We start from the raw sequence: 217652 nt of genomic DNA, 5'->3' as shown, positions 1-217652 counted from the left end.
ATTTTAAATATCATTAGCGGGCCCGGGACTGGAGCCTCCAGGCCCACTAGCATCTCCACCCCCACCAGGAGTGTTTTACTCCAGCGGGGATTACAGTAGCTCCCCACCTGCAGGGAGCTGGTGGCCCAGCCCCGCTGGAATGAAGTGGGGGGGCAATCAAGGCCCCCCAGAGGGCTGAGTGCTGAGTGGTGCCCCCTGCCTGGGCATTGCCACCTTGTCAAAGAACAACAAAGAACAAAGAACAATACAGCACAGGAACAGGCCCTTCGGCCCTCCAAGCCCGCGCCGCTCCCCGGTCCAGGATTGAATCCTGAATCCAGGATCCCCGCCCAATTTTCCAGCCTATCTACATACCAATATCCTATCCACCGAGCTGTCCCTCACAGCTACGATGCTTTGTTCATTACAACCTATTAACTCACCCCCACCCCCCCATTCCAGACCATGTGATCTCCAGGGAGAGGCGAAAACCCAGAGTGAAAACCCCAGGGCCAATATGGGGAAAAGAAAAACTGGGAAATTCCTCTCCGACCCCCTGAGGTGATCGAAACGAGTCCAGGAGATCACAATGGCCCTGATCGGAAAATGCTTCCCAACCCTAGTCATTTCCACTTCCACGAACACCATATGAATTCCCTGCCCCCGAGACAGGTTCCCAACTATCCGCAGTCTCGCTCTGTACTGGCACCAGCAAGATGATCATAGAATGAAGCCTTGAAACGAGAAACCAGGAACAATTAGCCCGCGCCGCTCCCTGGTCCAAACTAGACCACTCTTTTGTATCCCTCCATTCCCACTCCGTTCATATAGCTGTCTAGATAAGTCTTAAACGTTCCCAGTGTGTCCGCCTCCACCACCTTGCCCGGCAACACATTCCAGGCCCCCACGACCCTCTGTGTGAAATATGTCCTTCTGATATCTGTGTTAAACCTCCCCCCCTTCACCTTGAACCTATGACCCCTCGTGAACGTCACCACCGACCCGGGGAAAAGCTTCCCACCGTTCACCCTATCTATGCCTTTCATAATTTTATACACCTCTATTAAGTCTCCCCTCATCCTCCGTCTTTCCAAGGAGAACAACCCCAGTTTCCCCAATCTCTCCTCATAACCAAGCCCCTCCATACCAGGCAACATCCTGGTAAACCTCCTCTGTACTCTCTCCAAAGCCTCCACGTCCTTTTGGTAGTGTGGCGACCAGAACTGGACGCAGTATTCCAAATGCGGCCGAACCAACGTTCTATACATCTGCAACATCAGACCCCAACAGTGCCAGCCTGTGCCCCCTGGGACTGCCCAAGGGGCAAAATGCCAATGTGCATGGGGCACCTTGGCACTGCCCACCGGGCTGTGCTAAGGGGGCAGGGCCTAATGGGGGGCTTAATGGGGCAGGGCCTCTGGGGACGATCGGTGGGGGTGCGGGGTCCCCCTGCCACTCTGCACTCAGGCTGAGTGATAGTGGGAAGGAGGCCAGCGATTAGGGCTCGACATCGGGGTTGGGGGGGGGGGGTTCAGCCAGCTGGAGGAGTCGGAGTTGTGGGGGGGGGGGGTCGGGACTGCGTTGGGGGGGGGGGTAGATCGAGGCAGACCAGAGTCGGGGTGGGGAGGGGGCACGAGGCTGGCTCAGACACATCTTGGGTCAGCGATTGAGCTGGCCAGAGATCTGGAGGCTGGCAGTGTGGGGCTACTGCGCATGTGCCGATCTTGGTGCTGACAGATCCGCGCATGCCAGTGGTACGCTCAGCCGCTCCAGCAGGAATAGGCCCCACCCACTGATTTTCAACGGGATTCACGCTAGAACGTTCTGCAATACACAGAGTGTGGGAGATTGGGAGATTCATTTTGAAACTCCCGCTGATAAAAACCGGGGGATTTACTCTAGTTTACGTGAATTTGACACGTAGAATTTTTTGGGAGAATCAACAACCCCCCCCCACCGCTCCCCCCCACCGCCCATCTTTCAGTAGACTTGCCAACTGTCCTGCACATCTAACTTTATACAGATCATCTTTTAGCTGTCCAAATTCACATGATTCTGCAAGTTGCGTTACTGCTATCATAGGCTGCTCAATGGTTTCTTGTGCACGTTGTGTTCTAATGTTGAAGACATAGCATTCATATGTAGCATTCACTTCAGGTTCAAAGCATTTGTTCAAGGCTTTTAAAATCTCTGTTGTCTCTTTTCTTTATCAGTTAGATTTAGGGTGGTATCTACTTTGTAGCAGTCCTTCCCAGCAGTGTTAGAAGTGTGGTTATTCTTATTGGTTCAGACTTGTCAATCAAGTCCAAAAGAGAAAATGCTGGAAAATCTCAGCAGGTCTGGCAGCATCTGTAAGGAGAGAAAAGAGCTGACGTTTCGAGCCCAGGTGACCCTTTGTCAAAGCTAAAAGGCACAGAAAGTGGGAGATATTTATACTGCAGGGGGAGGGAATGAAAGATGAGTCATAGCTACAGAAACCAGGGGGAAAGGCTGCTAATGGCAGTCCATAGAGAGAATAAAGTGTGTGAATGGCCAAACAGCAGAGAAGCTGAAAGCAAAGGGTAAACTGTGACACATGAAGATGTGGGGGGAGGGGGGGTATGGGTGGGAGAGAGATAAAATTGAGAAAAAGGGGGAAGAGGAAGCAAAGGGGGAAAAAAGGTAAGGAAAGGGAGGATAAAATAGGGAGAAAGAATGGGGGGGGGGGGAAGAAAAATACAGAAAGACAATAAAGAAATAAAAGGTAGAGAACAGTTAAAAATGAAATGAAATGAAAACAAAGGTTTGGAGGTGGGGTAGAGCTGATCACCTGAAGCTGTTGAATTCGATGTTGAGACCGGAAGGCTGTAAAGTGCCTCACCGGAAGATGAGATGCTGTTCCTTCAGTTTGCATTGAGCTTACCCCACTGTCAACATCCTTGACCAGAAACTCAACTGGACTCACCACATAAACACAGTGGCTACAAGAGAAGGTCAGAGACTAGGAATACTCGGCGAGTAACTCACCTCCTGACTCTCCAGAGCCTATCCACCATCTACAAGACACAAGTCAGGAGTGTGATGGAATACACCCCACTTGCCTGGATGGGTGCAGCTCCAGCAACACTCAAGAAGCTCGACACCATCCAGGACACAGCAGCCCATTGGCAGCAATGTACAAGATGCACTGAAGGAACTCACAACCACTCTTTAGACTTCACCTTGGACAGCACTTTCCAAATTCATGACCGCTACTATCCTGAAGGACAAGGGCAGTGGACACATGGGAACTCCACTATCACTAATGGGCAGCACAGTGGCACAGTGGTTAGCACTGCTGCCTCATAGCACCAGGGACCCAGGTTCAATTCCCGGCTTGGGTCACTGTGTGGAGTTTGCATGTTCTCCCCATGTCTGCGTGGGTTTCCTCCGGGTGCTCCAGTTTCCTCCCACAGTCAGAAAGACGTGCTGATTAGGTGCATTGACCCGAACAGGTGCCAGAGTGTGGCGACTAGGGGAATTTCACAGTAACTTCATTGCAGTGTAAATGTAGGCCTTACTTGTGACTAATAAATAAACTTTAACTTTAACGAACTGGAGGAACCCCTTCAATCCTCACACTATCCTGACTTGAAAATGTATCACTGTTCCTTCACTATCACTGGGCCAAAATCCTGGAACTCCCTCCCTAACAGCTCTGTGGGTGTACCTACACTACATCGGCCTTCAGACTATACTGTCACTTTACTATTGTTCTATGGAAACAGACGATAAATCTTTCTGCTGAATTTGAAAGCTTGCTGCGATGACACCAAGACTTCAAAGGTTCAAATTAAGATTGATGAGTCTTGATACGCCTATGGTAGATGTAGAAGGGAAGGAACAGAGCACCGCACATGCATCATCTCGCATTGAAACAGAGAATCCTGAAATGTGTGAAATGGAATTTGTGGAAGAGATCAAGGAGTTTGCTGTAGGTTCAAAAATCAGACAAGGAATGAAAGATTGGAGAATTTTGCATTGGAGGATGAATGTGGCCAACCTATAGACCACACTGTCCTATCTCGAGACAATATATCGAGCAGAGGAAGATCTGACAGTGAGGAAGGATTTACTGGTATTCGTTGATAGAATAGTAATCCCAAGAGCACTGAGACTTACAACACCTACGTTAAGGTAACTGAGCTATCACCAGGTTCAGAACCAGAGCACTGTATTCAGTTTCATGTCTCAGTCTCTCAAAGTCAATGGAAGAATCCTTTTTTGCTATTCAGTCAAGGAATGTAGATTTCACTGCCTAGACTGGTATTTATTACCCATCCCTAATTGGCCTTGAGAAAGTGGTGATGAGCTGCATTCTTTTACGGCTGCAGTTCATGCAGTGTTAGGGAGCGAGAATTTTGACCCAGTGATGGTGAAGGAACAGCAATATATTTCCAAGTCGGGATGATGAGTTATTCGGAGGGGACCCTCCAGGTGGTGGTGTTCCCGCTTCATAGAATCAACAGTTCCCTTTTCATAGAATCAATAGTGCAGAAGGAGGCCATTTGGCCCATCGAGCCTGCACCAACAACAATCCCACCCAGGTCCTATCCGCGTAATCCCACATATTTACCCTCCTAATCACCCTGACACTAAGGGACAATTTAGCATGGCCAATCCTCCTAACCCGCACATCTTTGGACTGTGGGAGGAAACCCATGCAGACACGGGGAGAATGTGCAGACTCCGCATGGACAGTGACCCGAGGCTGGAATTGAACCTGGGTCCCTTCTGCTGTGAGGCAGCAGGCTGTCTGCTGTCCTTGTCCTTCTAGATGGTAGTGGTCACGGGTTTGGAGGGTCCTGTCTAAGAGGCCTTGGTGAGTTCCTGAAGTGCATCTTATAGCTGGTAAACACGGCTGCTACTGAGCGTCGATGATGGAGAGAGTGAATGTTGGTGGATGGGATGCTAGATGTATCACATATTCAATTCACAGACAGGAAACGAAAGAACCACTAATGTCATCTTTTTCTACAAGGCAATGGGAATGCTTAAGCATGGATTTATTTGAGGATAAAGGGAGAATATCCATTACAGTGACAGATTGAAGCAGCTACATGGTCACACACCAGAGGCATTGCTATCATCACGGAATTAATTTTTTTGTGCAGTCCACAGGATTCCTGATATTGTGATATCTGAGAATCATAGAATCCCTACAGAAGGAGACCATTCGACCCATTGAATCTGCACCGTCCACAATGCCTATTCCTATAATCCCACATATTTACCCTGCTAAACCCCTGACACTAAGGGGCAATTTAGCTCGGTCAATAACCTAACCCGCACGTCTTTGGTGTGTGGGAGGAAACCGGAGCACCCGGAGGAAACCCACACAGACACGTGGAGAATGTGTAAACTCCACACAGACAGTGACCCGAGGCCAGAATTGAACCCGGGTCCCTGGCACTGTGAGGCAGCAGTGCTAACCACTGTGCCACCTTGAAACAATTCCCAGACATAGGGTGGGATTTTCCAGCCCTTCCTGTTGGTGGGATCTTCCGGTCCGGCCAGTAGCGACATTCTGGGTTCCCCAGCAGCAGAGTGTGCGAACAACAGGAAACCCCTTTGATAGCGGTGGGACTGGAAGATTCTGCAGCCAGCCAATGACAAGGCAACTCTGCCGCTGCAAAAAACATCGTGCGGGGGTGGGGGGTGGTTGGGGGTGGGGGGTGGTTGGGGGTGGGGGGTGGTTGGGGGTTGAGGGTGGGGGGTGGTTGGGGGTGGGGGGTGGTTGGGGGTGGGGGGTGGTTGGGGGTGGGGGTTGGTTGGGGGTGGGGGGTGGTTGGGGGTGGGGGGTGGTTGGGGGTGGGGGGTGGTTGGGGGTGGGGGGTGGTAGGGGGTTGGGGGTGGGGGTTGGTTGGGGGTGGGGGTGGTTGGGGGTGGGGGGTGGTTGGGGGTTGAGGGTGGGGGGTGGTTGGGGGTGGGGGGTGGTTGGGGGTGGGGGGTGGTTGGGGGTGGGGGTTGGTTGGGGGTGGGGGGTGGTTGGGGGTGGGGGGTGGTTGGGGGTGGGGAGTGGTAGGGGGTTGGGGGTGGGGGTTGGTTGGGGGTGGGGGTGGTTGGGGGTGGGGGGTGGTTGGGGGTGGGGGGTGGTTGGGGGTGGGGAGTGTGGAATGAGGATTTTCATCTACACCCCTGAGTTAGTGATCCTAACCCTCGCAGGATGCATTGGCTCCATGAGAATTTCTTATGGGAAAAAGTTTGCAGACTCAGATTCCTAACCTCCCAGACACACTGATAAGACAGGGCAAAGGTACAAACTTAGAGAAAGTACGAGAGAGGAAACTTACTAAAATAAACAGATGAAACACTAGGGCAGCACGGTGGCACAGTGGTTAGCACTGCTGCCTCACACTGCTGCCTCACAGTGCCAGGGACCTGGGTTCGATTCCCGGCTTGGGTCACTGTCTGTGTGGAGTCTGCACATTCTCCCTGTGTCTGCATAGGTTTCCTCCGGGTGCTCCGATTTCCTCCCACAGTCCGAAAGATGTGCAGGTTAGGTGGATTGGAAATGCTAAATTTCCTCTCAGTGTCATGGGGACTAGCTAGGGTAAATTGTTACGGGGATAGGGCCTGAGTGGGATTGCGGTCGGTGCAGACTCGATGGGCCAAATGGCCTTCTTCTGCACTGTAGGGATTCTATGATTTTATGAATAATAGGATAGTCACAGAGCAAGAACACTATCGGATCTTCAATAGGGAGAACAGGGTTGGATCAGAAATCAATCAACATTTGGAGACACAGTGGAGAACTCATCAGACTGGAAATCTTACATCATCCAGACACAACAGGGCACAGCAAGAAGTAACAGAAAAGCTTTGATTGCAATTGAACAACAGAGTAACAACCAGATCAGAGCGGCGGCAATCGTCAGGAATGAAAGACACTGAAGCAGCTGATCTGAACCATCTACCATTTAAAATTCGGTTCCAGAGACCAAGAGCAGGATATGAGGCTATTCCTGCAAATCAGAGGAGAACAGCACCACAGTGCTGCTCAGTGTAAGGATAGTAAGAAGTCTCACAACACCAGATTAAAGTCCAACAGGTTTATTTGGTAGAAAAGCCACTAGCTTTCGGAGCGCTGCTCCTTCGTCAGGTGAGTGGGAGTTCTGTTCACAAACAGGGCATATAAAGACACAAACTCAATTTACAAAATAATGGTTGGAATGCGGGTCTTTACAGGTAAACAGGTAATTATGTGCCCTGTTTGTGAACTGAAATCCCACCCACCTGACGAAGGAGCAGTGCTCCAAAAGCTAGTGGCTTTTGCTCCCAAATAAACCTGTTGGACTTTAACCTAGTGTTGTGAGACTTCTTACTGTGTTTACCCCAGTCCAACGCCGGCACCTCCACATCAGTGTAAGGATGACAGCATTGTTACAGGAGAGGAGGTGCATCATATCTGCACTGGCTCTCCGAATGAACAATTCACTCAGTGCCATTCTCCCCCTGCCTTCTCCCCGTAACCCTGCACATTCTTCCTTTGCAAATAATTCCCTCTCGATTGGACCTGCCTCCACCACACTCTCAGGCAGAGCATTCCAGACCCTAACCACTCCAGATCCTTCCTGTCTCCATAGAAAACAATCCTAACTTCTCCAATCTATCTTCATAACCCAACTTCCCCATCCCCGGAATCATTCTCGTGAATCCTTTCTGCACCTTCTCTCTAATGCCTTCACACCCTTTCTAAAGTGTGGCACCAGAACTGTACACGACACTCCAGATGAGGGCAAACCAGTACCGTATACCATTCAACACAACCTCCTTGCCCTTGTACTCTATGCTCCTATTAATAAAGGCCAGGATTCTGTATTCCTTATTAACTGCTCCAGAACCAGAGGGCACAATCTCAGACTAAAGGGACGATCCTTTAAAACAGAGATAAGGAGGAATTTCTTCAGCCAGAGAATGGTGAATCTGTGGAACTCTTTGCCGCAGAGGGCTGTGGAGGCCAGGTCATTGAGTGTCTTTAAGTCAGAGATAGATCGGTTCTTGATTAATAAGGGGATCAGGGGTTATGGGGAAAAGGCAGGAGAATGGGGATGAGAAAAAAATCAGCCATGATTGAATGGTGGAGCAGACTCGATGGGCCGAATGGCCTAATTCTACTCCTATGTCTTATGCTCTCTCAACCTATCCTGCCAAGTCCCTTTGCTCCTGAATCCCTTTTCGAATTATATCCTTTATTTTATATTTTCTTCCTACCAAAATGAATCACTTCATATTTCTCTGCAATGAACTTCATCAGCTACCTGTCCACCCATTCCACTAACTTGTCTATGGTCTTTTTAAAGTTCTACACTATCATAGAAACCCTACAGTACAGAAAGAGGCCATTCGGCCCATTGAGTCTGCACCGACCACAATCCCACCCAGACCCTACCCCAATATCCCTACATATTTTACCCGCTAATCCCTCTAACCTACACATCCCAGGACACTAAGGGGCAATTTTAGCATGGCCAATCAACCTAACCCGCACATCTTTGGACTATGGGAGGAAACCGGAGCACCCGGAGGAAACCCACGCAGACACGAGGAGAATGTGCAAACTCCACACAGACAGTGACCCAAGCCGGGAATCGAACCCAGGTCCCTGGAGCTGTGAAGCAGCAGTGCTAACCACTGTGCTACCTTCTCGCAATTTACAATGTTTCCAAGTTTTGTATCATCTGCAAATTTTGAAATTGTCCCCTGCACACCAAGGCTTAGGTCATTAATATATAGCGGGAAAAGCAAGGGTCCCAACACCGACCCCTGGGAAACCCCACTACAAATATCCCTCCAGCCCAAAAAACATCCATTAACCACTACCCCGTTTCCTGTGGCTCAGCCAATTCCGTATCCTTGTTGCTGCTGCCCTTTCTATTCCATGAGTTAAAACTTTTCTCACAAGTCTGTTGTGTGGCACTGAATCAAATGTCTTTTGGAAGCCCATGTTCCTCACATCAACCCTCTCCGTTTCCTCATCAACAAACTCCAGCAAGAAGTGAGAATCTTAAAAAAAGAGGGAGGAAAGAAAATCAACATTTATTTAAGAGACCCAAATGTTTCAAATAACTAGATTGAAGCATTGGGTTTCCAGGAATGTCAGAGAACACTGAAGCTGGAACAAAGACTGGGGGGTGGAAGTGGGGAGGGGGGGTGGGGGGGAGCTGGAGTATAATGGAACACGTTAGACTCATATAGGATTAACTGTTAATAACTTGTGATGTTTCCAGTTTGGATAACCCTTGGTCAGAGCTGTTTCCTAAGTCCTATTTTCTTTGTCTTCAGCTCTGTCCAAGGGTCATCGAGACTTGAAACGTTGGCTCTTTTCTCTCCCCACAGATGCCGCTGGGATTTTCCAGCACTTTCTGATTTTGTTTCAGATTCCAGCATCCGGAGTAATCGACTCAAATGCATTCTGCAAGTTCATATAAGTAACACACACAGATATTCCTCTGTCCACTACTTCAGTCATCTCTTCAAATTCAATTTGATTCATCAGACATAACCTTTTACCACAGCAGCTGGTAGAATTTAAATTCTTTAAAAAAAACCTGGAAAATGGCAAGGTCAGTCTCAAAAATCCCGTTTGGTTCACTAACGCCCTGTAGGGAAGGAAGCCTTTCATCCTTATCTGGCCTGCAAGTGACTCTGGACCCACAATGTGACTCTTAACTCTGAAATGGCCTAGCAAGCCTACTCAACAGGCAATTAGGGTTTCTGAAGAAGAATTACATTGGACTCAAAACTTTAACTCTGTTTCTCTCTCTTACAGGTGCTGCCTGATTCGATCAGTCGAGTTTTTCCAGCAATTTCTGTTTTTATTTAAAGGCAATTAGAGTTGGGCAGCAAATGCTGTCAGCAGCTCCCAGTGAGATAAAACACCCAAGTAATGTGTTGGCTGTGGGTTAGCAGTGCTGCCTCACAGCGCCAGGGACCTGGGCTCAATTCTAGCCTCGGGTGACTGTGTGGAGTTTGCACATTCTCCCCCTGTCTGCATGGATTTCCTCCCACAGTCCAAAGATGCGTGGGTTAGGTGGATTGGCTATGCTAAATACTGCGCCCAGTTCTGGTCGCCACACTACCGGGAGGACGTGGAGGCTTTAGAGAGAGTACAGAGGAGGTTTACCAGGATGTTGCCTGGTATGGAAGGGCTTAGTTATGAGGAGGGATTGGGTAAACTGGGATTGTTCTCACTGGAAAGACGGAGGATGAGGGGTGACCTAATAGAGGTGTATAAAATTATGAAAGGCATAGATAGGGTGAACGCTGGGAAGCTTTTTCCCAGGTCGGTGGTGACGTTCATGAGGGGTCATAGGTTCAAGGTGACGGGGGGGGGAAGGTTTAACACGGATATCAGAAGGACATATTTTACACAGAGGGTGGTGGGGGCCTGGAATGCGCTGCCGGGCAAGGTGGTGGAGGCGGACACACTGGGAACGTTTAAGACTTATCTAGATAGCCACATGAACGGAGTGGGAATGGAGGGATACAAAAGAATGGTCTAGTTTGGAGCAGGGAGCGGCACGGGCTTGGAGGGCCGAAGGGCCTGTTCCTGTGCTGTATAGTTCTTTGTTCTAAATTGCCCTTTGGTGTCCCAAGATGTGTAGGTTAGGGGGATTAGCGGGGTAAATACTTGGGGTTACAGGGAACATTGCCCCTTAGTGTCAGGGGGATTATGTGGGGTTACAAGGATAGGGCCTGGGTGGGATTGTTGTCAATGCAGACTCGACGGTGCGAATGGCCTCCTGCACTGTAGGGATTCTATGATTGTCCAAAGCACCAAGGCAAAACTACTCTGCTCTTCTTCGAAATAATATCAGGGGAACTTAAAAATCCTCCCAAAGGGACCGAGGCTTAACATCTCGCCTGAAATACTCCCTGCCTGACAGCACTGTGGGTGAACCTACAGAACATGGATTGCAGTAATTGAAGGCGGCAGCTCACCACCACCTTGCCACGGAGAATTAGGGATGAGAGTAAATGCGGGCGAGAATTCATTGTTTTGTTAGTCTGAAACATTTTATCAGATAGACATACATAACTCCTGCTTGGCTATTCATCTAAGAACTGAATCAGGAAGTAAACTGGTGAACGACACTGTTCAGGATGGTTTGAATGTTTAATTCAGCTTTTTAAGACCACAATACTAAAGGTTTCCTGAAATAAACCCTAACAAAAGCTATTTTGAAGCCTGACAGCGTAAAAAATGATTAAGCTCAAGGATAACTTAAAGGAAGATAGTGTTGTCATCTTGTTCTTTGGTTTGTCATTTTCTTGACAATTTTTTTGCTGTATTTTTCACAATAACATGATCCAACTTGGAGAAGGTTGGAGCTGCAAATGGGACATTAACGAGTTGCATACGGTCTGGGGTTGCGGGTCGGGGGCTGTGGGTCATGAGCTGTGGGTTGCGGGTCTGGGGTTGCGGGTCGGGGGCTGTGGGTTGCGGGTCTGGGGTTGCGGGTCGGGGGCTGTGGGTTGCGGGTCTGGGGTTGCGGGTCGGGGGCTGTGGGTTGCGGGTCTGGGGTTGCGGGTCGGGGGCTGTGGGTTGCGGGTCTGGGGTTGCGGGTCGGGGGCTGTGGGTTGCGGGTCTGGGGTTGCGGGTCGGGGGCTGTGGGTTGGGGGCTGTGGGTTGCGGGTCTGGGGTTGCGGGTCTGGGGTTGCGGGTCTGGGGCTGCGGGTCGTGAGCTGCGGGTTGCGCATCTGGGGTTGTGGTTCTGGAGCTGCGGGTCGGGGGCTGTGGGTTGCGGGTCTGGGGTTGCGGGTCTGGGGTTGCGGGTCGGGGGCTGTGGGTTGTGGGTCTGGGGTTGCGGGTCTGGGGCTGCGGGTCGTGAGCTGCGGGTCGTGAGCTGCGGGTTGCGCATCTGGGGTTGTGGTTCTGGAGCTGCGGGTCTGGGGTTGCGGTTCTGGAGCTGCGGGTCGGGGGCTGCGGGTCTGGGGTTGCGGTTCTGGAGCTGCGGGTCGGGGGCTGCGGGTCGCTGATTGGGAGTAACACTGCAACCTCGCAGAGGGAGCTGCGATTGTGCTGGAGGTTCTGTCTTTTGGGAGAGCTGTTAATGGATGGGCGGGTGGTGAGTCTGTCCAGATGGACATTTAAGGCATTATTCAAAGAGGGACAGTGGACACTCAGTGTGTTGGACTATATCCTTTGCAGTTAAGGGGAGCAGCTGTTCCCCTTAGCTGAAGGGTCAGTTACGAGGGGACATAGGTTCAAGGTGAGGGGCAGGAGGATGTGAGGAAAAGCTTCTTTACCCAGAGGGTGGTGACGGTCTGGAATGCGCTGCCTGGGAGGGTGGTGGAGCCGGGTTGCCTCACATCCTTTAAAAAATACCTGGATGAGCACTTGGCACATCAGATGGACTTCAACCCGGATAAGTGTGTGGTGATCCATTTTGGCAGATCCAATGGGATGGAGCAGCAGTATAAAATGAAGGGTACCATTCTTAGCAGTGTAGAGGATCAGAGGGACCTTGGGGTCCGGGTCCATAGGACTCTTAAATCGGCCTCGCAGGTGGAGGATGCGGTCAAGAAGGCGTATGGCGTACTAGCCTTCATTAATCGAGGGATTGAGTTTAGGAGTCGGGAGATAATGCTGCAGCTTTATAGGACCCTGGTTAGACCCCACTTGGAGTACTGCGCGCAGTTCTGGTCACCTCATTACAGGAAAGATGTTGAAGCCATTGAAAGGGTGCAGAGGAGATTTACAAGGATGTTGCCTGGATTGGGGGGCATGCCTTATGAGGATAGGTTGAGGGAGCTTGGTCTCTTCTCCCTGGAGAGACGAAGGATGAGAGGTGACCTGATAGAGGTTTACAAGATGTTGAGGGGTCTGGATAGGGTGGACTCTCAGAGGCTATTTCCAAGGGCTGAAATGGTTGCTACGAGAGGACACAGGTTTAAGGTGCTGGGGGGTAGGTACAGGGGGGATGTCAGGGGTAAGTTTTTCACTCAGAGGGTGGTGGGTGAGTGGAATCGGCTGACGTCGGTGGTGGTGGAGGCAAACTCGTTGGGGTCTTTTAAGAGACTTCTGGATGAGTACATGGGATTTAATGGGATTGAGGGCTATAGATAGGCCTAGAGGTGGGGATGTGATCGGCGCAACTTGTGGGCCGAAGGGCCTGTTTGTGCTGTGGCTTTCTATGTTCTATAACATTCAGGGCTATGGGCCAAGTGCTGGTAAATGGGATTAGGTGGCAGGTCAGGTGTTTCTAATGTATCAGTGTGGACTTGATGGGCTGAAGGGCCTCTTCTGCAGTGTGATTCTATGATTCACTTAGAGAAAAACAAAACTATTAGATCAAATGCATCTCATTGCGGGATCTCACTCTGCACAAAATAGGGTATGTGTTTCCCTCTCATAGAATCATAAAATCCTTACAGTGCAGAAGGAGGCCATTTGCCCCATTGAGTCTGCACCAACTGTCCAACAGAGCATCTTACTCACGATCACCCCCCACAAATTTACCCCGATAATCCCCCTAACCTACACATCTTTGGACACAGCATGGCCGATCCACCTAACCCGCACATCTTGGGACTGTGGGAGGAAACCGGAGCACCCGGAGGAAACCCACGCAGACACGGGGAGAACATACAGACTCCACACAGACAGTGACCCAAGCCAGGAATCAAACCCAGGTCCCTGGCACTATGAGGCAGCAGTGCTAACCACTGTACCGCCCATTATTACTCATTTATTACCCATCCTTAATGTTCTTGTGTTCTCTCTCTGTCTCTCTCCTGTGCATTCTATCTTTTCTCTCATTTCTCTTGTGCCTGCGTAACTGACAGGGAGCAAATACTAAGCTGCTAGTCCATTTTATGCTGAAGAAGTGACCCAGTGTTCTTCAGAGTCACTTCGTAAAAGACCTACAGAAGCATCTTGTAAGTGAATTACTGTTTGCCCTGCAGTCACTGGCCACGCTCCCTCTAAGCTGCTTGGTGCTGCAGCAGTTCGGAACTCGCACAACTCGGGACAAATAAGTGTTCCCTTTAAAATGTGCAGCAATCTCAAAGGGACCAACTGGGCAGTGCAACAGAGTGCGCACAGCCAAAGGAATTTGGATAGAGCACCGTTACATAGTGGGGTGGCATGGTGGCACAATGGTTAGCATTGCTGCCTCACTGCGCCAAGAACCCAGGTTTGATTCTAGCCTCGGGTGACTGTGAAGTTGGCATGTTCTCCCTGTGTCTGCGTGGGGTTCCTCGGGGTGCTCCGGTTTCCTCCCACAGTCCGAAAGACGTGCTGGTTAGGAGCATTGGTTAGGTGCATTCATGTATCTGGATAGATACATGAATAGGCAGGTAATAGAGGGATATGGACCATGTAGAAGCAAGGAAGTATTAGATTAGAGGGCCATCTGTGTCAGCACAGACTTGGTGGGCCGAAGGGCCTGTTTCTGTGCTGTTCTGTTCTTTGTTCATTGGCCGTGCTAAATTCTCCCTCAGTGTAGCCGAACAGGCGCCAGAAAGTGGCAACTAGGGGATTTTCACAGTAACTTCACTGCAGTGTTAATGTAAGCCTACTTGTGACACATAAAATGCAGGCCTGGCCAACAACGCAGCAATAACAGAGAAAGAGGTAGTGAGCATGAGAAAGCAGCAAGTGAGATTTATAAGTGTAAATGATGGGTGTGAGAAAGACCATTAGAGGAAAGAAGATTAAAAAGGCGAGAGACATTGGTGCAAGAAGAAGCTAATGAGAAAAAGAGGCCATTTTAATTATATATTATCTTTATTTATAAATATTTAAAGCTGCTTTCAATTTTATACACCATACAAAAGGTAACATATCTGAAAAGGCAGTACTACATACACTAATCCTGATTTAATTACAACAGTATATCGAAGTATCTGCTTGAAATTCCGAGAAATTCTGAAAGAGTGCAAGGGAAGAAGATTCTATTTACACTGAGAACTAGCAAGGGGGAAAAAAAAGAGGCACTAATACTAACAAAAAATACACTTAAAAAAAAACATTTCAACTATAACCAAGTACAAAACCTGTTAAAGTTTGAAAATTATAGTTCTGTGAACATTTTTTTGCTTTTTTCTAAAACATTTAAAAAGTCACCTCAGTTTCTCCATCCCCGACTTTGCTTAATGATCAAAAATGATTCTTTGTAATGGTCTCCCCAAAAGTTACTCTTCAAATTGGAAATTTATTAAAGATTCAAAACTTTACAATAATCTACATTAAACTGGAAACATTTATTTACCCACTCATTACAATATAAACATTTAAACACACTTCAAAAAAAAAAACGACCAACTTTCACATGACAGACTTTCGCCCCTACATCACCTGCACTGACAGTCCTGTGATCCTGGGAGAGAGGAAAGGGGGTGGGGAGGGGGTCAGAGTGGAAGGCAGTGGAGGATAAGACATCTTCAAGTTATTTTCAGGAAGACAGTCCCAACTATCAGAATAATGACCTATTTACATGGTGGGGGAAGAGAGGGTTTCTCAGACGGAGGAAGTCCAACATTTTTCAACACCACCTGACAATGGCAACTCCTCCTCCCTCAAAAGACATTAACTCCTCACTATGGTTCCACAGACTGTACTCATTACTTCCCGAATACGGCTGTCACTGTTAGAAGTGACAGTGCACAGAGAATTGGACTCAGCTAAGCACAACACCTCACCTCACGCACGCACAAACAGTGCCTCACTGCTGGCTAGTGGAGCAGAGTCCCAGCCATTCTTACACACGTGCTTACACAGTGCTTTGTGCGACAGCGGGGAGACAAGAATGCCAGCCAATTCTCTCTCACGTGCACACGTGAGAGGCTTGAGAGAGTCTGAGCCAATTCTCACACACATGCACACAAAACTGTGCTTTACGCGACGGTGGGGAGACAGAGTCCCAGTCCATTCGCACGCCCTCCCTCAGCTGTACCACCAGTATAGACCAGAGAATCGAGTTCAAGATGCTTCTGGTCCATTGTGAGCAGATGAGCACCGAGAGAAGGCCGAAGGGGGAACCAAGGCATCTTATTGCACCCTCTCTTTGCCCTCTGTTCAGCAATCGCCTCTGAGTGGCACTTCACTTGAAAAGTTGCTGCATCCTTTCGTCAAGAGTGGTGGACATCTCCTTATACAACACAAAACCATGGGTAGAATGTAACCTGGGATAGTGTTACAATGACTAAACCTATTGACTGGAGGTGTGGACCATTGAGTCACTCCTGCCTGTTCTAAAGGTGGGTTGGGGGGGGGGGGAGTGGGTGGAGGGCGGGAGGAGTGGGGGAGAGCAGGAAAAATCATTACGGAAAGAGTCAGAAGAGAAATATTCAAGCACCGTGGAACTCCAGGACTGGAAGGTGCAACCAGTGCGCCGGGAGATTGCTGTCACGACATACCTTTTTTTTGTGTTTTTAAAAATAACTATTTACATTTTTACATAATTCAGCGTGACATTCCCCAGGTGAGTCGATATCTACCTCAGTTTACAATTAATATTTACAGTTAGAGAAAGCATGAGTAATAAACCTTTAAATGACAAAACATACAAAAATAAATCAGATTCCTGAAAAGCTCAGGGTGCTGCGCTACATATTTAATGAAAATAGTACAGAGGAAGAGCACAGAAATTGCCCTCCCTCTCGTCTGTATGTGTTTTAATTACTTTAAAAAAAAGACCCTCCTCTTTCCTTCTGCTGTTCATGGGGCAAGCTGACCATTGGCCCATGTGGCTGCCCGGAGAGGGATTCACAAGTTTCCTTCAATCCCGGTTTGTGTTGTTGGCAGTGAAGGCGTGGAGGTTTCCCATCTGGCTCAGGCCACTCTGGATGTGGGCCACGTGGATTTCTACATTGTTTTGGAAGCAGCTGGAGAAACAATAATTCAGAGTTAGATCGCCCCTTTATCAGAGTAAAAACATCTCGAGGCACGTTAGACCAGAAGTTTAAGGAGAGTTTTAAAGGCACAGAAAGGTGAAGGGGCAAAGAGGTTTCGGGGGTGGCGGGGGGTAGTCCAGAGAGCTGAAGGCATGGCTGCTAACTGTCGAGCGATTGAAATCGGGATGAGGAGGTGATGTCGGGGACCAGAATAGGCTAATAAAACACAGGTTTAGGAACACTAACACAATACTGACTTAAGCGCAAAGATCTTGGCCTGCTATAGAAGACAGTTCTATATGATTAATAAGTACTTTTCACTTAAAAATTTGAATTTATGAAATTAATGAAGTTTGATTTAGGATTTTGTGAAACTTCAGTCAATGATAAAACACAACAGGGCTTTGGTGGGAGAGGTATTCAAGAAACAGTGGTTTCACTGAAAGCAGTTATCAGCAGTGGTCGGGAACAAGATGGCTACCAATGCCAATTTGATGAATAGAGCTGTACAGCTTCGAGCTGATAACACAGGCGGTAGGCAGAAATAAGGGATTTCTCAGGGTTGGACAAGAGTGACGTAGGTTCAATTCAGTGGGAATCATCCTCCCTTTTCTCTGTCCAGCGTCTCATGTTACGAGGCAACAGGAGGGAGGTAACATCTGTAATTAATAACAAATGAAATCCCATTAGGTCCAGATGTGTATTGATATTGGCTGGAGTTAATGACAGGGTGATTATTGACTGATTTGTATTAATGTTTATTGGATTATGTCTACCGGGAAGGTGGAGAAATGATTTTGTAACTGTTTAAATGTCCTTGCGAGGACTTTGCAGAGCAGAGTGATATTGGGTGGCCCGCATCCCCGATCTGGAGTGCTGGGCTTCTTTATATCATTCTCCCGTTTGACTGTTTGGTTAAATAAAGTCACGTCTTAAAATCAGTACACTGTGTTTCACCAGCCTTTGTATAGCTTAAGTTTGAGCAATACATAGCCTCGAGAGAAAGACCTCTGGCACCTGCTGTGATGAAAGGTCATCAATCGGAAGCATTAACTCTGTTTCCCCCTCCACAGAATTGGGGGAGTGCTGAGGTCTCGGATACATGTAGGACTGGATGAGATTACAGAAGTAAAGAGGGGCAAGGAGAATGGAAGAGTTTGAAAACTAGGGTGAGGATTTTTATGAATTGTGCTGTCAGTTGGCCAGGAGGTGATGTAGGTCAGTGAGCACAGGGACAGAGGATGGAGAGGACCTGGTGTGATATGGCCAACAGCGATTTGGATGAGCTCAAATTGATGGAAGGTAAAAGATTTGGGGGGAAGGGGGGGAGCAGCTAGGACAGCACCGGAAAAGATCCTTTTGCGGAAGCATCATTTAGATCCCAAACATTAACTCGGTTTCTCTCTACAGATGCTGCCAGACCAGCTGAGGTTTTCCAGCATTTTCTGCCTTTATTTCAGATTTCCAGCATAGAATCATAGAAACACTACAGTGCAGGAGGCCATTCGGCCCATTGAGTTCACACTGACAACAATCCCACCTAGGCCTTATCCCCGTAACCCCACATATTTACCCCGCCAATCTCTCTAACCTACACATCCCGGGACACTAAGGAGCAATTTAGCATGGCCAATGTACCGAACCCTTTGGAGTGTGGGAGGAAACCGGGGCACCCGGAGGAAACCCACGCAGACACGGGGAGAACGGGGAGTGAGTGGCACAGTGACACAGTGACTAGCACTGCTGCCTCACAGTGCCGGGGACCCGGGTTCAATTCCCAGCTTGGGACACTGTCTGTGCGGAGTCTGCACATTCTCCCCATGTCTGCGTGAGTTTCCTCCGGGTGCTCCGCTTTCCACCCACAGTCTGAAAGACGTGCTGGTTAGGTGCATTGGCCATGCCAAATTCTCCCTCAGTGTACCCGAACAGGCGCCGGAGTGTGGCGACTCAGGGATTTTCACAGTAACTTCATTGCAGTGTTAATGTAAGCCTACTTGTGACTAATAAATAAACTTTAACAAGTAAACTCCACACAGACAGTGACCCAAGCCGAGAATCAAACCCAGGTCCCTGGAACTGTGAGGCAGCAGTGCTAACCACTGTGCTGCCCTGCAGTATTTTGTTTTTGTTAGAATAGTCAAGGATGAAAGTTTCTGCTGAGGGAGCGGCGAGAGGCAATGACAGAGACAGAGTAGACATTGCTCATTAACAGGATGTGTAGTCAGAAGCTCAGCTTCAGATTAAATAGGATGCCAAGGTCGCAAATGGTCTCCTTCAGCCTCAAACAGTGAGGAGCCGGGGCGAGGGACGGGGCCAATTGCAAGGGAAAGGCGTTTTTGGTGAGAGACAGAGACAGTGGCTTTGGTCTTCTCACTCAGTGGGGGATATTACAGCGAAGGTGCAATGTCGGGTAAGTACATGATAACAGAGCGGCAATGGAGGGGTCGAGGCAGCAGAATGTTGTATGGACACAGGGAGAAACCGAAGCTGGGGGTTTTGGATGTTGCCGAGGGGTAGCATGTGGATGAGAAATCAGAGGGCGAGGACAGAAAGTCTGCCTTTGGCATTTGCAACGTTGAGAATATGGATTAGTTTTGTGACAGGAACCTGATTGGGGGAGGGATTCAAACACTGAGTTCCAGGAAAGGTCGGCATGGATTCGGGAGGGACAAAACATTCAAAGTCTGGAATGGGAAAGGGAAGTTGAAGACAGGGTGATAGTTTTCAAGGACAGAGGAGGGGGAAACCATTACCAGTTAACAGCCAACATGGAGACAAGGAAAGGAGTTGGGTGGCCAGTGGTTTAGTGGGAATTGGATCAACAGGAGGGAAGGCCTATGGACAGGGAAGGGCATGAGAGGAGATGGGCTGGAAACTGGAGAAAGCGGGAGTACAGGGCTCGGGCAGTGGGAGCTTTAGAGGAAGTTTGGTCCAGGAGAAGGCAGGGAATTAGCCCAGACAGCTGAACAGAGTCTCGATAATTTAAAAGCACGATAACTCATTCAAGCGGAATTTTCCCATCCCGCCCGTCATGGGAATCTCGCAGACGGGAGACGGAACATGCAAAGGTCCGTTGAGCTTGGGTGGGATTTTCCGGTCCCACCTATTGTACTTGTTGGAGGTGAGTTGTGATGGCGAAGAGGTTTAAGGAGATGGTTGGGAGTGGAGAGGAGACTTGGGGAGGTGGCGGGGAGGAGAGATCATCATTGCGTCCCAGGATAGGCCCACGTTAATTAAGGGTGAAAATATAATTTATTAAAAGCAACTTGCTAACTCACGTACATGCAAATGGCCTTTTCCTTACTCAGAGAATGAGGCATTCAGATCGTCCACAAATCAGGAATACCAACTACACTGACGCTTCTCCTAAGACCACTCCAAACTGCACTCTATCCAAATGCAATCCTTGTGGGTTAGATAATGTGTTCTACACCCATTCCAGCCCATTTCTATACTGCTGAGTAGGTTGGGACTCATACACTTGTGCCTAGCTCTCTCTCTCTTTGAGTCCTTGTTAAATGATTGCCCCATGTTCTGCTACAGTTTAAGAATGAGGATTTCCTTGCAATATCTTAGCTTTGCTTCCACATCAGTCCAGACACTGCATGCCTGTAGGCTGATGAACGGTAAGCAGCGTGACCTGGAAATCCTTGCCTAACACCCGCGCTTTCCAACCAGTTTATTTAATAGGCACAGGATGTGGGAAATGTGGTCCACTTTCCCAATGCTAATCCAGGGGTATGGAGATCCTCCAGCAGCTAACTCAGCGCAGTCCAGGATCCTCCAGCAACTAACTCAGCGCAGTCCAGGATCCTCCAGCAGCTAACTCAGCGCAGTCCAGGATCCTCCAGCAACTAACTCAGCGCAGTCCAGGATCCTCCAGCAGCTAACTCAGCGCAGTCCAGGATCCTCCAGCAACTAACTCAGCGCAGTCCAGGATCCTCCAGCAGCTAACTCAGCGCAGTCCAGGATCCTCCAGCAACTAACTCAGCGCAGTCCAGGATCCTCCAGCAACTAACTCAGCGCAGTCCAGGATCCTCCAGCAGCTAACTCAGCGCAGTCCAGGATCCTCCGGCAGCTAACTCAACGCAGTCCAGGATCCTCCGGCAGCTAACTCAACGCAGTCCAGGATCCTCCAGCAACTAACTCAGCGCAGTCCAGGATCCTCCAGCAGCTAACTCAGCGCAGTCCAGGATCCTCCAGCAGCTAACTCAGCGCAATCCAGGATCCTCCAGCAACTAACTCAGCGCAGCCCAGGATCCTCCGGCAGCTAACTCAGCGCAGTCCAGGATCCTCCAGCAGCTAACTCAGCGCAATCCAGGATCCTCCAGCAGCTAACTCAGCGCAGTCCAGGATCCCCCAGCAACTAACTCAGCGCAGTCCAGGATCCTCCAGCAGCTAACTCAGCGCAGTCCAGGATCCTCCAGCAGCTAACTCAGCGCAGTCCAGGATCCTCCAGCAGCTAACTCAGCGCAGTCCAGGATCCTCCAGCAGCTAACTCAGCGCAGTCCAGGATCCTCCAGCAGCTAACTCAGCGCAGTCCAGGATCCTCCAGCAACTAACTCAGCGCAGTCCAGGATCCTCCAGCAACTAACTCAGCGCAGCCCAGGATCCTCCGGCAGCTAACTCAGCGCAGTCCAGGATCCTCCAGCAGCTAACTCAGCACAATCCAGGATCCTCCAGCAACTAACTCAGCGCAGTCCAGGATCCTCCAGCAGCTAACTCAGCGCAGTCCAGGATCCTCCGGCAACTAACTCAGCGCAATCCAGGATCCTCCAGCAGCTAACTCAGCACAATCCAGGATCCTCCAGCAACTAACTCAGCGCAGCCCAGGATCCTCCGGCAGCTAACTCAGCGCAGTCCAGGATCCTCCAGCAACTAACTCAGCGCAGCCCAGGATCCTCCGGCAGCTAACTCAGCGCAGTCCAGGATCCTCCAGCAGCTAACTCAGCACAATCCAGGATCCTCCAGCAGCTAACTCAGCACAATCCAGGATCCTCCAGCAGCTAACTCAGCACAATCCAGGATCCTCCAGCAGCTAACTCAGCGCAGCCCAGGATCCTCCGGCAACTAACTCAGCGCAGTCCAGGATCCTCCAGCAGCTAACTCAGCGCAGTCCAGGATCCTCCAGCAGCTAACTCAGCGCAGTCCAGGATCCTCCAGCAGCTAACTCAGCACAATCCAGGATCCTCCAGCAACTAACTCAGCGCAGTCCAGGATCCTCCAGCAACTAACTCAGCGCAGTCCAGGATCCTCCAGCAGCTAACTCAGCACAATCCAGGATCCTCCAGCAACTAACTCAGCGCAATCCAGGATCCTCCGGCAACTAACTCAGCGCAGTCCAGGATCCTCCAGCAGCTAACTCAGCGCAGTCCAGGATCCTCCAGCAGCTAACTCAGCCCAGTCCAGGATCCTCCAGCAACTAACTCAGTGCAATCCAGGATCCTCCAGCAGCTAACTCAGCGCAGTCCAGGATCCTCCAGCAGCTAACTCAGCACAATCCAGGATCCTCCAGCAGCTAACTCAGCACAATCCAGGATCCTCCAGCAGCTAACTCAGCACAATCCAGGATCCTCCAGCAGCTAACTCAGCGCAGCCCAGGATCCTCCGGCAACTAACTCAGCGCAGTCCAGGATCCTCCAGCAGCTAACTCAGCACAATCCAGGATCCTCCGGCAACTAACTCAGTGCAATCCAGGATCCTCCAGCAGCTAACTCAGCACAATCCAGGATCCTCCAGCAGCTAACTCAGCGCAATCCAGGATCCTCCAGCAGCTAACTCAGTGCAATCCAGGATCCTCCAGCAACTAACTCAGTGCAATCCAGGATCCTCCAGCAGCTAACTCAGTGCAATCCAGGATCCTCCAGCAGCTAACTCAGCGCAATCCAGGATCCTCCAGCAGCTAACTCAGCGCAATCCAGGATCCTCCAGCAGCTAACTCAGCGCAGTCCAGGATCCTCCAGCAACTAACTCAGTGCAATCCAGAATCCTCCAGCAGCTAACTCAGCGCAGCCCAGGGATGGAACTCAGAAATGCTGCTGGCCTGTAGCTCTCAGCAACCTACTAGCTGAAAGAGTTTGGGAGCAAAGCACATTGCACCTACCTTATATTAGAAGCATCTATAGAACTCTTGATGTCATTCAAAGAGTCCGTCAATGACTTGAATTCAAAAGAGTTTAAGTCCCCTCCTTCTGCCAGACACTGAGGGAGAAAAGATCGACAAGCTTAGTTTATTTAAAACAAAACTGTCACAACTTGAGATCTAAAATTAAAAGTGCACGTGATTTTTAAAATTGAGAACATAAGTCAAGAACTAAGAGAAGACTGGGTGGCCAGCCCACTGAAACTCAACCCTTTAGTTCAGCTGCTTCACATCTTTCTCCTTCTAAATGTTATCATCAGAGGAAGTGGGGTGGGGAGGTGGGGCTGGGGAGTGAGTCCCTCTCTTCCAAACAGTTTCCCCGATTCTTAGACATGATTAATTGTACTTTATTGAGTCTCTCTCGACTGTACACCATCAGATCACAGTGATATATTAGACCTCATGTCCAAGATACAGCACCCAGGCAGCCTGTATCTGTGTTATAGTAGTAGGTCTGGGTGGAATTACATCAGACACCTGGTGCCCTGGTTACAACAAACAGTTCATTTAAGTTTTGTCTGTGAGAAAAGCGGCAGGAAGTTGACCAATGACATTTACAACTGAGATATTTGCAATATGTCATCTCTGGGTCTGCTGCTGCCTGGTATAAGAATTGGGGACATTCATGCCTTACCTTCTCTCAAAGCCAATATTAAAGCCCAAACTATTTTTTCAGTTTGATGTATTTTAGAGCAGTGTGTATTTATATAATACACACACTAACAGGCTGTGTGTGGCATTGTTTATAGGGAGTTGGAAGGTGCACTGATGTGTTAGCTGGCAGAGTGGAGCAGAATCGCTGGCACATACTCGTTGGGCCAAATGGCCCGTTTCTGTGGGGTAAATTCCATTAAAAACAAAGAACCGGTTCATAATGATATAGCTACAACCCTATTCCTTCACTTCCTCTTCCTTAAGGAACGCTGTATTCAATTTTTCTATGCAAAATCCACATTCTAATCGTTGCTGTTTAAAAATTTATTTGGCCAATAGTAAACTCTTTAACTGCCATGCTCACATCAGTTTCTAGCTATTAGGCTGTTGGCAACCATGGTAACGGACTCATTTCTTTCAAACGGCTCTGAACCGATGCTGGTAAAGGTGGAGGAACAGACCTGTTCACCATCGTGTATCAACACGAGTCGGCTCCTGGCTACGCTGCGTGTTTACTGTCGACACCAGTTCAGTTCCAACCGCCTCCTTCTGTACTCTACGGATTCTATGAATTCACCAGTAGACAGAGGCTGGACTGCGCCACTCTGCCGCCGGGGCTGGACTGCGCCACTCTGCCGCCGGGGCTGGACTGCGCCACTCTGCCACCGGGGCTGGGCTGCGCCACTCTGCCACCGGGGCTGGACTGCGCCACTCTGCCACCGGGGCTGGACTGCGCCACTCTGCCACCGGGGCTGGACTGCGCCACTCTGCCACCGGGGCTGGACTGCGCCACTCTGCCACCGGGGCAGGACTGCGCCACTCTGCCGCCGGGGCAGGACTGCGCCACTCTGCCGCCGGGGCAGGACTGCGCCACTCTGCCGCCGGGGCAGGACTGCGCCACTCTGCCGCCGGGGCAGGACTGCGCCACTCTGCCGCCGGGGCAGGACTGCGCCACTCTGCCACCTGGGCTGGACTGCGCCACTCTGCCGCCTGGGCTGGACTGCGCCACTCTGCCGCCTGGGCTGGACTGCGCCACTCTGCCGCCTGGGCTGGACTGCGCCACTCTGCCGCCTGGGCTGGACTGCGCCACCCTGCCGCCTGGGCTGGACTGCGCCACTCTGCCACCTGGGCTGGACTGCGCCACTCTGCCGCCTGGGCTGGACTGCGCCACTCTGCCGCCTGGGCTGGACTGCGCCACTCTGCCGCCTGGGCTGGACTGCGCCACCCTGCCGCCTGGGCTGGACTGCGCCACTCTGCCGCCTGGGCTGGACTGCGCCACTCTGCCACCTGGGCTGGACTGCGCCACTCTGCCACCTGGGCCTAGGCCACAATGAAGGGGTGTCACAGGATGCTTCAATAGGTTTTCAGCGCTGTGGTTACAGATCCACTTCCCTTTTGGAAGTTGCTGAATGCTGAAAGGAGATACTTTGCAGGATTACAGGCAAAGAGCAGGGAGAGTGGGACTATTGGGATTGCTCTTTCAAAGAGGCAACACACACAATGGGCCGAATGGCCTCCTGTGTTATAGCTTTCCGTGAGTGTTAAAAGTGCACGCTAATAATATTCATACTAAGCTACTGAGCAGGATTCTACCTCCCTCCCTCTAACATGAAGCAACATTAGAATGGAACATTAGACCAGATCTGTTGCTTTTAGGATTCTCAGGATGTGAGTTACTCTGGAATGGCCCATTTCCAGTTACACTGATAGCACAACTAGATAACTTGCTGGGCTACAGAGGGCATTATAGTGTCTGAGAGAGACTGGAGTCACCTCCAGGCCACACCGGGTTCTTTACTGAGCCAGTTGTGATTTTCTTTTTTGACTATCTGAAAGTTTGCAATGTAATTTCTAAACTAACGATGAAACACAAATGACAAGATTATTAAATTGATCTTTGCTGGAAGGGTTGTGAGATCACGACCTTTGGGTTGCTAAGCCCAGTCCGTATCACTGCAGCCTGGAATTGAAGTCTGCACTTACCTTTATCTGTAGAAGCACTGCCGTCAGCCTGGCTATTAGATCAGTCAGTTTTTCGTTCCTAACACTAGGCTGTCCGCTTTGTGAGGTGTTTGCCTGCCTTACTAACTGGTGAGCCTCCTCCTCACACCTCCTGCGCATGTCTGTGGGCTGGTCCATGGGCTGCAAGCCCTGCTCAGGAGCAAGCTGTCAGTTTCAAGATAATATAAAAGGCAAAAGTTAACAACTAAAATCTCAGCCCGTGCACAACGTCACCTGAATTCAGATAGCTGCCAGAGACGCAACACAAAGACGGAGACAACCCAGTCAACAACTTGCATTGATGTAGCGCCTTCGATGTAGCAAAACATACCAAGACTTTTCACAGAGTCGAATCAAATATAATCTGACACCGAGCTACAAGGAGAGATATTGGGCCGTAACTTCTGACAACAAAGAACAAAGAACAATACAGCACAGGAACAGGCCCTTCGGCCCTCCAAGCCCGCGCCGCTCCCCGGTCCAGGATTGAATCCTAAATCCAGGATCCCCGCCCAATTTTCCAGCCTATCTACATCCTAATATCCTATCCACCGAGCTGTCCCTCACAGCTACGATGCTTTGTTCATCACAACCTATTTACTCACCCCCACCCCCCCATTCCAGACCATGTGATCTCCAGGGAGAGGCGAAAACCCAGAGTGAAAACCCCAGGGCCAATATGGGGAAAACAAATCTGGGAAATTCCTCTCCGACCCCCTGAGGCGATCGAAACGAGTCCAGGAGATCACAATGGCCCTGATCGGAAAATGCTTCCCAAAAGTGATAATTGAGTCAGATTGAGGCTTTGTGGGGTAGAAGGGATGTCCTGTGGTGGGGGCGGGGGTTATCGGTGTGGATCTGTACAATAGTTACCCAGAATCTAGACGTGCTTTTAATTCTTCTGTTTCTGGGCAACTATTTATGGAACACAGTCAGAAGCAGCCAAAGTTTATGATTTAAATCACTGTTTTGGATGGTCCCTCGTGCAGGGCAATTGTCCATGGGAAGGTCCCCTGGCAACTGCTGTACAACTTTTACCCAACGCCGGCATCTCCACATCATAACTGCTGTACAAACCTTACTTAGGAGGTTCTGGGGCAGATAGGGTTCCCCAGTGCAACTCCCCCCACCATCTCTGATGCAACACCCTGGAGCTCAGAACTTACAGCCCATGAGGACAGGGGGTGGGAGGTTTTAAAGAGCAACTGAAAGGAGGAGAAAGGGAAAGAACTTGGGAGCCTTCGGAGGGTATTCTAGAGATTAGCCACCTAGGCAGCTGAAGAAATGGCCGCTTTAAAATTGGGAATGCTGAGAAGGAATGCAGAGATAGAAACATAGAAAACTACAGCACAAAACAGGCCCTACGGCTCCACAAGTTGTGCCGAACATGTCCCTACCTTTTAGGCCTACCTATAACCCTCCATCCTATTAAACCCCATGTACTCATCCAGGAGTCTCTTAAAAGACCCTATTGAGTTTGCCTCCACCACCACTGACGGCAGCCGATTCCACTCGCCCACCACCCTGTGTGTGAAAAACTTACCCCTGACATCTCCTCTGTACCTACCGCCCAGCACCTTAAACCTGTGTCCTCTCGTAGCAGCCATTTCCACCCTGGGAAAAAGCCTCTGAGAGTCCACCCGATCTATGCCTCTCAACATCTTATATACCTCTATTAGGTCTCCTCTCATCCTACGTCTCTCCAAGGAGAAAAGACCGAGCTCCCTCAGCCTATTCTCATAAGGCATGCCACTCAATCCAGGCAACATCCTTGTAAATCTCCTCTGCACCCTTTCAATCTTTTCCACATCCTTCCTGTAATGAGGCGACCAGAACTGAGCACAGTACTCCAAGTGGGGTCTGACAAGGGTCTTACATAGCTGCATCATTATCCCCGGACTCCTAAACTCAATCCCTCGATTCATAAAGGCCAGCACACCATACGCCTTCTTAACCACCTCCTCCACCTGCTGGGCTGATTTTAGAGTCCTATGGACCCGGACCCCAAGGTCCTTCTGATCCTCTGCAGTACTAAGAGTCTTTCCCTTTATATTGTACTCCTTCATCCCATTTGACCTGCCAAAATGGACCACTACGCATTTATCTGGGTTGAAGTCCATCTGCCACTTGTCCGTCCAGTCTTGCATCCTATCTATGTCCCTCTGTAACTTCTGACATCCCTCCAGACTATCCACAACCCCACCAACCTTCGTGTCGTCGGCAAACTTACCAACCCATCCCTCCACTTCCTCATCCAGGTCATTTATGAAAATGACAAACAGCAAGGGTCCCAGAACAGATCCCTGGGACACACCACTGGTGACCGACCTCCATTTAGAAAAAGACCCATCTATACCCACTCTCTGCCTCCTTTGGGCAAGCCAGTTCTGGATCCACAGGGCAGCAGCCCCTTGGATCCCATGCCCTCTCACTTTTTCTAGAAGCCTTGCATGGGGGACCTTATCGAACGCCTTGTTAAAATCCATATAAACCACATCTACCGCTTTCCCTTCGTCAATGTGTTTAGTCACATTTTCGAAGAACTCCACCAGGCTCGTAAGGCACGATCTGCCTTTGACAAAGCCATGCTGAGTATTCTTGAGCATACTAAACCTCTCTAAATCCTGTCCCTCAGGATCTTCTCCATCAGCTTACCAACCACTGAGGTTAGACTCACCGGTCGGTAATTTCCTGGGCTATCCCTATTCCCCTTCTTGAAAATAGGAACCACATCCGCAATCCTCCAATCCTCCGGCACCTCTCCCGTCTCCATCGTCGACGCAAAGATCATCGCCAGAGGCTCTGCAATCTCTTCCCTCGTCTCCCACAGTAACCTGGGGTACATCCCATCCGGTCCCGGCGACTTAAGACCACAGAGAGTTTTAGGACTGGGATAGGGAAAGGCTTTTAACACAAGAACAAGGATTTTAAAATTGGGGTGATGCCAGACCGGAAGCCAATGTAGTCAAGCAGGCACAGGGGTGTGGAGTGAGAAGGACTTGGTGCAAAATTTTAACATAGATACAGCAAGTGAGACCAATACAGAGCGAGTGAGTCTCACTGTGTAACAGGATGAATGGAAGGAGGGGAGAACTCAAAACCTGAAATAGAAGTGGAAACATTCTTCAGGTTCAATGCTGCCAGATGTCAGTGTCTGTCTAAATCCAGGTTTGGGGAAAGAGAAGGAACCCAGGGTTAAATTAACCCTAGTGTCAGGGGGATTAGCAGGTTAAATATGAGGGGTTATGGGGATAGGGCCTAGGGCCTGGCTGGGGTTGTGGTCGCTGCAGACTCGATGGGCCGAATGGCCTCTCCTGCACAGTAGGGATTCGATGATTCAGATTATTAAATGAGAGTCAGGCAAACAAAGTGAAGAACACTCACCTCATAACAATACTGTTGGACTTTATTCAGAACCTTGTTCAGATCTTTGTTCAGCTGCTCCAATTCTAAAACTATTGTCGCATACCGCTTTTGAAAGTCAATGCCAATGGGAGCGGAGTATGATTTCTGAGGGAGTGAAAAAGGAACCAGTCATTTCCTACCTTAACAGGTCCAAAACTGCCCTCAAAGTCAACTCCTGAAGGGTGGGTCTGGGTGGGTGAGCGAGGGAACGGGTGGGTCTGGGTGGGTGAGTGAGGGAACAGGTGGGTGAGTGAGGGAACGGGTGGGTCTGGGTGGGTGAGCGAGGGAACGGGTGGGCCTGGGTGGGTGAGCGAGGGAACGGGTGGGTCTGGGTGGGTGAGCGAGGGAACGGGTGGGTCTGGGTGGGTGAGCGAGGGAACGGGTGGGTCTGGGTGGGTGAGCGAGGGAACGGGTGGGTCTGGGTGGGTGAGTGAGGGAACGGGTGGGTCTGGGTGGGTGAGTGAGGGAACGGGTGGGCCTGGGTGGGTGAGTGAGGGAACGGGTGGGTCTGGGTGGGTGAGTGAGGGAACGGGTGGGTGAGTGAGGGAACGGGTGGGTGAGTGAGGGAATGGGTGGGTCTGGGTGGGTGAGCGAGGGAACGGGTGGGTGAGTGAGGGAACGGGTGGGTGAGTGAGGGAATGGGTGGGTCTGGGTGGGTGAGCGAGGGAACGGGTGGGTGAGTGAGGGAACGGGTGGGTCTGGGTGGGTGAGTGAGGGAACGGGTGGGTGAGTGAGGGAACGGGTGGGTGAGTGAGGGAACGGGTGGGCCTGGGTGGGTGAGTGAGGGAATGGGTGGGTCTGGGTGGGTGAGTGAGGGAACGGGTGGGTCTGGGTGGGTGAGTGAAGGAACGGGTGGGTCTGGGTGGGCGAGCGAGGGAACGGGTGGGTCAGTGAGGGAATGGGTGGGTCTGGGTGGGTGAGTGAGGGAACGGGTGGGTGAGTGAGGGAACGGGTGGGTCTGGGTGGGTGAGCGAGGGAACGGGAGGGAAAAGAATAACCCACATTTGCAGGAATAATTACTAAACATTCCTCCCTCAAGTACTACTACCACACAGTAATAGGTTAACTGGTTAACCGCCCATTTATTGGTTCTTATTGAAGAATACCACCATGTTTGTCTATGTGCACTTTGAAAGGTTAATTCATTCTGTAAAAAGGAAGTATTACATTTAAAAGAATCTTACAGGACACAATGAGGCCATTTGGCCCCAGCATTCCTCTGCTGGCTCTGTGAAAGACTGGTCTAATTAATCCCATTCCTGTCCCAGCTCAGAAAACCTTTATAAAACCAAGTATTTATCCAATACCCTTTGAAGAGGGTATTGAAGCTGCTTTCACTGCCTTCTCAGGGCTGTGCATTCCAGCTCTCACTGCATTAAAAAATCTCCTTCTCCCTCCCGTTCTTTTGCCAATTATCGCAAATCTGGTTCCTGATGCTCGTCAGTGGAAACAATTTCTCCCCATCTACTCTAAAACTTTCATCATTTTAAACACCTCAACATTTATATTGTGCCTCATTAGGTCACACATGTAACAAAATGCTTCACAAGGGGGAGGTGGTGACATCGTGCTAATGTTGCTGGATTAGCAATCCAGAGGCCCAGGCCAATGACCTGGTCACACGGGATCAAATCCCAACGAGGCAGGAATTTGAATTCAGTTAATAAAGTCTGGAATATAAAGCTAGACTCAGTAATGGTGAACAAGAAACTAACAACTGTTGTAAAGACCCATCCAGTTCACTAATGTCCTTAGGGAAGGAAATCTGCCATCCTTACCTGATCTGGTCTACATGTGACTCCAAAGCCACAGCAATGTGGTTGACTTTTAACCACTCTGGGCAAGGGCAACAAATGCTGGCATGGCCTGCGATGCCCACATCCCATGAAAGAATAAAGAAAAAGAATTCAACAAGTCCAGTGACGTCAGTAACCAAATAAAGCATTTTCTTAAATCACTTGCTAGTCGATTGTTTCTTTTGGAAAGAATGTTATTTTGGAGAATGGTAGATCCTGCTGGTTAAAGGGTGCTGGGGAACATGGCGGTACCTGTAAACCAGTAGAACAGGCAGAGAGGACCTCAGATTACTGTTCACATCAGAAACAAACATCTCTGATGCGGAACCCCCCCCAGTTCCCTCCCCGGCCGCCCAGCCCCGGTTCCCTCCCCAGCCACCCACCCCCAGTTCCCTTTCCGGCCGCCCACCCCGGGTTCCCTCCCCGGGCCGCCCACCCCCGGTTCCCTCCCCAGCTGCCCACCCCGGACCGCCCACTCCCAGTTCATTCCCCGGCTGTCCACTCCCAGTTCCCTCCCCGGGCACCATCTCACGATGAACAGGGTGATACTCAACTGTGCCATTCTGTCCAGCCTTGAGGTTACGTTTCAGGCATTGGTCCTTCCCTTATGAAGATTTCCAACTCCTCAACCATTACTCCTTTCAGCCTCTTCACCAACTCACATTGATACCTCCAGACCTGACCATTCAAATCAGCTGCAGAGAGCCACTCCAAATTCCCTTCCTGCCCCAGATCAATCACCAGCCCTGCCCTCTCTGAGCTTCATCAGTTTACACCTCAGAAGGTCTCAGATGTAAAAGCCATGACCTTGCTCTCGGGTTGTCTCCGCACACCCGGGGTGCCTAAGATTAGGTTCTAGTAACCTAAGCTCTCTGGGTGTCAGTGAGTGGGACAGGTTCCTATGGGAGAGAAAGAACCTACACTGTACTTTAGGCAGACGGGACTCTGCAGCTCCATGGAAATTACTTTGGTGATGGGTTTCTGTGCGTGTCAAACACCCAGCTGAGCTGAAGAGCGGGCAGTTCTGGTGCCCTGACTACCAAAACCAATGTAACGCCTGGATGGACAATCGTTAGAAAAAACAACCTTTAATCAAGTGTTTTACTGAGAACCAGAGTAAAATAACGAAGATCTTTTACCAATTTCTCTGCTTCCGTGTTCATTTCTTTTAACTGCTTGATGTGTTCTTTCTTGATCATAAGAATTTTTGATAATCTTGTCTAAAAAATAAGACAACAATAACAGCAATCAGACAACGGCAACAGAGGGTTGTTTTTCAAACTGGAGGCCTGTGACCAGCGGGGTGCCTCAGGGATCAGTGTTGGGTCCACTGTTATTTGTCATTTATATTAATGATTTGGATGAGAATATAGGAGGCATGGTTAGTAAGTTTGCAGATGACACCAAGATTGGTGGCATAGTGGACAGTGAAGAAAGTTATCTCTGATTGTAACGGGATCTTGATCAATTGGGCCAGTGACGAATGGCAGATGGAGTTTAATTTAGGCAAATGCGAGGTGATGCATTTTGGTAGATTGAACAAGGGCAGGACTTACTCAGTTAATGGTAGGGCGTTGGGGAGAGTTACAGAACAAAGAGATCTAGGGGTACATGTTCATAGCTCCTTGAAAGTGGAGTCACGGGTGGACAGAATGATGAAGAAGGCATTCATCATGCTTGGTTTCATCGGTCAGAACATTGAATACAGGAATTGGGACGCCTTGTTGAAGTTGTACAAGACATTGGTAAGGCCACACCTGGAATACTGTGTGCAATTCTGGTCACCCTATTATAGAAAGGATATTATTAAACTAGAAAGAGTGCAGAAAAGATTTACTAGGATGCTACTGGGACTTGATGGTTTGAGTTATAAGGAGAGGCTGGATAGACGGGGACTTTTTTCTCTGGAGCATAGAAGGCTGAGGGGTGATCTTATAGAGGTCTATGAAATAATGAGGGGCACAGATCAGCTAGATAGTCAATATCTTTTCCCAAAGGTAGGGGAGTCTAAAACTAGAGGGCATAGGTTTACGGTGAGAGGAGAGAGATACAAAAGGGTCCAGAGGGGCAATTTTTTCACACAGAGGGTGGCGAGTGTCTGGAACAAGCTGCCAGAGGTAGTAGTAGAGGCGGGTACAATTTTGTCTTTTAAAAAGCATTTAGATAGTTACATGGGTAAGATGGGTATAGAGGGATATGGGCCAAATGCAGGCAATTGGGGTTATCTTAGGGGTTTAAATAAAAAGGGCTGCATGGACAAGTTGGGCCGAAGGGCCTGTTTCCATGCTGTAAACCTCTATGACTCTAACAGCAATCAGACAGCGAAGAAGAAACTTGCTGGCTCCACATGGCATGGAAATAGTTTTCCTCACTGCACGATGAGGGGGAGTAGCCTGACATGAGGGATGGTTGTTCAGTACTGACAGCAAACTGCAATGTATGGCAAATGTAGAAATTCATAGGATGTTGCAGTGTTGTAAAACTCACTCGCACTGCACAGGTGCTGTAGCCAGGAGCTCTGCTCCTGCGCTGCTTAGTGTGGCCTTTCCCTATGCTGAAGTAATCTCATGCCAGGGCACTTGGCACCCAGCCTGAGTGTTACACGTGACAGGGAAGATCAGCAAGTGACTATCAAGCTCAGTCCTGTCTCATGAAGTAGCAGCATTTCACTTACATCTCCATCAATCTGGTCTACTGTATTTGCTGCTCCCAACGCGGTCTCCTCTACATTTGGGATACTAAATGCAGACTAGGTGGCCGCTTTGTAAACACTTCTGCTCAGGCCGCAAGCATGATCCCAACCTCCTGTTGCTTCCATTTCAACTCGGCATCTTGTTCTCAGACCCACACATCCGCCCTGTGCCTGCTGCAATGTTCCAGTGAAGCCCGGTGCAAATTGCAGGAGAGAACCTCATTTTCCAATTAGACACATTACAGCCCTCGGGACTCAACACTGAGTTCAACAACTTCAGAAGGTGGCCTTTCTCCTCCATCTTGGCGCCTTTTTTTCCGTCCAAAATGTTTTTGTATTAAATCAACCACCCACTGGGCCATCTGTCACTTGTTCTTTAGTTTTGCTTTCATTGAGCACGGACCTTTATTCTATTAACACAGGCGGCACGGTAGCACAGTGGTTAGCACTGTTGCCTCACAGCGCCAGGGACCCGGGTTCAATTCCCGGCTTGGGTCACTGTGTGGAGTTTGCACATTCTCCCCATGTCTGTGTGGGTTTCCTCCGGGTGCTCTGGCTTCCTCCCACAGATGGAGCGGGTTAGGTGGTTTGGCCATGCTAAATGTGTCAGGGGGATGAGCAGGGTAAATGCACGGGGTTACGGGAATAGGGCCTGGGTGGGATTGTGGCCGGTGCAGACTCAATGGGCCGAATGGCCTCTTCTGCACTGTAGGATTCTATGATTCTATAACACATTCTGCTATCTTACCTTTATGTCACTATCAGCACCTTGTGTAGCCCTTCACACAGCCATTTGCACTGTCTTGTGCTCTACACATCTTTGTTGCAATCTCTCCTAGTTCTCACCTATCACTGACCCACTCTACTCCACCCCGTCTTACACAGTATATAATCCATCAAACTTTCCCCTCTCTAACTCTGATGAAGAGTCATAGGGACTGTTTCTCTCCACAGCTGCCACCAGACCCGCAGAGTTTATCCAGCATTTTGTGTTTTTATTTAATCAAACACCCACATGCACATATTTACTTACTGACCAGGCACCAATCTCCATTAGAGGCCATTCTTCTCAGTCCTAGTAAATTTTTAACCTCTCAACAGCTATCAATTCCGCCAGTTTTGGTGGAACCTTTACATAAGGAAGAATCTACTTCCCTCAGAGGCAGTGCAGCAAAGGTTTAATAAACTGATTGATGTGAGCGATTGTGTGAAATGGGCCTCTACTCTCTGGAGTGGAGAAGAATCCAAGGTGATATATACAATAGTAAGGCTGCTCGATGGGGGATAGTATAGAGGGGGTAGATGCTGAGGGGCAGGGTCCCCTGGCAGCAGAGTTTAGAACTCGGAGACAGTGCGTTACGATAAAGGATCGATCATTTAATTCTGAGATGAGGAGCAATTTCCTCACTCAATGGATTGTGAATCTTTGGAACTCTCTTGCACAGATGGTCCCAACTTTTACAGATGCACCATAGAAAGCATTCTTTCTGGTTGTATCACAGCTTGGTATGGCTCCTGCACTGCCCAAGACTGCAAGGAACTACAAAAGGTCATGAATGTAGCCCAATCCATCTCGCAAACCAGCCTCCCATCCATTGACTCTGTCTACACTTCCCGCTGCCTCGGCAAAGCAGCCAGCATAATTAAGGACCCCACGCACTCCAGACATTCTCTCTTCCACCTTCTTCCATCAAGAAAAACATACAAAAGTCTGAGGTCACGCACCAACCGACTCAAGAACAGCTTCTTCCCTGCTGCTGTCAGACTTTTGAATGGACCTATCTTGTATTAAGTTGATCTTTCTCTACACCCTAGCTATGACTGTAACACTACATTCTGCACTCTCTCCTTTCCTTCTCTATGAACGGTATGCTTTGTCTGTATAGCGCGCAAGAAACAATACTTTTCACTGTATACTAATACATGTGACAATAATAAATCAAATCAGTGCTCAGCTTGTTGAGTTTATTCAAGGCTAAGATTGGCAAAAGAATCAAAGAACTGTGAGGACCAGGAGGGAAAGTGCAATTTAGGCCCAAGCTTAGCCAGGATCAAATTGAATGGTGGGGCAGGCATAAAGGCCGTACGGTCCATTCCTCTTATTTCTTGCGTGATGCATCCTTTCTTTACCCTTGCCATAGTTTTAATATCCCTCCTACAACTGAGCGTCAGAGCTCAACCCAATACTCCAATTACAGCCTAACCACAAACCTGCAGATCTGTAAAATTTAATTACATAAAAATCTGAAGACTAGATTAGGCTGCAGTTGACGTACAGGGAAACCCTGTTGTAGAAACAATATGAAAGGAGGAAAAACAGAGAGATCACCCATGCAGGATATGACAGGCAACCTCACGCTTCCTGTAAAGTGGGCAGCTGATCTCTATTTGCAGAGAATTCCACAACACTGAAAGCTGTGAAAGAAGCTGCATTGTACAGATTGAGAGTCAGATATGAAACCACAAGTTGTGCATGCACCTTGTGTCACATTGCCCAGGGCAGAGTGACATGCACAATATCATACATCACACTGAGACTCTGCAATGAGTCACTTAATAGGGGACTGAGTCAAAACTTTGAGTGGAAGCCTGTTTCTCACTAGACTGGTTACTGCCTGTTTCTCAGTCCCATACCTCTTGCATGAATTTCCTCCATTCAGTCAATATAATTTATGAATGTATTTGAACTGTTAACACTTATAGGAAAATGTGACATTTAGACACACATACTTACCACCTGGATGAGGAATTCAATGGGAAATCCCCCAAGCGTGTCTCCGTCAGTGCCTGGCAGTTTGCTTTTCCAAGGTGACTGACCCAAAAGTGGATCGTTATCCTGTCAAGTGCAAAAAGGGGAAATAAAGCAGGGCACCGTTAATGCAGAGTGCCAGTGCATTGGGAGACCTTCCCGGTATCTCTTCATGCCAAAGAGTGACGTTTAAAGTTAGCTTTAGCTCAATGCTAGCACTCTCCCTTCTAAATTATTCCAGGGCATATATAATGTAATGATATTTCAACTGGGGGCCAGTTAGGAAAGTCCAGGAGTGTCCCAGGAACTTTGCTTCCTGGGACAAATGGTGCTCTCGCTGCAGCAACACAACACTCCTCTGCAGCCCCTTGTGTCATCACCGGCCATGTAGATGCTTCGAGATTCGTCACATCTCTGAAGATAAGAAATAGGAGTAGGCCTTTTGGCTCATTGAGTCTGCTGTGCCATTCAATAAAACCACGGCTGATCTGATTGTGGCCTTAGCTTCACTTTCCTGCCTGTCTCCCACAACCCTGGACTCCTTTGTCGGAGTATGTTCCTATATACTCAATGACCCAGCTCCCTGCGGAGAGCATTCCAGAGACTAACGACCCTCTGAGAAGAAATTCCTCCTCATCTCCATCTGAAACGGGAGACCTCTTACTCAGAAACTGCACTCACTAGATCTAAATTCCCTCACAAGGGGAGACATCCAGTTAGCATCCATCCTGTCAAACCTGCAGAATCTGATATCTTTCAATAAGACCACCTCCCATCCTCCTAATCTCGAGTCTAGGCCCAACCTGCTCAACTTTTCCTCACAGGACAATGCCTTCATCCCAGGAACCAGCTGGGTGGATTTTCTCTGAACTGCTTCCAATGTCGATATATCCCTCCATTGCTCCGTTAAGGAGTGACCAGAAATGGGACAGACTGGTGGAGACACACTTTGGAGTCCATCTTGGAGGAGGAGTGGGAGGTAGGGAGACACAATGGAGAGCTGGAATGGATTGGAAAATGGGGAGCAGGGGATGAGGAGAGATTTCTTTTTAAATACTAAAGGCAGTTGTTGTGATCTGGAACGCAATGCCCAAAAGGAAGTCAATTCAGTAATAACTTTCAAAGGGAATTAGGTACTTAATGGAGAAATAACTTCTGGGTTAAAGGGAACACAGGACATGGGCAGAGTCGGCCATTCGGCCCTTTGAACCTGCTCTGCCATTCAAATAGATCATAGCGAATCTGATTTGGCCTCAGTTCCATGTTTCTATCTTCCCTCCGCAACTACTGACTGTCTTGTCCACCAAAACCCAGCACAATGGCACAGTGTTTAGCACTGCCACTTCACAGCACCAGGGACCCGGATTCAATTCTGGCCTTGGGTCACTGTCTGTGTGGAGTTTGCACATTCTCCCCGTATCTGCGTGGGTTTCCTCTGGATGTTCTGGTTTCCTCCCACAGTCCAAAGATGTGCGGGTTAGGTTGATTGGCCATGCGAAATTGCCCCTTAGAGTCGGGGGGACTAGTAGAGTAAATATGAGGGGTTATGGGTATAGCGCCTGGGTGGGATTGTTGTCGGTGCAGGCTTGATGGGCTGAATGGCCTCCTTCTGCACTGTAGGGATTCTTCGATTCTATGAAAAATTCAGTTTTAGAATCATAGAATTCTACTGTGCAGAAGGAGGCCATTCGGCCAATCGAGACTGCACCCACCACAATCCCACCCATAACCCCATGTATTTACCCTGCTAGTACCCTTGATACTAAGGGACGATTTAGCACGGCCAATCCACCTAACCCGCACATCTTTGGAGTGTGGGAGGAAACCGGAGCTCCCGGAGGAAACCCACACAGACACGGGGAGAACATGCAAACTCCACACAGACAGTGACCCAAACCGTGAATCGAACCCGGGTCCCTGGCGCTGTGAGGCAGCAGTGCTAACCACTGTGCTGCCCACTTTTGAGTAAGTTTAATGACCTGGCCTCCACTATTTTCTGGGGTGAAGAATTTCACAGACTAATGAACCTCAGAGAGAGATTTTCTCCTCATCTCCACCTTAAAAGAGAGGCTTCTTATTTTTAAACTGTGCCTTCTTGTTCTAGTCTCTCCTACAAGGGGAAATATCCTTCTGGTATCCACCCTATTGAATCTCCTTAGGGTCTTAGATATTTCAATAAGATCACGTCTCATTCCTCTAAACACCAATGGGTACAGGCTCCAACCTGTTCTACCTTTCCTCATAAGATAAGCCCTTCATCCCAGGAATGAGATGAGCGAAACTATATTGGAGTGGACTAATCAGATAGCTCTTTCAAAGAGCTAGCACAGACATGATGGGCAGAGAGGTCTCTTCCTATGCTGTCAGGTTCTTACCATTCTCGTGTGTAAATAGCTTCCTCCTAAATTCTTTATTTGATTTGTGCAGTGCTGAGGGTGTACCGCACTGTCAGAAGTACTTTCTTTCAGGGGAGATAATAAAGAGACCTGTTTCCTCTCTCAGATGGGTTTGGTTTCTAGGATCATGTTGTGTTTAGACCGGCGTTTGTCCACATTGGTAATGTAACTATACCTGTGGCTGTGACTCAGTTCTTGAGCTAGGTGTTGTGCTGCTGCAGTCCTGGTTCATTTCCACTAAGGGGAGATCTAACATAACTGTATATTAACATAGTGCTTCCCCCTAGTGTCAGCTCTTGGTACTGTATGGTACTGCATTGTTAAATCGCACATATCCAGTGTATTGTCCAATAAGTTAGAAAACTGGTCCAGCCTAGCCTATTTCAAAGAGAATTAAAAGGAACCTAGGAGCAGGTGTAGGCCATTCAGCCTCTTCAAACTTCTCCACTGTTCAGTTAACTCAGGGCTAACCTGTACTTGCTTCTGTGACCCTCAGCACCCTTGCCAAACAGAAAATCTCAGTTTTGAATTTTTTAACGGATCCTCAGCCTGTGGGAGAGTTCTCGACTTCCATTACCCTTTGGATGAAGTAGTGCTTCCTGACACCACCCCGAATGGTCTTAACACCCCTCATTCTGAGCTCCCACACCAGAGAAAGTAGCTTCTATCAATTGTCATATACAAGTTTATTTATTAGTGTCACAAGTAGGCTTACATTAACACTGCAATGAAGTTACTGTGAAAATCCCCTAGTCACCACACTCCGGCGCCTGTTCAGGTTACACTGAGGGAGAATTTAGCACGGTTAATGCACCGAACCAGCACGTCTTTCAGACTGTGGGAGGAAACCCATGCAGACACGGGGAGAACGTGCAGACTCCGCACAGACAGTGACCCAAAGTTGGAATTGAACCCGGGCCCCTGGCGGTGAGGCAGCAGTGCTAACCACAGTGCCACCATGCCGCTATTTTTTGGCCTGGGTCAGCCTCCCTCCTCCACCTCCCCAACCCCAGAAACACACTTTCTCTTATTTAGGAAATCACCAATGACAATACGTGCTGCGTTTCTGAAGAGTCTTAAAATTGGACATTTGCTCAATTTCAATGGAAGCTGATTTCTATTCACTAGCTGGGAATGATTTTTTCCTTTAAATCTTGATTCGCTCAGCTGGTTACTGGGAGGAAAAATGCATGAATCATTCTTTGATTTCTCAGAATTGGGAGAATTGAGCTCAATGACCATCAGATCACTTCAGTCAGAGCTGTGGTCGAGGGCAACCTTCCTTCCAAACTGCTGGCCTATTGTTAGGCAGTTCAAGGAATGGGCAACCTTTGAAAATTCTGAACGATCAAAGAATCAAAGTGAATTTTCACCATTCTTACTGTTTATAATTCCTTTAATTCAAAGAAAATCGATGATGTTTGTGGGTTCAGAGCAGAGCAATTAGATTCAGTTTCTGCAAAAGGGCTTTGATAGAGAAAGTGAGGGTGAAGTCTTACAATAGCAGAGGGTCAGTAACTCGGGGAAAAAAATTGAGGCTAATTAGCAAAAGAGCCAGGGGCAAGATGAGGAATTATTTTTGCATAGTGACTTATGAGGGTGGCATGGTGGCACAGCGGTTAGCACTGCTGCCGCACAGCGGTTAGCACTGCTGCCGCACAGCGCCAGGAACCCAGGTTTGATTCCTGGGTAGGGTCCCTATCTGTGTGGCGTCTGCACGTTCTCCCCGCGTCTGCGTGGGTTTCCTTCGGGTGCTCCGGTTTCCTTCGGGTGCTCCGGTTTCCTCTCACAGTCTAACTGGGGTGATCAGTAAGTTTGCGGACAACACAAAACTGGCAGGACTTGCAGATAGTGAGGAGCATTGTCAGAAGCTACAGAAGGATATAGATAGGCTGGAAATTTGGGCAAAGAAATGGCAGATGGAGTTCAATCCTGATAAATGCGAAGTGATGCATTTTGGTAGAAATAATGTAGGGAGGAGCTATACGATAAATGGCAGAACCATAAAGGGTGTAGATACGCAGAGGGACCTGGGTGTGCAAGTCCACAGATCCTTGAAGGTGACGTCACAGGTGGAGAAGGTGGTGAAGAAGGCATATGGCATGCTTGCCTTTATAGGACGGGGCATAGAGTATAAAAGTTGGGGTCTGATGTTGCAGATGTATAGAACGTTGGTTCGGCCGCATTTGGAATACTGCGTCCAGTTCTGGTCGCCACACTACCAGAAGGACGTGGAGGCTTTGGAGAGAGTACAGAGGAGGTTTACCAGGATGTTGCCTGGTATGGAGGGGCTTGGTTATGAGGAGAGATTGGGTAAACTGGGGTTGTTCTCCCTGGAAAGACGGAGAATGAGGGGAGACTTAATAGAGGTGTATAAAATTATGAAAGGCATAGATAGGGTGAACGGTGGGAAGCTTTTCCCCAGGTCGGTGGTGACGTTCACGAGGGGTCATAGGTTCAAGGTGAAGGGGGGGAAGGTTTAACACGGATATCAGAAGGACATATTTTACACAGAGGGTGGTGGGGGCCTGGAATGCGCTGCCAGGCAAGGTGGTGGAGGCGGACACACTGGGAACGTTTAAGACTTATCTAGATAGCCACATGAACGGAGTGGGAATGGAGGGATACAAAAGAATGGTCTAGTTTGGACCAGGGAGCGGCACGGGCTTGGAGGGCCGAAGGGCCTGTTCCTGTGCTGTATTGTTCTTTGTTCTTGTTCCGAAAAACGTGCTGGTTAGGTGCATTGGCCATGCTAAATTTTCCCTCAGGTGTACCCGATCAGGCGCTCGAGTGTTGGCGACTAGGGGATTTTTACAGTAACTTAATTGCAGTGTTAATGTAAGCCTACTTGTGACACTAAATAAATGTTAACTTTAAATGACATTTTGGAATGCGTTGTCTGAAAGGGTAGAGGAAGCAGATTCCACAGTAACTTTCATACATACTTGGAATCATAGAAATCATAGAAACCCTACAGCACAGAAAGAGGCCATTCGGCCCATCGAGTCTGCACCGACCACAATCCCACCCAGGCCCTACCCCCATATCCCTACATATTTACCCACTAATCCCTCTAACCTACGCACCCCAGGACACTAAGGGGCAATTTTAGCATGGCCAATCAACCTAACCTGCACATCTTTGGACTGTGGGAGGAAACCGGAGCACCCGGAGGAAACCCACGCATACGCGAGGAGAATGTGCAAACTCCACACAGACAGTGACCCAAGCCGGGAATCGAACCCAGGTCCCTGGAGCTGTGAAGCAGCAGGTGCTAACCACTGTGCTACCGTGCCGCCCTGTAAAAGTTTACAGGGTTTTGGGGGCATATCGGCAATTAGGACTAAGTGGATTGCTCTTTCAAAGAGTTAGCATAGGCTCGATGGGGCGAACGGCCTCCTACTTCCCATGGGAGTGAGGGAACGGAAGGCGAGAGAAAAATAAAATCAGAGATTGCATATCGCCCTCCCCCCAGATTCAATTCAGAACATTTCCTTTTGTTTATTGTCAGTAATAGGACAAAGTGAAAGAAGTAACTTACTGTGATGGGAGACTGGGCGCTGGTCGTGTAAGGCAGCCGCGGTGGTGTTAAATAATACCTGGAGGGTCGCTGCTTCTGGGCAAAGGCGGTGATGGGCATGGTTTCATGAGGCTCGTTACTCTGAGGGCGGCAGAAGCAGTACATTCAAATCCTAAACTCAAATACACATCTTTTTGAAGAATGCAATCATAGAACAACAAAACATAACGGTGTAGCAGTGTGGTGGCTATGGCACTGCAATAAAAAGTTGCGAGTTCAAATGCCCAATGTCATTAAATACAGTAAATCTGATGTTTTGTGGGCTGGCATTAGAAAAAGCAGAAAGACCACGAAAAGCTACTGAATTGTAGTTAAAAACTCAACCAATTCATTAATGTCTCTTAAAGATAGAACCAGCCACCTCTCTCTGGTCAGGGCCTACACGTGACTCCAGTCCCACACTGTGCAGCTGGCTCTTAAAGTTAACCCTCCCAGCCATGCAGACGCAGAAATAATTGTTGAACACCTAGCACCATCTTTACAGCATCTGATAGCAACAGGCAGAGCCAAGAGTAAGAGTCTTTGGAGTGGGACTAATTGGACAGTTCTGTACAAGAGCCAGCACAGGTATGTAAGCCGAATGGCCTCCTGCTGTGCTTTAAGCAGTCGAGGTTATTAGTAGCAGCAAGGTTTACTATTTAATAGATAGAGGAATGGTAGGGCAGCTCACACCTTGAGTGAACATCTTGTACGTTGTGGGAACTGGGTGACACACACTGTGCTGGATAACCAGATGTGCAGGAGGTGCCATCAGCTCCCGCTCTGGGTTTTGGAGCTTGAGCAGCAACTGGCATCACTGAGGTGCAACAGTGAGGTTGAGAGTTATGTGGTTAGCACCGTTATATATGTGGTCACCCCGCAGCTCAGGAGTATGCAGGAGCGGAGGGAATGGGTGACTGCCAGACACAGTCAAGCAGAGGCAGGCAGGGAGTGCAGAAGACCCTGAGTACTTTGCACTCTCCAACCAACATTCAGTTCTCAATACTGATTCAAGTGATGAGTGCAGGCGGAGTGAAGCCCATGGTTGTGAAGAAGGGAAAGGGTTAATGTTTTTTGTACTCAATGTATTTTGTACCTAAAGAGTTAATGGATTTTGTACCTCGAATGTATCACAAACATAACCCTTCATTGTGGCTAATCTCCCCAGGTTTTATACTGCTCCTGGTATCAATATATAAGATATTTATTCATGGTTTCATTCTTTAACTTTTATGCTTATAAAGACAGACAATTAAATGTAAATGTTGTTTGTAGAGTCTTGCCTTTTCTGCAGGCTTGTGTGTGATTTAGACAAAGAAAGCAGCTACAGATGTGGAATGCGATACCGGCCGTCTGACAAGAGGACTCCCCGCTGGGACCGCCGCGGGCCACACAGTCACTTCAAAGGAAAGGCCGCGGGGAGAGCAGGCAACCTAAGACTGCATCGTGGCTACAGCTGGCAGAGGACTGGCAAACCTGAGAATGCCAGATACACTCTGGTTTATGGTCAGAGGCTGCCAGATGCATCGTGCTTCGTGATCAAGGACTGTTATATGGACTTTAATTCATGACCAGACCAGTGTTTGCGTCGTGACTGGTGCTGGGAGCCATAATGTATAAATGTCCACTCTACTTGTGTTCAGTGAGAAGTCTGGTGAATCGCTGTTAAGGTTGCCAGATCTCTCCCAAAAGCTTTTGGGAATAAAGCTCACTGTACTTTGACTTACTAACTATCTCAGAGGTATTATTTACCCACAACAGTTGTAAGGTGCGGAGGGAGGGGGGGGGGGGCATCATGAAAAAGACTGGAAGAGCAGTAGTGAGAGAGGCTGGAATTGCGGATAGCGAAGAGCATTGTCGGGCAATACAGCTGGATATAGATAGGCTGGAAAATTGGGCGGAGAGGTGGCAGATGGAATTTAATCCGGATAAATGCGAAGTGATGCATTTTGGAAGAAATAATGTAGGGAGGAGTTATACAATAAATGGCAGAGTCATCAGGAGTATAGAAACACAGAGGGACCTAGGTGTGCAAGTCCACAAATCCTTGAAGGTGGCAACACAGGTGGAGAAGGTGGTGAAGAAGGCATATGGTATGCTTGCCTTTATAGGACGGGGTATAGAGTATAAAAGCTGGAGTCTGTTGATGCAGCTGTATAGAACGCTGGTTAGGCCACATTTGGAGTACTGTGTCCAGTTCTGGTCGCCGCACTACCAGAAGGACGTGGAGGCATTGGAGAGAGTGCAGAGAAGGTTTACCAGGATGTTGCCTGGTATGGAGGGTCTTAGCTATGAGGAGAGATTGGGTAGACTGGGGTTGTTCTCCTTGGAAAGACGGAGAATGAGGGGAGATCTAATAGAGGTATACAAGATTATGAAGCGTATAGATAGGGTGAACAGTGGGAAGCTTTTTCCCAGGTCGGAGGTGACGATCACGAGGGGTCACGGGCTCAAGCTGAGAGGGGCGAAGTATAACTCAGACATCAGAGGGACGTTTTTTACACAGAGGGTGGTGGGGGCCTGGAATGCGCTGCCAAGTAGGGTGGTGGAGGCAGGCACGCTGACATCGTTTAAGACTTACCTGGATAGTCACATGAGCAGCCTGGGAATGGAGGGATACAAACGATTGGTCTAGTTGGACCAAGGAGCGGCACAGGCTTGGAGGGCCGAAGGGCCTGTTTCCTGTGCTGTACTGTTCTTTGTTCTTTGTTCGACAGTTAGGGGAACAGACAAGCGTTTCTGCAGCTGCAGTTGTGAATCCAGGAAGATACATTGCCTCCCTGGTGCCATAGCCAAGGGAATCACTGAACAGCTGCAGAGTACACTGAGGGGGAGGGTGAACAGCCAGCAGTTGTGATCCACATTGGTACCAATGACATAGGTGGAAATGGAGGGGTGTGTGTGTATTCCTACAGCCAGGATTTAGGGAGCCAAGTATGCACCTGTACAGGGCATTGGTGAGGCCGCAGCTGGAATACTGTGTGCAGTATTGGTCCCCTTATATGAGGAAGGATATATTGGCATTGGAGGGAGTGCAGAGAAGGTTCACCAGGTTGATACCGGAGATGAGGGGTTTGGATTATGAGGAGAGGCTGAGGAGATTGGGTTTGTACTCGTTAGAGTTTAGAAGGATGAGGGGGGATCTTATGGAGACTTATAAGATAATGCGGGGGCTGGATAGGGTGGAGGCGGAGAGATTCTTTCCACTTAGTAAGGAAGTTAAAACTAGAGGACACAGCCTCAAAATAAAGGGGGGTCGGTTTAAGACAGAGTTGAGGAGGAACTTCTTCTCCCAGAGGGTGGTGAATCTCTGGAATTCTCTGCCCACTGAGGTGGTGGAGGCTACCTCGCTGAATATGTTTAAAGCGCGGATGGATGGATTCCTGATCGGTAAGGGAATTAAGGGTTATGGGGATCAGGCGGGTAAGTGGTACTGATCCACGTCAGATCAGCCATGATCTTATTGAATGGCGGGGCAGGCTCGAGGGGCTAGATGGCCTACTCCTGCTCCTATTTCTTATGTTCTTAAGTAGAAAACTAACAAGCAGGAGCTCTGAAGTAGTAATCTCCAGATTATTCCCACTGCCACACGTGACCGAGTATAGAATTAGGAGGATCGAGCCGATGAATATGTGGCTGGGAAGATGGTGCAGGAGGAGAGGGCTTTAGATTCCTGGGATATTGGGATCGGTTCTGCACGGGATAGACAGGTTGCACCTAAACAAACCTGGGAGAAATTTCCTGGCAGGGCCAGTTGCTAGTGCTATTGGGGAAGATTTAAATTAAAATGACAGGGGTGTGGGACCCAGAACAACAGGTAATATCACAAAGGAATACCAAGGTGCACAGACTACTGGGAGAGATGGTAGCACTAGGGTAGTAAACAGCGAGTTATTAGGTGGACTCAGAGTCTGGAGAAAAGTAATAAAGTCTAAAATAAGACTACTGTGCCTATATGGGAATGTCCGGAATGTGGGAAATAGATTGGTACAGGTTGCCATCTGGAAATGTGATGTTGTGCCAATTGGCTTAAAGAAGAGCAGAGCAGGGAATTAAATACTCCTGATGCAAGGTGTTCAGGAAAGATAGGAAAGGAAGGAGAGGGGGAAGAGTGGAGGTATCGATTAAGGAGAACATTGTAGTGCTGGAGAGAGAGGATGCCCCAGAGGGATCAAGACAGAATCTATTTGGTTAGAGCTAAGGAAGAAAGGGGTTTAATTACATTGCTCCGTGCAGTCACCAACTTGTGGGAAAGATTCAGAGGATGCAAAAATCCTAGAGTGGTCATAATGGGGGGACTTTGTTACAGACTGGGATAGTAGCAGCGTGAAGGGCAGAGAGGGTCAAGAGTTCCGAGAGTGTGTTCAGGAGAATTTTCTACAGTATGTTTCCAGTCCAATGAGGAAGGAAGTGCTAGTAGATCCGGTTCTTGGGAATAAGGTGGACCAAGTGCCAATCGGGGAACATTTAGGGACAGTGATCATTGTATCATAAGGTTTAGGTTGGCAATGGAACATAGGAATTAGGAGCGAGAGTAGGCAATTCAGCCCTTGGAGCCCACTCCGCCATTCTATCTGATCATGGCTGATCTCCGTCTCATCCTAACTCCACTCCCCTGCCTTTCCCCCACAGCCCTTTATCCTGCTTTTGATCCAATATTTATCTATCTTTTCTTGAATCCATTGATTGATTCTGTATCCACTGCACTCTGGGGCAGAGTTCCATAGATTCACAACCCTCTGAGAGAAGTAGCTGCTCCTTAACTCTGTCTTGAACCTCCCCCATCTTACTCTACAACAATGACCTCTTGTCCCAGACTGTTCAAGCAGGGGGAACATTTGGTTAACATTTACTTTATCAATCTCGCTGAGTAGTTTATATACCTCAATCAAATCCCCCCTCATTCTTCTGTACTCCAGCGAGCGCTCCGAAAGCTCGTGATTCCAAATACAAGGACAGAGATGTCAGAGTGAGAGCAAGTGGAGAATTAAAGTGACAGACCACTAGGAGCTCAGAGTCACGCTTGTGAACCGAGTGAAGGTGTTCCATGAAGTGGTCACTGAGTCTGCCTTTGGTCTCTTTATTGTAAAAGACCACATCGAGAGCAGGCAATAATTACACTAAATTTAAAAAATGAATTCATGGGGTGAGCGCATTCCTGTTTAGACCTGCTTTTAATACCATCCATAATTGCTTTCGAGAAGGTGGCAGTGAGCTGCCTTCGTGAACCGCTGGAGTTGATGTGCTGTAGGTACACCCACTGTGCTGTTAGGGAAGGAGTTTCAGGATTTTGACCCAGTGACAGTGAAGGAACAGCAATATATTTCCAAGTCAGTATAGTGTGAGGATTTGTGGGCAGCTTCCAGACAGTGGAGTTCCCATGTGTCCATCACCCTTGTCCTTCAGGATAGCAATGGTCATGGGTTTGGAAAGTGCTGTCCAAGGTGCTGTTTAAAGAGTGGTAGTGAGTTCCTTCAGTGCATCTTGTACGTTGCTGCCAATGTGGGTCAGTGGTGGAGGGAGTAAATGTTTACAAACGAGTGCCAATCAAGCAGGCCACTTTGTCCTGGATGGTGTCACATTTCTTGAGTTCTCGAGTCTGCAGGTGCAACAGGTGATCAAGAAGGCAAATGGGATGTTGGCCTATATCGCAAGGGGGATAGAATATAAAAGCAGAGATGTCTTGCTGCATCTGTACAGGGCATTGGTGAGGCCGCAGCTGGAATACTGTGTGCAGTATTGGTCCCCTTATTTGTGGAAGGATATATTGGCCTTGGAGGGAGTGCAGAGAAGGTTCACCAGGTTGATACCAGAGATGAGGGGTGTTGATTATGAGGAGAGACTGAGCAGATTGGGTTTGTATTAGTTGGAATTTAGAAGGCTGAGGGGGGATCTTATAGAGACCTATAAGATAATGAAGGGGCTGGATAGGGTAGAGATGGAGAGATTCTTTCCACTTAGAAAGGAAACCAGAACTAGAGGGCACAGCCTCAAAATAAAGGGGGGTCAGTTTAGGACTGAGTTGAGGAGGAACTTCTTCTCTCAGAGGGTGGTGAATCTCTGGAATTCTCTGCCCACTGAAGTGGTGGAGGCTACCTCGCTGAATATGTTTAAATCACGGATAGATGGATTCCTGATCGGTAAGGGAATTAGGGGTTATAGGGATCAGGCGGGTAAGTGGAACTGAACCACTTCAGATCAGCCATGATCTTATTGAATGGCGGGGCAGGCTCGAGGGGCTAGATGGCCTACTCCTGCTCCCATTTCTTATGTTCTTATTCTTATGTTCTTATGAGTGTTGCTGGAGCTGCACCCAGCCAGGCAAGTGGGGTGTATTCCATCACACTGCTGACTTGTGTGTTGTAGATGGTGGACAGGCTCTGGGGAGTCAGGAGGTGAGTTACTCGCCACAGTATTCCTAGCCTTCGGCTTGCTCTTGTAGCCATGGCATTTATTTGGCTGGTCCAGTTTGGTTTCTGGTCAATGGTAACCCCCATTATGTTGATAGTGGAGATTCAGTGATGGCAATGCCTTTGAATGTCATGGGACGATGTCTAGATTCACTCTTATTGGAGATGGTCATTGCCTGGCTCTTGTGTGACACGAAGGTTACTTGCCACTTGTCAGCCCCAGTCTGGATATTGTCCGGGTCTTGCTGCATTTAGACACGGACTGCTTCAGTATCTGAGTTGTAAATGGTGCTGAACATTGAGCAGTCATCAGCAAACATCCCCACTTCTGACCTTAGGATGGAAGGAAGGTCATTGATGAAGCAGCTGAAAAAAGGTTTTGCCTAGGACTCTCCCCTGAGGGACTCCTGCAGTGAAGTACGTCTATATTGCTTCTACACCTGAGGAGGGGGCTTGGGACCTTGGGCAGTGAGGAGACAGGAGGTAAAAGTGAAGATGTTACATGTCCGACGTCTGCATGGAAAGGCGCTGAGAGAAGGAAACAGTGCTGGGGGTGATTGAGGCATGGACCAGGAGATCAGAGAGAACGGTTCCTGTGGAATGCTGGAAAGGTGGTAACATGCTGGAGGTGGTAAAAATAACATAATAGACTATTGAATACGAGGTTGGTGGGATGGAGGAGGCAATGTGGTATACACAGTCGAGGGCCCTGTCACCCATGGTGGGACAATCCTCGGCTGAGGAAAAAGACATCCCAGAAATTCTGCTGTGGAAGTTTTGCATCACTGGAATAAAGCAGACTTGTGAGTTAAGTTAAAGTTACTGGTATAAAATAGATGGTAGCAACTTAGATATAAAATTGGCAGAGTGACAGGAAGGGTGGTTTTTAGGGCTGGTGTTAGGAATAGCCTCGGGTTTGGTGTGCAGGGGACAATTTCAAAATTTGCAGATGATACAAAACCTGGAAGTACTGTGAACTGTGAGGAGTGGAACTTCCAAAGTACACAGAAAGGTTGGTGGAATGGGTGGACAAGTGGCAGATGAAATTTAATGCAGAGAAATATGAAATTATTCATTTTGGCAGAAAGAACACAGACAATATAACATAAAAGGTACAAATTCTAAAGAAGGTGCAGGAGCAACTGGGTGTGTACAGAAATGACAGGACAGGTTGTGATAGCAGTTAATCGAGCAAACATTATGCGTGGCTTTATCAATAGGGGCACAAAAGCAAGAAATTGTGTTAAACCTGTATAAAACACTAGTTCAACCTCAGCTGGAGTATTGCTTACAGTTCTGGCCACCATATTTTAGGAAGGATATGAAGGTATTAGAGAGGGTGCAGAAAAGATTCACAAGAATGATCCCAGAGATGAGGAACTTTCAGTAACCGAGATAGATTGGTGAAGTTAGGATTGTTTCCCGTGAAGAGAAGGCTGAGAGGAGACATGACAGAGGGGTCTTGACAGAAACTGTTCCCATTGGTGGCAGGATTGAGAACCAGAGGCCACAGAGTTAAGGCAATTGGCAAAAGAAGCAACGGTGACACAAGTAAAATCTTTTTCACGCAGTGAATAGTTAGGAATGAGTGCACTGCCGGAAAGAGTGCGGTGGAGTCAGGGTCAATTGAGGCTGTTAAAAGCGAATTGGATAATCATTTGAAAAGGAAAAATGTGCAGAGTGGTGGGGCAGTGGCACTAGGTGAACTGCACCTTCAGAGAGCCAGCAGAAACACGATAGGCCAAATGGCCCCATTCAGCGTTGTGACCATTCTCTGGTTCAATATGATGCTAGAATCCTACAGTGCAGAAGGAGGACATTCGGCCCACCAAGTCTGCACCGGCCACAATCCACTCAGGTCCTAACCCCATGCATTTACCCTAGCTAGTCCCCCTGACACTAAGGGGCAATTTAGAATGGCCAATCCACCTAACCCGCACATCTTTGGACTGTGGGAGGAAACCAGAGCACCCGGAGGAAACCCACGCAGACACGGGGAGAATGTGCAGACTCCACACAGACAGTGACCCAAGCCGGGGATCGAACCTGGGTCCCTGGCACTATGAGGCAGCAGGGCTAACCTCTGTGCCACCGTGCCGCCCCCTTTGCTCCTTTGGCAGCATTCTCTATACTGAATGAAAAACAAAATCACCTTATTGACATTCCTGCTTCTCAAATTTGGGAACTGTCTCCACAGAAGTGAAAAATTGGGCAATTATTTACTTACAAGGACTTCGTAATCAGGTACAGTGTGCGTTCCTAATCCCGTTCTGTCAAATGTGACTCGGTATGTTGCGTTGATCGTGTCCACAGCATCGATCTGCCCCGTAAACAGGCCGTCGTGGAAACCTCGAAGTCGTGCTAAAGTGAGGAGAAACCATCACAAACTTAACCGTGGTCCCAACATATTACTGAAGGACGACTCTAACTATATTAGTGCTACCACTGAGCTCAACCCAATACCATTCTGCACTTGGGTTTAATCGCAGCAATTGGTATTATTACATGTATATACTTCATGTAATCTCCTGGGCTTTAAGCCTGTTTTTATACATTGTCAATAATCATTGCTATGGTTGTTATTAGATACTTACGAAATTCTAAAAAGCCTTAACATAGAAAGTACAGCACAGTTAGTAACCCTCAGTGTAACTGATCCTCACCCTATTACTCGTGCTATACATGCCTTCTCCCACCTGACTTCATCTAACCCTACCTGCATATCATTCTATCCCTTTCTCCCTCATGTATTTATCCAGCTTACCCTTAAATGCGATTTGTCTCAGCTATTCTCTGTGGTAGAGAGTTCCATATACTAACACTCGGAGAGTTCCATATACTAATACTCGGAGAGTTCCATATACTAACACTCGGAGAGTTCCATATACTAACACTCGGAGAGTTCCATATACTAATACTCGGAGAGTTCCATATACTAATACTCGGAGAGTTCCATATACTAACACTCGGAGAGTTCCATATACTAACACTCGGAGAGTTCCATATACTAACACTCGGAGAGTTCCATATACTAACACTCGGAGAGTTCCATATACTAACACTTGGAGAGTTCCATATACTAACACTCGGAGAGTTCCATATACTAATACTCGGAGAGTTCCATATACTAACACTCGGAGAGTTCCATATACTAACACTCGGAGAGTTCCATATACTAACACTCGGAGAGTTCCATATACTAACACTCGGAGAGTTCCATATACTAATACTCGGAGAGTTCCATATACTAACACTCGGAGAGTTCCATATACTAACACTCGGAGAGTTCCATATACTAACACTCGGAGAGTTCCATATACTAACACTCGGAGAGTTCCATATACTAACACTTGGAGAGTTCCATATACTAACACTCGGAGAGTTCCATATACTAATACTCGGAGAGTTCCATATACTAACACTCGGAGAGTTCCATATACTAACACTCGGAGAGTTCCATATACTAATACTCGGAGAGTTCCATATACTAATACTCGGAGAGTTCCATATACTAACACTCGGAGAGTTCCATATACTAACACTCGGAGAGTTCCATATACTAACACTCGGAGAGTTCCATATACTAATACTCGGAGAGTTCCATATACTAACACTCGGAGAGTTCCATATACTAACACTCGGAGAGTTCCATATACTAACACTCGGAGAGTTCCATATACTAACACTCGGAGAGTTCCATATACTAACACGGAGTAAAGACGTTTCTTCTGAATTCCCTCCTGGATTTATTGATACTTGGTGGCTCCACCGTCTGGTCTCCAGACAAGAGGAAACATCTCTACATCTATCCTATCAAATCGCTCCATGACTTTAAGGCCTCTCAGGTTTAGATTTTAAAAATAAAAGTTCTGGCCTATTCCTGGTCAAGTAAAATTTCTTAGTTCTGGTGCCATCCTTCAAAATCATTCTTGCACCTTCTCCAATGCTTCTATTTCCCTTTTGTAATAGAGAGTCATAGAGGTTTACAGCATGGAAACAGGCCCTTCAGCCCAACTTGTCCATGCTGCCCCTTTTTTTTAAACCACTAAGCTAGTCCCAATTGCCTGCATTTGGCCCATATCCCTCTGTACCCATCTTACCCATGTAACTGTCTAAACGCTTTTTAAAAGACAAAATTGTACCCGCCTCTACTACTACCTCTGGCAGCTTGTTCCAGACACTCACCACCCTCTGAGTGAAAAAATTGCCCCTCTGGACCCTTTTGTATCTCTCTACTCTCACCTATGCCCTCTAGTTTTAGACTCCCCTACCTTTGGGAAAAGATATTGATATCTAGCTGATCTGTGCCCCTCATTATTTTATAGACTCTACAAGGTCACCCCTCAGCCTCTACAGAGGCCAGAACTGTGCATGGTACTCAGAGTGTGAATGGTGGGGGGAGAAAATAAGGACACAAGGCAGGACAATGCTGGGGTAATTGACTTACCAGTGACTTTTGTCCCAATAACTAGCGGTAATGGGATTTCATCTGGGAGGTCTTTATACTGGGACAGCTCCGTCACTTTCCTCTGTTGAAGGAGTCTGATCTTCTGTCGTTTGTGTTGTAAGGCTGACCGCTCTTCTGCAAAGAATGCTGCTGAACATCTGCGGTACAGGAGTTAGTGTTACAATGGTAGGCCAGGTTAGACTTCGACCCACTGCCTGTAATCGCCACTGTAATGACTGCACTCACATTTTCATATAGGACGCAATCCTGTGCAAGATGTTGGAACCACACAATGATTTTATTGCATTGTAGCGGTCTTTTTACCCCTGTATTGCCAAAAGGCTGCTGGTGGGTCCGTATATAATAGTTAGCAATAGAAAGTCTCATAACACCAGGCTAAAGTCCAACAGGTTTATTTGGAATCATGAGCTTTCGGAGCGCTGCTCCTTCATCAGGTGACTCACCTGATGAATTCCTGGAACTCCCCTGTTTGAATCCCTCCAGTAAGAAGTCTAACAACACCAGGTTAAAGTCCAACAGGTTTATTTGGTTGCAAAAGCCACTAGCTTTCGGAACAGGCTGTTCCTTACCCGACGAAGGAACAGCCCGTTCCAAAAGATAGTGGCTTTTGCTACCAAATAAACCTGTTGGTCTTTAACCTGGTGTTGTTAGACTGCTTACTGTGTTTACCCCAGTCCAACGCCGGCATCTCCACATCATGAATCCCTCCAATCAGGTTTCCACACTGCCACGGTACCAAAACCGTCTCTGATCAAAGTCACAAAGGACATTCGACATGATTGTGAGAACCTGCCCTCCTCGTCCTTCTTGGTCTGCCTGTAACCTTTGACAACGATGCCTGCACCATCCTCCTCCAACAACACCTGTTGTCCAGCAGGGTAGGACTGCTCTCACCTGCTCCTACTCTTATTTACCTGACCATAACCAGCTATCAGTTATGATGGTTTCTCTTCCTGCTCCCACACCATTTTCTCTGGTTTCCATAAGGACATATCCTTGCCCACCTTATAACTTTATCAGCAGTGAGACGACCGTACATTAAAGGTACAAGAGAGTCAGCCTCTCCATGACATTGAAGAGCATGAATATCTTTGGACTGTTGGCAGCTTCTATTTCTCGGTTACATGTAGACCCTCGGTGACATCATCCGAAGAAACAGGATTAGTTCTCGTACGTACGCTGATGTACGATAGGCAAGGTGGATTGGCCATGCTAAATTACCTCAGTGTCAGGGGGCTAGCTAGGGTAAATACATGGGGTTACGTGGATAGGACCTGGGTGGGATTGTGGTTGGTGCAGACTCGATGAGCCAAATGGCTTCCTCCTGCACTGTAGGATTCTATGACACCCAGCTCAACTCTCCACAAACTCTCTCGACTCCTCCACTATTGCTAAATTGTCTTTGACAATTTGGTTTAATTTCTCCCCCTTCCTATCCCCAGGCATTGGCACAACGAGCAGTTCACAATTCACCACAGGGCTGCAACAGGATGGAGTCGCAAGTCCTGAAGCATTCCACCTGTGCAGCTACTCCCTTCCCTGACACTTACCGCCTTGGTTTTCCCATTAGCCTCCTGATTTTGCCCCACTCGACTCTGGTCAATTTCCTGGTTTTCAGATTTGGGAAGGACTCCTTCAGGCAAACGCAGAAATCATTATCCCCCTCGAAAAGCGGCCTAGGAAACAGAATGGGTCAAAACTTACACACGGGAGAAGGAGAAAGAAAGGTGGAGTTTGCTGAACTAAATATTGGGAGAGTCAAATGAAACCTACTTGTCGATATTCGAGTAAAACCACTCGTAGATGCACCACTTGTGCGCCTTGGGAAGTTTCAGCAGGTTCCGTAGGCGTAAGCCAATCTTCTGGGCAGCCTTCTTGTCAGGCGTTGCCAAGGCTGCAGAGAGTTTCTGACGAGAGATTGTGTTTTATTGAAATTGGAAAAGGCCAGCCCGTGACAATAGCATATATAAAAGAGACTGAAGCTAAATGTTTTATAAAGTTCAAATGAACAAACTGTAAAGTGTTTGAAATCATTTTTTTTTAGAAGGGGTTTTGTTTTTTTTTATTCATTCATGGGACACGGGCATCGCTGGCTGGCCAGCATTCACTGCCCATCCCCAGTTGCCCTTGAACTGAGTGGTTTGCAACACTTGACTTGTCACCCATGTGACGAGAGTTGAAAGAACGAGGCAGTATGAGCACCACGTGGAACATACTTGGACAGTCTTGGCCCCATTTCGAACAGACAAGAGCCCAAAGGGCCATGTGCTCCAGATTCTGCACTAACTGGCAATGTCACAGGCTGCAGGACGATTACTACAAGAAAAACTGAACAACATCACTGTTGTGAAAGGCTGTTACCTGCTGCATCAGACTCAGACACTTTTAGCTTGTATCTGAGCCTGGCGAGGGCAAGGCCCGGGGCTGATTGTGGCCTGGTCGGGGCGGGGAGCAAACTCAAGGCTCCTCCCAGAAATATTTCCAGAACATGGTGTTCACTGAGAACAGGACAGCACTCAAAATCTATTGCGATCAGCACTCTACAGGGTTTCAGTACGACACGCTCTACCTCCCATTATAACAGTATTACACTTCGCAAACAGGGGGGGCGTGTTACTGGAGGATTAATGAGGCCCTTCAGTCTGTTCCAGCCTCTCTCTTAGCTGCTGATAACAGAAGCACTGGGATGGCACGGTAGCACAGTGGTTAGCACTGCTGCCTCAGCGCCAGAGACTTGGGTTCGATCCCTGGCTTGGGTCACTGTCTGTGTGGAGTCTGCGCGTTCTCCCTGTATCAGCACGGGTTTCCTCCGGGTGCCCCGGATTCCTCCCACAGTCTGAAAAATGTGCTGGTTAGGCGGATTGGCCATGCTAAATTCTCCCTCAATGTACCCGAACAGGTGCCGGCGTGTGGCGACTTGGGGACTTTCACAGTAACTTCATTGCAGTGTTAATGTAAGCCAACTTGTGACACTAATAAATAAACTTTAAAGGCCTGAATGAAAGGCAGCCACCCTACCCTCTCAGCCAGGGATGGTACAAACAGCAGAGAAACTCTTACCCGGTGAACTTTTATTTATCACTTTTATTAAAAAAATCTCCATGCCTGCCAGCCAGTCAGTCACAAGATGTGGCTTTGTTCATAGTAAGGGAGATGGTACCTGAGGTTGCATGGCAACTCTCTGGTTCCTTTTCGGAGACTTGGTGCCCTGCAGCTGCCTCTCCTCCTCTTCACTCAAGAGTCGACTCCTTTTTGTGCTTCTTGTTGGCTGAATGGATTGAACATTTTACAAAAAAGTCAGATCCCAAGAACCTTGCACACAAACACAAGAACAGATTTCTATCGACTGCTGGAACTGGCCGACAGTGCAATATATGCAAGATTGACAGAACCTCAACAATTTATCCCCCAAAGCCCCCCTTTCTGCTGAATCGTGGTGCCAATGACCTTGCTGAGGATATGGTTTCCAGCAACATGGTCATTTTTCAATGGCTGAGCCAAGAGGAGAAGTGAGGACATGCTAATCAATCATATGGGGCCTCACAGGCAGACCCAATCCAGTTCCCCAACCTGGTTTCTATACATGCAAACTCTTCTGAACAGTGGTCTGGATCAAGAACCTGATTTTTAAACAGAGAATGGAATTTTCCCATCCCGCCGCCATGGGAATCGTAGCGGGCGGGTACACGAACCATGCAAAAGTCCGTTGACCTCGGCGGGATTTTCCGGTCTTGGAACAAGTGCGGCTGGAAAATCCTGTCCAGAGAATTCTCAAAGCCACTTGCAATGCCAACTATTTTGGAATAGACAGAGGTTTGGACGAGGAACTGCCTGGTTCTCACTGGGCAATGTACTCAGCTGAGGTTATAACATCAGGACATCATTCACCTCATATCCATCACAGCAACTAGAGTGAGACTTTACCCAACCAGTGTGGAGTAAATGGGGATGGACAGAAGGGTCATGTAGGCCTCATTTATGTTGTGCAAGGAGACTGAGTGTTAATGGGTTAATGGGGGAGGGCGGGTGCAGTATACTCCTCATCCACGCTCGCAATGGAAGAAATCTGGGAACAGACTGACTGCAGAATACTCACAGGCAGTTTGGCAGGGGTCTGAGGGTGGCTGCAGGAGGTTCAGGGAATTAACTGTCCACACCTTGGCTGGCATTGCTTCGCTCTACATTTCTGAGAAACACACACTTTTAATAGTTCCCAGCAACCGCTAAAATTGGGTGAGTTGCCTAAATACTGAGCTAAACAATTCTTCCTCCAACCCAGGGAGGGGTACAACTGAGTGTTGTGTGGGCCCAATACCTCCTGCATGGTGATCCAGCAGCTCACCTACCCCAGGGGATACAGGGGTACAAACTGGTAACTCAGCCTGGGTCACTCGGCAGCGCAGGGGGGTCACGCGGCAGCACAGGGGTCCAAACCCAGGCTCGCAAAGTGCAAATTCTGCTGACAATGAGCTTGGAATTCAAATTCCTGCAGATTTTGGGAGTAAGGGAAAACTGGAGCAAGACAAGGAACCCCGGAGCTTTAACATTGGGGGAAGGAGAGAGTGCGCTGCTGTACCAAGTGAACTTTGAATCTTAGCAGCAAACCATATCAATAAAATGGTACAGCCCTGTTACAACAGCGGGGGATAAGAGTAAACCTAGAAACAAAGGGGAGTGGGCCATTCGGCCCTTCAAGCCTGCTCCTCCATTCATTATCATGACCGATCCCGCCTTCTCCCAGTATCCTTTGATACCCTTCATCCCAAGTGCTATATCTAACTCCTTCTTCAAAACATATAATATTTTGGCCTCAACTGCTTTCTGTGGGAGTGAATTCCACAGGCTGACCACTCTCTGGGTGAAGAAATTTCTCCTCATCTCTATCCTAAAAGGTTCATCCATATCCTCAGACTGTGACGCCTAGTTCTGGACACCCCGACCACTGGGACTATCCTTCCTGTATCCATCCTGTCTGGTCCTGTTAGAATTTTATAGGTCGCTATGAAGTCCCTCCTCATTCTTTTAAAGTCCAATGAATATAATCCAAATCAACTCAATCTCTCCTCATATGTCAGTCCCGCCATCCTGGAATCAGTCTGGGAAACCTTCTCTGCATTCCCTTTGGAGTCAGAACATCCTTCCTCAGATTAGGAGACCAAAACTGCACACAATATTCCAGGTGTGGCCTCACCAAGGCCCTGTCTAATTGCAGCAAGACATCCCTGCTCCTGTACTCTAATCCTCTCACTATGAAGGCCAACATGCCATTTGCCTTCTTTACCGCCTGCTGCACCTGCATGCTGACCTTCAGCGACTGGTGCATGAGGACACCCAGGTCTCGTTGCACATTCCTATTATTTAATTTATAGCCAATCAGATATTAATCAGTCTTCCTCTTGTTGCTGCCAAAGTGGATAACCTACATTTATCCACATTATACTTCATGAATTTACCCACTCACTCAGCTTGTCCAAATCACACTGAAGGATCTCTGCATCCTCCTCACAGCTCACCCTCCCACCCAACTTGGTGTCACCTGTAAATTTGGAGATATAGCACTGACCCCTGTAGTATAGAAACCCTACAGTGCAGAAGGAGGCCATTCAGCCCATCGAGTCTGCACCGACCACAATCCCACCCAGGCCCCACATATTTACCCGTTAATCCCTCTAACCTACGCATTTTAGGATTCTAAGGGGCAATTTTTAACCTGGCCAATCAACCTAATCCGCACATCTTTGGACTGTGGGAGGAAACCGGAGCACCCGGAGGAAACCCACACAGACACGAGGAGAATGTGCAAACTCCACACAGACAGAGACCCGAACCGGGAATCGAACCCGGGACCCTGGAGCTGTGAAGCAGCAGTGCTAACCACTAGTCACTGCCTGCCATTTGGAAAATGACCCGTTTCCTGTCTGCCAACCAGTTTTCATCCGTCTCAATACACTACTCCAACTCCAGCGGTTTAATTTTACGCCCTAATCTTTTATATGGAGAAATCCAAGTAAATCACTGGCTCTCCCTCATCAACTCTACTAGTTACAACCTCAAAAAATTCCAGTGGATTTGTCAAACATTATTGCCCTTTCGTAAATCCATGTTGACTCTGTCCAATCCGCCAACTGTTTCCCAAGTTCTCGGCTATAAAATCTTCCATCATGGACTCTTAGCATTTTCCCCACAACCGACATCAGGCTGACTGGTCTATAATTCCCTGCTTTCCCTCTATCTCCCTTTTTAAATAATGGCGTTACATTAGCTACCCCCTCAATCTGTAGGAACTGTTCCAGAGTCTATAGAATCTTGGAAGATGACCACCAATACATCCACTATTTCTGGAGCCATTCCTTAAGGATTCTGGGATGTAGATTATCAGGCCCTGGGATTTATCAGCCTTCAATCCCATCAATTTCCCCAAGGCCATTGCTCACAATAGAGCCTGTTCACAGGCAGATCTCCAGACGTTGGCAGTTTCGCAGACTTGAGACGAGACCAGGCACATCTAATCTGGTCTCACAGTCTTTGTCGTTACTCACTGGGGCTCTGGGGCACGGCACAGGTTTGCTGCTAAGCTGTCCCCTCTGGAAACTGTTCAATGACCCCCGCAGGGCCTCCTGCATAAATATGCAGAAGCCTATTGGTAGAAAGTCAACAAATCTTCAATTTAAGACTTGAGGGTAGAAACCACAGTAGAACGGACAGTTTTCTGTCTGTTTTTGTAAATGATACAAATCAATCGTTCCAAAGTGGGACAGTCAGAATCATTACATTAAATGTTCATGTCTTAGTTGTGTGTGCAGGGCACACATCGTGCAAGTTCTACATTCACTTTATAGCTTTTGCCTGGTTCCTTTCCTACATCAAATTTACAGCACAGAAACAGGCCATTCAGCCTCTAGTGTCCTAACTGTGTTAGGGGTTGTGGGTTTTAAAATGAAAAGATGTGGTTTCCAGATGTAGATTCACACTAACAACAGCAAGGTTTATTGCAAGAGCCGTGGCCTGTGCAGAGTACAAACTGAAAATAAAGCAGGAGCCTCTGAAACACCCCAGTGATATCACCATCAAATCATGTGACCTGCTCGTAAAGCAATCATACAACTACTTAAATATATAACACAACTCGTCTCGGCCAGAGCCTCCTCCCTTCATGGTACACCATGAAAATCATCCATTAACCACTACCTTCTGTTTCCTGTCACGCAGCCAATTTTGCCACTGCCCCTTTTATTCCACAAATTGTATCTTTTTTCACAAGTCTGTTGTGCAGCACCGTATTAAATGCCTCCTGGAAATCCATGTCCATCAATAGCATCGCCCTCATTAGCCCTCTCTGTTACCTCTTCACAAAACTCCAGTAAGTTAATTGAAAACAATTTTCCCACAACAAATTCATGCTGGGAGAATGAATGGTCACTTGGCTTCATACTAACCCACTTAGACAAGACCTGATGTATCTGTGTTTCACATTTCATCTAACTGGCTCAAGGTCAATCTGTACAAAATGAATCCACATTTAATAGCGATGATGCGGGGCTGAGCAGTCCACAGTTAAACCACCAGCTACATCAGTAACGCCAGGCAGAGCGGAGGGAATACATCTCCATTCACCAGACTCAAACACTCAAACAGTACGCAAAACAAAATAGAGAAGTGCCTTACAGTGTCAACAATAGAGCAGGCGTTTCTCCCTTTCCATGGTGGAGTCTTGGATAATGCAATGTACTTTTCATTCCACGTGCTGGATAAGCTTCCTTCTGTGGGAGACAAAGACACCACACTCAGAAACTATCTTGGCACTTTCACCCTTTCTTATCGAGGCTTGCAAATGCACAGAGTTGAGCGCGCGAAGGACAGAGAGAGAGCAAGCGAGAGCGAGAGCAAGAGCGTGCGCGTGAAGGAGAGAGAGCGAGAGAGTGAGAGCGCGCACGCGAAGGAGAGAGAGAGTGCACATGCAAAGACAGGGAACACGTGAGGGCGAGCGCGAGGGTGAGCGCGAGGGCGATTTATGGAAGGAAACAATGTTCACAAATCACCCAGAGACCAATACCAGTCAGCTTTGCGCAGTGAAAGGAACGCCATCTATTTAACAGGAAAACTGGTCTTATAGGAAGTCTGAGGAGGGGGGCAAGGAGAAACTGAGTGAAGCACTGGCCTTTCACCATGGAAACAATGGTCAAAGTCTAGCCAAAACTAATAGCATGAGACATCTCCTCCATTGGTGGGAAGGTCTAATGTGAAGTGGATCTGGGCACTCTCAAGTCAGTCCCTTAGGTTCAAGGCCTACTGAGTGTGGCCGGAATTCAGTATTCATTGGCAATCTCATTCAACAGGCCAATGAATAACTTCTGTCAGTCACAGGGAAATTTTGATTTGATTTATTATCGTCACATGTATTAACATACAGTGAAAAGTATTGTTTCTTGCACGCTATACAGACAAAGCATACCTTTCATAGAGGAGGAAATGAGGGAGTGCAGAATGTAATGTTACAATCATAGCTAGGGTGTAGAGAAAGATCAGTGTTGTCACAAATGCTCCCGAGGTTGGAAACCAAAACACACAAGAGTGGACAACATGTTACCGTCCGGATTGCTGGCCACCCGTGGCCTGGGAATGCTCATAAACACTTTGCAGAGATTACAATAATGGTTTGTCAGGCAGCAGTGATCTTCACACTCTAATATGCATAAGAAACTTGGACAACTTGGCACCTCAAAGCACCGGAGATATACCACCAGTAGTGTCTTCACAGTTCAGGGGTGAGAAAGGCAGTCAATCTGACTGACAGAAGGACAACCAAACCAATTTGCCCAGTATTGAGGCACTAAGAGGGTGGTGATGGTCTGGAATGTGCTGCCTGGGAGGGTGGTGGAGGCGGGATGCCTCACATCCTTTAAAAAGTACCTGGATGAGTACCTGGCATCTCATAACATTCAGAACTACGGGCCAATTGCTGGCAAGTTGGATTAGGTGGGCAGCTCAGGGCCGTTCAGTCATTGGTGGAGACTCGGTGGGCCGAAGGGCCTCTTCTGCACTGCAGTATTCTGTGATTCTGTAATCATTCAGCTTTGCTGGGCAGGACATGTTCATTTGCCTGACACCAGATTCCCAAAGGGACTGTTCTACATCGAACTCGGTCGTGGCAAGAGATTCCCAGCAGGACTCCCAGGAGGAGGGAAATTCTTTAAGGATGTCCCCAAGACATCTCTGAAGAGGTCAAACATCACCGCTGACTCAGGGGAGTCCCTGGCCTGTGACTGGCCAAAATGGAGAAGGTTTATTCAGGAAAGCATCAAACACAGGGAGGCTGTGTCAGTGTAGAGAGAACGCACAAGCCTCCAAACACCTCATCTGCCCAACCCTTCAACCACCACCTGCCCCACACGTGGTAGAGTCTGCAGATTGTGCTCTGGATTGATCAGAAGCCGTCAAACCAGAGTGGAAGCAAGTCATCCCTGATCCAGAGGTTTTCCCTCCTATAGCTGCCCTGTTCTTGCCTGGGAATGTTCAGAGCCACCCGGAAATAGTTTGCGACGGAGGGGGACGGGGAAATATAAAAACAATAAAAATAAATTTACCTTTCAAACTCACAAGAGCTTTTGCTGAAGAGCCTGTAAATGAGAAAGAGTGACAGTTAGTTCACTGGGAACGGGCTGATGTTTTAAAACTTTAAAAATGACTGTCTAGTCACTGACAGAACTGGATTTTTACACAGGATTCAAATCACATAGTGCTTCCAGAACGCCCAGCATCATTTCAGTTTAGTAATCACCATTAATACTTTGAGTGCAAATTCAACCTCTTGAAGCCACTTTCCACCTCATCTATTCCGTTCGTTGCCATTAGCAGTTCCTTCAAACCCAATTCTAGAATATTCCCACAGCTCGCCAGACTCTGCATATTCTACCTTCAAGCACCTAACCACCCAGTGTTTTGGGCCTCAGATATTGGAATAATGCACTTGCCTGAAAAGAAAGAGAGAAAGAAAGAGAAGAAAGGAGAGAAAGGAAGAAAGAAGCAAAGAGGAAGGGAGAGAGAGAGAGAAAGAGAGAAAATACATGGGGTTATGGGGATAGGGCCTGGGTGGGATTGTGGTCGGTGCAGGCTCGATGGGCCGAATGGCCTCCTTCTGCACTGTAGGATTCTATGATTAACAAATGCAGCAGAAGCAGGGATAGACCACTCAGCCCATCAAGCTTGTTCCATGGCATTCAATGCAATCATAGCTGATCTTTGCTCCGAACTCCACATTCCCACCTACTTCCTTTGATCCCTTGAAAGAGGAAATATCTGTCTACCCCAGCCTCAAATATATTCAATGATGGAGCATCGACAACCCTCCAGGGTAGAGAATTCCAAATGTTCACACCCTTTAATTGAAGAAATTTCTCCTCACCTCACTCCTAAATGATCGCCCACCATTCTGGGAAAACTTTGTGTCTGCCCTGCCAAGCCCCTTCACAATTCGGTAGGTTTCAATGAGATTGCCGCTTCTTCTTCTAAACTCCGGAGAACATAACCCCAACATACTCAGCCTCTCACAGGAAAAACCCTCATCCCAGGGGTTAATTTAGTGAACCATTGCTGTGAATATATCCTCCGTTAAATGTGGAGACCAAGATTGCACAGTATTCCCAAAGTGTGGTTGCATCAAAGCTACAAAGATAGCAAGACTTCTTTATTCATGCACTCCAATCCCCTTTGCAAATCTCCGCAACAAATCCCCTGGTAATTTTCACTTTGCTGCTTGTGGGATCTTGCTGTGCACCATTTGGCTGCGGCATTCCCTACATTACAACAACGACTGCACTTCAAAAAGTACTTCACTGGCCTTAAAAGTGTAAGGGATGTCTGAATGTCATGTAAGGTGCTATTTAAATACAAGCTCTAACTGCAATATAGTTTACATTGAAATAAACCCTTTGATAAATGATATATTTTTAAAGTTAAACTCTCCTCATTAACTTCAACGAGGGGCTTTAATTTGCTCAGCTTTACACTGTGATTAAAATTCTGCCTCTCCTGAACGCATGAAGACCCTCACTAAGATTCAGTTCCTTGGGTAACTGTCACCCACTGCTATCTCACCCATACAAGACCTGACATTATGCTGTCTGTACTGGTGAACCAGCAGACTACCACAGCGAAACATTTTATCATCTATACTGGTGAAATGTCAGACTACCGGGGCCAGACATTATACCATCTGTACCAGCAGACTACCGGGGTCAGATATTATACCATCTGTACCAGCAGACTACCGGGGTCAGATATTATCCCATCTGTACCAGCAGACTACCGGGGTCAGATATTATACATCTGTACCAGCAGGCTATCGAGGTCAGATATTATACCATCTGTATCAGCAGACTACCGGGGTCAGATATTATACCATCTGTACCAGCAGGCTATCGAGGTCAGATATTATACCATCTGTATCAGTAGACTACCGGGGTCAGATATTATACCATCTGTATCAGCAGACTACCGGGGTCAGATATTATACCATCTGTACCAGCAGGCTATCGAGGTCAGATATTATACCATCTGTACCAGCAGGCTATCGAGGTCAGATATTATACCATCTGTATCAGTAGACTACCGGGGTCAGATATTATACCATCTGTACCAGCAGACTACTGGGGTCAGATATTATATTGTCTGCACCAGCCAGACATTTTAAAGTTTAGTTTACTTTATTTATTAGTCACAAGTAGGCTTACATTCACACGGCAATGAAGTTACTGTGAAAATCCCCTCGTCTCCACACTCCGGTGCCTGTTCAGGTACACGGAGGGAGAATTTAGCACAGCCAATGCACCTAACCAGCTTGTCTTTGGACAGTGGGAGGAAACCCACGCAGACACAGGGAGAACGTGCAGACTTCGCACAGACAGTGACCCAAGCTGGGAATCGAACCCAGGTCCCTGCCGCTGTGAGGCAGCAGTGCCAACCGCTGTGCCACCTGTACTGGTGAACTGGCAGACTATCAGGACCAGACATTATCATCTTCACCAGTAAACCTGCAGACTACCAGGGCCAGATATTATACCATCTGCATCGGTGAACTGGTAGACTACCAGGGCCAGATGTTATACCATCGGCACCGGTGAACCAGTAGACTACCGGAGCCAGGCATTATACCAACCATTCTGTACAGTAGAGCACAAAAGCTATGCCTGTGCACTCCAGTAGTACGAGGAACCTGACCAATACATCATCCTGGCTGCTGCAGCCAATTGTAACCAAATCAAAAGATAGTGAGGTGGAGAGCTGTAGGGAGGGAATTCCAGCGTTTAGGGCAGAGGCAGCTAGAGGTATGATTGACAATGGTGGACAGACTAAAACCAGAGAGTGCAAGAGCAGTGTTTGAGCGCTGATATCTGAGAGGTCTGTAGGTTGGAAGAGGGAACAGGGAAAGTGTTGGAGCAAGGTAGCGCAGGGATTTGAAAACAGGAAATTCAGAAGTTTAAAATGGAGAACATGCCGGACAAGAAGCCAATTTAGACAGTTAACATAGCTAAATGTACCTATCAAACATCGAACTGTGCACTCAGGGGCCGAGACTTTACTGTTTAGCCATTTAGACATTGACGTTGTTCGACATTACCGCAACTACTGCCTTACACCCTTCCTTGGGGGTCCGTTACTCCCCACTACCAAGATGAGCTGCATTCTTTAATTTACCAGATACTCCCAGACTAATTTGTATGAACTCATTATAAAATAATTTGGTGAACATCTCAACTCCCAAAATCTGCTCTCCCTTCAGTCAAGAAATTCCTGCACTAAACAAAATGTTGTAGCATCCACACTGGTACCATGACGATAATAAGTGCATGAAATTAACTGAAATCTGTAGCCTGAAAGAGAATCAAACACATTTACTCGTTAGATGAGTTGGTGGGAGTGAACAGGTGAGTAATGGGCGGAAGCTGGTAGTAGGGACAATCCAATAACAAGATCTCACGGCATCAATAGGCAGCCCAGTCAGACAGCTTGGACGAAGAGTTGGCTCAATTAACATTTCACACCCAAGGCGGCTATGAAATTGTGAAAATCTAGTTGGGATGGCAAGTTACACCCTTCTGATCAATTCTATTTACCAACAGGAATCAAAGCCCCATTGCAGCCGACAGTCATTCTATTCATATACTACTAACGAAGTGGAATTCTGCTAATCACAGTGTTTTAACACAACATTGGCTCTGTCAACTGAAACCCAAGTCACCGGGGTATGGAGAAATTCAGCTCATATCGAAACACAGCACCTCACCTAGAAATTTCCAGCATTTCACATCAACTGCTCGGAGTAGCTAGCTGTCAGCCAACTCAACAGTTTCACTATCAAATTTCAATCCAATTTCAACAAATTAAAAGTGAGGCGAGTTTAGCCGCGCTAATTCTTATTGTATTTTCATTGAAGAGGCGTGCGTGTGAAACAGCTGTTCTCATTCTTCAACAGTGGGAACAAACTGCAAAGCTTGCAACCACAAGACATCAGTGTGTGGTTTCAGAGCCAGTGAAAATGGCTTCCACCTCGGAGTAAATCTGTGATATTGACTATTTTGAGAAGAGTTTCATAAGTACACAGTTCAGATGACTGGATCTTACTGCTACCAAGACAACGTTGGAGGACAACAACTTTCAAACTCGCGTGTGCTTGCGTGCATGTGGATTGGTCTGTATATATTGGCACTCTGAGGGATTTCCAAATTCCAAAAGATAGTGCCAAGAATCAGCTGCTGCCTGTGCTGGTGGGATCCGACAGAATGGTTCATTGTCTGCAGAACAGTCAACAACTATTAAAACACGGCTTGCCTGCCTCCTGTGCAGCATTCAATTCTTCATAGAAATATTTCTTCGTGTTGTTTCGTAGCTCAGCTCCTACCGGCATGATTGGATTACGAGGCTCATATCTTGGCAGGAGAGAGCCGAGTCCACAAAAAGATCAGCCATGATCCTATTGAACGGTGGAGCAGGGGCTGGAGGGGCCAAATGGCCTGCTCCTGCTCCTGGTTCTTATGTTCTGAGAATGGCAGCTTAGTTACATTTATTCATGGGGGCTTTTCCCAAATTCCTAATAACCAACAATCAATGAGATTTTCCTGTTTGGAGGTTGAAGGGAAGCAGTAACAACTATCCATGTGTTGTGTGCAATCTCTGTAGTTTATAGACAAGTAAAGCATCTTTAACATGGTAAAAGAGGAAGATTATCAGATATAATGTGGCACTGAGTCACATGGAGATATTAGGGCAGGTGGCTAAAAGCTTGGTCAAACAGCTGGTTTTAAATACATCTCTACTGGTAGTTAGCGACATCCCTTTCCTGGTTCTAGTTAGGAGACGGGACTGTCAACACCCCATTATCTTAATCTCTTCCATCATACCCCTTATTTCAGAATCTCTCTTATGCGAGAGGAGTTCTTAAGTTCTGGCTCGCTATGTTGTGAACTTGCAGTCTCTACATCCTGGTAGTGTATTACATAAATGTGAGAGGAAGAGAGAGCAATTTCCTTTGCTGTGTGTGTGCCTGTTTGTTGCAGTGAGTGGTCCCTTTATGATTTACCACTGGATATGTACATGTCTTAAAGGGACCCCTTCTTTCAGGCAGCCCTTTGATCCCTTGTGCAGCAAGTTCTGCACCATGCCAGGATGCTGCCTGGTTTGGAGGGTAGGTCTTATGAGGAAAGGTTGAGGGAGCTAGGGCTGTTCTCTCTAGAGCGGAGGAGGCTGAGGAGAGACTTAATAGAGGTTTATAAAATGATGAAGGGGATAGATAGAGTGAACGTTCAAAGACTATTTCCTCGGGTGGATGGAGCTATTACAAGGGGGCATAACTATAGGGTTCATGGTGGGAGATATAGGAAGGATGTCCGAGGTAGGTTCTTTACGCAGAGAGTGGTTGGGGTGTGGAATGGACTGCCTGAAGTGATAGTGGAGTCAGGCACTTTAGGAACATTTAAGCGGTTATTGGATAGGCACATGGAGCACACCAGGATGATAGGGAGTGGGATAGCTTGATCTTGGTTTCAGATAAAGCTCGGCACAACATCGTGGGCCGAAGGGCCTGTTCTGTGCTGTACTGTTCTATGTTCTATGCCCGGACAGCTCACAGGGAATGTTGGAGAGGGAAGAGCTGACAGATAGTCATAGAGGTTTACAGCATGGAAACAGGCCCTTCAGCCCAACTTGGGCTGACATTGGTAAGACATTCTGTCATCAACCTGTGTTTAATGCTCCCTCCACCCACATTGTCCGTACCTTTAAGACCTGGCTGGCTTTAGGGATTCGCATTCTAATCAGTATTCTGTAACTTGGTTTTGTGTCTCTGTGCCCTGTTTGAGAGCACATTTCCACTCCATCTGACGAAGGAGCAGCGCTCCGAACGCTTATGGTATTTGCTACCAAATAAACCTGTTGGACTTTAACCTGGTGTTGTGAGACTTCTTACTGTGTTCACCCCAGTCCAACGCCGGCATCTCCACATTCTGTCATCAAGCCAATTTTGTATCCATTTAGCTACCTCACACTGGATCCCGTGAAATTTAACTTTATGCAACAACCTACCATGTCAAAGGCCTTGCTAAAGTCCATGTAGACCACATCAACTGCACTGCCCTCATCTACCTTCTTGGTTACCCCTTCAAAAAACTCAAATTTGTGAGACATGATTTTCCACTCATGAAGCCATGCTGACTGTCCCTAATCAGTCCTTGTGTCTCTAAATGCCTGTAGATCCTGTCTCTCAAAATATCTTCCAACAACTTACCCACCACAGATGTGAGGCTCACTGGCCTATGGTTCCCAGGCTTTTCCCTGCAGCCCTTTTTAAACAAAGGCACAACATTTGCCACCCTCCAATCTTCAGGCACCTCACCCGTGACTATCGATGATTCAAATATCTCGGCTAGGGAACCCACAATTTCTTCCGGAGCCTCCCACAATGTCCTGGGGTATACTTCATCAGGTCCCGGGGATTTATCTACCGTTAAAACTTCCAGCACCTCCTTCTCTGTAATATGTACACTCCTCAAGACATCACTATTTGTTTCTCCAAGTTCCCTAACATCCATGCTTTTCTCAACTGTAAATACTGATGAGAAATATTCATTTAGTATCTCACCCATCTCTTGTGGATCCACACATAGATGACCTTGTTGATCCTTAAGAGGCCCTACTCTCTCCCTTGTTACTCTTTTGGCCTTTATGTATTTGCAGAAGCTCTTTGGATTCTCCTTTGCCTTATCTGCCAAAACAATCTTGTGTCCCCTTTTTGTCCTCCTGATTTCTCTCTTCACTCTACTCCAACACCCCCTATACTCTTCAAGGGATTCACTTGATCCCAGCTGCCTGTGCATGTCATGTGCCTCCTTCTTCTTCTTGACGGGGGCCTCAATAACCCGAGTCATCCAGGGTTCCCTACTTCTACCAGTGTTGCCCTTCACTCTAAGAGGAATGTGCTTACCCTGAACCGTAGTTAACACACTTTTGAAAACCTCCCACTTACCAGACGTCCCTTTGCCTTCCCACAGACTCCCCCAATTAACTTTTGAAAATTCCTGCCTGATGCCATCAAAATTGGCCTTGCTCCAATTTAGAATTTTAACTTTTGGGCCAGACCTATCATTCTCCATAGCTATCTTAAAACTAATAGAATTATGGTCACTGGTCCCAAAGTGATCCATCACTAACACTTCTGTCACCTGCCCTTCCTTATTTCCCAAGAGGAGGTCAAGTTTTGCCCCCTCTCTAGGCGGGCCATCCACATACTGAATGAGAAATTCCTCCTGAATACACTCAACAGATTTCTCTCCATCCAACCCTTTACTACTATGGCTGTCCCAGTCAATGTTGGGAAAGTTAAAATCCCCTCCTACTACCACCCTATTTTTCTTGGAGCTATCTGTAATCTCTTTACATATTTGTTCCTCAATTTCCCACTGACTATTTGGGGGCCTATAGTACAACCCTGTCAAAGTGATATTCAACACATGGAACTATTTCACAGAAGCGCAGGGATGTTATCCCCAAAGTCCTGGCCAATATTTATCCCTCAATCAACATCACGAAAGCACAGATTAACTGGTCACATTGCTGTTTGTGGGAGCTTGCTGTGGGTGAATTGGCAATCACGTTTCCTAACTGACTACATTCAAAAATATTTAAAACCATAAGATACAGGGGCAGAATTTGGCCATTCGATCATGGTTGATAAGTTTTGAAACCCCATTCTCCTGCCTTCCACCCCATAACCCTTGATCCCCTTACAATCAAGAACCTATTTATCTCTGTCTTAAAGACACTCAATGAGCTGGCCTCCACAGCCTTCTGCGGCAAAGAGTTCCACAGATTCAACACCCTCTGGCTGAAGAAATTCCTCCTCATCTCTGTTCTAAAAGGTTCTGAGGTCGTGCCCTTGGGGCCTAGTCTCTCCTACTAATGGAAACATCTTCCCCACGTCCACTCTATCCAGGCCTCTCAGTATTCTGTAAGTTTCAATGAGATCCTCCCTCATCCTTCTGAACTCCATCAATACAGACCCAGAGTCTTCAGACGCTCATACGTCAGGCTTTTCATTCCCTGGATCATTCTTGTGAACCTCCTCTGGACCCTCCCCAAAGCCAGCACATCCTTCCTTATATATGGGGTCCAAAATTGCTCGCAATATTCTAAATGTGGTCTCATCAGAGCCATGGCGGCACTATGCCGCAATGGTTAGCACTGCTGCCTCTCAGCGCCAGGGACCCAGGTTCAATTCCAGCCTTGGGTCACCGTCTGTGTGGAGTCTGCACTTTCTCCCCGTCTCTGCGTGGGTTTCCTCTCACACTCCACAGATGTGCAGATTAGGTTGATTGGCCATGCTAAATTGACCCTAGTGTCAGGGGGATTAGCAGGGTAAATGTGTGGGGTTACGGGAATAGGGCCTGGGTGGGATTGTGGTTGGCACAGACTCAATGGGCTGAATGGCCTCCTTTTGTACAGTAGGGATTCTTACAAAGCTTCACAGCAGTACATCCCTGCTTTTGTATTCTAGTGCTCTCAAAATGAGCGTTAACATTGTATTTGCTTTCCTATCTACCAAGTACAGCACAATTGTTTAGTAGCCAACAGCTGAACTTAACCTGGATGTTCCAGTTATCTGGGAATTGGAATGATAACAATACCATTTGCAGGGAGATGTTCAGCATCAACTTCATTGCCTTTGGGTACACCTCATCAGGTAAGTGCACAGTCTACTCCGCTACAGTTCAAGTGACGGTTTTTTCCCCCACCCTTATGAAGGTTTTGTATCAACACCCATGATGGATATACTGTGGGATCACTCTCTCTTTTCTCATGATATAGAGTAACTGTAATTTTACATTCAGCTGGCTAAGCCAGGTAGCTGCAGTCGATGTAGTGCTGTGCTGCCTCCATTGTCTTTGTAAATCTGGCACCGAGCTGTTTTGTCTTCCATGGCCTTCTCTGGGTGACCACAGTCACACGGTGCAGAGTTTACAGTTTTCTTTTTGTAAATCCATTATCTGCAGCCACCGTGGTTTGCGCAGATGGAATTTAGTATTGTCCAAGAGTTTCATGGAAGATTGAAGCTCGAGATTTTCCACCTCGGGCCACACACATTATGTCAGTGCCTTCTTGTGAACTCCAACGGCTCTCCAAGCTGCAGCAGGGCGGACATTAGCAGGATCATTTCAACAGCTTCATCAGATAGAAGAGATTCAAAATATTTACGGAATTCCTGCTCATTTGTTAAGCAAATCTAAACCACTCAGAAGGACAGGTTGCCACTAAGTTGGTATAGAGAGAACATGCACTCTATATTTTTTTGCAGTGGGGGTTATGGTAGAGTGGTATGGTTGTTAGCACTGCTGCATCACAGTGCCACTGGTTACAGCTCACTGCCTGTCTAGAGTTTGCACATTCTCCCCGTGCCTGCGAGTGTTTCCTCCCACATTCCAAAGGATGTGCAGGTGAGGTGAATTCGCCATTGTAAGTTGCCCCTGAGTGTGTCCCAAGGTGTGAGAGTTAGGTGCGTTAGCTATGATAATTGCACAGAGATACAGGGTTAGGGCGGAGGGGATGCTCTTTTGGAGGGTCAGTGCTGAATGGCCTCCTTCTGCACTGTAGGGGCTGTGTGATTCTGTATGAAAAGAAATGCAGAGAAAGTAAGAGAAGACAAAAGAGTATTAGGTTCAGCTGCCAATGCATGAACTGACTGTGTTTGGACTCCTGTTGCACATTTTATGACATGGTAAACATAGAAACATAGAAAACTACAGCACAAAACAGGCCCTTCGGCCCCACAAGTTGTGCCGAACATATCCCTACCTTTTAGGTCTACCTATAACCCTCCATCCTATTAAGTCCCATGTACTCATCCAGGAGTCTCTTAAAAGACCCTATTGAATTTGCCTCCACCACCACTGACGGCAGCCGATTCCACTCGCCCACCACCCTCTGTGTGAAAAACTTCCCCCTAACATCTCCCCTGTACCTACCCCCCAGCACCTTAAACCTGTATCCTCTTGTAGCAGCCATTTCCATCCTGGGAAAAAGCCCCTGAGATTCCACCCAATCTATGCCTCTCAACATCTTATATACCTCTATTAGGTCTCCTCTCATCCTGCGTCTCTCCAAGGAGAAAAGACCGAGCTCCCTCAGCCTATCCTCATAAGGCAGGCAACATCCTTGTAAATCTCCTCTGCACCCTTTCAATCTTTTCCACATCCTTCCTGTAATAAGACCATAAGACCATAAGACCATAAGACATAGGAGCGGAAGTGAGGCCATTCGGCCCATCGAGTCCACTCCACCATTCAATCATGGTTGATTTCAACTCCATTTACCCGCTCTCTCCCCATAGCCCTTAATTCCTCGAGAAATCAAGAATTTATCAATTTCTGTCTTGAAGACGCTCAACGTCTCGGCCTCCACAGCCCTCTGTGGCAATGAATTCCACAGACCCACCACTCTCTGGCTGAAGAAATTTCTCCTCATCTCTGTTCTAAAGTGACTCCCTTTTATTCTAAGGCTGTGCCCCCGCGTCCTAGTCTCCCCTGTTAATGGAAACAACTTCCCTACGTCCATCCTATCTAAGCCGTTCATTATCTTGTAAGTTTCTATCAGATCTCCCCTCAACCTCCTAAACTCCAATGAATATAATCCCACGATCCTCAGACGTTCATCGTATGTCAGGCCTACCATTCCTGGGATCATCCGTGTGAATCTCCGCTGGACCCGCTCCAGTGCCAGTATGTCCTTCCTGAGGTGTGGGGCCCAAAATTGCTCACAGTACTCCAAATGGGGCCTAACCAGTGCTTTATAAAGCCTCAGAAGTACATCCCTGCTTTTGTATTCCAAGCCTCTTGAGATAAATGACAACATTACATTTGCTTTCTTAATTACGGACTCAACCTGCAAGTTTACCTTTAGAGAATCCTGGACTAGGACTCCCAAGTCCCTTTGCACTTTAGCATTATGAATTTTGTCACCGTTTAGAAAATAGTCCATGCCTCTATTCTTTTTTCCAAAGTGTACGACCTCGCACTTGCCCACGTTGAATTTCATCAGCCACTTCTTGGACCACTCTCCTAAACTGTCTAATGAGGCGACCAGAACTGAGCACAGTACTCCAAGTAAAGAAGCTCAAATCCGTGCAGCCTATAGCAACAACTGAGTCAGAGTGTAGTCGGTACCTCCTGTTAACCTGAATCTGGGTGTCTTTGAGCATGTCACACAATAGATTATAAAATCCTACAATTTTTTAAAAAATGAATTCTATATAACTGAAAAACTAAAGTATTTGATTTTCAAAGTACTCTTCTCCTTTCCGGTCCCAATGTCTAAACTAGCACTGACTCAAATCTTTAACAACTAGACAAATGTCCCAAGCTGCCACACAGGAGAATTATCAAATACAGTTTGACACTGAACCACAAAGCGATAGCGGTGGGGTGTTAAAGGAACATCTGAAAAAGAAAGGGAGGGAGCGAGGCAGAGCTTAGGGCTCAGACAGCTGAAGCACTGCCACCAATGTTAAAGGGATGATGCACTAAATTAACAAAAATCAGCTGGTTAAAAGTGATTGAACTGCCTTTGAATACAACAATGGCTCTGTTACACTGTTAATGTGGATGTGTTCCTTGGGCTGAAATTCCCTGAACCTGAACTCAAATTATCAATATGAAGTCAGGAATGCTAACACTGACTCCCAGGAATTTGTAGGTCTTATAACATATGGGTTTAATTTAAAAAAACACACACTCAAAACACTTCAATATTATGCAGCAGTTAGCCCTTCATAGGACAGCAAGCAAGTAGGAAGTTTGCAATCAGTTATTCCCATGAGATCCCATGAAACTCATCTCCAAACTCCGTGGCCTGGGCCTCGGCACCTCCCTCTGAACTGGATCCTGAACTCCCTAACTCACAGACCACAATCAGTAAGGATAGGCAACAACACCACCTCCACGATTATCCTCAATACCAGTGCCCCACAAGGCTGTGTTCTCAGCCCTCTACCATACTCCTTATACACCTATGACTGTGCGGCCAAATTCCTCTCCAATTTGATTTTCAAGTTTGCTGACGACATCACTGTAGTGGGTCGCATCTCAAACAATGACGAGACAGAGTACAGGAATGAGATAGAGAATCTGGTGAACTGGTGCAGCAACAATAATCTCTCCCTCAATGTCAACAAAACGAAGAAGATTGTCATCGACTTCAAAAAGCGTAAAGGAGAACATGGGGAAAAAGTAAAACGGGTTGAGAGCTTCGAGTTTTTAGATCACCAACAACCTGTCCTGGTCCCCCCAATGCCGACACTATAGTTAAGAAAACCCACCAACACCTCTACTTTCTCAGAAGACTAAGGAAATTTGGCATGTCAGCTATGACTCTCACCAACTGTTACAGATGCACCATAGAAAGCATTCTTTCTGGTTGTATCACAGCTTGGTATGGCTCCTGGTCTGCCCAAGATCGCAAGGAACTACAAAAGGTCGTGAATGTATCCCAATCCATCATGCAAACCAATCCATCATGCAAACCAGCCTCCCATCCATTGACTCTGTCTAAACTTCCTGCTGCCTCGACAAAGCAGCCAGCATAATTAAGGACCCCACGCACCCTGGACACTCCCTCTTCCACCTTCTTCCTTTGGGAAAAAGATACAAAAGTCTGAGGCCACGCACCAACCGACTCAAGAACAGCTTCTTCTCTGCTGCTGTCAGACTTTTGAATGGACCTACTTTGCAAGAAGTTGATCTTTCTCTACACCCTAGCTATGACTGTAACACTAAATTCTGCACTCTCTCCTTTCCTTCTCTCTGAACGGTATGCTTTATCTGTATAGCACGCAAGAAACAGTACTGTTCACTGTATGTTAATACATGTGACAATAATAAATCAAATCAAATCAATTCAGAGAGATGAAGGTGTGTGGTGGGGAGTGTGGGTGAGGCAGGTCATGATGAGACAGCAGAAAATTCTAGGGAAAGGAGTTGCTGAACAATTGAAAAGTTTATTTATTAGTGTCACAAGTAGGCTTACATTAACACTGCAATGAAGTTACTGTGAAAATCCCCTAGTCGCCACACTCTGGCGCCTGTTCGGGTACACTGAGGGAGAATTTAGCATGGCCGATGCATCGAACCTGCACATCTTTTGAGTGTGGGAGGAAACCCTCGCAGACACGGGGAGAACGTGCAACATCCACACAGACAGTGACCAAGCCGGGAATTGAACCCAGGTCCCTGGTGCTGCGAGGCAGCAGTGTGCCACCGTGCCGCCAACAATTGACTACTGAGACTGAAGCAGAGGCATAAGAAATAGTCCTGTAGTAAGAGGAGCAGGATATAAGCAGCAGAGCAGAGGGTGAAAGTGAAGACAAGAATTCTGATATGAATTTACTGCGATCCAGGGAAGTGACAGTGCGGCTGGGAGTGAATAAGATGGTTATGCAGATTTCATTCTTTTCAATATAAATATTGACATTTTTATTAGAAATGTGTAGAGTTTTTACAGCTTTCAGCAATTTGATGACAGTTATTCTCAGAGTACAAGTAATGGTTTTAATATTTAACAAATGAATCTATAGTGAGTGATAAGTTAGAGGCATTACTTTAAAAATATTTTTTTCCACCGTTCAGGAGCTGAACAGACGAATGGTCCAAGGATGTGGACTGTGGGTCGGATTTCTCCAACTTCCCAGGCAGATTCCATTCTTCTCATGCACTGGGAGCATACTGTAGCACCGATCCATCAAACTCATTCTCCTTGGCCAAATATCCTTTAATAAATGGGTGCCCTCGATGTCCATCTTCAGCTTGGAGAGGTAGTGGTTACCTACCTCAGGAACCTTGCCCAGGGGCTGTGAAAGTACAAGACTACTGAGAGTTCCTGGGTGACTGCTGCCCTTGCCTAGGGCTCCTGTAGAACTCCTTCTGCACCATCCCACTTGCCCTGTGCTATCTGACAGGCAGCTTGTCCATTCAGAAGCAGCAAGGATGCTGTGTACATAGCTGCCCTTTCCAGGAAGGTGTAGTAGCATCCTGCAGCTTGCCTCCACCTATGGCCAGGTTCACCCAGGCTGTCGATAGCTGTGTCAGGGTGGCAGCCTCATCTTGCTCGTGTAACTCCTTTTGAGCCAGATCCAGCTGGTCAAGCTTCATGGCCATGTATCGACATGGCTATGCATTCTGGACTCTCTCCATGGTGCAGTGAACGTAGCACTGAATCAGTGTTAAATACACTGATGCTACAATCAGCAAGTATGTTAATATCAACACTCTTTGCCATCTTGTTCAATTCTGTCCTGGTGTCAACTCTTTGATCCTCACTGGATAAATATTTAGCAAGCATGCATTCTTGCAGCTTGTAATTCATGAGCAGCTCCAGGATTGATACCATCCAGTGCCACACTGTAGTTACCCTGTGCAGTGTAAATTCTGTAAAGGAATACATCATGTTCAACTTCTTTCTCTGGACTGGACAGCCTGACCTTCTGCGCATTGTTGATACACTTCTGGTAGCTGCAGCTGGAGAAACTTGGCTGTGGACATCCAACAGCTGGTCTCCCTCCCCTTGCTGTGGACATCCAACAGCTGGTCTCCCTCCCCTTGCTGTGGACATCCAACAGCTGGTCTCCCTCCCCTTGCTGTGGACATCCAACAGCTGGTCTCCCTCCCCTTGCTGTGGACATCCAACAGTTGGCCTCCCTCCTCTTGCTGCTGCAAGGCTGCCATTATGCAGATTTCTATCTGCTAGAAATTACTTTGCAAATGAGAAACTTTTTTGATTGGGCCTCATTTACTGATGTCCACCTGCTTTTTGGCCGTAAACGGTCAGGAATTTTTTTTGTTCGGCCAGACAGAAGATTGAACACAAGCCGGATCTCTTACAAACAGGTGAAGACATTATGGCCGGAAGTTTTAGTCTAACTGCCAGGTGGGACTAGACGAGTTTCTGATCTGTTTTTTGGGCGTGTTTTCAGGCCCCCCCAATATGCACTCTGGCTGCGAGGTTCTGAGCGAGCCTGTTGCTCGCTGCAGAAGCTGGTGGGCGGGGCTTAACTTGCCCGAAAGCCTGCAGAGGGAGGCAGTGCGCATGTGCAGGCCTCTGATGCTGCACATGCACATTAGCAGTAGCAGGGGTCTGACAGACCAAGAGCACCGACAGGCCCCTGCTACTGCAGGCTGCCTCCTGCAGCCCACCCCTCCCCAAAATCACGGGGGCCCTCAGCCCGAGATGCAGCATCCACTGCCCCCCCCCAACCGATCGCGCGTCTTTTCCTTCCCCAACAATCGCGGCCTTGCTGCCCTCCCCCCCACCGATCACTGCAGAGTGGCGCCCCCTCCCCCATTAGCCCTGTGCCCCATTGTCCCCACCCTGGCACTGCCCGATGGGCATTGCCCAGGTGCCAGGCTTCCCCGGGGGGCCTTAATGGCCTCCGGTTCCACCTGTGAGGCCAACACGACTGCTCCCCATTCATGGGAAGCACGTCTATTCCTCGCCGGAGAGAACCTCTCCCGGCGAGGCCATAAAGGCAGGTGAGCCTGGATGATTGAGCGCCAGGCCCGCCAATCAGATGTAAAACAGCATTTCCATAATTAAAAATAAATTCTTCAGCCTCTCGCCCATTTCCAGGTGAGACCACACCAGTATTCCTGGGGTCATAAAATGGTGCCGGTTGCATAAACCGGCGCCAATCGCACTACTTGCTTTGCACCCCACTTTACGACTGCATCGCGCCTGAAAATGGGCACGGCGTGGTTGTAAAATACCACCCTATTAGTTCGTAAGCTTCATTAACAGCACTTAAATTCTTGCCATTGTAGCCAAAAACCCCCATGTCAGCTTAGGAGTCCTACTGAGTGAATCAACACAGGGTCCAAACAGCCCTAATTTTGAAGATGACACATACAGGGTCCAATCAATTCCCCAGGATCTCTGTTCTCAACTTCCTCCGATTCTCTTGCATATCTCTAGTCTGCAGCACTTCACCATTGGTAAGTTTGTTGTAAACTTTGGAACGCCCTCCCTAAACCTCTCAAAGCAAGGATATCTTACTGCAGCTGTGCAGGGCCTTGCCGAGACCACACCTGGAGTATTGTGTGCAGTTTTAGTCTCCTTACTGGAGAAAGGTTATACTTGCAAGAGCAGAAGCACAGCAAAGATTCACCAGACTGATTCCTGGAATGACAGGATTGTCATACAAGGAGAGATTGGATCAATGTGAGCCTGTTCTCACTGGAATTTAGAAGAACAAGAGGGGATCTAATTGAAACAGATAAAATTCTGACAGGGCTGGACAGAGGATACTGTTTTCACTGCGTTGGGGGCTCTAGAACAAGGGGTCACAAGTCTCAAGATACGGTTGGCCGTGTCTGCGCAGGTTTCCTTGGGGTGCTCCGGTTTCCTCCCACAGTCCAAAGATGACGAGTTCAAGAGGAAAAGGAGAGAGAGAGAAAATCAGGATATTGATATCGATCATAATGAATGACGGAGCAGGCTCGAAGGGCTTCTAGTTTCTATGTGCAGGTTAGGTAGATTACCCATCCTAAATGGGTAATGGACTCGTCAACATTAAGAGCATTCAAATGGTTATTGGATAAACATATGGATGATATTGGAATAGTGTAGATTAGAGGGGCTTTAGATTGGTTTCACAGGTCGGCGCAACATCGAGGGCCGAAGGGCCTGTACTGCGCTGTAATGTTCTATGTTCTAAATGCATGGAGTAATGGGATGGGGAGGGCCTGGGTAAGATGCTCTTTTGGAGAGTTGGTGCAGACTTGATGGGCCGAATGGCCTCCTTTTGCACTTTATGATTCAGGACTGAGATGAGGAGAAACTTCTTCACAGAGGATGGAATCTCTACCATGGATGGCTGTGGAGACCAAGTCACTGAATATTTTTAAGAAGTAAATAGATAGATTTGTGTCAAGGGGTATGGGGAGAGCGAGGGGATTTGGGGCTGAGATAGAGGGTCAGCTATGATCATATTGAATGGTGGAGCAGGCTCGAAGGCTAACTGCCATACTTTTGCTGCTATTTTCTACATTTCTACCTCTCTTACTTCCTTGCCTAAGTTTTTGATCACTGCTGATCAGATATTCGAATCTTTGTGTCATATTTTGTTTGACAGTTGATCCTGTGAAATGCCTTAGGTCATTTTACTATACTAGTGGCTGTTTTGAAAGCTGCCAGAAAACATATTCCATGCAGCTATTGCAAGGTTTAGAATCCTTCTTGGGAGGCAGAGACATGGGTATGTGAAGGGTGTTTCCATCTGCAGTGCATTTTCTCAGCATGCTGAAGTCTCAGCTTGGATTATGTCCTTGAGTTTCTAAAGTGAAACTTGAAACACAACCTTCTGATTCAGATGAGGGTTTTAACACTGAGCCAAGGCTGACACTAATGGACAGCATTACATTGTAGAATGACTGGAGGGAACTTTGAGCTGCAAAATGTTCAGGTGTGGTATCTGTGCCAGTAACAGCAGCAGCAATGGAGAGTATTCCACAAAACAAATTCCACTGCATTCAGTTTCCCCAAAAGCCTGAGTTACCACTCGAAACAAAGAAAATCTACAGAGAAAACTGGATGGCTTTGACACACATGAGAACACACAAGTCCTTGCAATCCTCTGCACTGGTCACCAAGATAATTACTGACACCAGCCAAATTCTACTCACATGGTCCATAAGAGGGAGCTGGTCTTCTGGGCACAGGCCTTTGGGGAAGCAGGTGTGCACTTACAACTATCCTTTCATCCAAGGTGTATAAAACGTACATCTTAGGATGTGGCGAGAGATGCTTGGGGAATATTTGCCATATTAAGGCATTATGATCTGTCCCGAAAGCGAAGTGGAGGAGGGGGGGGGGGGGGGGGGAGGGGGGAACCAGTGTAACATATCCACATCCTCAACAAACTGGCTTTCACAGACAAAGTAAGAAGTCTCACACCACCAGGTTGAAGTCCAACAGGTTTATTTGGTAGCACAAGCTTTCGGAGTCTCGCTACTTCTTCAGGTGAGTGAGGAGTCGTGTTCACAAACAGGACACATATAGACACAAACTCAATTTACAAGATCTTTACAACGCTGGCATCTCCACATCATTTCATAGACAAACACAGGTACAAAAATCTCACATTTTAATATTAATTAATCTAGCATCAGTTGTTGCTAAACATCTACCATCCTTGCAGGTAGAAGCGTTTCCTAACTTCACTCCTGCTTCCAAGGCCATGCCCGCAGTTATGGGCTCACCAACCAGCAGACATAGTCTCTACTGCTCTGTCAATTCCCTTAATATCTTGGAAACTGACAGTACCTTTAACCCTTTAAATTTCAGGGAATGTAACCAGGTTTATGTAATTACATAACTTTATCCTTGGAAGCTTAGGTATCATTCTAGTAAATCAATGCTGCACTCCCTCTGTGGACAATATATCCTTCCTAAGGTGTGGTCTAACTATATAATCAGAGGATAATTATAGAGGAGGAAACCATTGAACTCATCGTAAATTAAATACATTTAGAAACACCCATGGCAGCATTCGATCAAGTGCTTTTAGAGCAGTACTTCCTGATATTAGGCTGCGTCAACTTCTTCTACTTTAGTCGAGTAAAACGAAGGAGATAGTTATCGACTTCAGGAAGCGTAGTGGAGGACATACCCCTGTCTATATCAATGGTGGTGAAGTGGAAATGGTCAGGACCTTCAGGTTTTTAGGTGTCCTGATCACTAACAACCTGTCCTGGTCCCTCCATGCCAACACTATAGTTAAGAAAGCCCCACCAACGCCTCTACTTTCTCAGAGGACTAAGGAAATTTGGCATGTCAACTATGACTCTCACCAACTTTTACGGATGTATCATAGAAAGCATCCTTTCCGGATGTATCACAGCTTGGTATGGCTCCTGCTCTGCCCAAGACCAAGAAACTACAAAAGAACGTGAACGTAGCCCAGTCCATCAGACAAACCACAGTGGTTTCACTCTGGGTTTTCGCCTCTCCCTGGAGATCACATGGTCTGGAATGGGGGGGTGGGGGTGAGTTAATAGGTTGTAATGAACAAAGCATCGTAGCTGTGAGGGACAGCTCGGTGGATAGGATATTGATATGTAGATAGGCTGGAAAATTGGGCGGGGATCCTGGATTCAGGATTCAATCCTGGACCGGGGAGCGGCGCGGGCTTGGAGGGCCGAAGGGCCTGTTCCTGTGCTGTATTGTTCTTTGTTGTTCTTGTTAGCACTGCTGCCTCACAGCACCAGGGAACCGGGTTCGATTCCCGGCTCGGGTCACCATCTGTGCGGAGTCTGCATGTTCTCCCCATGTCTGCGTGGGTATCCTCCGGGTGCTCCAGTTTCCTCCCACAGTCCAAAGACATGCTTGTTAGGAGCATTGGCCATGCTAAATTCTTCCTCAGTGTACCTGAACAGGTGTCAGAGTGTGGCGACTAGTTGATTTTCAAAGTAACTTCATTGCAGTGTTAATGTAAGCCTACTTGTGACACTAATAAATAAACTTAAACTTAAAACCAGCCTCCCATCCGTTGACTCTGTCAACACTTCTCGCTGTCTCGGCAAAGCAGCCAGCATAAATCAAGACCCCACACACCCCGGACATTCTCTCTTCCACCTTCCTCCATCGGGAAAAAGATACAAAAGTCTGAGGTCACATACCAAACGACTCAACAACAGCTTCTTCCCTGCTGCCATCAGACTTTTGAATAGGCCTACCTTAAGTTGATCTTTCTCTACACCCTAGCTATGACTGTAACACTACATTCTGTACTCTCTCCTTTCCTTGTCCCCTCTGTACTCTATGAACAGTATGCTTTGTCTGTATAGCACACAAGAAACAATACTTTTCACTGTATGTTAATACATGTGACAATAATAACAAATCAAATCTCTATCCACATCTTGAAAATGTCAATCGACCCATGATCAAGGAGAAAGAGGATTCCATTTGTAAGGAAAACATCCTCTCTGATTTTCCTGCTCTACTTTTAAGATTATATCCCCTTGTTCTGGAGATTCTCTTGCCAGAGGAAACTGTTTCTCTGTACTTACCCCATCAAATCATGATTATATTTCAAATCACACCTTGATTAGATCACTCCTTGCTCTTCTATACTCAAGAGGATCCACCTTCCGGGAGCGGAGACAGCAGGACCTGCCCCTGTACTGGGGCAGAGTATAAACACAGCACGAGGCCCGGGGCCTTCGCTCACCTTCCGGGAGCGGAGACAGCAGGACCTGCCCCTCTACTGGGGCAGAGTATAAACACAGCGCGAGGCCCGGGGCCTTCGCTCACCTTCCGGGAGCGGAGACAGCAGGACCTGCCCCTCTACTGGGGCAGAGTATAAACAGTAAGAAGTTTAACAACACCAGGTTAAAGTCCAACAGGTTTATTTGGTAGCAAAAGCCACAAGCTTTCGGAGCCTTCTTCAGGTGAGTGGGAATTCTATTCACAAACAGGGCATATAAATACACAGACTCAATTTACAGAATAATGGTTGGAATGCGAATACTTACAGCTAATCAAGTCTTTAAGATACAAACGATGTGAGTGGAGAGAGCACCAAGACAGGCTAAAGAGATGTGTATTGTCTCCAGACAGGACAGCCAGTGAGACTCTGCAGGTCCAGGCAGGCTGTGGAGATTACAAATAGTGTGACATGAACCCAAGATCCCAGTTAAGGCCATCCTCATGTGTGCGGAACTTGGCTATCAGTCTCTGCTCAGCGACTCTGCGCTGTCGTGTGCCATGAAGGCCGCCTTGGAGAACGCTTACCCGAAGATCAGAGGCCGAATGCCCGTGACCGCTGAAGTGCTCCCCAACAGGAAGAGAACAGTCTTGCCTGGTGATTGTCGAGCGGTGTTCATTCATCCATTGTCGCAGCGTCTGCATGGTTTCCCCAATGTACCATGCCTCGGGACATCCTTTCCTGCACCACCAGGTACACGGTACATACTCTTGCAACACGGCCAACGTTGTCTACCTGATACGCTGCAGGAAAGGATGTCACGAGGCATGGTACATTGGGGAAACCATGCAGACGCTATGACAACGGATGAATGAACATCGCTCGACAATCACCAGGCAAGAGTGTTTTCTTCCTGTTGGGGAGCACTTCAGCGGTCACAGGCATTCGGCCTCTGATCTTTGGGTAAGCGTTCTCCAAGGCAGCCTTCATGACACACGACAGTGCAGAGTCGCTGAGCAGAAACGGATAGTCAAGTTCCACACACAAGGACGGCCTCAACCGGGATCTTGGGTTCATGTCACACAATCTGTAACCCCCACAACTTGCAAAATCTCACTAGCTGTCCTGTCTGGAGACAATACACATCTCTTTAACCTGTGCTTAATGCTCTCTCCACTCACATTGTCTGTACCTTTAAGACTTGATTAGCTGTAAAGAATCGCATTCCAATCATTATTCTGTAAATTGAGTTTGTGTCTCCGTATGCCCTGTTTGTGAACAGAACTCCCACTCACCTGACGAAGGAGCAGCGCTCCGAAAGCTAGTGGCATTTGCTACCAAATAAACCTGTTGGGCTTTAACCTGGTGTTGTTAGACTTCTTACTGTGTTTACACCAGTCCAACGCCGGCATCTCCACATCATAACTAACTGACAGAAGACAGAGCTGGGAAAAATGGGTCTTTTTCTGGTTGGCAAGATGTAACTAGTGGGGTGTCACAGGGTTTGGTCCTGGGGCCCCAGCTATTTACAATCTATATTAACGACTCAGATACAGTATAGAAGGTACCATAGCCAAATTAAACTAAAATAGGTTGGATAGTAACTTGCAATGAGGAAATAAGAAATTTATAAATAGATATAGATAAGTTAAGTGAATGGGACAAAGTGTGGCAGATGGAGCTTAATGTGGGTAAGTGTGAGGCTATCCATTTTGGTTGGAAAAATGGAAAGACAAATTATTATTTAAACAAAGAGACATTGGGGTGCTTCGGTGCAGAGGGATCTGGGTGTCTTGTGCCCGAGTCACAGAAAACTGGTATGCAGGTAACAAGGAAAGCAAATGGAATTTTGGCATTTAGAGCTAGAGGAAGAGAGTATAAAAGTAAGGAAGTGTTGCTGCAACTATAAAAGGCATTGGCGAGACGCCACCTGGACTACTGTGTACTGTTTTGCTCCCCTTATTGCAGGAGGGATGCACTGGCACTGAGGCAGTTCACTAGATTGATTCCAGAGATGAGGGGTTTGTCTTATGAAGAGAGATTGAGCAGTTAAGGCCTGCACTCTCTATAGTTTAGAACAACAAGAGGGAAATGAGATGATAAAAGGTATTGACAAAGTAGACTTAGAGCAGATGTTTCCTCTTATGGGGCAATCTAGAACAAGAGGTCATAGTTTTAGGATAAGGGTGGCAGACTTAAAACAGATGGAGGAGAAATTACTTCTCTCAAAGGGTGGTGAACCTGTGGAATTCACTGCACCAGATTGCAGTGGATGCTGGGACATTGAGTAAATTTGAGGAGATAGGAGATTTTTAATTAGCAGTGGGTTGAAGGGTTATAGAGAACGGGCAGGAAAGTGGAACAAGATCAGCCATGGTCGTACTGAATGGTGGAGCAGGTTCGAGGAGCTGAATTGCCTACTCCTGCTCCTAGTTCTCATGTTAGGGAATAGAAGCCATGTTTATACCATCAGTCCTCATAATTTACCCTCTTTGCTCCAGTACAGTATTGTTCTGGTGAATCTATTTTGTATGTAATTCCAGACTGCAGTGCCCAAAACCTTAATGCAGTACCCCAGATGGGGTGCAGTCTGTCAAGTGGTTCCTTTCCAAGATGAAAGACCCAAGTTTCTCTAGCCTTCCTTCACAATCAGACCCCTGACACAAGAGATTAACAGCGTGACCTTTTCTCTGCACTGTTTCCAGAATTTGAGCAAACACCTTGTGTCACAGTGACCAGAATGAGACACAGCATTCAAGGTGCACTTAGGGTTGCCAACCACGATTAGATGTATTCCTGGGATTGATCACAAGACTTGCCCCCCACACTCCAGCCATTCGTTGGCCAACACATCCTTCCTTGTGACGCATTGCCTTCCTACACCAATTGGAAAGCAAAATGAAAATGACAAAAATAGTCATTTCTTTAAGTACCGATGATGTTTCTCCAGGATTGCACACAGCAGTGTCCTGGAGATTGATCCTCAATTCCAGGAGACTCCAGGCCGGAATGTTGCATGGTTCAACCGTGACCTCTTCTGATAACAGCCAGCTACAAAAAAAACCCTTGCAAACCACAGATAGAAAAGGGAAAGCAAAACACTGCAGGTGCTGGAAATCTATAATAAAAACAGAAACTGCTGCCTGAATTGTTTTTTTTAAAAAGTTTATTTATTAGTGTCACAAGTAGGCTTACATTAACACCGCAATGAAGTTACTGTGAAAATCCCCTAGTCGCCACACTCCGGCACCTGTTCAGGTACACTGAGGGAGAATTTAACATGCTGAACAGATCTAGCATTGTCTGTTTTCATTGTGGAAAGGAGTAGGGAATTTATAGATTTCTATGCAATAAACAGAGGGGTTTTGAATGCAGCACAAGGCAGTAGCACGCTGAGACATTATGGCAGGTAAAACAAAATACTGGGCTCTGACGAAAGGTCTTTGTCCTTATTGTTAACAAATATATGAATCAGGATCGGGAGTAGGCCACTCGAGCCTGCTCCGCCATTCAATAAGATCATGGCTGATCTGATTGTAACCTCAACCCCGCATTCCTACCTAACCCCCGATAACCTTTCACCCTCTTGTTAATCAAGAATCTATCAAGCTCTGCCTTAAAAATATTCAAAGATTCTGCTTCCACTGCCTTTAGAGGAAGAGAGTTCCAGAGACTACAACCCTCACAGAAAAAAGTGCTCACCTGTCTCAAATGAGCGACCCCTTATTTTTAAACTGTGATCCCTAGTTCTAGATTTCCCCCACAAGAGGAAACATCCTCTCCACATCCACCCTATCAATACCCCTCAGAAACCTAAAGGTTTTGATCAAGTCCCCTCTAAACGCGTAGATACAAAACTAACCTCTCCAGCCTTTCCTCATGAGTCATTAGACTAGCAAACCTCTGAACTGCTAACATATTTACATTTTTCCTTAAATAAGGAGGCCAATACTGTACACAATACTCCAGATGTGGTCTCCCAGTGCCTTGTACAACTGAAGCATAAACTGCCTATTTTTGTAATCAATTCCCCTCACAATAAATAACAACATTCTATCAGCTTTCCTAATTACTTGCTCTACCTGTATGGTAGCCTTTTGTGATTCATGCACAAGGACACCCAGATCCTTCTGCACTTCCGAGATCTGCGATAAGATTCCTTTTTATTCTTCCTGCCAAAATGGACAATTTCACATTTGCCCACATTGTACTCCATGTGTTTCCTGTTAAAGTTGAGTTGATTTATTAGTGTCACAAGTAGGCTTACATCTTCGCTGCAATGAAGTTACTGTGAAAATCCCCTAGTCGCCACGCTCCGGCACCTGTCTGGGTACACTGAGGGAGAATTTAACACAGCTAATCCACCTAGCCAGCACATCTTTTCGGACTGTGGGAGGGAAACCCACGCAGTCACGGGGAGAACGTGCAAACTCCGGACAGCGACCCAAGCCAGGAATCGATCCCACGTGCCTGGCGTTGTGAGGCAGCAGTGCTAACCACTATGCCATCGTGCCGCCCCAGTCAGTTCTAAGCTTTACACTTGCGTTAACAGTCTCCACACTCCATTCTGCGTGTTATTCTCAGTTTAAGCTGACTGCTGGCACTTACTCAAGAAAAGCCAGCATCTCTTTGAACCTTGGAAATCATTTGTTTCCTGTGACAGTCCAATCCCTGCAACTGTGTGCTCGAATAGGGCTTCCACAGGAACCCCATGCAATGGAAACCGAACTGCACAAAGCCAATGGCTCTAATCACAGGGAATCAAATAAGCACAGCTTCTGATTTCAACAGAAGAACTGGCAGAACTTGCAGAATGTAATCCCAAAAAACTAAAAGAAAATCACTAATGAATAACATTCAATGAAAACACTCATTCAACATAAAGCAGGGGCCTAGATACCAATTTCTGTAAATCTGGCCAAAAATAACTTTACTCAGTTCTACAGACAGAATACCATAAATAGCTAATCTGCTGTTCATTTAGTGTGTGGAGTTTTGCCATGATTATTTAGGAGCTTGTGTTAAACCAGAATCCTGGTTACACGGCAGTCTTAGGAAGTCAGTAGATTCTGTAATTTGTCATTTCTTTTTAAAAGGAGGACTGGGATGGGAATGATTGAGAGATTAACAACATTAATCTGCATGCATTCACATAGGAAAAGATGGTACAAATGTGTTGCAGACAGTAACTCGAAAGGCAGCTTCAGGTAGTGTCTTTAACCACTTGGTCAATGATCCAAATGCTGAAGCAGAAACAACATGAGAGAGAGGAAGGAACAGAAAGATATACTGATAGTGTGAAAAGAAGCAATGCAGGAGCTCAGAGTGAAATCACCAGCATAGATTAACAGGGCTGAAGGGCCAGCGTGTATTAATTTTGTGTTGTTAATTTTTCAGTTTCCATTCTCAGGAAGCTAAAGGAAAGAAAAGATGGCTCGTCAAAGTAAAGAATCAACAAATGATGGGGTTGGAGGTGGAAAGGGGTTAGATCCTGATATATCAGACATGGATGGAATGGGCCTCAATGGGATGACTGGCCTTTCCTCACTCTTGGTTTTGTTTTAGGTGGAGACAATATTATTAATATAGAATAATAAATCAGAGACTGAAGGTCAAGGTTGCAGAGATATGTAGAAAACAAAATATACTTTCACAAAACACAAAGGCCGGAATTCTTCGGCTGTTCACGCCAACGGGATTCTCTGGTCCTGTCGACAACGCACTCGCCCCGCCCGCCGGTTTCCCGCCAGCGTGGGGTGGTGTCAATGGAATTCCCATCGACAGCAGTGGGACCAAAGAATCCCACCGCTAGCAAACACCACGCCATCTCCCGCTGGCGGGAAACACATGGCTGGGAGGCTGGAGAATCTCACCCATCATTTATTAGAGAACAAACAACCATCTGGGACTATTAGAGACTTCAAGTAGAGCCTCAATTTTTTTTTTTGAAACTTGAGGGAAAACTGGTCATTCATAAGATGACAATATACATGTCAAACAAGTAAACTTGAATACTTTACACTGGTTTTAAGCTATGAGCTGCACCGCAATTCAGTCCATTTTACTGAAGAAAGAGCCATGCTGTTGAAGCTTTTTGCCTTGCACTCAACAGGACAGATTAGCAAGAATACCAAATTTCAAAGGGAACACCAATTTATACTGCACAAGATGAAAAGCTTCACCAGCATGTCCCTTTTCGGCTACACTCAGTCCATTTTACTGTGAAAATTCTAAATCAGTTATTAGATTTCAAATATCCAAGACCCCAGCATGAATCTCTGTGGCACTCCACTAGTTAGAGTTTGCATTTATCCCGACTTGGTTTCCTGTTATCTATCCACTTAGACAAATCAAACTTTCTGCCTGAGATGGGATATGGAAGAACTTGGGTACAATTTAATTTCCTTGATCTTTAATGCTTGTATCAATCCCTGTGGCCAAACACATCTCAATGCATTGCAACGATGTCCATAAAAATATTCTGCAATTAGACCAATTAAAAAATATCCAAAATTACGCCTAGAATTTTAGTGTGACAGGCACAAAACAAAGAGAATTACAGCACAGGAGCGGGCCCTTCGGCCCTCCAAGCCTGCACCGACCGTGCTGCCGGCTGAACTAAAACCTCCTACCCCTCCGGGAACTTGATTTGTTGTAAAAAAGAGACCTGCACTGCACTGGACATTCAATGGCATTACCATTGCTGAATCCACCATTATCGACTTCCTGGGAAGTCTGAAGTGGACCAGCTATATAAATACTGGAGTTACAACAGCAGGTCAGGCATTGGGAATTATGCAGGGAGTAACTCACCTCCAGACTCCCCATAGCCTGTCCACCATCTCTAAGGAACAAGTCAGTAGTGCACTGGGAATAATCTCCAATTGCCTGGAAGATGCAGCTCCAACACCACTCTTGAAGCTTGACACCATCCAGGATAAAGTAGCCTGCTTGACTGACACCCCATCTACCACCGTCACCTTTTACTCTTTCCATCACCGATGTACACTGGTAGCAGTGTGTGCCACCCACAAAATATACTGTAGCTACACATCAAAGCTCCTCTGACAATACCCTCCAAACTGTGGCCTCTATACCTAGAAGGACAAGGCCAGCAGATATATGGGAACACCAACACCTGCAAATTCCCCTCCAAGCCACTCACCACTCTGACTTGGAACTATATTGCTATTCCTGAGTCAAAGTCCTGCAACTCCCTTCTTAACAACACTGTGGATGTTCCTACACAGTAAGAAGTCTCACAACACCAGACTTCTTACTGCGTTTACCCCAGTCCAACGCCGGCATCTCCACATCACATGGATTGCAGCAGTTCAAAAAAGAAACCACCATCACCTTCTCAGGGGCACTTAGCGATGGGCAATAGGCAGCAGCACCCACATACCATGAATGGACAAAAAAAACTGCACAAGATATGGGTTTATGTACCATCTTATCGAGTGCCCTTTGGAAATCCAAATATACTATTACTATCCAAATAACATTGCTGATTAGGGAGCGCATCACAGCCATGTTGAGGGAGGACACATTGGAGGGATCTTGTAGTGAGGCACTATGAGTGGAGCTATGTTGGGAGGGGCAGTTGTGTAGTCAGATACTGAAAAGGTGTGCAAAAAGCAGGGTAGTTGTGGTGGGTGACTTTAACTTTCACCATATTGACTGGGACTCCCTTACAGCCAGGGGCTCGGATGGAGAGCAATTTGTTAGATGTGCCCAGGAGGGCTTTTTGATACGGTATGTTAACAATCCAACAGGGGGTGACCACACCAGGTTTGGTATTGGGGAATGAGCCAAATCAGGTGATTGATGTTTCAATTGGGAAACATTCTGGGCTTAGTGACCATAATTCCATAAGATTTTGGGTAGCCATGAATAAGGACAAGAGTGGCCCTCGGATGAGGCTGCTTAATTGGGCCAGGGCCAATTACTGCAAATTAGACAGGAACTGGGAAATGCGGATTGGAAGTGGTTATTTGAGGGCAAATTCACATCTGGAGCATGTGGGAGACTTTTAAAGGCCGGTTGATTGAAATGCAGGACAGGCAGGTCCCCGCATAAATGAAGGATAGAAATGTCAGGAACCATGGATGACGAGAGAAATTGCAAGCTTAGTCAAAAAGGAAGCATATGATAGGTGTAGGCATCTAAAAACTGACAAACCCTTGAGGAGTATAGTGAAAGTAGGAAGGAACTTAAAGGTAGAATTAGGAGAGCTAATAGGGGCAGTTTAGCAAACAGGGTCAAGGAGAATACCAAGACTTTTTATGCATATATTAGAAGCAAGGTGGTAGCACGAGAAACAGTTGGCTCACTCAAGGACAATGAAAGGAAGTTATGCATGGAACCACAGGAAGTGGGCGACATCCTTAATGAGTACTTTATATTGGTATTCACCAAGGGGACGGACATGATGGATGTTGAGATCAGAGATAGGTGTGTGAATACTCGAGAGAATGTCAATATATCATAGAACCATAGAAAATTACAGCTCAGAAACAGGCCTTTTGGCCCTTCTTGTCTGTGCCGAACCATTTTATGCCTAGTCCCACTGACCTGCACTTGGACCATATCCCTCCACACCCCTCTCATCCATGAACCCGTCCAAGTTTTTCTTAAATGTTAAAAGTGACCCTGCATTTACCACTTTATCCGGCAGCTCATTCCACACTCCCACCACTCTCTGCGTGAAGAAGCCCCCCCTAATATTCCCTTTAAACTTTTCTCCTTTCACCCTTAACCCATGCCCTCTGGTTTTTTTCTCCCCTAGCCTCAGTGGAAAAAGCCTGCTTGCATTCACTCTATCTATACCCATCAAAATCTTATACACCTCTATCAAATCTCCCCTCAATCTTCTACGCTCCAGGGAATAAAGTCCCAACCTATTCAATCTCTCTCTGTAACTCAGCTTCTCAAGTCCCGGCAACATCCTTGTGAACCTTCTCTGCACTCTTTCAATCTTATTTACATCCTTCCTGTAACTAGGTGACCGAAACTGTACACAATACTCCAAATTCGGCCTCACCAATGCCTTGTATAACCTTACCATAACACTCCAACTTTTATACTCGATACTCCGATTTATAAAGGCCAATGTACCAAAGGCACTCTTTACGACCCTATCCACCTGTGACGTCACTTTTAGGGAATATCAAAGGAGGAAGTGTTGAGTATCCTAAATTGCATTAAGGTAGACAAGTCCGCAGGGCCAGATTGGATCTATCCCAGGTTACTGCATGGATTTGATTTATTGTCACATGTATTAATATTCAGTGAAAAATATTGTTTCTTGCGTGCTATACAAACAAAACATACCGTTCATAGAGAAGGAAACGAGAGAGTGCAGAATGTAGTGTTACAGTCATAGCTAGGGTGTAGAGAAAGATCAACTTAATGCAAGGTAAGTCCATTCAAAAGTCTGACAGCAGCAGGGAAGAAGCTGTTCTTGAGTCGGTTGGTACGGGACCTCAGACTTTTGTATCTTTTTCCCGAAGGAAGAAGGTGGAAGAGAGAATGTCCGGGGTGCGTGGGATCCTTAATTATGCTGGCTGCTTTGTTGAGGCAGCAGGCAGTGTAGACAGAGTCAATGGATGGGAGGCTGGTTTGCATGATGGATTGGGCTACATTCACGACCTTTTGTAGTTCCTTGTGGTCTTGGGCAGAGCAGGAGCCATACCAAGCTGTGATACAACCAGAAAGAATGCTTTCTGTGGTGCATCTGTAAAAGTTGGTGAGAGTCGTAGCTGACATGCCAAATTTCCTTAGTCTTCTGAAAAAGTAGAGGCGTTGGTGGGCTTTCTTAACTATAGTGCCGGCATGGGGGACCAGGACAGGTTGTTGATGATCTGGACACCTAAACACTTGAAGCTCTTGACCCTTTCTACTTCGTCCCCATTGATGCAGACAGGGGCATGTTCTCCTTTACACTTCCTGAAGTCGATGACAATCTCCTTTGTTTTGTTGACATTGAGAGAGAGATTATTGTTGCTGCACCAGTTCACCAGATTCTCTATCTCATTTCTATACTCTGTCTCGTCATTGTGTGAGATCCGACCCACTATGGTGGTGTCGTCCGCAAACTTGAAAATTGAGTTGGAGGGGAATTCGGCCGCACAGTCGTAGGTGTATAAGGAGTATAGTAGGGGGCTGAGAACACAGCCTTGTGGGGCATCGGTGTTGAGGATGATCGTGGAGGTGGTGTTGTTGCCTATCCTCACTGATTGTGGTCTGAGACTTAGGAAGTTCAGGATCCAGTCACAGAGGGAAGTGCCGAGGCCCAGGCCACGGAGTTTGGAGATGAGTTTTGTGGGAATAATAGTGTTGAAGGCTGAGCTGTAGTTAATAAATAGGAGTCCTTGTTATCTAGGTGTTCCAGGGTTGAGTGCAGGGCCAGGGAAATGGCGCCTGCGGGAGGCAAGGGAAGAAATAGCTGGGGCTTTAACAGATATCTTCACACCTTCTTTGACCACTGATGAGGTTCCAGGACTGGGGAATAGCCAATGTTGTTCCCTTGTTTAAAGAAAGGAAGCAGGGAAAATCCAGGAGATTATAGGCTGGTGAGCCTGATGTCAGTGGTGGGGAAGCTTTTGGAGAAGATATTAAGGGACAGGATATATGCACATTTGGAAGAACTAGTTAGTGACAGGCAGCATGTTTTTTAAAAATTCAGTCGTGGGACATGGGCGTCGCTGGCTGGCTAGCATTTATTGCCCATTGAGGGCAGTTGAGACTCAACCACATTGCTATGGCTCTGGATTCACATGTAGACCAGACCAGGTGAGGATGGCAGATTAAAACATGCTACCGTGCAAAGGGACCTGGGGGTCCTTGTGCATGAGACGCAAAAGCCCAGTCTGCAGGTACAACAGGTGATCAAGAAGGCAAATGGGATGTTGGCCTATATTGCGAAGGGGATAGAATATAAAAGTAGGGATGTCTTGATGCACCTGTACAGGGCATTGGTGAGGCCGCAGCTGGAATACAGTGTGCAGTATTGGTCCCCTTATATGAGGAAGGATATATTGGCATTGGAGGGAGTGCAGAGAAGGTTCACCAGGTTGATACCGGAGATGAGGAGTTTGGATTATGAGGAGAGGCTGAGAAGATTGGGTTTGTACTCGTTGGAGTTTAGAAGGATGAGGGGGGATCTTATGGAGACTTATAAGATAATCCAAGGATTCTCTGGGAGGCAAGAGAAGTGATTGCAGAGCCTCTGGCTCTGATCTTCAGGTCGTCGTTGGCCTCTGGTATAGTACCAGAAGATTGGAGGTTAGCGAATGTTGTCCCATTGTTTAAGAAGGGGAACAGAGACTTCCCCGGGAATTATAGACCGGTGAGTCTCACTTCTGTTGTCGGCAAGATGTTGGAAAAAATTATAAGGGATAGGATTTATAGTTATTTGGAGAGTAATGAATTGATAGGTGATAGTCAGCATGGTTTTGTGGCAGGTAGGTCGTGCCTTACTAACCTTATTGAGTTTTTTGAGAAAGTGACCAAGGAGGTGGATGGGGGCAGGGCAGTGGACGTGGTATATATGGATTTTAGTAAGGCGTTTGATAAGGTTCACCATGGTAGGCTTCTGCAGAAAATGCAGATGTATGGGATTGGGGGTGATCTAGGAAATTGGATCAGGAATTGGCTAGCGGATAGGAAACAGAGGGTGGTGGTTGATAGTAAATATTCATCATGGAGTGCGGTTACAAGTGGTGTACCTCAGGGATCTGTTTTGGGGCCACTGCTGTTTGTAATATTTATTAATGATCTGGATGAGGGTATAGTTGGGTGGATTAGCAAATTTGCTGATGACACCAAAGTCGGTGGTGTGGTAGACAGTGAGGAAGGGTGTCGTAGTTTGCAGGAAGACTTAGACAGGTTGCAAAGTTGGGCCGAGAGGTGGCGGATGGAGTTTAATGCGGAGAAGTGTGAGGTAATTCACTTTGGTAGGAATAACAGATGTGTTGAGTATAGGGCTAACGGGAGGACTTTGAATAGTGTGGAGGAGCAGAGGGATCTAGGTGTATGTGTGCATAGATCCCTGAAAGTTGGGAATCAAGTAGATAAGGTTGTTAAGAAGGCATATGGTGTCTTGGCGTTTATTGGTAGGGGGATTGAATTTAGGAGTCGTAGCGTTATGTTGCAACTGTACACAACTCTGGTGCGGCCGCACTTGGAGTACTGTGTGCAGTTCTGGTCCCCACATTACAGGAAGGATGTGGAGGCTTTGGAGAGGGTGCAGAGGAGGTTTACCAGGATGTTGCCTGGTATGGAGGGGAGATCCTATGAGGAGAGGCTGAGGGATTTGGGATTGTTTTCGCTGGAAAGGCGGCGGCTAAGAGGGGATCTTATTGAAACATATAAGATGATTAGAGGTTTAGATAGGGTGGATAGTGATAGCCTTTTTCCTCTGATGGAGAAATCCAGCACGAGGGGGCATGGCTTTAAATTGAGGGGGGGTAGTTATAGAACCGATGTCAGGGGTAGGTTCTTTACCCAGAGGGTGGTGAGGGATTGGAATGCCCTGCCAGCATCAGTAGTAAATGCGCCTAGTTTGGGGGCGTTTAAGAGATCCGTAGATAGGTTCATGGACGAAAAGAAATTGGTTTAGGTTGGAGGGTCACAGTTTTTTTTTTTAACTGGTCGGTGCAACATCGTGGGCCGAAGGGCCTGTTCTGCGCTGTAATGTTCTATGTTCTATGTTCTATGTTCTAATGCGGGGGCTGGATAGGGTGGAGGCGGAGAGATTCTTTCCACTTAGTAAGGAAGATAAAACTAGAGGACACAGCCTCAAAATAAAGGGGGGTCGGTTTAAGACAGAGTTGAGGAGGAACATCTTCTCCCAGAGGGTGGTGAATCTCTGGAATTCTCTGCCCACTGAGGTGGTGGAGGCTACCTCGCTGAATATGTTTAAAGCGCGGATGGATGGATTCCTGATCGGTAAGGGAATTAAGGGTTATGGGGATCAGGCGGGTAAGTGGTACTGATCCACGTCAGATCAGCCATGATCTTATTGAATGGCGGGGCAGGCTCGAGGGGCTAGATGGCCTACTCCTGCTCCTATTTCTTATGTTCTTATGTTCTTATTTCCTTCCCTAAAGGGCATTAGTGAACCAGATGAGTTTTCCCAATAATCGACAATGGTTTCATGGTCATCAGTAGATTCTTAATTCCAGATAGTTTTTTAAACTGAATTCAAATTCCACCATCTGCCATGGCGGTATTCGAACCCGGGTCTCCAGAACATTAGCTGAGTTTCTGGATTAATAGTCTTGCTTTAATACCACTAGATCATTGCCTCCCCTTTTACGGGGGAGGTCACGTCTCATTGTAGGGGGGGGGTTATTGTAAGACAATTAAAACAAAGTAGATTAGGGACAACAGTGTGCCTTATATATTGAAGGCATCACAATGTGCTTCATTTAAATGCTACAAAGGTATTGTCTGTATAGACACATATGTAATCTTTTTTGAACAAGTATAGATTTAAACTTTAAATTTGAGAGTTTTGGCCAACAAGCAGTTTACCACTTGGCATAATGGGAAATAGGTTTAGTTAGACAGACCACATTCTTTTGGAATGAAGGAGTATAGAGTAATCTACCCTATTATCAGAGGCAGAGGGGGAAGGAGAGAAGAGTCTATAGGTCTGTTGACCAATGAATTCCTAATTCTGCTAGAGGGTAGAATGCTAATGGCCAAAGTAAATGAAGTGTATTAAAGTAATTGGATCATCCAGTTTGGATGACAGGTGGGGCGGGAAGATGAAATCTTCAGAAATGTATAACTGTTGGGTTGTGATGTAACATCAGAGAGGCTAGAATTCTCTGACCATCTCTCTCCCAATACGTGTTGGTTAAATAAAACATCTTTTACTGCATACTGTCTTTCACTAGGGGGTTAACTTGAGAAATTCCCCTTACACTCACCAATTTGGTTTGAGTTTTTTGAAGGGGTGACAAAGATAATTGATGAGGAAGGGCTGTGGATGTAGTTTATATGGACTTTAGTAAGGCGTTTGACAAGGTCCCACATGGCAGACTGGTACAAAAACTAAAATCACAAGGGATTCGGGGTGGGCTGGCTAGATGGATATGGAACTGGCTTGGTTATAGGTTTCAGGTCAACCTATAACACAGACTACGCTGAGACACTTGGTTATAGAACACAGTAAGAAGTCTCACAACGCCAGGTTAAAGTCCAACAGGTTTATTTGGTAGCAAATTTGCTACCAAATAAACCTGTTGGACTTTAACCTGGTGTTGTGAGACTTCTTACTGTGTTCACCCCAGTCCAACACCGGCATCTCCACATCTTGGTTATAGAAGACATTGACAGTGGATGGGTGTTTTTCAGAATGGAGATCTGTAGCTAATGGTGTTTCGCAGGGATCAGTGCTGGGACCTCTAAATAAATGATCGGAGGAAAATCTGGGGAGTCTGATTAGTAAGTTTACGGATGACACAAAGATTAGTGGAGTCGCTAATAGTGCCGGGGATACAACAGGATATAAATAGATTGGAGAATTGGGCACAGAAATGGCGGATGGAGTTAATCTGGACAAATGCGAGTTGGTGCACTTTGGAGGATCAAATTTAGATGCGAATTATACTGTAAATGGCAGAACCCTTAGGAACATTAACATACAGAGGGATCTGGGCATGCAGGTCCACAGTTCCCTAAAAGTGGCAACACAGGTGGCCAAGGTGATTAAGAAAGCATATGGCATGCTTGCCTTCATCAGCTGGGGCACTGAGTACAGGAGTTGGGAAATCATGTTGCAGCTATATAAAACCTTGCTTAGGCTGCATTTGGAGTATTGGGTGCAGTTCTGGTCACCACACTACAGGAAGCACGTGGAAACTTTGGAGAAAGTGCAAAGAAGGTTCACCAGGATGTTGTCTGGTCTCGAGGGGGTTGGCTATGAGGAGAGGTTGAATAAACTAGGATTGTTTTCACTGGAAAGACGGAGGCTGACGGGAGACCAGATAGAGTTCTACAAAATTATGAGAGGCTTAGACAGGGTGGATAATCAGAAACTTTTTCCAAGAGTGGAAGTGTCAATTACAAGGGGGCACAAGTTCAAAGTGAGAGGGGGAAGTTTGAGGGAGATGTGCAGGGGAAGTTTTCAGGCAGAGAGTGGTGGGTGACTGGAATGCGCTGCAGAGGAGGTGTTGGAAGCAGGTACATTAGCAACATTTAAGAGGCATCTGGATGGGTACATGAATAGGGAAGGAATAGAGGGATACGGACTCAGTAAGGGCAGGTTTTTTTTAAGTTAGGGCATCATGATCGACACAAACTTGGAGAGCAAAGGGTCTGTTCCTGTGCTGTACTGTTTGTTCTACTACATCTACTGGTTTGTCTTCATCCACCCTGTTTGTAACATCCTTAAAGAACTCTAATAAACTTGTTAAACACTATTTCCCTTTCACAAAACCATGTTGACTCTACTTGCTAATATTATGATTTTCTAAATGTCCTATTAATACTGCATTAATAATAGATTCCAGCATTTTCCCAATGACAGATGCTAGGCTAACTGGGGTACAATTTCCTGCTTTCTATCCCCTTCACTTCATGAACAGGGGTGGTTAGTCCTTTTGCATTTTTCCAATTTGCTGACACCTTTGCAGAATATAGGGAATTCTGATGGACTTAAAAGCAACCACTTTCTCTTCAGCCATTTCCTTTAAGATCTTAGGGTGTAGGCATCAGATTCAGGGAACTTGTCAACCTTTAGTTGCCACCCCATTAGCTTTCCTAGTACATTTGCCTCAAGTGATATTGATTGCTTTAGGTTTCTCTCTCCTTTTTGCCCCTTGATTTTGTTTGCTAGATATAGCACTTGGGGGCGAATGGGATCAAAGGTTATGGGGAGAAAGCAGGATTAGGCTATTGAGTTGGACGATCAACCATGATCGTGATGAATGGCGGAGGAGGCTTGAAGGGCCAAATGGCCTCCTCCTGCTCCTATCCTCTATGTTTTTTCCTCCCTTTTGCCCCTTGATTTTCTGAGAAACAAAAGTTGATGACCTTTCATCAATTCTGAACCTTATTTTCACCCTCTACAGATGAATGCCTGTTGAGTGTTTTCCGGCATTTTCCATTTTATATTAATATTCAGTTGGATCAGTCAAACCCAGAGTTGCCAAAAAACATTCTTTCCAGATGTCCAAGGGAATTAGATTTGCAGAGATGGGAGTGGAAACAGGTCAAATGGAAACTACTTCATCAAAGTGAACTGAAATAGCTTGAAAGCCATGGTGATGCAAAAAGTCGTCCCACAGGTCTCCAGTGAATTGAAAAGCACAAGATGAAACAAAGGCAAAGTGGCTGAGTGGTCACGTGCAAGGACAAATCTGATTGAAACAGACTGAAAGAAGGTAGTTCTTGGGGAAACAGAGGCTGGAATCAAGCTCAGCTCAAGGCAACAAGCTCAGCTCAAATGGCCAATAGGAAAGACAGATAACTGCAGCTACAATGGGCTAAGAGGGCCACAACAATAAATAGTGTTTGTGGCCCACACTGTACCAATCTAATTGACCGTTAGTTTTGAAAGCTGGATACAGAAGCCTGGATGATATTAAAGATCCAGATTTTGAAAAAGCTTTTGATAGTCTAGATAAAAAGACTGGATTAAGAATTGGCACAGAAAATCATTATTAATGGCAGTGGTACTGCGCGGGGAATGGGGTGACTAGCAAGGGTCAGCCAGGATCGAGTTTGGGACTGTTACGCTTCACAATCTTTACCAATGATTTCTACGAAGGTGGGAGAGATAGATGGTGGTGTAGTGGCAATGTCACTGGATTCATAGCGTGCTCATGCTCTGGGGACACAAATCCTGCCACAGCAACTGGTGGAATTTAAATGTAATTAACAAAATGAGAACATAAGAACTAAGAACTAGGAGCAGGAGTAGGCCATCTGGCCCCTCAAGCTTGCTCCGCCATTCAATAAGATCATGGCTGATATTTTTGTGGACTCAGCTCCACTTACCCGCCCACTCACCATAACCCTTAATTCCTTTGCTGTTCAAAAATGTATCTATCCTTGCCTTAAAAACATTCAATGAGGTAGCCTCAACTGCTTCACTGGGCAGGGAATTCCACAGATTTGTAACCCTTTGAGTGAAGAAGTTCCTCCTCAACTCAGTCCTAAATCTGCTTCCCCTTATTTTGAGCCCATGCCCCTAGTTCTAGTTTCACCCGCCAGTGGAAACAACTTCCCTGCTTCTATTTTATCTATTCCCTTCATAATCTTATATGTTTCTATAAGATCTCCCCTCATTCTTCTGAATGCCAATGAATACAGTCCCAGTCTACTCAGTCTCTTCTCATAAGCCAACCCTCTTACAACTCTGGAATCAACCTAGTGAAGCTCCTCTGCACCCCCTCCAGTGCCAGTATATCCTTTCTCAAGTAAGGAGGCCAAAACTGTACACAGTACTCCAGGTGTGGCCTCACCAGCACCTTATACAGCTGCAACATAACCTCGCTGTTTTTAAACTCCATCCCTCTAGCAATGAAGGACAAAATTCCATTTGCCTTCTTAATAACCTGCTGCACCTGCAAACCAACTCCTCGTGATTCATGCACAAGGACACCCAGGTCCCTCCGCACAGCAGCATGCTGCAATTTTTTTACCATTTAAATAATAGTCCATTTTGCTGTTATTCCTACCAAAATGGATGACCTCATGTTTACCAACACTGTACTCCATCTGCCAGACCCTCGCCCACTCACTTAGACTATCTATATCCCTTTGCAGACATTCAGCATCCTCTGCACACTTTGCTCTGACACTCATCTGAGTGTCATCTGCGAATTTTTACACTACACTTGGTCCCCAACTCCAAATCATCTATGTAAATCGTAAACAAAATCATGAATTGAAAGTTAGTTTTGGTAATGGCGACCATGAAACTATCAATTGTCATTAAAATTGTTCACCAACTCCCTTTAGGGTCTGGCTTACATGTGACTCCAGACCCATAGCAATGTGGTTGATTCTTAGCTGCCCTCTAAAATGACCTAGCAAATAATATGGTTCAAGAGCAATTAAGGATTAGCAACAAATGCTGGCCTTGCCATTGATGCCCACATCCCATCAAATAAAGCAAAGGTATTGGGGCAATTATCTGCCCATTCATAGAGGTATTGGGGCAATTATCTGCCCATTCATAGAGGTATTGGGGCAATTATCTGCACATTCATAGAGGTATTGGGGCAATTATCTGCCCATTCATTGAGGAGGTCAAATTGGTTTCAAGATGAGTGGAAAAAAATGATCAGATACACCTTTCCAGGGAAATAGGTCTATATCTGGCAGATTTATCTTATTATATTGCTAAAAAAGATGTGATATCAAGCTTTTCATCTTGCACTCATCAGGATAGCTCACAAAAATGACCAACAGTAATGGGGGAACAACAATTTATACAGCATGAGAAGAGAGTGCTGATTAGTTGGCAAGCTAACCCTTGATTGGTTGACTCTGGTGATGTTGCCATGGAGAATGCAGTATGGAACAGTTCAAATTCAAACAGGCAGGTCGACTCTGAACATGGCCTAGTCGACTCTGTGAAAACGGCCTGAGGCCATTACTTTTAATCCTGAAAAAGTGCCCAGATTACCCTGGAAGGTAAGGTGGCTCAAAAATCTGAGTAACAGGTGGAACTAGCTGTTTTATGCCACTATTGTGCAGTAGTAACACAAGTGAAATTCCGCGTTAATAGGATGCTGCTGCCAAGCCTAAAAAGTGTTCTGCATATCACACAAATGAGTAGTGTGGTATAGTGAATTTTAGTACTGGTATAGATCATAGAAACCCTACAGTGCAGAAGGAGGCCATTCGGCCCATCGAGTCTGCACCGACCACAATCCCACCCAGGCTCTACCCCCACATATTTACCCGCTAATCCCTCTAACCTACGCATCCCAGGACTCTAAGGGGCAATTTTTAACCTGGCCAATCAATCTAACCTGCACATCTTTGGACTGTGGGAGGAAACCGGAGCACCCGGAGGAAACCCACGCAGACACGAGGAGAATGTGCAAACTCTACACAGACAGTGACCCGAGCCGGGAATCGAACCCAGGACGCTGGAGCTGTGAAGCAGCAGTGCTAACCACTGTGCTACCGTGCCGCCCTATAACGCCGTATAATGCCAAGTATGTAAGTCACATGGCCCAATGACTGGCAGATCATGTCAAACAGCATGTCCCTTTGGCTATTCACAACAGGTAAATTACTGACCAGATCTAACCAGCCTGTGCTTGCAAAACTCAGTGCCCAATGTAGTGCCCAACATTAGATGTGATTCTGTAATTGGCCAACATTTGCTAAACAATCCTGTTTGTGCTCAGGATTACACTGACAACCAATTTAAAGATTGTCAGCATGGGTTCACTTATGCGTGCTAGAAGCCACAAATGTTCACACACAAGACCTTGTCCTTTGCAGACAGAAGGAACATGCCCAACATTGTTCCTTAAAGTTTAGAATCATAGAAATCCCTACAGTGCAGAAGGAGGCCATTCAGTCCATTGACCCAGATCACTATTCCCATAACCCCACACATTTACCCTGCTAATCCCCCTGTTACTAGGATCAATTTAGCATGGTCAATCTATCTAACCCTCACATCTTTGGACTGTGGGAGGAAACCGGAGCACCTGGAGGAAACCCACGTAGACACGGGGAGAAAGTGCAAACTCCACACAGACAGTGACCCGAGGCCGGAATTGAACCCAGGTCCCTCGCGCTGAGGCAGCAGTGCTAAATACTGTGCCACCCCGCTTGGGGAACAGTCATCCATTGGTTCATTCCTCAGGGCACTGCCTTGACCAGAGTCGGCCTGTCTGGTTTAAGTTTGAAGAAAGCTGGGCTCCATACTGCATTCTCCATGGCAACACCTCCACTAGAGTCCACTTGCCAACCAACTCTCTTCTCATGCAGTATAAATAGTTGCTTCTGTTTTTCCATTGGTAATTTCTTGTCAGTTGTCCCGATGAGTGCAAGGCAAAAAGCTTTGATAGAATGTCTCTTTTTTCAATAATTTATTATAGATAAATACAGCGATACGTAGATCGGTAGTGCTAATCTGAAACATGTGGATTCTATGCAGAGTTCAGCACTTAATACTGCAGTAGGCAGGCACGCGATGATATGAATTCTCTTCAGCTTCACATCAATAAGGATAAGAAAAAAAACAAATTAGGATGCATTGCTAGCATGACCTAATACAAAACACACACACACACAAACCCCACACACCATCAATGCCAAAATAACTTGTAAAATTTATTTTCTGCTGGCTGTACAGAGCGGTGTTCTGGGAGCTGATTAACAATTTCTACAGGACCTTTTTGGCCATTTGGCTTAACTATCGATATTTGAACTCCATGTGAGCCTACTCTCACTCCTCTTCATCTAACCCGATCAGCGTATCTTTCTGCTGCTTTCTCCCTTGTGTGTTTATCTAGCTTCCATTTAACAGAAAATTCATATCTGCTATTCACCTGATCCAGTTCTTTTGGTTGCGAGTTCCCCATTCTCATCAGTTTGGGGGTAGAAATTACTTTAAAACAGTGCGAGTGATATGACCTAGCGGGTGGTGAATTTACAGGAGAGATTCCCCACAGGTGGCAGTTCCTACTCTCACCTGAGCTTTCCGAGGATTTTGAACAGAACCCTGATATTGTTATACTGGAAGAGGGAGGGAGATAGTGGGAGGAAATAGGTCAGTGACCATACTACAGCGTGCTATAGGAGAGGCTGGGTGCAAATCTCCGACAACCTTGGTGAAATAATGCAGTCTGACACTCGGGAAGCCAAAATGGGAAAAGAGTAGGTGAACACAAAGAACTGCCAGACACAAGGGGGAAAACCACCGCACTAAAACAGCCTGTTACTTCACACACTGCCAACTCACCCTGTCACTATATCTCCTCCCTGTGGAAATGTAATTATCTATTAAAGCTATTTACATGGTCAGGGTTCCTTAACTTATTCCATAACTCCTGTCTTTTGGGTGAACAGTGTTGCTCAGGTTTCCTTTTTCCGAACTTCATTTCATCTCTTCTCCCTTGCTTATTTGAACCCTTCACCGCAGAGAGCAATTAACCCGAATCAGCAATTAATGAATTCCCTTCACAATCTGACAAACTTTAAATCAGCTCCCTCCTCACCCTAATGAGTCCACAGGAGTCAAATGCTAGACTCAAGACTAAAATGAAATTTCTGTTATCCAAAAAGCAAGTTATTTTACATGAGGTGAGGGCTGCTGCTTGTTAATGTGGAAAGATAAAAAGTGATCCAATTCAGTGGGAATTTGGGATAGCAGCAGAGAAAATTTAAAAAAGGTTGATTAAACTTCAGTGTATATTTCCGTCACCCTCCCGGAGAGTTTAAGACTGGCAATGTCTTGCAGCAGTATGCATGGTTTAACAACACCATTATTCCTACGAAATTCATCTCCAAACTCCATGGCCTGGGCCTCGGCACCTCCCTCTGCGACTGCATCCTGAACTTCCTAACCCACAGACCACAATCAGTAAGGATAGACAACAACACCTCCTCCATGATCATCTCAACACCGGTGCCCCAGAAGGCTGTGTTCTCAGCCCCCTACCATACTCCTTATACACCTATGACTGTGTGGCCAAATTCCCTTCCAATTCGATTTTCAAGTTTGCTGATGACACCACCGTAGTGGGTCAGGTCTCAAACAATGACGAGACAGAGTACAGGAATGAGATAGAGAATCTGGTGAACTGGTGCGGCAACAATAATCTCTCCCTCAACGTCAGCGAAACGAAGGAGATTGTCATCAACTTCAGGAAGCGTAAAGGAGAGCATGCCCCTGTCTACATCAACGGGGACGAAGTAGAAAGGATAAGTTGATAGGGATTCAGGACCAGCACATTCCTGTAAGGATGAACGATAAGTATGGCAAGTTTTGGGAACCTTGGATACCGAGAGATATTGTGAGCCTAGTCAAAGAGAAAAAGGAAGCATTTGTCAAAACTAGGAGGCTGGGAACACACGAAGCAAGTGTGGAATACAAGGAAAGTAGAAAGAAACTTAAGCAAGGAGTAAGGAGGGCTAAATGGGATCACGAAAAAGCATTGGCCAGCAGGATTAAGGAAAATCCCAAGGCTTTTTATACATATATAAAGAGCAAGAGGGTAGCCAGAGAGTGTTGGCCCACTCAAGGACAGGGGAGGGAATCTATGCATGGAGCCAGAGGAAATGGGTACTTTGCGTCAGCATTCACAACAGAGAAGGGCTTGGTGGATGAGGAGCCTGGGAAATGGTGTGTAGATAGTTTGAGTCATGTTGAGATCAAAAAGGAGGTGGTATTGGGGTTCTTGAGAACATTAAGGTAGACAGGTCCCCAGGGCCTGATGGGATATACCCCAGAATACAGAGAGGCAAGGAAGGAAATTGCTAGGGCCTTGAGAGAAATCTTTGTATCCTCACTGGCTACAGGGGAGGTCCCAGAGGATTGGAGAATAGCCAATGTTGTTCCTTTGTTTAAGAAAGGTAGCAAGAATAATCCAGGTAATTACAGGCCAGTGAGCCTTACATCAGTGGTAGGGAAATTATTGGAGAGGATTCTTCGAGACAGGATTTATTCCCACTTGGAAATAAGTGGACGTATTAGTGAGAGGCAACATGGTTTTGTGAAGGGGAGGTCATGTCTCACGAACTTGATCGAGTTTTTTGAGGAAGTGACGAAGATGACCGATGAGGGTAGGGCTGTGGATGTTGTCTACATGGACTTCAGTAAGGCCTTTGACAAGGTCCCTCATGGCAGACTGGTGCAGAAGGTGAAGCATGGGATCAGAGGTGAGCCGGCAAGATGGATACAAAACTGGCTCAGTCAAAGAAGACAGAGGGTAGCAGTGGAAGGATGTGTTTCTGAATGGAGGGCTGTGACAAGTGGCGTTCCTCAGGGATCAGTGCTGGGACCTTTGCTGTTTGTAATATATATATGTGTTTGATTAGTAAGTTTGCGGACGACACAAAGGTTAATGGATTTGTGGATAGTGATCAGGACCATCAGAGGATACAGATAGGTTGGAGGCTCGGGCAGAGAGATGGCAGATGGAGTTTAATCCAGACAAATGTGAGGTAATGCATTTTGAAAGGTCTAATACAGATAGGAAATATACAGTAAATGGCAGAACCCTTCAGAGTATTGATAGGCTAAGGATCTGGGTGTACAGGTACACAGGTCACTGAAAGTGGCAATGTAGGTGGAGAAGGCAGTCAAGAAGGCATGCGACATGCTTGCCTTCATCGGTCGGGGCATTAAGTTTAAAAATTGGCAAGTCACGTTGCAGCTTCATAGAACCTTAGTTAGGCTGCACTTGGAATATAGTGTTCAATTCTGGTCGCCGCACTACCAGAAGGATGTGGAGGCTTTAGAGAGGGTACAGTAAAGATTTACACCAGGATGTTGCCTGGTATGGAGGGCATTAGCTATGAGGAGAGGTGGGAGAAACTTGGTTTGTTCTCACTGGGATGACGGAGGTTGAGGGGGCGACCTGATAGAAGTCTACAAGATTATGAGGCATGGACAGAGTGGATAGTCAGAAGTTTTTTTCCAGGGTGGAAGAGTCAATTATTGGGGGCACAGGTTTGAGGTGCGAGTGGCAAGGTTTAAAGGAGATGTACGAGGCAGATTTTTTTTTAACACAGAGGGTGGTGGGTGCCTGAAACTCGTTGCCGGGGGAGGTAGTGGAAGCGGGTACGGTAGTGACTTTTAAGGGGCATCTTGACAAATACATGAATAGGATAGGAATAGAGGGATATGGTCCTCGGAAGGGTAGAGGGTTTTAGTTCAGTCGGGCAGCATGTCTGGTGCAGGCTTGGAGGGCCGAAGGGCCTGTTCCTGCGCTGTAATTTTCTTTGTTCTTTGTCAAGGGCTTCAGGTTTTTAGGTGTCCAGATCACCAACAACTTGTCCTGGTCCCCCATGCCGACACTACAGTTAAGAAAGCCCACCAATGCCTCTACTTTCTCAGAAGACGAAGGAAATTTGGCATGTCAGCTACGACTCTCACCAACTTTTATAGATGCACCATAGAAAGCATCCTTTCCGGATGTATCACAGCTTGGTATGGCTCCTGCTCTGCCCAAGACTGCAAGGAACTACAAAAAGTCGTAAATGTAGCCCAATCCATCATGCAACCCAGTCTCCCATCCATTGACTCTGTCTACACTTCCCGTTGCCTCGACAAAGCAGCCAGCATAATTAAGGACCCCACGCACCCCAGACATTCTCTCTTCCACCTTCTTCCTTCAGAAAAAAGATACAAAATTCTGAGTTCACGTACCAACCGACTCAAGAACAGCTTCTTCCCTGCTGCCGTCAGACTTTTGAATGGACTTACCTTGCATTAAGTTCTTTCTCTACACCCTAGCTAGGATTGTAACACTACATTTTGCATTCTCTCCTTTCCTTCTCTATAAATGGTATGTTTCGTCTGTATAGCGTGCAAGAAACAATATTTTTCACAATGTTAATACATGTGACAATAATAAATCAAAACAAATCACAAGAATACAAGAAAAAGAAGCAGGAGGGAGGGCCCTTCATCCAGCCCCACCATTCAATATGCTCATGGACAATCTATGCCGGCCTCAACTCCTTTTCTGTGCCATTTTCTGTGACACAGATTGGGGGAGCTGCAGATAGCGAGGAGGGTTCTGTGCCTGTTCTGCTCTTTGTTCTATTTCCCTATAGCCCTCTATTCCTCAATCTATCAAATATTTATCCACCTCCACTTTAAATACTTAATGATCCATTCCAGAGATTCACCACTCTGTGAGAAGACATCTCTATACCTCAGTTTTAAACGACCGGCCCTCTGTCTTGTAGCTATCTTCCCTTTTTTGAGACTAGTGAAAACATCTCACATCTTCCCTGTCAAACCCCCTCAGGATCTTATCTGTTTGAATAAGGTCACCCCTCACTCTCCTAAACTCCAAGGAATACAGACCCAGATTATTTAGTCTCTCTCGAAAGGACAAGCCTCTCATCCCAGGAATTAGCCTGTGAATCTCCTTTGTTCTGCCTCCAATGTTACTATATCCTTGAGGTAAGTGGATCAAAACTATTTGCAGTATTCCAGGCCTCACCAACACCCTGCACAATTGCAACAGACCCTCCCTATTTTTAAATGCTGTTTGCCTCAACTACCTGTTGGACCCGTTTGCTAGCTTTCTGTGATTCATGCACTAGAACATCCCATAGAGTCATAGAGATACACAGCACGGGAGCAGGCCCTTTGGCCCAACTCATCCATGCTAACCAGGTTTCCTAAACCGAATACCTAGATCCCTCTGTACTTCACTCACCTGCAGTCTCTCTCTCCATTTAGATAATAATCTGCCTTTTGATTCCTCCTATCAAAGTGCATGAGCTCACGCTTTCCCACATTAAACTCCATTTGCCAGGTTGATTCGATTGTCACATTTACCGGGAAACAGTGAAAAGTGTTGTTTCTTGCACGCTATCCAGGCAAAACATACCGTTCATAAAGTACACAGGGGAGGAGGAAAGGCTTGGGTGCAAAATATAGTGTTACAGTTACAGATAGAGTGAAGAGAAAGATCAGCTTAACATAGATTGGGTGAAAACCTATCTACATCCCATTGCAGAATCACAGTATCCTCATCGCAACCTACCTTTCCACCTATCTTTGTATCATCAGTAAATTTGGCAACCTTACATTCTATTCCTTCCTCCAGGTCATCAATGTAAATATGAATTGCGAGCCAAGAACTGATTCCTGCAGTACTCCACTAGTTACAGCTTTCCATTCTGAAAAGGATCCATTTATTGCAACTCTTTTTTTTCCTATCGGACAACCAGTTTTCAATCCATGCCAACACATTTCCTCCAGTTCCCTGGGCTTTTACTTTATGACCGGCCTCTTATGTGGCACCTTTTCAAATGCCTTTTGGAAATTTAAATACACTGCGTCGACAGGTTCCCCTCTGTCTATTCTCTCTATAAGAAGTCTCACAACACCAGGTTCTCTCTATTACACCCTCAAATAATTCGAACAAATTTGTCAAACATGATTTACCTTTCATGAAACCATGTTGACGAGGTTTGATTATATTCAGCTTTCCTAAAAGATGAGCTAGTTCCTCGGATTGTTGACTCCAGCATCTTATCAATAATAGATGTTAAGCTAACTGGCCTATAGTTCCCTGCCTTCTCCTTGAACAAGTGCATCACATTGGTTGTTTTTCAATCTTCTGGCACCCTCCCGGAATTTAGCGAATTAGGAACAATTTCAACCAATGGGTCCACTATCTCTGCAGACACTTCCGTTAAAACCCTAGCATGCAGTTCATCAGGTCCTGGCGACCTGTCCTGGCACCTGGAGTTTAATACTCCCTCCCTTGTGGTTGGGGTTTTTAAGTTCTACCACGTTATTTGAAACCAGCCCATGTGATAACTTAGGGATATTTGCAATGTCTTCCACAGTGAAGGTAAGAGGCACCTGGGAGCCGGGAAAGACACCTTTTGATACTCATTTCATAGAATCCTACAGTGCAGATGGAGGCCATTCGGCCCATCGAGCCTGCACCAACAACAATCCCACCCAGGCTCTATCCTCATAACCCCACATATTTACCCTGCTAATCCTCCTGACACCGAGGGGCAATTTAGCATGGCCAATCCACTTAACCTGCACATCTTTGGACTGTGGGAGGAAACCGCAGCACCCGGAGGAAACCCACGCAGACACGGGGAGAATGTGCAGACTCCGCACGGACAGTGATCCAAGCTGGGAATTGAACCCGGGTCCCTGGTGTTGTGAGGAAGCAGTGCTGTGCCAACCATGAACATTCTTCTCTCTTTCCCTCCCCAAGTCACTATCCTAACCCTGTGTCATGTCATAAGTGGGAAGAGGAGAAGAAGGAGGACACTTAGCTCTTCGGGTCTATTCCAATCCTGGTTGATCTGCGTCTTAACTCCATCTAGGTTCTGTAATCCTTACCTAGTAAAAATCTAACAAGCTCAGTTTTGAAACTTTTAACTGCCCTCCAGCCTCAGCAGCCTTTTTGAAGAAGTGGCTGGGTTGGATAGGTCAACCAATTATGTACCTGCTGTAAATAATTCCACTCATTCCCACTGTCTTTGTTTTCAGAATCAGGTTTTCCTGAGGAACTGCCTTACTGAAATGGAAATCCAGCAAATTACTGCTTTGTCCTCATTGTCGGTCCAGCTGACTGATCAATGTTTTCACTTTGTGAATTCATTGACTCTAGTTTTATTTATATCCAGCGGCTCCACGATCTTGGCCTGGATTTTGCCGGGGTTCTAAAATGGTGAACCGTCAGCATTCGCCATCATTAGCCCCTCTGAAACTGACTGCGGCTTCAGAATTTACCGCGAGCAGAGATTAACGCAGGAATCCTGAAGTTGCTATAGGCTCGGCTGTGCTGCAAACCCTGGCTCCAATCACAGCCTTCCCCAGATCCAGCAATCAGTGACAACAGTTACCAATCGATTTGGCCCTGAAAAAATCATTATGAATGTGGAGTGTTCTAAATGCCTCCTTTATGAATAGTTACTAGATTAAAAAAATAACTTTCAGTATATTTAACTTCAAGTGTATAGTCCAGTCTTTAATTTTCTTTATAGAAAGGTTTTTTTTTAAAGTGATTTGATTTCAGTGCTTTTCATTTCCTGATTGGTTGTCTGAGAGGTTTCTTTCATGGGATTGGCTGCTTGGACATCTTGATGACATCGCGACAGCTCCACACTGGGGTTCCCCATTGAAGAACATTACAATCCATTTCACAGTAACCAAGAGGTGAAACTCTCACCACTAACATCGCTAGATCTTTCAGTGAGGCTTTTAGAGAAGTCAGCGAGTGCTCTCCTTTCTCCATTGTCAGGCTATAATCTTCAAAAGGTTTTCATAACTTCACCCACATCATCAGTTGTCAAAGTCATTGATCTTCTGTTTCACGGATCACTTTTGCTACCTTTAAAAAAACAAGTATCTGCCTTTCACCTGTCCCCAAAACTCTAATTATTCCTGGAAGAATTGGGCTAGTATTACTAAATTCCTTCCTTGAATCCTGGAGGATCCCTGGATGCATTTTATCCAGCTGAAAAACTATTTACCCTCAATTTGATTTGTCGTCACATGTATTGGGATGCAGTGAAAAGTATTGTTTCTTGCATGCTTACAGACAAAGCACACTGTTCATAGAGTACATAGAGGAGAAGGAAAGGAGAGGGTGCAGAATGTAATTACACAGCCACTGCGCTGACACTTGTGGATAATTGCACAATTTAACTCAGCAACAGCTTCTAGTTCCCTTTCCAGATTAAATGCACCATAATACTCATTCAACACAACTGCAGCCTGCACCATATCAGTTGTCATGGCCTCACCCAATTCACTGTATAGAAACCTCAGCCTGGATTTCCTGCTCAAGCCTCTGCAGGGGGATTTGACCACAACAATCTTTTGATTCAGAGGAAGTGTGGAACTAACTGAACCATGGCCAATACCAATTCTACCTGGAATGAACATTAAACAGTAAAATATATTTCAATGTGAATAATAGTGATTTTATGTTGGGTTGCTAGACTGATAGGTAAGCTAACATTATAGTTCTCAGATCGAAAATCTTACCACACTCAGCGAGCAGACTATCATATGACTTTGGGCTGTACCAATCTCTATCCATTCAGTGCTGACCTCTTCCCCTCTGCTCTGAAACTTGATCAATTCCCTCAACAGTTAGCTAAATTTCAAAATCCTACATTTCACAGGAACTGACATCTCAATTATACACTGGCACAGGATTACATAGGAATAAGGAACAGAAGTAGGAAATTCAGCCCTTCGAGCCTGCTCCGCCATTCAATCGGATCATGGCTGATCTCTCCCTGCTCTCAAATCCACCTCCCCATCTCTCTCTTTCCCTTTTTTATTAGGAATATGTCTATCTCCCTCTTGAAACCATTCAATGAATCAGACTCCATCGCACTATGGGGCAGTGAGTTCCACAAATTTACCACCCTCTGTGAGTAGTTCCTTCTCATCTCAGTTTTAAATCTACCACCTATCAACCTATACCTGTGGCCTCTTGTTCTAGATCGCCCCAGAAGAGGAAACATTTGGAATACATTTACTTTATCAATCCCTTTTAAAATTTTATATACCTCAATCCTCCCCTCTTATCCTTCTCAACTCCAGCGAGTACAAGGCCAAACTGTTTAATCTCTCCTCACACCTCAACCCCATCATCTCCGGAATCAATCTGGTGAACCTCCTCTGAACTGCCTCCAATGCCACCACATCCTTTCTCAAATAAGGAGACCAAAACTGGACACAATACTCCAGATGTGGTCTCACCAAAACCCTATACAATTGCAACAACACTTCTCTACTCGTAAACCCCAGTCTTTTTGCAATAAATGCCAACATCCCATTTGCCCTTTTTATTATGTGCTACACCTGTATACCGACTTTCTACGATTCATGAATATAGACACCCAAATCCCTCTGCATGGATGCATTTTGAATCTTGAATTTCGGTAACAATTTGCTTTTCTATTTTTTCTGCCCTCTTTTTAGGTCAAACCAAATAAACAAACTCAGATTAAGTCAGGACAAAGTAAAAGGGGCAGCTCCCCAAAAAGGAGGGGGAACAGCCCAAACAGAAATCAAAGTACAAAGGAAACTTAAGAACATCAAATTAAAATGTGAGTATTAGGGTCGATAACGCACCCCAACCCCTGCGGTGCCCAGCGGGCGCGGAAGGCGTCAACCACGCCCGTGGACACTGCATGCTCCCTCTCCAGGGACACCCGGCCGCGAACGTAGCCACGGTAGAGGGGCAGACAGTCAGGATGGACGGCCCCCTCGATCGCCCGCTGCCTGGACCAGTAAATGGCGCGTTTCGCCAGGCCCAGGAGAAGGTTCACGAGGAGGTCGCCATCCCGACCCACCCCTCTCCGCACCGGGTGTCCGTAGATCAGGAGCGTGGGACTGAAGTGCAAACAAAACATCAATAAAAGGTTCTTTAGGAAAACATAAAGGGAGTGCAGCCTAAGACACACAACATAGACATGGTCCACGGACTCCACAAGGCCACAGAAAGGGCAGTCTTCGGAGCCCGTGAACCAGCGAATCCTACGGTTGTGCGGAACTGCTGCATGCATCACCCTCCACCCCCAGGTCCCCAACGTAATTGGGGGAGATCCCTCCGTAGAGGGACCTCCAGCAGGGACCTCCGCCGCCCGGTTTTTTTTTTCTAATGGATAACCTCACACTTATCCACATTAAAATCCACCTGCCAAATTGTGGCCCTTTCTCCTAACCTATCTATAACTATCTGTAGAATCTTTATAGCCTACCTTCCCATCTATTTCAGTATTATCCGCAAATCTTGCTATGTTACACTCTGTCCCTGCTTGCAGATAACTTATATAGATTAACAGTTGAAGTCCGAGGACTGACCCCTGTGGCACCCAGCTAGTTACATTTTGCCAGTCAGAGAAGGACCCCGTTTATCCCAACCATCTATTTTCCGTCAGTCAGCCAATCCTCAATCCAATCCAGTACTCTACCCCCTATCCCCTGCGATCCCACCTTTTGGATCAATCTTTTATGCGGCACCTTGTCAAACACCTTCTGGAAATCTAGATATACCACATCCATAGGCTCTCCACTATCCACCTTGCTGGTTATGTACTCAAAGAACTCAAGCAACTTTGTCAAGCATGACTTTCCCTTCATAAAACCATGCTGACAATGGATTGAGCTTTGTCTTTCCAAATGCTCATTCATCTCTCCAATGATTGATTCCAGCAACTTCCCCAACACAGAGGTCAAGCTAACTGGCCTATAGTTTCCTACTTTTTGCCTCTCTCCCTTTTTGAATAGGGGAAATCACATTAGCGTGTTTCCAATCCACTGGGACCTTACCAGAATCCAGGGAATTTTAAACATCACAATCAATGGATCCGCTATCTCTGCTGCCACCTCCTTTAACACCCGGCGGTGCAGGCCATCAGGTCCAGGAGACTTACCTACCCTTAAGCCCATTAGTTTATTCAATACCTTCTCTCTAGTGATGATTATTGCACCAAGTTGCTTTGCATTAACTACAGTTTTTGGAAAATCTTCGTTATTTTCTAATGTGAAGACAGAGGCAGAATATTGGTTTAGTTCCTCTGCCATCTGTGTTCCCCATTAATACCTCACCAGTATCGTTCTCTAAAGGGCCAACATTTACTTTAGCTGTTCTCTTCCTCTTTACATACTTGTAGAAGCTTTCGGTATCTGTGTTTTCTGCTAGTTTCCTTTCGTAGTTCATCTTAGCTCTTTTCTATTTTTAAAAGCCTTTTGCTGAACCTTGAAGTTCTCCCAATCCTCCAGTTTGCCACAAGCTTTTGCAGTTTGGTGTCCCTAGTTTTTGCCTTTATATCCTCTGTTGACTTATCTAGCCATGGAATGTTTTTCTTTCTTCTACAATTCCTCTTCCTCTCAGGAACATGTTTTAATTGAGAGGTATTCAATCTCTCCCTGAACATCCACCATTGTTCCTCAACTGTCCCGCTCTCAATTATTTGTGCCCAGTTTACTTGGGCCAACACTTTCTTCAGGCTTGTATAATTCTCTATGCCCCAAAAATCTAGTATGGCACTTTGCCTTCTCTTGCTCAATCTGAAATTCTAGCATGTTGGGATCACTCTTTCCAAGAGGATCGTTGACAACAAGACTATTTATCAACGATTCTTCGTTACATTTGAAAGTAGTGTTGTTGAAGGTCCTGATTACTACTACAAAGGATAAAAAACTAAAACAGGTAAATTTAGAGGCCATGATATTTGAGTTGTGTCATTTTGGGGTAAGTTTAGCAAGTCTGCTGTGTTTACACTGGGGTAGCGACTGACTTAAAATGTCCCCCTTCTCAAGGACAGATGGGATGATCCAGAAATGCAACAATGTCCATACCAGAAAATGAAATTAAGAGCTTGATTGTGGGTGAAGGTGGACATTTGTTTTGTCTCATGGACTGGGATACAGTGAAAAGTTAAGTTTTTGTACGCTACAGAGGCAAAACACACCGTCCAGAATACATAGGGAGAAGGAAAGGAGTGAAGAATATAGACAGGTACGGTGAAGAGAAAGATCAACTTAATAGGTCCATTCAAAAGTCTGATGGTAGCAGGGAAGAAGCTGTTCTTGAGTCGATTTGTACGTGATCTCAGACTTTTGTATTTTTTTCCCGACAGAAGAAGGTGGAAGAAAGTATACATCCGGGGTACGTGGGGTCCTTGATTATGCTGGCTGCTTTTCCGAGGCAGTGGGAAGCATAGATGGAGTCAATGGATGGAAAGCTGGTTTGCACGATTGACTGGACTACGTTCACAACCCTTTGTAGTTTCTTGCACTCTTGGACTAAGCTATGATACATCAATTAGGATGCATTCCATGGTGCATTTGTAAAAATTGGTAAGAGTCGTTGCGGACTAGCCGAGTTTCCTTAGCCTTCTGAGAAAGTAAAGGCGTTGGTGGGCTTCCTTAACCAAAGCGTCGGCGTGGAGGGACCAGGACAGGTAGTTGGTGATCTGAACATCTAGAAACTTGAAGCTCTTGACCATTTTCCACTTCATCACCATTGACGTAGACAGGGGTATGTCCTCCACTATGTTTCCTGAAGTCTATCTCCTCCATTTTAATGACATTAAAGGGAGAGATTACTGTTGTCGCACCAGTTCTCTTTCCCTTTTCTGTGCTCCATCTCATCATAGTAAGAAATCTCACAACACCAGGTTAAAGTCCAACAGGTTTATTTGGTGGCCCGAGCTTTCGGAGCGCTGCCCCTTCATCAGATGTGTCTATTCCAGTCTAATGTCAGCATCTCCACACCATCTCACCATTGTTTGAGATCTGGCCTACTACGGTGGTGTCATCAGCAAACTTGAAAATCAAAACGTTGGAGGGGAATTTGGCTACAGTCATGTGTGTATAAGGAATATAGTAAGGGGCTGAGGACACAGCCTTGTGGGGCACCGGTGTTGAGGATAATTGTGGAGTAGGTTTCCCATCCTTATTGATCACAGTCTATGGGTTAGGAAGTCAACGATCCAATTGCAGAGGGAGGAGCAGAGCCTAAGCTATAGAGTTTGGAGATGAGTTTTGTGGGAATAATGGTTTTAAAGGCTGAGCTGTAGTTAATAGGACTCTGACATAGGTGCCTTGTTATCTAGGTGTTCCAGGGTTGAGCGCAGGGCCAGAGAAATGGCGTCTGCTGTGGACCTGTTGCGGCAGTAGGTAAACTGTAGTGGATCCAGGTAGCCCAGGAGGCTGGAATTGATTCGTGCCATGATTAACCTTTCAAAGCACTTCATAATGATAGATGTCAGAGCTACCAGGCAGAAGTCATTAAGGCACGCTGCCCGTCTTTGCTTCAAGAAGATGACTATCATACCTGTACCAGGTAGAGATCTCAGATAGGAGTTTACAAATATTGCAGTGACTACATTTTGAAACTACTTCACTGGTTACAAAACGCTTGGGAGTGACCAGAGGTTGTGAAAGGCATTACAGAAATGCAAAGTCCTTAACCTATTATAAAATGATACAATCATGGAGTGGTTACAGCACAGGAGGCGGCCTTTCAGCCCAGAGTGCCTGCGCATTATGAAGGAGCCACCCAGAGCCACTTTACTGCTATTTCCCCATAGCCCTGCAAATTCTTCCTTTTCAGATAATGATCTAATTCCCTCCTGAATGCATCAATTGAGCTTTTCTTCATCATCTGGATCCTAAACACTCACTACATTTAAAAATGTTCCTCAAGTCACCATTCGGTCTTTTGCCAAAAATCTGTGTCCTCCGATTCTCGATATTTCCATTAATGGGAACAATTTTTCCCTTTCTACTCTGTCAGACTCCTCATGATTTTGAAGCCTTCCATTAAATCTCCTGATCCCGGAGAAGAGAGCCAACGACACCAATCTTTCAACATAACTGAAATTCCTCATTCCTGGAACTATTCTCGTGGAGCTGTTCTGCATCCTTTCAAATGCATTCACATCTTTCCTTGAGAATGGTGCCCAGAATTGAATACAATACTCCAGCTGTGGTTAAACTAGAGTTTATACAAGTTTAATACGACTTCCTTTGCTTTATGCCCCTATTAATAAAGCCAAAAGTACTGCATGCTTTTTAAAATGGTGCTCTCACACTGTCCTGCCACCTTCACTGATTTAATGCACATATACACCCAGGTCCCTCCTATTCCTGAACCGGTTTAAAATTCTGCCCTTTATTTTATATTGGCTGTGACCTTTCTGCCAAAGTGAAGCACTTCACTGTTCTGCATCATATTTAATCTCCACTTGTCTGCCCATTTCATCAACCTGGTCCTTTTGACGTTCTATACCATCCTCGTCATTCATAATACATACAAGGTTTGTATCATCTGTAAATTTTAAATCTGTGCCCTGTACACTAAAGTCTTCAACATACATCAAGAAGAGCAGGGTACCTAACACACATCCTTGGGGAACTCAACTATAAACCTTCCTTCAGTCGGAAAAACAACCGCTCACCATCAGTCTGTTTCCAGTCACTCAACTAACGCATCTCATCCTGTCCTGGTGCCTTACCAACTTTAAGTATATTTAACTTATCAATGTCTCCACTGCTCTCTGTGGAAGGGAATTCCAAACACTAACAACTCTCTGAAAATAAATTCCTCCTCATCTCTGTCTTGAATAGGAGACTCTATTTTTAAATTGTGTTGTTTAGCTCTAGATTCCCCTAGGGGACCTACACTTGTGCTACTCCACAGTTCACTGGTAGGAGTCATACCTTGATTTGATTTATTATTGTCACATAGTGAAAAGTATTCTTTCTTGCGCGCTATATAGACAAAGCATACTGTTCATAGAGAAGGAAACGAGAAAGTGCAGAATGTAGTGTTACAGTCATAGCTAGGGTGTAGAGAAAGATCAACTTAATGCAAGGCAAGTCCATTCAGAAGTCTGATGGCAGCAGAGAAGGAGCTGTTCTCGAGTCGGTTGGTACTTGACCTCAGACTTTTGTATCTTATTGTTCACCAGTTCACCAGATTCTCTATCTCATTCCTGTACTCTGTCTCATCATTGTTTGAGATCTGACCCACTATGGTGGTGTCATCAGCAAATTTGAAAATCGAATTGGAGGGGAATTTGGCCGCACAGTGCAGAGTATTCCATCACTCCTGACTTGTGCCTTTGTTGTACATTTAAGTGGTTGCAGGTTGCTTTAAAATCTGATCACATGGTTTAATGGTGACATAAAGGAAGCTGGTTGTGGTTGGAGATCAATCATTTCAGCCTTAGGACATCTCTGCAGGAGTTCCTCAGGATTAGTGTCCCAGGCCCAACCATCTTCAGCTGCTTCATCAATGACCTTCCCTCCATCATAAGGTCAGAAGTTTGCACAATGTTCAGCATCATTTGCAGGTCTTCAGATACTGAAGCAGTCCATGTTCAAACGTAGAAAGTCCTGGACAATATCCAGGCTTCGGCTTATAAATGGCAAGTAACATTCATGTCACATAAGTGCCAGACAATGACCATCTCCAACAAGAGAAAATCCAAGCATTAAAACCAACAGCATTACCATCGCTGAATCCCTCACTATCAACATCCCGGGATTATCATTGACTAGAAAATGAACTGGACCAGCCAAATAAGAACTAATAAATAATTACAAATAAGCTAGAAGGGCAGGTCTGTGGAGAGCAACTCACTTCCCAACTCTTCAAAGCTCAATCATCATCTACACGCTGTAATGTTCTAACTATTTTTGGGGTAATGGGTTTAAACAAAATGAAAAGAATGTGCTTTGCACACGTAGATTTAAACAACAGATTTATTCCAGGAGCTCTTCTCTGTACAGAAAACAAACAAACTAAAACAGCAGCCTCTGCAACGACCTAATGACATCACCATTAAACCATGTGATCAGCTTTTAAAGCAGTTTTTAAATGTACCACAAAGGCACAAGTCAGGAGTGATGGAATACTCTGCACTTATCAGATACAAACAGCACGCAAAAAGCTTGATACCATCCATGACAAAGCAACCCGCTTGATTGGCGCCACATCTACCACCTTAAACATTCACTCCCTCCAACACTGATGCAAAGTGCAGCAGCATGTACCATCTGCAAGATGCAGCAAACCACCAAACCTCTTTGACACTACCTGCGATCTCTACTACCCGAGAAAGGCAGCAAGCCTATGGGGATACTACCAAGCCCCACACATCCTGATTTAGAACTATATCCAGACCAGGAATTAAACCATCCAATTAGCTTCCCTACCACCATCCCTCCCTTTATTGGGATATAATCCCACAGGAATGTGCTGCCCATCAAGGCACCATTATCTGAGTGCAGGGCAAAGTGAGGCAGCGACTGAGAGAAGGGGAGATCAGAGCCCCACCAGAAGCTATACTCAACTGACAGCTATAGATGCATTTTGCCACAGGACTCATGCACTTCATTGGCTGAGGTGCTGTGACCGACATTACATGAAAGTTCATTCTTTTTGGCCAATCTTTCTCCCCCCAGATCACACAGAAAATGACAGCATTCTGACTTCCATTCCAATTAAAATGAAATCAAACCAGGCTCCTTTCAGTCTGCTGTGTCTCTCTTAGCCACTCACCGGATAGTCAGCCAGTTCAGGTTCTGAAATTGGATTTTTAAAAAATTTGTTTCCAAAAAGTCATAGGGTGGGATTTTCCAGCTGCTCCTGCCGGTGGGATTTTCCAGTCCTGCCAATGGCGACACCCCACGATGGGTTCCCTGGTGGCAGGACGGGCAAACCACATAAAACGCCACAGACATCAGCGGGATTGGAAGATCCAATCTCCGGCCAAGGGTGAGTCACCTTTGCTGCTGGAAAACACACTGCAAAATCCTGCAATAGCGTGATAAATATTCACTAGTATGTAATACTCCTACATACAGAAGAATGTATTCAATCAGGTGAAATTTTTAAGCAACAATAATATAAGACTCAGTGATGTGGAAAATGGGGCACACGAGGCATACGTACTTGTTTGTCACAGTTATGGACAACTCAGCAGTACTCTGTACCTTTTAGGTTAGATTTTCTCAGCAAGTATACCCCCCCAAGCATCATCCTCCACTATGCACACACGGGTACTAACATTCCCATGGGATAACTCCAAGGTTTATAAGACCATAAGACACAAGAGCAGAATTAGGCCACTTGGCCCATCGAGTCTGCTCCGCCATTCAATCATGGCTGATATTTTTCTCATCCCCATTCTCCTGCCTTTTCCCCATAACCCTTATTAATCAAGAACCTATCTATCTCTGTCTTCAAGACACTCAATGACCTGGCCTCCACAGCCTTCTGCGGCAAAGTGTTCCACAGATTCACCACTCTGGCGGCACGGTAGCACAGTGGTTAGCACTGCTGCTTCACAGCTCCAGGGACTGGGTTCGATTCCCGGCTTGGGTCACTGTCTGTGTGGAGTTTGCACATTCTCCTCGTGTCTGCATGGGTTTCCTCCGGGTGCTCCGGTTTCCTCCCACAGTCCAAAGATGTGCGGGTTAGGTTGATTGGCTATGCTAAAAAAATTGCCCTTAGTGTCCTGAGATGTGTAGGTTAGAGGGATTAGTGGGAAATATGTAGGGATATGGGGGTAGGGCCTGGGTGGGATTGTGGTCGGTGCAGACTCGATGGGCCGAATGGCCTCCTTCTGTACTGTAGGGTTTCTATGATCTCTCTGGCTGAAGAAATTCCTCCTCATTTGTTTTAAAGGATCGTCCCTTTAATCTGAGGTTGTGCCCTCTGGTTCTAGTTTTTCCCTACTTATGGAAACATCCTCTCCACGTCCATTCTATCCAGGCCTCACAGCATCCTTTAAGTTTCAATCAGATCCCCCCCCTCACCCTTCAAAACTCCGAGTACAGACCCAGAGTCCTCAACCGTTCCTCATACGACAAGCTCTTCATTCCAGGGATCATGCTTGTGAACCTCCTCTGGACCCTTTCCAAGGCCAACACATCCTTCCTTAGATTGATTTCTCAATCAAACCCTACAATCAATCCCTGTTTAGTAATTAGAGGAATCCAGAACATTGCTCCAGAAAAGCACTAAACACATGGCACTTTCACATTAGAAATCAATAAAAATCACCACAGGCCACTTAGTTCGGAACAGTTCTGCCTTCTAAATAATCCATCTCGGCTATTGCACCTGTCGTTTCAGTGCTGCCATTTTTTATTTCAACTATCTCACCCATCAGATTATTCAATATATTTAAATATTCCAAGCTCTTCCTAATATTAATTTTAAAAACTACTTTCCCACTATTTTCTGTCTTTGTTGCTTTAACCGAGATCACACTGTCTATACTATTTAATATCTTGCACACCTCACCAGATCCCTCCCTTGACTTCCACCTTTTTAGTCTATCGACCTGATGAGTTGCAGTCATTCTTATCACGCCTAATGGATGTTGAGTTCAGACTGAAAAACATTCTAGAATCTATTATGTAGTACAGTAGACAACTCATTGCATTAACTCACTTTCCTCTTCAGTGACTTATTACATCATTTAAGCTGTGCAAACACTCAGCAACCCAAACAGAAATATCTTCCAGGTTTAATCTCTTATCTCCTTGGCTTAGTTGGCAGCACTCTTCGGTGAATCACAGGGCTATGGTTCCAAGCCACAAAATCTAGGCTGATATTCCAGTGAGGGAGAGCTGAACTTTCGCAGGTACAAAGCTCTAAGTTCAGTGTTAGGTTATAGCTGCACGGTGTCTGACACACTGGATAGAATTTTCCCTTTCTTTGTGCACAGTATGGCAACAGGTGGGGAAAGCGGTGTGAAGCTGTTGGCTCCAAAGGTAGCTTTCTCTGTCGTAGTTTTAGAGAAAATAAATCCAAGGCGTGGGACCCACCACATCAGGCCAATTATCAGGCGTAGAGGCCTGATTTACGATAATTGGGTTCCTGTCCCGTTCGGAAGGGGTGGAGGAGATAAACACGCTGGCCTTTATGTTGGTGTGAAACATGATTTGGGTCTCCCGCGGGGTTTTCAGCTCCCACTGTCATTCACGCCTGATGTGAACGGGAGTGGAAAATCCCAGCCACTGACTTGGTGCCAGAGGTAGAGTCCAAATTCCCATGGTATTATTCAACAACTGAGGAGCCAAACATTCATGTTTCAACCAACACAGGCAACAAAAACTACAGACAACATTACATAAGAACATAAGAAATAGGAGCAGGAGTAGGCCATCTAGCCCCTCGAGCCTGTCCCGCCATTCAATAAGATCATGGCTGATCTGAAGTGGATCAGTTCCACTTACCCGCCTGATCCCCATAACCCCTAATTCCCTTATCGATCAGAAAACTATCTACCCGTGATTTAAACATATTCAACGAGGAAGCCTCCACCACTTCAGTGGGCAGAGAATTCCAGAGATTCACCACCCTCTGAGAGAAGAAGTTCCTCCTCAACTCTGTCCTAAACCGACCCCCCTTTATTTTGAGGCTGTGCCCTCTAGTTCTAGTTTCCTTTCTAAGTGGAAAGAATCACTCCATCTCTACCCTATCCAGCCCCTTCATTATCTTATAGGTCTCTATAAGATCCCCCCTCAGCCTTCTAAATTCCAACGAATACAAACCCAATCTGCTCAGTCTCTCCTCATAGTCAACACCCCTCATCTCTGGTATCAACCTGATGAACCTTCTCTGCACTCCCTCCAAGGCCAATATATCCTTCCGCAAATAAGGGGACCAGTAATGCACACTGTATTCCAGCTGCGGCCTCACCAATGCCCTGTACAGATGCAGCAAGACATCTCTGCTTTTATATTCTATCCCCCTTGTGATATAGGCCAACATCCCATTTGCCTTCTTGATCACCTATGGCATTGAATATAGTAAAGTATCCCTTGGTTCGTCACAGAAAAGTTATCAGATAAAAGTCACCTGAAGAAGGGTGGCAGGGTGGCACAATGCCGCCTCACAGCGCCAGGGACCCAGGTTCGATTCCCGGCTCGGGTCACTGTCTGTGTGGAGTTTGTACATTTTCCCCATGTCTGCGTGGGTTTCCTCCGGGTGCTCCGGTTTACTCCCACAGTTCAAAGATGTGTGGGTTAGGTAGATTGGCCATGCTAAATTGCCCCTTAGTGTCAGGGGGACTAGCTAGGGTAAATGCATGGGGTTATGGGGATAGGGCCTGGTTGGGATTGTGGTCGGTGCAGACTTGATAGGCCGAATGGCCTCCTCCTGCACTGTAGGATTCTAAATATTAAGAAAGGTGAGCAAAAGCTTGGTCAAAAGGAGTAACATAAAAAGTAGGAGAGAAGGGCAGAGAGGTTTAGAGAAATTCCAGAGTTTAGGGCCAAGGTAACTGAAGGCTTGACAGCCAATGGTAGACAGAAGGATCCGGAATGCCCAGGGGCCTAGACTAGCTGAGCGCAGAAATGTCAGGACTGAAAAATTCAATATTTATTAGTGTCACAAGTAGGCTTACATTAACACCGCAATGAAGTTACTGTGAAAATCCCCTAGTCGCCACACTCCGGCGACTGTTCGGGTCCACTGAGGGAGTATTTAGTATGGCCAATGGAACTAACCAGCATGTCTTTCGGACTGTGGGAAGAAACCGGAACACCCAGAGGAAACCCACGCTGACACGGGAGAAAGTGCAGACTCTGATAGTGACCCAAGGCGGGAATCGAACCCAGGTCCCTGGCGCTGTGAGGTAGCCATCATGTCACCCCAGTGGTCAAGCAAGATTTTCCTTTTTGCAATCCATGCTTACTGTCCATTATTATATTTCTCATTTCTAGAGGTTCCTTTATCCCCACCTTTAGTAAGGATTCCATTATTTTTCCCAGCACTGATGTTAAGCTGGTCTGGTTTATAATTCCCGGACATGATCTGTCCCTATTTGTAAATCTAGGGATTCCATCAGCTATCAACCAGTTCCCTGGCACTATACCTTTCAATAGCAAATTATTAAATCTGAGTAGTAATATCTCTGCTATCTCTTCCTTAGATTATTTTAATACATGGATGCCATTCTTCTCGGCTTCAATTTTGCTCGGGTTCTTTGGTGCCACACTTAGTCAAATGCTGTCTTGATGTTAAAGGCAGTCACTGTCTGGGGTTCAGCTCCATGATTGGATTAAGGTTGTAATGAGATCAGGAGCAGAGTGGCGCTAGCAGAACCCAATTGAGATCCGTGATAGCACTGTTATCGACACTCTCCATCACTTTACTGATGATCGAGAGTAGGCTGGTGAGGCGGTAATTAACCAGGTTGGATTTGTCCTGCTTTCTGGATAGACATATCTGGGCAATTTACCACATTGCTGGGTAGATGCCAGTATTGTAGCAGCTTGATTATGGATACAGCTAGTTAGAGTCAGAGGTTTACAGCATGGAAACAGGCCCTTCGGCCCAATTTGTCCAGGTTGCCCCTTTTTTTTTTAAAAGCCCGAGGCTAGTCCCAATCACCCGCATTTGGCCCATATCCCTCTAACCCATGTCCAAATGCTTTTTAAAAGACATCACTGTACCCGCCTCTACAACTGCCACTGGCAGCTTGTTCCAGACACTCACCACCCTCTGAAAAAATTGCCACTCTGGACCCTTCTGTATCTCTCCTCTCTCACCTTAAACTCATGCCCTCTAGTTTTAGACTCCCCTACCTTTGGGAAAATATATTGACTATCTAGCTGATCTATGCCCCTCATTATTTTATAGACCTCTATAAGATCACCCCTCAGCCTTCTACGCTCCAGAGAAAGAAGTTCTAGACTATCCAGCCTCTCCTTATAACTCAAACCATCAAGTCCCGGTAGCATCCTAGTAAATCTTTTCTGTATTCTTTCTAGTTTAATAATATCCTATGATAGGGTGACCAGAACTGTACACACTATTCCAAGTGTGGCCGTACCAATGTCTTGTACAACTTCAACAAGATGTCCCAACTCCTGTATTCAATGTTCTGACCAATGAAACCAAGCCTGCCGAATACCTTCTTCACCACTCTGTCCATCTGTGACTCCACTTTCAAGGAGCTATGAACATGCACCCCTAGATCTCTTTGCTCTGTAACTTTCCCCAACGCCTTACCATTAACTGAGTAAGTCCTGCCCTTGTTCAATCTACCAAAATGCATCACCTCGCATTTATCTAAATTAAACTCCATTTGCCATTTGTCAGCCCACTGGCCCAATTGATCAAGATCCCGTTGCAATCAGTTCTAGAGCACGGCTTCAAAACTATTGCTGGAATGTTTTCAGGGCCACAGCCTTCAGTTGGGGACATCAAGAGGAGTCCAAGATGGATCATCCACTTGGCCCTTCCGGCTGAAGGTGGCTGCAAATGCTTCAGCCTCATCTTTTGCACCACGTGCTGGGCTCCTCCACCATTGAGGTATGAATGTTTTCTAAATGGCATTCTGGGTATTCAGAGGGACCTGGGCAATGTTGGCAATTGAGGTTAACAGACAGGTATAGCAAGGAAATTAAAAGGTATTTTAGTCATTTTAAAAAAAGAATTAAGAGTACACGAGTCCAGTGTACAGTTTTAGTTGCCTCACTCTCATACTTACCTTAAAGTGAAGGCAGCAAATGTTCAGTAGAACACAACTTGGAATGGAGGGGATTTCCCATGATGAGTAGAATCAGCCTATACTCCTTGGAAGAGAGAGAATGAAAGCTGACCCCACTAAAATATATTAAATGCTTGGGGAACGACGACTCTCAGAACACGGAGGAAATTTGGCATGTCAGCTACGGCTCTCACCAACTTTTACAGATGCACCATAGAAAGCATTCTTTCTGGTTGTATCACAGCTTGGTATGGCTCCTGCTCTGCCCAAGACTGCAAGGAACTACAAAAGGTCATGAATGTAGCCCAATCCATCACGCAAACCAGCCTCCCATCCATTGACTCTGTCTACACTTCCCGCTGGCTTGGCAAAGCAGCCGGCATAATTAAGGACCCCACGCACCCCGGACACTCTCTCTTCCACCTTCTTTCGTCAGGAAAATGATACAAAAGTCTGAGGTCACGTACCAACCGACTCAAGAACAAGAAAAGTCTGCTGACATCAGACTTTTGAATGGACCGACCTTGCATTAAGTTGATCTTTCTCTACACCCCAGCCATGACTGTAACACTACATTCTGGACGCTCTCCTTTCCTTCTCTATGAACGGTATGCTTTGTCTGTATAGCGCGCATAAAACAATACTTTTCACTGTATACCAATACATGTGACAATCATAAATCAAATCAAAGGAGTCAGCCATTTGGGACTATGGTGGAGGATATTTATTCAAAGGGCTGTGAATCATTGGAATTCTCTATCCCGGAGGTGTGTGAATCAACACAAGTTAAATCCAAGGAACCTGAACCTGAGGATAGTGTGGGAAAGAAAGGTTGAGACAGTTTTAATGAATGGCAGAATAGGTTCACAGCACTGAATGGCCGACTCCAGCGGCTTAAAAAAATGCTTCAACGTGAGCAGGAACACTGGCTGATTTCACTCCTCCACCATTGTGACTAACTCCTGTCCAAAACCAGATAACAGATCAGTAAGGATAGGCAACACCTCCAACACAATCATCCTCAACACCGGTGCCCCACAAGGCTGTGCTCTCAGCCCCCGACTATACTCCTTTTACACCTATGACTGTGCGGCCAAATTCCCCTCCAACCCCATTTTCAAGTTTGCTGACGACACCACTGTAGTGGGTCGAATCTCAAACAATGACGAGACAGAGTACAGGAATGAGATAGAGAATCTGGTGAACTGGTGCGGCAACAATAACCTCTCCCTCAATGTCAACAAAACAAAGGAGATTGTCATCGACTTCAGGAAGCATTGTGGAGGACATGTCCCTGTCTACATCAACGGGGATGCAGTGGAAATGGTCGAGAGCTTCATGTTTCTAGGTGCCCAGATTACCAGCAACCTGTCCTGGTCCCTTCATTTCTTAACAATAGCATCAGCATGATGTGGAGATGCCAACATTGGACTGGGGTGGGCACAGTAAAAAGTTTCACAACACCAGATTAAAGTCCAACCGTTTTATTTGGAATCATCAGCTTTCAGAACGCTGCTCCTTTCTCAGGTGAGTGGGGTTTGATAAACTCTTCTTATAGTTAAGAAAGCCCACCAACGCTTCTACTTTCTCAAAAGACTGAGGAAATTTGGCATGTCCGCTACAACTCTCACCAACTTTTACAGATGCACCATAGAAAGCATTCTTTCTGGTTGTATCACAGCTTGGTATGGCTCCTGCTCTGCCCAGCCCAAGACTGCAAGGAACTACAAAAGGTCGTGAATGAAGTCCAGTCCATCAATCAAACCAGCCTCCCATCCATTGGCTCTGTCTACACTTCCCGCTGCCTCGGAAAAGCAACCAGCATAATTAAGGACCCCACAGACCCCAGACATTCTCTCTTGCACCTTCTTCCTTTGGGAAAAAGATACAAAAGTCTGAGGGCACGTACTAACTCAAGAACAGCTTCTTCCCTGCTGCTGTCAGACTTTTGAATGGACCTACCTCGTATTAAGTTTATCTTTCTCTACACCCTAGCTATGACTAACACTACATTCTGCACTCACTCCTTTCCTTCTCCCCTATGTACTCTATTTATGGTATGCTTTGTCTGTACAGTGTGCAAGAAACAATACTTTATACCGTATACTAATACATGTGACAATAATAAATCAAATCAGGTCCATGACTGGGTCTTTGGGAATGTTGTGGTTTGAGTAGCTTAGTACCTTGGAGTAGTTCATTTACAAACGGAGTCATTTCATCAATAGGAACCCTCTGTGTACGATCTGAAACTTGCAACATAGACCAATCACAACCAGGGTCACCAATTAGGTCACAGCCAAAACATAAACGCCCCAAGGGGACAGCAAAGATAAGGAAGTAATCTGATCTCTGAAGTCTGCTTTGTTCTTGTACATGAAGTCATTATACCGCTTTGGAACACAATTGTAAGAATCTCATTGCTACGTCGATAAAAAGGCTCCATGTTAAAACAGAGACAAATGATGCAAATGACCTCATATCAGCAGATCAGTTCATGGCCCAAAAACAAACGATATCACTGACTTTCAAACCAGTTCTACCATCGCTTGTGCCAACGTTGGCCAACTCCTTTCAGCGTGGAGATAGAAACATAGAACACAGGTGCAGGACTAGGCCATTTGTCCCTTCCAGCCTACACCATCATTCAATATGACCATGCACTGTCAGTATCCCGCTTTCTCTCCATACCCCTTGATCACTTTCGCCACAAGGACCACGTCCAGCTCCCTCTTGAACATATCTAACGAACTGGCCCCAACAGCTTTCTGTGGTAGAGAATTCCACAGGTTCACAACTCTCCGAGTGAACAAGTTCTTCCTCATCTCAGTCCTGAATGGCTTATCCCTTATTCTTAGACTGTGACCCCCAACATCGGGAACATTCTTCCTGCATCCAGCCTGTCCAGTCCATCAGGATTTTATATGTTTCTATGAGATCCCCTCTCATTCTTCTAAATTCCAGTGAGTACAAGCCCAGCTGATCCAGTCTCTCTTCATATGTCAGTCCTGCCATTCCGGGAATCAGTCTGGTGAACCTTCACTGGACTCCCTCAATAGCAAGAATGCCCTTCCTCAGACTAGGAGACCAAAACTGCACACAATACTCAGCAAGACATCCGTACTCCTATACTTTCAAATCATCTTGCTATGAAGGTCAGCATGCCATTAGCTTTCCTCACCGCCTGCTGTACCTGCATGCCAACCTTCAGCGACTGTTCCACCATGACACCCAGGTCACGTTGCACTTCCCCCTTTCCTAAACTGCTGCCATTCAGATAATAATCTTCCTTTCGGTTTTTGCTACCAAAGTGGATAACCTCACACTTATCCACATTATATTGCATTTGTCAAATATTTGCCCAATCCGTCAGCCTGTCCAAGTCCCCTGCAGCCTCTTAGCATCCTCCTCACCGCACACACTGCCACCCAGCTTGGTGTCATCTGAAAGTTGAGATATTTCATTCAATTCCGTCGTCCAAATCATTAATGTATATTGTATCATCTGATTACTGCCTGAACAATAATTAACTAGACCCAAGGGGGATAACCAAGTATGTAAAGTTCCAGTATCTCAGCACAACGTCATTCACGGCATACGGGCATCGCTGGCTGGGCCAGCATTTATTGCCCATCCCTAACTGCCCTCCATTTCAAAGTTCTCCACGTGATTGTGGCTCTGGAGTCACATGTAGACCAGACCGGGTAAGGGCAGCAGATTTCTTTCCCTAAAGGACATTAGTGAAGCACATAAGTTTTTAAGTGGTGGTAATTATCAATGTATCAGCAATTGTATGCTTTGGCAATTACATTCTTAAAGACAAGTGATGATTGACTCATTCGCCAAAAGATTAGAAATGGACACAGCTGGACCCATAAGGAGTTTGTAACTAAAATCTGCTGTATGAAGAATAAACTTGCTAAAGGTAAAAGATATTATTATTCCTCCACCATGCACTATTACTGATCTTAAAGTGGAGAATGAACATTAACCCTTGCTGATTCGCTGCGGCAAGTGAAGGTTCTTGTCTTCACCCTCTGAAGGAAAAGTATGCTGCTGCTGACAAATTTTGGATGGATGGCAGAAGGAAGATGCAAAATAACAAGCTTTGACTATTCACCAATTTTCTCAAAAGCAGAGCCATACGAAGAATGGAAAACTGAAGTTGAGATATGGACACGGGTCACTTCATTACCCAAGAAGAAGCAACGTGGGGCACTGACTTTAAAATTAGCAAAGAGTAAAATCAGGAGTACAAAGAACAAAGAACAGTACAGCACAGGAAACAGGCCCTTTGGCCCTCCAAGCCTGTGCCACTCATTGGTCCAACGAGACCAATCGTTTGTATCCCTCCATTCCCAGGCTGCTCATGTGACTATCCAGGTAAGTCTTAAACGATGTCAGCGTGCCTGCCTCCACCACCCTACTTGGCAGCACATTCCAGGCCCCCACCACTCTCTGTGTAAAAAACATCCCTCTCATATCTGAGTTATACTTCGCCCCTCTCACCTTGAGCCCGTGACCCCTCATGATCGTCACTTCTGATCTGGGGAAAAAGCTTCCCACCGTTCACCCTATCTATCCCCTTCATAATCTTGTACACCTCTATTAGATCTCCCCTCATTCTCCGTCTCTCCAGGGAGAACAAGCCCAGTTTACCCAATCTCTCCTCATAGCTAAGACCCTCCATACCAGGCAACATCCTGGTAAACCTTCTCTGCACTCTCTCTAACGCCTCCACGTCCTTCTGGTAGTGCGGCGACCAGAACTGGACGCAGTACTCCAAATGTGGCCTAACCAGCGTACTATACAGCTACAACATCAGACTCCAGCTTTTATTCTCTATACCCCATCCTATAAAGGCAAGCCTACCATATGCCTTCTTCACCACCTTCTCCACCTGTGTTGCCACCTTCAAGGATTTGTGGACTTGCACACCTAGGTCCCTCTGTGTTTCTATACTCTTGATCGCTCTGCCATTTATTGTATAACCCTTCCCTACATTATTTCTTCCAAAATGCATCACTTCCCATTTACCTGGATTAAATTCCATCTGCCACCTCTCCGTCCAATTTTCCAGCCTATCTATATCTTGCTGTATTGCCTGACAATGCTCATCGCTATCCGCAAGTCCAGCCATCTTCGTGTCATCCGCAAACTTGCTGATTACACCAGTTACACCTTCTTCCAAATCATTTATATATATATCACAAATAGCAGAGGTCCCAGTACAGAGCCCTGCGGAACACCACTGGTCACAGACCTCCAGCTGGAAAAAGACCCTTCAACCGCTATCCTTTGTCTCCTATGGCCAAGCCAGTTCTCCACCCATCTAGCCACTTCTCCTTGTATCCCATGAGCCTTAACCTTTTTAACCAACCTGCCATGAGGGACTTTGTCAAATGCCTTACTGAAATCCATATAGACGACATCCACGGCCCTTCCTTCGTCAACTGTTTTTGTCACTTCCTCAAAGAACTCCACCAAATTTGTAAGGCACGACCTCCCTCTTACAAAACCATGCTGTCTGTCACTAATGAGATTGTTCCGTTCTAAATGCACATACATCCTGTCTCTAAGAATCCTCTCCAACAACTCCCCTACCACGGGCGTCAAGCTCACCGGCCTATAATTTCCCGGGTTATCCCTGCTACCCTTCTTAAACAATGGGACCACATTCGCTATCCTCCAATCCTCAGGGACCTCACCTGTAAAGTGTTTCAGTTAGAGTGGAACGTGATGATTTATGTAATGACGAGGGAACGCATCTTCTGTTAGATCTTGGATAAATTCCACAAAAAGGATGACTTATTAGAAACATATGAAGCCTGGTCAGCCTTTAATCGATTTAAGAATATGGATGATCAGTCCATGGAGGAATATACCATGGGATTTGATAGATGGGATAAGAGTTTAAAGACATTTGAATTTGACATCCTGGAGTCTGTATTGGCATTTAAGTTACTTGATTGTGCATATATTTCTCAAATTAATAAACTTTCAGTATTGACAAGGGCTCAGTTCTGAAGACATTCTTCTAGACCAAATGGCTGCTGCCCTAAAGATTCTCTAGGAATTTCCAATAATTTCCAGCTACTTTCCTACTGGACACAGGTGACTCTGTGATAAAGATTGAAGATTCAATGGTGGCTGAGTTTTGAGAGATGGACAAAACGTTAGAGGCAGATTTTAGTACAAAGATGGGGTTATTGATAGGTGGTCTGAAGATGGCCGTATGCTTAACCAATTTGAAAGTCAAAACAAAAAGCGCGCCTGGGATGGCGACCGTAGACATTTAAATCCGGGAAATGCACGGGGCATAGTTAGTTGATGTTATCGGCATGATTCCAAGTATCATTATGCAACGTGCTCCTAAGAGGGGGTTCAGAATACCTAATACCCAAGGACGAGAGTCTTCGACGATTGTGACATTATTACTGACACAAGATTCTCGTGCACAAGGCAGCTGGTCTCTCAACTCTTCTTCAACCAGCTCAAGGAAAGCTGCCGAACAAGTGGGGGGGCAAAGAAATTGCTTCAAAGACACGTTAAGACTTACCTCAAGAAATGCAACATAGACTTGATGTTTGGTGTTATGGGGATAGGGCCTGGGTTAAGATGTTCTTTCGGAGAGTTGGTACAGACTCGATGTGCAGAATGGCCTCCTTCTGCACTGTAGAGGCTCTTGTAACTTTAATGCCTGGGAGACCCTTGCTCAGAAGAGACCAACTTCGAGAAACTCCCTGATTGAAGGGACACAATTCTTCAAGGGTACCCGATGGCAAGATGAGGCCCAGAAAAGGAGCCTGAGAAAGGAATAGTAGTGGCCTAGCAATGGTAACACTCGTTGGCGAGTGATCGCCGAAGGAGGAGGAGGAGGAGAAGCACATAATGGGCATGAGGAACCAAGTACAATAAATAAAGAATTGATTGATAAACAAACTAACATTGAAGCACAGGATAAGGCTATCTATTCAAAAGGACAACTAATCAAAGTAAGAACAAAGCTAACATACATGCCAGGAGATTGTCATCGACTTCAGGAAGCGTAAAGGAGAACGTGCCCCTGTCTACGTCAACGGGGAGGGGACTAAGTAGAAAGGCTCGAGAGCGTTTTTAGGTGTCCAGATCACCAACAACCTGACCTGGTCCCCCCATGCCGACACTATAGTTAAAAGAAAGCCCACCAATGCCTCTACTTTCTCAGAAGACTAAGGAAATTTGGCATGTCAGCTACGACTCTCACCAACGTTTACAGATGTACCATAGAAAGCATTCTTTCTGGTTGTATCACAGCTTGGTATGGCTCCTGCTCTGCCTAAGACTGCAAGAAACTACAAAAGGTCATGAATGTAGCCCAATCCATCACACAAACCAGCCTCCCATCCATTGACTCTGTCTACACTTCCCGCTGCCTCGGGAAAAGCAGCCAGCATAATCAAGGACCCCCACGCACCCCGGACATTCGCTCTTCCACCTTCTTCCGTCGGGAAAAAGATACAAAAGTCTGAGGTCACGTATCATCCGACTCAAGAACAGCCTCTTCCCTGCTGCTGTCACAGACTTTTGAATGGACTTACCTTGCATTAAGTTGATCTTTCTCTACACCCTAGCTATGACGGTATACTACATTCTGCACTCTCTCGTTTCCTTCTCTATAGATGGTATGTTTTGTCTGTATAGCGTGCAAGAAATAATACTTTTTACTGCATGTTAATACGTGACAATAAATCAAATCAAGAAGGGGCCAATGTGTGGACAGTTGCCACCATCACAGGAAGAGCAGGAAAAGTTACCGGTAAATATAAACATTGGTTAAAAATGCAGGATGAAGGTCATAAGACCCATGAATTGGCAAAAAGAGGTAAAAATGTAGAGGGCCAGAAACAGAGTATAAATGCTGACAGTGAACCAGAAGGGTGCTGTGATATCAGGAGAAGATCTGAGACTTGCAGACAGGGCTCTGATGTGGGAAAGATCATGTAGCAGCAGTCATGGGGGAGAGAAGGGAGTGTGAGTAGAGGTCATAGCTTGGACAGAAAGAGAACTACAGAACCAGCTAGGAATGTCACTAAAAGTAGAAGCCCTTGTGATAGAGAAATTTTTTGGCTGTCAATAAAATGGAAGAAAGGTGATTTAAAAAAAGCAAAAGAAAAGTGCTGGAAAGTTGGAAGAATCTGCAGGATATCCAAACTGCAGAAAGGGACAGCCAGCCTTGTCACACAGGTGGATATGCACAGGAAAGCTGATCCCTGATGGCAAATACAAGGCTAAAGCTAGACTGGTAGCTTGGGATATTGAGGAAAGACTTGGGTACCAAGATATCAGAGTGCATTCCCCTACTGCAGGGAAAGTAAGCTTGAAAATTCTTTTTGGCCATTTTGGCAACATACTCTTGACTTTTGATTTGATTGCCACATGTATTGGTATCCAGTGAAAAGTATTGTTTCTTGTGCGCTATACAAAGCATACCGTACATAGAGAAGGAAAGGAGTGAGTGCGGAATGCAGTGTTACAGTCATAACTAGGGTGTAGAGAAAGCTCAACTTAATCACCAAATACTTCGGCCCACCGAGTCTGCACCGACGCATGAAAGGTCCTGACCTGCCCACCTAATCCCACTTGCCAGCAGTTGGCCCGTAGCCTTGAATGTTACGATGTGCCAAGTGCTCATCCAGGTACTTTTTAAAGGATGTGAGGCATCCCAGCTCCATCACCCTCCCAGGCAGCGCATTCCAGACCATCACCACCCTCTGGGTAAAATGGTTTTTCTTCAAATCCCTCCTAAACCTCCCACCCCTCACTTTTAACTTGTGTCCCCTCGTAACTGACCCTTCAACTAAGGGGAACAGCTGTTCCCTATCCACCCTGTCCATGCCCCTCATAATCTTGAACACCTCGCTCAGGTCACCCCTCAGTCTTCTCTGCTCCAGAGAAAACAACCCAAGCCTATCCAACCTCTCTTCATAACTTAAATGTTCCATCCCAGGCAGCATCCTGGTGAATCTCCTCTGCACCCCTTCCAGTACAATCACATCCTTCCTATAATGTGGCGACCAGAACTGCACACGGTACTCCAGCTGTGGCCTCACCAAAGTTCTATACAACTTCACCATGACCTCTCTGTTTTTGGAATCAACCCCCATTGATAAAGGTGAGTGTGTCACATGCCTTTTTCACCACCCTATTTACCTGCCTTTCCACCTTCAGAGATCTATGGACAAACACACAAAGGTCCCTTTGTTCTTCGGAACTTCCCAGTGTCAGACCTGTCATCGTATACTTCCTTGTCAAATTACTCCTTCCAAAGTGCACCACCTCACACTTTTCAGGGTTAAATTCCATCTGCCACTTATTCGCCCGTTTGACCATCTCGTCTATATCTTCCTGTAACCCAAGACACTCAACCTCACCATTAACCACTCGGCCAATCTGTGGGTCATCGGCAAACCTTCTGATCCTACCCCCCCACATAGTCATCTATGTCATTTATATAAATGACGAACAACAAGGGGCCCAGCATGGATCCCTGTGGTACGTCACTGGCCTCCAGTCACTAAAGCAGCTGAGTGTCACCACCCTCTGTGTCCTACCACTAAGCCAATTATGAATCCACCTTGTCAGCTCACCCTGTATCCACAGCTGGAGTGCAGTTCTGGTTGCCACATTATAGGAAGGATGTGATTGCATTGGAGGGGATGCAGAGTAGATTCACCAGGATGCTGCCTGGGATGGAACATTTAAGTTATAAAGAGACGTTGGATAGGCTTGGGTTGTTTTCTCTGGAGCAGAGAAGACTGAGGGGCGACCTGATTGAGGTGTTCCAAGGTTCACAGGTGGAGAAGTGGTGAAGAAGGCATATGGCATGCTTGCCTTTATAGGACGGGGCATAGAGTATAAGAGTTGGGGTCTGATGTTGCAGATGTATAGAATGTTGGTTCGGTCGCATTTGGAATACTGTGTCCAGTTCTGGTCGCCACACTACCAGAAGGACGTGGAGGCTTTGGAGAGAGTACAGAGGAGGTTAACCAGGATGTTGCCTGGTATGGAGGGGCTTGGTTATGAGGAGAGATTGGAGAAACTGGGGTTGTTCTCCTTGGAAAGACGGAGGATGAGGGGAGACTTAATAGAGGTGTATAAAATTATGAAAGGCATAGATAGGGTGAACAGTGGGAAGCTTTTCCCCGGGTCGGTGGTGACGTTCACGAGGGGTCATAGGTTCAAGGTGAAGGGGGGGGAGGTTTAACACAGATATCAGAAGGACATATTTTACACAGAGGGTCGTGGGGGCCTGGAATGTGTTGCCGGGCAAGGTGGTGGAGGCGGACACACTGGGAACGTTTAAGACTTATCTAGACAGCTATATGAACGGAGTGGAAATGGAGGGATACAAAAGAGTGGTCTAGTTTGGACCAGGGAGCGGCGCGGGCTCATTGTTCCTTGTTTCTCGTTTCAAGGCTTCATTCTATGATCATCTTGCTGTTGCCAGTACAGAGCGAGACTGCGGATAGTTGGGAACCTGTCTCGGGGGCAGGGAATTCATATGGTGTTCGTGGAAGTGGAAATGACTAGGGTTGGGAAGCATTTTCCGATCAGGGCCAGTGTGATCTCCTGGACTCGTTTCGATCGCCTCAGGGGGTCGGAGAGGAATTTCCCAGATTTTCTTTTCCCCATATTGGCCCTGGGGTTTTCACTCTGGGTTTTCGCCTCTCCCTGGAGATCACATGGTCTGGAATGGGGGGGTAGGGGTGAGTTAATAGGTTGTGATGAACAAAGCATCGTAGCTGTGAGGGACAGCTCGGTGGATAGGATATTGATATGTAGATAGGCTGAAAAATTGGGCGGGGATCCTGGATTCAGGATTCAATCCTGGACCGGGGAGCGGCGCGGGCTTGGAGGACCGAAGGGCCTGTTCCTGTGCTGTATTGTTCTTTGTTCTTTGTTGAGGGGCATGGACAGGGTGCAGCTGTTCCCCTTAGTTGAAGGGTCAGTTAAGAGGGGACACAAGTTAAAATTGAGGGTTGGGAGGTTTAGGGCGGATTTGAGGAAAAACCATTTTACCCAGAGAGTGGTGACGGTCTGGAATATCAGGGTGTGCATTAGCCTTCTTAATAGGTCTCCCATGTGAGATTTTGTCAAGGGCTTTGCTGAACTCCATGTAAACTACATCAACCGCACTACCCTCAGCCACACACTTGGTTGCATGCTCAAAAAATTCAATCAAATTTATTAGGCATGACCTCCCTCTGACTATGCTGGCTATCCCTGATCAAACCTTGCCTCTCCAAATGCAGATAGATTCTCTCCTTCAGAATCTTCTCCATAGTTTCCCAACCATTGACATGGACTCACTGGTCTGTAGTTCCCTGGCTTGTCTCTACAACCTTTCTTAAATAGTGGGACCACATGCTGTTCTTTAGTCCTCTGGTACCTCCCTGGTGACAAGGGAGGAATTAAAAATTTGGGTCAGAGCCCCTGCAATTTCCTCCCTCACCTCCCACAACAGCCCGGGACACAATTCATCCGGACCTGGAGATTTGTCCACTTTTAAGCCCGCCAATGCCTCCAATGTCACTCCCTATGACAATTTTCTCTAGAGCTGCACAGTCTCTCTCCCCCCCGCCCCCACCATCGAGTTGCATAACTACTTCCTCATTCTCATGGGTGAAGACAGATTTGAAATATTCATTTAACACCCTGCCAATGTCCTCTGCCTTCATTCTCAGATTTCCCCCTTGGTCCCTAATAAGCCCTATTCTTTCCCTGGTCATCCTCTTCCCATTGATATAGAATATTTTAGGATTTTCCCTAATGCGTGATAGATCCACTCAATAGTCTGACAGCAGCAGGGAAGACACTGTTCTTAAATCGGTTGGTACTTGTCCTCAGACTTTTGTATCTTTTTCCTGGCAAAAGAAAGCAAGTCCAGGATGCTTAATTATGCTGGTTGCTTTTCCGAGGCAGCAGGAAGTGTAGACAGAGTCAGTGGATGGGAGGCTGGTTTGCGTGATGGATTAGGCTACATTCACAACCTTTTGTAGTTTCTTGCGGTCTTGGGCAGAGCAGGAGCCATACCAAGCTGTGATACAACCAGAAAGAATGCTTTCTATGGTGCTTCTGTAAAAGTTGTTGAGAGTTTTGGTGAACATGCCAAATTTCCTTAGTTTCCTGAGAAAGTAGAGACGTTGGTGGGTTTTCTTAACAATAGTGTCGGCATGGAGGGAGTACATGCATGACCTTGGGAGTGCAGATCGATAGCTATAAAAGCAGAATTTTTGCAGGGTGAGCAATTTCAAAGGGAAGTATTTTACAAACCATCTCAAGAAGCCTGCGATATAAAAGGAAAATTGTGGAAATTAAACAAGTGTGTTTACGATTGATGTGTCAAGGGTATGGTATTTTTCTGTGAGGTTGGTCCTGTTGAAAACAGGTTGCTCCCAGTTAAAAGCAGACCCTGCAATGTTCTATTAGTATAACAAGGCGAGGCTAGCAGGAATCTTTATCGTGCATGTGGATGATTTTCTGTGGGGAGGTTCTGTAGAATTCGAACAATGGGTGAATGATAAAATCAAGGAGTTCAAGGTCAGACGCCAGGCTTCAGGGGCTTTTAAATACAGAGGCTTAACAAGTCAGGAATAACATTAAACCAACGATCCTATCCCCAAAATGTTAATCAAACGCATCTCAATAAATCAGGTCAGATCGTCACAAGAGTAGCCAGTATCCCAGGAAGAAACAGATCAATTGAGAAGTTTAATTGTACAGTTTAATTGGTTATGCACTCAGACCAAGTTTAATTGGACAGTTTAATTGGTTATGCGCTCAGACTGTGATGTGTTGGAGCTGAGTACTATGATGAGGCATGCCATGGTAGAGGAAGTTCTGAGAGTAAACAAAGCATTAAAGAAATTTAACTTGGAGAAATGCATACAAGTTTCCAGCCCTGGGTAAGCCAGACGGTATGAGATTGGTCATATTTAGCAACACTTCACATGCCAATCTTCCAATAGATATCTGAGCACTGCTGGCTTTATCATATATTTGGTAGAAAAGAATGATAAATGTTGCCTTTGGCTTGGCAAGTCAAGAAAATTAAAATATAGTGAAAAGCACCCTAGCAGCAGAAACCCTGGCGATATATACAGGGGTTTACTTATTCAATATACTGACAGAAATATAGTACAAGGAGCTGAGTGAGAAAAGTTTTTGTTAACAACTGACCCCTGTGGGACAATGTCCATTCAACAAAAAGTGTCAAAGAATAAAGGCTAAGAACAGACCTAGCATACATGAAAGTTAGAAAGGAGGGAGATCTCTAAGATACAATGGACTGACACAAGTCAACAATTAGACTGATTTTCAAAAATAAATGCCTGTTCCAAGAAATTGTGAATTGTATACCTTATGTTATAACAGAATTGATTTTTTTTGGCTTTGTAGCTGTGTATATAAATATGGCAATGGGAGTGTGAGATCTATAGTGTTAAAGAACATGACTTTGTTTCCACTGAAAAAATGTGATTTTTTTTTTGTTTCACGGATTCGTGAAGGGCAAGTCGTGCCTCACAAATTTGATAGAATTTTTTGAGGCGGTAACTAAGTGTGTTGATGAAGGTAGGGCAGTTGATGTCATATACATGGATTTTAGTAAGGCGTTTGATAAGGTCCCCCATGGTCGGCTTATGATGAAAGTGAGGAGGTGTGGGATAGAGGGAAAGTTGGCCGATTGGATAGGTAACTGGCTATCTGATCGAAGACAGAGGGTGGTGGTGGATGGAAAATTTTCGGATTGGAGGCAGGTTGCTAGCGGAGTCCCATAGGGATCAGTGCTTGGTCCTCTGCTCTTTGTGATTTTTATTAATGACTTAGAGGAGGGGGCTGAAGGGTGGATCAGTAAATTTGCTGATGACACCAAGATTGGTGGAGTAGTAGATGAGGTGGAGGGCTGTTGTAGGCTGCAAAGAGACATAGATAGGATGCAAAGCTGGGCTGAAAAATGGCAAATGGAGTTTAACCCTGAGAAATGTGAGGTGATTCATTTTGGTAGGACTAATTTAAATGTGGATTACAGGGTCAAAGGTAGGGTTCTGAAGACTGTGGAGGAACAGAGAGATCTTGGGGTCCATATCCACAGATCTCTAAAGGTTGCCACTCAAGTGGATAGAGCTGTGAAGAAGGCCTATAGTGTGTTAGCTTTTATTAACAGGGGGTTGGAGTTTAAGAGCCGTGGGGTTATGCTGCAACTGTACAGGACCTTGGTGAGACCACATTTGGAGTATTGTGTGTAGTTCTGGTCACCTCACTATAAGAAGGATGTGGAAGTGCTGGAAAGAGTGCAGAGGAGATTTACCAGGATGCTGCCTGGTTTGGAGGGTAGGTCTTATGAGGAAAGGTTGAGGGAGCTAGGGCTGTTCTCTCGAGCGGAGGAGGCTGAGGGGAGACTTAATAGAGGTTTATAAAATGATGAAGGGGATAGATAGAGTGAATGTTCAAAGACTATTTCCTCGGGTGGATGGAGCTATTACAAGGGGGCATAACTATAGGGTTCGTGGTGGGAGATATAGGAAGGATATCAGAGGTAGGTTCTTTACGCAGAGAGTGGTTGGGGTGTGGAATGGACTGCCTGCAGTGATAGTGGAGTCAGACACTTTAGAAACATTTAAACGGTTATTGGATAGGCACATGGAGCACACCAGGATGATAGGGAGTGGGATAGCTTGATCTTGGTTTCAGATAAAGCTCGGCACAACATCGTGGGCCGAAGGGCCTGTTCTGTGCTGTACTGCTCTATGTTCTAAAGCTTTAATTTAATAGGAAGAGGGGAATCTGTCAATGTATCAGCAATTGCATCCTTCGGCAGTTACATTGTTAAGCCAATTACATGGTTAAAGACTGGTGCCCCACAAGGCTGTGTTCTCAGCCTCCTACAATACTCCTTATACACCTATGACTGTGCGGCCAAATTCCATTCCAACTCGATCAGCAGGTTTGCTGATGGCACCACCGTAGTGGCTCGGATCTCAAACAATGATGAGACAGAGTGCAGGAATGAGATAGAGAATCTGGTGAACTGGTGCGGCAACAATAATCTCTCCCTCAATGTCAACAAAATGAGGAAGATAGTCATCAACTTCAGGAAGCGTAGAGGAGAACATGCCCGTCTACATCAATGGGGACAGAGTAAAAAGCAAAAGCTTGAAAGCTTCACATTTTTAGGTGTCCAGATCAACAACCTGTCCTGGTCCCCCCATGCTGACACTATAGTTAAGAAAGCCCACCAATGCCCCTACTTTCTCAGAAGACTAAGGAAATTTGCCATGTCAACTACGAATCTCACCAACTTCTACAGATGCACCATAGAAAGCATTCTTTCTGGTTGTATCACAGCTTGGTATGGTTCCTGCTCTGCCCAAGACCACAAGAAACTACAAAAGGTCGTGAATGCAGCCCAATCCATCACGCAAACCAGCCTCCCATCCATTGACTCTGTCTACACTTCCCGCTGCTTCGGAAAAGGGGGCAGCATAATTAAGGATCCCACGCACTCTGGACACACACTCTTTCACCTTCTTCTGTCAGGAAAAAGATACAGAAGTCTGAGGTCACATACTAACCAACTCAAGAATAGCTTCTTCCCTACTGCCATCAGACATTTGAATGGACCTAGCTCGCATTATGTTGATTTTTCTCTACACCCTAGCTATTGCTGTAACACTACATTCTACACACTCTCCTTTCCTTCTCTACGTACAGCATGCTTTGTCTGTATAACGTGCAAGAGACAATACTTTTCACTGTATACTAATGCATGTAACAATAATAAATCAAATCAAAGCAGGTGGTGATCACTGGCTCAACTTCCAAGAGTATAAATGGGGTTGAGGGAATTCTAAAGAGTTTGTAACTCTACTGAGCCATATGAAGAATAAGTTTGCTAAAGGTAAAAGACAAGCTGCTGTGTTATTATTATCTTTATTGGATAGTGCTGAGCTTCTGGAATGTTGTTGGAGCTGCTCTCATCCAGGCAAGTGGAGAGTATTCCATTACACCCCTGACTTGTACCTTGTAGATGGTGGACAGGCTTTGGAGAGTCAGAAGGGCAGCTTCTGACCTGTTCCTGTAGAACAGTTTTTATCCGGCTAGTCTAGCTGAGTTTCTGGTCAATGGTAACCCCCCAGGATGTTGATAGTGGGAGACTCAGTGATGGTAATGCCACTGAATGTCAACGAGAGATGGTTGGATTCTCTGGCACTTGTGAGGTGTGCAAGTTATTTGCCACCTGTCAGCCCAAGCAGTCCAGGTCTTGCTGCATGAGGGCATGGGCTGCTTCAGTATTTAACCTGCTCTTTATTTACTCCATCAAACCCTCTGGCCTTCTGTATATTTGTGGGTAAGTACTCTGCACTATGGCATTTCATCATTTCTCAAACTAATGGATCTAGCAAAGGGGAAGCATAACCTCCCAAAAAAAACTACAGATGGGTAGGGGTAGAGGAAAGAATTTTAAAACCTTCACTGGACAGAATGTGTTTCAGAATCATCTTTCCAAATGGAGACAACAACCTGATTACTCTTCACTCTGACAGGGGATAAGGGGAAAACACACACACACCTGGTACTCCCTGTCACTGAAGACAGGTTCTATTTATATCACAAGCTACAGTGTAATCAGAAGAACATCGTATCAGACAAGAAGAAAACAACCATCTTCCCCACAACCTCCCATCTGTAGAAAGTCAGATCCCCCAGGTGGTGAGGGCCAGTTTCAAGCCCATCTCCATGGCCTGCATCAAAATCTCCAAAACTAGAAGTCACTTGATTTTGTGTGTGCATTTACAAACAACAAAAACAGAGGGTAGACTGACAAACATTAAGGCTGCCCAAACAGGTCCGCCAACAACAGCCATGGGGTGGCATAGTGGTTAGCACTGCTGCCTCACAGCGCCAGGGACCCAGGTTCGATTCCCAGCTTGGGTCACTGTCTGTGTGGAGTTTGCATGTTCTCCCCGTGTCTGCATGGGCTTCCTCCGGGTGCTCCGGTTTCCTCCCACAGTCCGAAAGATGTGCTGGTTAGGTGCTAAATTCTCCCTCAGTGTACCCGAACCGGCGCCGGAGTGTGGTGACTAGGGGATTTTCACAGCAACTTCATTGCAGTGTTAATGTAAGCCTACTTGTGACACTAACAAATACACTTAAAAACTTTAAAACAGCCAGAGAAGGCATTCCGGACAAGCGTCTCTCGTTACGATGCACCATTAACCTGCTCCCCCTTATTCCAATGCTTACTACCTGTATTAACCACATTACCTCAAACTTCCAGCAATTGTATCACTTTGTGCTTTTAAGACTATAAGACATAACAGAAGTAAGCCATTTGGGCTATCGCGTCTACTCCGCCATTCAGTGAAATCATGACTGATCTGATAATCCTCAACTCCACTTTCCCACCTTATCCCCATAACCCCCGATTCCCTTACTGATTAAAAATCTCAGCCTTGAGTATACTTTATGACCCAGCTTCTGTGGTGAAGACCTTCAGAAGACATTTCTCCTCATCTCCGGGATCCTCTCAATGACTGAGGAATTCCTACATCAAGCAACACATTAGGAAAAAATATAAACAGAATCATTATATCCAAAACTTGTGGGAGGAGGAATAAGCTTGATGAATAAGGTTCAAGTGATTTTTAAATGTCAGCAGAACCCAGCATTTTACTCGCCCTGCTCTCAACAATGTGGATATTGAACATCAGTGTACACAACTTGAATTATTGGGCAGGTATTGGGGCAGCGAGGAAGATGCATTTCTCTGCATGTAATCACCAGAGTTTACAGCACATTCAAGATGAACCATTGAGACAGAGACATTGCAAAGCTAACTGGGTGATAATCAATAAGTGCGGAAGAGGAGCAGGTGTCTGACTAGTTGCTCTTGGGATGTGTGCGATATTGGCAAGGCTCCATTTACTGCCCACCACTCCAAGCTGTTCTGTGGTGGTGGCCATCTTCCTTGAACTGCAGCACATCTTGTGATACTGGTGCTTCACATATCTGGCAGGTTTCCAAGTCAGGAACCTTGAGTATTGAAGGGTTAAAAGCAGGGAACTATTTACAAAATGTGATTTTATACTCTGTTTCTGATGCTTGTTTCACAAGGCAGCAGCAGCCATACGCTGGGACCCTGAAACAAACAGCAGAATCACAAACTCGGAGGAGAGTCTGCTATTACAAACAGGAGACGTCCATTCAGCCCTTCGAGTCTGTTATGCCATTCCATTAATTTTAGTATGACAATGTGCAGAGTAATGCTTTTGAGGTAAGACATAGAAGTATAGAGATATCAAACCCAAAAGCTTGGGGGAGGGGAATGAACTGGAGGTTTGCCTGGATGGATGAACTGAAAGATTGGCTTGATCCGTATTCAACATGTGTTCTTGTGATGTGGTGAATGAACCCAAGATAAGATCAGAGTTTTCAAGTTACTCCTCGTCCTTTGTTTTCAGATTGTAAAGGTTTATTTTGGTGTAGTAACCTGCCTAATTTCAGTTCTATATAGGGACGGGCACATTGCAGAATGAATAATTTGCCATATTGGTTTAATTAAATGAATGGGCAAATCAATAATCTGGGTTGTCACAGGATTTCACTAAAATGTAATGGTGGGTGCGTGAGATTTGTACAGTACATATTCACATGAATTCAAAACTCTTAAGGTGTCAGGAAAGTCCACGTCAAGCATAATGAGCTATAGACAATAGGTACTGCGGATCTGTCATTGGGTCGGGGCAGTAATTTAAAATGAATTCAGAGCGCCATACAAAGTAGATTTACTTGCACATATCATTGCTAATGTGTCGAGCAAGTTCAGCAACACTACAAAAAATCAGTTACAGACAGAAAACTTCATATTGTTATATCTACACAATGCTGCACCTCAGAAGCTTGGCCACCATCCGCCAATAACCACACACATCAACCCTACTACACTGGGGAGCATTCAGCCCATCATGCTTGTGCAAATCCTTTGAAAGACTTTCCAATTACACCGCCCCAACTCTCTCCTTAGATTTCTCCTTTGCGAGTATACCAATTTCTTTTTGAACAGGCAAAGGATCTCTCAACGGCAACACAGTTCTATCAAAGGGTAGACTATAAAAAATAAGGAACCATAGATTAAGTTCCTTGAAATCTGTGACTATGCTTTTGGTGTGTCAGGCAATTTACAAATACTCCACAACTTTGATTCATTCTGAGGTTGCAGCTCCCAAAGCTGTCACCGGTACAGCGGCATTCAAAAGCATTCATACAGCACAGCTGTGAAAATGACCCAAACACCACACAAAACGTTCCCTCTCACCGATACCAGCATGTTTTCAGACTGTGTGTGGATGGATAAAAACCAACATGGACCTCCTTCCAAAGAGACATTAAACAGCAATCTTTAACTAAAATCTTAATTCACAGTCACATAAATAAAGCATCAATCAATAGGGAAATTCAACAACTTGCATTTATATTACACTTTGAACATTCCAGATGCATTGTGTGTGAAAGGGCAAACAAAGAGCAAATATAAAAAACATTGATGACCTCTCAAGTGCTTTATTTTCCCCACCTCCAGAACCAAGACAGCCTTAGACCAAAGATTAAAAACTCTGCTGCAAAAATGTATATTTATAGAATGCTGCCAGCGTAATTAAATACTCCAATGCGCTTCACAGGAGTGAAGCAACAAAAGGTGACATCGAAACATACAAGGCAATAATAGGGCCTGACAAAAAGCTTGATCCAAGAAGTAACTTTTAAGGAATGACCCTTTTTAAAATTTGTTCACAGGATGGGAGCGTGGCTGGCTCGGTCAGAATTTACTGCCCATCCCCAAAGGCGGTGGTGAGCCACCTTCTTAAACTGCTGCAGTCCATCTGGTGTAGGTACACCCACAGCACTGTTAGGGAGGGAGCTCCAGGATTTTGACCCAGCAACATTAAAGAAGGGCGATATATTTCCAAGTCAGGATGGTGAGTGGCTTGAAGAGGAACTTCCAGGTGGTGGTGTTCCCAGGCATCTGTGCCCTTGTCCTTCTGGACGTAGAAGTCAATGGTTTGCTGTTGAAGGGCTCCTGAGTTCCTGCATTGCAACTTATAGATGGTACACTCTGCAGCTACTGTGCGTCAGTGTTGGGAGGGAGTGGATATTTAAGGTAGTGGATGGGATGCCAATCAAGCAGGCTGTTTTGTCCTGGATGGTGTCAAGCTTCTTGATTGTTGGAGCTGCACCCATCCAAGCAAGTGGAGAGTATTCCATCACACATTTGACTTGTGCCTTGTAGATGATGGACAGGCTTTGGGGAGTCTGGATGTGTTACCGGTACAATGGCATTCATACAGCACAGCTGTGAAAATGACCCAAACACCACACAAAACGTTAATTCTCTACAGAAATCCCAGCCTCTCAGTACCTGATCAGTTCAGTTTCCGGTTAATGGTGACCACCAAAGGTGTTGATAGGGGGGTGGTGGGGGGGGGGGGGGGGGGGGGGGGGGAGAAGAAGAGAGAGGTGGATTCAACAATGATAATGCCACTGAATGCTAAGGGAAGATGGTTAGATTCACTCTTGTTGGAGATGGTCATTGCCTGGCACGAATGTTACTTGGCACTTGTCAGTCCAAGCTTGAATATTGTCCAGATCTTGCTGCATTTGGACACAGACTGCTTCAGTATCTGAGGCTGAAAATTGCACACATCAGTGAAAGTCTACACTTCTGACAATGATGGAGGGAAGGTCATCGATGAAGCAGCTGAAGATGATTGGGCCTAGATGACACGACCCTGAGGAACTCCCAGGACCAAGATGATTGGTCGCCAACAACTACAACCATCTTCTTTTGTGCTAGGAATGACTAACTAATTTTCCCTGATTCCAGTTTTGTGAGGGCTCCTTGAAGTCAAAATGCTGCCTTGATGTCAAGAGCAGTTACTCTCACCTCACCTTTAAAGTAGAAGAGAACAAAGGGGAGGTTTATTGAGGATATTCCAAAACTTAAGGGAAACAAAAATGGATGGACAACTAATGTTAACTTGGCCACAAACACCCTCAGTCTGTGAAATAATTTAAACAAAAAGGATTTAGGCAACTGAATGCATAACTGCCAAGATGGGAGGTATTAATATCAAGAATGTTCGAGAAGTGAGAATTAGTGGAGCACAGATATCAGGATTGTGGGGGTCACAAATTTGAAAACAAGGAGGAGAGTTTTAAAATCAAGGCATTGCTTAACTGAGAACCAGATCAACAAGCACAGGGATGATAACTCAGCTTTGGCCCGAGGTAAGACAGTGGCAGCAGAGTTTTGGATGACCTCAAGTTTACAAAAGGTGGAATGTGGGAAAGTAACACCCTAGATTGCAACCTGCATCTTTTACAGGAACGGGGAATAAGCCATTCAGCCCCTCTAACCTGTTTCCAATCTCTGCAGCCACCAAATTCCACTTCTTGGGACAACGTCCAGAAATAACCAAGGAGAAAAACAGGGAACCCCAAGAGTCAGTTTGACCAAATTACCCACAACCGTAAAGACTTCTGGCAAAGCAGAACAAACTGCAGCATTGAGTTATCAAACAACCCGTTATATATAAATACACACACTCAAAAAGGAACTAAATTCAGTCTGAAATTTAAATAAATATCACAACTTTTCTTGCAGCAGTGGCAGTGTGTTGAAGGTGATTCCCCCTCTCCTGCTGTGATTTCTATTTTCTAAGCAGGGAGCCAGTTTCCCCCCCAGTCTGTTCGGGGGTCTGTGCTGGGCTCTGACCCTTGAGGGGTGGGGAGACCTGGGCCGGGAGAAGGGGGGGGGGGGTGGGGGGGAAGAGACCCGGGCCTGACAGCCGGTCCTCCTCAGGCAGAGCCCGGGCCGCCTCCACTGCAGCTGTGTGCCCGGCTCTGCAGCAGAGTGGACGGGGCTGGCGGACGGGCGGGCCGGCCTGTCAGTCAGTGCCGGATCTTCGGCCTCAGCAGGCGGATCCACTGTGTGTGTGTGTCTCTCTCCCCCCGCCGCCGGAGGGGCTGCAGGTAGCGGCGGCTCAGCCCCCAGCTCCGGCCCGGGTATGTGGGCCTCCCTATCCCCCGCTCCCTGTCTCCCCTGGACTCGCTCGCTCTCCCTCTCTCCCCGGGACTCGCTCTCCCCCCGCTCCTGTCCTCCTCTCCCCGGGACTCACTCTCATCCGGCAGCTCCTCCACCTCCGCCATCTTGAATCGGCCGCGCCGCTTTTCAAAGAGCGCCGCGCGGCATTGTGGGTGCGCCAGGGCGGCAGAAACAAACCCCGAGCCGCGGGCGGCGCGGGCAGCGCGCAGGACTGGGGACCGGGAGAGCCGCGGCAGCCGGTTCAAATCCCACCCCCCTCACTGCACTGGACAGAGCTGGCACGTTGAGAATTTCAATTTGGTTTGGATTTGAATCAATGTAACCCACTTGACATGTCCCTGGACTTGAAGGTCTCCAGCGACACAGCGTCAAATCTCAATTTTGTGACGTTTCAGACAAATTTTGCTGACCATTGTCTTACTGGTTCCTTTAGGGAAAGGAAATCTGCCATCCTGAGGTGCCTTGCAAGTTGAGCAAATACCCCCATTGACTGAAGCACCAGAAAGAACAATACCATACAATGGCAGCCCTGTAGTCCTCCTTTCTTGGGTTCATGTCACACTATCTGTAACCCCCACGACTTGCCTGGGCTTGCAAAATCTCACTAACTGTCCTGTCTGGAGACAATAACTTTAACCTGTGCTTAACGCGCTCTCCACTCACATTGTCTGTACCTTTAAGACTTGATTACCTGTAAAGACTCGCATTCCAACCATTATTTTGTAAAGTGAGTTTGTGCCTTTATATGCCCTCTTTGTGAACAGAACTCCCACTTACCTGATGAAGGAACAGCCTGTTCCGAAAGCTAGTGGCTTTTGCTACCAAATAAACCTGTTGGACTTTAACCTGGTGTTGTGAGACCTCTTACTGTGTTCCTCCTTTCCAGCCAACCAACCAATTCAAGAACAGCTTCTTCCCAGACTTTTGAATGGAACTACCTTGTATTAAGCTTCTTTCTCTACACCCTAGCTATGACTGTAACACTATGTTCTGCATCCTCTCCTTTCCTTCTCCCCCATGTACTCTATAAACGGTATGCTTTGTCTGTATAGTGCACAAGAAACAATACTTTCACTGTATACTAATACGTGATCAATCAAATTTTAAAAATTGGGGAATTGTGCCTTACTGACAAGGTCTCAAACACAATCATCACCACCCGAATAACACAACAGACCCACCAGCAGTGGTAGCACTGTGGTATAGGAGACAGCTGGAACCACCCCAAGGGCGAGGACAGGGGGACAGAACAAACCTGGTTTTCATCCCTGGCCAATGCCGAGTTAGTGGACCTCAATCAGGTCTGAGAAGCCAAACTACATCAACATTGCTGGGCTCACTCCAGAGACACTGTTGCTGTCTCAGCCGGTGCGATCCTTCCTTTTCTGACACTCCAGCACATTTGAAGAAAACCAGTTTTGTATTTAAATATCTCTACACAGCTTCAAGATGTTCAGGTTCCAAACAGCACTAAAACAACTGACTTTAGCAGAAAGGACAACTGATTAATATGTTTCTATAGCAGTTTTCATATGCTCAGGATATCCCATGCCAATTTCACATTGCCACGATTGTAATGTAGGAAACAAGTCAATTGGCACACAGCAAATTCCCACAAAAAGCAATGTTATATTTTTCGGATAATCTATCTTTAATGACGTTTGTTCAGGGTTAAATGCTAGCCAGGGCAACACAAAGAACTTGTCTACTCCAAATAGCACCATGGGATCTTTAAACGTCAAATCAGGGAACAGATGCCTCAGTGTAATGTCTCTATTTGAAAGTTTTGTACCATTTGCCTGACAAACGGGCTGGACTATGTGGTACTTTTTGGAATACAGAAGCAGAGATCTCCTTGTACAAGATATCAGTACCTGAGAACATCAATAAAGGTGAGAGTTCACCTGTGTGTCGTTGCACAAGTATTTGCAGACGGTGTTAAGTAGCAAAGCCTGTATCCAAAAAAATGGAGTGGAGATGCCGGCGTTGGACTGGGGTAAACACAGTAAGGAGTCTAACAACACCAGGTTAAAGTCCAACAGGTTTATTTGGTAGCAAACGCCACTAGCTTTCGGAGCGCCGCTCCTTCGTCAGGTGAGTTGGGCTTTAACCTGGTGTTGTTAGACTCCTTACTCCAAAACATGGACCCATCCATGAGGGAGAGAATGGGCCGAATGGTTTTCCTTGTGTTTATGACTCTAGCAATCGAATACAAAAAATACCACATACAGAAAAACTTCTCACAGGCTCTCTTAAAGCTTCTTAAACCAAGGGACAAAAAGTTTTAAATAATGAGTCAGATCCCCTCTGAGGTAAATGGAAAAACAATATTTTTCTTTAAAAACAACACTCAGCTAAGTAACCACAAGTGACCCGCACTCTTGGCCAGAGAGCACCTAATTAACTAACCATGGGACAATAGAGGTTGACATTGCACGCTGCCCTGTGCTCATAACAGGGTCCCCCGGGTCAAAGAATGAGCTTAGGGCTTCACACACATTGAAGTTACTAATTAAGCATTTCCCTGGGTCAGTTCGCCCTCTGCTGTCATTTGATGCGACTCACCTGTCTTAAAAAAAACTATAGCGCATGCTACGTTGTTCCAGTCCCTTTGCTGTAACTGTGACAGTGCAGCAAAGTCTTGAAAAAGGGACCTCAGTCTAACTGCATCATTATTGTTAGGTAGCAGCCGTGGCTCAGTTGGTATTACCCTTGCCTTTGAGTCGGAAAGTTGTGGGTTCAAGTCCCACTCCAGGGGTTGAACACAAAAATCTAGGTTAGTACTGCAGTGCTGCACTAGGCGTTGTCATCTTTCAGATTAAATGTTTAAAACCAAGGTCTTATCTGCTCCTCAGGTACACATGAAATAACCTCTGCTGTCACTGGTTTGAGCCGAGTGGTTAACCTCACTTGAGAATCCCAATTCCATGCACTGTGAAGGAAGCCCATGATGTTTACATCCATCCCCTCGTCATGACTGATGAATAGTAAATTATCCTTTGTACCACGCTGCAGCCCACAATCTCAGGTCAACGCAGAGCACTTTGCAGCCAAGAAACGACAGCAGCCAATTTGTGCACACCACTGGAGGCCCAGGTTTAACATCACAATGGAAAGGTGGCATCTCCGGCAGCACAGCACTCCCCCACTAGCGCACTGAGAGTGTGTCAGCCTGGATTATGGGTTCAAGTCCTGGAGTCCTCTGACCTTCTGACTCAGGCGAGAGTTGCGACCCAATACTCACAGCGAATGACAGGCAACGAATGGCCAGCCTTACCGCATTGTTAGATGAAGAATTTGAAGACACAACTAATTATCCTAACATTATAATAAACACAGAGGCAAGGTTATTTTTTAAAGCTATCCCTTTATTCCTCACATAATATAAAATGGAAAAAGAAAATGCCAAAGGGATGCAGTTATAGAGAAAAAGAATGACCTTTCAAATGAAGAGGAGAGAAGGTAGCAAATACAAAAAGCAACTATACTGTCCTGGATCTGTCAGCCTTTATAAGGGTAGGGATCGCTACCTCACAATAAGGTTTCTCACAAGTAAACCAAATGCTTTCTAACTGTCAGTTAAGCCACTTCACTGGCTGGTTAAAATCAACAGCCATTTTAACAGTCAAATCAAACCCCTTCCCCAAGGTAAGTAGTCAACTTGCACTTAAAAAAAAAAAATCTAATATCATCTTCATTTATGGCTTTTGTCAGTTTGCAGGTATGGGGCTTCTGTCTCCCTTAGCTCAGCCTAAAGCCTCCCCATGGCCATTGCCCAGCTGAGAATGAGAATATCACCTCCAATCCTGTCCCTGCCTGCAGCTCCCCCCACCCCTGCCTCTTCCTGGAACCTGATTTTGCAGATGGCGATGATTTATTTAGGGGGAGAGGGTTTACGAGGCAGTGTGTTCACCACAGCGAGCTTTTGTACTTGAAGTTGAGTTTCAGCAGGTACTTCATGTTCACCTGGGCCACATCGTAGACAATGTACCTGAAAAGTCACGAGTTAAGGTAGACAACCACAAACTTGAAAACATCTATTTCACCTCACTCTTCTGTCCCTTCACCTGCTGATTCATTCTGCGAAACCGGTTCACGCGTGGACTGTTCTTCACTAGACACATTAACAAGCACTGAAGGACTGAGTCTCGGCCAGTGAGAGTGTAGTCGTGTGGGAGTCTCAAGCAGAGAGTGCACAGTGGGGTTCACTGTGTGACATCCTCCCACTAAGTGTTGGGGATCTTGTCTGGTGAGTGCAGTGACGGACTGACCCCGGCTACATGAGGAGTGCAGTGACGGACTGACCCCGGCTACATGAGGAGTGCAGTGAGGGACTGACCCCGGCTACATGAGGAGTGCAGTGAGGGACTGACCCCGGCTACATGTCGAGTGCAGTGAGGGACTGACCCCGGCTACATGAGGAGTGCAGTGAGGGACTGACCCCGGCTACATGAGGAGTGCAGTGACGGACTGACCCCGGCTACATGAGGAGTGCAGTGAGGGACTGACCCCGGCTACATGAGGAGTGCAGTGAGGGACTGACCCCGGCTACATGAGGAGTGCAGTGAGGGACTGACCCCGGCTACATGTCGAGTGCAGTGAGGGACTGACCCCGGCTACATGAGGAGTGCAGTGAGGGACTGACCCCGGCTACATGAGGAGTGCAGTGAGGGACTGACCCCGGCTACATGAGGAGTGCAGTGACGGACTGACCCCGGCTACATGAGGAGTGCAGTGAGGGACTGACCCCGGCTACATGAGGAGTGCAGTGACGGACTGACCCCGGCTACATGTCGAGTGCAGTGACGGACTGACCCCGGCTACATGAGGAGTGCAGTGAGGGACTGACCCCGGCTACATGAGGAGTGCAGTGACGGACTGACCCCGGCTACATGAGGAGTGCAGTGAGGGACTGACCCCGGCTACATGAGGAGTGCAGTGAGGGACTGACCCCGGCTACATGAGGAGTGCAGTGACGGACTGACCCCGGCTACATGTCGAGTGCAGTGAGGGACTGACCCCGGCTACATGAGGAGTGCAGTGAGGGACTGACCCCGGCTACATGAGGAGTGCAGTGAGGGACTGACCCCGGCTACATGAGGAGTGCAGTGACGGACTGACCCCGGCTACATGAGGAGTGCAGTGACGGACTGACCCCGGCTACATGAGGAGTGCAGTGACGGACTGACCCCGGCTACATGAGGAGTGCAGTGAGGGACTGACCCCGGCTACATGTCGAGTGCAGTGACGGACTGACCCCGGCTACATGAGGAGTGCAGTGAGGGACTGACCCCGGCTACATGAGGAGTGCAGTGACGGACTGACCCCGGCTACATGAGGAGTGCAGTGACGGACTGACCCCGGCTACATGAGGAGTGCAGTGAGGGACTGACCCCGGCTACATGTCGAGTGCAGTGACGGACTGACCCCGGCCTCGGCTAAATGTCATTTGCAGTAAGGGTCCGAGAGGATGGGGGCAGCGAGAGGGTCCCTCACCCTATAAGTTCCTGTTGGCTCCCTGTCATTCCACAGGTCAGCACTTTGCGGCCCTCTCACTGGGTCCGGCCCTCTCGCTGGGTCCAGTTGGGGCTGGGTCTATTTCTCATCGGCTTCACCTTTGTGAGAGCAAAGCCACTTTCCCATCATTCCTCCCCTTGGTCTTGTGTTCAGGTATCGGAGGGGAAAGGTGGGCAGCCCGTTTGAAATAAAAACACATCCACTGAAGGCCCCTTCCCCAATCTGGACAGTGCAGGTGCAGTGTCGTAGACCTGGTTGGTTTCAAAGAGAATCAGTGCCCCACTGCTCTCTTGTAGAGAAGGATACTCATTGTACAGCAAACTGGAGTCTGTGACTTGTGTTTGGACACCTTTCCCCAGCGGAACGTCCACTCCGTCCATCTTGATGGTGGCACCGGGATCCGGAGCTGTCTTCCCAACCCCTGTGGAGAAAGTGGAAGCAGAGTTTTCTCGCAGAGGTGTCAGTGATATTCCTAGCCAGCCTGACACCCTTTGCTCAGCCCCCTGCAGCCGAACAGGGAATTGAAGCTAATCCCTCTTAACCCACAACACCCACCACCCTCCGCTTTGCAAGCTGCTGCTTCGCTTGCCATTGCAGAGTGGGGCTCAGGATCCCCAGAGCTATCTTCCATCAACAGCACGGATTGCTCTGCAGCCCCACCCCCACGAGAGATCAAAATGCAATCTCTTCATCTTCTCCCTCGAGGAAGCACACAGGAATGGGAGGGAGATGAAGATGCTGCTTCCAAACCTGTGTGTTCTTCCCTCAGAGAACAGAATGGAAGAACTTACAGTCTGAAAGGCCCAAGGAGAACTCTCCTTCTAAGTCAACACACAACTCAGTCCTGTATGCAGGGAGCAGATTTATGGGCTGCTAAAGGATGGGGCTACACACATCCCCCCCAGGCACGAGAAACCTTCCCCACACACGCGCCCCCGCCCCCTGCCCTCGCGTCTCCGCCCCCTGCCCTCGCGTCTCCGCCTCCTGCCCGCGCGCCCCCGCCCCCTGCCCTCGCGTCTCCGCCCCCTGCCCTCGCGTCTCCGCCCCCTGCCCTCGCGTCTCCGCCCCCTGCCCTCGCGTCTCCGCCCCCTGCCCTCGCGTCTCCGCCCCCTGCCCGCGTGCCTCCGCCCCCCTGCCCTCGCGTCTCCGCCCCCTGCCCTCGCGTCTCCGCCCCCCTGCCCTCGCGTCTCCGCCCCTGCGTCTCCGCCCCCTGCCCTCGCGTCTCCGCCCCCTGTCCTCGCGTCTCTGCCCCCTGCCCTCGCGTCTCCGCCCCCTGCCCTCGCGTCTCCGCCCCCTGCCCTCGCGTCTCCGCCCCTGCGTCTCCGCCCCCTGCCCTCGCGTCTCCGCCCCCTGCCCTCGCGTCTCCGCCCCCTGCCCTCGCGTCTCCGCCCCCTGCCCTCGCGTCTCCGCCCCCCTGCCCTCGCGTCTCCGCCCCCCTGCCCTCGCGTCTCCGCCCCCTGCCCTCGCGTCTCCGCCCCCTGCCCTCGCGTCTCCGCCCCCCTGCCCTCGCGTCTCCGCCCCCTGCCCTCGCGTCTCCGCCCCCTGCCCTCGCGTCTCCGCCCCCTGCCCTCGCGTCTCCGCCCCCTGCCCTCGCGTCTCCGCCCCCCTGCCCTCGCGTCTCCGCCCCCTGCCCTCGCGTCTCCGCCCCCTGCCCTCGCGTCTCCGCCCCCTGTCCTCGCGTCTCCGCCCCCTGCCCCCGCGTCTCCGCCCCCTGCCCTCGCGTCTCCGCCCCCTGCCCTCGCGTCTCCGCCCCCCTGCCCTCGCGTCTCCGCCCCCTGTCCTCGCGTCTCCGCCCCCTGCCCCCGCGTCTCCGCCCCCTGCCCTCGCGTCTCCGCCCCCTGCCCTCGCGTCTCCGCCCCCTGCCCTCGCGTCTCCGCCCCCTGTCCTCGCGTCTCCGCCCCCTGCCCTCGCGTCTCCGCCCCCTGCCCTCGCGTCTCCGCCCCCTGCCCGCGCGCCCCCGCCCCCCTGTCCTCGCGTCTCCGCCCCCTGCCCTCGCGTCTCCGCCCCCCTGCCCTCGCGTCTCCGCCCCCTGCCCTCGCGTCTCCGCCCCCTGCCCTCGCGTCTCCGCCCCCTGCCCTCGCGTCTCCGCCCCCTGCCCTCGCGTCTCCGCCCCCTGCCCTCGCGTCTCCGCCCCCTGCCCTCGCGTCTCCGCCCCCTGCCCCCGCGTCTCCGCCCCCTGCCCTCGCGTCTCCGCCCCCTGCCCTCGCGTCTCCGCCCCCTGCCCTCGCGTCTCCGCCCCCTGCCCTCGCGTCTCCGCCCCCTGCCCTCGCGTCTCCGCCCTCTGCCCGCGCGCCCCCGCCCCCTGCCCTCGCGTCTCCGCCCTCTGCCCGCGCGCCCCCGCCCCCTGTCCTCGCGTCTCCGCCCCCTGCCCTCGCGTCTCCGCCCCCTGCCCTCGCGTCTCCGCCCCCTGCCCTCGCGTCTCCGCCCCCTGCCCGCGCGCCCCCGCCCCCTGCCCCACGGCTGTGCTTACCTTTCACGCTGTGTTTGCCTTTTGGTAGTTTTGTAACGTGATTTGCTCGTTTCAACTCGTGCCTGTGAAAACACAATATCTGACAGTAAGTGCCCTCACAAACAGTTTGTGAGTCCACAAACTGGGCTCAAACTGAGCCCATCAGTTCAACTGAAAAGTTCAAAGCTCATCACAGTAGGAAGCTACCAACTCCAATCCCAGAGCGAGTGCCATAAAGCAGGTACCAATCCAATCTCAGTCCTCGCCCCACACTGGAGATATCTACCTCAGTCCACGCTTGCACATTCTCAAGTTCCCCCAAACTACTGCCAATTCCAGTCTCTTCGCTGGCTCTTATTAATCCATCATAAAGGAGGACTTGTGGTACAGTGGGTAGTCTCTCTGCCCCTGAATTGGAAACTCCGGGTTTAAGTCCCACTGCAGGACCTGAGGGCCAAGGTGCGTTCACAACACTGAGCGTCGGCTTGTAAATCTTTCCAACATACCAGCAGCACACTTTTAGTGCGAGAGAAAGTCCTCATCAGCCATGTGATGGAAAGCAGATGGAGCTGCTATCATCATCATTCATAGCTCTGGGACCTACAAGTATGTAATGGTGCTTGTTGTTGGACCCCTCGAGGGGGTTGGGGGGGGGGGGCAGCTGGTTGGATGGCCAGTGTGGATCAGTGGTGCCAACAGCACCAATGGGAATTCAATCCCATTCCGGCAGGGGTGGATTTGGAACCCACCTTCTTGCCCTACCAGTGGTGGGGATTGTGGTGCCATGGGTTATTTACTTTTGGGCAGAAAACCACCCTTTGTAAATGTCTATCAGCCTTCTGGTGAATAAGGACCTCTTGGTACCTGTTCAAACTGCCCTTTTACTGGCTGCCTTCACCTGTTTGAAGTTCAAACTATTTTATGAACCTACCTTTCCTGAATAAATGAGCTTGAGTAGTCTGGCTCTTCTGCATTTATTTTTCTCCAGGCTCTGTATATAAGAATAGACTATCTTCCTCACCATGTGCATCGTGAGACTTACATCCCCATATGCTCCCATAGAAACATAGAAAACAGAAGCAGGAGTAGGCCATTGCTTTTGATCATGGCTGATTATCAAATTCAATATCCTGATCCCCCTTCCCCCCCATATCCCTTTAGCCCCAAGAGCTATATCTCTTTTTCTCACCCCAGGGTTGGCCCTGACTCCCTTCTCTATCACTGTCACCACCGCTGGTGGGTCTGTCCTGTCAGTGGGTTGGTGATGGTGGTGTTTGAGACCTTGTCGGTAAGGTACAATTCCCCAGTTTTGGCTAGAAAGGAGGACTACAGGACCGAGTGTGGCATTGCTCGTTCTAGTGCTTCAGTCAATGAGGGTATTTATTCAACTTGCAAGACAGCTCAGGATGGGAGATTTGCTTTCCCTGAAGGAACCAGGAGGACAATGGTCAGCAGTTTTCAATTCCAGATTTATTAACTGAATTTAAACCAGCTCTCTGCGGTCCAGTGATCTTTAAATAAATCCAGTGGCATGAGTGAGATTTGAACCAGGTTCCCTGAGCCACTGGCTCTCCAGTCTGTGACTTAACCACTAGGCCACAGTGTCTCCCCCACCAGGGTTGTGGATAGTGACTTGAAGTAGGAACACAGTTGGTTTCTCTCTTGCTGACTCGGTAAGGGAGACACTGAGACTAGCTCTATGGATCCGGGCTCAGGTTAGTGAACTCAACCAAGGCTAGGGATCGAATCCAGGACCTTCCAAATCTGTAGAACCGAGTGCTGGGGGTGGTTTACATCACTGAGCCATCAGTTCTAGGCATCGCAAGTCCACAATGATACATCAGACAGAGTTAACTGGAACCAGATGGGTTAAATTACAAATACAGGTTGCATAATCCAGATTTGTATTCCCTCAAGATTTGAAGTTAGTGGGTGATCTAATTGAGGTGTTAATCAGACAAAGTCAATATGGATTTACAGATCTATTGGAATTCTTTGAGGGTATAAATAGTAGAGTTGACCAAGGAGAATCTGTGGATGTGGTTTATTTAGACTTTCAGAAGGCTTTCAACAAGGTCTCACATAACAGACTGTGTCAAGTTAAAGCACATGGGATTGCAAGTAACGTCTTGAGATGGATAGAAAGCTGGGTCCTTTTCTGATTGGCAGTCAGTGGGAGCTAGTGGGGTTCTGCAGGTATCTGTGCTAGGACCCCAACTGTTCACATTACACATTGATGAGTTGGAAGAGGGAACTAAATGTATTATCACCAGGCTTGCAGAGGATACAAAGTTAGGTGGGAGGGTGGGCTGTGAGGAAGATGCAGAGATGCTTCAGTGTGATTTGGACAGGCTGAGTGTGTGGGTATCTGCATGGCAGCTGCAGTATAATGTGGATAAATGTGAAGTTATCCACTCTGGTAGCAATAATAGGAAGAGAGGTTATTGCTTGAATGGGTGCAAATTGAGAGAGGTAGATACTCAGCGAAACCTTGGTGTCCTCGTGCATCAGTCACTGAAAGTGCGCGCGCAGGTACAGCAGGCAGTAAAAACAGCAAATGGAATGCGGGCCTTCATTGCAAGAGGATTTGAGTCTAGGGATAGGGATGTTTTGCTGCAATTTTTAGGGTGTTGGTGAGGCCACATCTGGAGTACTGTGTGCAGTTTTGGTGTCCTTATCTGAGAAAGGATGTCCTTGCTATAGACAGAGTATAGCGAAGGTTTACCAAGCTGATTCCTGGGATGGCAGGTCTGTCATATGAGGAGAGACAAAGTCGGTTAGGTTTACATTCACTGGAGTTTAGAATTGTGAGAGGGGATCTCATAGAAACGTATAAAATTCTAACAGGGTTAGACAGAGTAGATTCAGAAAGAATGTTCCCAATGGTGGGGCAGTCCAGAATAGGGGTCCATAGTTTGAGGATAAGGGGTAAACCTTTTAGAACTGAGGCGAGGAGAAATTTCTTCATCCAGAGGGTGGTGAATGTGTGGAATTCACTACCACAAAAGTTGTCTGATTTCAAGAAGAAATTAGAGATAGCTCTCGGGGCTAAAGGAATCAAGGGATATGGGGGGGGGAGATCAGGATATTGAATTTGATGATTAGCAATGATCAAAATGAATGGCGGAGCAGGCTCAAAGGGCCGAATGGCCTACTCCTGCTTCTAGTTTCTATTAAAGGAGTTGATAAGAGCAACTATTTCCACTGGTGGGAAGTCAGGAACAGAAGGTAATTAGAGCTAGAAATGGAAACAGAAAATGCTGGAAAAACTCGCAGGGGTCTGGCAGCATCTGTGGAGAGAGAAACCTAGTTAACGTCTTGAGCCCAATATGATCTCTCTTCCGAGAAATTCAAGATTGGTGGCACCAAGGGCAGTGAAAATCTGGAACTCTCTCCTCCTCCAAAAAAAACTGGTGAGGCTGGGCTTCAATTGAAAATTTTGAAGTGCCTTACGAGCCTGGTTGAGTTCTTTGAAAATGTGACCAAACACATTGACGAAGGAAGAGCGGTGGATGTGGTCTATATGGACTTCAGCAAGGCGTTCGATAAGGTCCCCCATGCAAGACTTCTTGAGAAAGTGAGAGGGCATGGGATCCAAGGGGCTGTTGCCTTGTGGATCCAGAACTGGCTTGCCTGCAGAAGGCAGAGAGTGGCTGTGGAGGGGTCTTTCTCTGCATGGAGGTCAGTGACCAGTGGAGTGCCCCAGGGATCTGTTCTGGGACCCTTGCTGTTTGTCATTTTCATAAATGACCTGGATGAGGAAGTGGAGGGATGGGTTGGTAAGTTTGCTGACGACACCAAGGTAGGTGGTGTTGTGGATAGTTTGGAGGGATGTCAGAAGTTGCAGCGAGACATAGATAGAATGCAAGACTGGGCGGAGAAGTGGCAGATGGACTTCAACCCGGATAAGTGTGAGTGTGTGGTGATCCATTTTGGCAGATCCAATGGGATGAAGCAGCAGTATAATATGAAGGGTACCATTCTTAGCAGTGTAGAGGATCAGAAGGACCTTGGGGTCCGGGTCCATAGGACTCTTAAATCGGCCTCGCAAGTGGAGGATGCGGTCAAGAAGGCGTACGGCGTACTGGCCTTCATTAATCGAGGGATTGAGTTTAGGAGTCGGGAGATAATGCTGCAGCTTTATAGGACCCTGGTTAGACCCCACTTGGAGTACTGCGCGCAGTTCTGGTCACCTCATTACAGGAAAGATGTTGAAGCCATTGAAAGGGTGCAGAGGAGATTTACAAGGATGTTGCCTGGATTGGGGGGCATGCCTTATGAGGATAGGTTGAGGGAGCTTGGTCTCTTCTCCCTGGAGAGACGAAGGATGAGAGGTGACCTGATAGAGGTTTACAAGATGTTGAGAGGTCTGGATAGGGTAGACTCTCAGAGGCTATTTCCAAGGGCTGAAATGGTTGCTACGAGAGGACACAGGTTTAAGGTGCTGGGGGGTAGGTACAGAGGAGATGTCAGGGGTAAGTTTTTCACTCAGAGGGTGGTGGGTGAGTGGAATCGGCTGACGTCGGTGGTGGTGGAGGCAAACTCGTTGGGGTCTTTTAAGGGACTTCTGGATGAGTACATGGGATTTAATGGGATTGAGGGCTATAGATAGGCCTAGAGGTGGGGATGTGATCGGCGCAACTTGTGGGCCGAAGGGCCTGTTTGTGCTGTGGCTTTCTATGTTCTATGTTAAGTATTAGTGACGGTATTAAGGGTTATGGAACCAAGACAGGTAACTGGAGCTGAGATGCAGATCAGCAATGAACTAATGGTAAAGCAGGTTTGAGGGGCTGAGCGGTCTCCTCCACTTCCTAAATCAACTCACTTCTCACATGAATTGCAAATTAATCCTTCACAAACAGACAATGAAAGTGGGATTTGCTACTCACATGTTCCCCAATGCTACTTCAGCCAGCAGAATTAACCCCACAGGTTCGGCCTGCGACGTGTGGCAGTAATTTGCACTTTTGGAAACCATGTCGGCAAAATATACGCCTTTACCGAACATGTAACCAGTCTGTTGGGAAGCAAAAGAATAATAAATGCAATGATGGAACATTCTCCTTCACACGCCCCTCATCTTTCACTCTTCATCCATTACTGCCGCTGTCCCAAGAGGGAAGTGGGCCAACAGGAGGCAAAAGCAGTCCGGTCAAGGACAGCAAACCATCGACTGCAGGGGGAAGCAGTTTGGAAATGGAGCACAGATATGTGGCACAGATCAGGAGCCACATCGAGGGTTTATATGGGGGTATATGTTGTAAACCCGTCAGTTGCAAGGCAACCAAGGAATTGGTTTGCATCAAGCAGTAGGATAGTGTGCCTAGCAACAGACTGCATTTATATAGTGCCTTTAACAATGCAAAACATTACCAAGCTGCTTCAACAAGAGCGTTAGCCAACACTGAGCCCAGCAATTAAATATTAGAATAGCTGGCCGCGATTTTAGTGGATTTTTAAGAGGGATCTAAAAGGAGCAAAAGAGGTTTATTGATGCAATTCCGGAGCTTAGGGCATTGGCAAAGTAGAGGGCATGTAAGAGGCCTGAATTGGAAGAATTAAGTGATCTCAGAGGATTGTAAAGCCGGAGGAAATTACAGAGCTAGGGAATAGAGTTCCATGGAGTAATTTGAACAGAAGGGTGAGAATTTTAAAATGGAGGTGTTGGTATACAGGGAGACAACGCCAGTCAGCGAGCACATGGGGTGGGGTTTGTGATGGATGAGACACTGATGTTGCACTCCTGTCTGGAGCACTCTATACAGCCCCAGTCACCAGATCACTGTAAACGGTACTGCTGTCTTCCAGAAGTACGAAGCAAAAAACTCAAACAAACCTGGGATATTAGGAACATACAGACGGATTACAGCCTGACGGAATGCTTCATCTTAAAAGTTACACCAGTGACTTTAGCAAAATCCACAGGATAAACTTTCAGCCTGAGTGCGAAATCAACTTCACCAAACTTCTGTAAAGTAAGATCATGTTTTATTAAAAATAACAGGTGGCTAATCCAGCCTCAGGTTTGAGAGATCTGTTGTTCAGCTGAAAATCCAGCTCCACTGGGACAGCTTTGGCTTAGTGAAAACACACTCCCTCTTGAACCAAGAGGTTGGGAGTTCATGTCCCACCTCCAGAGACTTGCGCACAATCTCAGCTAACACTCCCAGTGTAATAATGAGGGACAGCATGTTAGAAAAGGTTCCTGTCAGGTGGATGTTAAAGATCCCAATGCACAGGTGGCCTTGGTCAATGTTCCTCCCTTAATCCAGCTTTATTCCAAAACCAACCATGGAAAACAAGTGTAATGTATCTCGTTCACTGTTTGTGGGATCAGACTGTGCACTGATGGGGGGGGGGGAGAGAGAGAGAGAGAGAGAGAGAGAGAGAACCCCTGCACCTTCCAACCCACCCGATAAATAATAACAATGAAAATAAAATACAAGTGCCATGATTGGACCAACTTTGTCCGCTGCTTCACTGTTTAGACGCTCGGTCCCCACCTCCCTCACTCACCACGGGAGCCTCTGGCGGCGCGATGCGGAGACCCTGTGACAAGATGCCAGCAAAGTTGGTGATGCGAGACCCGTGCCAGAGCAGCTGCCGGTTGTGAAGCTCGCTGAAGGGCCCAAAACGCTGTTCTTCCCCCTCACGCTTAATCTTAAATATCTACCGGAAAGGAAAAAGACTTCACAATGTGAAAACTAACCCATTCCAGATCTTTGTGCTACACACACACACACACACCAAGGAGCAAAAACATATCATGCTGAATACAGGCAACAGGTGCACTGGCTATGTGGGAGGGGTGTACACACCAGCACGTGGCAAAAAGGAGGCAGTTTGCAGCCAAAGCTTATTCCAGTGTCCTTGTGTGAAGGTACTGAACCACACTGGATACTTACCCGCAGCAGTCGACTGCTTACCCATGCTTTCCAAGGCCCTCCCAAGGTAAGTCAGCTGTTCCACTGCAAAGGGGAAAAACAACCAAGCCCGACAACACCCACTTCCACAGTATCTGCACTGCTGGGCTCTGGATCCTCCTGGTCCGTGTAGCTCAGTATCCCACTGTCTGGGGCACTGACTCACCGAAACCAATCAAAGAACAAAGAAAGAACAAAGAACAGTACAGCACAGGAAACAGGCCCTTCGGCCCTCCAAGCCTGTGCCGCTCCTTGGTCCAACTAGACCAATCGTTTGTATCCCTCCATTCCCAGGCTGCTCATGTGACTATCCAGGTAAGTCTTAAACGATGTCAGCGTGCCTGCCTCCACCACCCTACTTGGCAGCGCATTCCAGGCCCCCACCACCCTCTGTGTAAAAAACGTCCCTCTGATGTCTGAGTTATACTTCGCCCCTCTCAGCTTGAGCCCGTGACCCCTCGTGATCGTCACCTCTGACCTGGGAAAAAGCTTCCCACTGTTCACCCTATCTATACCCTTCATAATCTTGTATACCTCTATTAGATCTCCCCTCATTCTCCGTCTTTCCAAGGAGAACAACCCCAGTCTACCCAATCTCTGCTCATAGCTAAGACCCTCCATACCAGGCAACATCCTGGTAAACCTTCTCTGCACTCTCTCCAATGCCTCCACGTCCTTCTGGTAGTGCGGCGACCAGAACTGGACGCAGTACTCCAAATGCGGCCTAACCAGCGTTCTATACAGCTGCATCATCAGACTCCAGCTTTTATACTCTATACCCCGTCCTATAAAGGCAAGCATACCATATGCCTTCTTCACCACCTTCTCCACCTGTGTTGCCACCTTCAAGGATTTGTGGACTTGCACACCTAGGTCCCTCTGTGTTTCTATACTCCTGATGACTCTGCCATTTATTGCATAACTCCTCCCTACATTATTTCTTCCAAAATGCATCACTTCGCATTTATCCGGATTAAATTCCATCTGCCACCTCTCCGCCCAATTTTCCAGCCTATCTATATCCTGCTGTATTGCCCGACAATGCTCTTCGCTATCCGCAATTCCAGCCATCTTTGTGTCGTCCGCAAACTTGCTGATTACACCAGTTACACCTTCTTCCAAATCATTTATATATATCACAAATAGCAGAGGTCCCAGTACAGAGCCCTGCGGAACACCACTGGTCACAGACCTCCAGCCGGAAAAAGACCCTTCGACCACTACCCTCTGTCTCCTATGGCCAAGCCAGTTCTCCACCCATCTAGCCACTTCAGGGAGCTCCAGGTTCTGTTTCAACGGGGAGTCACCGCTGCAGACGTATGTACATGGCGGAACTGACGCGAGGGGAAAGCAGAAAGCCAGCGCGATACAAAGGCCTGGGCCTCATGGTCAACAAGGCTGCTGTCATCTGAGTTGCAGCGAGGAAGCACTGAAAGGAGATGAGCAGGGTTCGTGCTGAGGACAGGCCCGAGGTCCCCTCACTTGTTTAAATTAGTGTGAGGGAGGGCATTCAGGAAAATCTGCTCCCTTTCTCTCCTGGAGAACAAAGAAAACTGGGGTTTTGGGTGGGAGTGGGCAGATTAGGTCCCAATGTTGTAGGAAGGTTTAAGAATATAATTGATGCAGGCCCCTTAGACAAGCCTCCCATCAAAGGCCTAGGAAGGGGACAGTCAGTATCCATGACAACTCCCAACTGCTGTATCCAAGGTTAGGCTGAGCAGTGTGTGAAGTGTTAATACACTCACCTCCATCACATCGAGATCATACTGGTTGTGTGTAGCAGCATGTGTGTTTTTAACATAGTCTCTTATTATCTTGGCTTCATCTGCTTGCCTGTCCAGAACCTAAAACAAAGAGTTTATAGAATACAGGAAACAGTTAAGAGACAATCACAAGTGGAGCAATGTCGATATTAACTCTTGGGTGGCTGACTGGGACACGATGGAGAGATTGTGGGTGGGGGAAAGGTGATCACACTGCTATGGAAGTGTTAAATAAAATCAGGGAGTTACATTATTTCAGAGGTTCATCCATAGCCAGAGCCACGGCCCAGCAACTGCTGAGGTCCAGACCGGATCAAAGCCTGGGATCCTCATGGTCTGTATAGCTCAGTCTCCCACTTCCCCAAACTGCTGTTTCCTCTCTCTAATATGGAGACTGTTGGTGGTGGTATGGCCCACACTTGTATCCCAGCAAAAGGGTTAATCCCCACACTGCCGATGTCCACAGAACGTTTATCTCTAGTGTGGAGCATCATCAACAGGACAGCCAGATCCAAACCTTCACAATCTTTCTACCCAGAATCCAGGGACACAGATCCACTGCGGTAACCTGCGGAAGCTCAGAACACGCACTGTGAATGGTTCAGCCAGTGACCGAGTGATTCAGGAGGCTGCTGGGAAACGTACAGGGATTGGCTTAAACGGAGAGGGTTACACCAGTCACCTTGATGTCTGTGTGCAGCTTCTCATAATTGACATCGATTGGATTCTTGGCGTCATCTTCCTTGCCACCTTTGAGAAGACTGTAGGCAACCTCAATATCCAGCAGGCTGTCCAACATCTGCACTTTGACCTGGTGAGCAAAGGAAGGAACAGCAAGGTCAGAGGAGCTCCAAATGACAGGTCAGAGAGAAAAATAGCGGCTTATTCAAACTTTTACAGTTTCACAACCGAAACTCATTCTGTGGCCATTCTAGACTCTGGATGTTCATGGCAGGGTAATGAACGTAAAGCTGCCAAGTCTAACTTAGTCAATCTCATTTCCATCCCAACCAAAACAATTAGACTAAATCCAGATTGAAACTGTATGGCCCAGAACAAACAGTGCAATTAGTTATTGAACAGTAAGTGAAATGGAGGTACAGGGGTATCTTGAACATTATATTTCACTCTGCGACTGTACAGCAACCCAGCACAAACCTGGTCCCCATTCTGAAATCTGTTCTGGATATTTCACAGGATATAATGATAGAAAGAAGCCACTCAGGATCATAACAACTCTCTGGAAATGTGCATACAGTAGCACTCACTTTAGGCATCAGAGGACAGGCCCCAAGGGTGGGAAAGCTTCATGTAATGCCCGTCTTAGTTTAGAAATAAATGACTGGCTCTAGATATTAAACATGGGAAAATATACTGATGTCTACGATGTCACAAATCTACAGAACTGGTCTCCTTGGAAACGGCTGCCCTTTCACTCCTGGAGTTAATCCAGCACCCAGACATGATAACAAGCTGCTCTCTCAGATAGTCCAGTCTGATTTGTGCTCATGGTTGTGTAACAAGTGTAGCTGCAAAGTAAAGGACAAATGAATGACTGCCCTGTATCTCAGTAATAAGCGATCAATCACAGCCCTTAAGGAGATCGTGAGGATGTGTATTGAAGTGTCAATTTCTGACAAGGCTGGCGTTTAAGGGAGAAGGACATGGAGGGAGGGCAAGGAGAGGGACTTTATTCCAGATTGTGACATGCAGCAAAATTAGATAACACAGGGCGAGACTAGAAATTCCTGCCCGAGGTCAACGGATATCTCCGTTGTCCGCCCCTCACCCGCTCCGATTCCATGGTGGGAAAGGCGGTAGAATTCCGGTGACACTGTTCTTGTATGAAGTCTGTGAGGTAGGCACATACAGCAGCACACCCTTCATTATTCTCAAGGGCATTAATGAGTTAGGAAAATCTCCCACATCCGCTTACCTTACCCAGCAGTAAAATACTCCAAATGTATCACAGAATTAGCCAGCACGGAGGAGGCCATTCAGCTTGTCATTTTAAAAATATTTCATGGGGTGCGGCATTACCAGCAGTTATTGCCCATCTGTAGTTGCCCTTGGTGTAGGTACACCCACCATGCTGTTAGGGGGGAAATTCCAGGATTTTGACCCAATGACAGTGAAGGAACGGAGATATATTTCCAAGTCGGGATTGTAAGTGACTTGGAGAGGAATCTCCAGGTGGTGGTGTTCCCAGGTATCTGCTGTCTTTATCTTTCATGACTGAGCTAGCTCTTGGACGGATCTATTCCGTTAGTCCCACTCCCCTGCTCTTTCTCATCAGCTCTCTATCCAATTCTCTTCCAGAATATCAGGAATAGGAGTAGGATTAGGCCTTTCGATCTCACAAGCCTACTCTGTGACAGAATGGCTGATCTATCTCCCTGGTCTGTTTCCACCACCCAATTCACAACCGTTCTGCATGAAAATACTGCTCATCTGGCTCTTCATCCCAATTATCTTTTTATTTATGTCCTCTAGTTACCGGCTCTCTTTTCTAGGGCAAACAATTCCTCCCCATCTGCTCCAATCAAAACTCCTCACCATTTTGAAAATAACTCGTTCTCAATGTAATTATCACCCCGGTCACCTGGATATATTCTTCATTGTTCAAGAGTGGTGGTTTCTTCATTCCAAAGTCATGTGGTATGAGCGTGTAGAAGCGATTGGAGAGGTCCAGTATCTGCGATTCTGTCCCATTGTTCGCGACAACCTTAACACAGCAAAACGATAGACATTTACCAGCTCCTACAGAGAATCATCTCTCCCGACATGCAGCCCCGATTTTTGGAAAAGGAATTAACTTCCATTTTTTACATTTCCTTTGCTCTGGGGGCTTGTGGGTGTTACTGGGCGAGTCTCGGATTTATTGCCCCCCTTTCCTGGTCGTCCCGAGGAGATGGTGGGCTTTCTTAACTGGTTGTGGTCTTTGTGGTGACGGTGCACTCACGGAGGGGTTCAGGAGGGTGATAATCAGTTCCCCTTGTGGCCTTGTTCTTTGATGGAGCCATCCAGCTGGGAAGTGAATTCATTTTGCAGCGTGCACGGAGTCAGGCAGACTGGGGAGAAGCAGTGCCCAATGCACTATGTACTATACGCAGTGTACACCATACACGTGTTGCACAGAGACGTTTTGACTCTGCCACCAGTCCACTTATCAGGTTTTTTTTGGCCTGGAAAGTGGGGTGGGGTCCACAATTCATAGTGGGATTTGAATTCACAGCCTCTGAGCATTGCTATTGCATTCCCCCAACCACGAGGCCACCGCAAGGAGAGGGAACTGCCACCCTACCTGCTGAACCTCACTGAGGATGGCGTAAGCACTCTGGATCTGCCTCTTGCTCAGTTTGCCCAGGGGCATCTTCTGAAGATCGATCTGTTGGGAAAGAAACATAGCAATCAATGGTGCAGGAAGACAAGAACTACAGTCTTTCCACCACAGCCAGATACATATAGAAAATGTTCTTTGGAAACAGAAGTGTATATACTTCAGACATCATGAAAGAAAGCCCATCATTTGGAATCTGCAGTGCAAATTGTCCAAAAAAGGCAAGTATTCTCTCCATAAATACTGCCTGACCTGCTGAGTTTTTCCAGCATTTTTGTTTTTAATCAAGGAAAATATTTGTTGATTATCTTTGAATCCTGTCCTCCTCTAATTAACCCAAGTATCGGCCAACAAGCAATTAGCCTCTGAGTGAGCCAGGAAGGTACAATTACACCCCGCAGAAACACACAGTTGCACAGCAGAATACCACCCAATCCTAGGAGATCTCCAGTGGTGTTGCTCCCTTCACTGTGAGGGGATCAACAGGAGCCACAGCACCACCCTGGTCTGCAGCCAGTGAATACAATGATCAGGGTCTGTCTACATAGGTAAATTGCATCTTAAATGCACGCAATCGGTTTCAACATGAAACGTTGACATCAAAGTGTGCGAAAATTGTGACAAACAGAATGTGGACAGGAAATATATGCCTACAGAGTTTTAAATCCAGGTAGGATACAATAGTCCTTATGAAACAATCCCTCCACTTAACCTAGTGTGAGGGACTATTTCAACAGGGGAAAGACGCGCAAGTATTTCCAAAGTGAGGCTAACCAGATAGCTCATTCAATGAGCTGACACAGGCATGAATGGCCTCCTGTGTTGCAAAATTCCCAAATTAAAAGAAAATGGAGGTGTACAGGCCTGAATAATCAAGGAAAATATTCGCTGATTATCTTTGAATCCTGTCCTGAAAGGTAGACAAGTCCCCAGGGTCTGATGGGATATACCCCAAAATACTGAGAGGCGCAAGGGAGGAAATTACTGGGGCCTTGAGAGAAATCTTTGTATCCTCACTGATTACAGGGGAGGTCCCAGAGGATTGGAGAATAGCCAATGTTGTTCCTTTGTTTAAGAAGGGTCGCAAGAATAATCCAGGTAATTACAGGCCAGTGAGCCTTACATCAGTGGTAGGGAAATTATTGGAGAGGATTCTTTGAGACAGGATTTACTCCCACTTGGAAATAAGTGGACGCATTAGCGAGAGGCAACATGGTTTTGCGAAGGGGAGGTCGTGTCTCATGAGCTTGATCGAGTTTTTCAAGGAAGATTGATGAGGGTAAGGCAGTGGATGTTGTCTACATGGACTTCAGTAAGGCCTTTGACAAGGTCCCTCATGGCAGACTGGTGCAGAAGGTGAAGTCGCATGGGATCAGAGGTGAGCTGGCATGGTGGATACAGAACTGGCTCGGTCATAGAAGATTTGATTTGATTTGACAGAGGGTAGCAGTGGAAGGGTGCATTTCTGAATGGAGGGCTGTGACAAGTGGTGTTCTTCAGGGATTAGTGCTGGGACCTTTGCTGTTCGTAATATATATAAATGATTTGGAAGAAAATGCAACTGGTTTGATTAGTAAGTTTGCGGATGACACAAAGGTTGGTGGATTTGGGGATAGCGATGAGGACCATCAGAGGATACAGCAGGATATAGATCCGTTGGAGGCTTGGGCGGAGAGATGGCAGATGGAGTTTAATGCGGAAAAGTGCGAAGTGATTCACTTTGGAAGGAGTAACAGGAATACAGAGTACTGGGCTAATGCTAAGATACATGGTAGTGTGGATGAACAGAGGGATCTGGGTGTCCATGTGCATAGATCCCTGAAAGTTGGCACCCAGGTTGACAGGGTTGTTAAGAAGGCGTACGGTGTGTTAGCTTTTATTGGTAGAGGGATTGAGTTTCGGAGCCATGAGGTCATGTTGCAGCTGTACAAAACTCTAGTGCGGCCACACTTGGAGTATTGCGTACAGTTCTGGTCGCCGCATTATAGGAAAGATGTGGAAGTGTTGGAAAGGGTGCAGAGGAGATTTACCAGGATATTGCCTGGTATGGTGGGAAGGTCTTATGAGGAAAGGCTGAGAGACTTGAGGCTGTTTTCGTTAGAGAGAAGGTGGTTAAGAGGTGACTTAATAGAGGCATACAAGATGATCAGAGGATTAGATAGGGTGGACAGTGAGAGCCTTTTTCCTCGGATGGTGATGGCTAGCATGAGGGGACATAGCTTTAAATTGAGGGATGATAGATATAGGACAGAGGTCAGCGGTAGGTTCTTTAGTCAGAGAGTAGTAAGGGCGTGGAATGCCCTGCCTGCAACAGTAGTGGACTCGTCAACATTAAGGGCATTTAAATGGTCATTGGATAAACATATGGATGATATTGGAATAGTGTCGGTTAGATGGGCTTTAGATTGGTTTCACAGGTCGGCGCAACATCGAGGGCTGAAGGGCCTGTACTGCGCTGTAATGTTCTATGAATAAACAGTAATTTTTAGTACTTGGTCAAAGGGTCCAGCTTCCCCAATACACCAGCTGAACACATCCTATTCACTAAAAAATGTGACAGTTTTCCTCACCCTGTACTTGACCCCATGACGGCCTCGCACCTCCAATCGTGCCCCCTCCCCACCACCCCCGACGGCCTCGCACCTCCAATCGTGCCCCCCCCCGACAGCCTCGCACCTCCAATCGTGCCCCCCCCCCCCCCCGACGGCCTCGCACCTCCAATCGTGCCCCCTCGCTCACCCCACTCCAGTCCTCATACCTCAAACTCCACCATGGCTTTCTTCATACTCTCTACATCGAAGATGGTCTTGATGAGGTCCTGCACAGCCTTATCCAGCTTGGATTTGGTACTGGAATTTGCAGTTAGCTTCTTCACAGCTTCTTCATCCTATGGGCAGAGGGATTGAGAAACATCAGTTACTGAAGGTACAATACTGGTGGAGTGACATCGCAGAGACTGTGGGGTGGGGGGGTTACGTTTAGTAACGGGGTAATTTAAAAATGTTTTTTTTTTCACGGGATGTGGGTGTCGCTGGCTGGCCAGCATTTACTACCCATCCCTAATTGCCCTGAGAAGGCGGTGGTTAGCTGCCTTCTTGAACCACTGCAGTCCATGTGGTGTAGGTACACCCACAGTGCTGTTAGGGAGGGGGGGGGGTTCCAGAATTTTGACCCAGCGACAATGAAGGAATGGCAATATATTTTCAAATCAGCAGTGTGGGGTTTGTGGGGGGAGGGGGAACTTCCAGACGGTGCTGCTCCCATGTGTTTGCTGCCTTTGTCTTTCTAGGTGGCAGCGGTCAGGGGTTTGGAACGTGCTGTCTAAGGAGCCTTGGGAAGATTCCTACAGTGCATCTTGTAGAAGGTACTGCCATTGTGCGGCAATGGTGGGAGTGAATGCTTGTGGAAAGGGTAGCAATCAAACGGGCTACTTTGTCCTGGATGGTGTTGAGTTTCTCGAGTGCACCCATCCAGGCAAGTGGGGAGTGTTCCATCACACTCCTGGCTTGTGGCTTGTAGATGGTGGACAGGCTCTTGGGAGCCAGGAGGGGAGTTACTCTCCACAGAATTCCTAGCCTTTGACCTGCTCCAGTAGCGACAGTTTTTATACGGCAATATGAATGTAATGGGGCAAGTTGAAGAAGCTGCTTAACAAAGAAAGCAAATAGAATCATAGGCTTTGTTAGTAGATGCAAAGAGCACAAAAGCAAGTGAGTATTGTGTTCATTGACCTGAAACAGAGTAAATGTTTTAGGTCAGCGACCTTTCACCACAATTGCCTGACGTACTGAGTATTTCCAGAATTTACCATGCGTCATTGTAAAACTTTGCTTTTGTAATGTGTTGAGTTCTTAGTCCCACAGGTTTGGAAGCAGCTCAAGGCTTTGGACAGGGCGAAGAGGAGGTCTAACAGATTGGTGCTGGAGGAAAAGCTGCTTCTGGTCTCCGTAAAGCACAGAAGATTTGATAGAGGTGTTGTAAAATCATCAAACATTTGAACAAGGTAAATAAGCGGCAGGATGGTCACTAACCAGAGGAACACGGGTTAAAAGGCAAAAGAGCCAGAAGAAGATAAGTTATTTTTTAATGCAGAGAGTTGTGATCTGGCGGGCATGCAAAGCCGGTGAGGTTGATAGACACAGAGTGAATAAACATTTTTGAACGGCATTCGGCACGTTTGGTTTCATCGGTCAGAACATTGAATACAGGAGTTGGGACGTCTTGAAGTTGTACAAGGCATTGGTAAGGCCACACTTGGAATACTGTGTGCAATTCTGGTCACCCTATTATAGAAAGGATATTATTAAACTAGAAAGAGTGCAGAAAAGATTTACTAGGATACTACCGGGACTTGATGGATTGAGTTATAAGGAGAGGCTGGATAGACTGGGACTTTTTTCTCTGGAGTGTAGGAGGCTATGGGGTGATCTTATAGAGGTCTATAAAATAATGAGGGGCATAGATCAGCTAGATAGCTGGTATCTTTTCCCACAGGTAGGGCAGTCTAAAACAAGAGGGCATAGGTTTAAGGTGAGAGATACAAAAGGGTCCAGAGGGGCAATTTTTCCACACAGAGGGTGGTGAATGTCTGGGACAAGCTGTCAGAGGTAGTAGTAGAGGCGAGTACAAGTTTGTCTTTTAAAAAGCATTTAGATAGTTTCATGGGTAGGATGGGTATAGAGGGATATGGGCAAAACACAGGCAATTGGGACTAGCTTAGTGGTTAAAAAAAAGGCAGCAGGGACAAGTTGGGCCGAAGGGCCTGCTTCCATGCTGTAAACCTCTGTGACTCTATGGCAACAGAATCAATGGGATAGAGCAGCCTGACCAATGAGGAAAAAGCAGGGAAGTGGGACTGATTGGACAGATCTTTCAAAGGAGCCAGTACAGTACGATTGGCTGAACAACCCATCTCAATGAATGAATGAATGACAATGTGAATTAATAACAGCTGCAGGAACATTTGGATTGCCTGCTGCGCGATCCATCTAGATTGGCAAATACCTGGCACATTGTTGGAGGGATAATGGGGTTGATGAATAACCACTGCCATCGATTTCTGCTGATGAATCATCTTTGGGATAGGTGGGGGGGGGGGGGGGGGGGTGGGGGGAGGAGAGAGATGGTCCAGGGTTTTTGGGGGTGGACGGTCCAGGGTTTGGGGGGAGGGGGACAGTCCAGGGTTTGGGGGGGGGGGGGGGGGGACGGTCCAGGGTTGGGGGGGGGGGGGTGACGGTCCAGGGTTGGGGGGGGGGGTGACGGTCCAGGGTTGGGGGGGGGGGTGACGGTCCAGGGTTGGGGGGGGGGGGGGGTGACGGTCCAGGGTTGGGGGGGGGGGGGGGTGACGGTCCAGGGTTGGGGGGGGGGGGGGGGTGACGGTCCAGGGTTGGGGGGGGGAGGGTGACGGTCCAGGTTTGGGGAGGGGGGGGGGGGAACGGTCCAGGGTTGGGGAGGAGGGGGGACGGTCCAGGGTTGGGGAGGAGGGGGGGGACGGTCCAGGGTTGGGGAGGAGGGGGGGACGGTCCAGGGTTGGGGAGGAGGGGGACGGGGACGGTCGAGGGTTGGGGAGGAGGGGGACGGGGACGGTCGAGGGTTGGGGAGGAGGGGGGGGGGGGAGAATGGTCCAGGGTTCGGGGGGGGGGAATGGTCCAGGGTGAGGAGCGGAACCCACCTGGCCATAGTCGATCTCCAGGGGATAAAATCTGTTGGGGTATTTGGTGAAGTTCTTGGAATGCCAGGCATTGCCTGTCTTTTCCTCGTAAAGCCCCAGGAAATGGTCGACCGCTTCCTCTTTGGACGACATCTTCTCCAGTTTGTTGCCACCAATGGTGGTCCCCACGCGGCCCCAGGACCTGAAGACCCAGTACCTGTGGGAGCGGAGCCAAGCTTCGAGTCAGAGCACCGGACTTAATACAATAATCACCCACGACTCTGGAATTCCTTTACTGTTTAAATCCCTGGCCCACTACCTTGTTGCCTGGAATCCACCCCCCTCCCCTACCCACTCCAAGGCTTGCTCGGACAGATTAGCCACTAGACAGGGACGATGCCATGACGCCGAGTGCCCTGTTTCCACCTGACCCATCAAACTGAATGCAGGCAAGGTCAGGATCTGCCTCATGGTCAAACAGCCTATTGGGGCCTCGACTTGTGAAGACTGGTTGGTACAGCAGCCATCAAAAATCGTCGCAGCAAGCTCCTGAGGGAAAGGAACAGAACCAAAGAGTGAAGATAAGCCCCAAGGTCACTGCCCCTAGGCTAGACCTCCAACTTCACTTCTGCAGCCTCCTCCTCTGGGGGTTCAGAGTGAGGGCGGGGATGTTGGATTTGGGATCTTTCTGATCGACCATGCTGAGCTACTTGCTGATCCAGGAGTGAAGATAGATTTTCCCACTCGCACACCAGGTAGAGTTAATTCTAGAAATACACAGAAACAAACCACCCATCCAAGTAAATCGCCATCACGTCTATACTCTATGCGAGGCAGTTAGTGAGGGCGGGAGAGCACGGGCGCGAGGACCGCACGTGAGCAAGCGGGGACAGAACAGGTGCCCACCCGTGCGCAAGCGGGGGCAGGGTACAAAAAGGGAGACGGAGGGAGGCAGAGGAGGGACAGAGAGAGGGAGATAGAGAGTGAGGGACTGAGACACAGAGATTGATAAACTAGAAAGAGGGACAGAGGTTATTGAGAGGAAACAAAGAGTAGGAATTAATGGGTACTTTTAAAATTGGCAGGCAGTAACTAGTGGGGTGTCACAGGGTTCGGTGATGGGACCCCAGCTATTCAGAATATGTATTAATGATTTGGTTGAGGGAACAAAATGTAACATCTCAAAGTTTGCAGATGATACCAAGTTGGGTGGGAGGGTGAACTGTGACGAGGAGCAGAGATCCTTCAGAATGATCTGGACAGATTGGGTGAGTGGGCAAATCAATGGCAGATGCAGTATAATTTGGATAAGTATGAGGTTATTCACTTTGGAAGCAAACACAAGGCGGCAGATTACTACCTGGGAGAGGGGAGTGTGCAGCGGGACCTGGGTGTCCTTGTGCACCAGTCGCTGAAGGTAAGCATGCAGGTGCAGCAGGCGGTAAAGGAGGCAAATGGTATGTTGGCCTTCATTGAGAGGGGTTTCAAGTACAGGAGCAGGGATGTGTTGTTGCAATTATCCAGGGCCTTGGTGAGGCCACTCCTAGAGTATTGTGTGCAGTTTTGGTCTCCTTTTCTGAAGAAGGATGTTCTTGCTCTCAAGGGAGTGCAGCGAAGGTTTACCAGGCTGATTCCAGGGATGGTGGGATTGATGTACGAGGAGAGATTGACTAGGTTAGGATTGTTTTCGCTGGAGTTCAGACGAATGAGGGAGGGATCTCATAAAGACTAATAAAATTCTAACAGGACTAGACAGGGTAGATGCAGGGAGGATGTTCCCGATGGTGGGGGAATCCAGAACCGGGGTCACAGTCTGAGGATTCAGGGTACACCATTTAGGACGGAGGTGAGGAGACATTTCTTCACCCAAAAAGTGGTGAACCTGTGGAATTCATTGCCACAGGAAGTAGTTGATGCCAAAACATTGAATGTATTCAAGAGGCGGCTGGATATAGCACTTGGGGCGAATGGGATCAAAGGTTATGGGGGAAAAGCAGGATTAGGCTATTGAGTTGGATGATCAGCCACGATCGTAATGAATGGCGGAGCAGGCTCGAAGGGCTGAATGGTCTCCTCCTGCTCCTATCTTTTATGTTTCTATGAATGGCACAGCAGGGAGGCAGTGGCATAATGGTATTGTCCATGGACCAGTAGTCCAGAGACCCAGCGCAATGCTCTGGGGACCTGGGTTCAAATCCCTCCACAGCAGATGTTGAAAATTTGAATTCAATAAAAATCTGCAATTAAAAAGTCTTAATGACGATGGCCTAGTGGTATTATCACTAGGCTATTAATCCAGAAACTCAGCTAATGTGCTGGGGACCTGGTTTCGAATCCCGCCACAGCAGATGGAGAAATTTGAATTCAATAAAAAAAATCTGGAATTAAGAATCTACTGATGACCATGAAACCATTGTCGATTGTCAGAAAAACCCATCTGGACACTAAAGCTGTCCTTACCCTGTCTGGTCTACATGTGACTCCAGAGCCACAGCAATGTGGTTCACTCTTAACTGCCCCCTGAAACGACCAAGCAAGCCACTCAATTCAAGGGCGATTAGAGATGGGTAATAAATGCTGTCCCAGTCAGCGATGGCCACGTTCCATGAACAAATAAAAAAATAAGGCATGAGGGGCTGAATGGTCTACCTCTGCTCAGAGTTATGAGATGAGAGAGAGAGACACAGAGGGGCAGTAAGACAGAGGGGCAGAGGGAGAGAGAGAAGGAACAAAATCTCCCTCTTCGCCCTCCCCACATCCCTAAATACACAAGAAAATGGGATGACAATGCAACCACCAAGGTTGTTTCTTGTAGCAGGGGTATCTCAATCCAGAATGCCCCTTTAGACCAGGTTCCTTGTTGATGAACACGATAAACTTGTCTAAAATATCTCAATCGGCATTGATACTCTGCAAGGTTCATCAATAAAGACCTGGGTTCAATTCCTCCCCATTCTCTAACACAGTTGGGCCAGCAGGAATGATCCCAGTGACTCCCAACAGAGGGGCCTCCTTCACCATACCCACCCTCAGTTGGAGGGTCCGTCTGCACAAGGCAGAGTCCACACTGAACCCAACACCAACCTCCGTTTGTTGTCATCCTCCAGCAGCTGCAGCTTGTAGTAGGAGTTTGAACCACGGGAGATATCGACCAATCCCAGCGTGGCGCTCAGAATCTTGCCGCCCTGCTCAAAGACATGAGCCGAGTCCTCAAGCCCTGGAAACGAATAAACCAGAGTATGGGGTTGCCCAATTCACAACTCAACTCAGCCTTCCCCTGCACCCACCGACTCTCTCACTCCAAACCTGCTTTCACTCCTAATGTCCCCGAGATTCCAAGCCGATCAACCTTGGCTCTCCACCAACCCTTGATTTCAGCTCACCGTAAACCTGGAGTCATGGCTTATTGGGATCTTGCTGATCGACCATGCGGAGCTACTTGCTGATCCAGGAGTGAAGATGGGTTTTCCCATTTGGAGACTCTCACTCGCACACCAGGGAGAGTTCATTGTAGAAATACACACAGAAACAAACCACCCATCCAAGTAAATCACCATCACGTCTATACTCTGTGCGAGGCGGTTAGTGAGGGCGGGAGTGCAAGCGCATGAAGACCGCATGTGAGCGGGCAGGGACCCGCACGCGAACAGGGGCAGAGGGCCCACCCACCTGCCCGAACGGGGGCAGAGGGCCCACCCACCTGCCCGAATGGGGGCAGAGGGCCCACCCACCTGCCCGAACGGGGGCAGAGGGCCCACCCACCTGCCCGAACGGGGGCAGAGGGCCCACCCACCTGCCCGAACGGGGGCAGAGGGCCCACCCACCTGTCCGAACGGGGGCAGAGGGCCCACCCACCTGCCCGAACGGGGGCAGAGGGCCCACCCACCTGCCCGAACGGGGGCAGAGGGCCCACCCACCTGCCCGAACGGGGGCAGAGGGCCCACCCACCTGCCCGAACGGGGGCAGAGGGCCCACCTACCTGCCCGAACGGGGGCAGAGGGCCCACCCACCTGCCCGAACGGGGGCAGAGGGCCCACCCACCTGCCCGAACGGGGGCAGAGGGCCCACCCACCTGCCCGAACGGGGGCAGAGGGCCCACCCACCTGCCCGAACGGGGGCAGAGGGCCCACCCACCTGCCCGAACGGGGGCAGAGGGCCCACCCACCTGCCCGAACGGGGGCAGAGGGCCCACCCACCTGCCCGAACGGGGGCAGAGGGCCCGCCCACCTGCCCGAACGGGGGCAGAGGGCCCGCCCACCTGCCCGAACGGGGGCAGAGGGCCCGCGCACCTGCCCGAACGGGGGCAGAGGGCCCACCCACCTGCCCGAACGGGGGCAGAGGGCCCACCCACCTGCCCGAACGGGGGCAGAGGGCCCACCCACCTGCCCGAACGGGGGCAGAGGGCCCACCCACCTGCGCGAACGGGGGCAGAGGGCCCACCCACCTGCCCGAACGGGGGCAGAGGGCCCACCCACCTGCCCGAACGGGGGCAGAGGGCCCACCCAGCTGCGCGAGTGGGGGCTCGCCTCCGAGTCAGAAGGTTGCGGGTTCAAGTCCCACTCCGGAGACCTCAGCACAAAGATCAAGGCTGACAACTTCAGTGCAGCATCGAGGGAGTGCTGCTCTGCCGGAAATGTTCTCCTATAGGTGAGATGTTAAACTGAGGCCTCCCCCCTATCTGCCCCCTCAGGTGGATGTAAACGATGCCCCACGGTCACTATTTAGGACAGCCTCCTGGTGAGTTTTCAGACCACTTTGAGCAGTTGCTGGAGTCAGGGCCTCTGATGTTGCCTCACAATCCCAACTCTTCCGTGAGTGAGTGAGTGAGCAGATTAAGGTGTCCTTCAAATGTGCAACGCTTGTTCCAAGGCTTTAGTGCTCAGGGGACAGGCAAAAATGCCGTAAGGATTTTTAAAAACTTAATTTGAGACTTGACATGGGTTGAATATAACCGGCTCAGGAGGAACAGGTGTCAGGGGGACGCATTTTACACAGAGGGTGGTGGGGGCCTGGAATGCACTCCCAAGCAAGGTGGTTGAGGCGGACACGCTGGGATCGTTTAAGACTTATCTGGATAGCCACATGAACAGACTGGGAATAGAGGGATACAAACGAATGGTCTAGTTGGGCACATGAGTGGCGCAGGCTTGGAGGGCCGAAGGGCCTGTTCCTGTGCTGTATTGTTCGACTTTACACCTCTGGCTGCCAAATCCCTCCAACACTTTCTTCAGCTCATGTCTGGGTTTATTGTAGACTAACAAAGAGATTGATAATTATGCATAGTCAACAACTCCATTATTCTTTGATCATTGTACCAGGAGGATTGGTGAACATGATGATTAACATCCAGCAATTGCTACGTTCCTATGGAAACACCTGCAGCTGGTTCCGATATTCAGGCTCCACATACCAGAATCAGGATCAACAGCACCTCCTCCTTTAACTGTTAGCTTCATCTTCTTCTCGGACTTGCTGGAGCCTGTGAGAGAGAGTTCAAACCTGACTGAGTATCATCCTTAGCAACACAAGCATTCAAATTAGGAGGAGTAGGCCTCAAACCTGCTCAGCCATTCAATAAGATCATGGCTGACCTGATTGTGGCCTCAACTCCACATTCCCGCCCATCCCCAAACTCCCTAGTCAAGAATGGGGTTGGTTTAGCTCAGTTGACTGGACGGCTGGTTTGTGATGCAAAGCAACACCAACAGCGTGGGTTCAATTTCCGTATCAGCTGAGGTTATTCATGATGGCCCTGCCTTCTCAACCTTGCCCCTCGCCTTGGTTAAATCACTCAAAGGTGGAGAGCAGCTTATGGTTATCTGGGACTGTGGCAGCTTTAGTCAAGAATCTACCGAGCTCTGCCTTAAAAATATTCACCGACTCTACCTCCATCACGCTCTGGGGGAGAGAGTTCCAAAGACACTCAACTGTATGAGGGGAAAAGTTTCTTCTCATCTGTCCTAAATGGGCAACTCTAACTCTAATTCTTGATTCTCCCACAAGGGGAAACATTCTCTCCACATTCACCCTTCAAGACCCCTCAGGATCTTACACATTTCAATAAAATCACCTCTCATTCCTCTAAACTCCAACGGATACAAGCCCAGCCTGTCCAACCTTTCCTCATGTTGAACAGTACAGTCCCAGCAGTTGAATAAAGCTTCTCTGAACTGCTTCTAACGCATTTATATCTTTCCTTAAATAAGGAGACCAAAGCTGTACACAATACTCCAGATGTGGACAGATTGGTGAAGGAGGCATCGGCGTGCTTGGTTTCATTGATGTGGAGATGCCGATGTTGGACTGGGGTAGGCACAGTAAGCAATCTCACAACACCAGGTTAAAGGTTTATTTGGTAGCACGAGCTTTCTGAGCGCTGCTCCTTCATCAGGTGAGTGATGAAGGGGCAGCAGAGCTCGTGCTACCAAATAAACCTGTTGGACTTTAACCTGGTGTTGTGAGATTTCTTACTTGGTTTCATTGGTCAGAACATTGAATTCAGGAGTTGGGACGTCTTGTTGAAGTTGTACAAGACATTAGTAAGGCCACACTTGGAATACTGTGTACAGTTCTGGTCACCCTATTATAGAAAGGATATTATTAAACGAGGAGTGCAGGAAAGATTTACTAGGATGCTACTAGGACTTGATGGTTTGAGTTATAAGGAGAGGCTGGATAGACTGGGACTTTTTTCCCTGGAGCGTAGGAGACTTAGGGGTGATCTTATAGAGGTCTATAAAATAATGAGGGCAATTGGGGCTAGCTTAGTGCTTAAAGAAAAGGATGGCATGGACAAGTTGGGCCGAAGGGCCTGTTTCCATGCTGTGAACCTCTATGACTCTGTGGTCTCACTAAGGCCCTGTGCAACTATTGCAAAACATCCCTACTTTTATATTCCATTTCCCTTGCAAGAAACGACATTCCATTTGCCTTCATCATCTCACACACTAAACTTTCCTGATTAAAGTACCAAGACTCTGTATCTCTGCGTTCTGCAATTGCTTCCTTAAATAATATATTGCTTTTTTATTCTTCCTGACAAAGGACAAGTTCACATTTTCCTACATTATACTCCATTTGCCAAATTTCTGTCCAAGGACAGTATTACGGTGGCAGAAAGGACATTTGATGAGGACTCATCTACTGAGGTAGTTTGGGCTGAGGTTAGAAACAGGGAAGGAGAGGTCACCCTGTTGGGAGTTTTTTATAGACCTCCGAAAAGTTCCAGAGATGTAGAGGAAAAGATTGCAAAGATGATTTTGGATAGGAGCGAAAGTAACAGGGTAGTTGTACTGGGGCCCTTTAACTTTACAAATATTGACTGGAAAAGCTATAGTTCGAGTACTTTAGAGGGGTCGGTTTTTGTCCAGTGTGTGCAGGAAGGCTTCCTGACGCAGTATGTAGATAGACCAACAAGAGGCGAGGCCACATTGGATTTGGTACTGGGTAATGAACCAGGCCAGGTGTTAGATTTGGAGGTAGGTGAGCACTTTGGTGACAGTGACCACAATTCGATTACGTTTACTTTAGCAATGGAAAAGGATAGGTATATACCAAAGGGCAAGAGTTATAGCTGGGGGAAAGGAAATTATGATGCGATTAGGCGAGGTTTAGCTGGCATAGGTTGGGGAAGGAAACTGCAGGGGATGGGCACAATTGTAATGTGGAACTTGTTCAAGGAACAGCTACTACGCGTCCTTGATAAATATGTACCTGTCAGACTGGGAGGACGGCCTCAACCGGGATATTGGGTTCATGTCACACTATTTGTAACCCCCACAGAGTTTCACTGGCTGTCTTGTCTGGAGACAATACACATCTTTTTAGCCTGTCTTGATGCTCTCTCCACTCATGCTGTTTTGTTTCTTAAAGACTTGATTAGTTGTAAGTATTCGCATTCCAACCATTATTCATGTAAATTGAGTTTGTGTCTTTATATGCTCTGTTTGTGAACAGAATTCCCACTCACCTGAAGAAGGGGCTTGCAGCTCCGAAAGCTTGTGTGGCTTTTGCTACCAAATAAACCTGTTGGACTTTAACCTGGTGTTGTTAAACTTCAGACTGGGAGGAAGCAGACGTGTGAGGGAACTGTGGCTTACTAAGGAGGTTGAATCTCTTGTGAAGAGGAAGAAGGAGACTTATGTTAAGATGAGACGTGAAGGCTCAGTTAGGGCGCTTGAGAGTTACAAGTTAGCCAGGAAGGGCCTAAAGAAAGAGTTAAGAAGAGCCAGGAGGGGACATGAGAAGTCTTTGGCAGGTAGGATCAAGGAAAACCCTAAAGCTTTCTAGAGGTATGTCAGGAGTAAAAGAATGACTAGGGTAAGATTAGGGCCAGTCAAGGACAGGAGTGGGAAGTTGTGCGTGGAGTCTGAAGAGATAGGAGAGGCACTAAATGAATATTTTTTGTCGGTATTCACACTGGAGAGGGACAGTGTTGTTGAGGGGAGTACTGAGATGCAGGCTGTTGGACTGGATGGGATTGATGTTCATAAGGAGGAGGTGTTAGCAATTCTGGAAAGGGTAAAAATAGATAAGTCCCCTGGGCCGGGTGGGATTTATCCTAGGATTCTCTGGGAGGCTAGAGAGGAGATTGCAGAGCCTTTGGCTTTGATCTTTGTGTCGTCATTGTCTACAGGAACAGTGCCAGAAGACTGGAGGATAGCAAATGTTGTCCCCTTGTTCAAGAAGGGGAGTAGGGACAACCCTGGTAATTATAGACCGGTGAGCCTTACTTCTGTTGTGGGCAAAGTATTGGAAAGGATTATAAGAGATAGGATTTATAATCACCTAGAAAGGAATAATTTGATTAGGGATAGTCAGCACGGTTTTGTGAAGGGTAGGTCGTGCCTCACAAACCTTATTGAGTTCTTTGAGAAGGTGACCAAAGAGGTGGATGAGGGTAAAGCGGTTGATGTGGTGTATATGGATTTCAGCAAAGCGTTTGATAAGGTTCCCCATGGTAAGCTTTTGCAGAAAATACGGTCCCATGGGATTGAGGGTGATTTAGTTGTTTGGATCAGGAATTGGCTAGCTGTAAGAAAACAAAGGGTGGTGGTTGATGGGAAATATTCATCCTGGAGTTCAGTTACTAGTGGTGTACCGCAAGGATCTGTTTTGGGGCCACTGCTGTTTGTCATTTTTATTAATGACTTGGAGGAGGGCGTGGAAGGATGGGTTAGTAAATTTGCGGATGACACTAAAGTCGGTGGAGTTGTAGACAGTGCGGAGGGAAGTGGCAGGTCACAGAGGGACATAGATAAGCTGCAGAGCTGGACTGAGAGGTGGCAAATGGAGTTTAATGCGGAAAAGTGTGAGGTGATTCACTTTGGAAGGAGTAACAGGAATACAGAGTACTGGGCTAATGGTAAGATACTTGGTAGTGTGGATGAACAGAGGGATCTGGTGTCCATGTGCATAGATCCCTGAAAGTTAGCACCCAGGTTGATAGGGTTGTTAAGAAGGGGTACGGTGTGTTAGCTTTTATTGGTAGAGGGATTGAGGTTCGGAGCCAGGAGGTCATGCTGCAACTGTACAAAACTCTGGTGCGGCTGCATTTGGAGTATTGCGTACAGTTCTGGTCGCCACATTATAGGAAAGATGTGGAAGTGTTGGAAAGGGTGCAGAGGAGATTTACCAGGATGTTGCCTGGTATGGTGGGAAAATCGTATGAGGAAAGGCTGAGGGGCTTGAGGTTGTTTGCGTTAGAGAGAAGGTTAAGAGGTGACTTAATAGAGGCATACAAGATGATTAGAGGATTAGATACAGTGGATAGTGAGAGCCTTTTTCCTCAGATGGTGTTGGCTAGCACGAGGGGACATAGCTTTAAATTGAGGGGTGATAGGTATAGGACAGATGTTAGAGGTAGGTTCTTTACTCAGAGAGTAGTAAGGGCGTGGAATGCCCTGCCTGCAGTAGTGGTGGACTCGTCAACGTTGAGAGCGTTCAAGTGGTTATTGGATAAACATATGGATGATATTGGAATAGTGTAGATTAGAGGGGCTTTAGATTGGTACCACTGGTCGGCGCAACATCGAGGGCCGAAGGGCCTGTACTGCGCTGTAATGTGCTATGTTCTAATCATTTAACCTGTCTCTATCCCTTTGCAGACTGTGTGCTCTTCACAACTTGCTTTTCTACGTATCTTTATGAATTTTGCACCCATACAGCTGGTCCCTTCATTCAAATCATTGCTCTAGTTCTCAGCTAGGAAACGGAAGATGATTTTGTAACAGTGTGGCTGACTCTAAACACGTTCTGGAGTCGGCTCTCCAGCCGACCCCCAAACCACTGCAGCTCACAACAGAGCGGATCGTCCCCACATGAACTGCTGTTCAAGAAGGTAGCTCACCACCATCTTGGCAAACGCAGACAGGGATGGATAATAAACACCAGCCACGTCGGTGATACCCACAACATCCCACAAATTACAAAACAAATACATTAATTAACTCTCAAACTAACCTTGGTGTCAGCTGTGGCTCAGGGGTAGCGTTCTCACCTCGGAGTCAGAAGGTTGTGGGTCCAAGCCCCAACTCCAGGGACTTGAGCACACAATCCAGGCTGACAGTCCAGTGCAGTACTGAGGGAGTGCTGCACCGTGGGCAGTGCTGTCTTTCAGATCCAATATTAAACTGAGGTCCCGCTCACCCTCTCGATGGGTGTGAAAGATGTCATGGAACTTTACCAAGAGTTATCCTGACCGGTATCTATCCTTCAACCAATCAGCCCGTCGTGGAAAATGGCTGACCTCTATCTCAACTCCATTTACTTAGATCTATATCGCTTCAGAAATCAGTAAGAATATCCCTACATATGTGAGTGAAACAGGTCATCTAGTTATTTGTTTCATTATTGTTTGTGGGAACTTGCTGTGCATAAATTGGCTGCCACGGTCCCTACATTATAACAGTGATTACACATCACAAAGTACTTCATTGGCTGCTCTGAGGTTGTGATAAATGTGATAAACTAGATGACTGTTACCTTCCTCCAGCTTGACTTTGCCACTGGAGCTTTTTGCAACCTTATTCACAGCAGACTTCTCAGCGACGGGAGGTTCTGACACGATTGCAGGGGTGACTTCAGCTCCCCAGGGAGAGATCCCATGGACTGACAGCAACTCCTGAAGGCCCTTCCCTGACTGAAGATCTTCGAGGAAATCCTCACAAACCACCCTGACATTGGCTTCCTTCACCTCTTCCATCTTCTTGGTCATTTTGTCCAATTCCTCTGTAGAAAAATCAACAGCAATCAGTCAAAGCCGCCCGGAGGGGAAAAAACCAACAGATGATCATAGAAAGAGGCCATTCAGCCCCTCAGACCTGGCCCACTGTTAGACAGGAACACAGTAACAGGAGGCCATAGAATCCCAAAATTGCAAAACGAGGCCATTTGGGCCATCGAATCTGCACCGACCACGATCCCTCCCAGCCCTATTCTTGTAGCCCCACCTATTTACCCTGCTAATCCCCTGACACTAGGGTCAATTTAGCAGGCCTGGGGAGAATGTGTAAGTTCCACACAAACAGCTCATTGGACCTGTTCTGCCTTTCAATTAACTCCGAGAAATCTCTAGCTCAATTCCATCTACCCGTCTGAAGTTAACTCGGCAGTCACTTTTGGTGGGGTTATCTTGTCACTCAGGACAGGTACTACACGGGTTAGATACAGAGTAAAACTCTCTCTCTACATTGTCCTATCATTCAGGACAGATACAGCATGGGTTAGATAGAGTAAAGCTTCCCCTACACTGTGTCATCAAATACAACCGGGACAGAGAGAGGGGGAAGGGAGGAGACAGGGATGGAGAAGGGACTGAGAGTTGGAAGGAGCGGAGAGAGAACGCAAGCTAAGTCACCATCCATTTCCTTTAGAATCCTAGAATCCCGACAGTGCAGGAGGCCATTCAGCCCATCGAGTCTGCACCAACAACAATCCCACCCAGCCCTATCCCTGTAACCCCACATATTTACCCTGCTAATCCCTCTTACATACACATCCCGGGACAATAAGGGCCAATCCACGTAACCTGCACATGTTTGGACCGTGGGAGGAAACCGGAGCACCCGGAGGAAACCCACACAAACATGCGGAGAACATGCAAACTTCACATAGTTGCCCAAGGCTGGAATTGAACCCAGGTCCCTGGCACTGCGAGGCAGCAGGGCTAATCACTGTGCCACCATGCTTCCCTTTAATTCTGTTTAAAAAAAGAAACAAGGTCTCGCTTCTCAGTAATCCCCTGACATTGAACCTGGAGAGATTCAGTTAAGAGCTGCATTATAAGCTTCCATGGGTCATCACCGTACTCTGTGAGCTGATGCACAGCTTGGCCTTGCTGGCTGTTCCTGTGATCTTCCCTCCAAACTCTTCCACCAGATTCTTCAGCTCATCCTTTTTCTTGGTGAGTTTTCCCAGGATGAAGACCTTCATGTTTGCCAGAGGTAAACCTATGGGGAGAGGAGAAAAACATGATACCATTGAGGATAGCAAATTCCCCAAATCTTTGACCCCCTCTCCCCCCTCCTAAGTGGAGCCTACAACTGGCCTGGTAGGCAGCGAGAGAGAAGGGGGGGGGGGGGGGGGGAAGAAAAAGAGAGAGAAAGAGAGAGAAGAAACATCGAGTCAGGTTCCCAGTGCTGATTGTCATGCAGTTCCATTACAGCTCTCTCCTCCAACCCCAATACTTCACTGGAGCTCCCTCACTGACCTTTCCCCATCGGAAATTGGAAGGAAAAGCGATCCGATTGAAACATATGTGATCCTGAGGGGACGCGACAGGATGGATACTGAGAGGATGATTCCCCTTGTGGGAGAGACTAGAACCAGGGGACACCGTTTAAGAATAACAGCTCTGTTTCACTTTTAAGATGCAGCTGAGAAGAATTTTCTTCTCTCGGAGAGTCATTAGTCTGTGGAATTCTCTTCCTCAGTGTGCATTGGGTCATTGAATATATTCAAAGCAGAGTTAGAAAGGTTTTGATCAACAAGCATTTGGTGTGTGTGTGTGTGTTGGGGGGGGGGGGGGGGGGCAGCAGCAGCAGCAGACAGGAAAGTGGAGTTAAGATCACAATCCGATCAGCCTTGATCTTACTGAATGGAGGCTGGAGAGACCGAATTCTTGTGTTCTTCTCCCCTCCAGTCTCAGTCTACCTCCACCTGGAACTGTCACCTCCGGCCCCAGAGATGCTAGAGAGGGAGGGTCACAACAACATCTTGGGCCAGGGAAAGATCAGTTGGTCTATTAGTTTGCCCCACACAGGAGTGATGCTGTGATCATAAATAATAAGAGTAGGAATCAGCCTTTGGTCCCCTCAAGCCTGCTCTGCCCTTCCATAAGATCAAGATTGGGGCCTGCATGGTCACCCCTAGAACCTTCAAATCCCCGGTAGATCCAAAATTTCTCGAACTCCAGCTTGAATATATTCAACGATCCAGTGAAACTCCTCCTCACCAAGTGAAATCTATCTTTACGGATGTCCATATTGGCACGCTGCAAAAAATCCCTCCCCCTCCGCCCTCCCCGAATCTTTCCCATTTCTGACTTGAGTCAAAGACAGACTTGTGGAAACAGGTGCAACCATGGGCTGGGCCTTGCATACCTACGGGTGCCGAGGAAACATCGGTGTCAGTGGAGGCAACATTCTCAGTGCTGGCAGCCGGGGGCGTGGGAGGAAAAATCCGGACCTGCTTCTTGAACTTGAACTTCTTCAGGTAGGGAATCTCATGGAATTCCTGGAAATCACAAAATTCCGCAGATGAAGGTTTCAGTCCTGCTAACACACAATGACAGACCGGCAGAGGGAGGATAGAGGAGGCAGTGACAGCGAAGGGAGAGAATGCTGGGCTCGAGGTCAAAAACTCAGGGCCTCCCCACAGCGCTCTGGGAATGTGGTCAGAGACACCTGCCGCCATGACACCTGTAAGGAGGGGTGAGGCTGGGGCTCCCGCTTTAATAATCAGAGACCTACACATAGGGAGTATCAACCATAGGGTCAATGTGAGACGGACCTTTCAAACCGGATTACCAAAGAAACAAACCATCAGGAAACACTGCCAGGAAAGATAAATGGTCAAGGCAGTAACTGATACAGAGGTCGAGTGTTCAAATCCCATTGTGGCACATTTATATCTTCATCATTCAGCCCAATTTCCAGTGTCAGCTATTTGAGAGTTATCCAATTCACAGAACTGATACGGCACAAAAGGAGGCCATGCGGCCCATCGTGTCTGCACTGGCTCTCAAAGCTAGCATTCTGACTGAGTGCCATTCCCTGCCTTTTCCCCGTACCCCTGCACACTGTTTCTATTCAAATAATCATCTCATGCCCTCTTGAATTGCTTTGATTGAACCTGCCTCCACCACACTCGCACGCAATGCATTCCAGACCAAAGCCATGCATTGTGTGAAAAAGTTTTTCTCATATCACACTTGCTTCTTTTGCAAGTCACGAAAGCTGTGCCCCCTCATTCTTGATCCCTTATGAACGAAAACAGTTTCTCCCTATCTACTCTGTCCAGTCCCCTCACGATTTTGAACAAATCAATTAGTCTATTCCCTCTCTCTTTTTCCATAGATTTGTAGTTTTCCCCCTTTTTGCATATTTATCCAATCCCCTGTTGGAAATTATTGTTGAATCTGCTTCTACCTTTTGTTTAGGCAGAGTAATCCAGACCATACTGACTCCCATCTCCCCTTTGTTAAAGTTAAATTTCATTTATTAGTCACAAGTAAGGCTTACATTAACACTGCAATGAAGTTACTGTGAAATTTCCCCGAGTCGCCACATTCCGGCGCCTGTTCAGGTCAATGCACCTAACCCGCACGTCTTTCAGACCGAGGGGGGAAACCGGAGCACCCGGAGGAAACCCACGCAGAGACGGGGAGAAGGTGCAAATTCCACACAGACAAGCCGGAAATCGAACCCGTGTCCCTGCGCTGTGAGGCAGCAATGCTAACCACTGTGCCGCCCCAGTCTTCTACTACTAATCTTCAAAAGGGAGAGTTGGAGAGAGTGGTGAATACTTGTGGCCTTTTGTGCAGCTAGTTCAATCCTTCCGTTTTTAATAATAGTGAGCAGAGACCCTGGCCCCCATCAAGGAGGGAACCTGGCCCTTAAATTTGTAAAAGATGCAAGTTCTTTGTTTCCAGCAGGCAATTTGTGGAACTAAGTTGTGCATCTTAACAAGTAACCAGATAATATGTGATGTTGGCTGAGAGATAAGTACTGTCCAGGACACCAGGAATAACTCCCTTCACTTCTTGAAAGCAAAGTCACCCCCCTGAGGGGCAGACAGCATCTCAGTTTAAAGTCTCAATGGAAAACGACACCTCTGACAGTACAGTGGCCCCTCAGTACTGCGCTGGAATGCCAGCAGAGATGTTTGTGCTCAAGTCCCTGTAGTCAGACTTGAACCCACAACTTACAAATGAGCTACTCCTGACCCCTAATGGAACAAAAACAAATTGCAACCAATAAAAGTCATAAACACAGGATTCCCATCACGGCCGTACGGTTACATACCTTCGGAATGACCCAGTCCTTGCGGTCAGGTGTCTGGATGCTGGCAAAGCACTTGGTCCAGGCAGTAATGTTCCCAGTGCAGCTGTAGGCTTCACCTTTCAACTGCAACTGCCCTTTGCATTCTGTACAGGGCAGCAGTGCGCCGAACAACATTCCATCTGTCACTTGGTCCAGGATCTACACAGAACCAAAGCGAAACACACGTGAGCAGCAGGAGAAGGGCTACAGAACTCAAACTCCTGTAGACAACATGCTCCATCTTCAGAGCAAGAACCTAAATGACATTAATACAAAGGTCGGTGCAGATGTCTGTCACACCCTGCTCCCACAACATCCCTGACTGCGAATACTAACGGTCCACGCCATTCACAATCATCCACTATTGAATCCACAGCACTGGATCATGCACACTTGCAAGGACAACCATGCAAATAGGATGGACCACTTTCTACAGAAATAAAATAAGAGCAATGCCTTCATTTGGCCGATCAGCCTTGGTTTGGGCCTTTCTCATCTAGGAGAGGCAGTAGTGATCATCGAGCCAATCACACTGTGCCTCAAAGTCAATCAAAATGATGGGAATATTTCTGAAAGAACCAATCAAAATGGTCAGGCAGGATTAGGAAGCGAGTCCAAGGGGCAGTTTGGACTAATATAACTTTTAACAAAAAGTACCCCAGTCCCTCTGCCAGGCTCATTATTCCTTCTCCATATCTACCATCACACAGACAATAGGAACAGGAGGAGGCCATTCAGACCCCTGAGCCAGTTGCACCATTCAAAGTGACCATGGATGATTTATATGTTAATTCCAGTTGTACACTTTCATTCTACATCTCTCAATAACTTTTAAAAGGGCAGCACGGTGGTACAGTGGTTAGCACTGCTGCCTCTCAGCGCCAGAGACCCAGGTTCAATTCTGGTCTTGGGCCACTGTCTGTGTGGAGTTTACAAGTTCTCCCCGTGTCTGCGTGGGTTTCCGCTGGGTCTCCAGTTTCCTCCCAAAGATGTGCGGGTTAGGTGAATTGGCCACGCTAACTTGGCCCTTAGTGTCAGGGGGACTAGTAGGGTAAATAAATGAAGTACGGGGATAGGGCCTGGGTGGGATTGTTATCAGTGTGGGCTCGATGGGCTGAATGGCCTCCTTCTGCACTGTAAGGATTCTATGATTCTAATACCCTTCCTTAATAAAAATTGTTCAATCTCAGTCTCAATACTCGACTAACATCAGCTTCACATCAGCCTCTTGGTGAACTATCCCAGTCCGAGCCACAGGCAAGTGCAAAAGTCACTCACGGCTGATTCTCCAGAGGGAACCTCTTGCTTGTTGGCGATCAAGAGCTCTCGGAGATCATTAGTAGAGCAGCACTTCTTCAATTCATCCTTAATACTCCAGATTAACTGGCTCTGTTCCTGCAAAGAGAGAGTGGGAAAGGTAAGAGAATGCGCACGAGAGAAAGAGCGAGTATCCTTGCGAGGGAGGGAGAGAGAGAGAGCGGGCCCAGGCCAGAGAGAGTGCCCGCCGAGAGAATGTGCACATGCAAGAGCGAACACGTATGTGCGAGAGAGAGCCTGCAACTGCGATTGTACGCGTGTAAATTGAGAGAGATAACACACAGCAGGGCGGCGAGGTTAGGAAGTAAAGGGGGGGCCGCTGAGTGTAAAGGGATAAAAAGCGGAAAATGCTAAGCAAGGCGGCAAATGGGGGAGGGGGATGTTTAAAGTGAGGGGAAAGGGGAGAGAACGAGGTCAGTGGAACACAATGGAGTACAGAGGATAGAGGGAAGGCACATGGAGAAAACAAAGAAAGAGAGAGGGGGGAAAAGAAGGTGGGCTGAGAAGAGGGAGACATGGAAAAGAGAGAATGACAGACAGATAGGAGGAGAGAGGAAGTTTTCCTTTATGGAAAGTGATCCCTGGTTGATGGTTGAGTGGCTCATCCCAAGGATCACTGATCCTACCGCTGCCCACCCCACACTCCCACCAGTAACCCCCCGCTTCACACTCTAACCCCTCCCAATGCATAGTCCAAAACTCTCCCTCCCAAAACCGATCAGTCCCTGCCAACACCCCGACACTCCAAACCTCCTCACCCACCACACCCCCAAGTGCAGACAACCTCCCATCCCGAGCGCCCCCATCCAGCCGCACCCACCCTCTCCCCACCGAGCGTAGACACTTCCCCCCCACCCCAAGGGCAGACAATCCCCCCCCCCCGGCACCAAAACACTCACTTTCAGCCCCTTCTCCAGCTTCGACATTTTCTCTTCCTTCTTTTTCTTCTTCTTGGATGTTGCCTCCCCGTCGACATCGTCCCCTTTTCTTTTCCTGTAGAGCCAAGAGAAATGTTAAACCAGGTGTCAGCACCCGTGTCCCTCTCCAAGGCCCAGTACCTAATCCCTTTCCGGGGCCCAGCATCCTATCCCTCTCTGAACTCAGAGTGGGGCACAAAGCAAGGACTTCAATTCTCGAAGATAGAGGACATTTGACAGAAGCACAGTGGTTAGCACTGTCCAGGGACCCATGTTCAATTCCGGCCTCGGGTGACTGTGCAAAAGTTTGCACATTCTCCCTGTGTCTGCACGGGTTTCCTCCGGGTGCTCCAGTTTGTGCGGGTTAGGTGGATTGGCCATGCTAAATGTGCGGGATTACAGGGATGGGATGGATGGGAGGGCCTGGGTGGGATGCTCTTTTGAAAGTCGGTGCAGACTTGATGGCCTCTTTTAACACTGTAGAAATTCTATGGCAATGAAATTTAATCTGGTCTCTCACTGACCCCCAAGCAATTTACATATTCAACCATTTTCTACTCTTATTTCGGACGGTTGGAACACAAACACACAGGGGCCGTGGGCGAGTCTGCCCACTGCCACTAATTAAAAAAAAACACTTCACTAATGATCAGCTCTTTCTCCAGCGAGGCCATTATTCCAGGAGGAGAGGGGGAGAAACAGGACACTGTTAGCTCCGATTCTTGTCATTTCAGCTGGAAACCGATCCTTAAAAAGAGCCTCTCAATTAGAGCAGAGTGTCACACACCTGCCAGTGTCTCGTACGGACAACAACTCTCCAAACAGACAAATGGAGAGCATCAAGAAATGAATGGAGGCTCCAGGTACACAATCGATGCAGGTGAGGGGGACTTCGAGCTGGGGTCTTAGTGATGGTGAGACAAATCCCTGGTTGTCGTAAACGGCTGTTTGTTTTTGGGAAGGAAATCTGCCATCCTTAGCGGCTTGGCCTAGATGTGACTCTGGACCCACAGCCATTGGATTCGAGTAAACTGCCCTCTGAAAACGCCCTAGCATGGACCTTGGCATCACCAACACCTTCCAACGCCGATCAATGTGAACTCCCAGCGCTGAGGGGGAAAAAGGTGCGAGCTGTTAACCCTGTCCCTTCAGCAGCTGGGTGGCTTTTGCAGGAAGGGGAAGGGAGCCAGGGTCATGGAGACAGGAGGCTGGGTGAAAAAGGAACCCAGAGAGAAGAGCATAGGGTGCAAGCTAGGATTGAGGATGGGGAGAGACCAGAGTGCTTTTGAAACCAGGGTTGTAGTTCCATGACTGGAAGCCACTGAAGATTAAAGAAAATGTAATTCAAAATCCTGCGGATGCAGTTTCAGGAAAACTCAGCAAGCCAGGCAGAAAGAGAGAGAAACAGAGATAACATTTCGGATCTGTGCCTCTTCATCAGAACTGGGAGATTTTTGTGAGAATTTAAGATTTTAACCAAGTTCCCTCTTTTATTCCTGCAACTGGTTAAAATCTGTTTCTCTGCGAAATCGCCCAGTTTTGACGAAGGGTCATCACAATGAAATGTCAACACTGTCTCTCTCTCTCTGGCTTCACAAATGCTGTCAGACCTGCTGAGAGTTTCCAGTATTTTCTGAACATTAAAAGACTAGCATTTCTACTGCACTCTTCCTGACTCCAGGGTCTCCTAAGTAGGTATGTTGAAGTGTGTGTGTGTGTGTGTGTGTGTGAGAGAAGCTCATGGCTTTAAGCACCAATCTGAGCACAAAATCCAGACTTCAAACCAGTGGGATCATTCACTTCTACCCGAGGGGTCAGACCTCAGTTTGATGTCTCCCCTGATAGACAGCACCTCTGACAGTGCAGCACTTTCTCAGTACGACTGTACAGCCTAGATTCTGTGATCGTCGAAGCAGGACTTGAACCCACAACCTGCTGGCTCAGGAGTGAGTGCGTTACCCACTGTGCCACAACGGACACTGTGCTTCATTGAAGATCCAGAAGGCTGAGTGCCAGGTCATTTTGAAGATCTGCTGCTGCATTTTTCAGGTTTAGTATTACAGAATGAAGGGGGGCCTTGTGGCTCAGTGATAACAAACTTCTGGGCCAGAAGCTCCAGGTTGAATGGCCACTTCAGGGCTTGATGATCATGGAAGGGGTGTTCATAATGTGGCAGGTTAATTCCCAGCCTCTGAGTCCTTCCAATTTATGATGTGGAGATGCCGGCATTGGACTGGGGTAAACACAGTAAGAAGTTTAACAACACCAGGTTAAAGTCCAACAGGTTTATTTGGTAGCAAAAGCCATTTAATATCAAATAAACCTGTTGGACTTTAACCTGGTGTTGTTAAAACTCTTACTGTCCTTCCAATTTAGGCATGGTGGTGGCACACTGCTGTATATCACTGTGCCACCACCTCTGCTGGGTCTGTCCTGCCAGTGATAGAGGCCATACCCAATGTCTGGGACATTATCTGTCAGGTATAATTCCATGAGAATAACTATGTCAGGCTGTTGCTTGATTAGTCCATGAGTCAGCCCTCAGATTTTAACAAGGAGAACTTTGCAGGGTTGTGAATTGGGTTTGCCGTTGCCGTTTCTGGTGCTAGGTGATGCTGGGTGGTCCATCCAGTTTTGTTCCATTTGTAGCTGTTGAATACAACTGAGTGGCTTGCTCGGCCATTTCAGAGGGCACTTAAGAGTCAAACACATGACTGTGGGTCTGGAGTCACATGTAGGTCAGACCAGGTAAGGACGACAGATTTCCTTCCCGAAAGGGCATTACTGAACCAGATGGGTTTTTACAATAAAGCAGCCCGCTTGATTGCTACCCCTTCCACAAACATTCACTCTCCGCCCACTGACACACAGTGGCAGCCCTGTGTGCCATCTACAAGATGCACTGCAGGAACTCACCAAGGTAGCACCTTGCAAACCTATGGCAAGAGCACCCGGGAATACCACTACCTGGAGGTTCCCTTCCAAGTCACTCGCCAGCCTGACTTGGAAATATATCACCGTTCCGTCACCATCACTTGGTGAAAATCCTGGATTTCCTTAACAGCACTGTGGGTGTTCCTACACCACATGGACTGCAGAAGTTCAAAGAGCCAACTCACCGCCCCAATTGGGATGGGCAATAAATGCTGGCCTAACCAGCGATGCCCACATCGCGTAAATTGAATTAAAAAAACAGTACCAGTTAGTTAACAACTGTATCAATCATTCTGTATCAGATTTAAGGTGAAGACAATCCGACAAACAAGGGGAAGACAAAGACAGTCGAACCAGTTTGCTCTGAAGGTGAAACTAGCCAACACGGGGAAGGCAGTGGCAGACGGACTGAAAGAACCCGGCAAATCAGAACACCTTTTGACAGGCACAAATAATGTCACCCCCAAACAGCACAGCCACTGGACAGACAAACTCTACGCTTCCCAATGTTACTGCCGTGACGCTTAACCTTCCGTACGCGGTGGCGGAGCTGGTGATTGCGGTAACATCCACGGTGGGCAACGCGCTGGTCTGTGTTGCCGTGCTCCGGGATCATCGGCTTCGCACCATCACCAACTACTTCCTGGTGTCGCTCGCCGTGGCAGACTTCTGTGTGGGTGCCCTGGCTGTCCCCTGTGCCATACTGACTGATCTGGGAATCCCTAGGCACAACTTCCACCTCTGCGTCCTGATGCTCTCTGTCCTCATCATGTTAACCCAAAGTTCCATCTTCAGTCTGCTGGCCGTGGCCATCGAGCGTTATGTGGCCATCTTCCGCCCCCTACGCTATCAGTCCATTGTGACGCCCAGAAACGCTAGCGCCACTATCGCCATCACCTGGCTCCTGTCTCTCCTCATTGGTCTAGTGCCTCTGATGGGATGGCATCAGCCCTTGTTGGCAGACGGACATTGCTTCTTTGTGACAGTGATGGACATGACCTACATGGTCTACTTTAACTTCTTTGGCTGCGTCCTGGGACCCCTGGCTGCCATGTTCGCCATCTACGCCCGCATCTTGGCAGAGGTGCATCGGCTTGTGGCCAGAGTGGGTGAGGGGCGACGGGATGGGGAAAAGGCTGCGGGAGCCAAGCGGGAGATGAAGACGGCCAGCTCACTCTTCCTGGTGCTCGCCCTCTTCGCCATCTGCTGGCTTCCCCTTCACGTGATTAACTGTGTCCTCCTGCTCTGCCCACAGTGCCCTGTCCCGCTGCCCCTCCTGCTGGTCGCCATCATCCTCTCCCACGCCAACTCCGCTGTCAACCCAATTCTCTACGCCTTCAAAATGAAGGCCTTCAGAACGGCCTTCAAGGCCATATTCCTGTGTCACCCCTCACAAGTGGGGCCTACCACGAGGGTAGAATGACACCCCTCCGCCGCTGCAGGCACTCCAGGTCTCGCAGCCAAGTTTTGAAGACCAGAGCTGTCCCCATCTCCCTCTCTCAATGGCCTCACCTCAGGGGCACGGGCAGTTCACAGTGCCTCAGTATTCTGCCAGTGTCAATAGAATAGATAACCACGAGGAGTAGCAGCATCACAATCCAGCCCAAACCAGTCACCAGCTAATGTCCAGCTGCTTTTTCCAGCAAAACTCATGGGGAAGAAATCAGGGAACAGGTGTCGAGAGCGTTGTGTCCTCTCTCTAACCCAGAGTATTCAAGGAACTCTGTCCATTATCCCCTCTAATTATCAGTCTGAGGAACGCTGATCATGATCCCCTCTCTCTAACCCACAATCTAGATCTTTTGTATAGAAACCGAGGGATGAGTGATTGAGTTGATAAAAAGATGATCGCCAAGAGTTTGATACAGCAAAAATATTTCTTCCAATGGGGGAAGAAAAAAAGGGGGCCTGAATCTTAAAATTTGAGCTAGGCCGTTCAGAGTGACTTCAGGAATCATTTCTTCATAGAGAGGGCAGTGGAACTCTCTCCCACAAACAGTTCTGAAGGCTTGCTGTCGAATATAAATTAAAAAAGATGGAGATTGCTCGATATTTATTCAGCGAGCGTATTATTTAAGGAGCAAAGATTGAATGACGGAACAGGTTTGAGGGATTATTGACTGCTACAACAGCACAGCCTAGGAGGTTATTCGGCTCATTACGTCTGCGCCAGTTCTTATGAAGAGTAATCCAGTTGGTCCCAATTCCTGGTTCTTGCCCCATATCCCTGCAATTTTGTTTAAGTACTTATCCAATTTTGAATACCATTATTGAATTTGCCTCCACCGTACTCTAAGGCAGCACATTCCAGATCTTAACCACTCAAGGGGTTCAGAGGGAGTATATATAGAATAATGGATCTCTGGGAGTGATTACAGTCTGGAATCTAATCGAGGGGTTCAGATGGTTTATATATAGAATAATGGATACCTGGGAGTGATTACAGACTGGAATCTAATCGAGGGGTTCAGGTGGTTTATATATAGAATAATGGATACCTGGGAGTGATTACAGACTGGAATCTAATCGAGGGGTTCAGGTGGTTTATATATAGAATAATGGATACCTGGGAGTGATTACAGACTGGAATCTAATCGAGGGGTTCAGATGGTTTATATATAGAATAATGGATACCTGGGAGTGATTATAGACTGGAATCTAATCCAGGGTGCAGATGGTTTATATATAGAATAATGGATACCTGGGAGTGATTACAGACTGGAATCTAATCGAGGGGTTCTGATGGTTTATATATAGAATAATGGATACCTGGGAGTGATTATAGACTGGAATCTAATCGAGGGGTTCAGGTGGTTTATATATAGAATAATGGATACCTGGGAGTGATTATAGACTGGAATCTAATCGAGGGGTTCAGATGGTTTATATATAGAATAATGGATACCTGGGAGTGATTATAGACTGGAATCTAATCCAGGGTTCAGATGGTTTATATATAGAATAATGGATACCTGGGAGTGATTATAGACTGGAATCTAATCGAGGGGTTCAGATGGTTTATATATAGAATAATGGATACCTGGGAGTGATTATAGACTGGAATCTAATCGAGGGGTTCAGATGGTTTATATATAGAATAATGGATACCTGGGGGTGATTACAGACTGGAATCTAATCGAGGGGTTCAGATGGTTTATATTTAGAATAATGGATACCTGGGGGTGATTACAGACTGGAATCTAATCGAGGGGTTTGGATGGTTTATATATAGAATAATGGATACCTGGGAGTGATTACAGACTGGAATCTAATCGAGGGGTTCAGGTGGTTTATATATAGAATAATGGATACCTGGGGGTGATTACAGACTGGAATCTAATCGAGGGGTTCAGGTGGTTTATATATAGAATAATGGATACCTGGGAATGATTACAGACTGGAATCTAATCGAGGGGTTCAGATGGTTTATATATAGAATAATGGATACCTGGGGGTGATTACAGACTGGAATCTAATCGAGGGGTTCAGATGGTTTATATATAGAATAATGGATACCTGGGAGTGATTACAGACTGGAATCTAATCGAGGGGTTCAGATGGTTTATATATAGAATAATGGATACCTGGGGGTGATTACAGACTGGAATCTAATCGAGGGGTTCAGACGGTTTATGTATAGAATAATGGATACCTGGGGGTGATTACAGACTGGAATCTAATCGAGGGGTTCAGGTGGTTTATATATAGAATAATGGATACCTGGGAGTGATTACAGACTGGAATCTAATCGAGGGGTTCAGATGGTTTATATATAGAATAATGGATACCTGGGGGTGATTACAGACTGGAATCTATTCGAGGGGTTCAGATGGTTTATATAGAGAATAATGGATACCTGGGAGTGATTACAGACTGGAATCTAATCGAGGGGTTTGGATGGTTTATATATAGAATAATGGATACCTGGGAGTGATTACAGACTGGAATCTAATCGAGGGGTTTGGATGGTTTATATATAGAATAATGGATACCTGGGGGTGATTGTAAGCATTTAAGTGTGGAGGAAACCATAGTTAACACACATTTTCATGAATAGATAAATACCCCTCACTCTTGACAGCTGGAAGTTGCTTCTTTAGTTCTCCCTTGTCTTCTGCACTCAAAACACTGAAGCCCTTTAGTTGTGTGGCACTGTAGGTGGGCAGAAAGCCAAGTTCTGCTTTACTAGCCACAAAGCAGTCAGGATGGTACCAGTGATCGATCATCCCCAACTGCGGCTTCTCAGGGTTGATCATTTTCTTGGAGATACGGACGGTATCCTGTGTGGTAGACATGCAAAAGAATTTTTAAAGGCAAGTGAGACTCTAAATCACTTTAAACATTTACTCCCGCCACCCCATCAGCGTGCACCATCTACAACTTCCACTGCAGCCACTCACCAAGACAGCACCCTACAAATCCACCATCACTACTACCTAGAAGGACAAGCACAGCAGATGCATGGGAACACCACCACCTGGAGGTTCCCCTTCAAGTTAGTCACCACCCTGACTTGGAAATATGTCACAGTTCCTTCACTGGCACAAAATCCTGGAACTCCCTCCCTCATAGCACTGTGGGTGCACCTACACCACATGGTTTACAATGGTTCAAGTATAATTAGGGATGATGAACTGACTTGTCAGTGGCATCCACATCACAAGATTGGACACAAGGACAGTAAATTCACTGGTCATTCATTTATATTAAAATAATGCTTAAATATCCAGCAGCAAAATATTAGCCCTTTTGCCAGAGGCTCCTCAACACGCCGTAAGACCACAAGACATAGGAGCAGAATTAGGCCACTTGCTCTGCCATTCAATCATGGCTGATATTTTTCTCATCCCCATTCTCCTGCCTTCGCCCCATAACCCCTGTTCCCCTTATTAATCATTAAAGACACTCAATGACCCGGCCTCCACAGCCTTCTGCGGCAAAGAGTTCCACAGACTCACCACTCTCTGGCTGAAGAAATTCCTCCTCATCTCTGTTTTAAAGGATCGTCCCTTTAGTCTGAGGTTGTGCCCTCTGGTTCTAGTTTTTTCTACTAGTGGAAACATCCTCTCCACGTCCACTCTGTCCAGGCCTCGCAGTATCCTGTAAGTTTCAATAAGACCCCCCCCTCATCCTTCTAAACTCCAATGAGTACAGACCCAGAGTCCTCAACCAACTCCCAAGCTGTGTTAAAAGAACAAAGACCCTCCAAGCCTGTGCTGATCATGATGCCCTAACTAAACTAAAATAAAACTTTCTCCCCTTACTCGGTTTGTACTCCTCTATTCCCTCCTTATTCATCCATGTTCTCTTAAATGTTGCTAATGTACCTGCTTCCACCATCTCCGCTGGCAGCACTTTCCAGGCACCCACCACTCTCTGCGTGAAAAATATCCCCCGCACATCTCCCTTGAACTTCCCCCCTCTCACCTTGAACCTGTGCCTCCTTGTAATTGACACTTCCACCCTGGGAAAAAAACCTCTGACTATGCACCATGTCTATACATAGAACATTCCAGCGCAGTACAGGCCCTTCGGCCCTCGATGTTGCGCCGACCAGTGAAACCAATCTAAAGCCCATCTAACCTACACTATTCCAATATCATCCATATGTTTATCCAATGACCATTTAAATGCTCTTAATGTCGCCTCTCATAATTTTGTAGACCTCGATCAGGTCTCTTCTCAGCCTCCGTCTTTCCAGTGAAAACAATCCTAGTTTATTCAACCTCCCCTCATAGCCAACATCTGGTGAATCTACTTTGTGCTCTCTTCAAAGCTTCCAAGTCCTTCTGGTAGTGTAGTGACCAGAAAGTCATGCAATACTCCAAATGTGGCCTAACCAAAGTTTTATAAAGCTGCAACATGATTTCCCAACTCATGTACTCAATACCCCAGCTGATGAAAGCAAGCATGCCATATGCTTTCTTAATCACCTTGGCCACCTGTGTTGCCATTTTTAGGGAATTGTGGACCTGCACGCCCAGATCCCTCTGTATGTCAATGTTCCTAAGGGTTCTGCTATTTACAGTATAAATTCACACCTAATTTGATCCTCCAAAATGCATCACCTTGCATTTGTCCGGATCAAACTCCATCTGTCATTTCTGTGCCCAATTCTCCAATCTATCTATATCCTGTTGTATCCTCTGACAATCCCCGGCACTATCAGCAACTCCACCAATCTTCGTGTCATTTGCAAACATACTAATCAGACCACCCACATTTTCCTCCAGATAATTTATATATAGTATAAACAATAGAGGTCCCAGCACTGATCCCTGCAAAACACCACTAGCTACAGATCTCCATTCTGAAAAACACCCATCCATAGAACAGTACAGCACAGAACAGGCCCTTCGGCCCACGATGTTGTGCCGAGCTTTCTGAAACCAAGATCAAGCTACCCCACTCCCTATCATCCTGGTGTGCTCCATGTGCCTATCCAATAATCGCTTAAATGTTCCTAAAGTGTCTGACTCCACTATCACTGCAGGCAGTCCATTCCACACCCCAACCACTCTCTGCGTAAAGAACCTACCTCTGATATCCTTCCTGTATCTCCCACCACGAACCCGATAGTTATGCCCCCTTGTAATAGCTCCATCCACCCGAGGAAATAGTCTTTGAACGTTCACTCTATCTATCCCCTTCATCATTTTATAAACCTCTATTAAGTCTCCCCTCAGCCTCCTCCGCTCCAGAGAGAACAGCCCTAGCTCCCTCAACCTTTCCTCATAAGACCTACCCTCCAAACCAGGCAGCATCCTGGTAAATCTCCTCTGCACTCTTTCCAGCGCTTCCACATCCTTCTTATAGTGAGGTGACCAGAACTGCACACAATATTCCAAATGTGGTCTCACCAAGGTCCTGTACAGTTGCAGCATAACCCCACGGCTCTTAAACTCCAACCCCGTTAATAAAAGCTAACACACTATAGGCCTTCTTCACAGCTCTATCCACTTGAATGGCAACCTTTAGAGATCTGTGGATATGGACCCCAAGATCTCTCTGATCCACTGCCACTGTCTTCTATAACCAAGCCAGTTCCATATCCATCTAGCCAGCCCACCCCGAATCCCTTGTGATTTTAGTTTTTGTACCAGTCTGCCATGTGGGACCTTGTCAAACGACTTACTAAAGTCCATATAAACTACATCCACAGCCCTTCCTCATCAATTATCTTTGTCACCTCTTCAAAAAGGTTAATCTAACTAGTCCCCAATTCCCAGACTGTGTTAGACTAACTAGGCTTCAACTCCCAGACTGTGTTATTCTAACTATTCCTCAACTCCAGACTGTGTTATTCTAACTATTCCTCAACTCCAGACTGTGTTATTCTAACTATTCCTCAACTCCAGACTGTGTTATTCAAACTCAGCCTGAACACTCAGACAGCGTTATTCTAACTAGGTCCCAACTCCAAAATGGTTTATCCGCACCCCTCAATGCTAGAAGTGACTTCAACATCCACTCACCTTTTCTATTTTTTTACTGCAGCCTTTACACATGCTCCTGTTCGATTTGGCGTATTCCACTATAAAGTCATTCAGGGTCTTCTCCCCTTTTCCCTCTCCCTGCTCGCCACCCTTTCCTGTGCGTTTAAAAAAAAAAACACGTTTGACCAGAACCCCAATACCTGCATGTTTAGGAGACAGTGGGCAAATGAGTCCATGTTTTAGCCGTACAAGTGACACGATACAGCCATAATTTATGCCTCGTGGATCCAGCTTCTTATCTGCTGAAGAAACTGGTGCAGCTGGAATTGTTCTCCTCAGGCCTGCATTTACAAGTTTGCTTGTTAAAGGTGATTAGGGAGAGATTTGATCAAAGTGTCCCATGTTACAAAGGTTTCTGATAAAAATATAAGTGAAGGATAAAATATGACAGATGCAGTGAAAAGGCAGAGGCAGCATGGTGGCATTGTGGTTAGCACTGCTGCCACAGAGCGCGAGGGATCCGGATTCAATTCCAGCTTCGGGTCACCGTCTGTGTGGAGTCTGCACGTTCTCCGTGTGTCTATGAAAGTTTCCTCGGGGTGTTCCGGTTTCTTCCCACACTCCAAAGATGTACGGGTTAGGTGGAATAACCATGCTAAAATTGTCCCTTAGTGTCAGGGGGACTAGCAAGGTAAATACATGGGGTTACAAGGATAGGGCCGGAGTGGGATTGTTGGATTGCGGCACGGTAGCACAGTGGTTAGCACTGCTGCTTCCCAGCTCCAAGGACCTGGGTTTGATTCCCGGCATGGGTCACTGTCTGTGTGGAGTTTGCACATTCTCCTCGTGTCTGCGTGGGTTTTCTCCAGGTGCTCCGGTTTCCTCCCACAGTCCAAAGGTGTGCGGGTTAGGTTGATTGGCCGTGCTAAAATTGCCCCTTAGTGTCCTGAGATGCGTAGGTTAGAGGGATTAGCGGGTAAAATATGTAGGGATATGGGGGTAGGGCCTGGGTGGGATTGTGGTCGGTGCAGACTCGATGGGCCAAAGGGCTTCTTTCTGCACTATAGGGTTCTATGAGTTGTATGAGTCGGTGTAGGCTTGATGGGCAAAATGGCCTCCTTCTGCACTGTATGGATTCTGATTCTATGAATGAAATTTAAAAGGACATGATGGGCCAAATGGCCTCCTTCTTGTAATTTACCATTGCGTGATTAGATGTTAGGAGCATAAACGAAGTTTAAGTACGCGCTCTCCTCAATTTGCCGATACCTCAAGCCTCGATATTGATACCTATTGATACCTCAAGAAGGATGTGAATGCACTGGAGGGGGTGCAGAGGAGATTCACCAGGATGCTGCCTGGGATGGAACATTTAAGTTATGAAGAGGTTGGAAAGGGTTGGGTTGTTTTCCTTGGGAGTGGAGAAGACTGAGGGGTGACCTGATTGAGGTGTACAAGATTATGAGGGGCATGGACAGAGTGGATAGTTGAAGGGTCAGTTACGAGGGGACACAAATTTAAAGTGAGGGGTGGGAGGTTTAGGGGGGGGCTTTGCGGAAAAACCTTTTTACTCAGAGGTTGGTGCTGTTCTGGAATGCACTGCCTGGGAGGGTGGTGGAGGCGGGATGCCTCACATCCTTTAAAAAGTACCTGGATGAGTACTTGGCACATCATAACATTCAAGGCTATGGGCCAAGTGCTGGCAAGTGGGATTAGGTGGGCAGGTCAGGGCATTTCATGCGTCGGTGCAGATTCGATGGGCCGAAGGGCCTCTTCTGCACTGTAGTAATATTTGATTCTGATTCTGCTGAGGCCAGCAGGTCTCCATGTTATAACCTAGGTTTAATTCACCAATAAGAACATAAGAAATAGGAGCAGGAGTAGGCCATCTAGCCCCTCGAGCCTGCCCCGCCATTCAATAAGATCATGGCTGATCTGAAGTGGATCAGACCGAGAACAGCCCTTGCCAAAACTCCAGGACAATGACATTCAAATAGGGCAAAACAGGCAGGTCAGGAAGTATCACTGTAGATAAAAGAATGATGCCAGTTCACCATGTCTCACAGACACAGCTCAGGTTGGAAACAGGCAGAGAGGAAGAACAATCATGATGTAAAACAACAAAAATGCTCCCATCTTCCTCAAGTCCTGAGGCTGGTTAACGCAGACAGGAAGGATTGACATTGAGAGTCTGGACGTTCAGGTGGCTTTTTGCCAGGAATCTGTCCTGTGAAAATTTGCATGGTGAGTTGGGATGGTGAAGAGTCAGGTTTCCACTGTATGTAAAAAAATCAGGATATTTACTTTGGAAAACCATAGCCAAGATTGTGTAATTGAAACATTACAAGAAACTTCAGTTTTATTCAGCTTTGAATGGAATACATTAAACACCTCAACATAATCCGATGTCCTTCATCCGGCACATCTGGAGTGACAAACCTTGGACGTCTGTGGTCTTTAGGGCAATAATCAGTTGACACAAAGGATTAACAAGTTACCAAATTACCCAACTAATCAAAACCACTATTACCCTCAACGGGAACAACACTGAAAACAGGGCAAATTGGTTCATTTGTTTTAAAGCCAGAATCAGAGTGATCCACCATCTTGAACTTTTCTTATCTACGTGAAAAGTAACTTTAACAATCTAATTAAAAAGCAACAGAACAATTCTGAATAAAATGCTTATTACTCATCAAACTGCCTGGACTGAGTTGTAAATGCCAGGATGAGGAGAGAAAGGAAAAGAGATAACTGGGAAAAAGGACCTTCTCTTTCCTCATTCTATTTTGATTTTTTTTGTTTAATTTTGAAAGCCAAGCAAATCCCTAAGTGGAAGAGGTAGAATAAAATGGGGCACTAAGCCTGAGGTAAGTGATAGCAGAACATAGAAGTTAGAAGCAGAGGTAGGCCATTTGGCCCTTCAAGCCTGCTCCACCATTCATTTTGAACATGGCCGATCATCGAATCCAATATCCTGATCCCCCCTTCCTCCCATATCCCTTGATCCCTTTAGCCGCAAGAGCTATATCTAATTTCTTCTTGAAATTAGACGTTTTGACCTCAACTACATTCTGTGATAGTGAATTCCACACATTCACCACCCTCTGGGTGAAGAAATTTCTCCTCACCTCAGTTCTAAAAGGTTTACCCCTTATCCTCAAACTATGACCCCTAGTTCTGGACTCTGCCACTAGGATCTTGTTAGTACAAATATAAAAGTTACAATATATCGTACCTCCTCCTGCCCCACCGGTTTCAATGGCCTTTTTAATCTTCTCCTGGTCATCCCACCGAAGGTCCGACAATCCGTCCACATCCGAGGGCGACACCACCCGGGCTCGCTTCCAGAAACAGGCATAGTGGTGCCAGTGGGGTACCTTCCCGTCAAACATCGGTGACTGTAAGGGTATACAATTCACATAACAGTCACACTGGGGTAACTTTGACACTGAAGAATGTTGGCACTCAGTGTTACAGCCCTTCCCCAATTATGGACACATCTGTGCAATTTCTAATTGTTGTTTTGAATCCTAGTCTGAGGTGATCGTTTGGATAGTCGGGAACATTGAAAAAGGAGGAAAAAAAGAAAATAGCAACCCTTAGTGACGTAAGGATGTCCCAATGTGGAAGTGTTATCACTGTTGTAATGTAGCAAATGTGACGGCCAATTTGCATGCAGCAATCCCAGACACAGTAAGTGATAATGACTAGATAAATGTTTGAGCAATGTTGACTGACAGATACATATCAGCCTGGGAAAGCAGGAAAATCTCCTTGCTTCAAAATAGACCTGTGAGATCTTTTACATCCACCCGAGGACAAATGGGGGCCAAGGTTCAACAGTTCATTCGAATGACAGCATCTCCCAACAGTGCCGACCTCCTTCTGTACTGCATTCGATGCACCAGCCTGGATTATGTGCTCCAGCCTTTGGAGTGTGGGGCGGCACAGTGGTTAACATTGCTGCCTCACAGCAGGGACCCGAGTTCGATTCCCAGCTTCGGTCACTGTCTATGCAGAGCCTGCACACTCTCTCTGTGTCTGCGTGGGTTTCCTCCCACAGTCTGAAAGACGCGATGGGTAGGTGCATTGGCCATGCTAAATACTCCCTCAGTGAACCCGAACAGGTGCCGGAGTCTGGCATCTCGGGATTTTCACAGTACTTCATTGCAGTGTTAATGTAAGCCTACTTGTGACACTAATAAATAAACATGTTAAACTGAAGTTTGAACGGAACCTCGATCTCCAGCAGGTAAAAATGTTCAGCCTTTTCCTTGCTTTAAGGCTGTGAAGGGAAACAAATACTTGGACCAACTGACTGTTTAAGGTAGGGTGGACTGTAATCTGATTGTTAACTTGTGTCCTAGTTTAACCTCACTGATAACATATTCGCATCACTCAGGTGCTGCAGCACATAATCTAGGTCAAGGCTTGAAATATTAAAACGAGCTCTGTCACTTCAGTTCTACATCTCATGATCCAATTACATGATCCAGAATAAAAGAGTTCCCTCGGTATTCCGGCCTGCACCGTTCTTCAATAAACTGGCCAATATTTGGTCTTGCTTCTTTGTCCAATATGGCTGCAACGGAACCAAGCTGCAAACAATTCCTTGCTCCGAGATTTTCTCTGAGCGATTATAGCTCGGAAACTGGCTTGTTGGCCGAATCACATATCTAAGGTGAAACAAACGTGGTCATGGTCTCTGCTCCAGTCACTAAGTCTGCAGCCTCACAAGCCTGGATGCATCTATCTCCCTATAGTGGAAATTTCACTATCACTGTAAATAATTTGATATGGTGCCATATAAATACCAGGCCTGCTTTCTATAAGGGTATGAATCTGTACTATACTGGGTACAGCAGAATGCCCTGGCCATTATTTATCACTCAACCAACATCACTGAAAGAAAGAGATTATCTGACCATCAACACACTGTCCTTTGTGGGATCTTGCTGTGCACAAATTGGCTACCACATTTCCTGCTTTACAACAGTCACTGCAATTTAAACTAAGTACGTGAGAGGAGGGCAAGGCCGGCAGTGAGCCAAACCAGAAATCCTTGCACTCGCTATCAACATGCATTCATATAGCACGTTTAATGCAGTAATAGATCCCAAGGCGCTTCACGGAAGCAATCAAAATGTACAAAGAACAAAGAAAATTACAGCACAGGAACAGGCTCTTCAGCCCTCAGAGTCCGCACCGACCATGCTGCCCGACTGAACTAAAACCCCCTACCCTTCCGGGGACCATATCGCTCTATTCTCATCCCATGTAACACACAGAATCCCTACAGTGCAGAAGGAGCCCATTCAGCCAGCACCGACAACAATCCCACCCACGCCCCAAGTCCTTAACCCGAAGTATTTATCCTGCTAATCCTGCTGACATTAAGGGGCAATTTAGCATCGCCAATCAATCTAACCTGCACGAGGGGCTTTCAGGACAAGTGACCAAAATTTGGTCAGACAGACAGGCTTAAGCAGCATCTTGGGAAAAGGGAGGGAAATAGTGAGGTTTATGGAGGGAATTTCAGAGAGGGCCCATGCAGGTGAAGATATGTTTCCTCTCCCAAAGAGAGTGAGCAGCATGTGGGAATGAGCTCCTGGAGGCAGCTGCTGGAACTATTTCAGGAACAGTTGGCCGTTGCAATGGGAGGGATGAGCGAGACGGCTGGGCATTTCTGCAGGAATGAACAAAAAGATGGGCCGAATGGCCTTCCTCGTTCACACGGAGTGTCATCGCTGCTACAATGCCTAACAAACCAAGACAGACGAATGCACTATCATCCCCAACATACCATTGTTCTCATGGTGCATGATGTCAAACCCAGCAATCAGCAGCAAAATAGTGCAGTCTGAGGGATGACCTGGTAGAGATTATGAAGGGGGTGCAGGGCGGGGGGAGACAGATGATGCCTGGGATGCAGGAGTGTCGTGTGAGGCGACAATGTGTTGACTAGACCTCAGCCTATATTCCCTGGAGTTTGGAAGAATGAGACGGGATCTCACTGAAACGTATAAAATTCTGACTGGGCTGCACAGACTGGATTCAGGGACGGTGTTTCCTTTGGCTTGGGGGGGGGGGGGTGTGCGTGTGTGTGCGTCTAGAACAAGGCGTCTCAATCTCAGGATACAGAGAAGGCCATTTAGAACTGAGATGGAGAGAAAGTTCTGCACTCAAGAGGGTGGTGAATGTGGAATTCTTTATCACAGAAGGTTGTGGAGGCCAAATCACTGAATATACTCAAGGAGGAAAAAGATACGTTTCTAGGCTCTCAAGATGTTGTGGTGTTTGGGGAGTGTGGGGAAATGTGGCATTGCGGGGAAATGTGGCATTGCGATAGAGGATCAGCCACGATCACACTGAGTGGCGGAGAAGGATCGAAGGGCTGAATGGCCTAATCCTGCTCCAGTTTTGTGCTGTTGTTTGTGGGGGAATCCGAAACCAAGGGTCATAAATAGAAGACAGAAATGAATACATTGGATAGGAAATCCAGAAACCTCTATCCTGTGTGGTTAGAATGGGAAACTCGCCATCACAGTTGAAGGGAATGGAGTGCATATATTCAAGGGGAACTGAGATAAGCATGTGCGAGAGGAAGAACAAGACACAGCTTTGTTTATGGGGCGAGAAAGATGGGAGGAGACTCATGAGGAACAAGGCCTGGACCAGGTGGGCCACGCAGCCTGTTTCTGTGCTGTAAATTCTACATAAGCACTTCTGCCACCAGCAGCTTGTGACCCGGACGCTACAGCGGTGGCGACATTAGCAGAGACAACTCTGCACCATAAAATGACAGAGAGAGGCTGTTCTATATCTTAACAATGAGTGTCCAATCTTGACTAGTGCTGAGTGCCTCAAAATGCAAGGCATTCCATTCCACAGGATTCGCATTCCTCACCTCAATAAGCACAAAACTCACCAAACTGAGTGACAGTTAACCCATGTCACTGCCTTTCAGCACGGCACCATTGAATGGTTATAGCACAGAAAGGTAATTTAGCCCACTGAATCCATGAGTTTTCTACACGAACAACTCAGTCCCACACAACCTTCTTCCCTGTAACCCTGCAAAGTTCTCTCTTCAGCTGTTTAATCCAGTTCCCTTTGGAAAGCTACAATTGAATCTGCCTCCAACCCACAGTCACATACTGCATAATGTCGCCAATGATTTTTTTGCCATTCACTCTATATCCGTGTCCTCTGGATCTTGATCCTTCTTCCAATGGGAATATTTCTCCCTAGTATTCTGCCCAGACCCTTTATGATTTTGAAGAGTCTATTAAATTTCTTCTCAACCTTCTCTTCCCCAAGTTGGACAACCACAACTTCTCCAATCTATCCCATTACAGTGGTGTTATCAGCAAACTTGAAAATCGAGTTGGAGCGGAATTTGGCCATAAGTCATATGTGTGTAAGGAGTGTAGCAAGGGGTTGAGGACACAGCCTTTTGGGGCACTGGTGTTGAGGATGACTGTGGAGGAAGTGTTGTTGCCTATCCTGACTGATTTCGGTCTGTGGGTTAGGATTCAGTCGCAGAGGGAGGAGCCGAACCCTAGGCCACAGAGTTTGGAGATGAGTTTTGTAAGAATAATGGTGTTGAAAGCTGAGCTGTAGTCAATAAGTAGGAGTCTGACATAAGTTTCTTTGTTATCCAGGGTGGAGTGTAGGGCCAAGGAGATGGTCTCTGCTGTGGAACTGTTGCGACGATAGGCGAACTGTAGTGGATCCGGGCAATCTGAGAGGCTGGAGTTTACCCCTGCCATGACTAACCTTTCGAAGCAGTTCATAATGATGGATGAGAGAGCCACCGACCGATAGTCATTAAGGAACGCTGCCGAGCTGAATGTGCAATGTTATGGGGATAAAGCATAAGAATGGGACTAAATAGAATGTTCTTTCAGTGGGTGGTGCAGGGTCGTTTGGCTGAATGGCCTCCTCCAACACTGTAAAGATTCTGTGAATTTTGTTTCCTCTGCTTTCAAATGGCAGCTGTTCACCTTCTGCCATTCACATCTCCTCTGAACACACCTTCTGTTTTTGTATTTCCATTTCCTTTCCCTTTGGCTGTGCCCCACCAACTGTGTGTCATTTAATGTCTGCTGTCTTCCACCCTCACACTGACCTTGCCTCATATTTACTTTCCACCTTCCCCCTTTCACTGCCTTAAAACCCATTGCCACCGTTCCCCAGTTTCAATAAAACATTAACCCTATTTCTCTCTGCACAGACACTGCCAGCATTTCCAGCATCCACATTATTTGGCCGTTGGATCACTTTGCACATCTCTGCGTCTTCCCTCTGCCTTCAATTGCTAATAAACAATGACCTGCTCCTCAGAATCTGACTCTGCCTTTCAAAGTGCAACCTTATAACTTACGTAAAAGAAAAGAGCCAACAGAGAGGCAGGCAGGATGAATCAAATGGAGAAAATACCAGGTCAAATCATTTGAAGCTAAAATGTATTTATTAGTGTCACAAGTAGGCTTACATGTAGTTACTGTGAAAATCCCCTAGTCGCCACACTCCGGCACTTGTTCGGGCACACGGAGGGAGAATTTAGCATGGCCAATCCACCTAACCAGTCATTCAGACTGTGGGAGGAAATTGGAGTACCTGGAGGAAACCCACAGACACAAGGAGAACGTGCAGACTCCGCACAGACAGCGACCCAAGCTGGGAATCAAATCCAGGTCCCTGGCGCTGTGAGGCAGCAGTGCCATCGTGCTGTATCATAGAATCCCTACAGTGCAGGAGGGGGCCATTCAGCCCATCGAGTCTGCACCGACCACAATCCCACCCAGGCCATATCCCCGTAACCCCATGCATTTGCCTTACTAGCCCCCCTAACACTAAGGAGCACCCGTAGGAAACCCACGCAGACACAGGGAGAATGTGCAGATTCCACACCGACAGTGACCAAGCCTGGAATCGAACCCGGGTCCCTGGCGCTGCTAACCACTTTGCCAGCGTGCCGTATCATTGAGGAGTTTAATGCATTATGGTGATGGGGAGGAGGAGGACAGCAATGATCTGCAGTGATAACTCGATAATGATTTGGCAAATCAACTCCCAAATATCCAGCTTTGCACATTAAAAAAAATAAATATTCCTGAAAATATAAACAATTTTCAAATGCAATAATAAGGGCTTAAGTTTTTGGGTGGACACTTTGAAGTGAGAAGACCCAGTTTGTGTTGGGACTCTGATAGCCCTGCTGCATAATGGAAATTGCAGTCAATGACTGAACATTACAGCTCAGTGTGGGTAGGGCCTGCCTTCCAGTGAATCACCCCAACAAGACAAAACATATCCACCAGCTCAGCCTGCAAATGCATTAGCAAACACAACAAGGGATGCAAAAGCTGACCACCATAATGAGACCTGTGCTTCAATGCAGAGACAGGCACGTTTAGAAAGAAGGAAGGTTTGCATGGCACAGTATGAAACACTCTGCCGGCCTGGACTGTGCAACACGAGGCCTCGCTGCCCTGCCGCAGGGAGAAAGCGCGGCCGGCTAAGAACACCGCACAGACTGCAGGGCAAGTTTCATTCCCAATGTACCTGCACCATGATTGCGAGCCGCAGGGAGTCCTTGGCGATGGTTTCCGAGCATTTCTTACAGGAGGCCCGGCCGCTCTTGGCATACTCGGCTTTGAAGAGCTTCCCCTCGGCCATGTCGCTGCAAAGAGCGCGAGCAGCAGCGCCGCGCGAAGGAGGACAGCAGCAGCGCGAGCGCCGCGCGGGGGGGACGGCAGCAGCAGCGAAGGGGGGAGGGGAGCAGCGCGAGCGCCGCGCGGGGGAGGAGAACAGCGCGATCGGCAGCGCGCGGGCTGAGCAGCGCCGCTGATTGGCGCAGAGCGGGAAGCACGCGGTCACCCGGGGGTGATTGACAGGGCGCGCGGGCGCTGAGAGCCACAAAGCCGTTAGGAGGGGGCCATTCTGCCCATGTGGTCCATGCCAGCCCCAGGACACCCAGGTGCCCTTTCTGCACCTGGCCCTGTAGCTTACAGCACTTGAGGTGTGGATCCAGGTACTCTTTTTTTGAAAATAGTTTAGAGTCTCTGCCTCCGCAACTGACCCGGGGCAACAAATTCCAGACACCCACCCACCGCCCTCTGCGTAAAAAAAACTTTTCCTCATGCCCCCTCTACACCTCGTGCCATTTACCTTGAATCCCGTGTTCGATTCCTGGGCGGCACGGTAGCACAGTGGTTAGCACTGCTGCTTCACAGCTCCAGGGACCTGGGTTCGATTCTCGGCTTGGGTCACTGTCTGTGTGGAGTTTGCACATTCTCCTCGTGTCTGCGTGGGTTTCCTCTAGGTGCTCCGGTTTCCTCCCACAGTCCAAAGATGTGCGGGTTAGGTTGATTGGCCATGCTAAAATTGCCCCTTAGTGTCCTGAGATGCATAGGTTAGAGGGATTAGTGGGTAAAATATGGAGGGATATGTAGGGGGGTAGGGTCTGGGTGGGATTGTGGTCGGTGCAGACTCAATGGGCCGAATGGCCTCTTTCTGTACTGTAGGGTTTCTATGATAATAGATGTAAGGAGTCTAACAACACCAGGTTTATTTGGTAGCAAACGCCACTAGCTTTCGGAGCGCTGCTCCTTCGTCAGGTGAGTGGGAGATCTGCTAACAAACAGCAAACAGGGCATATAAAGACACAAACTCAATTTACTGAATAATGATTGGAATGCGAGTCCTTACAGGTAATCAAGTCTTAAAGGTACAGACAATGTGAGTGGAGAGAGCATTAAGCACAGGTTAAAGAGATGTGTATTGTCTCCAGACAGGACAGCCAGTGAGGTTTTGCAAGTCCAGGCAAGTTGTGGGGGTTACAGATAGTGTGACATGAACCCAAGATCCCGATTGAGGCCATCCTCATGTGTGCAGAACCTGGCTATCAGTCTATGCTCAGCGACTCTGCGCTGTCGTGTGTCGTGAAGGCCGCCTTGGAGAACGCTTACCCGAATATCAGAGGCCGAATGCCCGTGACCGCTGAAGTGCTCCCCAACAGGGAGAGAACACTCTTGCCTGGTGATTGTCGAGCGGTGTTCATTCATCCGTTGTCGTAGCGTCTGCATGGTTTCCCCAATGTACCATGCCTCAGGACATCCTTTCCTGCAGCGTATCAGGTAGATAACGTTGGCCGAGTTGCAAGAGTATGTACCATGTACCTGGTGGATGGTGTTCTCACGTGAGATGTTGGCATCCGTGTCGATGATCCGGCACGTCTTGCAGCGGTTGCTGTGGCAGGGTTGTGTGGTGTCGTGGTCACTGTTCTCCTGAAGGCTGGGTAGTTTGCTGCGGACAATGGTCTGTTTGAGGTTGTGCGGTTGTTTGAAGGCAAGAAGTGGGGGTGTGGGGATGGCCTTGGCGAGATGTTCGTCTTCATCAATGACATGTCGAAGGCTCCGGAGGAGATGTCGTAGCTTCTCCGCTCCGGGGAAATACTGGACGACAAAGGGTACTCTGTCCACCGTGTCCCGTGTTTGTCTTCTGAGGAGGTCGGTGCGGTTTTTCGCTGTGGCGTGTCAGAACTGTCGATCGATGAGTCGAGCGCCATATCCTGTTCTTATGAGGGCATCTTTCAGCGTCTGGAGGTGTCTGTTGCGATCCTCCTCATCCGAGCAGATCCTGTGTATACGGAGGGCTTGTCCGTAGGGGATGGCTTCTTTAACGTGTTTAGGGTGGAAGCTGGAGAAGTGGAGCATCGTGAGGTTATCCGTGGGCTTGCGGTACAGTGAGGTGCTGAGGTGACCGTCCTTAATGGAGATGCGTGTGTCTAAGAATGCAACCGATTCTCCAGCTTCCACCCTAAACACAAAGAACAAAGAACAGTACAGCACAGGAAACAGGCCCTTCGGCCTTCCAAGCCTGTGCTGCTCCTTGGTCCAACTAGACTACGTTAAAGAAGCCATCCCCTATGGACTAATACATGTGACAAGAATAAAGCAAATCAAATATATTGTTTTGGAGATTATAGCTATCCTCTACACTATCCGATACTCGGCCAATCTTTGTGTCGTCTGCAAATTTCCCAGTGTGCCCCTCACGTTCACATCCAAATCGTTAATATATAACACAAACAGTAAGCGTCCCAAACCCAAGCCCTGTGGAACACCACTTGAAACAACTTTCCATTTGTAAGGGCATCCATCGATCATTATCCTTTGTTTCCTGTTACTAAGCAAACTTTTTATCCAGTCTGCCACATTACCCTGGCTTTTACTTTTTTGACCAATCTACCATATGGGACCTTGTGAAACAAGTTGCTAAAATCCATGTACAACCTCTGCACTACCTTCATCAATCCTTCTGGTCACTTCCTCAAAGGAATCTATCAAATTTGTGTGGCAAGATCTTCCTTGAACAAATCCATGCTGACCATCCCTGACAAGTCCATGCCTTTCTAGGTGACAGGAATCCTATTTCTCAAGATTGATTCCACTAATGTGCCCACCACCGATGTAAGACTAATTGGTCTATAATTGTTTGGCATTTCCTTCAATCCCTTTTTAAACAATGGAACTATGTTTGCATTTCTCCAGTCCTCCGGTACCTCCCCTGTATTTAGTGAGGATTGGGAAATCATCCTCAAAGCCTCTGCTATCTCCTCCCTGACCTCCTTCAACAGCCTCGGAAACAATCCATCTGGCCCTGGTGACCTATCAACTTTCAAGGATTCCAACCTTCGAGTACTTCCTCTCTTTATGATTATCCCGTCCAATATCTTGCAGTGTTTCTCCTGGGTCACTAAATCTGCATCATCCCTGATTTATCCTCCAACAGTGCTATCCAGTCCATGTCAACCAAGTCTCTTCTCATTCCTGCCAAATTTGCCTTCCCACAGTTCAAAACTTTTACTCCTGCTTTATCTCTGTCCTTTTCCATGTTAATGCTAAATCTAACTGAATTATGATCACTATCCCTGATATAGTCGCCAATTGTCACTTCACCCACTTAACCTTCTTCATTCCCCAAGACTAGAATTGCATCTCCTCTAGTTGCGTTTGTCACTATTTGGCTGTCCAGAAGTACCAACTTCTTTGGCCCCTTGTGTTGTGAATACTACTACGGAAGACCTAGTTGAATCTGAATTGAGTGATTATTGTATCTATGCTACTATAACACGCCCAGGAGAAAAAGTGTCTATGACATTCCAAATCATACTTCTAGAGTCAAGGACAGCCAAATTCCAGTGCGTCGTATGCCAAAGGGGAATAGGCGTCCCCCTGATTGAGGAGGTTTAAGCTCAGCCGGGCAGTATGGTTGGTGCAGGGCTTGGAGGCCGAAGGGCCTTTTCCTATGCTGTAATATTCTTTGTTCTTTTTTCTTTGATTTTCTTATTGGCTGTGTGTAATGATTAATGATGAATAGTACTGTTCCTCAAGCATCATTGGTCCTATGTATAATATCATAGTACTTTGTTGTCATGACCACAGAAGTGTTTCACAGGCTTCTGCTTTCAGTTTCAGGCACGAGCTCCTCCAATAAATCTGTTGTTGTTAGTTTGAATCGACATGTGCAAACCACACCCATTCTTTCTGTTAAAACCCACAACCCCAACATAGTTAGTACATTACTGCCTGAGGCAACACTTTGAAAAAGCAGAAAATTCCACTCTAGATGTACAATACTTCGACTTTAGCTGTCAAGAGTCTTATCATCAAATAAATAACCCATATTATTGTTTCACCAATTTTTGACTCTGTTCTGCGCAGGAAACATCTCTTTCAATAAACTCGGAGTGATTGACAGGGAGTCCAGACTTTGTGAGTAATGTGGTGGTGATTTTTTTGTGCTCTTTGACTTTTGTGCCGAGCTTGTATCCCTGCACACTCTGTCACCAGGATTGCTTCCTTATGTTTCTGTAAGATGAGGAGACTCCACCCCCTTTTCAGCTCCTCACCTGTGGAATTGCTGGTCCTTGCCTTTTTTACCTCTTGGCGCATCAGTCCAGTACAAGCCTGGCTTGTCATCACGTTCACTGCTTTGTAAATTAGCGATCATCCTGTACCATCCTGTACCAGGCTCTGACCCCCCTGTGCTCACTGACCAAAAATGATGCCTAAGAATGGTGATCTAATGCGTCAGTTGTAAAATACTAATTATTGTTTACACATCTATCCATGGCCTTCTGCCTCCCCATGGCTGTAACCCCTGTTCCTGCACAAGAGATGCAGGGAATGTCAAAAAGAGCTTTTGATTCAGCATGTTGTAATGCCTAGAATTCGCTGCCTCTGAGCATGGTGGAAGCTGAGATAATCATTGATTTCAAATGGAAGTTTGTTGGGCATTGAATGAAACAACTTGCAAAACTATGGAGATAGAGCGGCGTGGAAGGGGACTGACTACAGAGGGCTGGCATAGACTGAGGCTGAATGTAAATGGCTCCCGGACTTCCCTTTAAACTCTATTATGTTTGTTCTCATTCTCACTTGAAGAATTAATCTAACCTGCATCATACATCCTCTGGTTCTGTTTCATCCTATTCTCTATCTTCCCTAGTTATCCAAGGTGCCCTGGCTTTGTTTTCCTTAGTCTTTGCCCTTGTTGGAATGTATCTGTCCTGGACCTAAAATATCTATTCCTTGAAGATCACTCATTGTTCTGTTCCAGTTTAGTCTGATTAGATTCCCTCTTCCAATTTAAAAGTTCTAATTTGCAATGTGCCTTGGTTTTCTCGATTACTAATCCAAACCTTATTTTTTTAAAGTTTATTTATTAGTCACAAGTAAGGCTTACATTAACACTGCAGTGAAGTTACTGTGAAATTCCCCTAGTCGCCACACTCCGGCTCCTTTTGGGTCAATGCACATAACCAGCACGTCTTTCGGACTGTGGGAGGAAACTGGAGCACCCGGAGGAAACCCACACAGACACAAGGAGAATATGCAGACTCCGCACAGACAGTGACCCCAAGCCGGGAATTCAACCCAGGTCCTGTGAGGCAGCAGTGCTAACCACTGTGCCACCGTGCCCCCACAATATCGCCCTTATGGTACAATAATCAACATTATCCAAATTCCGCACAGATATTTGGACTACCTCATTCCCCAGCACCAGATCCTTGCAGTCCCTTTCTCATTGGAAGAGGAGTCATAGCGTTTTCAGCCCATTGTCTGCATGAACATCAAGCGCCTATCTATTTTAATCACATTTTCCAGCACTTGGTCCATAGCCTTGTATGCTATGGCATTTCAAGCGTTCATCTAAATGCTTCTTAAATATTGTGAGGGTTCCTACCTCTACCACCCTTTCAGACCATGAGTTCCAGATTCCCACCACCCACTGGGTGAAGAAGTTTTTCCTCAAATCCCCTCTAAATCTCCTACCCCTGACCCTTAAATCTATGCCCCCTGTTTATTGAGCCCTTTACTAAGGGGAACAGTTTCTTCCTACCTACTCTATTTATGTCCCTCATAATTTTGTACACCTCGATGAGGACCCCTCAGCTTTCTCTGCTGTAAGGAAACAACCCCAGCCTAACCAGCATCTCTCCATAGCTGAAACACTCCAGCCCAAGCAACATCATAGTGAATCTCCTCTGCACCCTTTCTAGTGCAATCATATCCTTCCTATAATATGGTGACAAGAACTGCACACAGTACTCTAGCTATAGCCTAAGGAGCATTTTATACAGCTCCATCGTAATATCTCTCCTCTTATATTCTATACCTCGGCTAACAAAAGCAAGTATCCCATTTGCCTTCTTAACCACCTTATCTACCCATCCTGCTACTTTCAGGGATCTTTGGACATGCACCCCAAGGTCTCTCTGGTCCTCTGTACTCCCTAGCATCCCACCATTCATTGTGTTTTGTATATTTTGGAAGCAATGGCCTAGTCATATAATCACTAGACTATTAATCCAGAAACTCAGCTAATAGGAACATAGGAATTATGCTCTGGGGATCTGGGTTTCAATTCTGCCATGGCAGATAGTGGAATTTGAATTCAGTAAAAAAAACTGGAATTAAAAATCTACTGATGACCATGAAACCATTGTTGATTGTCAGAAAGACCCATCTGGTTTAATAATGTCCTTTAGGGAAGGAAATCTGCCATCCTTACCTGGTCTGGTCTACATGTGACTCCAGAGTCACAGAAATGTGGTTGACTCTCAACTACCTTCCAAGGGCAACTAGAGATGGGAAATAAACAGGT

At 47.1% G+C, this 217652-nt stretch overlaps 3 protein-coding genes and 1 pseudogene across 4 annotated transcripts; 1 reads left to right on the top strand and 3 right to left on the bottom strand.

Moving 5' to 3' along the window:
- Positions 1-14757: 14757 nt before the first annotated feature.
- On the bottom strand, positions 14758-147811 carry lin9 (lin-9 DREAM MuvB core complex component). 2 transcript variants are annotated; one of them, XM_078212207.1, is made up of 16 exons: positions 147756-147789; positions 146995-147026; positions 62696-62728; positions 60777-60871; positions 56272-56379; positions 54885-55018; positions 54662-54787; positions 53091-53248; positions 50871-51004; positions 42216-42335; positions 36264-36365; positions 31977-32057; positions 29021-29146; positions 25619-25801; positions 22943-23040; positions 14758-16830 (listed from the first exon to the last, which is right to left on the bottom strand). In XM_078212207.1, the coding sequence occupies exons 5-16, from the start codon at positions 56281-56283 to the stop codon at positions 16725-16727; spliced, it is 1380 nt and encodes a 459-aa protein (XP_078068333.1). In that variant the 5' UTR covers positions 56284-56379; positions 60777-60871; positions 62696-62728; positions 146995-147026; positions 147756-147789; the 3' UTR covers positions 14758-16724. The 2 variants fall into 2 exon arrangements, with proteins under 2 accessions (XP_078068333.1, XP_078068332.1); XM_078212206.1 differs by lacking the exon at positions 146995-147026 and having other exon boundaries at positions 147756-147811.
- LOC144493912 (coatomer subunit epsilon pseudogene) lies at positions 76343-77325 on the bottom strand (annotated as a pseudogene).
- Positions 147812-151029: 3218 nt separating the features above from the next.
- On the bottom strand, positions 151030-211235 carry parp1 (poly (ADP-ribose) polymerase 1). The gene is made up of 23 exons (XM_078212196.1): positions 211044-211235; positions 204709-204871; positions 201510-201625; positions 198100-198314; positions 191083-191176; positions 190145-190261; positions 188849-189025; positions 186926-187058; positions 185633-185773; positions 184308-184553; positions 178735-178803; positions 176409-176541; positions 173346-173541; positions 170433-170561; positions 167639-167722; positions 166937-167059; positions 165017-165145; positions 164317-164415; positions 162165-162317; positions 160538-160665; positions 155670-155731; positions 153506-153620; positions 151030-151673 (listed from the first exon to the last, which is right to left on the bottom strand). The coding sequence occupies exons 1-23, from the start codon at positions 211155-211157 to the stop codon at positions 151592-151594; spliced, it is 3018 nt and encodes a 1005-aa protein (XP_078068322.1). The 5' UTR covers positions 211158-211235; the 3' UTR covers positions 151030-151591.
- adorb1a (adenosine receptor B1a) lies at positions 194489-195457 on the top strand. Its single transcript, XM_078213493.1, has one exon. It carries the CDS (start codon positions 194489-194491, stop codon positions 195455-195457), a length of 969 nt encoding a protein of 322 aa, XP_078069619.1.
- Positions 211236-217652: the final 6417 nt, after the last annotated feature.

Source organism: Mustelus asterias, chromosome 5, assembly GCF_964213995.1.
Source record: "Mustelus asterias chromosome 5, sMusAst1.hap1.1, whole genome shotgun sequence".
Lineage (NCBI taxonomy): Eukaryota > Metazoa > Chordata > Chondrichthyes > Carcharhiniformes > Triakidae > Mustelus > Mustelus asterias.
This window is presented reverse-complemented; position numbering and strand designations above follow the sequence as displayed.

What these genes read in the sequence shown, in the direction of transcription:
- adorb1a (XM_078213493.1), top strand. Translation starts at nt 194,489, where the DNA reads ATGTCACCCCCAAACAGCACAGCCACTGGACAGACAAACTCTACGCTT.
- parp1 (XM_078212196.1), bottom strand. Translation starts at nt 211,157, where the DNA reads ATGGCCGAGGGGAAGCTCTTCAAAGCCGAGTATGCCAAGAGCGGCCGG. An exon ending in GGCTCGCAATCATGGTGCAG is followed by an intron (nt 204,872 to 211,043) that starts GTACATTGGGAA and finishes ATACCCTTACAG; the next exon opens with TCACCGATGTTTGACGGGAA. An exon ending in TGCTGTTGATCCTGATTCTG is followed by an intron (nt 176,542 to 178,734) that starts GTATGTGGAGCC and finishes ATTCGTTTCCAG; the next exon opens with GGCTTGAGGACTCGGCTCAT.
- lin9 (XM_078212206.1), bottom strand. Translation starts at nt 147,786, where the DNA reads ATGGCGGAGGTGGAGGAGCTGCCGGATGAGA. An exon ending in CTAATGGGAAAACCAAGGCG is followed by an intron (nt 53,249 to 54,661) that starts GTAAGTGTCAGG and finishes CCTGTACCGCAG; the next exon opens with ATGTTCAGCAGCATTCTTTG. An exon ending in ACACGGAAGCAGAGAAATTG is followed by an intron (nt 29,147 to 31,976) that starts GTAAAAGATCTT and finishes TCACTCCCTCAG; the next exon opens with AAATCATACTCCGCTCCCAT.